At 38.6% G+C, this 288358-nt stretch overlaps 5 protein-coding genes and 1 long non-coding RNA gene across 7 annotated transcripts; 3 read left to right on the forward strand and 3 right to left on the reverse strand.

The window, feature by feature from the left end:
* Positions 1 to 369: 369 nt before the first annotated feature.
* On the reverse strand, positions 370 to 5803 carry LOC118807262 (MICOS complex subunit MIC27-like). Its single transcript, XM_036569225.1, has 9 exons — positions 5722 to 5803; positions 5250 to 5351; positions 4027 to 4149; positions 3133 to 3187; positions 2940 to 3038; positions 2731 to 2822; positions 2537 to 2632; positions 1501 to 1831; positions 370 to 963 (listed from the first exon to the last, which is right to left on the reverse strand). Exons 1-9 carry the CDS (start codon positions 5731 to 5733, stop codon positions 875 to 877), a joined length of 999 nt encoding a protein of 332 aa, XP_036425118.1. The 5' UTR covers positions 5734 to 5803; the 3' UTR covers positions 370 to 874.
* An 11548-nt stretch (positions 5804 to 17351) lies between these two features.
* On the reverse strand, positions 17352 to 141506 carry LOC118807263 (connector enhancer of kinase suppressor of ras 2-like). Its single transcript, XM_036569226.1, has 22 exons — positions 141443 to 141506; positions 108239 to 108402; positions 87726 to 87928; positions 87424 to 87511; positions 82687 to 82728; positions 76615 to 76734; positions 73775 to 73834; positions 66473 to 66541; positions 58172 to 58318; positions 48374 to 48504; positions 45963 to 46174; positions 43994 to 44080; positions 39927 to 40171; positions 36658 to 36706; positions 36396 to 36568; positions 33954 to 34027; positions 31341 to 31412; positions 22721 to 22791; positions 22507 to 22607; positions 20457 to 20997; positions 18687 to 18886; positions 17352 to 17906 (listed from the first exon to the last, which is right to left on the reverse strand). Exons 1-22 carry the CDS (start codon positions 141504 to 141506, stop codon positions 17697 to 17699), a joined length of 3123 nt encoding a protein of 1040 aa, XP_036425119.1. The 3' UTR covers positions 17352 to 17696.
* A 1938-nt stretch (positions 141507 to 143444) lies between these two features.
* hdx (highly divergent homeobox) lies at positions 143445 to 156216 on the forward strand. Of its 2 annotated transcripts, XM_036569227.1 has the most exons (11): positions 143445 to 143629; positions 144907 to 145276; positions 145905 to 146051; positions 147145 to 148269; positions 150721 to 150771; positions 150869 to 151015; positions 152216 to 152417; positions 152714 to 152793; positions 153768 to 153866; positions 155713 to 155835; positions 155951 to 156216. In XM_036569227.1, exons 2-11 carry the CDS (start codon positions 145241 to 145243, stop codon positions 156125 to 156127), a joined length of 2187 nt encoding a protein of 728 aa, XP_036425120.1. In that variant the 5' UTR covers positions 143445 to 143629; positions 144907 to 145240; the 3' UTR covers positions 156128 to 156216. The 2 variants fall into 2 exon arrangements, with proteins under 2 accessions (XP_036425120.1, XP_036425122.1); XM_036569229.1 differs by lacking the exon at positions 144907 to 145276 and having other exon boundaries at positions 143474 to 143629.
* Positions 156217 to 157508: 1292 nt separating this feature from the next.
* Positions 157509 to 190502, forward strand: rps6kal (ribosomal protein S6 kinase a, like). The gene is made up of 22 exons (XM_036569230.1): positions 157509 to 157778; positions 161515 to 161574; positions 162714 to 162830; positions 164405 to 164486; positions 164610 to 164690; positions 165079 to 165158; positions 168954 to 169060; positions 169501 to 169538; positions 169676 to 169818; positions 172231 to 172301; positions 172503 to 172591; positions 172705 to 172769; positions 176033 to 176135; positions 177496 to 177620; positions 182749 to 182871; positions 183307 to 183396; positions 183508 to 183666; positions 184635 to 184796; positions 185418 to 185494; positions 187133 to 187250; positions 187566 to 187706; positions 189100 to 190502. Exons 1-22 carry the CDS (start codon positions 157713 to 157715, stop codon positions 189226 to 189228), a joined length of 2226 nt encoding a protein of 741 aa, XP_036425123.1. The 5' UTR covers positions 157509 to 157712; the 3' UTR covers positions 189229 to 190502.
* A 7024-nt stretch (positions 190503 to 197526) lies between these two features.
* Positions 197527 to 200076, reverse strand: LOC118807266 (POU domain, class 3, transcription factor 4-like). Its single transcript, XM_036569231.1, has one exon. It carries the CDS (start codon positions 200063 to 200065, stop codon positions 199019 to 199021), a length of 1047 nt encoding a protein of 348 aa, XP_036425124.1. The 5' UTR covers positions 200066 to 200076; the 3' UTR covers positions 197527 to 199018.
* A 38943-nt stretch (positions 200077 to 239019) lies between these two features.
* Positions 239020 to 247651, forward strand: LOC118807267. Its single transcript, XR_005007189.1, has 3 exons — positions 239020 to 239063; positions 239197 to 239773; positions 247352 to 247651. It is a non-coding gene; the product is annotated as an uncharacterized LOC118807267 (long non-coding RNA).
* Positions 247652 to 288358: the final 40707 nt, after the last annotated feature.

Here is a 288358-nt window from a genome sequence, read left to right on the forward strand (position 1 = left end):
CCTTCATTTAAAGCTCCAACTTAAAATGTATTTTCTGTGTCCTCACTCAATTCCTATCTTCCTTTCTCTTTCCAGCATATCATTAAAATTTATACAGCTTCTAGTTCCCTTTCACATTTTTAGATTCAGATTAACCAAACACTATCATGTTATTACTACTGTTCTCAGTACCTCACTTTTCAAGCTCTAAATTGTTTAGCTTAGAGCAATGGTAACACCATATCATCAAATAGCAAGACCCTGTAGGGCATCTAAAAGACACCGTCTTCGAAAATAAAAGAGAACATAAATCAAGAAATAATTTGGATTCAATACTTTATAACTTAGTATGTCTTCACTTTGCTAAAGAAACAATATGGAGTCATACTATACTGTGATATGTTTTATTTACTGTATATACATGTTCAGGGGTACCATTCGAGAGAGCTGGCATCCCCTCCACAAGGCAAACCCAAATGTTTTGGCACAATTCTTTTTCAGTGGCAGAATAAAAAAACTTCACAGGTGCAAACCTAACTTGTGCCTCTTTGGAAACAAAGTGGACACATCATTGGGATTTCAACAACAGTAACACAAGATCACTCACAGAATTGTACACCAGTAAGTACTTCATTGCAACATATAAAATAATATTTGTCAAATTTAGTGCAATTTCAACAATTAAAAATCATCTAGTCAACTTCTGGATGCATGTCATTCTAACAGATGACAATGTCTTCAGCAACAGATTGTCATCCAAATCCTCGAATATCAGTACTGCTTGTTATTTCAGCCATTTGAGTCTTCAATAAATTACTTCCCTATCAAGTATCTAAAGCCTGTCTGCGTGACGAGCGAATGGATACACGTCATCTTTCCTTTGCTCTCGCTCTTTTCAGCTGCGTGTGCTATAAAGGTCAGCGTCCTCTGGGTTAGACTGTCCAAAGTCCATCAGCTTAAGATCTACTCCGGGGATCTTCTTCTCTGCAACAGCATAAGAAAACATTGTACTACTGCCAGAACATGTCAGGAAATAGTATAAACATTTAGCAATAAACAGCATTCATCAGGGTATTCAGCTAATCATAACAAAATGGATAGTTCCAGTTAAAAAATGTGACTAGCTGACACACATTCGAAATACTCACACACACACACACACACACACACACACACACACACATATCAGCTGAATTCTGTATTATGATGCCAAAATATAAAAAAATTAATAATAATAAAAATAAAAAAATAACATTTATGTTGAGCAGAGCCCATAGCCTGTTAAAAAAACTACACTGCCTGGCAGAAGAACTGTTTATTGTGACTACCATTAAATCATTTATTGAACATCAATGCTTTTTAATGTTGTATTTTGTTGGCAGTTTATAAAACAGCTATTTCACCCCAAGGGGCTTTCAGGATCTCGGTTTAGTGTAATACCTAACACAAATGAAGTCCCTGCCATGGTTTATTGCTTTATTTTTGGTATTATGTTGTTAAAGAATGGCTTTAAACAGCTACCTGTGGAAGCTTTGCTCTCTATTGAGGTTTGTACAGATGACATCTCTGGTTTGCTCTCATCAGTTTGGGAAGATGATAAGGAAGAGATCTTTTCTTCATCAGTCACCAATATGAGTTCATCCTCTGCAGAGGGAACAATGTGTTCTGTCTCAGAGGCTTGTGCGAGAATAGGGACTGAAAGTGGGACGAGGGTAGCCTGTGCTTCAGGCATGGGAGTCATGCTGGGCTTAGTTGGGGGAGGAAACTCTTGGGAACCCTCTTCTGTTCCTGAAGCCTCAACTTCTTCCAGTGCTGTTGAAGCCTTGGCCACAGTTTCAGGTGATGGTGCCGACTTAAGGGTGCAAGAAAGGGTGAATAAAGGTGACTGACCACAAAGGACCAAATGTTTATTTAGAGGTGACATGGTTTAATGTCTCTCTGTTGATATGCTGGTGATTTTTTGGGCCAACAAAGGAACAATCACAAAATGCATGTTAAGTTTCTTTTTCAGTGTAGGATCGAATGGTTCATGTGAATGATTACAGTCCCCCCCCCCGACAAGTTTTGTTAAAGCAGGACTAGGAGGCACCTAAGAAAAATGACACGAAGTGATGCTATGGTTCACAATACTATAGTGTAGTAAATAGGCAACAGTTTTTGTTGTTGCTTGGCGTGATGTGCCATCACAAACGGGCCATAAATATAAAAACCAATCAGCGAATACCCAAGTCTTCAAGCCATCCCACCCATTTAATTGTACTTTACTAGCTATGGTTTGTAAGCACTCTGTGCCAAACTGTGTATTTCGGTGCCGCAGCAACCATTACTCCAAAAGTGTTGTATGGCCCTACAGAGAAACAGAGGCTATACATAGGATTTATGTTGGCAATCACCACAATATCACCAGAGAACACAGGTACACATTTTTGAAAGTTTTGTGATACTCAGCAATGAAGCTACTGAATTTATTAAGCAAGGAAAAGGACCTTTAATACATTCACATGACCTGAAGACCAACACATCAATGCAAAAAAAGATAATGTGTACATGTGTGTACCTCTGAACTGACTGGCACAGCTGCAGGTGATTTCCAGAGTGAAGCCACAGTTGAGCTTGTCCAATGAGAAGCTGCATAAATCTTCTTTCCACTCACCTGAAAGACAAGAACACAACACGGAGGGAATTTAACAGACCTTGAACACTACCAACTGCCAGGGGCCACAGAACAGCTATATAACAAAAGCACTTCACCTTCAGGATGGATATGGTCTGTATAGGGTAACAGACAGCAAACCCTGCCGTGGCCAAACTGAAGGGAAACACCAGTCTCTTTAGACGTGACCCTGAACGCCGCCCCCCCCCAAAGAAAAGAAGAAAACATATTCAGTGCAGATTCTGTTTTTCAAACATACGCATAATGTAAAAAACATTCTGAGAAGGCTTGCATTGTTTTGACTCACCTTTTCTTGCAAGAATCATACCAGCCAGGCCAGACAAAGTGATCACAGCAACTCTGGGGATGAATCCTGAGGGAGGATCTTTAAGGAAGTGGTAGATATCTGTGAAGGAACACAAAATGTGACAAATGAAAAGTTTTTCATTTCAGTTTAATGCATATGGGAAATAAATAACCAGTCTGTGTTTCTTGCTCACCTTCGCCTCCGTGGTAGAGGTTCACACCTGTTACTTTAGCTGACACAAAAACGCTCTGAATAAACAAAAAGGCACAAATGTTAATGCACTAGAGCAAAATGCACATTTCAAGAATCAATTTTTTCACCCGACATTTTTTCCCCCACTCCAAAGACTCCTAGAATGGCAGTAATGCAAATTCATTTACTAAACGTAAAACTCATGAATGCTCCTGCTGCATCAATCCACAGTTCACATACCTAAACAACAAGTGCCAAACTGTGTTTAAGTGGAAATGCCAATGCAACAGTTACTGTAAGAACTGAAATAAGAGGTTCCATCTATGTATTTTTATGTGTACCTTGGCATATAAAATAAAAAGGAAATGTCAAATAAATACTAAATGTGACAGAAGGCAGCAGATACCAGTGGGCTGACAAAGAAATTAAAATTGCCATTCCCTTTTTTAAAATAAACAAATAAATAACTGTGATATTAAATGGTAAACTGACAGCAAAGCACCTGAAGCTAATTGAGGCACCTGTACAATATAAAATAAATAAATATAAAATACGGCCATAAAATTAAACAATACAGCAGTGAGAAACTGCTCTCCTCCTATTTCTCAGAAGTGTTTTCTGAGCATGGCACAGAAAGTTTTCACTTGTACAGAGCTGATGAAAACATTATTATTATTTATTTATTTTTTTTAACACAGCAGTTGTTCACTTGGATTTAATTTGACAGCTGGGTGGAAACTTGGCTAATGATTGACAATGGAGAAGAAATGCAATTTCTGCAGTCGGGCCAAATGTTTTTGAAGAACAAGACTGATTTGACAGATGATATTTTTAGCATTTGTTTTTTACCCTTTATGTGGGACTGCATGGTTAAAAGGTACCACAATGTTCATACTTTTATATTCTGCATATAGGACTGCAGACTTCCCCTGACTTTTCCAAGACCACTCTGTAGAGCTCCTGGCTCTTCCTCCACATAGTAAAGCCTTTCTTGTGGCTCAACAGGGTAGATTGAGAGCTGTGAGGAAAAGAAAAAGGTAAAAAAACAAGGTCAAACACTGATAAGATGGAGACAAACATTTCTGAAGCTAAACATTACAAAGACTAACAATCAAAAACAGCTGTCCTATATTCACTTGCATCTTTATCAGAAATACCTTGTAGGTCCACCTTGCTGACAGAGTTAACTGAGTATTCGAAGGACCCCATAATCAGTTAACGAAACGGTTCCAAACTAGATATGTTTTTGTCTATGTTTTCCTCTAAAATGTTATTGTATCCTCTAAATTACGGGGTCACTTAGTAGTTGGAAAACAAATAATGCTACATACATGCTTGCAAGCAAGCCGCCACTCCTGCACATTGAAATGACACTGTATGAAAGTAAGACTACTATTAAACTTAAACACTATTATAACAACATCACTCAAATGTAGGCTAGTACTGCAAAACTTAACTACCACATTTGACAAGCCTTGGTGAGGTTGCCAGTCTTCTGATGTCAGTTCAGTGTGCAGCAGTGTTATCTTGCATGGAACAATATTCATAATTTGACTCCTTATAGTTTAGAAGATCAAAGGAAAAATGTATAGCAAAGCTTATCAGTTTGGGACATTTTAGTTACCACAGGGCCTGATAGCAGCAATTTTCAAAAATGGCATTCATTTTCCCATAGAGAAACTTGTTTAGACCCTAATATGATAACATGACTTCAGATGTCTATGCTTCTGTGATATGCTGGTACTAGCACCACACACTACCATATCAGTGTTCGTGGAGAGTGGACTATCACCATTCAAACAATATTTGGGCCCGTGTTTATAAAGCTTCTCAGAGTAGGAGTGCTGAGCTGGTCTTAGGTTCTTCTCTTATATATGACGACCTTCCTACCCTAAGAAGCTTCATGAATAAGGGTCCTGTTAACAGCTATAGCCCTATGGTCAGAAACTGAATGACTGTGAATGATGTAGTATTCCTTAATCCTGCTCTTGGTGTTCCACAGCACTGCAGAGTTTCAACAATTCCCTGCCTCAACACCCCTGATCCAACTAATAAAGGGCTTGATAATAAGTTCCAAAATCAGTGAATGGGTGACGCATTTCCATTACTTTCCAATACCTCTTGAGGAGAGAGCAGACATTCCGTTTTTGCTTCTTTCATGGCATAAACCCGGATCGAGGCAAAGCCCAGAACTACTGGGACAGCCACCACTTTGATAACCTGAGGACAAGATTTACAAGGATTTTAAAAGAGGAGCGTTTTGATGCCTAAAGGAGTTTTAGGTTCTTAAAAAAAGTCAAAACCGTCCGTCAATAAAACGATCCACCTGTGGCTCCACAAACTTTCAGTGAATTAAGCAGAAAAAACAAGTATAAATTTGGCAGTTAAGAAATTTATGAGTAGAAAACGACAGCTAAAACTAACTAAGCAGCCAGTTAACTTAGCTAGCTTTAGCTAACTTGTGCGCCTTTTTTGTTTCTAGCCGAGTCATATCAGCTGGGTGAGCAACTTCTTAATCTATAGCACAGTTTATTCGCACATACTACACATGTAGCTAAGCTGTTATTTTATATTACACAGAATTTCTCACCTTGGACGACATAGCACCATTCGCCTGAGCTGTGTCTTCCAATGAGCTGTTTACCTTCTCTTTTTCACGCGTGTGTTGCAGACTACACTGAACAGCGCCTTACTGACACCTACAGGCGGATTCTCAGATTTAAAGGGCCATGTCCTACGATTCTTCATATATATTTATTTTTTAGATAGAATTTTTTTTTGTTCTTTTAGCTAGTTCAGTTGTATGTATATTGTGCTTTGACAAATATAGCTAGCTACACTATATACAAGTTAGCTAGCTTGGAAGATTTAAGTCAGATTAACTAATATTGTTTTGTATTGCATTACTGCAGGAGTAGATGGTTGCCGGGGCAGGAACACACAGACTTGTTGAGGTTTTGCTAGCCTAAGGCACACTTGCTTTTTATGTTGGGTGCGTGTGAAGTTTTCCAACAAAAAATTTCATTTGGCCTTCCATTGTCAAAAAGACACTCCTAAAACACTTAGAACTATGAACAACCATAGGCAAAAATAGCCAGATGAGCACAGTCCATGGGGAGATTTGCTATCCTTTGTCATTCTTAACAAAGTTGCTTTTTATGCTGTGAGTGGAAGGGATGTTCACATTTTCATTTGTCACTGTACTGTCAAACAGACCTAAATAAGTGAACCAAGGACAGCAATGGGAAGCCAGTCTCCTTTGTGTTTGAAAAGAAAAAGAGTGGAGTGTGCTGTAGGCAGTTGGTAATACAGATGGAAAGAAAAATAGATGAATGTATATAACCAAGGTACACTATAAGGCCAAAAGTATGTGGACACTGCTCCAATGATTGAGCTGTGGCGTTTCAGCCGCATCCATTTCTAACAGGTGTATAAAATCAAGCACATAGCCATGCAATCTCTACATACAAACATTGGCAGTAGAATGGCTCATACTGAGACTGTTAAGTCTCAGTTTAACAAAGGTTAAATTTCATTAATTTTCAGCACAGCTAAAACAAAACACCTCATATATATATCAGTCAAAATATGACATTTCATCCTTTAAAATTTCTCAGACACATACACACACACAAACACATTTTTTATATTTCATATCTAACCTAACAGCAAAGGAAATTACTCAAAGTCTGTGCATGTCACTGGATTTCACTGTGTACAATGCTGTGTCATTTACTTCTATTTGGCTGCTCGAAATTTAAAACACATCTGCTAAAACTGAGTAGCTACTCAATAAAAGATGTATCCATGACGATTTTTTTAAGTGATTGCTTGTCTCATCATTGGACTGCGAACCAGAGAGCAAGCAACATCATCAGCGCTTGTGCAGTACTCCACAATTTGGCAATCGACTGAGATGAGCCCCTTGTCCCACACCCACAAGGAGCTGCACAGCTGGCCTGCTTTAATACTGCACACTGAAGACAGTACGGGCAATGCATTCTGCAGTCATTGCAAATCTTCTTAATTGTTCAGCTTGGCTAGTGCTTTGTTTTTCTTTCTTTTTGTCTTTGTTTCTTGTTTTCTTTCTCTCTACTCATTATTTTGTGGGGAAATGAAAAATAAAATGTTTGCTGAGAACAGAGGTGTATCACTTTCCAACTTTTGCTGCCTTTGCCACAAATCACCTTGTGAAATTTCTGCCCTGCTAGATCTGCCCCAGTCAACTGTAAGTGCTACTACTGTGAGATGGATGCATCTAGGCGCAGTGGGCAACAGAGTGGTAAACCATGCGAACTCAATGCTGAAGCACGCAGCACATTAGAAAGGATCTGTCTTCTGTTCACTTTCTACAGAGTCTCAAACTGCCTCTGGAAGAAACATTAGCACAAGAACTGTACATCAGGAGCTTCATGAAATGAGTTTTCATGGCAGAGCAGCTGCACTTAAGCCTAAGATCAGTGAGTGCGATGCCAAGTGTTGAATAAAGTGGTGTGAAGCATCCCTGGACTTTGGAATGGTCATTACGTGTTCTCTGGAGTGATGAATCATGCTTCACTACTTGGCAGTTTTGATGGTATGGTGGATGCCAAGTTCCAGTGAAGGGTAATGTTACTGCTACAACATACAAAGATAGTTTAGGTAATTATATGCTCCCAGCTTTGTGGTAACAGTTTGGAGAAAGTCCTTTTCCAGCAAATGCATGAAGACATGATTTGACAACGTTGTTGTGAATGAACTCCTGTGTCCTCCAGTGACCTCAGCCCCCATGAATACCTTTGGGATGAATTGGAACATCGACTGTGAGCTCTTTTGTCTTCTTCCTTCTAAGAGGAAGAATGGAGGCTGTTTTAGCCACAAAGGAGTTTTGGAATGGGGTGTCCAACAAGCTCATATAAGTGTTATGGTCAGGTCTCCACATACTTTAGGCCATGAAGTCTATATAATGGGAACATACAGACTACATGGCCTAAAGTATGTGGAGACCTGACCATCACACTTATATGAGCTTCTTGTCACCATATATTGTAATTTCACAGTCTTGAAGAAAGCAGCGTAATAACTTGGTTTTTGGGCCATGTACTCCAATTGCATTTAATTGTACTTTGTGCATGCAAGTGATTATTATATGCTGTGTGTTCTATGGTTTTTGTATCTAAACTGTTGTTTCTGTGCACCTACAACAAGAAAAAATCTAATACATGAATGTGCATCTGAACATCTGCATCATATGCTTCATCATGTCTGTTAAACCAGTCACATACAGACACACTACAGTTGTCATGTTTTAATAGGGGAATGACAATGTTGTGTTCTGTTTTGACCTGAAGCACAAAGTCAGTGAAAGAATGGCACTAACGTTACTAACGAAAGTTACTAACCAGACAGGATTGCTGTCATTAAGGGGACACATAACTAAGTGTTAATGTAACTGCAGAACAGTTTTTCCTACCTCTGGTCCTGGAGGCCTACTGCCCTGCAGTTTGTTTTTCCCCTATTTTACTATGCCCACTTAAAATATTAAAATATTAACATATGTTTAATAAGCTGATCAGCTCACTAGCTCAGCATCCCTCTACCCAAAACCAGTTTGCTGTAGAAAAATGGAAAGATACTGGTAAGGTTTAATGGAATATATCCTTCTACCTTGCAAAATTAGCTTAAGTCCCTGCATAAATATCTAGAAACCATTAACTTTTTCTTTTTAGCCTTTTAGCTCCACTGCTTGTGGGCGCCCTCTGGCGTTTTCCAGTCACTTTTTGATCAAATGGGAGAAACATGAACTGGCCAGGCTCCCCCATAAAGTGGGTCTGGTAAGAGGTTATTGTTAATGAGCTGATTCGTTGGATCAGATGTGTTAGGAATAGGGAAAACACTACAGTGTGCAGAACAGTGGGCCTCCAGGAGTTGGGACACACGGCTCTGATAGATTCTGCTCTGCTTTATGCCTTTCAGTAGAAGTGAGAAGTGATTTGGCGCCCCTCAGTGGTGTAGTGGTGTAATGAATAATGGAAGATGCATCAATGGCGTTAGTTTTATTGTTAAACACTTCTCAATCTGCTTGTAAATTCTGTTACACTCTTAGCAAAATGGGTACTATATGGTACTGAAAAAAGGTTTTTTGACTTGTAACAATAATGGCCTGTTTTGGTGCTATATAGAACCATTTTAAAAGGGTTCTTTCAAAAACTATATACTGGTTTTCCATCATAGAAAAGAACTATTTGCTCATGCAAAGAACTATATGCATTTAATGGTTCTTTGAGTGTTCATGGTTCTACCAGTGAAGAACCATTTTTAGTGTATTTATTAGCAAATACATTCTGTTAATATCTATTAAGATGAAAAATTAAAATATCCTTTTTGTGTGGAACAGTATGTTCAGTGCAAGCAACACAGCACTAAAAGCAAACAAAAACTTTGTAAAAGCTTTGTGAAGTGCAATTTGGTGTTTCAGGTAACATACAAGCAGTGGACATTTCTGTTGAAAGGTTCAGCAATTAAAGGACTGCAACTAATGATTATTTTATGATTGTTTCTATAATTGATTAATCTATTGACTCCTGTCCTTTTAATCAAACCATTATCCATTCTGCCACTTATTACATTCATCACAGTGTCACCATCATTTAGGTTACTTCTGAAATCATATACTTGTACTCTAAAGAGATGGGTCAGAGTGTGTCTGCAACTATAGTGTTCATTAAGTAATAGATGACAAGCGTTCAGATGTCATAGTGCATACAGACACAAAAAACGGTGCGAACACTAGATACTGTTCAATCCCAACACTATGGAAGGACATGTCCTCTGAGGTGGTTGTTCAACTTTAAGTGCTGAAGAACAGTATTATGTTCCACTGACAAGAAGTTTGTAGTGCTTGATTTTAGATAAGGTGCTGGTCCTGGAAATTTACTGCTCTGGAGAGTTCAGATCCAGGCCAGAGACAGGGGTTTGATCCCTACGCTGTATCCATGACTCCTCTGCTTACATTTGAAAATATTCAAATTGTAAGTTGCTGTGAATCAGAGCATCTGGCAAATGGCGCGAGTGTCCCTGAAGGCCTTCATTACCTAGATCAGGTAAACCTAAACTCGCTGGGTGGTAGATCACCTCAGTGTAGAAGTATGCAATTCAAAAGCAACTTGAAAGTTTAGTTTGTGGGAAATGCAGTTTCTTTCTTTTTTTTGCATTGTATTGAAATGATGGAAGCCATTTAGAAGTCATAACCAGCTTTGTCATTTGTCACAGACAATAAATACAGACAAACTATGTAAACACTATATAATAAACTTTCTTGTACAGTATACAGTTGCTATAGCCTACAACTATACATCCATTATCTAGAGGCAGTAAAGACTAGCCATTGAACAAAGGATTGGTGGAAAATAGACCAGTTGTTAGTCTACAGCAATGATAATAGTTGTGCTTGAATTATTATCAATGCATTGATGATAAATAATTGTCTTTAGTGGTACAACAACAAAGATTAAGTGGTCAGATTAAAAGTGAGGTATCAGTTCAGTGAGAATGTCTACCAGGTGGATCTGTTCAGCAGTCTGGCTGCCTGTGGGAAGAAACTGTTCATGAGTCTGAAGGAATTTGCCTGGATGCTCCATAGCTTTTTTCCAGATGGAAGTGGTGTAAAGAGTCCTTACGAATGAGAGAAGGATGCTCCCTGATACCTTCCTTTTACACCATTCAGTATAGATGTCGTAGCGGCAGGGATGCTTGACCCAGTGATGGACTGCTCAGTCTTCCTTACCTGCTGCATGCTTTCCTTTCTAAGATGGCCAAGTTTCCAGACCAGACAGTGAAGCTGCAGTTCAAGATGCTGTCAGTGATGCTTCTGTAGCGGTTGAGTAGTCTTCTTAGTAAGTAGAGGTGCTCAGGGACCAGAAGAGCTTGTGAGTGATGTGTACTCCCAGGAACTGGGCACTAGACCTGAGGGATGGGTTGATGTAATCAGATATCATTGATGATTGACACGTGACCCAATAGCGATGCTTAAAAGATGATAATCAGTGTGCTGAAAAGCTGAAAGCGGACTAATTTAGCATTAAACTGCTTGCTAAATATGTTGGGAAATTGGGGTTCATGTTCACTTCAATAGTCTGTTTGTTTCTGTTTGAGAGAGAGAGAGATGCAGAGAGATGCGCTGTGCTGCCTTTCTACTTATACATTAAGTTTAGCTTGAGTGCATGGAACCGAAAATAATCTTCTTTGGAACTTCAACTTGCTTCATTGAGACTCTCTGCACTAAAACAACCAAGCTAAAGCGACTGGGTTTTGCCCGAGAGCAGCTAAGTTAACTATAACCCTGGAACTTTTAGAAGTAAACAAAGTTCCTCTGCTCCCTGTCTACGGCCAGAAAATAGCATTAAAAAAGGTAACAAACCAAAGTGTGCATTACCATCTGAGACAAATTGAAGTATTTTTTCCTACAGCTTAAGTGTCCCAGTGGTGTAGATGAGTTAAATCATTAAAACTTTGAAAATATTATAACACATGGTTTTCCAAAGGCATCCTTAGCTGAATTCTCATGGGACTCTACTGGAGCACTCAGCTCTCAAGTTGCCTTAAACCTACACTAGATTTTACTGCATATGTTTGCAGTAACATCTATTACGATGACAAGTGAAGTACTTTTTAAAAGATGTTGGGTTACTCAGTATTATATTATTTAGACATGGTTAATTAAAGCAGTTAATGTTCAAAAAATGTATGTAAACTAAAAATAGAATACAAAGTAGGTCAAAGCTGCAGCATACCATGTGTATTGGTTGGGTGGGGGTGCAATATAATGTATAATCACAATTTTCTAACTAGAAATTATTTTGCTAATTACTTTTAGATTGCCCAGACCTACTGTGTAGTCTCCACCACTGTTTTGCTGATATGCAGAGGGGTGTGAGGCATCTGGATCCTTCTGAAGTCTTCAGTCAGGTGCATTTGCAGGAATGCGGTCCACATTTGTGTGGGCCTCTGACCATGTAAGGTTTCCTCTCATTTTGGTGTTTGGTGTTTCTTGTTTTGATTTTCCGAGCTCACAAGCACCCTCTATGCACCCATACTGCCGTTTTTTAGACTCAGCAGTGGCATTTTACCCAAATTTAATCGAGATACAGGTAGGCCTGTCACAATTATTATATGATTGCCTGATCAGGTGCAATTTTATCAGTTGAGGCAAATTCATGTAAATAAAAAAGCAGAAAACAATTAATTATTGTCACGAGTCTTATGAAAACAACAAAAGTTCTGATTTCTGATTGGTGTTGTAAGACTTTAGAAGGGCAGCGGTAAGCTGTTTTTATCAGTATGTTTTTTTTATCTTTAAGTAGTGAGTGCTAGAAAGCAAATTGGCTAATCAGCCAATTTGGCCACTGTAGGTTTGTACTTTATTACTTTTTATTTTAATTCTTTTTAAGTTTCAATTGATTGTCTTTCAAAATAGGCAAATTGTTCATCACCTTAATATGAGCTAGGCCCAATGACAGTGTAGGGGTTTGTTTACAGCTCTCTGACCAAAATGGCAGACAAGAAGATATTCAGATGTGAATCACAATGTAAGAGTTTGTTAATTTATCTTGCCTGTTAATAAGCTAATTAGCTAATTTTTTTTACCAAATTTTTACCAAAGTGCAGACTTAAGAAGGACTGCTGAGCTTGGGGCACCTTTTGGGACAGGCTTCTCATGTATAATACGAGAATTTAGAGAGTACTTTTTAATAAAAATAATGCATAGCCTGTCTTCCATAACTGACCTGATCAATGACTGATGGATTTTCTCGGCTCTACACAGCAGCTTTGTAGAAAATCTGGGCCCAAGCCCCAAATGAGCAAGCCAAGGAAGAACTCTCTAAGAGAAACTGTGAGCAATATAAATACAGAATAAAGATCTGATAGTGAATATACGATAGTGAACACTGAATAAAAAAAGAGAGATGAGCCTGTTACTGCACAAAAGTATTTTGATTAATCAGTGATGTACGATGACTACTGTTAGAAGCCTATCACAATGACAATGAGAATTAAATCCATGGAAACCAGAAACTACTTTTAGAAGCCTGTTATGATGACGCATGCATTTGTTATGATGGCTGTACGCTAAATCGTATTTTTATCGTTAACATGATAAACACATCGTTAGAACAGCAATGACAGAACAGATCAAATTACCTCATACAGGCAGCACCAGAGAGATGTCATTACATTGCTGGCACAAACTGTTAGAAGCCTAATGAGCATGTCTTTACACCGGGATGCTCCCCACACAGGGACGAGTAACTTAACCATTTCACTGAACAGCCATGTACGAAACACACACATGCGCAGCTTAACATATTTGTTTTTGTAGCCTTTATGTAAAAAGCTGTAGAGGTAATGCAACTGCAGTTCTGATGTGAGTAGCTGTTAGTAGTTCATTTATTTTTATTTCGCACAATAGCAAATGCTGCGTTTATAATTTTGTATTTTGCTATCTGCTTAAAGCAGGGGTCGGCAACCCAAATGTTAAGAAGAGCCATTTTGTCAAGTTTCAACAAAAATCGAACCATCTTGGGAGCCACAACATTTCACGTCTTTTTCATTTCATGTTCATTTTACTGAAGTAACATTTTACCAGCTTGACTGTAAATATGTCTCAGTATGTGCTTATGTACTAGTACAGGCTAAAAAATATAAATGAAAACACAGACTTACTTTGCTTTACTTTAAGCTTTAGCTCAGATAAAGCCGCTTTTCTCACATCTCCAGCAGGAAACCTTTCCATAATAATAGAATAGTTTCTTGTAAAATGTTTCTCAACGTTTGACTTTTTACAGCTTCTTGTTCAAATTTTCCCATTCCACCCTAAATGTTGCCTGAGGCGCGAGAATGTAGCTAACTATGTAGCTAACTGTTGCACCATTTAAGGTGGAACGTGAAAATTTGAACAACAGGCTGGCGAATGAGAAGCTGACTTCAGCCTCATGACTTTTTAGTGTTTGACAGTTTCTCGTTGCAGATTAAACGTATCAGGAAACCAGCTGAGTGCTTATAAATGTAAATAAGTCCATTCATCTCCAAATTATTGATGTTCATCTTAAATCTTTCTCTTTGCCATTCATTAGCTACTAGCTAGGCGAGATTCTTGTCTGCGTTGACTGTGGTGACCGGCAGTCTGAGTGCCAACCTTTAGGGTTAAAGGGTGAATTAGCAGTTATACATTAACTTCAGTGTTTAAGACCATTTATTGTTAAACTGTGTTAGAACGATCAGCAGAGCTTTATTTTACTGCAAGGGAGGATTCGTTTATTTTTACCTAAAAATCAAATTATGCTGTGGAGCCTCAACAGGGCAGTAAAAGAGCCGCATTTTGCCAACCCCTGGCTTAAAGGAAAGGTTAGTTAGATTTCTGTTCGCATGTCCAAGAAAAGTCTGTTCTTAGATCACATCCAGTCTGAGACACAGTATTTTAAAAATAATTTATCGCTTCTCATGTCATCATCGTGATGTCCGACAGATTTATTCGTTTTATTTCAATAAAATAAGCAGCCCTTCACATTGGTGTAAGAACGTGAAGAACGGCGGTGTGAGGGAGGTAAACAATGTCTGAATAGTTGAAGTTAGAGTTCATGCAGGCACTTGGCCAGTGAGTGTATTTTAAATGGATTATGTATTTTGCGTTGTTTGTGAAAAGTGGAGTCGTGGAATAGTTACTGAACAAAGCATCGGAAAAGTGCTGTCTGACAGTTGAAAATGAAAATGATTTTAAGTTCACAAGCCTAACCACAATAATTCACTCTGAAAACATGCCAAGTTTTATAGTGCAGTGAATTTATTTTATTGAATTCAAAGTTACAACTGAAGTTTACAATCTGGATTTCTGTTAATATATATTTGTATATATGAAACAAAAAGGCTACTTTAGGAAGAATAAATGTAATTTGCTTTTTTTAATATCCTCTCTTCATAATATAATGTACAGAATAACAGTTGGCTAGTAGTAATATCCTTGAAAAAGAGCAATATGTTCCTTTTTTAATGTCGCAGTGCAACTTACATCTTACACACCTGTGCAATGTACTATGAGGAGTACACTCCTTTAAAAACACACAGTGGAGTCCCATCTGACTGATCTTAGAAGATTGACCAATGAATAAATACAGTGCAAAAGAAAGGAATAACAGATCATCTAAACCAGTATCATACTAAAAAGTATTAAATACAAATGTATGTGGAACAGAGAAAGATGCAAATTTGTTGTCAAAGCAAGGCAATGCATTATTGTTTGGGAATGCTTGGTTCTTCTGTGAACTGTAAGCAGTTTTTAATATAAAAAACTGAAAAGAACTATGTGGTCTGCTTTACGGAGTATAATTATTTGTGCTAATGGCCAGTTAGTAATACAGTTCTCCCTTGGTGAGGGATGTTGTTGTTTAAAGGCTTGTAACGATGCAGTTACTTTGGCATCTCACAGTGAAAACACACTGTTTTAAAGCTACAGTCAGTATGTTTTTTCCCCCCACCTCTACCGCAATACAATGTGTCATAATAGTCATTGCGTTGTTCTTGACCGGTTAGAACTGTTTTTACTTTTATTGTAATATAAGAAAAAAGAAAAACATACTGATTGCAGCTGTAGTGACAAACAAAGTAAAGATATGAGTCCTTGGCCTACTCAGGTTATAATTTAAAAGAAGTAAATGAAAATGTACAATTCACATTGTGATGCTGCATGTGCTGCTACATCAGACCAAAGTCTGCAGTGTTTCCTAAACCAGTAAGATTCATAAAACAGTAAAACAAGGCCATGTGTACAGCAGAGTAGTTATGCCATTTACATTGTTGCAATGTATGTGGAGATATGTACATATTTTGGTTTTATTTCGCTCGGCTCCACCCACAGTCGTTGTAAACCCATGAACACTGCTTGGCGTCTGACAAATTATTCATTTAGTCTCCGTACCCGTCGTTTTGGCCAGTAAAACATCAGCTAGGATACTAGCACACATGCATTGTATCAATACTGGCGATTCTTCCTGAATTCAGTACTTAGCTAATGATAAAACTCCTATCTTTTGTGCTCTTTGTAAATAATCCAGTCCACAGGCAATAAGTAAAATCTATTTTCTCATAACCAGAATACAATTGTAAAATATTTTCCTTTATGGATCAGTCTCAAACACATGCTTTAAAAGGCTTTTGATCAAATCGTCATTCTCAATAATATAGTTATTAACTGGCAGCTGTCTTTTATATTGGCATCAGTTTTTTCTTGTTATTTTTGTGTGGCACTTTTTCAATAAGCTCAGTTTGACTGTTTGATAGGGGCTATTAGTATTTAACAATTCTAGCAAATACAATAACTCAGCTCAAATAGTATGTGAATCTATGGTATGTCCGATTTAGACTGATCTAGAAATATTTCTGAAAGACTGTAGACATCTTTCATTACATTTAGACCCCAAATTCTGTCTGTCCACCAAATTTCTAAGCTGTCAAGTTTGACCCTGTGATGCAGTGACCAAAAGTGCATTCTTTGTAGTGCATCTTTACACCTACACGTAATTTCATACCCTCCTAATGTGCTTGTATAGGCTCATATGTGTAACTGCAGCACAACATTTGACTGAAATGACAACCCATACCAAACAAACAAAGCAAATAAATGATATCAACTGGAACTCTCTATGAATTCCAGAGTCAATCAGTCTAATTCCAGAGTGGGATTTTCCATCTACACCTTTTAAGCAACAAGTAACCATTCAAGCAATGTACTGTAATTATGTATATATCTATTTTTTATATAGTTTTCTATGCTTTTCTACAAAAAAAAACTGTCTTAGGTGATTCTGTACACACAGAATCGAAAGATTGCATTCACAAGAATAGTTCACAGTTTAAAACAGTGGCTACTTCTAAGCAAACATGAAGGTCTGTATTTCTGTTGTAAGGTGTTGCCTCCATTTAGGTACACTTTCACCTTCATAGAATGAGTTCCAGTGAAAAGCCTGGAAAGACCAATGCTTAGATCACTCCTAATAATGCATGGTGTGATCGCAATCATCTTATCAGGTTTCTGATTTGCATTTCTAATAGTCATAATCAGCAGTAAGAATAGTATGAAGAGAATAGAGTTATCAGAGCATCATGGGTGCAAAGTTTAATATGAAAGTACAGTGTTGTGGTGGAAACGGTCCCCCTCTGTATTGCTACTACTATTCCTCCAGTAACACACTGCAACCCAACCAGAGATAGCAAAAGAAAGGCTAATCTAATCAAAAGTAATCAAAATTTGTAAAGTAGTAAAAAGAACTTTCTTCAGAACTTTCTAGCTTAGGTCATTCGACAGAAGGAAGAATGCTTTCTCTTCAGACATGCAGTAGGCACCCTGCAAGGGCTGCTGTCGCTCATCAGAGTATTTACATGGAGTCTGCTTGCCCTCTCGGCCGTATTTACACACGTTACAGTGGTTGGTTGGTCAGTTGGTTCGGCATCGTGGGAAGAAAGGAAGAATCGAAGAGGGATGGAGAAAAACTGAGGCAGCAGTGGAGTGCATCCAAACACCATTTGGACCTGGTCTCAGACGTGGGTCTCGATGAAGGAGTGTGTGTGCGTCATGAGAGGACCTGCTAGCGGGGAAAGATCAGCTGCCCCGTTGTTGCCTGAGCTAAACTCGCAAATGTCCAGGAAAAGCTCGTGGTGCCACTGTTTCCACTCACGAAACTTCTTCGAGGTGAGGCCAGGGTCCTCCAGCAGCTGATTGATAATGGCCAGCTCGTCCTCCTTTGCCTGAAGGAGAGCAGATATAAACATTAGCATGATATCTTTGCCAGCTTGCTTGTTATCCCACACCAGCATGAGCCATATTATTGCATATGTAAGAGTCAATAATTTGAGATGAATGAGAGTAATTTGAATTTGTTGATTTTAAAATCCTAATTGACTGTGAAGGCTAAATCTATGTCCAGAAAGCAGTGGAAAATCCTCTGGGCCTTTTAGGCCTTCAGAGAAACCCTAGTCATTTCTGTAAAATAAAAATACTGTCCGTAATTTTTAGTTTAATATATTCATCATGCTTGTTGTATTCAAATGTTGAAGGCATTGTCATAATACTCAAACAAAACAAAAGCGTTACATTTTTAAACACCCAATGGAAGCTTATCCAATCAGGATTTTGTTCTCAGTGGTATCTGGTTAAGACTGTAAGAGCTGGACTGAAGGCCTAACATTAACCACCAGTATAATTAAGAAGTGACACAGGAATCAATAAATCATGTTTTGATTTGCAATGAGTGGGTCCAAAAATTGTTCATGTAAATTATGGTTAACTTACTGCTAACATACTACTAGAATCCCTTGGAGAAGCTAGCAGTAATTAACATTTTTCCAGTTTTTTTTTGTTTGTAGATTTATGGGCCAAACTGGAGGCCTAGATCTAATAGTCACGACCACTCCTAGAAAGTATACCCTGGGGTTCTCGAGCTACTATATCAAATGACTCAAATATAAACTATATTGCATCATATGGCTAATTCAACAATATCAATGAATAAAGAACAACTGACCCACCTTTAGTGTGCTGTTGAGGATTCGGACATGGTGCAGTTTGTCATTAATGATGGGGTCATTGCAGCGCTTGAGGAAGGAACGACGGAACTCCTGCTTGGTGGTGGGTCGGAGGTCACCGATGGCAGAGAGGTTGGCCTGCTCTAGAGCACGATAGAGCTCCTCCAGTCCATCCACATCCTTTCCATCATACCTCTTGCTTGCTGGACACAAGAAACAGAGAGCAAATTGACCTACAGTGTTGTGTCAAGATTGTGAGCAACGCAGTTACAACAGCGCTCTTTACTCAGTAGTATTTCTCTGCTCCAGTCTTGGCAGACATTAACAAACCTGCTTCAAATCACCAGCTAATTATAAAGACATTCATAACCCATAACAGACGCAACATGTTAATGGGACACAAGGACAGTGAAACTGAAGTTCTTCACCTTTTCTTATTAAATAGTTATTCAGCACATTTAAAATGTGATGGCACACGTTTTTACTCCTTTGGTATCAGGTAAAACAGCCATGCTGAAATGCTTTTGATGTCTTGAAGCAGAGTTTTCAGTTAATTCATCTCCCTAGCCATTAATGAGTTGAACCAGATGAATATAATGTAAATATAAAGAAGTTCAGAAATAGTTGACTATTTTTTCCCACTGGGCAGTAAAGTATTCCAACAACTCCATGATCATACATTTTGTCATCATTTCCACTGCCAAGTGAACCTTAGCAAACCCCATACCATACCTGTGCTAAATTTGTTTACCATTCTTTTTGGGATACCAAGCGTGCTGAGCCAGATCATAAGAGGGGAGCTAGAAGTATTTTCCCACAGAATTGTCACGAGGAGTCACTGGAGTCAGATGATTGCCATAAAAAACAAACAAACAAAAAAACACTAGGCTATGTCTGTCTGTGATTCTTGACATAAAACTAAATGCAGGAAAACTGAACTTGAAGCTCCTCTCCATTGTTGCTACTGTTAACACCGGATTTGCATGAGAAAATTATGGAACCACACAAACTAAAGAGAACTGCAAGTACTTTTATGGTTCACTGTGAGATGGGAAATGCAAACAGGTACTTAACAAGGGTACAGATAGTTCTGGGCTCAGATTTAACCGTTCCATGCTATGCTGTACCATACTGCCTGGTGAAAAAATATATTATGACAGTGGTTCTCAAGTTTTTGATTCTTTTTACTTCAATGACATGAGTGATGAAAGGGTTGATAATGAATCATGTCATCTTGGTTAAGGAAAATACTAAGCTATAGTCGCCCAGGACTGGAATTGACAACTCTATGACTGCTTAGCAAGGAATAGTTAGGTGAATAAAATTTGCATGATGATAAGCCAAATATAAACTATTTTATGTCAGGTGTCTGAAGTTTGCTTCTTTTGTTTTGTACTGTAGATATAAGACTAATGTACCCAAAAAGTATTACAAGTTTATACTTCACTATTTAGCCCAAACTGCACCTCTAAATCTTTATATATTTGCATCAACGTCAAAACCTCAAATAGACTTTTAGTTGTTTCTAACACTGTATGGTACGCTGTTATCTACAAAATAGACAGAAGAATAGCTAAAACAGCAGAAGCCACCATCTTAAAGCTTAAACTTTTGTCAGTTTTTAGTACAAAACAGTACACCATTTATTTTAACTTTGGACACCAAACATGTTTTGGCTAATTTTTGTCCAAAACACATTTGATAGGAGCAAGGAGAAAGATCTGTAAACTTCTTTTTTTTGCCAGGTTTTAGACTGTGTGCTTTAGTTCTCACCTTCTTCACTGTCATCACCACACCTAGCAGGCAGCACCTCCTCGTCTTCACTCTTCTCCTCTCCGTGACCCTGCAGCAAGCTCCTGGCCCTCACCTCTCGGTTGCGTGGCAGGCTCTGACTACGCTGCTTGTGGGCCCTGCGATGCAGCTGGTGTCCCCTGTCCTCACTGCCCACCAGTGGAAAAGGCCCATCACGGTCCACGTGATGCCTCCGCACGGGCAGAGTGGCCTGTCGCCTGTGCTCAGGGGACAGGGGCATGCGCCCTCCAGCTCCAGGCCCGCCATCATAGCCATGCTCACCCTCTGGTGGTACAGTCTGCAGGAAGTGCAGGCCAGAGCTGGTCAATGGCGTCTCGATCAGGTCCTGCCAGGAGCGGCGCTCTCGGTGGCTGGAGCGGCAGCCTGACGAATGAGTGCTGCTGGAGCCCCCACCTCCGCCGTCCCCGCCCCGGGAGTCCTCAGCTGAGGAGTGGGAGTAGGTGGACTCGCTGGAGAAGTGGCGTCCGTGCTTGGGCTCAGGGAAGGGGCTAGATGAGTTGACCTGTGGAAGAAGAGGGGAGGGAGTGGAGCGCATCAGGTTCACAGAGCTCTGTGAGCGTGGCAGCGGAGCGGCCAGTGGCTCGGAGCAGTGCAGCTTGTGAACCTGAGGACAGGTAGGAAGCCACGATGGGGCAGGACAGGAGAAGAGTGTAGGAAGGAAAGGCAAGATAAAGTGTGCAGAATATTTAAGGGGAGTGGGGAGAAGGGCAGAAGAGTGGCATCACATGAAAAATGAGTATGTAGAACAGGGCTGTCAAACTCAGTTCCTAGAGGGCTCACACCCCTGCAGAGATTATGATTTGCCCTTTGCTAACACTCTGAATTCAACTCATGAGCTGTGTTCCTAAAGGCTGCAGTCCAGGTGGACTGTGTCTCTAGACCGCTATGTCATCAAAGGCTATTCCAGTCAGAAAGATCCTTTGAACACAGCTGAGAAATGCAGCCTACATTCTGACAATTTTTGGGGACTACTGTAGTACCCTTAATGGTCTTCTGTGACCCAGAAGTTCAAGAGAAATGCCAGCAGAATAAACAAACTACTGCACGTTGTTCAAAAAGGCCAGTAAAATGTTTAGTAAAATATACAGAATACCATTTCTTTAGTGGTGGCAAAATAGTCTCCTAAGAAAAACTAGATTTACCACTGCATTACCATCAACACTGCATATAAAAAACACTGGTTCACCGGTCATTCTGAAAAGTAAAAAAGGCTCTATTATTTGTGTGGTAGACATCGCAATTCCTGGTTCCATTCAACACCACTGTAAAAATACTTGAGTCCTTTTCTCTACCATAGACTGAACCACACATTGAACTACACATTGTTTAATAAGGCCAGTAAAATGTATAATAACACATGCTATTTCTTTAGTTTCAGAGTATCTTAAATTGAATACAGGGTATGAAATTGACTTGTGATAGCAGAAAATTGAAAAAAAAAAACAAAACAAAAAAAAAACAAATTCCGTCCAATTCTATCACAAATCTACACTAAAAGAATCATTGTCACTTGTAGCACGCCACAATGTTAAAACAATGTAAAAACAATGTAAATTAGGTCATGTGATACCAGTAGACATATGCACGATAACATTAGAATGAGTAGCTAGCTAAGTATATGTAAAACATTTTTTTAGGTAGAGTTTATTCCACACACTCAACTCCATCATCCTATATCAATGCAGAGTCTGTTTGAAGTACAAAAAGGACTTGGCACCATCTTGTGGCTGAATGTGTCACTGCAGTTGGTAATCCTCAAGACGGATACTGTACTGTACAAGTAACTTGAGCTAATTAATAGCAGCTGCAGTTTGAAGCTCTTGGCCTGACTCTGATGTTTTATTCAAGCTTAGAATCTCACTCCCCAAGGAGATGGAGATTGTTGGCTATTTTAATGAAATATTCCACTGAACTTGGACTCAGCAGAGAATTATCAGTTCTAGAGGGAAAATGAGCTCACGAGCGTGCCCCTGTGTTTTGGAAATGGCAAATTTGTTTTTGTGCAACATACCGAGGGTGTCCGATGGTAGGTGTCACATAGTGAAGAAGGTACTTCCTGCTTTAGAGTCATGGAGCCATCTATATCATCCTGATCACTTTCACTCCAGTAATCTGAAAGAGAAAGCAGATTTAAAAAGCTCCTCTCACTTGCACTCACAAAGAGTGAGCTAGAAACTAGAACAGCACTGTGTGTCAAGGGCACGAACATCTAATTCTGGCCTTACCCTCATCCGGCCGTGGCACTTTGTCATCAGGTGTGTAACCAATAGCTGCCAGCCCCAGCCTATTCATCCATCTGAAAAGGGACAGGAGAGGTGAGCTTACAATATATCCCACTACTCCTCACAAACGAAGGCTCAGATATTTAAGGCTGTGCATTTAGTTTGAGATGAGTTATGACCATGTTTGCCATGTTTTAGAACTGATTTTGGCACCAAAATTGATCGGATTAGGACTTTTCTTTAGCTCCATATTTCATATTGTTTTCTACTCCTACAATGAAATAATACACAGCATTTGAAAACAGGCCACACAAAACTGGTGAAAAGTTTTGGCATTTTATGGGGTTTAATTTGAATATATTTTTTTTTCTGATTGGTTAGACCCTTGTCTATCCATCTGTGTCTTGGCCTGTTTCTTCCATGAGCCTGATGTGCTTTGCAGGAGGATAAGTGTTATAGGAATCAAACAGGTACTAGAGAAAAGCAAGCAAAATCAATTTTTTTTGCGTTCTTATATCAAACATACTGCAACAAAGCTCATCTGGAAGCGAACTGAGAACGACCTCTTTAGAAGGCCCTGGTCTGCTTATTTTGTAGGCATTAAAGGTTAAAATGTAACTACCTCACTTTACCCTAAAACCTAAACCTAATTCTAGACCAGGGGTGCTCAATCTCGATCCTGGAGATATACCACCCTGAAGAATCCAGGTCCAAGAGGTCCAACTCACCTGGCTCTAATATTCAGATCCCTCTGCAGGCCTTTATTAATTGGATCAGGTGTGTTAGATTAGAGTTGGAGCCAAACTCCCTGTTCTAGACCTAATCATAATCCTAACACTGTTGACAAACAACAGTTTCAACAGATGTAACAATTAAAACATAAGGAGATAATCTATAGAGGTCTCTCAAAGTAGTGTGTGCCCATGTTGTGATATCCTAAGAAACTGTAATATGATATTTGTGATTCATTACTTTAGAATGCCAAATATGCATCCAAAAAAAAAAACCTAATGAAGTTTGCACTTTGTTCACTACATTCATTTTAATCAAGCAAAACAGAACTGTAAAAATGACAATGCAACACAACATTTAAAAAAAAAATACACCTGCAATCTACAACCCCATTTCCAAAAAAGTTGGGACACTGTGCAAAATGTAAATAAAAACAAAATGCAATGATGTGCAAATCATTTAAATCCAATATTCCATTAAAAATAGCACAAAGACAACATATCAAATATTAAAACTGAGAAATTGTATTGTTTTTTACAAAAATATATGCCCATTTTGAATTTGATGCCAACAACACGTTCCAAAAAAGTTGGGACGGGGGCATGTTTATCACTGTGTTATATCACCTCTTCTTTTAACAACCCTCTGTAAGCGTTTGGGAACTGAGGAGACCAATTGCTGTAGTTTTGAAAGTGAAATGTTTTCCCATTTTTGGTTAACATAAGATTTCAGCTGCTTAACAATTTGGGGTCTCCTTTGTTGTATTTTTCATTTCATAATGCGCCAAATGTTTTCAGTGGGTGACAGGTCTGGACTGCAGGCAAGCCAGTTTAGTGCCTGGACTCTTTTAGTACAGAACCATGCTGTTGTAATACATGCAGAATGTGGTTTGACTTCCCCTGAAAAAGACGTTGTCTGGATGGCAGCATATGTTGCCAAAACATGTATATATCGTTCAGCATTAATGGTGCCTTCACAGGTGTGCCAGTCACCCATGCCATGTGCACTAATGCACCTCTATACCATCATGAATACTGGCTTTTGTACTGTGCACTGATAACAAGCCGAGTGGTCTTTAGCCCAGAGGACACAGTGTCCATGATTTCCAAAAAGAATTTCAAATGTTGATTTGTCGGACCACAGGACACTTTTCCACTTCCAATCAGTCCATTTTACCCCGGGGAAGGTGGCAGCATTCCTGGATCCTGTTTATATATGCTTTCTTCTTTGCATTTAATTAGTTTGAGTTTTAATTAGCATTTGTGGATGCACCGCTGCACCGTTTTCATAGACAGTGTTTTTCAGAAGTGTTTCTGAGCCCATGCAGTGATTTCCACTACAGAATCATGTCTGTTTTTAATGCAGTGCCACCTAAGGGCGCAAAGATCACGGCCAGCAAATGCTGGTTTTTGGTCTTGTCCCTTGCATACAGAGATTTCTCCAGATTCTCTGAATCTTTAATGTTATTATGTACAGTAGATGATGAAAAGCAAAAGTTCTTTGCTATTTTATATGAGAAATGTTATTCTTGAATTGTTGCACTATTTGATTGTGCGGTCTTTCACAGAGTAGTGAACCCCTCCTTATCTTTACTTTTGAATATTTGATTTTACTTAATCATGTTATTGACCTGTTGCCAATTAACCAGCATGTGTTTTTTGAGCATTATACAAATTTGCCTTTTATTGCTTCATCCCAACTTTTTTGGAATATGTTCCTGGCATCAAATTCAAAATGGGCACACATTTTTCAAAAAACAATAAAATTGCTCAGTTTCAACATTTGATATGTTGTCTTTGAAGCATTTTAATGAAATATAGGGTTTAAATTATTTGCACAATATTGCATTTTGTTTTTACCTACATTTTGCACAGCGTCCCAACTTTTTTGGTAATGGGGTTGTAACAGCAGATGCTCTTATTCAAAGTGTTTTACGTTGGTACATGGTCTTATCCACCATGCTACTGATACCTGCGTACATTTTTTTCAGTACAATTTATTGATTGCAATCCATTTATTTTGTTTTCTTCCACCCCTTAAATAACATTGCTTCAGTCACTCTGTTCCCTTAGCATCACTTGTGTTTGTCCTTTTTTCCCCATCGTACTATTGTGGTATAGCCTATGCAGAACAGTATTGCAGTTCAGTAAACAATAACAATAAAACGGTAACATTTTGTCGTAACAAAACTAACAGCCAGAACATGGGCTCTGTCCACCTTATGTAAATCTGAAAAGTGTATTTCAGCTGGAAGCAGCTCAATGTTTTTTGCATTTGTGTGGCGAGAGATCTTTTTTAAAAAATTGTGAAACTTTAAGTGGCATTTCTGCTCCCCCTCCCCAATCCTCCATTACCTCTACTGTTTGTGAATAAATGATCACTATCAGAGCCCTCTCTTCCAAACAGAGGATGGGGGAACGGCGTATCACTTCTTTTGCATGAATTGATAATCAGCATCTATTTTTTATATGTCTCTCTGCGAACTGGGGCCAGCCATAGATTGGCAGCGTGGCTTGATGTCGAGTCGTGGAAAAGGGTAAAATGGAGGCTGGGTGACTGGGAGGGGGAGTGGGGGGCAAATACAGAACTAAATCATTTATACACCACCATTTGAGCTGACATCTGTCTAAATTTAGCCCCCTGTCCTGCCTTACGTTCTTGTATTAGCAGCATGGAAAAGTTATTTGACTGTCATACTGAGTTTTCCTGCCATGTCTCAAGGAAAAGACCAAATCCACCAGACTGAAATGAGAGCAGATGTGGGACAAATGAGTTCACACGTTGATCACTGAGGTCTCAGGAGAACACAGTAATGAGGACATGGCCAAGAATAGAGCCATGCGGGCCATCTTGCCGGATATCCTGTCGGCCAACCCAAAGTAAAGTGATGTTGTGTTGCAGATATGTGCGTCACAAATGCTGTGACAATCATCATGCGTCACACATAACCTCATCCTGATTAAGGAGATGGCTGAAGGTCATTTAAATATATCAACAGGTTCAGCATGTACAAAGTAACTGCCTCATCCATGTTTGAGGCCATTACCGATAGACGGATTTGTCAATTTCTTTTAAAGCAGAGGACCAAGAGACATCTTACGAATTCTACACAGGATGACCTGGACAATGATGGAAGTAGTAACATATGGAAAGAAATCAGTACTTGTATTCCAAATATGCCACAAACACATCGGTGTTTGTATAGACAAGATGGTGCAGTTGGTATTACGGTCATTAAAGAAAACAGATGCATTTTTGACCAATCACAGCAACCACACCACAGTTTTTGGAATTGACACATTTACTTATTTATTTATAAAAAGCACCTTATGCTCATCACCGTATACATCATGCTAAAATGTTATATGTTCATACAACACACCACATATACATATATAGGTGTAAATCCAAAGGACACACACCATTGACATCCTAATTTTGACTGTTACTATACACTGTGCACTATGCTTTTGTGTCCTCCATGCACACGTTTCAGTGTCACATGCAGGGCTCAGAATACTGGATAATAAATCAATCTGTTCGCTCTGAGCAAAGGCAATATTTTAACATTTCCATTCTTGTGTTCTAACCCCAACAGAACATTCTTAAACCACAAAATGAAGAACCACCTAATTCCCTTACTTTTACATGGATTGTATGTAGACCTTATAGTGCGGCAAAAAAGTATTTAGTCAGCCACTGATTGTGCAAGTTCTCCTACTTAGAAAGATGAGAGAGGTCTGTAATTTTCATCATAGGTACACTTCAACTATGAGAGACAAAATGAGAAAAAAAAAAATCCAGGAAATCTCTTTGTAGGATTTTTAAAGAATTTATTTGTAAATTATGGTGGAAAATAAGTATTTGGTCAATAACAAAAGTTCAACTCAAAACTTTGTAACATAACCTTTGTTGGCAATGACAGAGGTCAAACGTTTCCTGTAAGTCCTCACCAGGTTTGCACACACTGTAGCTGGTATTTTGACCCATTCCTCCGTGCAGATCTCCTCTAGAGCAGTGATGTTTTGGGGCTGTCGCTGGGCAACACGGACTTTCAACTCCCTCCACAAATTTTCTATGGGGTTGAGGTCTGGAGACTGGCTAGGCCACTCCAGGACCTTGAAATGCTTTTTATGGAGCCACTCCTTCGTTGCCCGAGCGGTGTGTTTGGGATCATTGTCATGCTGATAGACCCAGCCACGTTCCATCTTCAATGCTCTCACTGAAGGTTTTGGCTTAAAATCTCACGATACATGGCCCGTTCATTCTTCCCTTAACACGGATCAGTCGTCCTGTCCCCTTTGCAGAAAAACAGCCCCAAAGCATGATCTTTCCACCCCTATGCTTCACAGTAGGTATGGTGTTCTTGGGATGCAACTCAGCATTCTTCTTCCTCCAAACACGACGAGTTGAGTTTTTACCAAAAAGTTCTATTTTGGTTTCATCTGAACACATGATATTCTCCCAATCCTCTTCTGGATCATCCATATGCTCTCTGGCAAACTTCAGACGGGCCTGGACATGTACTGGCTTAAGCAGGGGGACATGCCTGGCACTGCAGGATTTGAGTCCCTCTCGGCGTAGTGTGTTACTGATGGTAGCCTTTGTTACTTTGGTCCCAGCTCTCTGCAGGTCATTCATCAGGTCCCTCCGTGTAGTTCTAGGATTTTTGCTCACCGTTCTCATGATCATTTTGACCCCACGGGATGAGATCTTGCGTGGGGCCCCAGATCGAGGGAGATTATCAATGGTCTTGTATGTCTTCCATTTTCTTACAATTGCTCCCACAGTTGATTTATTCACACCAACCTGCTTGCCTATTGTAGATTAACTCTTCCCAGCCTGGTGCAGGTCTACAATTTTCTTTCTGGTGTCCTTCGACAGCTCTTTGGTCTTGGCCATGAGTCTTTTATACAGATAACGAGGTCAAACAGGTGCCATTAATACAGGTAACGAGTGGAGGACAGAAGAGCTTCTTAAAGAAGAGGTTACAGGTCTGTGAGAGCCAGAAATCTTGCTTGTTTGTGGGTGACCAAATACTTATTTTCCACCATAATTTACAAATAAATTCTTTAAAAATCCTACAAAGAGATTTCCTGGATTTTTTTTTCTCATTTTGTCTCTCACAGTTGAAGTGTACCTACGATGAAAATTACAGACCTCTCTCATCTTTCTAAGTAGGAGAACTTGCACAATCAGTGGCTGACTAAATACTTTTTTGCCCCACTGTATTTAATTAAATTTTATACTCTGAAAGCTCAGCCTGGGAGTAAGGAAATGTGTGCACATACATAGGCCATGGAATTTTACTTTTTACTGCAAAATAGCCCATAATAATTTACCAAAAGTTATAATGATCAAAATAAGTCCAAATGCAGTGTTGCACAGTCAGTAGAGTGAGCAAATTCTCAATGGCACAGACATGCTAGATGTCTAAATGGTTCCTCGTAACATGATGGAATACAAACAGAATCATGTGAGAGTATGCAGAAGAGCACAGAGAACATTCAGAGCTGTTGTCTACTTATAGATCGTGTTTACCTAATGAATCTATAGCCTAAGCGCAAAAATACCACACACATGCCATTTAAATCTGGTAAAATGATACACTGAATGAAATCACGCAAGACTGGATGTTAATCGTTTGGGACATTTAGGAGTTTGGAGGTAAGACATACAGCTGTATGCAAAAGTTGGTGCACCCCTGGCGAAATCACATATTTTGTTGATTTTTAAAGTGAAAAGAGTAAACAAAAGTAAACAATCTCAGCAGCAAACTATTTTTAAAATAAATAATTAAATAAGTAATTAAATAAATAATTCATGCATGTGCAAAGATTTGGACACCCTACTCATTCAGTACTTAGTAATGCCCCCTTCCAAAGACATCACAGGTTGTAAAAGCTATTTGTAGCCAGCTTCTTTCTATTCTTGTTTTAGGATTTTTCACCCACTCTTATTCGCAGAACACCTCTAGTTCTGTACAATAACTTGGCTCTTCAAACTTTGTGCTAACATTCAACAACCATGGTCTCCTCTAAGCAGCTGGCTGAGGGAAATGAAGCTAATTACGCCTACAAACCAAGGGAAGGCTATAAAAAGATAGTGTTTCCAGCTCACAATTTTAATTTTTACTTTTGTCCATTTCACTGTTTAAATGTCTTTAAGAAACAACAGTTAAGTGGAACTGTGGAAGTCAAGGCAAGACCAAGAAGATGAAGAGAGCTGTCAGACAGAATTGCTTGTATGCTGGCGAAACCAGCAAATCAAAACCCTCCTATGACAGCAAAGAATCTGCAGGAAGGCTTAGCTGACACATGAGCAGCACTGCTTGCACAAACATGATCTGCATGGAAGAGTCATCAGAAGGCAACCTTTCTTCCCACCTCATCAGAAAAGTCAATGTCTGAAGTATGCAAAACACCATCTAGACTGCCAGAATCATTTTGGAAATAAGTGCTGTGGACTGATGAAGTAAAAATGCAACTCTTTGGCCACAGTGACAAAAGGCTTGTTTGGGGGGAAAAGGAGTAGCATAATACCTTGCCAACTGTTAAGTATGGGGTGGATCTATTATGCTTTGAGGTTATTTGGCAGCCAGTGGCACAGACAACACTGCACAGGTAGATGGAAGAATGGATTCCACTAAATATAAGCAAATTTTGGAAGTATATGTGACACAGTCACTCACGAAACTGAAGCTAAAAAGAGGCTGGCTTCTACAAGAGGACAATGACCCAAAACATATCTCAATATCCACCATGAAAGCAAGCTGAAACTTTTTAAATGCCCTCACTGTCCCCTGCCTTGAGCATCATTAAACATCTATGGGTGCATCTTAAACATGCTGTGGGAGATTACCCAAAACCTAGAAGTGTTCTACAAAGAAGAGTTGGTGAACATTCCTAAAACAAGAAGAGAAAGGCTGTAATATCTGTCAAAGGGGATGATACTACGTACTGAATTAGAAGGGTGTCCAAACTTTTGCACATGATATCAAACAAAAAATAACTGTGCATTAATGTTTGCAGAAAAAGTTGTGGAAGTTGTGTTTACTTCTTTTGACTTCAAAAGCAAACAAAATGTGTATTTTTGCCAAGAGTTCACAAGCTTTTGTAAACAACTGTAAATAACATGGTAGTAAAATTATGTTATTAACTGGTAAATTAATGTTTTATTTTCCAGAACAGTGAAACATGATTACATTTTCAGTTGCGTTTTTTGTTTCTAGTTTCTGGTTTTTGTTTTTGTTACTCCAACTAGTTTGGAGCCCTGGTCACATGTGAGCCCTCTAACAGTTGAGTATATCCTATTCACTCAATTCAGATATGTAGGAGGTAAAGTGCTATGTGTAAACAACAGCGCATAATATCAGCAGCCGATTCATTGTAACAAGCTGTCATATGGTGGGTCACTGAACTGTGCAGTTGGGCTGCCTGGACCATTAGATGCCTCAGCAACAAAATCTGTTCTGGGTGCATGGAGGGAGAAAGCAGCTAACAAAATGCACTCTATGCAAGTTCAATCTTTCATACCTTTGGCAGCAAAGAAAGAGAAACAGGCATAACTTATTCATGTAAAGAGTTTAAGAGATAAGGCCTGGGAAGAAAACAGTTCTACGTGGGCATGCATGTGTGATCAGTGTCCAGGAACATAAAACATTAGCATCCTAATGTTATTATCCTCAGCCATCTATAATGTTTAGGCTAGAATCACCTTTTAAAAGCATCACATACTGTACATGCAATGTATTTTATGTGTGTGAAAATGATGTACACATTTGAATCAAATACATTCTAAGCATTACTTTCTTTGGTGTAGACAGACTATTTCTGTGTGTGTGAGTGAATGAGTGAGTGTACAAAAGCTTGAAATGGCAGTCTACTCTTACCTGTTCATTTCCTCCAAACAGTCTGTGGCAAAGAAGAAACTCTTGATTTTTGGGTGACAGGCTTTGAAGGCACTGGAAGAGAACAGTGAGGTCATTCTGCAAATGCAGCAAAGGTAAGGCTTTTTTCTCAAACTTGCATTTTTACTTGTGCAACCCCAAAGCTTTCACAATGAGAGCACGAAACCACTAAGAGTGTCCGGATAAGCAACTTAGTTAATCATACTAAATAATTAGGTCGTAATTACGTCCTACTATCAGTGATTACCATGTTGTGTTAAAGTGTAATTACTGGTTCTTGAAGTAAAGTTTCTGTTGCTCTAAATCATGCTGTGTACTGTATTTTCAAACCATTAACCCTGCCTTAACTTATCTTTAGCAATGCATTCAGAGACTTTGGCTTTGGCACCTTTTACTCATTAAAATCTTTCTCCCAGCATAATTATGACGCATGCATGCCCATATTCGGCACATTAAAATATGAAACTTAAAATATAAAGTATAGATGTCAGCATGTGAAATTAGTGCTGTGTTACCAAGTTATCTATCAATATACAAAAGAAGCAGGATGCTGGCTTTATTGTTGGAAACACTGCTATAGTTTATGTCCTGCAGAATATTCAGAATAGGGCCTGACCAGTTACACCTGTTGGCTGATAATATTGGCCCTTATTGGCAACCCACGTTTTTTTGGTGAATAGATTATGCCTTTTTTAGTTGCAAAAAAGACTCCAATTATTTAATTATATGACAGCAGTACAAGCTGAACTAGGATCTGAACACAAAACATCATCATGGTTTGAATAAAAAATAAAAAACATAAAAGATGTATCCAAATCTAATCTTTAGCATGATAACATATGAAAAAGAGAAAAAAAAGAAAAAAAAGAACTACAGCTGTCAGATGGTATCAGAAATCAAATTGTCCCCTTGTTTGTTTGTCAAATGTATTCTTATTATAAATACATCATTTTTTACATTATTTTACAAAGATGTAAGAAGATAAATAACGGCAGTAAATGCCAGATTTCCAAGTCATTGCTATGTCTCCTCCATCCATTATGCTCTGCATAAATGATCAAGCAACCTCAAAAACATACGACGTTTAAACCAGCAATTCTCAGCCCAGGGGTCTGAGAACTTCGCCAGCGATATCCTGCTGTTATTATAAGCTATATTATAAGAACATTAACTGTAGTGAAAGCAGAGACATTAAAAATGAATGGAAAAGCTTGTGACACTCAACACGGTGTCTGTTTTTAAAAAAGTCCCTTCTTAACTAAAAATAGCCAATCAGCCGGTTAAGCCACGAGTGGGGAAAAGGCCCTGGAGAACAACTTGCCCAAACAACTCGACTGTGAACAACTTTGTGTGTTATTTGAGCCAAGTGCTACAAACTATTTATGTGATTTCTGTCAGATTTTATCAGTGATTTCAAATATGTTTTTGAAACGGTAATTTGGCCTTCATTTTGAGTGTTTAGGTCTCTCCCATTTCAAAGAAATAAGCATCTGGTCTTGTATGACTGGTGGCGTTGCCAAGATCACCACCAAGCGAACAAACTTGAAACAAACTTGAAACAAACGTGAAAGTCAGTAACTAGATGCAGTAACATTAGCTGAATAGCAGCTTAGCCATGTAGTTTCTGGGTTACTGCATGTACAAAATGCAAAAACGCTTGGCTCAAATAACACATAAAAAACATGTTTTTTCAAGTTGTTCATACTTGCTAACATTCAGAGTGTTGACTTGTCAGAAAAGCCTTCAACCTGAAGCTGACCATTCAGTTTCCTCACACAAGAATGCATTTTTACACATTAGCGTTACATATTTAGCTCTATACATTAAACAGATCACCTCGTTCAGATTGACTGAACAGTTAAAAACCTGTCAGATTCCACAGCAGAGGTAACTGTCAACTTTCAAATGGATATTTTCTGTGTTCAAATGTGTTTTTTCTGCCTTTGAATTTAATGAATATTCGAATGTTGAACTGTATTTTGACAGCCCAAGCAAGCCAATGAAAAAATAATAAGTAACAGAGAGAAACTCTAAATGTAAAAGTCTATTGGCCATTATTATCAGTTATCAGAATTTTTAACCCCCTTCTAAGTGGTATCGGCCGCAAAATCTTCATATTGGCTGGGCCCTTATGCATATGTTTACTTTTTTTGCCAAAGAATTAAAAGGATAATGTGCTAAAGACCAAGAGGGAAGGATTCATGGGTAGCAGTGGGCCATCTATGACACCTCTCTTACAGCACATGCAGCCCGAGGAGTGTGATCTGACCAGTCACACCACATTTACAGCTGTGAAGGAGCTTGGCTCATTAGTTTGTACTAGGCTAAGAGGACATGAGACAGAAGCTGTAAAGAGTGGCCATGCCTTGTGAAGGATAGCATGCTCCACCTCTAATCATTCATCGCGTGGCTTCATCAGCACGAGGCTCTGGTCAGCTTTATTAATTCCGCCGGGGCTCTCTTGTTTGTTTCCCAACCTCACAGAGGTAATGTATGCTTTATATCACCCAGAGGGCGAAGCGAATTCTGTGTGCATGCAGGGAAGGAGGGGGAAGGGAAATGAGGGTGCTCAAGGGAAACCTGAAGGAGACTCACAATTTCCGCCTGCATTCGATTGCTCTGTCGATTCGGAACTCGGGCAAGCTGATGAAGCCTTCAGCCTTCTCGTCCTGCAGAAAGAGAGAGAGAGAGAGAGAAAAAGAGAATTGGATTGTAGGGGGTAGTTAAGTAAAGGAGGACTGGATGATTGAAGTTTTAGAGAGTATGACGTCGGCAGTGTGGGGAGATAAATGGAAGAAATAGTCAAGCTGAGGCAAAGAGTAAGGAAAGTATGACGTATGCATTACCTTGACAGCCAGTTTGGTTTTAGTGGCTTCCTTACTCATTGTGCTATATATGTAAAACCATACTAACACTGCCATGAACATGGACTGTAGATCCTAGCAACTCAAGAATCAGATGAGCAGAACTCCTCTTGATTTAAGGGGTGTGCATGAGTAAAGTGCTCAGTTATACATTTCAGATGTGAATATCTGTGATAAGTATGTAAATATTTGGAAAAAATAAAGGGAAAAATCATGTCGATACCTTGTTATGATGTGTGATAAGGATATGTGTTGACATTAAATAGAATATTTTGCCATACAATATTTCCGTTTGTTGTTTTCTATAGTGTCTTAAAAAAGTATTTGCCCACTCGTGATTTCTGCTCTTTTTGTATATTTGGTAGGTCACACTAAGTGGTTTCTGATTATTTTAGATCAGTGAAGTAACATAAAGCACAGTTTTAAATGATCATTTCATTTTTTGAAGGAAAAAAAAATTGCAACACCTTTGTCACCTATGCACTCAGCGTTGTTTTTGTCTTACACTAAACTTTGTCTGAAGATCGGAAACAAGTGACACGCAAACATAAAAAGAAATCATGATGGGACAAATACTTTGTCAAGGCGCTGAATATATTACTTTTGTCAAACGCATGCACCCTAAAATTGGCTATTTTTAACCATTTCCATATATGGACAGTATACACCTCTGATGTATTGTGTCATGCTGTAGTCGCCATCATGCCCATATTAGGAACTTCAGGTCTGAGCAATTTTCTCTATGTGAAGAATTAATGCTGTCTTAAAAATTGCCATGCTGTTCCAAACCCAATACATTTTGTTGTTGTATGTATATTTTTTTCCCCCGAATGTCACTGGATTCTCTGAATTACAAGGTTATTTAGCAGTCGAAATAAGAAAATTGCCAAATATGTTACTAGCGAGCAAACACTCGTGTGTACGAAAATGATGTCACATGAAATACACTATTAAACTTCAATACTGTTGTATTTACTAACACCAGCTACTCCAACTCAGACTACAACTTCTACATTTCACAAATCTTGCAGTACTGTGGGGAATATTTTGGTGAGGTTGCCAGTCTTATGATGTATATTCAATGCACAGCAGTGTTAGCTTGCATGTAGCATTATTGATATTTTAACTTTTTACTGACCTTTTTTTTTGGGTTTACCCAATTTTCTCCCCAATTTAGTCCAATTTCCAATTCCACCCCCTAATTAGGACTCCCCCAATCACACAATATTACCAACGCTAGGAGGGTGAAGGCTAACACAGGCTTCCTCCGAGAGGAAGGGAAACCAGCCACCGCCTCTTTTCAAACTGCCGCCCACGCAATGTCATTGGACAGCTGAACGCGCTCGAAGGAAAGCGTCAACCCCCAGGTCTGTTACGTCAGCTAACAGACGCCTGCGCTGACTAGCATCGCGTTGAGTGATGGGGGGAGAAGGGGGGGCCATCCTACTCACCCAGAGAGAGCGAGGCCATTTGTGCTCTTTTGCACTTCCGGCTACGGATGGCTGTAGCATCACCAGGGATCGATCTCGTGATCTCCTGATGATAGGGTCAACGCTTAGATGGTTGTGCCACTTGGGAGCCTCTTTACTGACCTCTTAATTTAGAGGATCCAGTGAAATTTGGAGAAAAATGGCATATGGGAAAAAATGGAACAGCACTGTTTACCACAGGCATCTATACTGGTGATATTTCTTCCTCCAAAAAGCAAAAAACTTGCTTATAAAAATTGTCTTATATGGAAATTCAGTTTCCATGTGGGCCCTTTAATTGCAGTGGGAAAAGGATGTTTTATGATTCGTCAATATCAGTCAAAGTCCAATCTGTTTTTCCCCATGGTTAAAAAATATATCTTTTCATTAACATTTATAGATACTGGAATATAAGAAATAGTCACAATGCACAGTTGCCATAACAGCTTACTTCTTTGTTCTCCAAACACGCTAAACCCTGAAAATCCCAGGCTTATGACATAACTAAGGCTTATTATTCAGTAACTACATGGACTACAATACAAACTAGTTGAATTTTTCTTAGGTTATAGTAGTGTGTAGTAAAACTTCGGGACTGCTGATGGGCCCTGGTCATTTAAGGGGCTAAACAAATACACACATTGATGTGGACGTTTGTATTAGATGCATATTTATGAAGATCAGATGGAAGGAGTCCGGCTTACATTTTGGTTGGTGTACCAGTAGAGAGAAGAGTCCTTCAAAATGAACCAGTATTTCTTCCACTTTTGAGTGAAGTACCCTTTGGCATCTTTCTTCTTCCATAACCAGCCTTCACAGTCACCATGGCCTAGATCCTTACAAGAGATTTTCCTGCGGCTGCCGCTGGTCAGGGAACCTAACGTACAAAACATTAAATAGTTCACAGTGTACCAATAAAAGCACAAGAAATGTTTCTCTCACATTTGATGTGGTCTCCAAACATACCTTTAGTTCTCTTTTTGGTTTTTGTCCTTAATGAAGTATAGTGGAATGACTGTTGAGGGGAAAAAGAATAAAAGACATCTTGATGGAAGAGCCCTGTATAGTTAGTTTACTAGTAGCAAATCCCTATTAATTTGTTTTTCATACAATTTTTAAAAGAAATCTAGTGCCACTGTAAAGCTTATGAAATCTAACAATCAGCTTTTCTGTTTAGCATCATTTAAAGCAAATAAAATTGGACTGCTGCTGGCATGAGGTCTTGCTTTTTTAGGTTAATCTAGCAATTTCAGACATGCAATATAGGGCACATAAGCATCATAGGAGTTTTATAAGGAGTGGTTAATTTTTAGTAGATCATTTTTAAGTGAGTGGTTAATGGTTAAGTGGTTAACATGCAATGAATGCAAAAAACTACCCGATTTAACAATGAAATGCAAAACACTGAACGATTCAGTTTGTGTTTGTGAAGATTCACCTTCCTCATAGATGTTCCTCCTTGTATTTCCATTCCAGATCCTGGATACCTGTACACATTACAGACTGTTTAATTTTCTGCAAGATGTTTTTTATTGGAAGTTAAGTGGTCAACACAGCAGCAGGCCAATTCTCACCTCTCTGGTTCTGCTCGCAGTGTGTCACCGGCTCTCTGTTGCTGCAGAGAGGAAAGATCAACACGTCACTGTCAATCTGCTTCGAGTGCTGTTCTGTTCTGTGAGTCATCTTTCACTTGCAAGCACAGATTTGGCGAGTGATAAACAATGCAATGATTCTCTGACTCTAGCTGGCCAAAGGAAGAAGAAAGGGTAAAAAAAGGACCTCTGCTGTGCATGAGCTGAAGAATACGAATGCTTTATTGAACTGCTCTTGACCAGTAAGAAAATCATTGTGGTTCAAATATTCTTTGCCGAACTAGCAGAAGTCATAGGTGGATTAGTATCCGTGCCACTTTTTCATCTGCTTGCCTACTTAGCCGCCAGCTGGGGCTTCCTAAGGCTCATCTGTCACAGTGAGACCCCAATTCAAACCTCATGTCCGTGTCTATTATTATCTCATCCCAATGCTATGCACCTAACCGAAGCAGAGTGTACTTGGTCTTGGGTTTCTGTGATAGGGATGTGTCTTGACACGACTTTCATCACAGGCGAATGGCTTCTGACTCTTTGCACAGGCACTGCTATACCCTGAGTGCCACGTGTGGTCTGGTTCTTCTCCTTACTTGACTTGTATGTTGTTCTCTCTTTCTTGCTCTCTCCTTTCCATCTCACTTTCTTCCTCACATAGTGGATCTTGCACGGCCTGTCTGTCAGCTGACATCCGGCCTCTGAGTGCAGAGCCCTCAACTATTCTTGTCCTTCTCTCCTGCAAGTCTCTGAAGGACACTGTGACTGCGTGACAGCTATGTCATTTACTACTCTGACCGACAACTCTAGGACCACATTTATACTTTCTCGTTTCATGTGACTTGTATCCGAATTGTAACCTGAAAAGATTTCAGTCACATGCTTTCACACCTTGTAATCACATGCATCTCCGGTTAGTCAGACTGAAATCTGAATGCTGTCTGGCACACATTATGCAAATCAGCTAATTTGTATATATACATTGTTCCACATTCCTATTCCTAAGAAAAATCACAATTCTGCATGCCATTGTTGCCCTATACGTTTGCACGTGGGTGCATTTACACCTGCATTTATCCTGATACTTATCATGATACTGAAGATACATGAGGCGACCAGGTATAAATAGGGTCTAGTTTTGCGACAAAAAGTGTGGCATCATAAAATACCCTTTACACCTGGAGGTCTCATGCAACTTCTAGAGGTGGTTTCAGACTAGGGTCCTCATTCCTCAGCCCTGTAAAATTCCTGGACACTTAATCAGTGGCTTGATTTTTTTTTTGCTAAATTTAGTGGATGGATAGCCATGTTTATGATGATATCTAAGGTAGATAGTGGTCAGTTCAGGTACAGAAGCTATTCCTCTCAGCTACTGTGTATGCCTAGTGCGTAAAAATGTCACTGACAGCTCACTTTTCCGAAACAGTTGTCCCTTTGTTGAAGTAATTTGAAAAAAATCAAACCCATTCTTTGTATACAAATGGTTTGATTGGATAAAAGAACCAGTTTAAATGCATTTTACATTCTAACATATAAACACGCTTGAATTCCAGGACATTTTGTGTCCAGGAACGTAATACATACTTTCCAGGACAAACAACCAAAAACACTCCCAATACTGTGATGGCACGTCCCTATGAAAACACCTGCTAGACTGTCACCACTAAAAAGAGGCATCCACTGGTTTAATTCCTAATATTATTTTTTCCTCTTTGTTTGATTCAGTAGCCTCCAGCAGCCTGAGCAAGATAAAATAAAGTGCTAGTTTGACTAATCTTTACTTCACCTCATTATTATTCACTGTATTGTGACAATACTTTACAATTTACTGCACGTAGTCCATGACTTAAGCAGTATGATAATTATTCAAAACAGTCTTGTAAATATCGATGTAAATCCGGTATAAGGAAATCAATAATGGCATGTAAAATTGTCATTTTCGAGGTGGCAACCATCTTTTGAACAGAACAGGAAAAATGAGGCTTTGTTGTATATGGGCTGATTTGCATATTATGTGCCATATAGCAAACAAATTTCAATCTGCCAAACTAGAGACACATCTGATGTGCATGTGGTTAAAATCTTATCAGATTACAATCCAGAGAGGAGTCAAATGAAATGGCCAGGTGTAAACAGAGTCAAAGACTAATCTCTCCAATTTGTGTGGCTCCTGTTGTGGTTATGGTTTAATAAATAATACTCCACGCTGCAATGTGCTTGAGCAGAGTGTTCTGGGAGTGTGGAGGTGTAGCATAAAGAAACAGATGGACACAGATGCTGCAGGCACTCTGCTGGACTTGCACTAACCCCAGCTGACATGAGCGTTTGTGGGTCATGAACAATGCAGGACAGCAACAGAGCGCACTTCAAAATCCAGTCGAAGGAATCTAGAGTCGAACTCTCTTTCACCTGTCAGACCTTTCCCAAAAGTCCTCCACCAAACCTGCTTAAACAGAGCCATCCATCATCAATCTCTATTCATCTATAGCTTTATAATGGAGCTTTCCCACTCATTTCCAGTACATTGACTTGGGGTGCCTGACTCAGGTTATTATGTGAGCTTCAGTGAAATGTCACTGAAATGATTAATTCCCCTATTTAAAGCTCCAGCGTGGAGCAGCTAAGGACAGACAGGAGTGTCACGTTACTCACGTGGTAAAGTGGCACAGTGTTGTTTTCGGGCAGTGGGAAGGGTAGGCTGTCAGGCGGCGCTGCCCCATCCAGTCGCACAGTGGAAGCCAGAAGAGAGGGGCTGATGGGAAAGCTGGGACTGCTTGGATTCTTGCCTTTCTTGCGGGAACGGCGACTGGTGTCCCGCTTGCATTCCCTTGGTCCATCCGGTTCCTCCTGGATGACCAGGATCTTGTCATCACTCATGTAGCGAAGAAGGGACGTGTCTGAATCTGAGGTTAGAGGGAATAGGCACTTTGTTTGTTAATGCTTTGCCTGGAAGAAAATGACTAGTTTTCTAGCGGGTCTGACCTCTTTGAACTGACCGTCCTCTCCTTGATTCTGATCTATACAACCAGCCAACAACCGTATTAGCTCTCTTGGCCACAAAAAATGCATCTTTAAGGAAATAATGTCTGTTCTGTCTCAATTTGAAAAAGAATTGTAGGACTTAATTATGCATCTGAACTCTAAGATTGGACTGTTTCCAAGCTCTGTGCAGCAGAAACATTTAAACCTTCATTGCTTTAAACGCTACTTAATCTTGAAATGTTCACATTTTAAGTACAGTTACCTCATCAAAGGTGACAGTGAGTGCCACAGCCAAGCTCACTCATTGGCCTGACTAAAAAATATATCTATAATGTGACTCGTGAGCATGGCACAATCACCCACACAAGCCCACCAATGGCCGCTAGCCTTAATGTTATTCATAGGATGTCTGAAATGCGATGGCTGAATGCAGATGCACACACGCTCTGAAGAAACAGGGCGCAGGAAGAGCTAATAGGAGGAATTCCCATCAATCCAGTATGAGCCTGAACTTTCAACTTTGTTCCACTCAGTGTTTTTTATTCTAGCTACCATACATCACACCTGATTCAACAACTCAGGGCACAGAAAAGCATTCCTAGCACAAAGATCATTCTGCAATCATAGTGCAAGCATGACAATGAACTTTTTTTTTCCTTTTCTTTCCTCTCCTCGTGTCCTTGGTTTAGGAAATTCGTCAAATTTTACTTTCCCCTCCAAACTCTTTGAATATCACCAGGTATTTACCAAATTTCCCCCCACATGTTATGTCATATCATCATCTTTTTTTAAAGATGCCTATTTGCAGTTGCTAAGCTAAGATCAATTAATCAGTATTTAGGAAAGGGGTTTTGTGAAAGGTGCCGTATGATTGGTTTCCTTGAGTTTGAAAGTGCAACATATTTTTTTAAGATATTTTAGAGCATCTACTTTTCTCTCACTTCTCAGTAAGTAGTAAAATTTGTGAAGAAAGTAAAAAGCTGAATATTTTGCGTTGAACTGTAGTGGAAGAAAAGGAAAATTCAACGAAAATGGAAAGACTTTAATAAGATACATATATGTAAGAAAAGTATAGTAAGAAGTACATCAACTTAATTACTGTCCACCAGTGAATATAAGTCGGTGTGCTGAAGCTGGAAACCATTAAAATATGCAGACCAGGAGTGCAGGAAAAGGATTGAGAACCATAGTGCTAAGGCAGTGTTTCCCAATCCAGTCCTTGGTGACTGCTGAAACTTTAGTAAGTTTTATAGGAATGTGATCTGTAACTTACTAAAACTTCAGTAAGATGACAGCTGTAGCAATGATTGCTAGTATGCTAGAAAGCATACTTGCTATTCAAACTACATGCTAGCCCTGAGTTTCAAGCTGTTTTGCCTCTTTCGTTTAAACACTGCATTAACTTCATGTAGCACTTTGTTTTTCCATCAGACTGAAGTTCTTCTGTAATGAAAGGCATGTTATTTGAAGCTGTGTTGAACTAGACCCCTGCTGCAAACTGCGGGACAATGTGTTTGTCTGCCAGTTCTGCTGTGGTCATGTTCAGGTATTACTGCAAAGTCCAGGCCCAGATCATCCAATGGGTTTTATGGGCACGTGCCCAGGGGCCCAAGCCACTAGGGGGCACCCACGAGCAATTATGAGAAAATCTAAACAGCTATTTTGACTCGTGGTGGGAATTTTACTAGTGGCACAGCAAAAAAATGAACAGATTTGTCATTATGTCACAACAGGTCATCCTCCTGACATGTCTTTCCTAAACTTCTGCTTCATTTCCTCCTCCAGTCACTGTTTAGCTAGCATTTCACTATTCACTATTACCTTGGTCAAGCCTTCAGATATGTTAGCAGTGAGCTAGCATCCTTGGAACGTACTTGAATTTGAAACTTCAAAGCGAGCCCTGATACCCCAACAGAGAAGAGGATGCCCATTTCCAAAATCAAATAAAACAGCCAGCCAAGAAAAAAAAGTCATCCTTGTCAGCAGTAAAATCTAGTTAAAAAAAAAAATTCCTACGCACACTGCAAAACTTGATGATCTGGGCTTGACAAAATCACACACTTAAGGTTGGAAATAAAAGGATTTTATTTATTTGCTCCATTAAAGTATGCAGTCCTACCTCAGGTCCTAATAAGTTTTGAGTGCAAGTCGAGTTGCGAGTCATTTAAGGGCAACTGCATGTGGAGTTCAACGTGCAACTTGAGTTTGAGTCACTGACTCAAGTCCCCATCTCTGATGGACCACATTTTCGCTCTGTTCCAGCTCCCAGCACTTGAACCAAAGCAAGAACACGGAATACCTGGTACAGTTGTGCTGTGAGCTAGAACAGAGCACATATGTGGACTGTCTGGGGGCCAGAGGATTGTATTAGGAAACACTGCACCACTTTGCTTTTACTTTGCTCCATATATCGCTGTCCTGAAGAATAACCCAAATCTGAATACAAGACTAATGGAAGGTTACATCACTAATGACTTTTCTACTTTTGATAGCACAAAGGCAAATTGCACAAGGCATAAGGGAGCCTTGTCACCCCAAGCCGTATCGGAGGTGACCGAGAGAAATGATGTACAGGCGAACCTGAAGTAGTGAAGCAAGAAACAGGGAGGAAAAGAGCTGATTTTTGTGGAGAGTAAGCTCTCTGAGACAAGGAGAGAGAACTGAGTTTGAGATAAAGGGGATGAGGAAGTCAGAGCCATGGCCTGGAGGTTCGAAGGGCTCTGGTGTTTTCTGCTTATTCCACTCCTATACCACACTTTTATCACTCTCAAGGAGAACATATCTTTGATCATCCTCAAACCAGCCTCCTGGCACTGATGCTGGCATGATCAAAACAGCAAAATCAAAATCAGCACTGGCTCCTTGGCTGTCTAAAACCAAGAGATGACAAATGATGATGAAAAATGTGTGTAAAACATTGGAGGATTTCAGGTAGTCTCAAAATTAACCTGTGAGATATCCAATGCGACACTGACTTATTATGCAAATGTGCCACTGAATACACTGCTTTAAATTAGATCTTGAACTTAAATGAACTTGGAAATTAGCTTTGAACTTAGCTTTGGAGCCAGAATGTTATTGAATGCTTTATTACAGTCACTTCATGGTGTTACTAATACTGTGTTTTTGTTTGTCCGTTTGTTTTTATCAAATAAGAAATAGATCATTTATCCTGGTCAGGACTTTTGACTACAAGAAACAGCTTAGAATGTTAGTTATTGTTTCCAAAACCATTAACATTTGATAAGCATTGCATAAGAAAAGCACTTAGTGTCATGTTTTATAAAAAAATGCCCCACTGCTCTTTACCAGTGTTTTACCATGTGTCATGAACTACCATGAACTCAAACCCTGTAATGTTTAATGTCTTCAATGTTAAAAATATCACTGTGATTATAATTTTGGTATATTAGCTTTCAAGTAATAGTTTCCTAACTCCTCAAAGTTATTCTTAAACAACGAATAGCTCATTTCAGTTTTCATGAAAAAGAAGAGGATGGTCATTCATCCAATGCTCTCAACAACAAATGAGGCAAAGCAGTATGGCTAAACAGAATGAGCAATGTATCACTGGAGGTGGCCCATGCTGATTCTCATTTACTGAATATCTTGATTTTTCTTTGTTTTGTTGGAGCAGGACATGTATGTGTGTTGTATGCAAGAGAGTGTCAGGGTACTACGGGATGTCTGTGGCCACCAGAGCAGTAGAGGTGGGTGCCGTCAGTTGGAGAACCCACCTCGGCTGCCCCTCTTGTACATATTGGGCTCCTTGCTTTCAGCCATCCAGTTGTACTCCGGGGGCATGGAGACGGGCCTGAGATCACCTAGAAAGAAGTCCAATGAGCACATCAACTGGAGGGTGCTTGCTGTTGAGGGGGTAAAGGTGTGGGAAGTGTGCTCAGGGATGCTGGTGTGCATTGTGAGGGAACAGAGGATAAGAAGAACAACGAAGGAAAAAGGGAGCTGAAGGAAAAGGGACACGTCAAATAGACAGGGACTGTGAGCAAAGATAGAAATGTTAAACAAGTTGTGGGGTAAGGCGAAACGAGGTGAGGGTCACGTGAAGGGAAGATATGTGTGGAAGGAAGATGCGTGAGGGTGCGGGCTGTGCCACAGCACATGTGCGTCTGGGAAATCAGACTGACGGAGCATGCCTCACTTGAGCAATTACCAAACTTGGAGGCATTCCAGTTGCCTGGCACGCTGCTAATAAGAGAGGTTTCTCTGCCTCTTTCATGAGACCGATGAGCTTTACCTGTGTGGTGGCCAACATGGCTTCTCTATACAAGATCTTTACTGGGGGATGGGGGACAATGGGCTTATTCTTTCACCATTATCAGTCCTTGGCCAAAGATGTCCCTTCCTGGGTCAGTGAATGAGACCTGCTGGTGGCAGATAGCTGGTCATCATTGCTTATGTTAAAGCCATAATGGAAGCTTTTGAGCCTAGTAAAGCTTGGTGCAGCAGGATATGAATGTAGCGTAGATGAGATCTGGGCCTGTATTCTGTAAAGTCTCTGAGTAGATCTGCTGAAGGATGAGCCTTCTCCTTTTCTACTGTCAACAACACTATAATGAAAGCAAAACTCATCCAGGAACTGCGTTCCCTTAGATGCTTTCCTGGCAGTGGGATCAAGAGACAGATGCAGACACATGCAAGGTAAGGAGGGAGTGCAAAGGGCACACACTTCATTCCATTGTCAAATAAATCATGCTCTCCTTTTACAGTTGACTATTTGGGCAAGAAGCCATATGCCACAGGGTGAACATGAGTATTTCAACATTATTACATGAAAATAAAGTGTGCAGCCAGTTAAAACCATCATGAAATTTTAATACTTTTGTGTTTTTTTTTTTTAGTTTTGACTCAATTTAACATGATTCCAAGTATCACTGTTAATTTTGCACTGAAATACAGCACTATGCAAAACTCCACCCTTTATTGGAATGAACTTTTCAGATGGTATTTCTGAGGAGACATAATCCACTTGCATAGCCACCTGGTAGACCACCAAAAGTGTCACCATCAAATAAACAGCACTTAAAGTTTTTTCCAATTTGAGAGGTAAAGGAAAAAATCAAGCTCCACTGTTTCTTAATAACTGAAAAAATCAGAAAATTCAACCAACTTCTAAGACTGAACTTTAGAGGTATGGAAAATATCCCTGCAGATTTTTTTTTGAAAAACTGAAAGCAAGTGTCCTAATAAATGGGCACTATAATAAAGGCAAAGAGTGGACACACTAAATACTGAACAATTTGGTATTATATTTAGCTATTGAGGCTTCTAATTGTTGAGTGTTACATATGTTTTCTGCTTTCTGACACTGAAAAATGAATAACTTGTACTTAATGACTGTTTTGACAAATTAAATAAATAACTTTTTTGCAGGATACTGTATATGGATAGCTTATCCTGGTTCAGATCTTGTGGATCTACCAGAAGGATGCAGAATAAATGATGGAGAAAAAGTGACTACTTTCTTAGCAGTTAGCATGCCTTTTGAAATAAATGTTAAAGTCATTGTTAGATGTAAGGTTCAAATAAAGAACAGATTCAGCAGTGCTGTACAACTCTACAGGAGAGCAGAATGACTTATTTAAGTTGGAATCTGTGGCTCAGGCAGACATCCTGCTTGATGTACATGGTAGCTTAGCACGGAGGTATGGAAAGAGGTGAGTATAATATAAAAAAATCATGTCTTACCATGAGTTGGGGTCTTGTCTCTCCTACGTACCCCTGTGGACCGGCCTCTGTCATACTCTGGTCCAATTGGGATGCCCTCACCCTCCATTAGAGAGTAATACTTGCCACTCTCTTGGTCAAGATAGTAGCTGAGTGATTCTGAGCACTTGGAACTGGACTTGCTCATGCTATACTTGCTGATGTCATCACAGGACATGATGCCCAGCTCATCTCTGGAATAAATAAGGAACACACATTAGCACGTGACAGTAAAATCAGGAGGGAACATCTGGCATTTGAGATTTAGCATTTTTGAGTTGTGCTTTTTCAGTGAACACAAGATTATGGAAGTCTTGATCCCTTGAAAAACAAGTGATGCCACATTGGCATGTGGGCCATTTCAAGCCAAGTCACCTAGGACCTGCTCTGTCATGTTATGGATTTCCATGAAAATATTCAGGCAATATAAGTCATAAAGCCATGCAGAATTTCAAAGCGGTGCTCCAATTAGTTTTTCAGTTTCAAATACTTAAATTTTGCCCCATCGGGTTCTAAATTACAACTTAAATACTGAGTTTATTCTCCTATAGACTGACTAAACTGAACTGAAATATCCATAACGGGGACACCAAAATGTGGCTATGTCTTTTCTTTAATCTGCTTTTCTACTTTGATCATGCTGATATGTTTCACGTGGGCATGCACACGCTGCAACTTTAATCACATGATTTCTCAGTGCTGCCGTTGCATTTACTTGATATGTACTTTTTAAACAAAAAAAAAGGCTTATCTTTACTCTGATTAAACAAATCAATGATAAGAGCTTGTGAAGATCACACATGCATCCAGTGATAGAAAACACAATAGCACACAGAACTCTCTGATTCTACATGCCGATATGTTTCACATGGAAATGCATGTGCTGCAACTCCTCTGGCGGCAGGGTTTAAAGGAGCCGTGGCTAAATTCTCAGAATGGACAAGATGCTCGGTTCAATAGGGTCAACTGGGTACAACTACAACACTAAGAATAATACTGTATTTTTAAATCAGCTAGATTCATTTTAATAAACTAAAACTTAATCATTTCATCTTTGAAATTTAATCTTTCAGTCTGTTTTCATGCAAAATTTAGGTTTTATATAGTATTCCTACATTTCTATCAAACCCATGAATTACTCATCTATGCATGCAATATGTGAAGCTACATTATAAGTTCAAAGTGATTCCACAAATAAAAAATCCATTTTATAGCCTTTTTGTCCTTATATTTTCACAAAAGGGACTAATCTAATTTCTTTTCTGTTCTAAATCAGAACAGTTATGCTTGATTAACAGATACAAAATACAGATGTACTATGACAATGGTTTAAGAGTCTTATATATCGCTGTTGTCGAAAGAAAACCTTGTATCTCCAAAATTATAACTTTACAGGAAAAGGAAAAAACCTACTTTACTTTTAATGTAAGTCAGTGGAACCAGACTTTTTTCCAAGTCATTTAGGGCCATTTCTTTTGGTCCATACTTCATAAAATTTACACACAATGTAAAGAGCAACAGGCATTTTCAAATTATGTCAAAAACAACAAAAATGGAGATCTTCTGACAGCAGCGATATAAATTTTTTTAAACAATACATATTTGACTAAGAAGTACAATAAAAAATAATAAAACTATAAATAGATAAACTAGGGATGCATGACTGGAACTGGCCAAGATCTGAATCGGTAGATTTTTGCTGCAAATATGCAATCGGCCAAGTATTATTGTGGCCAATCTCTGTGCAGTTTTATGATGTAAACATGAGGCACTTAAGTGCACCTGCGCTGCATTTTGATTGTTGCTGCTACACCTATACCAATATCTTGTAGTACGATTATGCATTGCTTCTCAATTTCAACGTGGCACTTCATGTGATTAATGCTATTTTAATGGACTATTACACAGATTTTTTGTTTAAGAATTTGCAATGCCAGTTTGGCCCATTAAAGAGCAAATATTGTTATTTTTATTGTGATTTTGTTTTTTGCTTGTGCACTTCATGTGTTCACTTTAGATAAAAAAAAGGAGGGAAATAAAAAAATTGCCCATCAGCCAGTTTGGCTGTAAAGAAATCAAAATCGGTCATAAAAAATCATGAATAATGAATCTATAAGAAGAAACACAAACACTTTTATACTGTATTTATAAGTCTGTGTCTTAACTTGAGGCAGACATGCTTTTCTATTTCTTGTTATTGTGACTGCAAAAGATGATTTCTTACAGAAGCACCAAAATGCGTCCAGTCTTGCTTGCCAAAAATTCCTCAAAATTTTTGACCGAACAGGCTCTAGTTAAGTTGGCGGGGAATGACCCATGTGTTACTTTTGGCTGTGCCCTACTTGCTCTGTTGTTGCTGTTGAGAGGCTAATTGTTTTGCCAGAATGACTCACCTGGTACCATAGAGACCCGAGACTGGAGACAGGATGAACACATCCTGCATATTAGATCCATCTATCTTGGAAGACATGCCCATGGTGCTAGTTGGAGTGGTAGAGTCGCCGTTAGGACTGGTAGGGATGGGCTGCAGGACAAGACAGAGAAAAAGAGAAAGAGTGGTCAAACATTATTCCTCAAAAATCTTGTCATACAACCAATTTTTTCACAGTGACTCGAAATATAACCACAGCCACTGTGAGTATGTTTGAAAGGCAGTTGCTACAGTAGCTGTGAACCCCCTGTGACTGACAGGCATGAGGAGTTAGTCATAGCACTGTGCGTCATGTGGCGCTAACAGGAAAACACCGCTTACACAGGCATGCTGAGATAAAGGCCAGCTGCACACTCAAAGATGAAGCGTGTAAAACACTCACCACAAGGCAACATGATTGCTTTTGTACAGATATTCTCTATGATCCAACAAGCATGTTATGCATATCCATGCTTATTCATATCAAATTACATTAAAGAAAAAACACCTTAAATATGCCAAAACTAATTAATACAAATAGCCAAACCCATGGCCAGAAAACAACTCAGTGGCCAGCAGATCAGAAGAGGCCAGGTTATGTCCTAATATCAAAAAAAGGAAACAAGAAAGAATGTGCAAACTATTGTACAGTTTTTCTTATATCTTGTGTCAGTACAATTACGCTCAAGATCATTCTATGCAAACTGGAGCCATACATTAAAGAGAACTGCCAGATGTTGCTGCCAGAAACGAGATTCAGGAAAGGTAGAGGAACATGAGATATCATTGCTGATGTACAGTGGATAACTGAAAAAGCTAAGGAGCTTTCAACTATATTGTCCTCATGAAATTATGAAATGGGTAGGGCTGTCACAACTATTACATAATTGCCTAATTGCAATTATTTGAGATGACTGCAATTATGTAGGCTAACTACCATCATTTTCCACAGTGGTTACATTTCTGCAACAAGCAGAATGTGAACTGGGTGTGTTGGTTTGAGGCAAACAAGTGTTACAAAATTACAATAAATCGTTAAAATTTCATGTTTGTGACAGGTCTAGGAATGGGTATTTCAGAGCATCTCATTTGTTCTAATGAGGAACCTCTACACTCATCAACAAGCCAGAGTCATGATAGAAAATGGACAAATGGACTGGTTCCACAATAGCAAAGAAGTTAGACAAGGCTGCATACTATGCTGAAAAGACACAGGACGACAAGCAGCAAGATGGATGGAACAATCAGAGGAATCAAACAGGAGACCAGATATCCTAGAGAAACACCCATATGGTCACCAGGACAATTGATTTGATGCCACATGGTAATACACGTACGCGTTATCTAAGCCACTTATCCTCCTGGGTCATGGGGGTGCTGGAGACTTTCCCAGCAGTCACTGGACAGAAGCAGGAAACACCCTGAACAGGTCATCGGTCCATCACAGGGCAGACATACAAACATATACATTCACACCTAGGGGCAATTTAGCATCCCCAGTTTCCCATGTCTTTGGACTGTGGAAGAAAACCCATGCAGACACGGGGAGGACAACTTCACGCAGAAAGAACCCTGCTCACCCAGCTGGGGAATCAAACCCAGGGCCTTCTTGCTGTGCCACCATATTAATAATAATAATAATAATAATAATAATAATAATAACAACAACAATAATAATAATAATAATAATAATAAGCCCATGGCCAGACACTATATTCCTAGCAACATTATGGCCTGGCGCAGAACAAGTCATGCTGATCAGTGCACTGATCAGACGGCACACCATAGCTTAATTTCCATCTTAATAAATGGCATGAAATGCCTCGCTGAGAAGGAGGCTAACCTTGGAATTCCGCTCTGTGATGAGGGGAGGTGAGGAGAAACTCCTACCGCCTTAGCAACCACGCACATCCTTGGCAACCAAGTAACATGCATGAAAGGTCTTCACCAGTAACCAAGGTAGGGATAGCAACCCCCAGTGTTCTCCAGCCAGTGAACCCTTTCAGGCTGTGGCAGAACAAATGAAAGCCTTGTTTACTAAATTAGGCGAAATGACAGGCGAACACCCAGAACAAATCTCTCTCTCTCTTTCTCTCTCTCACTCACTGTTTTTCTGTGTGCAGTCAATCAGTGCTTCAAGGGGAGCCATACGTATTCTTTGTATTTGATGTCACTGTTCATCTTTTAAGCAGTGGAGGTAATTTCTTTTTAAGTAAATGGCTTACCAGACATTTTTAGGTTGTTTTTGTTCAGTTTTCCTCATTATTCAGACAGCGATAGCACCTGCGCAGGTGCTCTACAAATACAGTTGAAAAAGCAGCCTGCTCAATTTTGCGCTTTTTAGCAGTTTTACTCGTAATGACATGAGAGTGCGGGATGTCTGTTCCCATGACAACATCTCTTACTTCCTAATCTAGATGAGCTAAAAGGTTTGTTTTACTGCTCATTATGAACACACAGTTTAGTTCATCTGACAGTTTTTTTGGTTTGTTTTTCACAACCAAACTGCTTCCTCAAGACAGAAAAAGAGTTTGCACACAAAATGACACATCCTTCAAGTGATTTATGCTAGAGTCTTGCTAATGAGGGTGTTACTATTAACCCACAAGGTTTCATGCGGCTTTGCGAAAGTCACACTTAGGGTAGGGTGTGAGTATTCGAGTGCTTGAGAGAAAATAATGTTTGTAAAGAAAAACAGCTCCACAAACGCTTGTGAGACAGGGAGAATCATTTTGCCTTGTTCCTAGAGCAGTACTGTCAGTGGTGGGATGTTGTGAATGGAAGAGAGTAGGGTAGAGGATGGTGCTCACCGCTCTACCGAATTATGACTCTGGCTCAGTGAAAATAGTAATTTGCTAATTATGGTGACTGGCTGGCTGTCTTCACGAGCTGCATGCCTCTGACGGGGTGCGGCGGGCCCTGACAGTAAGATTACACAGTGTAGCTGAGGGGGAGAGAGAGAGAGAGAGAAAAAGACGTAAGTGTGAAAGAATGGGCTATGGGGGGAGATCTTAGTTCCTTCTAACTGTAAACTTAACACAGGGGTAGCAGTTCCTGATACACAATTAGTATTTTTCCACTGCTGTAAGGAAAATAGTTGACGCTGTCAAAAATTCATGCGAGATTCTACCCGGGCCAACTTTTCACATGTAGAACTGTAAATGTTAAAAAATTGGTGCTGAGAAAAGTTGACATTGTACAAACATTAATACAAACAGTTACATTTACTATAGTTATGTCTCAGCGTTTAGCCTAGCCATCTGGTATTTAAAGGGGATCTCCATCGATTTTGCAAAATTAATTAATCATTTAATGGTTTAGATGTAAGCAAAATCATTCAGAGTAGTTGTTAGCCACCATACGTATGTCACTGTTAGACGTTAGCTTAGAACAGACTGTCTAACATGGGACACGCAAAAAAAAAAACAAAAAAAAAAAAACTATCTACCACGCTATCCTACCTAATAAACTGGTAAGCGGAGTAACAAGTAGCTTGTTGCCAAGACCAGCTCTTTCCATTTGCCCTGGGTTGCTCTGCAGGGGTGCCGACAGGTTCAGTCCCCCTCTCTCTCTCTTTTGGCTCTCTCTTCTTTAAATGGCTGCAACTCCTTTGTGTTTTCTGGTTCAAATTGATATGAATCTACGAAATTTTGGAAGTAGATCTCCTCGAACTCTTCCGCATACTCTGCAATCTTCCAAAACAGGTAAGAAAGCCGTAAAAATGAACTATAAACAAAAGCTGTTGCTGGCGTTAGCCGTGTTGAATGGCTGTAGCTACAGGCTAGTAACAACAAAAACACGTTAGCTTGCGCGCATTGATCTCAGTTGAGAATGCGGTTTTGAGAGGAAACACAGAAGCAATCCTGGAGTAAAACTTTATACTAAAAATACATTTTAGGCCAAAACTTTATAACAAAATTATTACAAAACAATGTCTCAGATATCAAGCCATGCACACATAACCATTCTGTGTAATAACTTAACGGGATGTAGCTTTTAGAGCCATTAAACATGTCAGACGTCTGGTTCCTAGTACTATATGGGTGAACAATTTTGACTCGGTAAATTTCTCTGGAAAGGCGTCTTTCACATCACACAACTCTGAATGATTTGGTTCACATCTATAATCATTCATTGAATGATTAAGGAATTTAGCAAAATAGGTGCTGTTACCCTTTAAGCCCGCGGCATATAAGATAAAATGGCCATTAAGAGGCACAAGGTAATAAACTGGCAGCTCAGTGCTGTATCACTCTGTGAAGTTTCTTACTATTGCATATTATTTTACTTTGCTAACATTACTATGAAACATGAATACTGTAACATGCCACCGACTGAAGGAACTTACTGCAGCTAGGCTAACCATGCTCTCTTAAGTTATAAATGATATTTCTGTGTTTTTAATCTTAAGCCAACATGTTTCCCAACCATTCGCTTAAAGCAAACCTCTGTGAGTTTAAACTTAATGCGTCAGCTTTTCACAGTGTCAACTATTTTTGTTTCACCAGGCAATGCATTTATGGTAAGGTATGGTTACATATCCGTGAATATGCATTTTGTCCACATCAAGTGATCTGTAACGTACACCGTAACACGCTGAGATGCCGAAACGTATGTGTAGAGCTAGTAATGGTGCAAACCACTCATTGGTAAAACACAATCTACACAGAATCATCACACAGTCAGATGACCAACTTTAATTTAAAAAAAACAACAACAAAACACTAGCTGTTCAGAATCACTGTCTGTGACTCACACAAAATCAAGTGTAGTAAAAGGTAAATCAGAACTTGATGCTCCTCTACTGTTGCTACTGTTGTTTGTGTGTACTGTCAATGCTAGATTTGTGTAAGAAATCGTATGACAATAACAACTAAAGAGAACTCTGCCTACTTTCACTGTTCTGTTGTGTAATTGGAAATGGACACATTTACTCGACCAGGCTGCAGATAGTTCTGGGTTCAGAACTATACATGCTGCCAGTTGGAAAAATGCCATTAATGTCCAAAAGTTTGTAAACACCTACTCATCCAAAGTTTCTTAAGAAATCAAGCATATTAATAGACATTCCCTCTTTGCTACAGTAACAGTCTCTACTCTTTTGGGAAGGCTTTACTAGATGTTGGAGCTAGAGCTTTAAGCGAGCCTTAAATATTGGTCCAAATACAGCCTGACAACTTTCTGTACAGGCCTGACCTAACCCACATTAAGTTTAAATTCCACTTGAACAAATTTATTTATCAAGCTAGGCTCGTCATGTGTTTAATCTTAAAGCTCTGGAACCTGGAACATGTTATATATTTGGCCTTTATATATATGAAGAAAAGAAAATGGCCAAAGAAGTAAAATATAAATGTTCTTTTGGCTGCACTAATGTGTACTTTCCTGAATTAATCTTCTGTCTTATTTTCCACACAGCAACAAGCTTGGGCCTCGTGGACCTTGGTCCTAAATTCATGAGTGGTGACTCCAGCATGCTAAATTAAAAATGGAGAGGCAGAATAAAGTAAGAAGAAATACTAAAGCTGGGGAAATGCAGGGTAAAATCTGTCTAAAAAATTATGTGGACTGCAAGAACCCGAACCTGGAATTTGAACCCGACCTGACATCATTTGAGAAATGATGTCCGAGAAAAAAAAGATTTTCAAGTTGGAACATTGCTGGTGTTGAATCATTAGATCAGGATCACAAATGACCCTGTAACTCATGCTAAAGGTATTGTATGGAGTTCCATCACTCCAGAAAACGTATTTCCACTGCTCCACAGTCCAATGTTGGGGAGCTTCATACTCCTCTAGCTGACACCGGGCATTAGGCATATGGCTTTAGGTTCATGTTTGGCTACTCCAGAGTGTCACATTCTATTGTCAATGCCTTTTTCTGGAGATTATACAAGCTGTGTGTGAGCAAATACGAGCAATGAACACCTTAAAGAGGCTGTTTTCCCCACAGTTTATCAGGATACTTTGGATAGAGGATCGGTTTCTCAGACAGTTATTAAGCCTAGTCCTGGACTACATAGTATTTTCAATGGATATTTTCAATGGAAATTATAGTCCATGATAAAGCTTAATCCCTGACCAGAAAACCGACCCAGTGCACTGATGTGACCAAAAGAGGAGCACTAACCATCTGCAAGTAACTTAGCACCATCGCTATTTTCTTTCCTGTATTCCACCCAGGTGCAATGATTAGAGAAGTAGATGCTTCAGATAGACCACAGTGTCAGCTTTAGTCCATGATATGCAGCAGCAAAGCCAATGAGATGGAAAAATTAAGATTGTCCAAGGTTGACTGGAGATAAGTTTTCCATCTGGAAGGCACAACTTCTCTGCAGCAAAGTTACAGCATGTTATGAATAATGAACAGCAGTACATGTAACCTCAAAATAGCAAGCATTTAGAATAAGTAATTATTCATCAGGAAAACAAAGCATCAAACAATAAGTGGAGTGCGAGATACGGCTGGAGGACGTGAGGTCACTCGAGCAAACCATGCGTTATTGTAATTGCGTTCAACTGCGTTCTGGTTACTATTGTGTCTTGCATAGAATTAGGGTATGTACATTGTCTTCATCTAGGTCAGTGCTGAAAAAGAGGCAAATATTAAATTAACAACTCTAAATCTAGGTCTACTTTCAAGTTGAAATTCTACCTTTTTCATATTTGCCTTTTATGTCCCTGATACACAGTGAAGAAGTGAAATGATTTTCCAGACTGTGTCTATGAATTTGCTGCCTTTCACTTCTGTCACCTTTCGTTCTTAATTGCCATAATTACTGGAAAGTCAAAACAAATGGGAATGCTGTTTTTTTTTTTTGGAATGTCCCTTAGACTGGGTGAAATACGAAAGAAAAAAAGGCATCGTCCAGTGTTTCAAAAGAGAGAATCTCCATCCAGCACAGCCCAATGCGAACTAGGGCAGAGCAATTCACTGCCTTCTATCACTTCCATGCGAGCTGTTCTTTAAAAATGTATAATACCCTGAGTGCCTTTGGAAATGAGTGTTCAAAGACTGGAAGTATGGTGAATAAAGAGCCAGTTGCAACAAGTAGATCTATAGCTACATAACTATAACAGCCATTAGCATGAGGGATATATACTGTTGCTATCACGCAGAAACTTTGCATCTTCATTTCTGTCGATTTTTTTCTTTTTTACATAATTTGAAAACTCTAGTTACCCTATGCATCGTGTTAAAATTCCATGATGACCAGATCAATAGTCAAAAATCACTGGGAAAAAATCTGTTATTCTGTAACCATTTTAGCAACACAAGGTTTTGTTTTTGTTACACACACAAACACACACATACACACACACACACACACACACACACGTACATACATACACACATACACACACACTGTATGCCCAAAAGTATGAGAACACCTGACTTTCATACCTATATGACCTTGTTGGACATTTCATTCCAAAGCCATGGGAACTAATATGTAATTGGCCCTCTTTTCGTGGCTTTAACAGCCTCCACTCTGGGAATCTGGCAAGGCTTTCCACAACATTTTAGAGTGTGTTTGTGAGAATCTGTGGCCATTTAGGTCATGCACTGATGTTGGACAAGAAGGCCTGGCTCGCAATTGACATTCCAAATTATCCCGAAGGTGTTCAGTAGGGTTAAGATCAGGGCTGTTTGGAGGCCACTGGAGTTCCTCCACACTGAGCTTGTCAAACAATAACTTAATGGAGTTTGCTTTGTGCACAGGTGCACAGTCATATTGGAACAGGAAAGGGCTTTCTCCAAACTGTATATCAGCATATAATTGTCTAAAATGTCTTTGTGTGCTGCAGCATTAACATTACCCTTCACTGAAATTAAAACTCAAACTCTGAAAAACTGTCCAGCAGTCCCTCCTCCACCAAACTTTATTGTTGGCACTATGCATCCTGATAGGCAGCGTTCTCCTGGCATCTGCTAAACCCAGATTCATCCATCAGACTTCAATGTTTCTTTTGCTCCAGAGTCCAATGGCGACGTGCTTTACACCACTCCAGACCACGCTTGGCACTGCGCAAAAACATCCCAGGCTCCCGAGGTACAGTTCTTGTGCTGATGTTGCCTCCAGAGGCAATTTGGAACTGTGTGTGCAACAAAGGATAGGTGATTTTTATCCAATATTTGCTTCAGCACCTTGTGGCCCCACTCAGTGTCTTCTGCTTTGTGGCTGAGCTGTATATATTTACAAACACACACACACACACACACACACACACACACACACACACACACACACACACACATACCTACTACATACATATAAAAATGTGTGTATGTGACAATCATATGATGAATTTATAGAATATAGGTTACCTTCAATGAAACCCATCATACCAAAAGCCAAAACTGCACAGCTGGCTTGCCTCTCTAAGGATTGTCTCAGAAAAGAAGAGGCACAGATTGAACTGTAAATGCCATGAACAAAGGGCATTTAATAATCCATACACTCATGGATTTTTAGTGGAAGAAATGGAATAAGTGAGTGAGAGAGCGGACGAGGGAAGCAAGAGAGGGAGCTCACTGACATCAAGGCAAGCATGTTGCATGAAAATGAATTAGCCTAATGCATTTCTAAAAATAGCAGCCGTGCAATCCAGGGCTCCCCGAGCTATGGCCTTCCAGTCATATGGACCTACCAACATCACCCTTTCCTGTACATCTATCTATATTTCTCTCTCTCTCTCTCTCTCTAAAATATATATATATATATATATATATATATATATATATATATATATATATAAAATGTGGGCCCCAACCCTAGTAGAGGGTGTATTTATACTGTATATTGTTATATATCGTCTTCAGTGACTGCTGCACAATACTGCTTCTTTCAGTTCATACTATTGTGATGTTTGCACATACTCTTCGCAGTAGTAGTTTATAGTCATTATTATATTACACCAATACATTTCTAACGTTATAACATTTCAATGTCTTCCATTTTCCAGTATACTTATTCTGTTCACTTTCTGTTCGTGTGTATTTGTGTCTGGATTAATGATATTCTTTCAGATGTGATCATATTTGCAGAGGTGTATCCTTCCTGTATCCTTTCCTTATCTATAAAAATAAAATTTGTGGTGACATGATCAAATGTACAATGCCTGTAAAACACTCTCGCACTTTCACAGTGAAACAATGAGCTCTTTGGTTTATGCAAAAAAATCTTACACTGCTAAGCAGATTTGCCCAGGAAAAAATTATACTTCCTCTATCAGAACTCATAGGCTTCTGGCTGGTAACGCTCAAATAATCCCTCTTTTTCACTTTAAATTGCTCTTTTTTCAGCTGTGCTATGGGCCTGCTTAGTGGGTGTGGCAAACTTGTTCATGTAACCTCATATAATTTCTTGTCAGCTTGCAAAATGTGCATGACCCAGTTATGACTCAAAAGTCAACAAATAACATATTCAAGAGAGTATAACAATGGACACTGGTCTATAGCAAAAAATGTAGATAACATGCATAGTTGGTGGCAGTGGAGTGACTTGTGTGCAGCAGTGGTTAGCCAGGAGATAATACAGCAGTTAAAAAGCTGGCTAAATGTTTTGATTAATTTAGCTTGATATATCCATTCAATACAACATAAAATATCCATTTTATTCCAAAACTCCCTAATTTGCAAGGGTAAAATAAGATATTTTTCGATGACTTACAGCTAGACTGGCTCTGTAGTGGTTTATAAGGTTTAACATAACAACAACCATTGCAAGCACTGACTGGGATAAACAGGAGCAAGGCTGTAGGAAGGAGAGAATGGTTACCTGGAGGGCGAGAGGCTTCCAACGCACGTTCTTGAGCAGAGCAGGGGTAGAGGTCAAGGTGTTTTGTGGCCTTTTCTTCAGGGTGAGAATGACACCGTTGGGATCCTCACGTAATGCATTAACCAAGTTCTTCAGCTGCCAGCCCACCTGAAGAAGCCCAGACACAGTGCCACAGATTGGAACTTGAAATATTTGACAGATCTTATGGGATCCAACTATTCATGTCAAGTTTAGAAATTAGGCTTGGTTCCGGTTCTAATGTCCTGTTAAGTTTTCTCTTAGCCCATGTCCTGCTTTAGATTTTCTCTTTGATTTATGCTTGCTTTTAGTACTTTAAACAACTTTTAATTTGGAGTCACACTGTTGTCAACATAGTCCACAAAGAAAGCATGAATAAAATTCATTAGCTTATGTGGATGATTTTTGGGTGTTGTTTGAAGGCATTGATTAATGAATACATTAGTTAAAATGCAAGTTAAACTTAATTATAACTGGGCTATAATTAATTAATTGGGTTATTAATTTTTAAAATTTTATCCATGATCTATTGATGGCTTAACAGGTATACAAATGTGAAGTTTGGTCTCCCGTTGGTGGTGGTCAGATCTGGATTGGGTTTAGACAGAATTTTACTCCCCACCTCTAATTGGGTCCAAATCCAAACAAAAACTTCAGGCCATATTAAAGCACTTCTACAGATTAAAAAGAACTGGTCAGACCTCTTTATTCAGTAAAAGCTCAGCACCAGTCTAAAGCTCTGAATATCTAATAGAAGCCAGCTAAGAAATAAAATAGACACTTCAAAGTGACACTATTAGAAAAGAGTTCTTCCCTTCAAAAACTGTTCACATGTCCATGGCCACAAATTGAAAAAAAAATATATATCTACCCATAAGACGATGTATCTTAGTCAGGACAGCCACATATGGGGAAATATTTTCCTCACCTAATTCAGCCAGGCACGTCACACATGACAAGAGGCAGATGGGGCAGCTCAAATCCCAGACCAATGCCCAGTCAGACAGAAGACTGCACTGACAGAGTCCAACTGTTCCTATGATGTATCATCATCTTTGAGCCTTTCTAGGTCATTCTGACTACAAAGGTGCATTTCATCAAATGAGAGCACACACATATTAACATCCAAAGCTTCAAAGCCTGCTTCTGCCTAAATCTGTTCTAAAACCATAAAACACATGAATCACTAAAAACTAATTAAGTTTTTCATCATACATGTCACACATGACATACATGTCACTTACACTACCAGACCATCCGTACTGCCAGTCACTACTGATCGAGCTCTTGATTGGAAAATCGCTTTAGATTGTGAAAAATCTTTCAGAAAGGACAAATCAGGGTTAAAATCAGGCTAAAAATCATGCAGCGTAAGTCCAGGTTTATCTACATAGTTGTTAGCTTTCACAATCATATGTTTTACATTGCAAGAAACAACTGGATGTATTTTCATCAGTTGGTTTGAGGAAAATGCATGAAAACAAAAGGAATCAGTAAACACATTTATTGAGATGCACCATTAGTTGTAGAAAAACTAAAAAACATTTATGTAATGTGTGTTTATATGAGCTTGAGCTGGTTCTGTCATCAGTTTGGTGCTAGTAAGTATCAATAGCTATTGTTTTTCAAAAAAAAAATTGCAATAATTTTATTCGCAATTATTTATATGGCAATTAAATGTTACCTAAAATTTTATGATCGTGACAGGTTTAATGACTACACATGCATCAGTGTGGGCATAACCTGTATATACCTATATAGGCAGCTAAACTAACATTGTAATTATTGACTGTAATTCCAATAGTAGACTGACAATAACATTTTCACATTCATTATCCAGTAATGTATTCCCCACCTAGTTTTAACAAGGCCTTGCACCTACTTTTTACAAGGCCTGGGCATCGCTGGATGTAATGTCAGGCACAGAGATGGACCGTTTTTGCAAGAGGACGAGAGGAGAATAGAGAGATTGTTTGGCGTCTGCATTTTTCAGCAGGGGACGCTTTGACTATGGGAGGCGGGAGGTGTCACCAGCGGATTGAGTGTGTAAACTGGTTTTGTTTGACTCCAGGCCGTGACAGTCACTGCTCAGCTCTGACCTTGGCATTGGGGAAGTGATGAAGCGTCAGAAAGGGCCGATCACTGAGCTCTGGAGTTCAGGCAGAGGACAGTAGTCTGTCTGAATTTCAGCATGACTGCTGCTAGTTATTCACAGTTGCATTTTTCAGTGGTCTTCAGCAGTAATGATGTATGATGATGTATGATATATTCTATTCAGATGTTCAAATCTGAATTTGAAGAAATTATTCATGTTTGAATTTACATTTAAAATTGTTCACAGGAGGACGAGGTTGTGTGCATCCAAAGCGTTTGAAGTTTAACCCATAGAAGTCAAGTTATGGTTGTTTTGCTATACTATTTAAATGTACTTGCACAATTACATAGTTAGATACTGAAAGTGTTATATTTGTTTTACATTTTGTATCGCTAAACAACACCATACGCACAACAATAACTTTCCTTAAATAATAATAATAAAACAAATAATCTTCTCTGCAGTATGGAAAACGCACTTTTGACTCCCCGCTTCCTTCAGTGAGCTTAAAATTACAAATAATTACTATAAAACTACATGCTTTTGAAATCAATTTGGTTATATCTAGGACTCAAAGGGGAATTGCACTGATTTTTAAAGTTTTCTCCATAATGCAATTGTTCACATGTAAACAAAGTAATTCGGGTTGTTTTATGTAAAATGTTTCATTCTAGAGAAACATATTGACAGAACTGGTCACAGTGGTAAAAAGAACCAGATGACTGACAAATTTAGTGGCTCTAAAAGCTACATCACAAAAAGACACGACATGACAAAGATATGACAAAGATATGAAATGATTACAAATACTTTGCCCGATACCTGAGCCACTGTTTGACAATAGGCTTGACATAGGTTTTTGGCCTACAATCCAACCATTCATGACAGAGAGGTACATGCAGGGTGTGGTACCCAAAGCAAAATGTATTTTTTCTGGATTTATCACTACTTCACCATTATCAACATTACATATAAAAACTAACAAGACATATAGGTTCACTAGTCAGTACATAAAATAGCTATACTGCACTGTAGTCATCATGACCCCTGGTCCCTATCACCACCACTGTAAAGAAAATTCAAGCTGGTGAGGGGTGGACAAGCTTCAAGCATTGGTGGCACTGTTCACCCTTTGTTGACCCTTGGCTCCACCCCTGTTCTGTAGATCTATTTTCCTGCAAACTTTATCCCAACCATAATCACCTCCACCTGATCCATCTATTACTGCCTTTAGTCACTGATTAGCTGAATGGTGTGCCAGATTTAGATTGAAGGGGACACTTCTATGAAGGATGCTAATCACTGTTGTGAAGGTTTTACACCTTGTCATTTTTTCATTTTTCTTTTTTCTAGAGTGTACTACACCACAAAGTACTACAAAGTGCCATTAGTAATACATATATAAAGTAAAAATATAAGGTTTAACATAGGTACGTGTCTTTCACAACAACCTATGTGCAGGTTAGCTAAAACATTAATTACAGCATTTAAAACACTGTGTTTTAAAACAATTGTGTAAAAAAAACTTTAAAAAAAGTTTTTTGTTTAGTTTAATTTGTGAAACAATTTAACATCTCATGCTTGAAGCATCCTATTTCATGGGTCATCCATTATGGGATATGAACAATGTTATACTTTTACACCCATTTTACATTTTTACACTCACATTTCACCCCTATAAAAATATCTGACATATTCACAAGCCACATGTTCAAGAGGAATTTGCATCATCTGAATTTCTGGAAGATCGTGGGAGGTCAAAAAGAAAATTCTTTTTTTTCATTCTCAATGATGCTGAGATATTGGCAAGGTCGCTTTGAAAATTCAACCCTGTTACCTAAATTATAGATTGAAAGTAAGTTATTCGTCTAAAAAAACCCAGTTACCAATACATTAAAAGCAAATTATTCATCTAAAATATAATTTCAAATGAATCATTAGGTTGTCCTCAATGTCATCATGCTATTAGCATAAATGCTTGTTAACCACATTTTGCGTATTTTTTTATTCTAGGCTTAAAACTATAGCCTTTTAGTTTTAACCCTGTTGCTCATTTAAGGCATTGTCACCACTGTTTTATATCAGTGGTCACCAGCCCTGCTCCTGGAGATCTACATTCCTGCAGACTTTAGCTGCAACTCCAATCAACCCCATCTGATTCATCTAATTCCTTACTTCAGAAGTCTTCATTTAGCTAAGTGAATTATGTTATATTTGGTTTCGAAGTGAAACCTTCAGAAAGGTAGATCTATAGGCGGAAGCTTGGGGGGCACTGGTTTAAATTGTTAAATGCATGTTTTCTTAGGTTCCATACTGAAAAATGACAAAAACATACTATTTTTTAAGAGTTACAAGGGCTAAATGGCATCCCAATTATGAAATCACCCTTATATTTCAGGCAGTATAAAGTAATATCTAAAATCTAAATCAGGATAACATGTGCTGGAGAGAGAGACAGACCCAACAAATTGCTGTTTAATTAACAAGCAACAACAAAGTAAAAAAATCCACAGGGCCTGCTTTATAGCAGCTTTTTTATGCATGAGCGCATTGTACATACATATTTTTGTGTGTGTGTGTGTTTGTGTGTGTGTGTGTGTGTGTGTGCATGCAGGCATACAAGTTTGCTAAAACACAGTGAACTGCATCTCTTTTTTAAAGCCATCACACAGTTTACTGTATTCATAATTTATTTTGACAAGATTGCTAAGCCAGCATGCACTGTGTAAATGAAATGGATGGGGCAGGGAGAGATCCTCCTGCAGAGTTTAGTTCTAACCTTAATTTAACATAGCCTATCAAAGTCTTCAGGAGAATTTGAATATTAGAGCCAGGTATGTTATCTACTGATTATTTTTAAATTCATATTTTAAGGCCAAACAATAAAAATAAGCTCTACAAAATTTTATCAGATAAACTATAAACTTTAAGAAATGATGCTTTATCATGATTCAAACTGCTAACAAACCATTGCCGATTCTTCAAGAAGGTAAATATTAATTTATAGGTTACACCAACAAGAGCAAAGTTAAACTGAGGTAAGAGCTGATTTGACAACCTAGATTTTTTTCACATCAAGTAAAGTTGTGCCACTTCGTTTTAACATGGATTAACAAAGCCTTAAAAAGCCTTAATCTGCGATTAAAATCTTCTGTTAATTTTGATTGTACGCCATGATGGATTCAGCAGTATAAATAAACAGCAACAAAGTTACTCACAACACTTATCATTATCCATACTTTTTCTTTCCTGTTGGGTAAAAAACTAGCATTGGGGCTGCATCAAAAATAGCAAACAGTCTACCTGTATTAGATGACTGCAGAAATTGCACACAAAATCTGTTGGTAATTTGAATTAAAATATTTTAACTACTAATGTTCATTTGAGAATATTTTTAAATTCATGAACATGCACCAATTATGTTTAATACAGAAATCCTAACTTATATCTATAAGTAGCCTCTTTTTCCTGTTTCCATCGGTACAGTAATGCTAATTTGTGATAACTTCTCTATGGGGACATTAAGCTAATCGTGGTTTACACTGAGTTACCCACACTGGGTCTAATACTACATATAAAAGTTCAAACATGTTAAACTTGTAAGACAATCAAGAAATAATTTTTTTCTCAGTGTGTTGCAGTTTTACACTAATGCTCAAACCTAAGCTAAACCCTGAATATTATTGGAGTATCCTGCTAGCTTGTCAACTTTGGCCTAGAGAAACAAAACTGCTTTTTTACTTAGGGTATATTTAGTATGTCTTTGGCCTTTTGCTTCATGTATAAGTAATCTGTAACTCCAAACATACGTGGTTTCCCTCATTTCAGTGACTCCCTTGTTTCACTAATGTATGTGGTATGTTTATCCCCCTTTTGTTTTGCTTGGAGAGGGAGAGAGAATGCCTTAGCACATTTTGTAAATTTAAACCAAATCATCTGGAAGTTATTCCCTAGACAAATCTTAAATCTGAGTTTAAGGTATGGAGCAACAGGATTAAATTTAATCTAGATTTATTGTACTATTAAAATTAAAGTTAAAAGGATGGTTAAAATGTATTCCTGATTATTTTTAAACTAAATTTTGTGGAACTGGAATACAGATAAACCTTGATTTAATCCAAGTTTAAGCTTAATGTTTATTGCAGTAGTTTAAAATAAGTTTAAATGAATATCTGTGACAGCCCTATTTTTGTACATGTGCAGGACTGCTTAGTGCCCCTCGAGTAAAGCCTATGGATTTTCCTCACATGGTTTATGAAGTTTTGCTAATTTGATCTCAAATGGGTAGCAATACCATTTGAAGATGTCAATTTCCCACTAAAAAAATTCCACTTGGCCATTTTTCTCATAATGGATAAAATTATGATTTGGTAGCAGTTGGTGGTCTTACTAAAGTGTGAAAAAAGGTTTGAACTGAAGCGATCAAAGGAACAGTGCTGTGAAACCCTAGACTCTGCTCCCCTGCGAGAATGAGTAGAGACGCTCCACAACAGTGATAATAGCCTAATAGTGGGTTTGAAGATGAAGTAGCTCTAGTGCCATGAGATGATGTTCTGTCATCCCTCCCTCACCTTACCCCAAAGGTACTACACGGACATCAATCATCTATGCTCCACGGTGCTGAAACTTCCTGCTTTACGCCCCATGCCTCCCTCAACAAGACAGCCAAGCAGCACCAAAATGCTAACATGCCAGACTTGTAAAAAAATGCACAATATCATCATGCATTTAGGGCAGTACTAATTGTCAAAGGTGATGGGCTTTATGAATATGGATGCATCTGTGGCCCCTGTTCTTTAGTGATAGTCGGCGTGTGTTTACCAGCTAAAGAAATGTAAACAACAACAACTAATTCAAGGATAAAATTAAACCATTTAAAGAGAAATTTGCATTTAAATGATTTTGGACTCATCTAACAAGCCTGTGCTTGAAGTGGGTACATTTTCAGGTGAAATCAATATAACTGGCCTTGTGCTAAGCTGTGCTGGTTACAAAAGCAAACCAAAGAAAAATTAACATAATGATACAACAGATGAGTACTAATGCTCTCATGCCAAGGATAAAGAACTGCAGAGTAGCGTGATCTGTAACCATCCAAAACCATTTCTTTCCAAAGAGAGATGGCGAATGTAACAACAAAACACATTTAAATTTATGCTAACCATCCTGTTTTGATGTACTGTATCTGGAGTCCTGTAAATTGCAACATTGCAAAACTCATAATTTTTTGACACACCACATAGTTCTCACTACATGAAGTCATCCGTGAGATGCTTTTTACTCATTTGCAGCAATTTTATGGTCTTGGTTTATTGTTTTCAGCTGCCATTGTTGGTCTTCCTTCTGTATGTCTGTCTTTTATCTATCTAGGGTTCTTTACTATGTATTTCACTTGTTTATCTGTTTTATGTATGTTAAGCCATTAAAAATGAATGTACTTGTCACTCTTCCTGTCCCAGAAGCACTACAAGTTCATCGAGGAGTGCATCTCATTCTTCTCTTCTTTTAAAAATTTCATCATATGGAACACATTTGAATCTGAGCACTGTCTAAAATTAGGGAAAGATAGGAGCAAATGAATTTAGCTACATATATCACAATAACAGCAGGCTAACAAAGAGGAAAAAACACTGAATAAACAATAATAAACATGTTTAAACAACTGTAAGCATTTGCAGGCTAGCTGGACCACCTTGTTACAGAAACATTAGCTTTGAGAATTTCATATTTGTTTACACTGCTCAGGAAAGTGACAAAATAAAAAACTACTGACCTTATATAAAGTCAGTTGGGGGGGGGGCACTCTTTTTCAACTGCTCAGTAAACCAGCTTCTGTTTTCTTGTTATTTGATAATATGCCATTTGACTTGATCACATGACATGTTATCTGCATTTTGATTGGCTGTTTCCTGAAATTTGTTCCATGAAGCTGAGAAGCTTGCAACCACTTCAAATGAAGTGTAGGATGCATTTACATTATGCAACTTAAGTGCAATTTAGTTTTATGTAGGTTATAAGCAAATACATTTTTGTAAAGACTGTGTAAAGTCTAACTAAGGAATCAAATGTCCAGTATGTGCTGAAGTGTGTGTGTGTGTGTGTGCGTGTGTGTGTGTGTGTGTGAGAGAGAGAGAGAGAGAGAGAGAGAGAGAGAAAGACAGAGAAAGAGGGCAAACAGTCATACTCACCACAGTCTGGTGATTGACCTGGATGACCTCGTCGCCAGCGTGGATCTTTTTGCACTGGTCAGCAGGGGACTAGAGGGAAATAGCGAGGGAGGCCAGATTAGGGAAAACATGTGTTGATTTCCTTTCTGCTTATTCTGAGCCAGTCATGTTTAGTACTCCCAGTACACATACTCTGAACTGGCAGAGAGTCCTAGTGGGAAAGGAGTTCAAAGATGGATTCTGTACTGCTACGCTTGTAGCGCAGAGCTGACCGCAGCAAAAAAGCAAATATGGAGCATGTCCCATTACTTATGAATTGAACTGTATACTTTGAAACATTGGTATTATTTTTTGAAAATTTCACTAGTTCTTACTTTTATTTATTTTTTTTCCAAATTGAACTCCATCTGATGAGTTGTGCCATTTTGGCAATGCAACAGTAGACTATGCTCAGCTTGGTTGCAAGCTTTACTCAAAGAAATATCCATATCCTGGGAAAGTGTTTTTTCTGTGATACTGTTCAATTTTGCAATAGGCATTTTATTTATTTATTTTTCTGTTTTTCTTTTGTTTGTTAACGAGTATTTTGTAATAATTTGAACAATAATAACCCTGATCCACACATAGCATTCCAATGTTTTTGTAGCCTAATCTTGAACTGCTGCATTTCTACTGTACTGTTGATTACAATGGGCAGTACAACAGTAGCTGTTAAGTAATGCTATTAGGCAGTTGCTGAATTCCATGCATTATGCTTAAAATACATGAATATACGTGAATTTAAGCTTCAGTCATTATACTCTAGCAATGGAGATGTCTAACAAAACTGTTCTTTTCAAGTTTTATCCAACTTTGGAGCAACACAGTTAAAAAAAGGAATTTCACCCTGAGCCTGAGAAAACTCCACTCACACCATTATGTAGGTAATGTACCACAAACACTACCAGCTAAGCAACTAGCCACATCTTTGCAATTAATTATACAGCTTAATTTACAAAACTGATCTTTAACTGAATAATTTGCACAAAAAAATTACAAGGAAACATTTTGAAATTGTGTAGTAACTGACTGTATGCTACAGATGCAGCAGTTAAAAAAAATAAAAAATCCTCAATAACCACATGATTTTCTATCATGTTCATTATTTGCCATAAAACTAGTCAGTATTTCTAGTCAGTATGAGGAAGACTGTGACCGTAATTGACAAATATAATTTCTGATAAAAAGAGAAGTGCTATTAGATATATATATATATATATATATATATATATATATATATATATATATATATATATATATATTAGGGGTGGGAATCTTTAGGCACCTCACGATTCGGTTCGATTACGATTCAGAGGGCTGTGATGCGATTATAAAACGATTATCGATGCATCTCGATGCATCTTTTTTCTCTATACATGATATCTATCTTCCTACTGTCTGAGGACTTGGTAGTTTTAAAGCAAAGTATGTGTAATGATCCATAATGTAAATAAATCAATAATCATAAATAAATCAATAATAAATCAATAACAATTAAATGGAAGTGATGTGGCAAGTGAACTAGAAGGCTCTCATTCAGAGACGCTGCTGCCACTCATGTGCGATAAAATGCGCTGTTGCCCTGAAATAAGATCCAGTGGCAATGGGTGTCCACGCAGTACGTTACAGCCACCCTTTTGGTCTCGTTGTAGAGGGAGGGTTTCTAGACTGGACGCTGAATCTCGGCTCCAAAGTGTGCAGCATAACGCGAAAGCCCTGGTTCTCAACGACTGAGAACAGACAGCAGACAGCAGCTCACATAGCACCGAGGTCTGGCCTCGCCAGTAGCGAACGAAAAAAACAGATTAAGACGAACATTTGGAGGACTTATTCGCATTTATAAGCAGCGCGGTTGGTTAAATCTGCTGAGAGACTGTCTTTCTCTAAAAAGTTGCGAAAATGAACTCGCTTCTCTTTCGTATTTTCCCGCTCCACCTTAAATGGTGCAGCAGTTACATTCGGCGCCTAAGGCAGAATTTAAGGTGGAACGGGAAAATTAGAACGAGAAGCTGGCGAATGAGAAGCGACTTCAGCCTCGTAAAACAGCCGGATGCTGAGACATTTTACAAGAAACTCTTCTAGTTTTGAAGAAAAGTTTTCTGGCGGAGATGGGAGCAAAGCGGCTAAAGCTAAAGCTTAAAGCAGAGCGAAGTAAATCTGCGCTCTCGTTTATATTTTTAGCCCATACTAGGACATTATCACATACTGAGACATACTGGACATTAAATGTTGTGGCTCCCAAGGTGGTTTGACTTCGTTGAAAGGCAAAATGGCTCTTCTTATCATTCGTGTTGTGACTCCTGACCTAACCTGGCTTTAATGCAGAGGGAGCTGGTCGGATTTCTCGCTCCTCCAGTAGTGCTTTTGTTATGTGCCGCCACAGACTGTCCGGGCGCTGCACTTTCCCAGTTCCAGTTCAGCCTTTTGCGTTCCGTCAACATTACGTTATAAATTAAATATTTAGAAAATCGATTTTTGACGTTGAATGAATCGATTCAGAATCGTTCACGTCCGCATCGCGATGCATCTAAGAATCGAGTTTTTCCCGCACCCCTAATGTGTGTGTGTATATATATATATATATAATTTTTGCACCTCTAATGTAAAAAAAAATGGATTCCATAGAGTGAATGTGAAATCGACATGCGCTTCAGTGAGGTGGTCCACTTGTGAAACTCTTGAGTGCCTCTCACTCCCCTTCACTCCAGAACACTGGGCTTTGTCTCCCAGGTAACCACAGGGTTGCGTAGCAACAGGAGGCAGTGCCTCAGCTGCAAGGAGCAGCGAGGGGTTGATGGCGGACGTTCTGCCTCGGGGAGGATGGAGACGCAAGCTGTTTAGATGGAATCGCTCTATCGCACTCAGCCGACTCACTCAGCTTCAATTAGCCAGCCAATCAATCTAGGGTTATAAATTCAGCCAATGGGCTATCTTCCTCTTCTAGATTCCTGCCCACAGCATTCTTATCTGTGCATTGGTATCCGCTTACCATACATAGCATCTGGACTGGCACTTGCTTAGCTGGGACCCGTTAGCATGAGCTAATTTCCATAATTCTAATTTCCTCCTACTAGTTTTACTTTTTGGTAAAATATTCATTAAATAGAAGAACCTAAAACCCATTCTGCTACATCATGCATCCATGCATTGGTGTATTAATGTTTTACAGCACGTCCCTGTACTCCAGCCTCCCATTGTTCAAAGGCAAAATAGTACTTCTATTTTGTATATATTTTATATTTGTTATATTTAGTTTTACAAAATCGTAATAGTTGCCATTATACTATATATTTTAATTAAGTTTAAGTAGCGTATCGATGTAATTTGAAGCAAATATATGAAGTTTTTGGCATGTATTTGTGGAGACGGTTTGGGTGATTATTGACTTAGAGTTTATTTGCACCATTAGCCCTAGCAGCCCCAACTTAGACACCAGACATGTTTTTTCTGAGCAACTACATTTGGCATAAAATGAAAATCATGTAAATTTGTACATGTAAAATGATTTTTTTGTTAATTTTTATGGTTCATGGTAAGTCATACTGCCCCCTAAACCACACTGACAAGTATGCACAACCTTACTGAAGAGCTGGTTGTGGTCTGAGCAGTATAAGAGAAGTTTTGGGGCATAAATTATTGGAAAAGATTGGCATCTATTGACTTCTAGTGTTTGTTAGCCTTGTACCTCTGGCACTAAACTAAAGAAGCAAAATTTAAACATCAAACATGTCTTGGCTGATCGGCTACTTTTTGGGTAAGTGGAAAACTGTGTAAATCTGATTTTTCATTTCTTTTGAATTTTGCATTTGCTTAGATGGGAACATTAGGCATGAACTCATTTTCTTAATGCTAATCAGGCTATGCTAGTTTTTAGTCGTGATTAATGCTCTTTAATGAATGATTCCTTTAAAGAAACAGTCTTTCAGCTGCATTGTGCATCTTGCAAGACGTTCCCTGGCAAATTCATGGTTCATTTCAAATGTGTCCCCATTCACTGCTTCCCAATAGCGTCCTCCCTATTACAGCCCTGCCCCTCCATTAAAAGGTAACCAGTGTGCATTTACACTAATCTCCTCACACCAGCCTCGCTGGGGCGATTAAACTGTCGGCCTGAAGAGACAGCTTTGGCAGTATCAGCAAGGGTGCCAGGCACTCTATTGCAGTCTCCTCTCACAAGTGATGCCATCAGGCTTTATACACACACGCTTACCCACCCACCCACCAGGCCCATTATAATACCCATGAAAGACTTGCACACTTCCCTGGCAGCAGCACCACCATCGCAGGACTGGAACTCTTCCCTGGCAGTGCCCGCTGTGTGCCAGCCAGCCATGGATGTGCAGCAGCACCTGTCCCTGGCAGACCCCATCTGGCTCATGTGGGTTTATTAATGGAAGCGGAATGCAGGGGGGAAATGGTCAGTGAGCTAACCACTGAGGACACGTGCCAAACCGGACCACGGAGGGCCAGCCGATCATGTGGTGATGCAGTGTGACCTCAGTCTATGGCGCAATCAGGGTTCACTGATGTGGTCACTAAGGCCTATATCAGAGAACTGGCTAAAGGCAAGATTCTCTCTGACGAGCCCAGAAATAGACTTGACATCAGCGTCTACTTGGATAGCCTTGAGGAAGAAGCAGTAAAGCCACTGGACTCAAAACAGGGTAATATCTGTTTCACAACATGCATAGATCCTTGTTTAACCTGGCATTTTGAGCTGTAATCCACACTGGCAAGGACTGCATACTGTGGCTTGCCTAGATTCTACAGTTTAATCAGTGTTTTTGAGATTTAGATTGATGAAAAATATTGCTCTTGCTCATCTAAACTAAAAGTGTGCTTTGCGCTGTTTCATTAAATCCCTTTAAGTTGAATAAAACCAGTTATATTGCTTTGGTACTATATGATGTATGTTTTTAGGTTGAACTTCATTCCCAAACTGGTGGTAGTTATAAAGGGCCTGTTTATACTTTGCATTAATATGCCACAAGAAAAGCCAGCTATAAACATACCACAATGCATTGTGATTGGATTACAACTGGATTACTCAAACACTAAATGTTTTGTTATCCATGTAAAAACAAGAGCAGAAATGCGTCTGCCAAGCTACAAAAGTAAAATGGAAATCCATGTGTTGATGTGCTTTTTTCAAAGGGGAAGCAAAATTGGATCTCATCTGGTAAACTGAGGACACATTTTAGAGAAAGGTGCAAATGGAATACAGCCAAAGTATGTGCAGATACAAATTGGACACAAAACACTTGATGCAAAGCATAAACAAGCTGAAAATGTTTGGAAGTATCTGAAGTATACAGGACACCAATTCACCTTATTCGAGGATTCAAAAAATCAAGTACCAATCAACAGTCTGCCCATTGCCTCTTCCTAAACTTACATGGGCATGAAGTTAAATATTACACCTTAATAAAGACCATTACATCTGATTGAAAGTTGAATGAAATGAACCTTTTTAGCCAACTGTGTCTGAACACATTGGAATTAGACCTCCGCATTTAACCCATCCGTGCAGTGAAACACCACATACACACTAGTGAACACAACACACTAGGGGGCAGAGAGCACACTTGCCCGGAGCAGTGGGCAGCCCTATCCACGGTGCCCAGGGAGCAGTTGGGGGTTGGGTGCCTTGCTCAAGGGCACTTCAGTCACCTACTGTCAGCTGAGGGGATCAAACTGGTGACCTTCCAGTCACAAGGCTGGTTCCCTAACCTCCAGCCCACGACTGCCCTAAGAAGGTCCCAGCAGTCCTACCATAGGTCCTACCATGTCTGGTATCTATGCTTTGGTTGGTACCTGCTTTCAGTTCTAAAGTCTTGGCACTCACTTAACAGGCTCCAGTTATTTTCCATAGTGCTAAGGGGCCAATACTACATTTCAATCATGATTAGTAATTTTAGGTCAAGTATTCACAACAATATATATATATATATATATATATATATATATATATATATATATATATATATATTATTATCACATTCAGGTTTTATGTAGCGCTGTTGTCGGAAGAAAACCTTGTATCTCCAACATAGTAACTTTACAGGAGAAGGAAAAACCTACTTTATTTTTAATGTAAGTCAATGGAACCAGACTTTTGCCCAAGTCACTTTGGGCTGTTTCTTTGGTTCCATTCAACATGAAATTTAGACACAATGTAAAGGGCAACAGACATTTTCAACTCATGTCAAAAACTGGAAAACGCCAAAAATGGAGATATAAGGTTTTGTTCAGACAGCAGTGATATATATATATCCTGCATGTCATAATAATCATAATAAAAGGCTGGAATTACGGTGCTGTTCAAATGTTCCCCATTACTAAAAAATACAAAAGTACAGTGTAAAGAATAGCACAATAAATGCACACTTAACGCATCCTTTCCGACATACAGCATCAAAGTAGTATAGGGCTAATTATACAGTCATATGCAAAAGTTTGGGCACTCTTGGTCAAATTACATTTTTTTTGTTAATTTTCATGAAAATAAATGAAAATAAGTGCACATCCTATACATAGAACACATTAGCAAAATAAATAAATAAAATGTGAAATCAATGTTAAATTATGCACTAAAATTTGGAGAAAAATGTAATATTGTAGTTGGTTCCCTGTATAGGATGTTTAGTTATTTTTACTTAGAAAATGAATGAAACATGTAATTTGACCAGGGACATTCAAACCTTTGCATATGACTATATATCTCACAGTTCAACATGTTGGTGACGTAATGCAGGGAATAATATTAACATTGTAAGAAAGTCAGCAGTCATCCCACAAAGATACGATACATAGCCAACGATCTAACATCTAACTTGTTCACTTTTTATAAATTCAGAAATATGTCACGTTAGTGAAACAAACAAAAAAAAAAACACAACTGGCAAGTGTGGACTTTGGGACAGGTCAAAAACTTAATCAAAAGCCCCCATATTTTTCTCTTCCTCAACTGACATGGGTCTGAAGTACAGCTAATCATAATGAAGCTTTAATGAAAGCTGAGATTACCCCACCCAGAAAACAAGGGCACACATGAAACCTTCTGTCTGTGCAAACAAGAGGAGGCAGCTTGGCAGCGATAGAAGAGGGAAGCTTGGCGGAAGTGTCTGAGAAGTGCTGCCTTGCCCTCGGCCCCGCATGTGTTGTTTTCTCACATGTCGTTGTGAGGGCTGCTCTTAATCTTTCATGAGCTTCCCTTCTGAGTGCCACTGTCAGCAGCTAGCGCCCCCCCCCTTCTTTCCCACCATTCGGGACGCAGTCACTTACGTTTTCCGTGGTGCCTGTGATCACGTGAAGCCCGTCGTATGTCGACTTGATGTACATGCCCTGGAGATGGTGATAGCGTTGGCCAGGGAGAGAGGATGAAAGTGGTGTTACACAAAATACAAAAAAGGTGCACAATACAAAAAAACAAAGCAATGGATACAGACAGTTGGCATCTGTTGAGGCACAATTTGAGAAAGCCATCTTCTAGCCCTGGGCCCATCAGTTAGCAGCCAGTGGGCTAAATCCAGCCTGTGAGCAAGTTTCAACTGGCCTCAAGCTGTCCCCCAACACATATTTTCTGTTCTATTAAAATTAAGCACTGGGAACTGTCATACCACTGAAACCTACTGAAATGTATTACTACATATAGGGGACGTTCTAAGATATTTAATAGAAAGTGACTACCATATCTAGGGGATTTCTGATGTTACATTAATAGTAGTATAATTGTGTATTGTGAAGCATACATGTAACTTTCAAGGTAATGTTATTTAGTTTTTACATCCTGCCACGATCTGCCCATTATAATTATGTTTTTTGGCTGCAATAATAGTACGAATACAGTACTGTGAAAAGTCACATTTAACAATCTGCAACACACAGACAACATAACATTGCTTTGCCAACTTAAATGCCTGGTGAAAAAGCAAGTTAGCTTGCAAATTATGTAACATCAGGCTAATGTTATTAACGTTAAATCTTTTTCCAAGGTTGGCAGATCTGCTTTAAGTTAACTCAATTCACAATTTCAACTGTCAACATTCTCTCCAGCCCGTTTGCCTTCGCAAAAAAGTTAAAACACTGTCCTCCCTTGTGAAACCAGTAAGACGAAATGAGGAGAGGCAACGAGAGAGATAAAAACATTTTGTGTTACTATCGGTTTGAACCCAGTGCTATGATTGGTCAAACTCTTCCTTTGTTTTCTGGAAGGCTAGACGCTGATGCCTCTTGCTATTAGATTTGAATACTGCACATACACTATTGAACTCAAAAGCGTCACCAGATTTTTGCATAGTTCAGCGTGACAAATATCAGCGTACTTTGGCATGAAAATGCGTACCTGCTGCAGAAAGGTTGGCCGATTCTGTATTTTCTAAATGAAAATATATTTACTTTTCCATGCTTATGACAGCTCTACTTCAGACACAGACATTAATGGCCTGAAAAAGACATTCAAGTAATGTTGTTTTTCTCTTTTAAATGTCACATCCTGTGAAATCTGTAAATTCTTTAGTCTAGCATTGGTGTGGGTTTAGAAAGACTTTGGTTCATGCCAGTTTCTTCCCTTTCAATGCTGCACACAAAAGCTACTTTAGTGCTATTTTCAGCCTGCTAAACAGGAGAGGGTGAGTTAGTGTTGGAGTTATAAGTGAGGTCCATGAGCTGCGTCACTTCTAAAAATATTATTTTCAATGTCTGTGCCTGCATGTTTGAATTGTTTTTTATAAACACCAGGATGAAATCAGTGCAACACAGGCCTTTAGAACCGCTTGAACTGACTAACTGTTCATGTCAGTATGAAGTGGAAATCATAATTTGTTTTCCTTCTGTTAATTGTATTTCTGAGTAAAACATGGAATCAGGGAGCATCTCTGAGCTAGCTAAAAAATTTCTCTTGGTAGGGAGAGGGCGGTGAAAGAGGAAGGTGAAACATGATATTGGTTAATATTACTTTTCCCACCTGCTGGTGCTGTAGTCAAGAATCAGAAGATGGTGTGGAGATGGCAAAATCATTCCACTTTGAAGGAAGATCATAGGAAAACAAGAATTTTGTTTTTAAATGATGATGAATCATGCTTAATGTGAACAGGGGCACAAACAACCAGAGCAAAAAGGTCAGTGAGTGGGTGAATGAATGAGTGTCCAGCAGTACAGAGCCTGTCTGTTAAAGTGCTTAAGAGGTCTGTGTGTACGTGTACGTGTGTAAGTAGTCAAATCTATTTGGTGACCCCTGCGTTCATCAGTTGCCAGTTTCTGACCCTGCTGATGATCTTGTCTGGATATTTTTAAGGGTTGGAGCAGTCTAAACTTAGCATTGACACTAGATATGGATTTTTTGTGAAAAATGTTGTAACACTTCCAAAAGTTTGTCGATGTAGGTTATGGATATGGATTTTGCCAGACATAATTTATGAATGTTGACAAAGCTTTTTTGTATTTAAAAAAAATTGTGAAAATCCAAATAGAAACAAGAATGCATTTATGCATAAATTTATTGTCGTGTGATAGAATTATCTCACATTTCTCTTTCATGAAACACAAACACAACTTATTTTTATCAATAAACCAAAAGTTATTTGGTCAAAAAAGCATTTTTTTGCAGGAAATGATATTATGTCATAAAGCATTTTTATCACAAAAAGTCTAAAACTAGCTGCTTTTTATGCATTTTCATTTTATCACTATTACACAGCCATTGATATATTCACACACACTTCTGTACCTGACACACTTGTGCCACCGCTACCATACCACTACCATGTCACTGCTGTGTTAAGAATAGCCCAACAACACAATGATATCTGGTCAACAGGGTTGGTTCTCAGAAACTGCCCAGCAATAAAGGAGGTAGTGTATATTCTGGTTTATGGGTGAAAGGAGGGGGATGCTTTGAAGAATGTGAAATAAAGACTTTAGTCACTGCATACCTCTAAATTTATTATTTCTTAGTTTTGATGTCGTCACTATTACTCTAAATGTGGAAAATGGTAATGTCAAAACATTCCTAGTATTGTTTAAGCTTTTAATGTTATGAGTTTTAAGTGTAAAAAGTAAACAGAGATTTAAGCCGCATGTGGAACATCTGAGATTAAGTGTGATTAGTATTAATTCTGACGTACCAGGCCTTCGCTGGGCATAATGTTGGTCAGGTGCACCACCTCCAAGTGAGCTGACTGGGACACTAGCGAGTCAGAGGACAGTGAGATGATGTGGTCACATATTCCAGACAATGTTTTGCACTGCAGAGAGAGGAGAGTGAGAGAGAAAAAAGAAAGAGGAGAGACAATTTCACAGATTATTGAAAGGTTAAAATAACACTGATCCATAATGTATGATATAAATCTAGTTTTATATGGGCATGTCCAGACTTGTGGTGCTCTACACAAGACCCTTTTTATTGCTAGTGCTTTTACCAGTACATAGACCTACATGTGTTTTCGTTTTAAATAATCTAGGCTTCTATTACTTCATTTCCTTCTTTATATCCTTCTTTTTTTTTAAACAATGCATTAAACAGAACTTCATATAAATGAGTTTCTGTTCTTTTCTGAGTACAGAGAAATGGGTCAAAATAACTGACCATACAATACATATGCAGTAGATGGAGGCAAGGTTAACAAATACTAAATTATTTCTTTAAATTTAACACAATCAAATGGTTAAGTCAACAACTGTTTTTGAGATAGAGCTGCAAGCCCTATGCTATTTATTTATTTATTTTTATTTCCCCACTTGCATCATCAAGCAACAAAGCTTGCATGAAATTATCTCCCAATCTGACCTGATTTTTAATGAGCAATTACAGGATTAAAGCTCTCCGCAGTGTGCAGTGAGTCGACGCCCTTCAAAGATGCACTCCGGCAGCTCTTCACCAGCATTTAACAGCCTGCGCTGACAATTATCAACTACATGCTGTCACTCATTTGTGCACCGAGTTATGAATTTGTATGTGCAGTGGCTGAGGATTTTTCCTCAAATCACTTAGGCAATAAAATTGATTCTATGCACCAAATATCCAAAATTATTTCATGATCTACTTAAACTCTAAACACTATTTGTTTCTTATGACACACATTACAAGTTTACTGAACATTTTGTGTAAAATAAGCTACACATGTGGTCATTAAGGAGGTGTTTTTCCTTTGGGCACGGCAAAGTATGGCTGTCTTCATTTCCACTGCGAACTGGGGTGTATCAGAGAAGCTACAAACAGTGCAGCTCACAGATTCCCAATCTTACCTGACTGGATAAATGCACTGATTGGATAAATGCAGTCATCACAAAATCGTCACGTACCATCAGTCGAGTAGGACCTTTCTAAAAACTAGCTAGCCAGAATCACTGTCTTTGACTCTTCTCATAAAAATAAGACGATCAGAAGTTGATGATCCTCAATTGTTGCTACTATTGTCTGTGTTCACTATTAACTCTAACACTGTGTGAGAAATCATGTGACCACCAACCTCAAGAGAACCTTGCCTGTTTTCAAGGGTACTGTGATTCCATGGAAATGGACACTGGACCAGGGTAGGTACAGTTCTGGGTTCTTATTAGTAACTGCATTGTATTGTACCATACTGCTCAGTGAAAAGACACTTTTAGAATGCACTAGCATTCAACACAGTTAACTCAAGTTATCCAAGCCTGAACTCAATCACCCGTTAAACATTAACACCCAGCTGTCCAGGTGTAAACCCTATAAAATTGTTAACGTACATCAGAACTTCAGAATCAATCACCAGGCCACGAGGAGATCTGCATAAAAAGGCTTATGTAGCACAATATAATTCTAAATACTTTACTTTAAATGTAAAGTAAACTTTAAATGTAGGTATGATATGATAAAGCCTTTTGTGCTGTTTTTGAATAGGATTTTGGCCAATGTTCCATAAAGCTTGTCCAACCTCATGACAGTTGCATAGATCAGTCAACTGTTCGCTAATTTTTAAAATCATGTGTGGTAAGGAACAACTTACATTTGAAATAGAGGGCAACAGATGTGATTTTCTGGGCTGATATTGATATGGATTATTGGTAGATGAGGAGACAGATTTATTTACCAATATTCATTTGCAAACAATTTATATAGTGTAAAAATGTATAGGAACACAGTTCCCACACAAAGTGAGCATCATGTGAGCGTAATGTTTGTTGAAATAATTACAATAAACATTTGTACATTATAAAAATAAAGTACATGGAGTTTAAAGACTGTATATATTTGGAAAGCATGTGTATATTTAATAGTACATATTAAAAGTTTAAAACTTTAAAATGGTAAAAAAATAAACTTTTGAATATATCTCTTTAAAATGATACAAAATAAAACGATTCATTTAAATAAATAGTGCCCCACAGTCAAGCATAGAAACAATCGCAAACATAGTTTAGCAGGCAGAGATTTTGCTTTCGCTCAACACGTGGTCCATGTATCAACCAATCCACAGCCTTACTGGACTTGTCGGAATAAGTATGACTTGTCCAGACCAATCCAGTAAGGCAGTTGGAGGGACTTTGAGCCAGGAGAGTTTCGATCAGTGATGGCTGCATTACAGATGCGCATAAATGATAATGATATTAAAGTTTGTTATTGGCAAGAAAACGTGAACATGATAAAATATTGATAAATATTGGATACAATTATAGCCCAACCCTTAGCCTAAAATTAGACTTTATTTGATTTGTGTCTTAAGGTCGGAGACATGTCCATGCTGACAGTATGTGTGAAGTAAGGGCATCCAAACTGCAAGCCAGACAGACATTTCTGAATGCTGCCAAATGCATTCACCCTGCCACCATTACACTCTATGCCTCTCTATATCTCTCTCTCTCACTTGCTCTTTCTTCTTCCTCCAATCTTCATCTCTTGCTCACACATATACACTAGGAAAGACAACTAGGACATAATTATGTAATCCATTTCATCATCATGCATGAACACCCCACCCCGCTCTTTCCACATATGCACACACATACACGCGCACGCACAACTAGGGCAAGCTTACATAACGTTCTGCGTCCTTATGCATGTGTGAACATAAGCATGGGCCCATATCTATGCTCAGATATGAGGCAGAAATAAACACACACACACACTATGTCTCTATCCATGTGACTGCTGTAGGCGTGTCCTCGAGGGACAGGGACCAGCAGTGAGGTTTTGCAATATTGAACACCAACTGCCAACCAATAAACATAAAAATGCTGTTTTAGAGGAATCTTGGGGCACACTTATGAATAAGCTATCCATCTATTGAGTGGTCTCTAAACATTCATACTGTGCTCAGTGTGTGTGTGTGTGTGTGTGTGTGTGTGTGTGTGTGTGTGTGATAGAGGTGGGATCTCGAGTTACATGACTTGGACTGAAGTCAGACTTGAGTCACTTGAGCCACAATTTGACCAACAATGACAATACAACTACAATCATTTTTATTCAAAGTTTCACAAACTGTACTGCACTAAATCCAATTAAACAGGCCTAATATGCTCACTTTGTAAAGAAAAAAATGAAATAAATAAGTCATTTAGAAAGCCATGCTTTACATATATAAAAACACAAGACATTTCTGTCGTTATAGCAGAGTGTCACTGTAATTCAGCTATAGATGCCTTTGGAAATAAATTATTCATTCATTTTCAGAATTTTCAAAATGTAACTAACCACTGAGACGCTTAAGCTGTACAGAGAATGCTGTAAATATTTCTCAGATGATAAATGATAGTCTGGGAAATCCACAGCAGAAAGAGTGGGGAATTTACAGTACTGCTGCCTAATGGCTTTTTAAAGGCCCCATAATAGCCCAATATTTCAACAATAAAAGTGAATTAAACATTGTGTACATGTTATTTAATATTATTTGGTACCTTTTACTGATCCTGCTTTCTTGATCATAAAAGGGGATCAGAGGAACTTTCTCTACTTCTAAAAGTTCCAGGGCTAGAATTAACTTAGCTGCTCTAGGTTAAAACCCAGTCACTTTTGCTTGGTTATTTTACTGCAGAGAGTCACAGTAAAGCAAGTTGAAGTTCTATAGCACATCATCATTTATTTTCATTCAGTTCCATGAACTCAAGCTAAACCTAAGGTAAAGTAAATAGAAGAGGACAAGCCATGGGTAGGTAAAACTAGCACTACAGAGTGTAGCAGAGAGAACAGGCAGCTTTTTAACAAAGTTATTTCTTGTCAACAGAAAAAACCTGATTCTTTGAACACCCGCCTGCACACTTCTTAAAGGAACATGAACCCCAATTTCAAATATTTAGCAAGCTGTTTAACTTTAGATTCCTTTCTAGTTCTCTGTCAGTTCCCCAACATGCAGAATGTCATCTTTTAATCATTGTCTTCGTGTTACTTGTCAATCATTGATGTTATCCAATTATGTCACCACATTGCCCAGGCGTAGGACAGACCTATTACAGCAACTTTATTAATTGCCAGTTACTATGATTATGCTTTGCCTATTTATTTCATTACAGAGGTGAAGGGAGATGAGCTTTAGAACTGGCGTCTGTTGTTTTAAACTAGCAGTTGTCTTTTCTTAAAAAAAGTAAAATTTTTTTATACACATGGGAAAAACGTGAGGTGTCTAAAAATGAATTCATACAGTCTTTTTTTTTGTAAGGGTTTAGTTAAGATTTCACACCGTGCAACAAGATGAATTTTCAAGGGGAGGCAATTTATTTGGAAGGATAATAAATAAATAAAAAAACACCTGTGTTTTCAATGTTCTGCATTATACTGCTAACATGCTATCATTAGATAGGCAATTCTATCATTTTTGGTGTTTATTGTTGAAATGGCATTAAAACTGAAGAATGCATATTGGCTTTTTTAGGACTCAAAGTTTAGAACTTGCCTGTACTGATGCAGGACTTGACTTCAGACTCACTTGTTCTGACTTGGGACTCAGGCCTTGAGTGTCAAGACTTGAGACTCGTGACTTGCAACTCAGTGGCTTGTTCCCACCTCTAGAGTGTCTGTGTGTGTGTATCTATTTAGCAAATGGTCTTTGGTTAAAAATGGAAGATAATGCATAAAATGTCTATTTAATATATCTTAGGGTGTACCTCGGAAGCACGAGGAACTGTAAAACAATACAGGAAAAACTTGCCAAATTGGAAAAAGTGCAGAGTTACAATGACCTCATTCAACCTGCTCAGCAGTACTGGAGTCTGAATGTGCTGACCTAACAAATAACATTTTGGCAATCAATAACAAGGGCTGTTAAAGTAACCCACGATGGGTGAATTCTTTTTTTTTAAAACGCTGTAAGTGTGGCCCCCTGAAAATCAATGCATGGCATGCATTTTTCTTTTTTGAAAAAGATCAAACAATCCTGCAAAACAAACCGAGAACAAGGCTTTCCTTCAGCAAAAGTGCTTTAGGTGGTTGTAGTGTTGGCGGAGGTTTGTCTGTGCAGTCGTAGAATCAGCTGGGCTAGGTAATTATCCTAAACAGGTTGGGTTGGCTAAAGTTCAGGTCTATAGGAAGATCAAACCCGTATCTTGAATGTGTACTTTTCGTATATTTATCTTTGCTTGTTTCAGTGAGCTATGAGTGAGGGAAAAAATAAGCAAAATGTAAGAAGAGAGACTGAAGGTGTGTGCACCACAGGGGACATAGGAGGGTTAAATGAAGTCGTACAACGTCAAACTGCATCAGATTCCACTCAGTAGGTGTAATTGTAACTCTACAGGAGTGAATTTAACACTGGTGATTTGTAGAGGTAGGAGGTGGAAAGAGTAAGGCGCTTGGGGCTCTGCAGTAGGACGGAGCTTTACTGAAAATGGGTCAGGCCTCAGCTGGCCTCCCCCTCCACCACACTATCTCACAATGGAGCCAAGGCAAGAGAGCAGGACTAGTGCAAAATGCACACACTCATAGTTTACAGAAAAACTGCCAGCCAAACAAGTGGCGTGTTGGGACTTAATGGTGTTTGTTCTACCAAAATAGTAGCAGGTCGTTGCCTCAGAAAAAAAGCCATTCCTCACCTCCTTTATTTAATGTATTCAGTACATACAGCATTGTACATATAGCATTGTGTTCCCAAGAGCATGAATTTAGAGTGAAACCTTCCAGAAATAACCAGACAGCCAAGAATACTGTCTTTTTCAGTAAGTTTAAATAAAGACTTCAGAAGGCACAAGACATTTGAGCAGAGACAGAGAGACAGTGAGAGAGAGGTACTCACCACATGAAGAATCTTGTTTTCGGTTTCATACACGGTGCAGTCCTGTGGACACACAGACAGATCAGAGGAAATCAGGCAAAAGAGCCTATCGCCTCTAATGAAGGCAAGAAGGCATGGCTATGTCATGTGAAATCGTTAGCATTTGCACAAAGGAGTCCCACTGGAGGCTAGTAACCAGTGCGCTAAAGGGCAACACAGGGAATCAATCGTCTGCCTGACAAATCTCAACAGCCATCACAAAACTGTGCCATTTAAGCCTAATCGTCATGGCTGAGAACATGATGCAAACAGTTTTGTTATACACAGGTACACCTGCCCAGCATGAATCTTCTTAAAACACCATTTCAACACAACTACATCAAGAAAAGGAAAAACTGAACTCCTCACAACAAACCTGCAGTGAGAATGGCCGTGGCAGTAAATTTGTCAGAAATGTTGTTGCTGAGGAACATATAATAACTGAAACACACTATCCTGATCATCTGGATCACTCCTGAAGTTGGATTTAACTATGTGGAAAACCACTCTCACAGCTCAATGACAAAACAACTTACATGATTATGCTGTCTGTAAGGTAAGCTAACATTATCTGGGTGACTTTTTACGCTAAAAATCATTTTAATATGACTAATGGTAAATAACATCACAAAAAAGTAAAGATCAGTTGGCTAACTAGTTAGCTTTTCTTAACTTACCTTAGATTAAATATTGTATGTAAAGATGACTATTAATGTGCTCATACACGTCATTGTAAATTTTGAAAAAGAACAGCAAGTCTTCCTCAGCATCTTACAATGCTCTGATCAGTTTTCCTGCCAATGTTAGCTCATCTGAAGGGGCAGCTTCTGTTGCTAAAATCTCCCCCTTACTAGACGTCAAAACCTACTGCTTTAACGTTATGTGACTAAATGATTTACATGGTATGATTAATGTAAACAAGATTTCTACTTTTTTTTTCACTTTCAGTTGGCCAACATTCATATTTTGTCAATTCTGAAACACCTATATCTGCACTGAATATCCTGTAAAGCCAGTTTCTTGTTTAATGAAAAATGATTCAAACTTATTAGCCTATTAGTACAGATGCTACCAAGTAGCCTGAGATGAAAGTTTGATGGACATAGCAATAAATAAGAAAGGCAGGACTTCTCAGAATTTTGAAAATAGTCAATTGAGCTGTTAAATTTAATTTTACTCTATGAAAGCTTCGCTGTATTCTCTAACTACGCACAGAGGTCAGAAAGGTTTAGGTTTAGCCAGCATAACAATAAAGGTTCCTAAGTGGTTCTTGACTTTAGGATACACCTTTAATTGGTATAGAACCTTTACATTATGTGGAGCAGTGATGGACCACCATCTTGTGAGGACTCTGGGCACAACCATCAATGGAGACTTTAAAAACTCTAAAAGTAACAGAAAAAACCTGAAAAAAGAAAACATTTCTCCATTTATTTAATTAATTTAGTCACTTTTATACAATTCAATTGACATTCGTTGATCTAATGTATACTGTATATTGCACTGTCCCAAATATTTTAGCTCCCTAGGGCCTTGTGGTCTCAGCCCCCAAAGCTCCTGGAAGTCAGGGGCCTGTGGGCACTGGCCCGGTCATTAATCCATTCCTGATGTGGATTATTTGAAGAACCGTTTATTACAAGGTTCTTTAGATAACTGAAGTTCTAGAAAGAACCCTTTTTGGCACGTTTTATTTTTTAAAGAATGTGAGTCATGATGTAGTCTGGGTCCTGGATCTGATTTCTGATGATGATGTGGTGGTGTAAAATAGATACACAAGCAGGAAAATGGATATGACATGTACAATCCTGCAACCAATGACAACGTTGGGGATCTTCAAAGCACAAGTGATGCAACTAAGCTTAATGGCATGATAAATCTGACTGAAGGTGACATTGTATAAGGGGTTCTATGCTGAGGAAGAGTGGAATAGGTAAATAGAGAATAGGTTATTAGATAGGGCGATAAGCGATGGCTCCCCTGTGAGCTGCCTCTAATCAAACAAGTCCTACTACCTGAGATTCTCCACCAGCCATCAGCCACAGGATGCTAATCTATAAAAGTGGATGAAACAGTCAATACATATGGCATGCAAAAGTTTGGGCACTTCCGGTCAAAAATTCAGTTACTGTGAATAGTTAAGTGAAAGAAGATGAACTGATCTCGAAAAAGCACAAAGTTTTCAAGATTTTAAGCAAGATTAGTGGATTTTTTTGTTTCGAACAATTTTCAAGTGAAAAAAAAGAAAGTCCCATGCAAAAGTTTGACCATCCCAGAAGATTTGAGCTCTTAGACTTAGAATTAGCTTGTTAGGGCTATGGCTTGTTCAGAATCTTCATTAGGCAAGGCCATGTGATGCAAATTTCAAACCTCTGATACCTCAAACCTTAGCTCAACAATCAGCAGCCATGGGCCCCCCTAAACAGCAGCCTAGTGCTCTGAAAATTAAAATAAAAAGCATTTTCAGACAATAATTTTCTCAGTTCATAATGTAATAACAAAATGGCAGGTGGAGGTCAAGCTGAGGTCTAGAAGACCAAGAAAACTTTGAGAGAACTGCACGTAGGATTGCTAGAAAACCAAATCAAAACCCTCATTTGACTGCAAAAGAGCTTCAGGAAGATTTAGATTTAACTCTGGAGTGGTGGTGCACTGTTCTGAGTCATCAGAAGAAAACCTTTCCTCCATCCTCACCACAAAATTCAACATCAGAAGTTTGCAAGGGGATTTCTAAACAAGACTGAAGTACTGTGGACTGAAGAAGCTGGCCACAATAAGCAAAAGTATTTCTGGAAAAAAAGGATTTTCACAAAAAGAATACCTGCAGCCAGTGGCACGGGAAACATTTCATTGGTAGAGGGAAGAATGGATTCAATTAAATACCAGCAAATTCCAGAAGCAAAAATCACACTGTATAATAGCTGAAGATGTAAAGAGGATGGCTTCTACAACAGAATAATCATCCTAAACACACCTCAAAATCCATAATGGACTACCTCAAGAGGCATAAGCTTTTGGTCCTCACAGTCCCCTGACCTAAATGTTATCAAAAATCTATGGATAGACCATAAAAAATCAGTGTGTGCAATACAGCCCAATAATCTCACACAACTAGAAGCCTTTTGCAATGAAGAATGGGCAAAAATCCCCCCAAACAAGAAATGACAGACTCTTAGCTGGCTACAAAAGGCATTTACAATTTATGGTACTTGCAAAAGGGTGTTACTAAGTACTGACCATGCAGGGTGCCAAAACTTTTGCTGCAGGCCTTTTTCCTTTTTTGTTATTTTGAAACTGTAAAAGATGGAAACAAAAAAGTAATCTTGCTTAAAATATTAAATAAATGTGTCATCTTTAACTTTTCCTTTTAGAAATCAGGTAATATTTTACTCAGCATTTCACAGTAACAGAAATTTCGATCAGTTTGCCCAAACTTTTGCATGCCACTTTATATCCAGACCATACCACTAAGAAAACAATTACAGTGTTCATCAAGAACTAGTTTATATAGTTTAGGATACAGCAACAAAGACAGGACACATTGAGAACACTGTAGAAATCAGGGTGAGAGGTGAAATGAAGGGTAGCTTGATATTTCATCAGGGGAATCCTTATAGAGAACTAGCCTATATATATATACACACACAGTAGACAGACCTCCACATCTACCCTTGTAGTTACAGCCCTGTTTGATGTTCTGTATGGTCTTGATAACCCAGTTTCCACCTGGCTGTTCTTGGCCGAATGCTTTCGCCCAGCTCGGTTATCTCTTGAGCTCCAGGCATGTCAGCTTTGGACACATAAGCTGCCTTGGTCCTGAAGGAGGCCACTGGCCAGGCAATGTCCGGCCTCATTGTGCAAAAAGACTCCATGAACGGTTTTGTTTGTGGAGTATGGGAAAACAAGGCCTTTGGCTCAGACGGGTTTGGATCAGCATAGCAACGGTCCGCTAGGCCTCCGGCTAAGACCTTTGCTTCAGTAGGTGCCAGTGAAGCCACATGTTTCCTAAGCCTCAGCTTGGCCCTGCAGTGCAGTATCCTATGCCATAGCTTTCACAGATCAACTTTCATAGCAAGCAATGAATAAAATGGTTTGTTGCTAGCATGATCTCATGTATTGAGAGCTCGATTTTGGATTGATGTGATATCGCTTCAGATATTTATTATCAATATTTTCATTCTGTCTATGTGATATTTACCCACTCTTGGATTTCTCCATATAAAACAAACAAGTTATGATCAGGGCAGAGAACGTGCACACTTGCATAAGATGTGGCTATGTAGAATTGCACGGTTTCACTTTTCACTGGATATGCTGTGGAGTGTTTGGTTCAACCATGCACCTGCCATCAAGGTTGCCACATACATGGCCTAGTGACGTATCACCAGCAGTGCTGCTAATGCTACAGTGATGTGTGTTAACATCATGTCTGATATTCTAATATTCTATTCTCTGTTTGTAACTGCTGTAGAGAGTTTTGTTGGAGGGATTAAAAACTGATTCACAAACTACAATGCCGAGAGGTTGTCGGCTGAACCCTCCATGAAACTAAACCACTTCATTTACATCACACTAACAGGGCCCCTTGGCCTTTGTTTAAAATGAGATGAGTTAGCTTTAGCGTACATATTTCAGTAACCGAGATTTGAACCTAAAAGCAACAAATTGCAAACTCCTAAAATATGTTTCCAACAAAAACACTGAAAGCTGTGTAATAGATACCTGTTGTACTATTGTGGTTAACTCCAGGCACAGTTGAACAATGTTGTTTTTCAGTAGCGAATACTCTGTAACACTGACAAAGGGTGACCTATAAGCCAAAAAAGACATTGGGTGAATGGATTTATTTGTAATCCTGCACAGACCACAAGAAATGATCTGGAAGAAATCACAAACAGAAAATTGGCTTAACGCTACATATATATCTACAATACTGTCACTGAACAATAGAGTCAATAGAGTCACTGAATGTTATTGGTCTACTAATACTTGTTTGAAAGTAGTTAACTAGTGTTGTAACACACCTGTCAAGCCAGGCTAGTAGGTTTTTGGCAGCTCCTATGAGGTCTACCACTGAGGTGAGAAAGTCATTGGGCAGGCGTCGAGAAGCCCGTCCATCATAATGCCCACCCCTGCGTCGGCCCATGATGAAGTTCTGCAGGTTTTTTGCTGAGGCGTTGAGCTTATGTGAAAGGGTCCGCAGGTTCTCTGTTTCCAGACCATAGTTCTGAAAGAAATAAAAAAAAATTAAATAAATTAAATAGGGACAATATGTCAAGGTGAACTTTAAAGATAAAGTTTCCTAAGCAAATTGCTTTATGGTCTTTTGTCCTTTACAATGCCTATATCATAGGACATAGGTCAGGGGTGTCCAATCTTATCCGCAAAGGGCCTGTGTGGCTGCAGGGTTTCATTCAAATCAAGCAGGAACATATCTGATTTTACTTACTTAATCAATTGGTCTGTCTTTAAATGACAGATCATGTGAGCTCCTGCTTTGTAGTAATGAAACCTGCAGCCACACCGGCCCTTTCGGGGTAAGACTGGGCACCATTGATATAGCTGTATGAAGCAGATGGAAACATAGAATAGAACAGAAGGAAATATGCTACTTCAGACCATGTCTTCAACATATGAACATGGGCTGGACTTCTGGGCAGCTTCTGCTTTAGCTAGATGGCCAGACCTGCTTTTAATGAACAGAGACAGGACTGAGGATTGGGTGGTGGTGAATTACTAAAACTTTGCCTTGGGAATTGAAACGTACAACTGGATTCTTTAAGATGTTAGGTTGGAAGGAGGAGGAGCTTCAGGCATGATCTTCTTACCAAACTTTAATTATAACTCTATTTTGATGTATACTCTTAAAACCAAGGATGCCAGAAAATTATTTTTTTGAAATGATGATTTAGAGGATGATTTTTGTTACTTACAGAACGTTTCTGGAGCATTTTCACACTCTGTGGATATTTGGAAGAAAATGAATTGGTAAAAAAGATTTGCAGATTTATCTGCAAAGACTGTTCCCGAATTTGTTCCAAATATTTTTCCTTTGTATCTGTTTGTATTTGCTCAGTGTCATTCAACTAATACAGCATATCAAACAAACAAACAAACAATTTACTCATGTGTATCTATTCATCTACAGGCTAAAATAATCTACATATTATGTATCAGAAGGACTGCTGAATGGAGCTGTAAAACTGAGACAGACTATTCGACCTTGTGATTGGTGTTAGGTGGAGGCATGCTGTTCTCATCACAAAGCTTGCAGTATTTAGTCCTCGGTGTCTGTACAGCTCATTAATCAGAGCAGCCTTCATTAAGGGTTATCAGACTGTAATGAAAGACACTAAGATAGCGCAGCTATCAGCGGCAGGTCAACTCAGAGCCAATGTCACACATACTTTTTGTTGGACTGGGTATGCCATAGCACTATAGTGTCACTGGCTTAGTCATTTCACTTTATTGTTGATAAGCACAGTTCAGAATAATTGCAGATATAGACAGGCAAGGTGCTGTTGTTCTAAGATAAGAAAGCCACGTTTATTCACAGTGTCTCTGGGATTTATATATGACATGATATACTGAACAAATTAAAGTCTACTTTGGGATCTCACAGTGTTTACAGCCTGCTATGTGACCTGCTGCCCTATGCTGTAGATCTAACAGGCTGTTATATTTAGTTTATTTATGGCATTTTTCTGTTGCACAAAGTAACAGAACCTTTGGTATTAGAAAACTGGGACTGGGCTTTTTCCATTGGTCACTGGTCCAGCACTGAAGGTTCCAGGTTTATGTTTTTTGGTACCTTGTTACGACAGGTACAAACAGGACCTAATGGTACTCAAGGGTGTTCTCTTCTGTTTTTGCCAATACTTGCAGCCCAAGACAATTTAATAAATTATTTACTGCTAGTTAAAAATAATAGTTAGGCACTATTAAATGACCAGTAAGTGAATGTTGATGTGTTGATTATTATTTTTAAGAATTTTTTTATACTTTGTAAAGACTTTGCTAAAGTATCATGAGCTAGTTAGGAAGGTAATGCAATTAGCATTTGTGCTAGCCTCCTCTGAACAAATGTTTTTCAAACATTTTCACACTCAACAAATAAAAATATAGCCTTTGCTTGATGCATGATTCTGCATAATAATAGACATTTTTGACAAAAGCACACTGTATTAATTTAAGTGTAGTAAAATGGTAGCACAACTAATGCAGTAACACAACTAGCGAGAGGCAAGATAGCGAATGCGTCAGTTCACATTGTGAGAGGTGAAAAAACAAACTTTGCTTGACTCTACACATGATTCTGTGTAGTGTATGTTTGAGCATGTGAGCACAGAATAGTGCCATATATTGTTTAACGTAAGCCAATACTTTAACCCCTTAACATTCCAGGCTTAGTTTTCAGTAACCACAGGGACTTCAATGCAAACTAATAGAGCTTTTCTCAGGTTATAAAAGTGTGCCATAAAATTTTGGTTTGGTAAGCGGTTAAAGCAGCATATATTAACCAATGGTGAGGACACTGCCCTTGGAGGAACTTGTCATTAAGTGGCTCAAGAACGTAACAGCTACAACCGGCTGCTGGGATCAACACAATCTCAGTATGATAATCTAAGACCCCTTATGTCCCCTATGTTCATATAATATTTGCCATTAGGTCGGATGAGCAAAATTGATTCCAAATCAGCATCCTTACTGTAAGATGTTTGATAAATATAGCTCTCTCTGACCAGCATCCACTTAAAAATAAAAACAGTTCTACCTCACCAAGCCAATGTCTACCTCAAACAGAACTATTGCCAATGAAGACCGTCTGATGTTCGCCTGTGGTTCACACACCGCAAACTACAGCTCACAGAGCACCCAAAATTGTGGAAAGACAAATAAAGTAGCCATGCAAATTTGCTTGATTTTCGAGGCCGAACAGCCAGGCAGAATGGATGCTGACAAGGACCAACTAGTGCCAAAGAAGCTGCTGCAAGCGAAGTCTCTACAGCACCTTTTCAGTAATTTTAATGCAAGCTCCAGAATTATCAATTATTTCTTAAAGACCTGCAGTCCATGGAGTGTGGAGCAAATACAAGAGTTTGCCCTATCAATATTGCATGTTTTCCTCTCCTCACTTGCCAGATTGTTGTTTAGCCACCTTATTTCTGCATGCGGTTTTGTGGCATCATTAGCAAATTTAATGAAGTTCATTTTGCATTGCAGTTTTAAGCAAACAAATTGTAATGAATACTGCAGTTGTCTGAGGAAGCACTCCAGGGGGGTAGTGTACAGGATCAACAGGGATGATGTTATGTTTCCCATTCTTACACTTGAAATCTGCCTACTAGCAAACCCAGCATCCAGAAGATCGAGGATAGTCTGGTCAACAAGAGAGAGGGTGTTGTACGTGTAGTACGCAAATTGCAGGGAATCCAAGGAACCAGGGGCCAGATTCACAAAAGTGTCTTAAGAAGGAAAATCTTCTTAAATGTGTGTTTTTTCCTCACTTCATTCTTATGAAAAAAGTCACCAACAAATCTCGTTCTTCAAATAACTTCTTAAGAATTCTTAAGAACTACATACAATTTTTTTTCAACTCTTTTAAGAATGATTTTAAGAATAAGTGGTATTCTCAACAACATTATTATCTTAAATGTTTTTTTTAACTTTACGACAGTCTCACACCTGTCTGAGTGCTAGACTTTAAGATTTGACAAGAACACACACGCTACCTCTGTTACTCTTGCCCATCCTTGTCTCCTGCTTTTTCCACATAAGCCCACAATTATAATATGTTCTAAGGAGGATTTATTTATTTATTTAATTCTTTTGTGAATGCAGCCCCAGAAATGCTGCAATAAACATCACTCATCACCACCCACTCCAGGGCACACTGTTGACTTTGGACAGTTCATCTAAACTATACAACTCATGAATTTCTAAGTTTATCACAAGTAATTGAGCTCAAATGGCTGACAGAGTTTAAATGCCAGTTGTAAACCCATAGTTTTGAAATAGCACCTGTAAGTACATTGTCTGATATCATTTAAAAAAATAGACCATGCTAGCAAACAATGCACCAATAGTAAATGTATCAGACACTTCAATTTCTGTATCATAACTCTAGTAACTGATTGTAACATTAAGTCTATATCTAATGCAATGTCAATCATTGAACCATCCTAGGAGATCTATATTGTATGTGCATATTGTTCACATGATAAATTAACCAGCTGCCGATGACCAACCGAATGCAATCAACTAGTAGTTATGATGTGGTGATGTGACAATTTCCCTCATTTTTCAGATTCAACATTTCCACACCACTCCCTTGATGCTAGTGTTTTTGAAAAGAATTGGGACAGCAGACAAAGCTGGCAAATACTTAAAAATGTTGGTGAAAATGGGATCTGGCTGTTTCGTACAGGATTTGAGGGCATAGGAAGCAGTGTTGCAGGTCCTTGCTCTGTGAGGTTTTGCTTTACGTAAGATAGCACAAATTCCCCTGGTTTGCAGAGAGCTTTGATAACACATTCTGTGTCTAGCGCCTCCAAAACCTTGGCCTGATGCTTGAGTGAAGGGATCAGAACTACAGGTGAGGTGCAAACTCAGCTGTTGCCTTCTGATATGAAGCCACACATGAATTTCAAAATATTTATCCAAGCACTTTCTTGGTAGAAATCACATAGATTTAACTTAGATTTTGGTTTCAGTGAAAAGATGCAAGAGGGTGCCTTTCAGTACATTTAGCAACAGTCGGCTAAACATCATGCAAGGCTGTCAAATTCAGTAAAAACACCTTTACACAGACCTACTTTATTTCATTATTATTATACCTACATAACAGACCTACTATATTTCAAGTTCAAGAGGCTTTATATGAACAAATGTTTGAGTTAGCTTCCTCAGTCATGGCAGTCTGCTACGCAAACTCCTCTCTAGACACCTCTGCGACAGAATGGTTTAAATTACTTCGGATTTAAGAATTAAGGTTTCAGAATAAATAACAGCACACAACCTAGGCTACATGTTGGGGTTGGGGTCATTCTCACATTGAGAGGACAGCTCTGCTGGTGAGGTACATTAGAAAGAACTTGAAGGTCTTTTTAGTTTGAATGTTCGTGTGTGCACGAGTGTGTGTGTGTGTGTGGCTGGAGGTGAACATCACACAGACACACTGAGCCACACTGCACTCCACTGCCCACGACATCTCCAGTCATGTCCTCTTGGACAGGAACTGATGTCTGCTGACACTCGCCTTGCCAGCCAGATCTATTTCTGATCTTCTGCTAACTCTTGTGCTACACCGCTCACTCACATTCACTCACACACACAGTCAGAGACCACCCTTCATTTATTTAGTTTCCAGTCAAAACAGCCATTAAGTATTTCATTTAACAGAAAATTAAACAGAATCCAGAACAACTACATGTAGTATGAATTCTTTCAGTATTCAGGGTGTCCACTCTTTGCCTTTATTGCAGTGTTATAGGAGACTCTTTTCCGGAGACTTGCTTTCAAATTTTCTGTGAAATCTGCAGGAATATTTTTCCACATCTTAAACTTCAGTCTTATAAGTTGGTAGCACTTTGTGCGTTTCAAGATCCAAGTAATCCCAAACACAATAAAATAACTCCATCAAATTCAAACAATAATAAAACACCTTCTCTTCTATTTACAAACACAAATGTAGTATGGATTAAAAGTTTCCTTGCATTCAATGCCCACTCGAAATGAATCCACTTAATGCCCACTCTGAGTTAATTGACCCATTGCCCACTCTCAAGTAATCCATCCAATGCAATGATGGCTTAATTAAGACAATTAACTACTTAGCTTTCTAAAGTAATCGATGATCATCAGTTTTGGCATTAAAATTAAATCAAAATATATTCTGATTCCTTTCTGACATAAATTAAAGTTCAACTCAAGCCTTTAAACTAACAAAACGAACTATTCCAATCAACAATGCCATCCATCTGACATCAACAACTCTCCCCGTCCTTTTATCTGCTTGGACCATCTCTCCCTTGTTTTAGCAAGTTCATTTTTCAACACAATACAGTACAATAGAGTTTAAACAAAAAACTTGTGAAATGGTTCATCTCTATGCAACACTTTACTGCCAGGTTCAACGCCATCCAATCAGATCATGGAAACATGCTTTTCAAACTGTAAACCAACCTCCCTATCTAACACTTCCAAAAACCAGACACAGATAGCTAGCTAGCTAGGTGCAAATATGTGCCTTTGAGTACGTTTAGCAACAGTAAACAGCTAAACATCATGCAAGGCTGTCACATTCAGCAAAAACACCTTTACACAGAACAGACCTACTAGGTAGACCTACTAAGTTACTTGTTGGGATATAACGAAATCACAAAAGAAACATCTATTTACTGAATTAAAACATCAAGAAATAGAAGAAATGAACCTACTGATACGTACAGGGTGGCAGAACAAGAAGAGGAGGGCCGTTTAAACGTGCGGCGGAAAAAATGCCAAAGAACTTGAAGGGGGCGAGGTTAAAAGAGATTTTTTTAACCGTGGATTACCACGTTAAATACCTACGAGAGGTTTCACAAAGATTTTATTGCGAAACGGTTTACATTTCCATCAAATTACAGAACCGGAGTTCAGATGACAAAGACGCTAAAGTTCGGCGCGCGCCGGTGACCGTTAAAAGAAAAAAAATAAATTTTAAACGGTAGTTGGATTTGAGCACTACAGCCCTACTAAGCACATGGGTCTCATTCACCTAAGAAGAAATTTCTTGTGCAGCTTATGCAGTTCAGACGAAGATTCAGACATTCACCAATGTTTTCTTATTTGGGGTTTGTTCCTAGGTTCCTAAGAACAGAATCTACACACACTGAAGAGCACAGAGGCGCTAACAGTTCTGCGGTTTGAGAATACGTCATGAATCTGACGTAGACTTTTTCTTAGGATCTTTCTCGAGAACAACTTGGGAGGAATATTGTGAATGAGGCCCATTGTTTGTTTAAAACTACGTATCTTTGCACTGAGGGATTGTGCCCATAAAACACCATATAACATTAAAATAATTCCAAATAAACATAAACAGTAAAACTTAACAAGACTGACTTTTTTTTAGCTGATATATAGTGAGCTAGTTTGAAGAACACATTTCCAGTTGCTAAATTCCATAATAAGCACACTTAATTTAACATAGTGAAATACTAATAAGCCAAACCAGGTGTTAGATGGTAATTACATCAGGAGAGGTTTATATATGTGTACAGTCATATGCAATAGTTTGGGAGCACCCCTGTCAAATTACCTGTTTTACTTATTTTCTAAGTGAAAATAAGTTAACACGTCCTCTGAAGCAGGGGTGTCCAATGTTATCTGCAAAGGGACATTAAGGGTTTTCATTCCAACAAAGCACACATGATAAGTTATTTGAAGTCTGAGCAACTGATAAAGCAAGTGGACTCAGGTGTGCTCCTACTTGTTTTGAATGAAAACCTGGGGCTACATCACGCATTTTGTGAATAAGATTGGGTACCACTGCTTTACAGAGAAAACACAAAAACGATGGCACACTCTATATTTTATGTAGTGGGTGTGTTAACTTATTTTCAGTTAGAAAATCAACAAAACATGTAGCTTTTGTAAAAAGCACTTTACACAATCACTTTTGATAACATAAAACCAAACACACACAGACACTCTCATATGCATGCACATATTTCCCATTACTTGCAATACACACTCATTATTTCCTCAAACCTGCCAGCAAAACCTAATAACAGTTTACATTCAACTGCATTACGTCTCATCATTAGGGAAATAAAGGGGAGTGTATTACAGCCATTGTTGTATATTAATGAATACTCTCTAATTTGAGATTCTAATTTAATATTCACAATAAATATTTCAGCATTCATTCATTGCCAGCACAGATGCACAAACTATCAGCAAAACATTTTCCTAATGAGTATTACAGGACAGGGTACCACAAAAGGAGGCAGCCTATTGAACAAAACAATGGAGATACACTGCTACTGTTGGTGCAGAGAGGGAGAGAGAGGCGGGGGAGCGACTTTGTTTCATGGGCATAATTGGGTTGGGTTCTGTTTGTTTATTTATTTATTTCCCTCCTGTGTTTAACTGGTTTTGCAGTCCAAGCAAATGTGTGTGTGTATGTGTTTATTCAGCTGTTTGTAGGACCCAGTGTTTTTGTTTATTTATTTATTAATTTATTTAAAGAAGACACAGTTTACCCTTTTTTCAACTTAACATTATCGAAAGAAACCTACCTACAAAAAACATCCTAATTCAGCCTTTGCATGGTGTGTTTACACTGTCATTTACCCCTTTGGATGTTGATTTTGTATGCTAATGACCATGTCTCTCATTGGCTGTCTCAGCAGAGGGGTCGGAGTAAGGGGAGAGGACATTGCGGTGGTGAGGAGCTGAACAATGCTGCAGCATAGCATAGTGAGACCATACATATTTGAAATATTAAGTTTGTTTACGCTGAGAATCAGATACAGTCACAAAATCTTACACTTTATAACAACCCGTGGTAAGGTTTGGTAACATGAGCTCTGTGAAATTAGCAGCGTCTCAGGTATAACCATTCATTTTACATTTTTCTATGTCATATACATCCAAAAATGGAAGAGAGAGGGAAGAACACAGATGCTGTTTATATCAGCTAATGGATCTCTGACTCATTGTGACATGGCAATGCAAGCCCAGACTACACCAGTTGTTGTACTGTGTGTGCATTACAAATGAATAACTTAACATGTGTGCTGCGCTATGCAGATTTACAATATACCTACTTTTTTCTTACTTTCTGACTACACCAATGGTTACAAGTAACATACTGTATGTGTGAAGTGTCACCGAAAATGCAGTTTGTTTGCTGTATTTCCTCTTGCTTTTACTAAAAAATGACAAGGTCAATAGAGCTCAAAGATTTCGGCGGTTAAGGTTAGCCTAGTGATTGGTATAACAAAGCAACACTTTGCTACAGTCATATAGAAGTCAACTGAAATAATGTCTGGAATGTAAAATTATGTGTTTGTTTAAATGTGTACGCACAGTCATATTGTGTTAAACTCGGAGAGCTCGACAACTATCAGGGGCAAATCAAAGCCCATGCTTATGAGCACATCCACATAAAAGTAATCAATAATTAGCACAACACTGCTCAGAGAAATGCCGTTAGCCATTTCAAGAACACCCCCAAGCCTGAGCTTCCCTCATCATCTAAGACTTGGTTGCTTTGTTTCTATGGTGACCATGCACCCAGTATGGACATTAAAATCTTTATAATGTCATGTTTGCTCATAACTTCATTCAAAATCATACATTTCTTTACTGATGTAACAAAACTGTGTCTCTCTGAAACTCTGAATATATGTATATATATATATATATATATATATATATATATATATATATATATGTATATATATATATATATATATATATATATATATATATATATATATATATATATATATTCATTTTTGTAGGCCTATGTTTGTATGACCAAGTTTTTAGAGAAAACTTAAAGGAGAGGTTAGCTTTTTTGTATCTGCTTCTTATTTATTCTTAACAGATTTCAGTTATTAATTACAAAGCAAAACATACAAAGGCACACCATTTTAATTAATTTGTTGCTTCTCATGTCATCATCATAATAGCCAACAGCTTTTTATGTCCATATCATGCAACATTTTGCTATAAGTGCCCCAGGTTAGGCTGATAAATGCTGAAGTATTTCTTCAGCTTTAATGAATGTTAACATAACAACATTTTATTCAAATAATTTTAGACAATGTCTGTTAATCCATTTGTCATGAAATGTTCACACAATCTAAAGGGCAGCTGGTGTTTTTTTAAATGGAGAATAAAAAAAAAGTTTTTGATGAGACGGCAACAATTTACTGGTAAAAGCCACACAAGAGCTGGAAGTGCTTTTGATATGGATTACCCTTACATTTAGAGCGGCTCGACTTGTACGATATAGCCGAGACAGAAGAAACGCTGATGTGGGGTAAAGCAGCTTAGCGGGCGAACAATTATGTAATTAACACTAAACCACTCTTTTCTCCGTGCAGTCATAGGCTCATAGGCTGGACAGATATTATGGGCCCCAGCTAGATTGTGCACATCTAAGAGACCCTATATACTGAGCCCACTTCTCTCTGTTGTGTGTGTATTTGGGGCCAGACGTCGCATGGGCGCATTCATTCTAGTGCCGAATCGGAGGGGGGTTCAGGAGGTTTTTGAGTGGAGCGGAGCGTGATGTACAGAGCGGCCGCTAATCCACCAGCCGTGTGTGAAGCTGAGATAACGGGTATTTTCTCCATCACCACGATCGCCCACACACACACACATACACACATACACACACGCACACATAGGCCGGAGTGGAGAGTCAGCAGCTGCCCCCTGACTAATGCAAGGCACTTCCAGCACGGAGGCACTACAATAGCGATTCCCTCGGCCAGCCGTGGCCTCCAGGGCCCGCCTGTGTAGGGCGGAGCGATGAAAGCACTCTCTAATGCGCCCTAATGCTCTAATCCCCCTGCATGGCCGCCATGGCCCCTTATGCCTTTTTTCGGCTACTGTGTGGTGGGCCGGTTCTCTCCAGATGCTGCCAGCTTTCTGGGGCTGATTTCCAAGAGGAATTAAATAGGGATGAGCGTTGTTATTCCAATATATGGATATCTAAACTCATCTAAGCATACATTTGCTTAATCGGGATTTGCTTAATTACTTTTGTATGTACAGTTCCCTCCACATACATCAGCACCCCTGGTAAACAGCAAAACGGTCTGTAAAAAACATTGGGTCTCATTCATCATTTCTTCTTAAGGCAAAATGTCTTCTTAAAACCCACTTGCGCAGTTTTCATGAAGATTCTGACATTCACCAATGTTTTCTTATTTGGGATTTGTTCTTAGATAAGAACAGAATCTGCACACACTCAAGAGCACAAAGGTGAGAACAGTTCTGTGGTTTAAGAACACGTCATGAATCTGACGTAGACTTTTTCTTAGGACCTTTCTCAAGAACAAATTTAAGAAAAATTAGGAAGATATTAGTAAATGAGGATGTGGCATGCGTCCGTGCCCTAGGCCCTGATGACAACAGGAAAACAATTGTTGGCACCTATTAATTTAATACTTTGTGCAGCCTCCCTTTTGCCAAGACATAAAAGCTCTGAGTCTTCTCCCATAATGCTTACTGGGACTGAAGAACACATGGCAAGGAATCTGAGACCATTCCTCCACACAGAATCTCTCCAGATCCTTCATATTAACAGCTGTGGGCTCTCCTCTTCAGTTCATCCCACAGGTCTTCTATGGACTTTAGGTCAGGAGACTGGGGTGATCATGGTAAAACCCTGATTCTCTTATTAGATTTTTGTGTTGATTTAGAGGTGTGCTTTGAATCATTGTCCTGCTGGAAGATCCAGCTCATGCTGGACAATAATGTGAAGGTTAAGCTTCTTGGCTTTCAGGTTTTGATTTTAACAAATGTTTTTGTTAAATATTGAAAGGATAAGCAGTAAAGAATGTTTTTACAACTCGCTTTACTTTTGTTCACCAGGGGTGCCAATATATGTGGAGGGCAATGCACGTGTATATATGCCAATTAACCATAAAATCAATGTGCCAACCAATGCCATCCACATCAGGACACAACTCTGTATTTACTTCATGTTAGCTAGTCTCTTTAAAAGTATGTTAAATATTTGTAAGAGCTCCCCTTATTGACCCAGAGGTTCACATTGTGCCAGCCAGCCTTGTTCTCCCCCACTGAAGACATGAGGTGATATTTTTGGTTAATCAGTAAAAGAAATCAGTAGCTAATATAATACAGTAATAAAAGAAAAAAAATATCCATTTTGTTAAAATTTGGATATAATGAGTTTTTGAAAAAGACATACAGTGGAAAACACAGGAGATCATAGTTTTATGATTTATGCATGATTTATGTGTAATGCCCACTCCGAACAACCTACATCATGAAAGAAATTAAAACTCTGAAAGTGGACTATAGAGCGTTTTCCAATTAAATCCTTCAAACACTTCTGTTTCTGAGATATATTTTTAAAGAACCAGTCAGAATAATAATAAAAAGAGCACTCAGATATTCAGAATACATATGGTTGTCATAAATGATAAGTACACAAGAACATATATTAGTACATCTTTACAAGTAACAGTCTCTCAAAGAGGCAGCTATTCTGATCATGTATTAAGAGTCTTAAGAGTCTGCACTTTCTCATTACTTTTAGATGTTTGGCATGCGGTAGCCAAAGCCAATTAAAATGAAATAATATAACACTTCTACTATTATAATGGTATTATTAGTTGATGCTTATTTGCAGCCAAATGGCCCTGTGAAATTGCAGCTATTTATCTAATAGTTCTCACACTCTGTATGTACTGGAAGATTAATGGTGAAGACAGGACAAATATCCATGAGCAAAATATAGGAGGTAATAGGTTCCATTTAATCTTCTCTGTGGCAGCAAATAACCTTGATACTTTTATTTTAGAAACACCATAACTATGTGATAATTTTACTTCGTACACATTACATGTACACTCTTTTGCACTGTTTTCCAACCTTTAGAACCTATATTGCCATTTGTTCATAAATATGTATGTAAAGATCATTACAGCGGTCCATTGATTTAAAATTCATATATTTAATAATTTCCCAGTCCAACAATGAAAAGTCTTGCGTAACCTGACAAAAGTCTTGCGATTAGTGCGCACACGTCCTCTCTTGCTATATGCTATATGCCTTGCATTACACTGTGGCCTGTGTCCTTCCTGTTTGCATGACTGCATCTGTGTCTAGCGTTCTCTCTCTCTCTCTCTCTCTCTCTCTCTCTCTCTGCAGCTGGCTTCAGCGCAGTCATTACTCATGTTTGCCAGCTTGCCAAAGTGACGCAATGCCAATGTTCGGGCAACCCATGGCTTTCCGCAAGGGCCAGTGCAGATGGATTAAAGAACTAAACTTGTGGACAAGATGTGGATGTTCAGAAAAGAGAGGTAGCATGAAAATATATATATATATATATATATATATATATATACAGTGGCAAAAAATGTGGAATTTTGGAATTTTATGGTTTTCTGCATTAATTTGTCATAAAATGTGATCTGATTCTGATCCAAGTCATATTGACAAATATAATGTGCCTAAAATAATAACACAAAAAAAAAATATGATCTTGTAGGTCTTTATTGCACACACTCATTCAACATTCAAAGTGGTAGTGGAAAAAGTAAGTGAACCCTTGGAATTAATAGCTGGTGGACCCCCCTTGGCAGCTATAACCAGGCGCTTCCTGTAGCTGCGGATCAGACCTGCACATTGTTCAGGAGGAATTTTAGCCCATTCTTCCTGGCAGAACTGCTTTAGCTCTGTCATGTTCCTTGGACGCCTCATGTGTACGCCTCTCTTCCAGTCAATCCATAGCATTTCTATAGGGTTGAGATCTGGGCTCTGACCAAAAGGCGGATTTTGTTTTTCATAAGCCATTCTGTTGTGGACTTGCTCCAGTGTTTTGGGTCATTGTCCTGTTGCATCACCCAACTTCTACAGAGTTTCAGCTGACATACAAACACTCTCACATTGTCCTGTAGAATTTTTTGATACACTTGGGAATTCATCTTCCCCTCAATGACTGTAAGCTGGCCAGGCCCTGATGCAGCAAAGCAGGCCCAAATCATGATGTTCCCTCCACCATACTTTACGGTTGGGATGATATTTTCATGGTGATGTGCAGTGACTTTTTTACGCCAGATGTAGCGCTGCGTGTTCTTTCCAAATAGTTCAATCTTAGTTTCATCTGTCTACAAAACATTTTGCCAGTACCGTTGTGGAGTGTCAATTTGCTCTTTCGCAAACTTCAGGTGTGCAGCAATGTTCTTTTTAGTAAGCAGTAAGTTTTATGGACTGTAGACTCATGAACACAGATGTTAGCCTGTACAAATGATGCCTTCAAATCTTTGGCTGTCACTCGGGGTTGTTTCTTTACCTCATTGATGAGTCTCTCGTTGTGCTCTTGGGGTTATTTTGACTGGGCGCCCTTGGCAGAGTAGCCACAGTCCCAAATTGTCTCCATTTGTAGATTGTTTGCCTTACTGTAGACTGGTGAATTTCTAAAGTCTTTGAAATCACTTTGTAACCCTTTCCAGCTTTATGTAAATCAACATTTTATGATCGTAGATCCTCTGAAAGCTCTTTTTGGTGAGGCATGGCTCACATACACGTATCCTTCTTGTGCAGAGCAAACTCAAAAGGTTTGAGTGGTTTTTATCAGTCAAAGTAGCTCTAGTCCACACCTCTAAACTCATTTTCTTAACAAGACTCCAGGTATGCTAACACCTGACTCCAATTAGCTTTTTTTGAGATCATTAACTCAAGGGTTCACATACTTTACTTTATCCACTAGCACTATGAGGTTTTTATGGTTGTTCTCAATGAAGACATGAATGATCAGAATTTTGTGTTATTATTTTAGGCACATTATATTTGTCAATACGCTTGACTTGGATGAGGATCAGATTACATTTTATAACAAATTAATGCAGAAAACCATAGAATTCTAAAAGGTTCACATACTTTTTCTTGCCACTGTGTATATATATATATATATATATATATATATATATATATATATATATATATATTCATGCTACCTCTCTTTTCTTTTCTATATATGGATTTATGATTGGGTTGCACTGATAAAATTCACTATCCCTGTATTTTCCAAACACTGTAGAACAAGAACCACACACACACACACACACACACACCTTCTAAGCCGCTTATCCTTCTGGGTTGCGGGAGGAGCTGGATCCAATCCCAGCTGTCATCGGGCAGAAGGCAGGATACACCCTGGACAGGTCGCCAGTCCATCACAGGGCAGACAGGCAGGAATACACATTCACTCACACGCTCACACCTAGGGGCAATCTAGCATGTCCAATTGGCCTGACGGCATGTCTTTAGACTGTGGGAGGAAACCGGAGTACCCGGAGGAAACCCACCTAGACTTAGGGGGAACATGCAAACCCCACACAGAAAGGACCTTCGAACCCAGGCCCTTCTTGCTGTGAGGTGACAGCGCTACCCACCGTGCCACTGTGCCACCCCAACAAGAACCAATGCACTGCAAATTTAAAATTCAACTGCAAGTGCAGAAAACACTTTCATCAAAATGACATGTGTGTTGCATTTTACAAAATAAGAAAAAGTGGCTGCAACTTTGTAGATTTGTAGAGAACACAAATCAAAATGACTACACCAGCGCAAGTATACAGGAAGAACATGCAACTTTCTGTTCTCTGTCAGTTTGTGAAATGTAGTTCAGGCGTACTCATGTTGATGAAAGTGTTTTCTGAATTTGCATCATGTTTCTGAGTGCAGTGCGTTACTGTGCATGGGGTCTCGTTAGCCACTGTACAAAAGTTTGAGGCAACCATGAAAATTATTTTAAACTATTTACTTTGGCAATAGGACTAAAACAATTACTCAACATTACTGATAATGTCAATAATAAAAATCAACAAATATTCACATTTTTCATTTTCATGTTCAAAGTGACGTTCACCCTAGACCAAGTTAGTGGCTTAACCTAAAGAAGGCTTCAACTCGCTTATGGTGTCGTAACTATGTGAGCAGATAGCAAAAACTGAAAAGTAGAAAGAAGTAAAGTCTTGGAGCATTTTCAGAAAATAAAGGAAAAACGAGTCACATACAACATATGAAAGTCTGACTTTCAATGAATGCATAACATTCCATTCCATTCCATTCCATCCATCATCTAAACCGCTTATCCTTCTGGGTCACGGTGGGGTGCTGGAGCCTATCTCAGCTGTCATTGGGCGGAAGGCAGGATACACCCTGGACAGGTCGCCAGTCCATCCCAGGGCAGACAGACAGACATACATATTCACTCACACACACAAACACACTAACACCTAGGGGCAATTGTAGCATGTCCAATCGGCCTGACTGCATGAAATGACCCTGGTCACCCGGCCGGGAATCGAACCCAGGCCATTCTTGCTGTGAGGCGACAGCGCTGCCCACTGCGCCACTGTGCTGCCCACATTACATTCCACCATTGAAAAAGAAAACGTGCTGTTGTCCACTTTAAATAAGCAGACTGGTGAGTGAATGGTACACACTTAAAATGATGGTTCTTCAAGGGTTCTTAATAAAGAAAATGGTTTTAAATAAAACTCAAAGAACACCTCGCATGAATAAAGGGTTCTTTGCATCGTGAAAGGGTTCTTCAGACTGATAAAGAGAATGTGCTGTAGATAGTTCTATATAGAACCTTTTTGAGGGTTCTATATGGCACCAAAAAGTGTTCTTCTATTGTAACAAGCCTGACATCATAACAATAGAGGAATGCTTTTTGATGCTATATAGAACCCTTTTCAAAAAGGTTCTATAAAAAAAGATCTACAGCACATTCTCCATCAATCTGAAGATTTCACGATGCAAAAACCCTTTAATAATAGAAAGGGTTCTTTGAGTGTTCATGGTTCTACACAGAACCATTTTCCTTACTAAAGAATCTTTGAAGAACCATCATTTTAAGTGTGTAGCTTTTCTTCCATGCCAGTGTTCTGATAAACCAAACTACTTCTGTAATGTTACCTTTACAAAAATAGCTGAAGCTCATGATGTTACATTATTAATTTTCATCACTGGGATATTCTAAGCCGTATCAGTTTTGTTAATTAGAAATATTTAGCAGGTTACTCCAAAAAAACTATTGAATACTTGGCTAGCTAACTACATTACTGGCTAATTAGCTTAAAATATGGCTCAAGTTTTCACTTGAAAGAAATGTGATCCAATTATCCTGGAAACCTATTCACACATAGCTTGTCTAGTGAACTAGCACATTTAAATGTTAAACCGGTTTAATCAGGGGTAGTGAACTCCGGTCCTGGAGGGCCAGATTCCTGCACTGTTTGGTGGTGTTTCCTGTTTAAGCACACCTGATTAATCTCACCAATTAATAACCAGATTTTGAAACTGTGCTGGCCCTCAGTTCCCCACCACTGGGTTAAATGGTGCTGTAGCCTGAAGAGCTATAATAATATTTCATGTAGTTATTATAATTATAGCATTTATTTTTAGCTATTGTTTATTACTTACTGTAGCTCAAAATAATGGGCAGGTTTAAACAAATCTAAACAAAAAAGTGTTGTTTTTTTTTTTTAAACTTGGTGGTAATTTAGCTTTTGGTTAACCGTGCCAGTTTGTCAGAACACTGCCAAACATATTATTGCCACAGCTCTTCACATTTACAGGCCACATTTAAGCCGATTAATCAGTTATAAGTTGATTAATTCACATGAATAAACAATTATAAAAATATTAGGTTCTTGCAGCACCACTTAGCATTGTGTTTTTGGAGTGAAAATAAGATTAGAAGAGCAGCGCACATTTTAGTGTTTTGCCTCGTCCCATCACACCTGATCCAACTAATCAGTTAGTTAGCAAGCCCCTCCTGAGCTGAAGTGTGTGTCTTAGAGCAAAAACATGTAGGGCAGGGGGTACTCCAGGACCAGGGTTGGGATCCTGTGGTTTAGAATAAACAAAAATAAACCTGGATGTTGTAGGTTGTGGACAATGCCTGTTTTATGTTACCTATACGACAATGGTGCAAGTGGGCCTAGATCGGCTTTGATCTTGATCCTTTGGATCAGATCAGGGCATGCGTATGGAGAATCAGTCCTGAAGTAGCAGCAGATTGGAGTTTTCCCTTTAATCCTGAGCTAATATAGCAGCTACTTTACTTCTGAAATTAAGGGTATTAACAGAGAGTTTGCCCCCTTTGAGTAACAGCCTGTACTCTTTTAGGAAGGCTTTACGCTAGATGTTGAAACATTGATGTGAAGATTTGATTGCATTCAGCTACAAGAGCATTAGTAAGGCCAGGTACTGATGCTGGATGATTAGTTCTGGATGATAAACTCACCCCAGAGAATGCAGTGCCAGTGCTCCACATCTCAGCGCTGGGGGGCTTTATACCCCTCTAGGCATTGTGGGGCATCTATGGAGCTTATACAAGCTGTGTTTGTACAGTTGAAGGCCTGAGTTGACAATGGGGGCCTACCTTAAAGTAGCTGAATTCACTCATTAGGAGCCATATTTTGGACGTATAGTGTAATTTACGCTCACTTTTGATGAAACTGTTGTAGTGTATCCAACAATAAAGGCAACATCATGCTTCTTTTAGACAGTGATATAAAACATAGTAGCACACAGCCAGCTCCAATTCCTCATGCTGATTGATTTTTCAATGCCGATAATGACATACAGAGGATATCGTTAAAGCCTCAGAATGCATCGCTGATGATACGTTAGGTAAGAAAGGGTTAGCCATGTTAAACTCCATTCATCTCAAGCAGTGCTGATGAAAACACTACTGTGCGTTGTCTGATCCTTTCCCACCGAAGGAGCCATCAAAGGAGGGCTTGCTGCTACAGATATAGCGCTCCAAAGCAACCTTGCCAAGCTCATTAACCACACTGAAGTAATTTACGAAGAGAGTTGAAGACAAAGAGGAGCCTCACTCTTTACTTGACTATAGGGCTCTTGTGGCTGTTGCCAGGAAGAGCAAGAACGAGAGAGAGAGAAAGAGAGAGAGTGTGTTCAGTGTCCTTGATAGCAAGCAGCTGCATCCCCAATGACAACAGCCCAGATCATGAATCATAGGCTGGCCCCTCCTCTTGCACTACTTGTAAAGTCCCGCTGCCTAAGTCGTAGCATCCACAGCAGCATCCGGCAACAACAGCAGTTCATGTTCATTAAAGTAGCCGTTAAAACTTAATGCCCCTCTGAAAAGCCTCATATCATCATCAGCTTTACCTCTTGAATTCTACACTATAAAAAAATTTAGTAATGTACAGGTGGATTACACTGTATCACATTCCTTACTGTATGCCTACACTGTAATAATACAGGATCATCAGCTTTTCTTTAAAAACAGGCACGAAAAAATTCTTATGTGAAGCAGCAAAGGACCTTATTTAAATTTCCATTATTTAAATGTTAAAATATGGCTGAGCTGTATTAAAATTTGCAAAGCATGTAAATGCAACAAGATTTTCCTTTCCTTTAACTTTAGCATAGCACCTAATAGTCCACTTACTTAGTACAACTTGTATAACCATTATAAGTATCTGATTAGCACTGCTACAATAATACTAATTTCCCCAGTACTTTCTTGTATTTTCAATAGAATTTCTCCCCTTGTTTCAATGAGCTATAAATGAGAAATAATTCTTAGAAAATTGCAATATGCTTTTTTTCTTAAGGTTTCATCTTAAGGCTATTATTCAGTTATTATAATTATTATCACTAATTATTTGGTAACTGAAGTGTCAAGTGTTAAAGCTCCTGTTCCATCCCATTCCAAAATTGTTACTCATTATAAATGAATTGTGTTGACTGACAGGTTGTTTCTTTTTGTTTGCGTTTGTTCTTTCACAGATTATTTTTCTTTGTTTATGTACTGTACCATTAAAAACTATATTAGAGCACTGCTCAGAAAATCTAGTAGGGTGTACTGGGTAATTTATCTGATAAATTGTATTGATTACTTAAAAATTAATATACTAACTGAACAAAGCGCCATTCATCATGTTTACACATTGCATCAGTAAGGATGAGCACTCTCTTACTCATCTTTCAGTATAAACTCAGCAATGGAGATTTGAGATGAGAAGTGCTCATGAAGGCCAGTAAACGATTACTTTCTGCATCCCTGGCCATGTCATTGAGAATTAGTGACTGCTTTGCTCCCACACTAGCGTTTATGGCATTTTATTCAGTGGCCCTGGAGGGTCAGTCCCAGAGGAACTGACTTCATGTCACAGCCACGCTGAGCCACAGGGATGCTGACATCTGCCCTGATTCACATTAGCAACAGCTAGCGGCTAGCATGGAGCAAAACGTCTCTATTATCCTCCCTTCCATACTCTAAAAAGATTCGGAAGCTGGCTGCGAGTTGCTAGCTATTGCTAGTTTTTCCATAGAGTTTGTACTCTTTGTATGGTGGAAGCCATGGTGCACTACTGTCTGATAACTAATGTGCTAGGCTAGTGCAGTGGCCTTTGCAGCAGTGAAGAATGCTCTAATCAGGCACCAGAAACCCTATTCCAAGTCTCTGTGGGATGCACTTTGTTACCTAGCAGGCTAATTTGTTCAAGTTGGCACTTGTATTTTAAGCTTTGTGTATGCATTTCCTTTCCTGTGTGAATAACCTTTTGTGTTATTGATCTCTTGTGCAAATATTTGTACAGAGCTAAAAAATGCAGGGTGGCTGACTGTAGTAAACATCAAGAATGCACTGATCAATAGCAAATATAACAGCTACTTGCTAGGATGTCATCTTTACACAAGTAATGCCTTAGTTGGAGTAGTGTAACAATGTTTAAATAATAATCAATGGAAATAGAGAGTCTGTACTGAAGTATGAGCTAAAGTAGCTTACTAGTGCACACAGCAGATCCACGGCCTCCAGTATGAGCTCTTGGTGGCCGATGCGGGTGACGCCAAGCTCCTCCAGCTCCTGGTGGGTGATGTGAAGGAGCTGCTCGCCTGTTATCTTCTCCCTCTCAAAGTTCTTAATGTACTGCTGCAGGCAGTCGTCCAAGCCTGGTGGACACAATGAATGCAGTACACAATGTCACATGCAGGACAGTCCATAGCATCACACAGGTATTTCTGATACTTTAGTTAATACGATTATTGTTGAAGGTGTTTAAATGCATGCATAAATGTAAAGAAACATCCCATACATCAGCATTACTTTGTATGCAGAAACAATTGGATAATATACACATTTCACAAGTCATTTTTTTAGGCACACCTACTTTGTACCTACATTCATTAACAATTTTGTCGTAGGTCAGGTGTATCCACTCTTATCCACGAAGTGCAGGTGTGGCTGCAGGTTTTCATTCCAACCAAGCAGAAGTACACATGATCAGGTGTTTGAAAATGAGCAATTGATTAAACAAGCAGAGTCAGGTGTGCTCCTGCCTGTTTGTAATGAAAACCTGCGACCCTTTGCTGATAAGATTGGACACCACTGGTATAGGTGCACTTTGTTGGTTTACAATTACTGCCTGTAGCCCATTTGCTGCACATATGTCCATCAATGGAAAGTGACCACTGTAAGACCACCACTGACCAGATATGTTTTGGCAGTAGAATATTCCCAGTGCAGCAGCGACACAAGATGTGGCAAGTTAATCGTAATAATAATAATAATAATAATAATAATAATAATAATAATAATGACAGCGTTATACTTTAAAATGGCCAGTGAATGTACGCACACAGTAGGTGCCTAATAAACTGGCAACTCAGTGTATACACTGTCATATGCAAAAGCCAGAGGTCAAATTATGCTTTGTTGATTTTCTAAATGAAAATTGGTACACATCCGCTACAGAGAAAGTTTAGCCCACAGTTACTGTTAATCATTGTTCACATAAAATGTGGCCTACACAAATGTTATGGGACTATTTTGTGTTATATATTTTTTAACAAATATGTAAACTCAGCAAATAAATAAACTTTATGCACTAAACTTTGCAGAAATATGCTATATTTATGTTTGTTCCCTGTAGACGATGTGTTAACTTATTCTTCACTTATTAAAGCAACAAGACACGTAATCACATAAGCACACTCTCATGTATATTTAGGTCTTGTTGCTACCAATCTGTACCAATCAACAGATACCGAAAACCATAAAACTGGAGCCCTGGGTACTGAACTGATGGCCAGTGGTAAAAGCACAGTTCTAGTTTTCACTTGCCAAAAAGGTTCTTTGTCCTATAGATAGAATTGGAATGATAGCACAGTTGACGCCACTGCCATGTTGTTGAGATAACACCAGTAAATGCAGCAATGAATTTGAAAGCCATATCCAGCACTGACTATTCATCCACATTATTCTGACAAATTCTCAACATCTTTTTTGGGGTTTTGCGAATACTATCCATAGGTATTGATGATATACTCTTGAGGCTTCCACCCCAGTTACAATTGATTTATACCCTGAAAGGTATAGTTTGGTACCTTTTGTCCTAGAATGTATTGTTGTTGCCATAATAATAATAATAATAATAATAATAATAATAATAATTATTATTATTATTATTATTATTATTACTATTACTTAAATGCAGCTTATTCTCTAAGTGTGGTACTTTTCTCTTTAAAACATAATGATAAAGCTGCAAACAGAGGCTGGTTCATGTAAAAGGCGATTTAATTCATTATTATTACTCGCCTGCAAATCCCACGGCAGCTGTTCCTCCCACAGCGCTCATAAGATTAGTAGCACCCAGAGGTGTGACATGAAAGGTTTGTCAGTAAACGTGTTCCTTTTTTATAGTTATGCTGTATACCTAGACGGAGGAGACCATAGCTGGAAATAGCACTGGTGCGACAAGAAAGGCTGTCTGGCTCTTTGACTGGACCTGGATTTCTCAGTGCCTTGGCCAAGCTTAGATCCTCATACCGGCCTATAGAGCTTTAATTGGGCTTTATTGGACCAGCTGAAATTCCAGCATGAAGCAGTGTGACTAATAAGAACAATCTATCTGTGCCACTATGAAGAGAAGTCATCCAGGACTCAGATGTTTTGCTGAGAGAAAAGTAAAGAAGAATAGTGAAGCTTTTCTAGGCCAGTTAGAACTGAGCACAGAGCAATGATCATGACGCAGATCAAGATAAAGCCCGCAAAACTATAAAATTTGAGCTTGAGCTGACTCTAACAGGGTTTGTGAAAATGTTTTTTACCAGCAATGTTCTATTTGATCTTTCATTAAGATATCATCCTGAGGGCCCAGCAAAAATCATACAGCTGGCCACACCTGTTTAACACATCATGGCCTCAAGCATGTACATATCTAAGTCTTATAAAAAAGTACACCGCATGCTGCCACGCGCATCCACAGCCCCTAGCAAATCTCGGAATTGGCTTTTCAGCAGATCGGCAGAGACTTGATGACACTACTGGAAGAGAAAGTCCCCTTGCCTGTGGGTCTACTAAGAATAACTTCCTTCAGTGACCCCCCTCTCCCCATTTGCCATGCTTTGGGACACGGTTGCTGGATTTAGGCATCGGCAGCTACATGCTTGAGTCCCCCCATCTTCTTCCACACATAAACAACAGCTGAGACCATCAAGCCACGTCCCTAAGGCAAATGGTAATAAGTAGACCCTAACAACACCCTGTTTTAAAATCTACTCAACTAAACAAGCTTGTTATTCAGGGGCTGTTTCTGTTCAGTAATTGAGATGATAAGTACCATTACATTATACCTTCTTCTTTGGTAGCTTTGTCCCTGGAGATCTTTGGTAATTTGGTTATTGAGTATTAATTTTGTTTTACAAAACTATTTAAGTATGTAATTGCATATTAATTTACATAGAAAACTACACAAATAATGAAATTTATATTCAGTTTGCACTCTATATCAGTTCAAGGTTGCACTTTTGATGTTTTGATGTCAAGAAATGACAGTAAACAGGCAAAATGTAAAGTACTGTGCAAAAGTCAGTTTTTCAGTGTCAGAAAACACTAGAAAGCATATATTTACCATGACATATAAACCTCAACAAATAAACATATCTAATAATTAAGTGTTTAGTGTGCCCATCCTTCACCTTTGCTACATCTTTCATTCTTTTCAGGACACTTTCAGTTTTTAAAGAAGTCTCATCTTATCAATCTTGGAAGTTAGTTGCGCTTTCTGCTTCTCACAGTCCAGGTAATTTCAGACACATTCAGTGATGTTGAGGTCTGGACTCTGGGGTGGACGGTCCATTTTTCTGAGGTCACCAGCAGGTTCCAAATTTCTTCTCTTTTACCTTTTCTTTATTCAGCAACTGCTTCTTGACAGCTGCGCATCTTAGCAGACCCATTGAGTCATCTTCTCACAGGGAAAGCTGTGGAGAAACACCTGTGGATTTTGTTAGATCTGAACCAAGAATGGAGCTTGATTTTTGCTCAAAGATAAAAACTTTAAGTACGTGTCTGATGGTGACAGTTTTGGTGGTCTACCAGGTCTTGAATGGTGGATAGGAGTCCTTTTTTTCTCTATATCTTTTAATACTTTTTCAAACTCCAGTTTTAGCAACTCCTGTTTTCATGTTCCCCTTCCTTATGCAAGTGGATTATGTTATATCTAATCTCCTCAGAAATATCTCCTGAAGAATGAATAGCTTGTACTTCGTGGCTGTGACTGGAAATTAAATAAATGAAGGATGGTCTCTGATGTTTGCACAGTACTGTACACTGTTGGAAATAAAGGTCCTGTGCAGGTACATTTTTCGTTCATCAAGGTACAAGCAATGTAAATGTTCCTTCAAAGGTACAACATTGGTTTTAAGGTACCTTAAATAGGTTTTTCTAGGTGAAAAATATGTATTTGTCTTTTTCATAACCTAATGTTTTAAAACAGAACAATAAAATAGGAGAGAGAAGATGGGCTGTGTGGAGTCAATACAACTCTGAAAATATAATTTCAGTGGATTACGGTACAGTTATCTTCCCTGACTAAAGGTACTGAGATGTACCCTTGAGGGTACCACCCCTGTGACAAGAGGGGTACTGCCCCAGTAATAGTTTCATACCTTTTTTTACAGAAAGTGTAAAGGATGGATTTTCTTTCTACATACAATACTGCACCAACAGTGACTTTTCAACAAATAGTAAAACTTGTCATCTTATGAACACAAATGTGAAATCGATTGGTTTAGCATTTGCATGTCCAATTGAATTTCTTCGCTTGAGTTACACATGAGAAAAAATGATCAAATTACAACATGGCTTTGTTGCTGCCAGTGATAACTGAGATAAAAAAAATACAAAATATGTGTTTGACACAACCATTTACCTACTTCACCACACATACTTTTTACTCTAATGTCTTTTTTGCTATTCAGTCCTCGGCAGTGGCAACAAAGTGTACATTTCTACCGCTTCTCTATTGTGTGCATGTGCTCTGCTTTGGGTAGAAGCTTTGACATGCAAGGCCCTGAAGTTTCAGCACTGCTGCGGGCAAAGCATTGACTTCCACATACCTTTTCAAGCTCAGTACAGCAAACCCCTGTCCCCTCAGGGGAGACCCACATGACAGTCTGGCAGAACCCATCTAGCAGACCATCCACCTTCATGTGTCCTCTCCCTGTATTAACTCATACCTTCATAGTTACCACAATCTTCACAGTGGCAGCTGTTCAGAACCGTAGCCCAGCCCATTTTGGAGACTTTCACACAAACAAAGAGTCTCCTGCATCCTCTCACAGCCACCTGAGATTGGCGAGGGCTGTAGGAGCCCTTTTAACGCAGGTCTTTTATGCCTCTGTACCCTACACAGGAGATGGACACTATTTGAATGGAGGAGCTGTGTTCATTACTTCAATTGGGCACAGCAGCTGCAGCCCCTATAAAGGGCACTGAACAGAGTGCTCCTGAGCTCAGGCCTCTGCCAGAAACATGAAAGCGTCAAGCATCATCATGCTGGCCATGTCAGCACTGCTCATGTAATGGTAGCAACCATTTGGATTTGGATGCACTCCAGAAGAGCAAGCACTTATTGTCAGGGACAGGATATAGGCCTTGGAGCAGAAGTGTGCAGTTCCAGCCTTGCACTCTTACAAATAAAGGCTTCCAAATAATTCTTGGCTTCTTGGATTCTTCTTGGTTCCAAAAAAAAAACAAAAAACTACACTTTACTTGGTATAGAGCCTTTATATTGTGGTTCTATGCTATTTAAATTACATATGGACCTTCTTTGAGAAGTGTAGAGCTACTGTTGTTTGGCTATACTACTTAAATGTAACTATTATAGATGCCAAAGTTTATGTGTGAATAACAGATTAACACAATAAATTATTAACTCCACTCATTTTTTTAACCCTTGTTTTCTTGGTTTGATCCTTCAGACCATCTGTAGTCCCACTCTGAAGTCTGCTTGAGCACTATGTGTTCTATGATAGAATCAATGACCAGGTCTGTTGTTTAAATACAGCTTATAAATGGCCATTGATGCATAAAAGTTCTATTGATGCTCTTTTGAAAAAAACAAAGTCATTTCCTGCTATTGCAAGCCATTATTGGTTTATCACCGGAGACTCAAACATTTTTACAAGCAAAACACACCACTGTTGGTGGCAGTTTCAGTAACATCAGCAACATTCGCACTATAGAGTGCCTCACCCATGGGAGACCTATGGATACATTTACAAGCAACAAACTAAAAAAACAACAGCAAAGTAGAAAGCTACAGTTCCAAAGATGTAATGTAGCAGTATGAGAATGAAAGGGCAGCAGTCGTGGGTTGAAACCATTGTATATATATGATATAGATGGCTGGAACATGCAGCCACTGTTTCTCTCACTGGAAGCTGGTGATGAAAATTGGAAACCGTGTTCATCCTGTTTACATGATTTAGGTTCAGTGTTATGTTGAATTATTGAAAGTAATAAATACATTCTGATTAAGCTTTTTGTCCATTTTTATACCTATAACAAATTTTTTTTTGCTTTTAAAGTGGAGCAAATTTTTCAAATTTGAAAAAATAAGACAGATGTGAATAACAACAGTCAACTACACAATCTAATCTGATTAACTGGAATTATTGCTATCATTTAACTGCCCTAGTAATCATATAATTGCACAACTACATTGTTAGTTAGCTAATGAACTACAATAAGTTTATATTCTGTATCGATAAGCCTGACTGCGAACTTCTCTTTTTGTCATTTATATGTCAAGAAATGACAAAAGCTTGACAGAAATGCAAAGCATTATTCTTCTTTCTGCAAAACAATAACTTTTAATCTAATCTTCTTCTACTGAATGTGGCATTAATTGATGGTTTAGATTCCACACTTTTAACAGAAATAAACAGATTGTTTTGGTAAGCTGAGAGTAAAATCAAATTACAGCATGCTTTTATTATTAGTGATCACTATGGTGATCTGTGGATCTCTATACCACCAAAATAGTTTGATGTAGAGTATAATTATTAAAGTTTCAAAATGTACTGTTCTCTCCCCAGTCCATCCAGTCCATATATGGCAACTAAGCAGCAAAAAACAGCCAGTGTTGAATTCACAGTTTTTGTGATATCACAAAAAACGTATTTACATATATCTGCATATTCAGCCTACAGCAGTTTAGTTCCGCCTATTTTATAAAGATTGTTTCAGTCCAGACTGCTTTCTAACTGAGGCAGCACAGAGTGCAGCCAGTCAGACCAGAGGTCATGTACATATATCAGTCTAAAAGTAACAGTAACAAAAACAAGCCTGTTTAATTTTAAGGGATAAAGAGAGGTTAGAAAATGTTAAAAATGAATTGTGACATTAACCCACACAAAAATCATAAATGGACTTCAGGGGAAAAAATAAAATGCAAGAAAAATGGGTGATATGGGCACCTTAAATCAGGAAAAGCACTTACCTATAGTGTTCCTGGATGTGTATTGCTCACTTTTGCAATAAAACACTTGCTTTTCTGAAGACTATTGTTGCATTTAAACTGATACTATATTGGTATTGACTTGATACTGGCACTTAAATACAGTATAAGTATCGATAATAGAGAATATTGATACCATGAAGTCTATCCGCCAGATGGAGCTTAATAAGTACATGTCATGGAAAATCTAATTTTCCTACCTTTTTTTTTTAATAAAAGATCTTAATGTTGTTTGTCAACATTTTCAAATGAACAATTTCAAACAATTTCATACAGTTCAGTCCCCAGCCTATACAGTCTATATATATGGAAACTAAGCTCTAAGCTACGGCCTGTTTCGAATTCATTGTTTTTGGGCTGTTGTGAAAAATCAACACATTTAGATAAATCCAGCCTACAGCAGTTTAGCCCTGCCCCTTCATAATAAAGTTATAAGGAGTGTTATCAGCCTATACTGCTTTTTGAAAGAGGCATAATACAGGTCAACCAATCAGAACAGAGGTCATTTATATATCACAGTGGAACAAAAACAGCTTGTTTAATTCCAAGTAATAAACAGAGGACAAAAAGATCATGTAAAGATGACATAATAAAATGAATACAAATTAATGAATTTTCTGGTACAAAAACCCACACAAACATCATAAGGGGACCAGAAGAATGTAGGATATGGGTGCTTTAATTAGAGCAAGCAACAAGTTGGCGGTGTGGGATTATTTCACGCTTCAGACAAGCAGTAATAAAATTGCTCATTTCAAAATCTGTAATGTCAGTATTCTGAGGCAAAGCATGACCAGAAAAAATTTCAGTATATCAAATTTAATTAAGCACTTAAAGATAAACCATGCCAAAGAACTCAGCAAATTCTCTTAGCTCTGAAACCATTCAGATGTGAAGTTATCCAACCGGTAAATGCCATTTATTCAAGCTTAGTATGTTTTATTTGTGACACAGAAGACACAAATAAAATATTTTGGTGGAATAAGTGGAATAATATAAATATCAGGATTCATAAGCACTTGTAAAGTATTTTGGTTTAGATAGAGTTAGGATTGGTATCAGTACTTGGGGATCAGGTATCAGTATTGGAAACAAGTGGCATTGGTGCATCCCTATTAAAGATGTTACTTTTTGTTTTGCTCCTGTTAAAGTTGATTGAGGAAGATTACATCCAGAAAATGATTATCTCTGTTGTAAACCTGGAACACTTAGTAAGGTAGATAAAGGTATTTTCTGCAGACTGCCTGTCACTGTGTGATTTTGTTTTCAGCAGTAATAAAGACAGGTTTCAAATATTGTCATTTTCCTTGGAAAGACGGACAACCAATGACATCCAACTGTCACTATCTTTGAAAACGTTCCTGCCAGCAGATGTAATTGCCCATATGCAAGAAAAAAAAAGAAGTCAGGAAAAAAAAGCAATGAAAAACAGCACATTGTTCAATTCACAACACATAAAACCAACCCCATTGTTCTCCTCCCCCGGATGGCAAATTGCTGCTTAGCTGCAGAATACCTCAGGATTGTTGCCTACGAATTTTAATTGAAAACCCTAGTTTTGTCACCCTGTTGTTTTTTTTTTCTCACTTGTCCTTTTGTGCAGCTTCGCCTCTCGAGCTAGTAATTATCACTGTACACCTGTGGCACTGCCTCGGCTGAGTGGCAAACACAGGTTTTTAAATGCGCTGATCTCTCGCCGTGCCGATGAGCAGTTATATAAAGACATGATGAATAAAAAATCAAAGGGACCACAGTCTCGATTCTGGTTCCAGTGGGCCCTTTGGGGCTGTATAGCAATGACCTACTTTCATGTCTTCTTCAGCGTCTTGCACAGATAAATCCAGCTATACGTTTGCTCTCATCAGTGCCCAAGAGGGACTGAAATACGGCCACATCATTGCAATGATAGGGCCATGGCTGGTATCCCTGTGAATATTATCAGACCAGAACCTTTTCTGTCACTTCTGTCCGTTATCCGAATGGACAGTCAGTAAAATCAACCTTTAAAAATCAAGCTATTACTGTCATTTTGCTGCACTCTTTAAATGTAATTGCACAATTATTACTTATATTACATAGTTATTTATATCTAGAATTATATTAACAAGCAATTTACATTCTGTATCAATAGGTTTGAGTCTTCTTTAGGACTGTTCCCTGCTTCTTTCAATGTTAAGATTTTGCCACTTAAATACCACTTTTCATCCCTTTTTCCACTCACAGTCCAAATTACTTGTTTTTTCTTTTCTTTTGGTGTCCTTTGTAAATTAGTTTAGTAAATCATTTTGTTTAGCACAGTGTCAGCAACAACATTTTCAACAAAATTATTTTATATTAGGTTTGATCATTATTTTTTTCTCCGCAATATCTTTAGTTTCTTTTCCAAAAATTAAAGGCTATGTGCATTTAAAATCTGTGTGAGAAGAAAAAACTAGTTAGACCTTCTATGCAGGACAATAATCTGGGTGATCCAACAGGGGACCAGCAGTGGCATACAGTCAGTGGGGTGCTGATCTTAGCAAGCCAGTAGACCGATATATGCTCACTATCTGTAAAGTTGCACTAATCAGCATAGGCCTACTTACCGTCCAAACTACATGCTCACCAACTGCTAATTGTTTCTAAGTTCCTTTTCTGCATGTAGTACTTCGTTCTGACAATCAGACTCAGAGTTTTTCTAGAATTAAATTTATTATTTGAAGCCATATCTAACATGATGCCGCTGTGAGTTGCAGGAGTGCTGCACTAATGATCGTAGCAGAACTGATTATTTCAGAACTGATCATTTAAAGTCCTACATTTTGCTATCCTCATGCTGAAATTTCCCATGTCTGATGTCTAGACTTCAGTAGAGTATCTTAGTTTAATCTTGTTATTAGCTGCAGACATTGCATTGTGCAAAAGTAAACCTTATTAAAAACCTGTCAGGTCTGATACAGCTTTAAAAAACTAGTCTGTCATTATAGAAAAACCTTTAGTATGAAGGACAGAACTGAAGTGCAGTATATGGTGTTTAAAGAAAAAAGGCAAAATAACTTGAAACAGTGTGTAGTTTGTATAGCAGTGGCTAGGTAGCACAATAGCTAATCCAGCTGAAATTTCAGCAGTTTTTAGTAGTTTTAAAGGAATGTGGTCTGTAATTTCCTAAAACTTCAGCTAAAGTAGCTATTGTGCTAGCTAGCATACTTGCTATCCAAACTACATGCTAGCCAACTGTTTCAAATAGTTTTGCTGCATATAGCACTTCATACTGTTTGTCAGACTGAATGTTTTTCTATAACAAAAGCCTCAGAACTTAAGTGTCCCCATGCATTCATAATTTTAGTTTGGTCTTTTTAGCTGCAGGCATTTCAGTGTAGAAAAAACTGTGTGACAGAACTAAAGTGCAACACAGAAAAAATGGTATTTAAGCCCTTACCAAGCCATAGGCCCAAAGTTTTTTTACACACTCCTATAACCCTCGAAAAGCTCAGTTAGTTTGCATTGAAGTCCCTGTAGTTAATGAATAATAAGCCTTAGTATGTAATAAGCTAGGAATGGTAATCGGAGCCTATCCCAGCAGTCACTGGGTGGAAGGCAGGATACACCCTGGACAGGTCATTAGTCCATCGCAGGGCAGGAATTAGCTGACAACGTAAGCTAAATTAAATATTGCACTAGCTAGCATACTTGTTGTCCAAACTATGTGCTAGCCAGCTGATTCAAATAGTTTTATTCCATATAGCACTGTGTTCTGTTCATCAGAGTGAAGATTTTTCTATTTGAAGCTGTATCGAGGCGGCACGGTGGCGCAGTGGGTAGCGCTGTCGCCTCACAGCAAGAATGGCCTGGGTTCGATTCCCGGCTGGGTGACCAGGGTCGTTTCTGTGTGGAGTTTGCATGTTCTCCCCGTGTCTGCGTGGGTTTCCTCCGGGTACTCCGGTTTCCTCCCACAGTCCAAAAACATGCAGTCAGGCCAATTGTGTGTGTGGATGTGTATGTCTGTTTGTCTGCCCTGCGATGGACTGGCAACCTGTCCAGGGTGTATCCTGCCTTCCGCCCGATGACAGCTGGGATAGGCTCCAGCACCCCACCGCGACCCAGAAGGATAAGCGGTTTAGATGATGGATGGATGGATGGAAGCTGTATCGAATCTGATATTGCTGGGAGCTCCAGCAGAACAGCATTGCAGTATGACTGTGCATAACCATAGCAGCAAAACTCATGCATAAGACAGGAGTAGAAAAGTTTAATTCAAATAAACATTTAAGTCTCAGATCTCGAGTCTGAGATGAGTTGCGAGTTAGTTAAGGGTAAGTAAGAGTTGAGTCGTGAGTCCCCAGACTGTATGCATAGCAATTACTTTTCATCAAATTCAAATCTCAACAAAACATCTCTACTTCTACTTACAAGCACAAATGTGGTATTGAATGAACGTTTAGACAGGATTTCTCTGCTTATGAGCTAAGACTGAGAAACAATGTTACTATCAAACTGCTAATGGCTGTGACAACAGCAACTTCTAAGGGTTAAGGAAGTCCATCTCTGCGTATCTCTAGCTTTGTCTTGGAGTGACTGCATATAAGTAGTTGATGAGAAAGTGGTTCATACTCAAGTGCCTCTTTGTTCCATGTCATCTCTCCATTTGGAGTGCTAATCAGAAATTCTAAAGCCTCGCAGAGGGCAAGAGTTCACAGAAGAGAGAAGCCGCAAGACTTCGGTAAGACATGACGAAAGAAGGCTAGCTGAGAGATGGCTTCTCTTTGAAAAATGCATCACTTATGACTCTGCATCAGCAATGCCGGCATTGCATCCTGATTCCCGACAGCTCAGCCATAACACTCAGCATAATTTGAGTCAGCCTTCAGTGTTTCCGCTCCAGTGTTTGTTACCTGATCTGCCTGCTAGAAGACTAAAATACATTTTCTTTATTTCATCTACACATTTTTTCACAGGGTACATTCCATATATAACATTATTTTGAACTTTTTTCCACACTTGTATTTTTCAAATGTATTATACACAATACATAGGAAAATTTTATTAATTGTTTATTTTCAGGTTTGTGTGTATCAGTAAATTTAAAATAATGATTTTCACTTTAAAAAATCAGAAAAACATGAAAGTTGACCACTTGAAACTTTTATATAGGACTGTGTGTAACTTTTCAGTTTATTAGAGCTTCCACTCTTTTGGGAGATTTTCTTTTAGCTTTTTAAAGTAATCTGCAGGGATATTTTTCCACACTACAAAGGTTCAGTTTGTGCTCCTCACAATCCAAGTAATCCCAAACACATTAGCCCCTTAAATGACCAGGAACCACTGGTGGGTCCAATTTTACCACACAATCTTCTATAACCTTAGAAAAACTCAGCCAGTTCGCATTGTAGAACATGTCGTTACTGAATAAAAAGCCTATGTAAAAATCCTGGGATTTAAGGGGTTAAATAATGTTGAGGTCTGGGCTGCTGAGAGTTATCAGTCTATTGTTGAGTTGTCTTCTCAAAGTGGAAGGATGAACAGAAACACCTCTGGATTTTTTCAGATCTGAAGCAAGATTGGAGCTTGATTTTTGCTCAAGGATTAAAAGTTTTAAGTACTGTTTACCTGAAGATGACAGTTTTTGGTCTTCCAGGGCTTGCGTGGTTGTTATGAGTCACTTTTAAACATTTCTTTTCAGATTTTTTTAAATACTCCAGTTTTGGTGACTCACGTTTTTCACATTTTCATTTGAATTTCCCCTTTCTTTTATTTAAGTGGATTATGTTATAATTGCCTGACAAAAATCTTCTGAAAAATAAATAACTTGTATGTAATGGCCATCTTGATGGGAAATTATATACTCTGTCTTTTGCACAGTGCTGTATATGCACCCCTAATGGATTGGACATGGTGTAGCATAGACAACACAAACATGTGGTATATATCAGAATATATTTACCTTGATTTTTAAACTTATACATCACCTAAAACATATTTTAAGTGCATTTTTTCTTTTTTTATGACCTTTGGAGAAATCTTTTAACTATTGAATAAACAACCTATAGAAATAATTCTGGAGTATACCAGCTAGATGTTCTGAATCCTGTACTTTCCATTGCTAATATTATAAGCTTACCCAAACTGTAAGACACTGAGCTATGTGCTGAAATGATTTCACCTACAGTAATCTGTATCACTGTCTGCACTGTCGAGCCACATCAGGCCTGAGATGTGTGTATGTTTGTCACATTAACTAAGCCTATGTGGGCTCACTGTGCTACATCACACATTGCTGCCTTCCTGCACTAGTCTGTCCCAGTACAGATCCTCCAAAAGACTCGTATCTGGCTGGCCAAGGCATGTTTTAATGGGAAGTGTGACTAACAGATTCTCCATCCCTCTCACGGATTATCAATAGAGTGGGCCGGCTGCCTGACTCCTCTCTCTCTGCTGGAATCGTATGCCCTCAGGCCTCGCTTTGCTTTTAGTTTGCCTATTTGTCATGAATTCAGTGAAGATGCTAGCTAGTCTACGCTTAGTGCTGACTCTGAGGTTTTTCCATTCATGGGGGACCTGGATACACCCTATTTTGTGCATATTTCCATACATGTGTAAGGCTGAATTATCACATAGATGCATACTGTTTGAAAGGCAATGAAAAATACAGGGGTGTGCAGCGTAGATTCTGTTTGATCCACACCATATGTTTTATATTTTCGCATTGCCATATTAACAGTACTTCTTAAATGGCTTTTCAGAATGTGGGTAACTGTGATGTCCATGGAGTATATCTTTTCATCAATATACAACACTGTGAAAAATGTATTAGACACCTTTGAAAATTACATTTAAAGGTATTCTGGTCAATAACCATTTGAAAAAGCAGTTAACCAGTATTACTTATAGCTATCTTTCAGATCCTGGTTTGGCTAAGCAGAGCATCATTATCTTAAATCAAGTGTGCTGGTGATAGGATGCAACAAATCGCTGCTGTCGAAAGAAAACCTTTTATCTCCAAAATGATAACTTTACAAGAGAAGGAAAAAACCTACTTTAATTTAAGTCAATGGAATCAGGCTTTTTTCTTTCATTTCTTTTGGTCCATTCATCACGAAATTTACAGCCAATGTAAAGGGTAACAGGTATTCTTTAATTTATGTCAAAAACTGAAAAATGTCAAAAAACAGAGATACGAGATTTTCCTCTGACAACAGTGAAATGTATGTGATTATTGGAGTCATTTGGTTCTGAAACCGAACTTTGTTCTTTGTTCAAAACTACCTCACATCTCACAACTACTTTAAAAAGCCTTTTACTTTTTTGGATTCATGTTTATTTACACTTATTCTGATGGTCTGTGCTGATTTTATAAGCAAAAACACTTTTGGACACAATAATTGACTTTAAATAATGTGCTTAGGTGCTTTTCACAGTACTATATATTTTAATTGCTTGTCTTAATGTCATTATATGTTAAATGTATGTGAGTAATGCAATAGACGATAGGCAGTTTTAACGGGCTACATGCTTTAGCGCTCTGTGGTCCCACTCAGTAAATTTGTGTGCTCTACTGCTTCATGGCTGAGCTGTTGTTGCTCCCAGACACTTCTATTTCACAATAATGGCACTTACAGTAGGCCAGGGCAGATCTAGCGGGGCAGAAATTTTATAAAGTAACTTGTGGCAAAGGTGGGATCCTACAGTGCCACGTTTAAAGTCAAGAAGCTCTTCACCACGACCCACAACTCTGACACTGTATTTAGTAGCTGCCATTTTCCTTAAAATGCTACAGTAAAATCACTTCAGTATGTTCCACTACGTTATGGTGGGGGGTGGGGGTTTTATATTGACTTATTATTCAGTTCTACCAGTTACTTTTAATGCTGCGGTACAAGAGTACAATTACTATGCATAGTGATAGACAATTATAAATGTATTAGTTATTTATCTGTTGATTAACAAGCAAATACAAACCAGTCATGTCTCAGTAACAATCAGGGAATATAGGGCCAATTTTATAAGCCATTAACTTGCTTCTGTGTGGTCTGCCACTGAGGAATTGTGGCTCATCTTGAGTCCGTAGTATCCTCACATGAGTTGAATAACACAGCAAATTCCCTTGTAATGAATTATGACTTAATTTGGTCAGTTTTCATTTGGGTCCACTTCGGTGAATGACTTTAATGAACACTGTTGGTGTTCATTTGCTGTGTTTCAAAACAAAGGTGATGATAATACAGACCTTTCCTGCCCCTCAGAGGCCATAGCAGCTGACCTCAGAGTCAGGGGCCTCTCTATCTTTCACTCTGTCTCACTAATCTTCATAGTGGTGTGACCAATGGATATTTATTTATTTTTGATGGAACAAAATGTCTTGTAAATACCTGTCATGTCACATTATTCTTTATGTTGAATGAAATTGCAGAACACACTGAAATCAGATTTTTTTAAAATTTCAGTAAAATGATATTTTTTTTAAACTGCTTTTTCTTACATTTTATAGCAATATCAAAGAGCAGGTTATGCCTAAATAGTGATTTGTCAGTTTTCTTTCCCACAAAACACATACTGAAACTCTCTGGCTTTGCAGTCCCTGATTAACTAAAGCTGTTCCATACATTGTTATTCTTCCACGCTGGTTTCTGTACCTGCTATGGTTCATGCATGCACTGTGGCAGAAATGTTACAGCCATTCTTTGATGCACTGCATGTAGCCGAGAAGTTATGCTTAAAATCATGCAATTCTCAAAAGACCTGGCTGTGCTCAGTGAAATTAGACAGGGATTTTACAATTTCACACAGTTTCCAAATGCACTCAGCACAGAGCTCAAGTTCAGCTCGTCCCTCCAGCTGAAAATGAGTTTCAGCAAAGAAAGTATGAATAATCACTTAATAAATCAGAAATTTGAGAAACATATGTTGAAATAAGGTCTTATTTTCTCAAAATAATTGTTGATGTTAAAATAGTCACATACTTTTTTAATTAATAATACTGTACTCTTCATATACTAACTATGAAGTTGTGCCTGTGCTCATATGCATGGAAGTTCTTAGTAAATAACCCCCTAAGCTGACCATCCCATTGCTGCAAGGCATCAGCAATTAGTGCCTTGCTTAGTAAATCTGCCCTCATATGTTAAAAAGTGCCAGACACCCCTTCTAATTAGTGAATTCAGCTACTTCTACTTTAAGGTGCAACCACTGCTGACACAGCTAATCAATTGCTTTACAGCTTGTAAAATTTCCACTGCCAATAGAATGAGATGTTCTGGAGCAGGTGCACATGAACCTAAGGTCTCCATACCCAATTACAGGAGGAACTAGTACAGTGTAAACTCCACCAGCATCGGACAGTGGAGCAGTAGACCTGAGTCCTCCAAAGTGATAGAGCAACATCCAATACTTATGGGATGAGTATGAGTTGCATTTGTGATCCAGAGCTAACCATCCAACATCAGTACCTGACCCCACTAATGTGCTTGTGGCTGAATGCAAATGCAGTCAAATCCTTACAGCAATGTTTCAACCTCTAGTGTAAAGCATTCTCAGAAGAGCAGAGGCTGTTGATGCAGCAAAAAGGGACAGACCTTCTGTTAATACTCATAATTTCTGAAAAAAAACTTTGGATGCAGGTGTCTACAAAGTAATGGACTTATAGTGAAAGTATGTGTCCATGATCTAAATGAGTGCACTTACTCTGTTTAGGCATTATGCATATTTACATAGGGCAAAGACACAAATGTAGCCACGGTGAGTGGCAGCAAGATTCAACCAGTTAACATTAGCTTGCTAAAAGAAGACACATGGTAGGTTTCTCTTCAAAGCAAAGCTAGCGCAAAGTACATCCGTTTTATTATGTATGCATTGTGGCAACAACGTATAAGCAGTTCCCCACATTGTTTAGTCTAGCCAGCAGCCAGTCGCTCTGTCTCATTAACATCTTGAGCTACCTTTGATACCCCTAGTTAGATCCTATAGCCTACTGCTGTAACTTCATCCTACTGTTTGCATGGCTATCCTTCTTCCTCATTCACGCTTCATCCCTTTCTAAAGTAGGTTTGGACACTGGAGTGTTGTTTTAAGAGCTCACTTTGTCCTCACTAATATTCCAGCATGATTAAACTGTACATTAATGAAGCCAGCCAGCCACTGAGTTCATCCGCTTGGCAAAGGCCTTCCTATCAGTCATCAAAGAAACCAACTGGTCCGTAGCTATGAGTGAATCAGATGAGTCACACTCACCCTGGGCGGATGGGGAGCTGATATGTTGTGAGCACATTTCATGTAGGCTAGTTCTTCTGCCAAGCTCAAAATAGTGTCGATTATTTAGTTTGAATAGTGCTCATCTCCCATTGCCTATTAAGCTCATTGGTAAACTCAATACTCAGTATGAAGCTGGATTGATTTAGAATCTATATTGAATCTATATTACTTTATACATGACTGTATACATTACAAGCCCTCTGGGTGTAACATGTTGGCAAACCAACAAAGATCCTTCATTGTGTCTGTGGAACGATATACGTTGTCTTGTGATTACTGGCATCAGCTGCTCATGAAACAGTTATTGAGTATTTATAAATATAGTCCCTATATAGACTGTAGTATTTATCCATTCAATGAAATACATTGCATGCACTGTGTTCCTTTATGCTACAGTTTGTGACACAGCCAGTCATTCCTCTGAAGTGCATTTTGCACATTTGTAGCCTGAATGCCCAGATCCCTAAATTTTTGTTATCTTCGAACATTGTAATGTTTTGCTGTCCTCCAAGCAAAGACCAAATTCTTTAGGGCCTGGAAAGTTATCTATATATTTTCTCTCCTATTGTTTGACCACTTTGCATTAGCTGCAGTAACTGTAGCAAGCCTTATTCAGTCAGATCTTTGACTGCAGTGTCCTCTGTCCTAGAATATTACGCAGCTAAAGCCTGGTCTGAGAATAGGGATTTCTCAACAGTTTTTCCATCATCTCATATTAATCCTCTGAGGCTGGCTTTGTTTTAACAGGTTAGCAGCATTTTCAATGTGTTAAAAAAATTCTGGGATTGAAATGAGATTCAAATGCCTTTGGGATTCACAGGGTTTTGATTAGCAACCCTGATAATGTGCAGTTTGAGTGGGAGCAAAGGATGCGGGTTAGGGCTGTCACTGTTACTCTATTTAAAAAAGCCTGATTCAAAAGCCTGAACATGCTCATTTAAATGGTTTTTTAGACACACAACGTTTTTATATGTATATTTTTATCGAGGTCTTTTTAAAGGCTTTCTAGGCCCTATAAAATGTTTTGAAAGGTTTGTTAGTGTTGTTATTTTTAAGTTAAGAGTTAAGATATTTTATACTTGATTAAGCATCAAAATGATCAATTGATGTTATGCAATATTCTGTAGTGCAGCATTGCAACTTTTAGCATCATCAGTTGATGGAACTCACAATTTTTCTTGTTTTTTTGTTCATCATTGGTCTTTTACTACAATACCCAGCATGCATTATGCAAATGAGTTCGCATCCCATTGACTCCACAACCCTCCATGGTCAGGAGTGGAAGAAGCACACAGCCCCACATCATGGAGGTGTCATACAATGGGAGTCCCAGAGTGCAGGTGGGAGTTAGCAGGGACCAAACTGAGGGGAGGGGATCAAAAATTCAACAAAAATAAAGCAGTCTGATCTGATAAGCAGGCAACCACAATCGCTGTTTCATTGAGTGAGCTCCACTTAAACTGCTTATCTACCTGAGATGCAGTCCTAGAACTTTTGACTAAATTAAGATTGACTTGAGTTGAGATAACTCAAAAAGATGTGCAGCTGGTTGCCTTAAAATTTTATGATGACTTGACTTTTTTTTGCTTTGTTTTTAGGAGTGTTTGTATCTGGACTAAGCAAATACACACACCTTAAGGGTGGAAACTGCTTCTCAATCTGGTGATCAGTATTTGATGCTGCTGTACCTCCTGCCAAAGCCCAGAGGAGAGAACAGCTTGTGGCTTGTCTGGGTCTAGAGTTACTGCACAGGCTTTGGATTTTGGTGAAGTAGCAGCTAAGGCAAAGCATATATTTGATCAATAGACGGAAGATCAGATCCTGTAAACAAGGGTGGGTGAACAAAAGACAATGCCATGATATTTTAAAATGTTTTCTCCATTCAGAATATGTATCATGATATTTAGTTGTTGTGAGGTTTGCAAACAACTATCAAAACAGAAGTGTCACATTTTAAAACCGCTGTGCATTATAAAGCAGATAACTGTATAATCTGAGTTATGTCTAAAGTTGTTGTAAAATACTCTATACACACACACCTCTGACTACCTAACAAAAACTGAACTCTAAAAATCCTTGTGCTTTTAATGGAATAATCTTGGAATCAACCACTCTATTAATACCACAGGCTTGAATTAATGTACTTACTCTTTGGTTTACTGTAAAACTGCAATATTAAAAGTAAGGAATACATCACTTGAATGTCTTACATGCTTTAAATGTCTGTTTTTAGTCAGATCTGCCTTAAGTAGCATCAAGCCCAACTATGCTTTATTTATGGTTTAGTGACCCCTTTATTTTACATAAAATAAAAAGCATCAAGCAATGCCATACCATACTTATAAGATTTTTTTTTTACCAAAACGTCATACATACTCTTTTTCGTTGCAAGGGTATGGAACTGTACAGCTGAATCCCAAATTACTATTTGTTAGACATATTGAGCTCTGTTTGTGTGCAAAAGCCAGTATTTTAATCCAGTGCACTATGTAGGGAGTAGGGAGCCATCTGAGATTTAGCACTAGCGTAGGGAAAAGGAAGTGCAACATCATTAGCTTGCTAAATAAGACTGGAAATTACATAGAGATGCTAATGGAATGAGCATTGTTGTCACTGTGGTAATTTGGTGAACAAAAACTACTTTGAAAGTGAAGATCATTTTGTCAAAAGAGCCAACAATAGAGCTGAGCATTCAACAGCTATATTTGAACAAAAGAAAAACAGTCATAAAATTATAGGAACACCACATGAGCAGCAGGGCTACAGCCTGCACTACTACAGATGGTTTGAATGGTCAAAATAGGACAATGTATCAGTGGCTTTAATTTAAAGTATTACCAGTTATTATCTATGAATACAATTTTTCATCAGCATTTGCAACTATAAGCAGGAACAGGAGGAAAAAAGGCAAACGAGGTAAAGATATATTAATGGCATAATGGACATAATGTCCAATCAGCTACACACTTAGAAATGATGGTTCTTCAAGGGCTCTTTAGTAAAGAAAACAGTTCTATATACCATGAACACTCAAAGAGTGCAGTTACTATGCACTGATTGCTGTTGCTTACAGGCTAAGTGGTCTAAATCTGTGATTTACATATTTTTTAAATGATACATACCATTGTTCAGTATGTCAATACTGACTATACCCATGATACACTCAGAAAACCGTTCTGTGACATGACATTTACGATAACATCATCATATAGCCCACCCCTACATGTGACTTTTTCACAAATCTTAATATAGCCTCTCTGTCGTAAATGTTACCATAGCAGACTGTGATGTAACCAGTGTGAACACTCAGCCATGCTGTGGCAGAAATTTACCAGTGTCTGTTTGTTTAAGGTCCCTAAGTGGCTGATACAGAAAAAGCACTTCGTGCAGTGTGCAGACAGGCCTTACACTATACTATGACGGACACTGTCTAGGGAAGGGAATTCTTGAAAACCTGACTGACCATGTTCTGACCAGAATTGTTCACAGTGGTGATATGAAATCAAAGAGTTTAATGAATCTACAAGCTCCCTCACAGAAAGCTATTACACAAAATGGTTATGAATACTCTGCTTGATGCCTGAGAAGTTTTGAGTTAAAGCTTTGGCCTAAAACATTTTTTAAATCCATTTGTGGCAGAGTGCTACATAAAAATAGTCCCCAAAGAAAACATAGTTTTTCAGATTTACCACTACTTTATTATAAACATTACATGTAAATACTCAGAAGAGGTTTATGGATTGTTTTGGGTTAATAATACTATGAATAAATTTGTGTTGTGGTGTGAGTATCTATCACTACAACTGTAAAGAAGATCAACTGGTTTCATGATACAAATTCCCACAACAGCTTATCCAGTGTTTTTCTTTTCATAGTTATAGTTTTCTTAATATTATGTGACTTTATTAAAAATTATTAAATCACGAAGTCATAGCACGTGTCTAATTTTTTATATTTTAAATGGAGATGACTCTTCTTCTTCAGGAAAAAGAATTAAGATTGGCCTTTTACATGCTTCAGCCACAGTAATCTATCTGCCTGTCATGTCAATAATTTCAGTGATTTTTTTTTCAATTTAATTCATGCAGCCTTGGCAAGGAGTTTGCAATACAGCAGTCATCTGCCTTCACACTGAAAAAGGGATGCACTGAAGTTATTTGACTCAAATGTATGCAACAATTCCACATGAATAAAATATATTACATCAACACATTTATTACTAAACATAAATAAATTGAAAGACAGGATAATTCACATGAAAATGATGTACACATTTGAATCAAGTAAATTTGGTGTATCAGAAGAGTTGTGTGCTCATTTTTATGCTCAATAACTGATTAGAAACAGTTCATGGGGGACATTTCCATTGCTCCATGTTAGATTCCCGACACTAGCTTGAGAGTTTTATTGAACAAGAGTATTGAAGGCAACCCCATAGTCGGTTAATAGAAGCAGGCGCACTTGCACAGGTGTTCAATAGTAGTGTTTAACACTGGAGAGATGGTGCACTCATGGATTGGCTCATGCAAACAGCAGGGGGTCTGTGTGAAAAAAACTGTTATTGGCTTATTTGTTAGACAGATGAAAAGAAGCAAAGGCAGTGGGTGTTCTACTATTTCTTTTCTTTTTACAGTTACTGCCCACTCGGATATCATGATATGGTCCAGTGGATTATTTTAAGATGCAAAACACATCATGGACCAGGCGTGTAATTTACTCACTCACTTATGTTTAGCAGTCAGAAGACTCTTCACAAGGGGGCATCATTAGAAATAGATTTTTTGCTTCACAAGAGCAGTGCTTTGCAACAATGACACACGGAAGTGGCGCACAAGACTAAATGAGCAGTTTATGGGCCGTGCTCATGCCAACATGCAAAATGCTATTCTCTTCCTTGCGAATATGCATTTGAGGGAGGATCATGCAAAAAGTGGGTGAGAAATTATACCAATGTTTACAAAATATGGGACTGGAAAATGGATTCTTTTTTTTTTTGGATGTCCAAATTTGAAGACCACTGCTATATGAGTATGCAGTGCAAATATGATGGCCACAGTATTTAAGTGATATCATTTCACAAATGGAGTAGAATAATATGGAAGCCCTACAGGGCCATAGATTTACATGTTTGTTTACTCAGTTTTTCCATGATAACGTGTTATTCTCATTTGTCTTCTGAGATTTTTATGATATCTTTATGAATTCTTATTATATTTATGGCATTATCGGGGCAAAACAAATCTTGTTTTCTTTAGATATTTATATCTCGATTTATTTATATCATTATCGTGACATAACAGACACCGCTTTGTCGAGATAACATTTGTTGACAATGTGGTGACAATGGCATAAATGTCTTGTGTAAAAACAACATTTGTTGTCTTGTAATGATGACATAAATAACTTGAAATCTCAAGAAACCAAATGAAAATAACTTGTTTTCATGGACAAGTGAATCCAGGGCTTCCATAGAATAACGCCCCTGCAGAATGTTTTGGTAGGTAAAAAAAAAACATTATTAACACTGTATTAACCTGAACTTCACTGAACTTCCATTTTCGGTTTTGCCTCTTGTTTGTTGACAACTTCACTATTTCATTGCCTGTTTTAAACTGCATCTCACAAACAAGCAGTTAGTGGGCAGGGCTACACACAGTTTGCATGATAAGCTGCAGTTTCAGTGAATCAAGTGGTAAATTCAGGTGCACTGTAGCATATTGTGGTTGCATTAAGGCACATTTTGCACTGCGCCTGTGGTCATATGTACTTTTGACCCAGAGTGTCTTTGTTTTAATTAAAAATGAACCAGGTTTCCATTACGAGTTAAGAATATGTCAACATTAAGTGCAATAGCATTTTATGTTGAGGTAACAAAGTATGAAAATTAAGCTTATACAATTTATTTTTAGTGCATGTAATTTTTTCTAACAGTTTATTCCATAGTCATGTTCAGTTTCCAGTCAACACACAAATTACATTACAATATGATGTATCTGGTCGTGTGGCCTTTTTAGAGCAGACTCTGTTTATTGTTTCTATTGCTGCTAAATAATGTTGTTGCTTATTACATTACTACTGTGGAGAGTCTGTGGAGTGCAATGCCCTCAACTGGCTTAGATAATCACCCAACTTGAACCCCAAGGAGCATGCATTTCATTTACTGAAGACAACACTAAAAGCAAAAAGCTCCTAAACAAGCAGAAACTGAAAATGGCTGCATTACAGGGCACCACTAGGGAGGATACCCAGCGTCTGGTAACATCTATGAGTCACAGACTTTAGGCCACTATCAACCTCAAAGGATTTGGAAAACCAAGTATTAAACATGACGTATTTTATGATTGTGTTAATTTGTCCAATAACATGTGGCTATTTATTAAATGGCTGCAATTTTTATATGGTTAGCTTAACATACATTACCAATTACCCTCAAATACAAGCCAACAGTGTGCATTTTAAGGAGTCCTATCCAGTACTGTGATGTAGTCTTGCCAAGTTGGGGGGTAATGCAGTGGCCCAGTCTCATACTGGTCTCTGCTGCCATGCTCCATTCACATTGTCTCACTCATACTAAAGTTTCAGTCTTCCACAGCACCTATAATCTATTAGCATCTATTAAAACTAATGTTCCTCATATCCCAGCCTTCATTGTTTTCATAACCGTTATTTATGCATGTTCCTCCATTGTAATGATGCACACAAAAGCTACTTGAGTGCTAATAGTAAAATCTTCAGCCTTCTATACTGTGAGTTGGAGTTACAAGCCAGGTCGATGAGGAGCACACAACGAAATGACAAACAGACAAATGACAAACAGATGGACAGTGCGTAGTACTGGCATCATTAGCATAAACCTAAACCAGCCTGTCACAACGAGCCTGTTCAACAATACAATCAACAAGTACCCCTAAATACATGAAATCTACAAAAACAAGATAATGGAAGTCTAGCAAAACGACATGCCAATAGAGACTTTCAGCAACAGAGCCGAAAGTTCATAACAACTAGAATAACCAAAATACACACAGCAGTGATAAACCAGATTGTTAAAATGAAAATAGCCTAACGTCTAATTATAGATTATCTATTTATATCCCCTTTAGGGATACTGACCAAAACAGGTCTTTATCCAATTTAAAGCCGCTTTCAAAATGGTTTAGATTTTATTCCGACAGTTAAGGTGGACTACTAGCTATCGCTCTCTCGTAAAAATCATAAATTAGGTAAAAGACTTAGACGATTCATCATCCTAATCCTGCAACAAGTGGCTAATGCAAGTAAGAAGCAGCATTTAGCTACACCATAAACAACAGTGTAATAAACCACGACAAGCATTGTTAATAAATTTTTAAAAGCTTGCTGGGAGTTTTGTCTGGGACTCGGAGCAGAGGGAGAGCAGTCACTTTGCGTGAGTACTTTATACCAACTTTATAGTAGGTGCTTTGACAGACCTGACATCACCTCTGCCAAATTTAGTCCCATCCAAAGCAAATCAAATCAAACTAAAAAAAAAGCTGGATTTGGATTTTTCTGTCAGTTTATCATAAAAACATCACAAAAACTACAGATAATAGTTCAAATAGTTAAAAGAAAATCATGAAGATGAGTAGACAGGGGCTTTAAACATGAATTATGTCCATATAGCATTTAATATTTCAATGTGAGCTCTCTCAAATAGATCATAAAATTGGTTCCTCAACTGTACTAAGTTACATTAGCCATATTTACCAAACCTCGAGCCTGAGCCTTTAAAGCACTGTGGTAATTTTGTCTGACAATGGCCACTCAAGTGGTCAAGAACATTGGTCCTGTGCCTTGAGCTAGTATTCTTCTGCACTGCTGATTGGCTCACAGCAGCACACTGAATCTGAGGAAGAGTTTCAGCAGCCTGCAGAACAGATCAGGGCTGCAAGAGAACCCTGTTTTGGTTCTATATAGCACCCTTTTTTGCTAAGACTGTATACTTCATTTTTTTTAAACCTTCCAGACAGTTTTACCAAATTTATCTAAACATAAACTTAAGTTTTAAGTAGAAAAATTGTTATATATTTCAATATGATGTTTTTTTTTTTTGCTTATTGTAAATGGTAGGGTGGTGCCCCAGAACCCATAACGAATAAAATGATTCAGTCATATCCAACATTTTTCTTGTATTTTATTTTTTCCAATTTATGAGGTCCATTTATGTTTTTTTTTGTGGGTTTATGTACCAAAAACAGACAATATTAACTGTGCCTCATACACAAAGGAATCAAGCACTCCTTAGCATGAATGGTCTAAACTTTTGTAGGCTGAATAAATGGATAAATATAGATATATGTAAATGTATGTAATAAATATATGTACATATGTTTAAGTATGTATATGTGACATCACAACAACAATTAATTCTAAGCAGGTTGTTTTTACAGCTTAATTTTCATATATGAACTGCATAAACTGGGGAGTGGACGGCACGTTTGGAAACTTTAACAATGTTTACTTACTATATCAAACTCTTTTATTTAAAAAAATACCTTTTGATGATATGAGCCCTTTAAACTCATAGTCCCTACAAAGATCATCAGAAGAATAAAGTGCATTTTTAATATCCACAAAGTTTCAGTTCCTACTAACTGATATTAATGGCAGTCAGTTACGCTGACCAGCTGATTAGAAACAATAAATCTGAAGTGGTCCATCAGAGGGAGAAAGCATTTCATGGGAGTTGTTTGTTGTGTGGTGCTGCTGATTAGAGAGAGAATTGAGGTCGAGTGATGAGATGAGGGAGTTGAACAAGGGATGGCAAAATCATAAGAGGTGGATAAAATGAACACAGTCAAGCTTTGCTTTGGGCTTGTAAGGAGAAGATACTGGGAAGAAGAACATTTTTCCACCTTCAACTCAGCAAGGGATGTGCTATGAGCAGCCAGGAGCAACATGCAATTAGCCGGACTGGATCGATAGGCTACTGCAACTCCGTAGCAACACTAGGGTTCTGTGTTTGTGGTTGGTTCATTCTAGTGGGTTTAAAAAAAAGATAAAGGAGTGGGTTAGATGTGCACTCTAACTGCAAAACCTACCCACCGAAGTCAAGACAGGCTTTGTAATAACCCCTCGGCTCTTTCTGAATCTATTGATTGCTACAATACATACTATCAGAAATCTGCAAACGAATGAAGCAGTGCATGTTGGGTAACCAGTTTACAGGTCTGGAGTTAATACTGTCACTGTGCTATAGAGCAGCTCCAAAAAGTATTAGGAGATTTGTACTGTATTTAAAAATGTATTAAGTTCATAGTGTAGGAAACAGAATGTCAAACTAAGTTGCATTTATTTCCAAGACTGTCATTTTCATTTGGTGTTGCTTTTGTACACTTGATCCTATCATCCAATCAGTCAACGCAAGCTTGCAGACAGCATTGTAAGAAAAACAGCCCCAGACTTTAAGATTTCCACAGTACTCTTAGTGACGTCTGGTAGGAAATCATCTCCTGGCTTTTTTACAGAAAGCAAACCTGGTCCTGGAGATCTACCTTCCTATCTTCCACACCTGCTCCAGATAAGCTACTTCTTTAGATAGGCTGGGTCAGCTGCATTAATGTTAGGCAAGGGAGCGCTAGCCTGTTAGATGCCAGTTGGAGGAATACTCTTTAGGGAAGATGGTCTCCAGGAGGAGCATTGGCAGCCACTGACATAAAGACTCTACCATCAGTCTGATGTTGTACTAAAAGTGTTTTTTTTTTTCAGAAACAAACATCATTTTGTTAAACATTTTTGAAGTAACCTGGAGTCTAACTTCAAGTTTACCAACAGTTAAAATGTCCAAATGTTTTTTTGAGGCCACTGTACTTTTCAGATGTAATTAATTACATATTGAATTACATAGTCAGTTATGTAAAAAATGACATTAAGTTTAAATTCTATATCAAGATTAATTATCAAAAAAGAATTGTCTCTTTGTCCATTGTATGCAGCTGTTCATGTACAAGCATAAAGTGGCCAAATGAGCTGAGTAGCTGTCTTGCTTTTTAGCTAGCCAACACTTAGTAGCCCCAAACTGACAACAGTCACAGCTTGAGCTCAAATAAACAAACATTGCTCATCACTGCCCTCTAAAGGTCGTTGTTAACAAACATTAAATCAACAACCATTACTCACTGCTGCCCTCTAAAGGCAGGGTTGGGAACTAAAGAAGTATACATACCTCGTTAGTGCACTTAAGTAAAAATGTTAATATATCTGTATTTCGGTCACTTAATACTTTTTAATTTTGCTCTCTACATTTAAAAAGAAAAATCTGTACTTTCTATTATTATTATTATTATTATTATTATTATTATTATTACTTTTATTTAAATAGGTCAGCTTCTATTCAGGCACCTCAGATGCCCAAATCACTAACAAATTTCAAATGCTACTGGATGTGACAGCAGAAATGGGTGGGGGCAGATGATAGAGATGTATATTTGCACATTGGCAGCTTCCACAGCTACCAAGAACACAGGAAAAGAATCGAAAAAGAAGCAGCAGATGGAACGGACAAGTCATGGAACCCAAAGAAAGCGAGAGAAGTGAGCCAGCACAAACTCTGGAAGGTGCAAATACAGAGGAAAAAAAGTAACCCATCCATGGCCTTTTGTAACATCTACTTGACCTGGTGGGTTCTTAATGTATGATCTATGAAAAAAACAACTGATCTGTCATTTGTATGATTTTGCATATTATGTATGCACGTCTAGCATATACCATTATTTACGCTCAATGTCATGGTTGTGTATATCTAATGTCTACTTAACACCCAGTCATTCACACTTTTTTAGATAATTTTATAATTTTACTATTGTGAAATAAGTACATCAAGAATCATGTACTTTTATACTTGAACTTCAGTAAATGTAACCTGCTTTTGTTGTGATTGGCAATAACGGATCTGACAAATAGCAGGCATGGTAAAGGCACATACTACACTTCACTTTACATGGTTGTATTATTATAGGGTTGTTGTTGTTGTTGTTGTTGCTTTTGTTGGAGAGCCTATACTGTACCAAAAATTAGCATCAAACAAAAAAAAGAAGATTTATACTCAACATTCTCACAGCAGTGTGTTTGCGAGCCTTCCTGCTAAAATATTCTGTTGGGCAGAAACTGATTTCCATAGATAAACACACATTTGCATAAACACAGACTCAAGGAGAAGACAACAGTAATGAAGATGTGATGCACTGATAAACAGGGTAGGAGATTTGGGGAGATGAATATGGAGATCAGGCCTCGGGAGCAATTGGAAAATCATGACTTCAGCCACCGACGCATGGTGTAATCACCTCTGTGTGAAATGCCGTAATGTGTCTTTGGATGATTTTTCCTAGCTTGCAGTGTTGTTGCACTGTAAATCATTATATTTGCGTTGTCTAATTAATGGAATTCTTTGCCCAAAAAATGCTAGTGTGGCTAACAGTGAATAAAGGCTAGTAGGGACCAATTAGTTTGATTCATTCTCATAGACCTAATTGGCCCCTACTTGCTTTCATTCCTTATTAGCAGTGTTAGCATTTTGAGGTGAGGTATATCAAAACAGTGTGATGACAATTTTTCAGCTGACAAAAGATTAATAAAATAAAAACACTGCTTGATAATGTTTTACATTGTCTGTGCTTAATAATGCTAAGTTCATTAACTTAGTTCATAACAATAGACATCATGCTCTGTAGTAGCTGCAGCATGATTCCACCATGTCCAGAAAAAAGCAAAATAGAATCATACGCAAAGTACAAGCAAAACATACAATTACTGGCCACTTTATTAGAAACACCTAACCTATTAGTTAGGATGGTGTGGAACCAACCAGTGATGAATGTGGTAGATGGTTGATGATAAACCGAGCATGACAACAGATTCGCTACAGTCTGTAATTGTACACTGAAACTGTGGTCCTATTAGGTGCAAAAGACATAGACCACCAATCATCTTTTTAATTTTGGTTAAAACAGCTATTAACTATGAATTATTCTTTTTTTCAGCACGAATAATACTTTTTTCCTGAATGTGAAACTACTAAATAAACATTTTTCAGTAGTTGTGTGTCCACATTGTCTTCGTTACACTTTTCATTCTTTTTGGGAGGCTTGCTTTTAGTTTTTCACAGAAATCTGCAGGGCTATTTTTCAGTTCAGTCTTTTTTTTTCTCATTTTTTTTTTTCTCATGAGCAATCCCAAACACATTCAGTGATGTTCAGGTCTGGACTCTGGGGTGGTCAGTCCATTGTTTGGAGAACACCAGCAGCTTCTTTGTTTGTTTTTCATTCTTCTTTTTTTGTCTATTTCCTTTTCTCAGTAACGGCTTCTTTACACCAGAAACACATTTTTTGAGATCTAAAGCAAGTGTGGAGCTTGATTTTTTCCCATCTCTCAAATAGTTTTGGTGGTCTAACAGGTCTTGCATGGTTGTTAGTAGTCTCATTGTTTCTACACCTTTTTAAACTCTTTTGCACTCCAGTTTTGGAAAATCCTGTTTATTCTCTTATTTTCCTTTGACTTTCCTCTTACTTATGCAAGTGGACTGTGTGTTGTCTAATTTTCTCAGAAACATCTGCTGAAAAATGAATAGCTTGTCTTTAATGTCTGTTTTCACTGGAAATCAAAAGAGCAATCTCTGACTTCCGTACAGTAGGTGAACCTCATAAAGTGGGCAGTGAGTGTAAGTATGCTCTAATAAAGTTGGCAAGTGTATTTCCTCAGGTTCTTTCACTTAGAACTTTGTGTGGGTCAGTAATGTGGGGCAGTTTCATCTTTCCACACCTCCTTCAACACTTTACAGTTCTAAAATCACAGAGTGCTCTGTTGAACATTTATATTATGATTGATAATGGCTGTAGCAGGGGCTTTAGATTGATCACTAGGATTGTACAGCACTTGATAACTGAGCTTCTACAATGCAAAAATAGCAGCAGGCAAAAGTCAATACATATGCACTGAAAAGCCAGGCAGTCATTAATAGCATAGCTGTAGACGGACCACATCCAGGTTTGCTTGATGGCTATATTTCGAACTGTAAGTGTCCTGTGGGCTTTAATTTGTGAATGGCGAGATAATCTGCATGTGGCTTTCTGTGGAAGTAGAAATTTTTTCATTCTCATAGTAAGACTCCATCTGTTTCTGCACATGGATACAAGCCTTAGTCTCTTGTCACAATGGAAAGCCTTAATAATGTAATACCTGTTTATTACATTAAGTAGCACATGCCAGCACACATGGTTCATTAACTCATTTCCAGCAATCTTTCTGAATCTTTCTTGATCAAACAAATCTAAGAGCATATAAATCTAAGTGCAATTGAATACAAGTATTGACAATATGTATTCAGAATACAGGAGTTAAGCTTTTATATTCAGTCCAAATTAAAGTCAGTATTCAGAATGCAGTTACCTTTTAAATGTATGGCACGATACTTTAACAATACTTACTCACTATATAAAAAAAACACAATCCTCAAAAGAAACACCATCAATGGTTGTTTATTACGTATTTTAAAATCATCACATGGCATGTAGCAAAGATACTTGTTAGGCAAACTCTCAAAAGGACTTCAATTAATGGCTTCTTTACAAACACTGAGTTTCTGCTAAAGCCCGAGTAGACTGATAAATCACTGTGATGAGCCAGTTCTTTAACTCAGCATTACTGAGCTCTCACTAAGGGGATTATGGGAGCAGCAGTGAACTGAAGCAGGTGGTAAGAGAGACAAAAAATGTTGAAAATGTTGTTGAGGAAAACACAGAATACCATTTCTGACTTTTTTACATAACCAGAAACGAACAGAAACTTTCAACAGTTTCTATGAGTTTTTCAGCAGGGTTAATGTATTCTAAATGTATTCTGAATTTTTTTTTTTTGTATTGTCATTAAATACATTACTAAATAAATAAATATAGGACAGTGTATTCAGTATTCAGCCATCACTACCTTTTCAAAGTATTCTTCCCAACCCTTTTAAGAGGTTATAGTTCTTTTTTCTCCCTTAATTCTGTAGGAGGTGGCAACAAGGTGCTTGGAACTGGTGAGCATAGCCACATGCTATTCGCTCGTCATCGGGATCGCTCTGGCGGAGGCTTCTCCCAGGCAGTACAGAGCGAGGCGGGGTGAGTGGGGGGAATCTCTACTGTGGAAAAATGAAATAAATAAATAAATAAATAAATAAATAAATAAAAACCTCTCTCACGAAACGCTCATCTGGCCCAGCGCGTGACGCGCGCGGCGCTCCACGCGGATCTGAAATAGGGGTGGGGTTGCCATGGCGACAGCTGGCCCATTTACAGCCGCGGCTTCGCCGGCTCCAGCGGTTCAAGGTGCACAAGCACTATGGGCCGCTCACGTCGCGATAACACTATAGCTGTAATTTGCTTATACAATAGAATCAGCAGCGTGCGTGAATGGAAGTGGAGGGGAAATAAATGGATTTTCCCCTTGAGAATGAAATGAGGACGTCCAAAAGGCCTTTTCAGCTGCAGCTTCTGTTCCCTCCACACTTTTAAACCTGATTGCATCTCCGTTTTTAAGAGAGCAACTTCATCGCCCTGAGCCCTGAAGTGGTCTCTAAACGGAGCTGAAGGAAGGATCACGAGATGCGACATAGGCTATGGGCAGTGTTGAAAGCGCCAAAACTATCTCATCTATGCATTTGTAGTCAAGAGCCTCTTCTGGGTCTTTTACTTTTGCACAGGCCTCCGCCACAATCAGGACAAAATTGAAGTACAATGTTGACCTCTTACAACCTTCTTCGGACACTCATCACTCTCTTGGCATGTCATTGACACACTGCACTATGCATGCCATGATGAGTAATAGCCTATGTTTAAAGATGACCATACTGACCACATTGAAACTGGCTAAATCTGGTTGATACGTGGGTTAGAGAACTATAATGAAATATAAGCACCAACATCTGGAAATGAAATTCCATTTGACATCATTGTTACCTGACATGTGAGTCAATGATTTAAAAGCAAGCAATTCCAAATATGAACTTCTTTAGCCTGAGTCAAGCAAGTAGCCCACTGTTTCAGTGCTTTCTTATGACAGTGATGGTTTTCTTTCTCATCAGTGCAGTGAAATCTAGCATGCAGAGATCACATAATGTATGATTACAGTTTCCATACTCATGCTGTCTTCACTGATGTTGTTTTACACATCTTCTCTACATGACAGCTATGGCTATTGTATCAAATGTGCTCTAATGTGCTATTGAACGCTTTCCTTTCCATCTCATCCACATTAAATGTGGCTTATATAGGGGAGCAGAGGAGTCCAGGGTGTTTCATCAATAAATGCATTCCGTTGCGTTGGGAGGAATGAGCTGGCTCTCAGAGCCACGGTTTCAGTGAGTAACCAAGGTAATTTCAACGTGACAGAACGAGTTCGCCTCCAGACTACTACGCATTACATCATGCATATGTTGAGCTTCGAGGCTGTGCAGCTGCTTTGCAAACTGCCAACGGTTCCTCACAGGGGCTCGACCATTAACAAAAAGCGAGCGAGTCGAACTCTCGCCATATATGGTAAACGTGAGCTGTCCATGGTGCTGGTCCTGACTTAAAATGATTGCAGAAGAAGGGAGGCTCAGACTTTCAGAACCAAAACTGCAAGGATAACAATCTGCTAACCCCACTACAAAACTGTACCATTGGTATCTCTCCATTTACTGATAATACACGCATAGTAAAGGGTCTTAATGTAAGAATCCCACCAAGGCGAGGCTGAATTCATCATGCAAGCCGTACATAAACTACACCGTCCATGCAAAGCAACACTTTATTTTCGCCTAATTACCGTCCACATCTGTTGAATTAATGACTTTATGACATAACAGCACATCATGCACGCGAGCCATGTGTCACCTCTCAATGCACGGAGAGCGCTGCGTTTTCACCAAAGGCTACCAATGAATCACTCCAGTGAGAAGGAATCGACACGCATTTCTTTACCTTTCATCCAGTCCAGCACTTGCTTGGGATTCCATTTGCTTATAGGTTCCATTACCAGAGCCATAATCGATGTCACAGCGGTCTTCTGAATCAGCACCAAAGCATACGGATGGCTCTCGCTGGACGGGGTGGGCTCGGTGGTCGCATTGGTAAAAGCTGTCAGAAAAACGCTGAACGCTGGGGCTGGGAGAAAAAAGGCTGGAGTTCAGAGCATGCTGGCTGTGCTGGAGCCGCTGTGGGACGGGATGCTGTGGTGCAGTCCGGCTCCCCTCCCTCCCCGCCAGCCCGAGCTCACGGCTATGAGCCCCTACTGTAGAGGAGCGAGGTCGCTGAGCGCGAGCAAAGTGGAGCAACCCCTCCCTTCCTCACCGACACGCTGCAGCATCACTCCACGGGCCGCTAAGTGAGCGCTGGAGAATGGTGCAGCAGCCACAACACTGCTCACTCAGTCCACGAGCCAGATTAAAGCAGCCTGCGTTACAATACAACAGCAGCTGGAGAATGAACAGATCACCGGTGACCGTCCAGTTCAGTCTTTATACAAGCGCTGGACTTAATCTTGAATTCGGCTATTGGATCATGGGCTGTCAAGTACTGATGGTGTGAACTTTTAATGTTATGGACCCACTTAAGTATGAAGGTTCAAGTTTGCATCTACCTGATGATACATTTGCCAGCTTTAAAGCACAGAAACAATTAGTTTCAAGTCGCTCTGAATGAATTCACCAAACGCGAGGCTTATTAATCGGTGTTTTCTACAAAGGCGACGACGTTCTCCACAAACGCTTGGTAATGGGAGTAGCCCTTACAAACGAGTGTCGTAATTGTGCTAATACATCCCATATAGAGAGGGCACACTTCTTAATCAGGCCACTCTGCTCGGCTCAGAACTGAAGCAGCGCCCCCTGCTGTGGATACAGTGTTACATGACGGATTCTGGTTCAAAAAGTTGTTGAAGCGTTTTGGTTGAAATCATAGAGTTACAATAGCCGTAAAAAAAGTGAAAGATTTTTTTTTGAAAAGGTGCGGGAAAACAGTGTGTTTACTCTGCATGGTTTGTTGAATAATTCACGATATTCAATGAAGTGATAAAGTACACTTCAATTCATGATTAAAGTGTATTAAAGGATTGCACATGAGTAAAATCATGAGTAAAATGTTACATGAACACAGTTGCTGTCTTTTGATATGTTACATCAACACAGTTTGCTCTTTTTGGCTATACATATATATATATATATATATATATATATATATATATATATATATATATACACAGCATTGGAAAGAATGAAACTCTCTCTCTCTCTCTCTCTCTCTCTCTCTCTCTATATATATATATATATATATATATATATATATATATATATGTATATATATATATATATATATATAGAGAGAGAGAGAGAGAGAGAGAGAGAGTTTCATTCTTTCCAATGCTGTGTATATCCATTTTAAAGAATATAACACGTTTCTGAAAAGAAGAACAGCCAATAATGGAAAAATGGAAAACATATTTTTATTTCTCTAATTAATTAATTCTCTAATAAAAATAAAATTGTTCAAAGAAATCCTTCACATATATTTATTATTTAAATTTACATGTATTAAATATTATTTAAATTTATTTATATTTTAGGTTGTTTGTTGGTTTAACTAATAATCGGCTCATAATAATGTCAAATGAAGTTGTAAAATCATCTAAAACAATGTACCAGACTAATGTATTCTGCAGACGCTCAATAAAACCTTACCAACCTCATTTGTTCAGTAACAAAAGTTAAAAATAAAGAATAATCAATAAGCATTTACACACACGATTCTAATATTCGGGTCTCGTTCGTTTTTTCTGCACACATAACAGTTTAACACATGTCCACGCCTGTTATTTCTCTCAAACGACCTGAAACCGAGAGCTACGCTTCTTTTAGCAGTGACCTCCCTCCCTTTCACCCTCCATGTCTCCCCACAAAGTCAGCGATGGGCGGGACGAGAGCGCTCAGTTTTCAGTCGCTTGCAAAATGTCACAGCCCTGATCTCGCCCGCCCATTGGCTCCTGTCTACTCTTACGTCACGATCATGATTAGAATTGATGATCGGACGTTTTGATTTCATTGTCTGGCGAAGGGGACCAGTGAAAAATCTGCTGAATTCGGGCGGCCGTTCGATTTGTCAACAAAAACAAAGGTATCTATCACGTTTCATACGCTGCACGGTTATAATGCGCTTTCGACGACACAAGGGGACATCCCCGGTCTCCGAATAGCTTAGGTCATACATTTTTGACCAGCATCGGGGTCGCAGGCGTTGCAAATAAAGGAAAAAAAAGTTTAGCGCGGTCTCCCGGGCCTGGCTGGTGCTTCTGCTGAAATGCGCGATCTGCGCTGCTTCCTCAAATCCTACCGCTTTTGTGCCGGATGGAAATGTGGCTTTAACGTGGTTTGCTGGTTTGTTTTAGTCACGGGAAAGTTGCGTTAGAATCTGCCGTTCAGGGTTTGTGAATCCGGCGGCCAGCTTTTTGTTTTACCCTTTGCGGGGAGCGGGGAGGGTGGATTTGCGTTTTCCTCATCAATTGTGTTTGAGATGTAATCATTATTTCATACGCTAGCCATGCGCACTGAGGCTTTTCGAAACGGAGGAAAAACGAATAACCCTTGCAATGCCTCCCTCCTTATTAATCCAAGACTGTGAAGCAGTGTTACAGCTAAAATACTAACGCCGACTGCAAATACATGAAACAGCTTATTTAGTAACCCCATCAAATTAGCTACCTTTATGCAAAGCAGAAAATGACAACAGCGATAGCCTGACTGGATTTTTTAACCGCCGAGGCGCATTTTACCGAATATTTAATGAACTACCACCGCTGCGACTCAATGTTTTTAGCATTGTGGCTAAACGCTACTACATCAGTAGCGTACCGGCCAAGTTAACTTGGTACAGTTAGCCTGCTGTCCACCTTTGTTTCATACACGAACACTCTTGTTGAATAGGTTAAAGAAGCAGGATTCACAGATCTACCCTGCTGCTCACATGCTTTTGTGTTTTATTGTACTTTATAATACAGTTGGTTGGTTGTACATCGTGAGCCAACGAAGGGTTTTGAACACTGCATAGGCCCGTGGGCTACATTCAATAAAGAAACATACAAAAACGTTTACAGTTGTATATATTTGTTGATTGTATAAGGGGTAAGCTTATGAATATTAGATGATACATTTGGAAAGGAGGTTACTAATCATTTTGATTGGTATAGGATGGACTAATAGGTAGTGTTTCAAAGGAAAATGGAGACAAATCACTTTATCACATCTTTCTTTTGTTCTTGTAGGCATTTATCCAATGTCCTTGCACTTGAACGTTCCTCAAATGCAGGTTTATTGCACAGGCAGAACAGTTTTAAATACTAGGAGATCCTTTTTCACTAGTGTGCAGCTACTTTTATTACCTCTCTTGTCTTCCAGACTCTGTTTGGCCAGATCACTTGAGAGACAGTAAGTCAACTCAACAACACCCAAAAATCAGACCATGCTACATGGTGAGCGAGCCCCCATCAGATAGCACCACAGAATCGTATCGATCATGAGACCCTGCCAAATTGTAGCTAAGCTTTCCTAAGTTAATTTAGAGAAAACTTTACTAAATAAGTGAAAGGTAGCTAATTTGAGATCTCATGCATGCTGAATGGCTTGCCTGAGCGATTGCGTACAGTGGCAGCGCTTCTGTGCTGTATGTTAGAGCTCAGTTAGTTGGCCTGCTGGTCGCCCGGATCTCTTCCTCACCTCTCCCACTAGAAGCATGGAAACATGGCAGGAGAAGCGGAGTATTCAGACTGTGAGTATGTGGATGAAATGTCTAAACTATTCATGAATATAACTTGAAGCTAAGAAAGATGTGCGTGGGTTTGAAAATTATTTAAACTCTCTAACTCTTTGTATATAAACATATGCCTTATTAACTGTGGTCTAAATACTGTAGAACTGCGGTTCTTAGCCCTGGTCCTGCATTTTCCCTGCACTGAAAACAAAAAAGGTTCATGATTTAAACGTGTCAAATGGCTGCACATGAATAAAAAATGATATGTTCACACAATCTCTTTTTTCAGTTCTTGTTTTTCCTGCCAAGAAGTGTGTTGATTTAATACATGTGCAAGCATTTTAATCAAGTAAGTTCAAAGCACCATTTTGACACCATTTTTTTTCTAACACACCCACTTAAACTCAGGTACGGCTGGTTAATTTGTTGATTAGTTGAATCAGTCGTGTTGGAGCGGGGATTACACTAAAATGTGCAGAGTAGGACCTGGGTTGAGAAGCACTGCTGTAGAAGACTGCATTTCCTGAATTTAATTGGGTAGGGGTCACTAGCTCAGGCATCTAAACACTCCTCAGGCCCCAGGCTATGGATATTCCTATAAAACCAGGCTTTATTCATTTTGATTTTTTTTTTCACCTATTCTCAGATGAATCTGCGATCAGTGTTCACTGCTGAACAGCAGCGCATCCTTGAGCGTTACTATGAAAATGGCATGACTAACCAGAGCAAGAGCTGCTTCCAACTCATTCTGCAGTGTGCCCAGGAGGCCAAACTTGACTTCAGTGTGGTCAGGGTAAGCCTCTGTTTATCATGTTATCAGGTCATTGTCATTAACGCATTGCTCCTCTTGTTCTTGATTTGTAATAACACACAGGGTGGTCGCAGCTATTGGCAATGAATTTAGGCACATCTGATGCTGTCCTAGACTTGGCTGTTCAGTCTTTTTTGGATGACATGTATGCATTGTCTTTGGCTTTAGAATAGCCTCCAGAAGAAATTGATAGAAGTTAAATTAAAAGGCTGGCAAATTTTTTTCTCATTACTTTAAATGTAGTTGATCAGCCAAGACATATGTGAACTTTGCTTGTTTGCACTGGAAGTACTAGGCTAATGTAACTTATACTCCACCAATTAACACTGTGCAGTGAGCAAACTTGCTTTGAGGTGCATCAAGTAATGTCAAACAGACTTACTTTTGGCATGTAACAGCACAGTGTGTCATATTGTATTAAAATGTATTGCAGAACATCGTATTGTATGATTGCGTCATGACTAGCACAGTAGCTTGTGGCTAATGTGTTAGCCTAGGACTAAAAAATTAGCTTCTGGCTAAAGCATTAGATCAGGACACTGCTTTTCTTTCAGGTATTTTACTTAAATAATGTTGAAATGTTTCCTATACTAAACTGATGGAAACATTAACATATTAACACAAGGCACATTTTCAGCCAATCGTCATTTGTTCTGTATTGAAAAATGTACACCACTGTATTGTGTCGAATCAAATTTTGAATTTTGTGAATTGTTACACCCCTTATTTTCTTACGTGATTTCTACAAAAATGGATAAGTACAGTACAGAAGTACAGAATAGGATAAGTACAGAATTCAGCCCCAGAATTTAAATTTAGCCTCTATCTAGATGGCTACTACTACTCTTTAGGTATAGAATATACTTTCAATCCCTTTTAAAAAAAATTTTTATACAAAATATTGTGATCTTTTATAAGCTTTCATTACTTTTTATCTACATTAGCCTTGTAACTCAGGTGCTAAAGAAGTAAACAAGCATCAAACATGTCTTGATTTAGTACATGGATTACAAAGAAACATATGAGAATTAGATTTCTTTTTTCATTTATTAATTTTCTATTTGTGTCTTTTTAGACATGGGTAGGCAACAAAAGAAGAAAGCTGGCCTCCAAGGCAGATAAGAATGGAGTGGTTGGCCTTTCTAACCATGCCCTTGCCGGGCCAGCTGGGGCTCTTGTTGCTGGATCAGTATTAACAGCAGAGATGGCTGCCGTGCGAGCTGTCCAGCGTGGTCCGGCCGTGGCTCACCTCCTCCCACCCCCAGCCTCCTGCCCTTCTTCCTCTTCCTCACCCTCCTCTTGTTCACCACTCAGCAGCGGCAGTGGAACCAATAATAATAACGACGTCATAGTGACGGGCACATACTCTCTCCTGCGCAACGCCACCCGCCTAGACTCCTCATCTCAAAGTCGAACTGGGCCAAAAGCCGTGCCCACACAGTCTGATCCTGAACCAAGTCCGCAGGCTCGTCCAGCCTTACACCCAGACACAGTCTCCCTCCACTCTGCTGCGATAGCCCTCCAGCGCAAAACTCCTCACATCCCCACCTCCAGTGCCCTGTTGTTCAGCCAGATGAGGAGGACATTCTCGCCTCGAGAACCAGTGGCTATCCCCCCCAACTGGGCAAAGCAATATGGAACGCCTCAGAACCAGTCATGGCCAAGCATTTCTCACCAACAAACTTTGCCGATACGCAACAGCCCCCCAGCCAGTACCTCAGACAGTGGGCTTAGGATCCAACAGGTGTACACCATTGCCGGGTTAGGGGAAGCCTCGCAACGATCTAACCCTGGAACCAGTCAGGATCGGAGTTTGAAAAAGCCACACCCACCTGATACGTCAGAGACGTTTTCGATTGCCATGGAAACAGGTGATGTGGAGGATGAGTATTCTCGGGAAGAGGAGCTGGCTAACATGGGTGCCCAGATTCAACTCAGCAAGTCCACCAGTAGCAGTGTTAGCACAGCAGAAGGCAACAGGAACTCGACAAGCGGGCCTTCCTTGATCGATAGCCGGGGTATGTACGCTGTGACTGCAAGGAACCAGTCGACTGCACCACTCAGTTCCCTAAACTCTGCCCTATTTGGAGAGAAAGGGTGCCAAACCAACAGTTCTTTACTACTCGGTACAGCCTCTCGTGACAGTTACCCATTCAGGCTCTTCTCTCAGACCTCTCCGACAAGAATACCCACCCTGAAGGTATAGTGATGACTAGCACAGTTCACCATTATGCATGGTTTAATAGTTGTCTCAGACTTTTTGATACACAACTTTGGAATAAAGTATAATTAAAAATATGTCTGATTCGTAATAATATTCGTAATAATAATATTCTCGTTAGAAAACAATTCAGTACATTACATGTCATCACAATATTTTACCACAGTTCAAGTGTTCAAGAAGTATAATCAAGAATTATTTGTAAAAATCACAGAATCTCAACTTTGAGTCTGTACTCAGAACAGTAGAATATAGACAATAACTTCCTTTATTCAACTATATGTAACGGTGAATTATTTAATTGTAACAGTCAGTCATTCAAACTCATTCAAACTCATTCAAATCACCACAGTAGTTAGAACGTGTGCATGTCCACACTGGGCATAGTAAAATGTCATGCAACGTATCATCGTGTCAGTATGTGGAATTGGAGCTTTATAAAAGATATAAAACTGCATAAAAGAAGCACCATGCTGCCTTTGTTGTATCATATATCACATAATAATAATAATAATAATAATAATAATAATAATTCATAATAATCCAAAGGACTTTATCTGAACTATTATTTATTTAATCAGATATTTTGATTTTGTCACATCAGTTAAGATAAAAACTAATGCCCACTGTAGGGAATAACTCAAATCATACAGATCATACTAAAAATGAAATCATACTAAAAGTCATTTTGGGGATTTACTAAAAACAGTTGACCAATGTCTGGACACAGTGTTCATTTACTGGATCTCAACTATGTAATCTCATTGAAATTATGAGCTGGATTATGGCTTCTGTAAAAGAGCAAAGCCTGCAAATAGCTTATCTAACATTGAAAGCTATAAGGGAGAAGTTAGCCCGAGTATTGATGAGCAAAGTATTCCTTTAAATACTGAAATCTTCCATCTCACACCACAGTTACAGTTAAGAGCTCACTGTATTTGAATAATGTCATTCTTAGTTTCTGCAACTGCACCTCATGTTTTCATTATTCAAATTGTGAAACAGTTCATATTAGGATGCATGATTAACAATGTTTTTTTTCCAGATTTTTCAATTATGTCACGGTGTTCATTAACTTAGTTGCATGTGTAGAAGAACTTACAGATCCATACCAGTCACATTTTGTTTTTTCACTTCATCAAATTAGCTGATTTTTATCGGCTATGAAATGGTTATGAAAATGTTATGATCATGATGCTGCAGCTGATCAGTTGTCTTAACTGATATGTAGGATTAACTGAGCTTAAGGAAATGATAATTGTATCATTAAAATGCTTGTAGTTAATTGTATTGTTTAAAGGTGTACACAGTTGTCATTCTATATTAGAAGACTACTTTACATTAAGGTTTTCCGATGTTATTCACTGTATCGGTTACCATTAGAAAGAAAAAAACCATGAACTTCAGCATTAAATCGTTTTTTTATTAAAATCATGCTGTAAAAGAGTTGCAATTTAAATTAGAACTTACACTATCATAATGTTGTCCTAAGTGGAGCAATTTAACCTAACAACACAGAGGTTGTGAACTGTCTGTAGATGAGTCAGACCAATCAGAAACAACAAACACCGATGTGCTGTTTACATTACAGCGCAACCACAGCTGGCAGTCCACCACACTACGTGCGAACTAAGTGTTTAAACCTCAAGCCAGAAAAAAATGGTTTTGCTGGGGTTCTTGGCCAAAATTAGGCCTAAAAGTAGACCTCAATTGGCAGAAATTTAAAACATAGTCCCTGTCATTCAGCCTTTATATATAATATCAATATGTAATATTTTGGACAATATGTAATATTTTTTTATATATTTGGACTTGGAAAAGGCCAAAACATTCTTTGCTTTTAATGTAAAGAGGTTTAATTCCAAGTGGTTTTGGGCCATTTCTATTAGTCCATTCATCCTGAAATTGTCACACACTTTAAAGGACAGCTGCTGTGTTCAAAAGATGTAAAAATTAAAATAAAAATGGACTAAAATAGAGATACTTTTTCTGTTTGTTTGCTTGTTAGTTAGTTTGTTCTACATAACTAACTAACTAACATATCCTACACATTCTACTAACATGTTCTACATATTCTACATATGTAAATGTTAACTAAAGCTGTAAATAATGTAAGGGAAAGAAAGTGTTTGAAATATCAACTCGACGTAGTTTTAGGGCAAGTATGTGAAAGCTTAAGCATGCAGTTATCATGATGCTAATTAGTTGGTATGCACTTCTGTTACTTGTTAGCTACATTAGACTCAAAGCTCCAGTGCAAAGCTGAAGAAGTTAACTTGAGATAAAGAGAAAATTATATATATTCCTTTAAAATGAAATTTCAGTAAAAAACATTGAATTTGATTGCTTTGACAGGAAATGTTATGTTTTAACTGAAGCATTATTATCTGACTGCAGAGTACCCTTAAGCTGTTTTGTTTCTTTTGTTAGGTAAGTAGCATGTCGGCTCCCTGGCTTCTTAGCAACTCCCGTAAAAGAACGGTGAGTGTTTCGGCTTCCTTTCAGCTTCTACCCTTCATGCCTTGCCATCACTTTCAGGTTATGAATGTTTCTGCTCTAAATGTTTCCTTTTCTGCAGCTTCAGGACAGGACGCAGTTTAGTGATGGGGACCTATACACACTGAAGAGGTACTGGGACAATGGCATGACCAGTCTGGGATCTGTGTGCAGAGAGAAGATCTCAGCAGCAGCTACTGAGCTCAACGTGGACAGTGAAATCATCAAGGTCAGCAGTTTACCTGCTTTATGTTGTTTACTCCAGCACACATTAACAAAGTCTCAGAGAGAATCTTAAAGGTCTTTATTAGAGCTGCACAGTATTTTGGCAGGCGATGTATTATTCACCAATGAATATGACCATTTAATTATTCTTATCGGACTGATATTGGAATTACAGCCAGTAATTACAACTGACAATTTAACTTGCCCTATGTTTTGCTTGCACATGTGTGCAAGTGTGGTCACTAGTACAGGGTATTTCCGTTTTTTTCCAACCTTGTGCCATAACTACTAGTGAATACAAAAACAGAACCAAAAATTGGATTCAAGGTTCAGATTTGAAGAGCTATCCATTATTTTCACCATACTCAAATGGATAGCATAGTGTAGAAATATTCAAATCGAACCCTTGAATTCAGTTTCCAGTCCTGGATTTTGTAATCCCTGGCTATTGATTAACGAGGCTGGATTTCCCCAAAGGCATCTTAGCACAAAGATTATTCTTAAATGGTAGAGCAAGCATCACATTGAACACTCGCTCTCCCAGTTAAGATGACCTTAACACTAAGATGCTTTTGGGAAACTGAGCCCTGAACTATTTATGTAACTGATCGGCCATCTTGTGCCTTATCTACTTGCAAATACAAAAATCCAGGACTGGAAACTGAGACTTCACTGTCCAACATATGAAAAACTGACAGAAATGTTGATATCAGTGTCAAATGTCTAATAATGAAACTAATAAGAGCATCTGCTAACCAATGTCAAATATTTACATAAAATAATGTAAATGTTTACAAAAAATCCCACTTATTAGCTGTGTCATGGCAATTAAAATGAATTCATTATTCATGTTTAGAGTTTTAATCTCATAGTCTTATGGTCCCTGCTCTTTTTATATAAATGAGCACGTTTTGAAAGTTTAATTATTGGTAAATTGTATAAATTAGGTTTTTAAATGAAAGAACATGTTTTCATGTAATCATTATTATCGGCCATAACTATATGTTAATTATCAGTTATTGTGATTGTGGTTAATGATAGATATGTGCATGTTCATTTATTGTCCTCGGAAGCGCTGTCCTCTGAGGTTCTTCTCTGCAGATACCAGCAATTCAATCACTTAGTAAGCTGAACTGCATCAGCAGTTATAGATGCAATTAAGCCCTTTGATATTCAATACTTCATGTTCATCTTTTTCTGGCAGACTTGGATCGGTAACCGCAGGAGGAAGTATCGACTGATGGGTATTGAAATTCCACCTCCCAAAGGAGGCCCAGCAACCTTTCCTAAAGTAGCCAGTGCAGAGCCCCCTTCACCTCTGACCCCTGAAGAGGATGAGCCCAGGACTTTAAAGCCTGCAGAAGATAGTGAACAGAATGATGTTGTGTCACTCTGCATGTCTGAAGGTATATTGAATCTTTTATTCAAGTGTATGTAACTATGACTTATCACTGTAACTGAGTTATTTTCAGATCATGAAGATCAAGCCAATTCAGTCATTACTTTTTTTTTTTTAGCATTTTTAAATTAGTTTTCTAGTCTTATTTTCACTTTGATTGCAGATATTAGTAAATTTTAATATATCATTACAGGTGTAACATAACAAGGTGTTAACGTAGTAATTATGGGCTATTTTCAAAATAAAGCAAAAAATTGTATGATGTTTTCAAATGACAGTGATATGTTTCCTCTGTCTTTAAAGACGGAATGAGTGACTCTTACCTGAAAGAGAATGACGACGGGCATGATGGCTCTACTAATTCTGGCCTTGCTGAAAATGTGGTAGGACAGTATATTCCACTGAATCATATTGTGTGTGTTACCAATCTCTCTCTCTCTCTCTCATATATATATATATATATATATATATATATATATATATATATATATATATATATATATATATGTATGTATGTATATTGGTAACAGGCAGTTGAACTAGTTTTATTCAACTCAAATAAACAGCGGCTCTTTTTTTTTTTAAGTTGAACTGACAAACCATTTTTACAGTATTAATATGTACATATTATGTTCAAATGGGTGACAAAAGTAAAAAACAACAAAGTGTCTTAATAACTGAAGTCTCAAATTCATCTCTGCAGTCCCACTGTAATATCTCTCTATCTAGTTGTGGATGGACTGTTCTTGCTGACACAGTCTGATCATGTCCTGCACTGACATTCTTAGTCACCTGAAAACAGTTGCTATTCTGTACATTCTGTACATTTCGCACTATGTAAGCATGATGGTCACTGAATATGTGACGTATGTTTCTCCAATCGTTTATTCAGGTTTTTTCTTTATCACCCCTATTTGTTTGTGTATATATAGGTATTTAAATATGTGTACAGTTGTATGCGAAAATAAGTGCACATCTTCTAGAGGGAGCACTCTTTTGTGTATTTTAATGCATAATTACTTTTAATTTGCTAAATTTAACATATTCGAAACAAAAAAATAAAAACATAAATTGTGGCCTGTGTAAAAATTATGGCATAGTTTACATTATATTCTATTTTTTTTCCAATATAAATAAACTGTAATTGTGAATTACAGTTCACATAAATGCCATAATTAAGTTTGTCTTAAGCAAAAAGTGTCATTTGACCTAGGGTATTCAGACATTTGCATATGACTGTATAAATGGATTATTAGAGAGCAGCTTTACTTATACTTACTTGTGAACAATAATTGCAATATTAATGCATGAATTTAATTCTGAGTATGAATTCTGTTCGCAAATTTGTTCCAAACAGAAGATTGAAATAATTGATGAAGAAGATGATGACGACGACGATGATGGCGAGTTGATGGCCACAGATATGGAACAAATGCATAGTCTTTTAGAATACAAAGTAAGTAAAGAACCAGTAGCTCATATCATAGTTTTCAGTTTAAATTAGTTTTTTTTTTAAATTAGTTTCTGTCTTTTTCTCTTTGTGCTTTGCAAAACCACATGAGATAATATTTGCAGTTTTTAGATGTTTATTGTTGCTATTATTATTTATTTATTTATTTATTTTCATATTTGTATTCATATATTAGTTTCATGCAACCATGCAACATTTTAAAAACTGTGCTCCAAATAGTTTTTGGTGACAGATTTTTAAAATTTCCAACCAGGCTGTAAATTTTCTCTTAAATGTTTAGTTGAACTGCTCACTCTTGAATTTAAACAGAGTACATATGCATGACTAGGAGTAATTGTACTTTGAAACAACATGTTTATATTGACAAACTTACACAACAGGTTCATTTATTGGTGAGTACTTTACAAGTTTGAGCATGAAATGTTTCATCTTTGAAATTTAATCTTTCAGTTGGTTTTCAGTATCTTTTTGGTTTTATTTAGTATTCCTACATTTGTCTCATACCTATATATATTATTCATTTCAGCAAACAGATTAAGCTACACAATGAGTTCAAAATAGCTTGAGAACTGAATGTAAACAGTGGCAATAATCATACACTTAAAAAAAAGCTCTTAATCTTAATTCCTCCAAACTTTTCTCTAAATAGGAACAGTTCTCATTACCACAGAAATGCAGATGTGATTATGACTTGATGATTTAATAAATTCCTTTGAGCATTTTACTCACAAGCACAATATAAAAAAGTGAAGATTTCTCCTTACTATTTTATGCTCATCCTTGTTGTAGTTACATCAGCAGATGTACATGTTTGTTTATTAAGTTCATAAATCAGTCTCATGAAAATTATACATAGAAAATTATCTACATTTTGATTATATCTGGGCAGATCTGGTCAATTCATTATTGACAAGTAAATGAAATTTTCTATACTGACAGTGAAGAACATTTTCGTGATAGCAAGGCATACTTTACATATCCTGTTCTCTGATCAACATACACTGGTTTCTCAACTAATTTCACAAAAACTGATTGTTAACTACAGGCCCATTTTTTTCCTGCTGTGCTTTTTTTTTTATTTTTTTCCCTTGCACCAAAGTGATGCATGGTTGGTCATGCCTGAAACTGTGTACTGCCACTCATCTATAATCCTCTCCCTAAATGAAAATGTTTCTGCTTGGCTGACGAGCTCAGGAATTCACTCTGCTCTGCTTTGCTCCCAGACACCCACAGCTTCTTGGCTTTGCATACAAATAGTGACAGGGGCAAATCATTTCCAAGCATCAATTTGTTGGGCAAAGTGGATTGCGCGTGCACTCTCTGTTACTTTTGCATTCTAATATCTGGCGTTCTTTATACTGCTTGATGCACTTCCAACCCAGGCGTGCAAGAGTAATGTAGGTGAATTACTTTTATATGACAGTTTATTGGCATGTAGGTTGTATTATTTTGAAAATAATTTTAAGTTGATAGTCATAAATATAGCACAATATAAATAATGAGTGTAGCGTATGGTAAGTGTTGATTGTGTCAGATGTACTTGTCCTTTTTTTCCTTGAATTTTCCACTTATGGATATTCTTGAAAAAAATGTGTATGAAAAGATCTTCTGTAATACCCCAGTCATTTTTTCTTTTGCATTGTAATTTGTACAAATGATTTATTTCTGGGGGTACTTTATCTTGAATGATTGCCAATATAAGTACCTTTCACTCTTTCATTCTGGCTGCAGATTCCACATATGTTCTCATAATATATGGAATGTATGGATATAAGGTGATGAGGTGATGTTCTGGAAATCAAATTGAGAAACTTCCATTTATTTCTTATAGCATGAAGAAGTCCAGTACCTTGAGAGCGAGCTAGAGAACCAAAAACAGAAGTACTATGAGCTGAGGACCTTCACCAAAAGCCTACTGAAAGCGATGAAGATCAATGACCTAGAGAAACAGCAGGTAAGAAAAACAATATTATGCAGAGGATCTACACCAAAATGTATTTGAATTTAGAGATGACAACCAGTCTGTGCTATTTTGTTAGCATGTGTCCTTATTATGATGTCTGTGGCAGGAACTGTTAGCCAGCCTACCTCAACAAGTGGAAGAAGACTTGGGGCTGAGTCCGGAAAGGGACGCGGAGTCCAGCGTGGAGATGACCTCCAGCCAGAAGGATTCCTCTGTATCAGAGGGGGAGGGGGACACACACTCACACACACTCCACACCGTGCCTGTGGAAGCTTACAAGTAATAATGGACCTGCCGCGGCCTTTTTTACCGCATATCAGACAGTCTTCTCGGGTGGATCCAGTACTACATCAATAAATGGCACTAACTTGAGTGTGGTCTGCATCTCTTTACTTTTACTATTGAAACAAGTGTGTTTTATAAGCAATCTTTTATGTAGAGGGGAAAAAAGCTAATATATGTTATGTTCTCTCTTGCTTATTTAATAGGCTTGGATGTACATAAAGGAATAATCCAGCATTTTTCAACATAATGTTTATCTGCAGCATCAGTAGTATAATGTCATTTATCACATAAATCATTTTGGCAGCTACTTATTATTGGGTTATATTGGAAATATTGGAAATATGAAAATACTGTGTTAACGGTGCTCCTCAGAACAATGGATACTGAAGGGTATAGGCTGCAAAGCTGTATTTGTGGGTTCGTGAACTAGCTTTGGGCTCGATTTAAAGTAGCACTAAGTTAAGCTGTTACTGTGGGTTAAACTAATGCTAGCTTAAAACCACTTATCTTGCTGCAAACTATATCCAGCTTCACAGTCTGTGCTGCTTATCTAAGATCATATTTCTCCACTATTTATGGTGATCTCAGTCCTGAACAGTGATGATACTGCTTCTGAATATCAGCATTGGCTAAAAACGGCTCCAAATTTTGCTTGTGTGACCTTTGTGTTCTTTACACATATAAGACCCCCTGGGTGGGATTTATCCTCTCTGTGTGGGTCAGGATAGAGGGGATGAGTCCTAAGCTCCTTAATCCCACCAGGAAAGAGGACGTAAACTGATGGACTAGATGGATTTTTAAATGTTTTGGTCAACTTTCCTCCTTGGAGGTCCAGGGTCTAGATGGCTGAAATGGTAAGAAATTCACAGAACAACCAAGAGCTTTAAACACTTTACTTTTTTCTATTTCTTTTGCGTTCTTGTTTCTAATGCTTTTTATATCTGCTTTTATATTTAAGCATTTTAATAAATCACCTCTGAACTGTGAGGAAAATTGATGGCTGAAAATGGCACTACTGTCATTTATAAATAAATATTACTTTTCAACAACAATAATAATAATATATCGATAGTGATAGTGCTTGAATTATTTATGTATTACTATAATTGTTCATACGTTTTATATTAATTAATTTATTTAAAATTAGAAAGTATAATTATAATAAATGATTGTATTGTTATATTATTCTTCATATCCTTCTTCTTTATCTTCCTATTTATTTATTTTTGTGTTATTTTGTCATTACTGTTAATAATAATATTAAATATTATTTCTTTTTACCCTCTTTGTACCTTTGGATGGGGGAAATCCTAAACTGAATTGCGTCAAAGCTACGTCAGCGTACAGCTCCGTTGCTGTGGGTAGCACGGAGGCGGCCATATTCGTGTCAATGGGAAAGTAAGAGGCGTCCGGTTCGCGTATGGTCCAACCGAGCAGACCCTCCGCAAGCGACCCTCCGGCTGCCCTGCACACAGGCGCCAGGCTTATTACTCCCGAACCACGACTGATCGTCCAAGAGGGGCAGCAGAGCTTCTGAGACGAAGGAATGCCTCGCTACACAAGGCTGTAGATTAACCGTAGGGATGATGCCTTTTGCCCAGCCACAGGATTCCTGGCACAAAATGGAGGTGCATAGCGTTAGTAGTGAGGTATGTTAAAGTGTGCTGCTTTGTGCCTTTAGTTTATGGGGCGTTTTAGAAACGTGGAAAAACGACGAAAACGGTGCCTCGCATTCGTCCTCTCAGTGGACCGCCTGTCGAGCTCTTGGCTGGCTAGCGTAGAAATGTGCTAGTTAGCTAGGCTAGTTCATAAGCGGTTAGCAGTTAGCAAAATAGCTAACGCTAGCGAAGAGGGGGTTCCTATGTCGCGGCTTACCCTTCTGTCTGTCTGTCATAAAGTTTTTACCTCGTTCCTGAAGTACGGTCCCGAGTTGCCGGCAACATTAATGCGGACACGCGGTAAAGCTAAACTTTGGCTGAGTTCTTTAGCTAGGTTAGCTACTCTTTGTGCGAGAAATGTAAACTACGGCTCTTTGCAGCTGCATTTCGTTGCAAAGCCTCAGAGATGAAGGTTTAATACCTCGCCAACTGGAAGGATAGGTAGCGAATTGGCAAGCTAACGTTAGATGTCCTGCTTTTCCATATGGCTTTTCCATATGCATGCTCGGTGTACCATTTTGACGAAAGGAAAATATTAAAACAGTCACACTGTAGAGCGAGTTCGTCTCCAGTAACTTAAGTCATTGTTTTCTTATATGCTCCTGCGTTTTAATTATAGAGCAGTTGGTTGGAAAGTCTCCTCAGACTGATAAATATAATCACCTAGCCTAGCATTGCTGTCAAGTCATTCGCCTCGCGCAGCACTGTTTATCCCTTCACCACCACCGTGTCGTTCCGACACTGTAAACACCGTGGTATCTATCAGCATGTACACATGTACGCTTTACGGGTCATTAGCACGAGAAACTAGACGGTGTTCATGTTTAGCACTGTGGTCCGGTACAAAGAACGCTAGCTTGCTGCTGATGCTGGTGTCTCACACAGCCGCACAAACCCGCTAGGAGCTTGTTCTCTTCACGCTGGAGGAAAGCCAGACTGCATTCTTGACAGGCTAACATCATGTTTCTTTGCTTTCTTTGTCATAAGCGGTCCGATAAACAGTTATGAGGTTGTTATTGTGCAGGCAGATAGCGTTATGTGTCCACAGTCGTGTTTGTAGGAATTCACCGTCACAGGAACTGTGGGCTGATGCCGATATCCGATATTGTTCATGTACATATTTTCCTAATGCCAATTTAGAAACATTTTATAAAATGTCGAAATTGGGACTACGTCTACCTAACACTATAGAGATATAATATTTAGTTCTGGAGGCTTATGAGTGCAGTAATGTGAATGAAATTTAGACGTTTTAGCGTAGTAGCCTAGTGTCGCCTGAACGTTCTGCTCGTTTGAAATACAGTAAAACGTCTTGATATCTAAACATCTGTTCAAAGCCGTTAGCTATCTGCCGATACCGATATAATTCTGGCCGTGTATCCCTAGTCGTCGATTTTGGGCAGCAAACCTGATGTGGGACTAACGTTAGCTGAACTTTACGTTGACAACCACCATCACAACAGGTTGTCAGTTACATCTGCTCATCATCAGAACTTCAGCGGCCAATACTAGGTAGGCAGATGTGTCAGTGCTTCTTGATATTGACAGGTGCTGCTGGTGACGTTGATATAAGATGTATACAAGCCTCCCTAGGCCTGTGCTATCTTACTACTGGAAATGGAAATTGTTTTTCTTGAGGCTTGTCAGAGAGTGTAGAGTGTGGAGGTAAAATCACTGTAAACAGCAGATGAGGCAAAGCAGCATTCTTGCTTGGAGATACCTTATGAATACAATCCCAGACTACATGACAGTATACCTGTGAAACAAGCAGCAAAGTGTCAAAAGGCCTGTGTAATTGTGACAGGCTATGTTGAGGTCTAAGGGAGATTTTTTGAGGTTTTCCACAGACCATCTTGAAAAACATGCAGCATTTCCATTCAGTGATCATGATAAATGGTATGAGTCATCCTCTTGAGGGATTGGGCAGACTGCATTAGATTGACTTGCAGTGCTGGGTTGTTAATGGCATGAAACAGGGATGCAGAAGGATACACAGTATTTTCTTCATCAGAACAAGACTGTCATGTAGCTGTATAACTTTGACCTTAAGACCAGTATTTGCAGTCATAATTTGAACGCTGTCATAAGCCCAGTATTGCTCAGCAGTATTGTTGGAAACACCTACTACACCACGTAGCATTTGATAAGTTTACAAGATTGACCTTCTAGGTTCATGTTTTCCTGAAAGCCTGAACTAGCCTGTGTGCTTTGCGAAGACAAATGTCCCTGTCAAATTCACTAATCGCTGTTTTGCACCTGGTGCACAGATAAACATAAACAGTGGGAAGACGTGATCAGAAGTGACTAGTGTAGGAAGCTTAGCCTACATGGTTTTATTAGCTCTCCACCAAGCTTTAAAGCCTCACAAGCAAGGAGAAGAATATCCTACCTATCCTTTTATTTATTTTCACCTTTTCTATTGTGAGAGCAGCATGTTTGTTTTGGACTTGTTGAAGGCATTCAAATGTGCTTCTCCTTATTTTTGTTTTTTTATGTACTTATTAATTTATTTATTTTTGGCATGGAGCTGTTGATGGTGGAGGCGGTTCATGATGTGCTGTTTTTGGTCATGGTGCACACTCACAGCAGAGAGCAGGCTTTGGAGGCGGCGGAAGCGTGGGACACCATAAGCTGCCCATCGCCCCCTTCTAACCTTGATGGACACTGACGTCAGCTCCTCCTTCCAAACGAGCACATCACTACGGTGGGGGGAAGCGGGGGTGTGTGCCCTCCTCACTTTCTCCCACACGGAGGCTGTGGAGGAGCAGAGAGCTGCCGCTTGCAACTCCACTCCTACACACCGATTCAGCATGACACACTCGCAAAGCTGGGGACTTGGAGCAGCTCTGTTGCTCAGGAGCAGTGCCTAGCTCGTGTGCCTTGTGCATACTCCTCTCTTTGTTTTTCTCTTGCACTGACCTATGCAATGAAAAATTCCATAATACTGATGATTAGGCGCTAAAACAGGGGTGTCCAGTTTTATCCACAGTGGGCTAGTGTAGCTGCAGGTTTTCATTCCAAACAAGCAGGAGCGCACCTGATCAGTTGTTGGACTGAGACCAGCTGATTAAAAAAGTGGAGACTTTAACTTTTTATTGGTGTGCTTCTGCTTGATTGTAAGAAAATCTGCAGCCACACCGGCCCTTTGTGGATAAGATTGGACTGTCCTGCTCTGAAATATTAGTGTTGTAATGACACACAAGAGTCCAAAATTACCAGCACCTGGTAAAAACGTTAATAACACAAGCAAAAGAAAATATAAATGCATACAAAAAGTGAATAGCTTTGGGTGCAGCGCAGGGGAGGTTTTTTTTTCATTACTGTTGTGGCTGTCTCCTTTAGGTTAGTCTTTAAAACCTCTATCTAGAAATGTCAGGGACTCTTCATTTCGTGTAATGTGTATTTGACTCACAGTGGGTATTGTCTTGAAACCCCAACAAAATTTAATGCCGTTTTGAAGTTAATAGTCATTGTATTATTAGTAATCTGATTTTTTAAATAAGTAAAATGATTTTTATTATGTATCGTAATAGTCATACATGTATATGCTAAAGTAACACTTCACATATGTGTAGGGCTGTGGTTTCAAGAGTGTGTTCCTCTTCCTTTGACAGGAAGTGTCAGTTATGTGGTCACGGTGGCGCAGTGTAGTTGTGTGAAATACTGTGTCAACGTTCTGATGTAACAGTTGTTTTGTTGGCTGAAGTTGTGATTTGGCTTTTTCTAGGTCAATGGGCATCAGATCACGGATGAGCCAATGGAAGAGGGAGAGTCCTTCACGCACTGTGTGAGTAAAACTGTGCGTGTGTGTATGTGGACGGATGGGATGCGGGGTGTCTTTCACTTGATGTTATCACGGCTGTATTGTGTACTAGTGTGGGCGGTTTTTCAGTGACATCACTTCCATGTTTGGGTGTTAGTACTAATCCCTTAGTAGGTTGCTGCATCCCCTGTAAATAAGGCTTGCAATAATGATACAACAGATTTAATTTAATGTAAGTTGACTGTTGTTTTCTGCCTGGACTGTGAACCTTCTAAAAGATTCTGAAGCAGCTAACTTTATGGTACATCTTAGAGAAACAATATTCTGTCTCCAGCTCCCTGCAGAGAAGTTGTTTTGTCTGTATAATACTGTGTGGAATAGCAGTAGGTCAGATCTCCATCCAGTTAAGCTGATTAGTGGCTCGCGGAAGCAAAGGCCTCTCTTCAGCTCTGATTCTGCCCTGTTCTCAGCGGCGGCCGGCCTCACCAACACAATCCCTCTCCTATTAATAATGCAGGCAGGATTTTTGTTTTTCTTCCCTCGCCACTCTGATGTGAAAGGCACTTTCGTCCACGCTTACGCCCCGGCGGCCTGGACTTATCTCAGTCTCTCAGGTTGTGTCGAGTCCGCCGAGAGGCCCATCGTGCCTCTCTTCCTCGCCCACAAACTCTCTGACTCGGAGGAGCCAATTAATTACTGTGGCACACTTCTCTGCGAGGCATGCCATTAAGTTGGCTGTTATAATAGATTCAGCCAGCAGGGAATACTGATTCACACTCTTTCCTCCGGGGGGTTAGTTTGCCTAACATCTATATTCAGGCTTGTGCATCGCACAGCCCAAGTCCTGAGCCTCCGAAATAAAGGCATGGAGGACGGACTGTCATTTTCAAATGAAGAATGACACATTTCGAGGTGCAGAGATGACTGTTTTCCATGAGCCATCAGACGTTCAACCACTTGGTGTGGTGTGAAATATGCGTTTGTGGCCAGAGTGTGAAATGCATGTTTAGCGCCTAATGCCTCTTGAGAGAAACAATTTGCCGTTGAATGAATGTGGACACCCAGTGTGATCTCATAATACTGGATGGCCAGTGCCAGCTTAAATTCTTTATTAGAAGTGTTTGTGCATAAACTATTGTTCTGAATGTGTTTTGTCCCTACAGGATGAAGGGTCCTATAAGGAGATCCCCATAACTCATCATGTGAAGGAGGGCTGTGAGAAGGCCGACCCTTCCCAGTTCGAGCTACTGAAGGTCCTGGGCCAAGGCTCGTTCGGAAAGGTGAGCAGTAGTGTATCCTATGCACATGCGCATATTAGATTTGAAGGGGTATTGCACAAGTTTCAATGCAATGTTCGTATTGAGCTGAGGCACAATACAATAAACAGAGGTTTTATGAAGTTTTCGTGGAGCAACAAACCAAGGCTGTGCCCAAAATGAATACCTGCTCCCACATTAGTATTGTGCTATATGAGTATGAACTATTTTGTTAACTAAATAGAAGAGGAAATGCATGAATCAGTAAATTCAGTGAGATCATCAACCTGCGTCAGTATTCATCAATCGCATTATCAAGCCAGCATTACTTGGGTGAGGTAGAAGTTGGCTTCTTTTTCCTCAAAATCACTCTAAAGTTCTGTTTTATGATTCAAACACTAAGAGAAAAATGAGTGACATATGTAAAAGTGCCCTAAAACAACAGGGATCAATTTTGGTCACAGCCAAGGAAAAATCAGGCACCTCAGAGTCTCCTGATGTCAGCATCAGAAACATTTGTCACTCTGTACCTATTGAAAAATCCAGTTTTCATGTACAGTCACCGAACGCATTATTAGAAACACCCTGTTGTATCTACACTCATTGTCCAGTTTATCAGCTCCACTTACCATCTAGGAGCTCTTTGTAGTTCCACGATTACAGACTGCAGTCCATCTGTTTCTCTGTATACTTTGTTAGCCTCATTTCACCCTGTTCTTCACTGATCAGGACCACCACAGAGCAGGTATTATTTGGGTGGTGGATCATTCTCAGCACTGCCGTGACACTGACGTGGTGGTGTGTCAGTGTGTGTTGCGCTGGTGCGAGTGGATCAGACACAGTAGCGCTGCTGCAGTTTCTAACCATCCACTCTATTAGACACTCCTACCTAGTTGGTCCACTTTGTAGATCTAAAGTCAGAGATGATAGCTCATCTGTTGCTGCACAGTTTGTGTTGATTTTGGTTGGTGGACTGTTCTCAGTCCAGCAGTGACACTGAGGTGTTTGAAAACTCCTGCGGCACTGCTGTGTCTGGTCCACATACAAAGAGGTGTTTGTAATAAAGTTTTCGGTGAGTGTATGTTGACATTGTTATAGGCTAGGTTAACCTTTTCAGGCCTACTTTATGACCTTTGTGCTTTTGCATGCTTTTGTGTGTTGCATATCAATGCTGCCATTTTGATAGTTACATAAAGTTTTGTATAATTCCGTATTTAGCACAACCCTAAAGAGATTTCTCTCAGTAAACTCTCCTATAGCATCTGGGGAAAAATACTATTAACCAATAATATAATATTTAACCTCCCCCTTCCAAATTCCCTACATTGAATAAAGATGCTCAGCTAGCTCAGAGACTCTCCCTAATACTGTGTCTCATTTGGAAATATGTCACTGTACAAAGGGAAAATGTATTATGATTTCTGAATTCACGTTGACTTTAAATTTATGTCAGATTTGGATAATGGGAGGAGATTATCAATATATGAACTGAAAAAGGTTTCTTAAATTAGGACACAAATAGCTTGTCAAGTCTTCATGCTACACAGTTGCTGCTTTCTGAGGCCTCTCAGTTAACCAGGCCAATTTCTCGGCCTCAGGTGTTCCTGGTGCGGAAGATAATGGGCCCTGATGCTGGTCAGCTATATGCAATGAAGGTCCTTAAAAAGGCATCTTTAAAAGGTGAGTCATCACCTGTGCCCCAAGAACGGCGCTTTGATGAGACTTTTCCATGATTAATGTTTGCTAGATGCCCTTTAGAACAAACTCAGGCTTGATGAGCCTCATTTTGTCTCCTATTGACAGTGAGGGACAGGGTTCGCACAAAGATGGAACGTGATATTCTGGTGGAAGTGAATCATCCCTTCATTGTAAAGTTGCACTATGGTAAGATCGACATGACCTGCATGTCTCTGCCTATCTGTCTTTCTCTCTATTTTTCTCTCCCAGTTCAGCTGCTAGCTCCATCCTGCCAGTCAGCACAGTGAAACATAAAGCAGACTCTCATGTCTCAAGCTGGGATTGTTTCATATTCTGCTCTGCTCCGCTCATTCCATTCAATCCGTCCCTGTCATTTGTTTAAGGTCGCCACTTTGTTTGCTGGAAGCAGCATGTTTGCTTGCCAAGTCACATCCTGTACGTGGCTTCAGTTGTGTATAATTTAGTGCTTTGGTTGAGTTCACCATATGGCAAAAGTGACTGATGGAATATGAATAGGTTTTGTGTGTTTGCGTGTACATGTGTCTTATACAGTGTTTCTGCCTTTTACTCACAGCCTTTCAGACAGAAGGGAAGCTCTATTTAATTTTGGATTTTCTCAGGGGTGGAGATGTATTTACTCGCTTATCCAAAGAGGTAAGCTTCCTCTTTTCTTCTGCTCTAACCATTTAATGGTGTTCTTTACCAGTCGTGCTCCCTGGTTCCTGCTGGTGATTTAGGCTGTCAAGCTCCTTTCCTCAAAGGCTCATGCATATACTCGATCACTGTGGCAATGCATGTATGGAAAAAATTTAATCATTTCCTGTTATAAGGCCTATTATTCAGACTACTATTGATTGTGGGTAGAAGGCTTTAAAATGACAAATTCCAGCTGCTTTCAGTCTGTAGTTGCTTGTCTTACAGGATTTAACTTTGTTGTTGTTTCAGGTGCAATTAACAAATTAAGCTATGCAGCAACATGTTCAATTTGAATAGGCATCTCCTTCTGGCTAGTACTTCACTACAAAGTTCTTTAACACTTTACCCTTTCTGAAGAAATAAGCAGTCTACCAAGTGAACGTAATGCTTAGAATACAAATATTGTTTTATATTGTGCACAGATGCCCCATCACCTGTGGCACTAGAGTTATTAATGAAGATGATGAACTGTTACTGTTCAGTCCTCATTTATAAAATGTGCTTGAATTTCACACTACATTTGCTCTTAAAGTACTCAGCATTTGTGTAAAGACACACTCACATTGTATTTCAACAAACTCTGGCCTTATAAACTTCATGTAGTTGATCCATTTTAACCATGATTTTACAAATTTTTGCCATCTTTAGTCTAACAGGGAGTTCAGTAAAAAGCCACTTCCTTGTTAGTACTTTTTTCCTCGCAATCAATACAGTGGCCTATAAATATCTGTCTGATCTTATTACATCAAAGTCTGTTTATAGCTTATTAACTTGTTCTTAATTCAATATAGAAATGAAGTGTTCAGTATTCTTCATATATTCTTGTAAGCGTGTTTGTTCACAATGCTCACAGGTCAAACACTAACCGTACGTTTACATTACCAGGCAGCAGATGTCACCCCAAGTTTGTTCCTTCTAGGCACTGTCCAGTTTCAAGAAAACGGTCTTAAGTAATCAGTCAACCATAATACTTACGGTCCTAAGTAATCAGTCTTAGGTAATAGGCATGCTTTTTTCAAAATATAGACTGCTGATAGGCTGTCTAAATCGGTCTGTCTGTCTGGAGCAGTCTGCACCTGACGTTAAAAAATGAATTTAGCGCAAACTCTGGTAGAAACACAAATCACACACCACGTCAGCAAATCCATAAAGGTGTGAATCATGTCTAGTTTTAATGCAAATAAATATGAAATAAACCACCCAAAACACAGTAAGGATCAGGCTGAAGTTGGCTTAATATAAGTTGGCCTATTCGCCAGCTTCTTGTTCAAATTTCCCCGTTCCACTTTAAATGGTGCAGCAGTTACGTTCTGCTGTCTGAGGCTGCACCATTTAAGGTGGAACGTGAAAATTGGTGGAAAAAAACAATGCTGACTTCAGCTTTGTGTAAGAAGGTGCTAATCTATTGTGAATAACTACACGGATTAAGAAATGCTGTAACTTGCCTACAGTTCTTACTCAGAATTAACAATCATTGTTAATAACTGCTATATTTAAGCAATGGAACATGAGAGGGAGTGTGTTATCGCCGTAGATCGTCACAGCCGTGATGTTATTCGCGATAACACGACCTTCAGTGTTCAATTGCTTTTATACAACAGTTAAATAAATAAAGTAAGAAATAAATAAACTGGGCCGTGAATGTGGCATTTAATATGTTTTAATGTTAGCAGTTCCTTCCGCCAAATTATAGTTTCTTAATAAGCAGCTTTTTTTCTATGTCACTCTCTCTGCTCACTCGTTGCACAGCCGGTAGTTTGTTCTCTAGCTCCTTACACAGACCAACTGACAGTTTGGGAATTTAGTGTAGTCTCATCTTCAGAGTCTGACGAAATTGGCTGTAGGTCAAATGTGATCTTAAAAGTATCCATTTTCTGTTTGTGGCAAAGTAAGAAATAAAAACGTTCAAATTGCTTGAGCTTCTCCTACAGCTGTTAAAGTCGTAGCTTAGCAACGGTGTCTCAGCGGAGTGATACAGTGTTTGTGAAAAACCTGTGATGTTATGGCGAAATAACAGCACAGTTAGAACGCTTCTCAACCAATCAGCTTGCTTGGCCGGAACTAACTGTTGTATAACAATTATTAAGATCCTCTATATAGGTTATTAAATGATATAAGCTTAATGTAAAATCAGAGTAAAAACAATCACACCAGCAGGTTCTCAATGCCTTACCAACCACACGGTCATGTCCGCACACAAACATCACACAAACAATACAAATCTCCCAAAAATGATAATCCTATCTCACTTTCTGGATGTTCATACCTTGTAATTAAATGCAGTCAAAGTAAAGTCAGGATATGAATTGCCTTCGTTTTGGAGCCTTTGTGTCTTCACCTGTATTGGGGAAGCAGCTGTGTTCGTGTGTTTAAAACGGTCTAAAATCACAGTGTATTCCTGGTGAAAATCTGCCAAAGTGGAATGTTTAAAGTGACCAGCAACTTTGTGTCCAGGCTTCACAGAGTCAGTAACACTTCTCTGTGTGGGCAGAGCCTCCTTCACTGCCAGCTTGAGTCATTTGTTGATTAGCGTGGCCCTGTACACACTTACTTCACACAGTATCCGCGGGTATTAGAATGTTTGTATCAGTGAATTTTTTATGAGTGAATGAGTGCTATATCGACCTGATACCGGTAACGGTGTCGATGCATGATGCATTCCTAGGTATTGTTATTGATGACGAAAAAAATGTGAGGATACCCAGCCTTATGCATTATTTCACAATTTGTAAATCATTACATAAATGTCACTTTTCACGTACGGTCATTTTAAAGGTCAGATCCAAAACAAATGGTTTGTCAATGAGGCACTAGGTGTAAGGATATTTTGAGAAACACTTCAGGGTTCTTTATCAACTCAGCACCATGGATAGCGCCCATTAGTTGATGGCACAAGATGGCACTAGGACCATGTGTTGCAGTCTTGTTCCTGGACTTCTCATTGACCATTTTAGCTATTCTCTATTCTCTACTCTCTACCACATTCTGCAGTGGTGATGCACAAAGCATGATTAGGCCATGTTTTGCCATTGTCAAGTAGTGTTTTGCCTCCAAATGGCAACGTAATTGAATGGCTTCGTAGCCTGATTAATTACCCTCTCCCCACATAACATTCACAATGTTTTGGCCACATTAGCATCACAAGTGGTGATGAATCTGTATTTTGTGTTTTTGTATAGTTTTTGATGATATATGGACATCTTTTTAAGAACCAGTTTGTGGTAGTACATTTTAACAGTGTACTACCAAACTAACAAACTAACTTGATTGAAATAAAAACTTGAGTATATGACTTTCAGGAATGGAGTTTGATATTCTGTAATTATCAAAATTAGCAGAATATTCTTGCTAATGTTTTGTTTGCTTATTTCAAGCAAAAAATTAGTTAAATGAGCTGTTTTCTTGTTTAACTTTGTCAGAATACCTTCAACAGTCATTCTCTGTGGTGCCCTGCAATTTCACGTACTGGGGCACATGATGTATGTGATCACTGTTGTAGCTAAACTGTAGCCAGCCATTTACATTTTCACTTAAAACAGACACATTTTCTTTATGATATTGTTATGTGTATGTAAGTTTAATATCTCTGTTTGGAGTTTTGTTGTTGTTGTTGTTGTTGTTGTGCTTTACTGTGTGATCTGTATAACAATAACTTTTCTCTTGTTTTATGTGACCATAGATGCTGTTGTTGACTTTTTGTTTTTCCTCATTTTGTGCAAAGATCAGAGAGTAAATCTGTTCAGTTCTTACTAGGTTATGTTTACAGAGGAGGATGTGAAATTCTACCTTGCAGAGCTGGCCCTTGCATTGGATCACCTTCACAACCTAGGCATTGTTTACAGAGACCTGAAGCCTGAAAAGTAAAGTATCCCTTTCCCCTCTCTCTCTCTCTCTCTCTCTCTCTCTCTCTCTCTCTCTCTCTCTCTCGCTCTCTCGCTCTCTCGCTCTCTCTCCCCCTCTCTCTCCCTCTCTCCCTCTCTCTCTCTCTCGCGCTCTCTCTCTCTCTCTGTCTTACAAACTCTCACACTCACACACAAACACTCTCTCTCTCTCTCTCTCTCTCTCTCTCTCTCTCTCTCTCTCTCTCTCTCTCTCTTTTTCACTCTCTCTTTTTCACTCTCTCTCTTTGAGTTTCACCCTTTTCTCACTCTCACGTCATTTAAATCAGTAGATTTTAGACTGTGAGCATAACAGGTCACAGTCAGTCAGTTGCTGAATTTTGTCTGATTTGTTTGTTTATGTTTTTATTGTACCCATGTATTTGTGTACCTGTATTGGAGAATCTGATTTTAATTTTCAGCATTTTACTTGATGAAGCTGGACATATCAAGTTAACAGGTAAATGCTACTCTCCCTATTACCATGTTCTTGCAAATGTCTATAACTTCGGTTTAGATAGTGTCTGTGATGTTGGTTGGATGTGCACACTGCTGTGATATGTTCTTTGTATTAATTTGTTGATGCTTCTGTTGCAGACTTTGGGCTCAGTAAAGAATCAGTAGACCAGGATAGAAAAGCTTACTCTTTTTGTGGCACTGTGGAATATATGGCCCCTGAGGTGGTCAACAGAAGAGGACACACACAGAGTGCTGACTGGTGGTCTCTTGGCGTTCTGATGGTAAGAGTTTCTCTCTTATTACTAGAGATGAAACGATATTACAATTTCATAGCACGATTATCATGACCAAAATTATCACGATTATCGGTATTATCGCGATATTGTTCAAATGTGTTGAAAAGTAAAATAAATAACAAAATAAATACTGATATACAAACTGAAACTCGTTTCACCAACTTTTATATTAACACAAATAGAATTGGCAGCAATATGCACTTTTTGTTTGCATAAACATTAAAAAATATAGTCAGTACATTTGTTGTATTATTTAAGTATTGCTTACAATACTTGTAATACTCTGTAAACAAAAGAATAGCAAATGTATTATTATTACTGTTATTATTATTATTATTATTATTACTATTACTGTTATTACTATTATTATTATTGTTATTACTATTATTATTATTATTACTGTTGTAATTATTATTATTATTATTATTATTATTATTAATTACAATAACAAGGGATTTCCCTGCATAGAGAATTAAATCTCGACCAACTCTGAGGTGGGTCTTAATGGAAAATTACTACTTCTAAGAAGTGTTGCACTCGGGGGATTTCTGTCCGCAGAAATTATTGTGCCGTTGTGGCGCTGAACCCCTAATCAACACAGTGCACCAGGAAAAACAGCCAAAATCGCAGAGGAATTGTGTGACCGTGCTGTGAGCTGCAGACAGTGTAGAACTCACACAGTGTGTCTTCACCTGTGGAGCTGCTTCTCTAAAAGCATTTTAAAACTAAAACATAACTTAAAATTAACATGCATCTGAGCTGCGGCAGAAACACTCCTAAATTTTAATCTCTGAAACTCTGCTTTTCCTAAAAGCAGCACACAGCGTTTACTCACGCAAGGTCCTGTCTCAAAGCACACTATCTTCCCTATGTAGTGCACTTCGTGGATCATGAAATAGCAAATCCTTCACCCAAAGAGTGTGTGAAATGTTTGACTAAGTCATCTATAATCAACATTCACAATAAGTTACAAATTCCCTATTTAAAACTCAACTGCTTGTTAATGATTGTGTTTGTTTGAAAAGTAGCGCACTATGTAAGGGACATTGAGTGATTTGAGACAGTGTTATTCTCTTCTCAGAAAGTAAACACTGCGAGCGAGACGAGAAAGGGGAGCTGTGCAGATTGAACTTTTGCAGCGTCTCGTTCCGGAGCTTGTGTGACTGTTAACTCAGAGCTCATTTTGGAGACACTGCTCAACCGTTATATTTGTTAAAAGCTTTAGTTTCGATTCACAGTTGATTCACCGATTGTTTTTTTTGTTTTTTTGTTTTTTTTTGACGCTAAAAGCTTCGTTTTATATTATTAACGAACCATAAGCATAAGTTAAACCACACAAACCATGACATTTCTTCTATTTCGAAGTCCCCACAGACTTCTACGTTACAGTTAACCTTGCGTTCTCTAAAAAGTAGCGTGTGGTGGTCGCGAAGGTGACTCGTAAGGTTTGATGTGTTGCCCCCTTTCGCCGCTATTTTCTTTCGGCATGTTCTGCAGACAGGGTGGTCATCTTCAATTAACTTTTCTTCTGCATCCTTATAAAACCCAAAATATGGGTTTTTTCCCCTCTTTAAATATTAGCAAAGTTGCAATATTCTGCAAGATATTATACCTTTTTTTCTTTTTTTCACATGCCATGTGATTTATCTATTTTTATTATTTTTGCTTTATTTTAACATTCCCTTTGGACTATCATTCTATTCTATGGATAGTTCAAAAATGTATACAATATAAAAGACTGTACTTAATTACAGGCTACACTAACAGAACATTACCAACTACACACATAGACTCTTTAAATGCCACTTGGGAAGATTATAACAGACTTTCAGTCTGGCAAAGAATGCTGGGGCACATATAAATGAATCAAAGAAACAAAACATGAGATCTACTCTCCTATAGAGAATAAAAAATGGACAAGCTTGTCTAATGTTCTATTTTGGCAGTATTTCCGTTTCCAACCGTACTAAACACGGAGAACCGCCGAATGTTAAATGTAGTTAAAATTATGAATATAGTCAGAATTATGAATTGTGAAGTAATATTAGAGGCTAGCCCAGATGGTGATTATGTGCTCATTAGAATTTACGATCAAGGAAAGTGCAAGCTATAGAGTGAGATTTTGGTGCTGAATTTGAATTATGATAATGTGGTGGTTCTGCAGACAGTAATCTAAATTAAGTCTAAATGTGCATTATCCAAGCTTAGTGTTTCAGATAGTAGCTGTTAAGACCTACTGTCAGACCCTGTTAAAGAAATATTTTTTTCCTCTCTGATGGCATCCCTAATGTATTGTACATTTTGTGTATACAGTAATTATGTACACAACATAATTGTGACTGCTAACAAATCACATTGTGATTCAGACTGACTTTCTAGTTTCTCTCTTTCTGCAAGTTTGAAATGCTGACAGGGACGTTACCATTTCAAGGAAAAGACCGGAATGAGACTATGAACATGATTCTCAAGTGAGTGGTGGCTTCACCTTATGACAAATGCTATAAGTAACTGGTTATCATTTTATAATGATTTTCTTAAGAGAAATCACTTAATTATTATTAACTGACATTATATAACTGCCCAAATGATTTTTCATTATTATTGAGTGTGTTTATTTATTTATTTATTTATTTATTTATTTATTTATTTTTTTGTGTAACTTAAATCAGAGCTAAGCTGGGAATGCCGCAGTTTTTAAGTTTGGAGGCACAGAGTCTTTTACGAATGCTTTTCAAAAGAAACCCAGCAAATCGTTTAGGTAAGTGGCACCTTCGTTTCAGCATAATCAAAGGCCAGTGTAGCCAGAGAAAGGTTGAATAGAGCACTTTCATTATTATTTTTTTTTTCTTTTTTCCATTACTTTTTCTCCAGGAGCGGGTCCAGATGGAGTAGAGGAGATCAAACGGCATGCCTTTTTCTCTACCATAGACTGGAACGTAAGTGTACTTAAGTTAAAGTCCAGCTAAAGAAGCCTTTATGTTCATACTTTCATATGCCATGCTACAGGAATGTAAAACTGTTATTCGAGCCTCAGATATGTAGAAAGTGAAAATCGTACATGCCTAAGGTTAAAATGTGTGTAGGTTTGCTCTCTCTATATTGGGGATTATAAATATTTTGAGAAAGCAGGGTGCAAATGGCCTTATTCTCCACCTTAGACTGGAGTGTGGCTGTATGGCATGTGAAAATCACAGGTTGCAGGCTTACCATCATTCTGAAAAACCTGGAACCTTCAGTAAATTTTAAAATATCAGTTCTCAGTAGGGGTGCAACAATACATACATTTCATGATACACTACATATTGTCATTTTTGTATCACAATATGATACGTTCAGAATTAGAAAAGAAATGCTAGAGGAATGTAAGGAATGTAATTTCCAAAGGTTTTTTTAATTTTCCACCATTGTCTGTTTTAATGTGTCTCCCACATACACATACACAGTACACAGGACAACAGTGCTTGTTGAAGAGATATATGGCACTGTTCTTAGAAGACATACAATAGATAAAAAAAAGAATAGAAACAGAAGTGCAATATCTATTCAACACTAAACAAAAATGTAAACTTAAGAGTTCATTTACATTCAGATGTAGTGTTTGTACGTAAAGTGTAGCTCTTACCTGAAATGAGTGAGGTTTACGTGGCTTAATCACTCCCAGCAATCTGCAGAATCCACAGCTTAGTAGAAGTGGACTCTACAGCTGTGTAAAGGTGCAAATCAGCAGCTGTTAACATCGCTATGGAGTTTTTTGTCCATTCAAAAACAGCACTTGGCAGTTGCTTGAATCCTGTGAGCAGAATTAGCTGCTGAGACTTGTGTTCTCTCCACAAGGCTAAAGTTGGCGTCCTGTTTGCCAACTTCATATTGAAATTTTCAGTTCCACTTTAAATGGAACAACAGTAATGTGTAACTGCTGCTCCATTTAAGGTGGAACGTAAAAACTGAATAAGAAGCTGGCTAACTTTAGCTTTGTGTTTTCTCCTTGCTCTGGTGACTGACACATTTGGATGATGGTTTTTTATAAATGAGTTAGTATATTTGAGGTATTAGCACAGGTATCTGATTCTCCTGTTAACGGCCAAGTTGGCTTTCTGTTACTACTTGATCTGCCACTCTTTGCCCGTCATTACTGTGCTCGACTGAGAAACAATGCTATTTCAAACTTCTTGGCTAATCAACCAGCCAAGGTGAGTTAGCCAGACTAGAGCTGCACAGTGGAGTCTTTTTACTTTCATGGTTATCACTTTTTGGGCTGCCATGGATTATGTAAAATAGAACTGTAGAAACCATTCCTGTTATCGTCTTGCGACGCCCATATTGAAAATCAGTGTGAACATGCATATTGTGAAATTCCTAGTTTCCAGGCATGGTGATATCGCAGAATATAATAAAACAGTTGATGGTTTTTGCAAATTTTATTACTTTATTTTCTTGTCTCTTATATTTGCATAGTAACATTTGCCAAATTGTTAGTTACCGAAACACTTTCTCTCACCATTTTGCTGTTACTTCTCCTCAGAGTTTTAGCAGTTTAAACTAAAAGCAGTTTAGCACAAAAATATGGCATTTTGCCATACTTGGTCCCATCAGGATCTTACAGACTTATACTTGTGGGCTAAGATTTTGCAGCGTCTTTTCTCAAAATTTGCTGCAATATTTACAATTTTTTGTTTGTAAAGACTGCAGAGATTTGCTGTAAAACTAATTATTTTGGTTTATTTTAATTAGACAAATTAGAAATGTAGTATACCTTTTGAGAAACGAGAACATACAGACATGCGAAATTTCAAGGTATTTGAACAGTGTTTTGTTCTCTGAGAAAAGAGTTTTATTGAAATGATGTAATGAAACAACTGATATACAAAATAAGCTCCATATTTTTACAGCCAAAGAGTCAGGAGAGATGTAGGAAAAAGAAGTAAAATAAAGTTTTTTTCAGTAGCACTCTATAACTCTAAACTAGGCCTGGCTGAAATCTTAAAATAATTTTTGTGATATTTTCTTATCATTAAAAAACATTGAGATCATAAGTTGTATCGTCATCACCCAAAATCACAAAAATGGTGTGTGAATTTGTAATTGCAAATTCCTGCCAGAAACTTTTTTTTACTGTCGTGAAAAATGGCCATGGAAGTTTTAAAGTGAGTCTTTGAGAGTTCAAGGTAGATATTTGTTATTTTGTCTTTTAAAAGATGTGAGAACCCTGTAAACAGTGGTTATACATATACAGTCTCTCTCAAGGCAAAATGAATTTTAACCAGGCACCTGTCCAGATGAAACGGAAGGTTTTGAAACCTTTAAACCTTGAAGCCTAAGCTGTAGCCTAAGCTTCCATTAGGCTGTGTAGATCATCCTCATTCTTACACTCTGTGTATGTGTATGTGGCAGAAGGCCAGGCAGCGGGCCAGCTCTGGCTGTGTTTGCGCTAATGGACGCAGCAAGGAGCGTTTAGGAGCCAGCGGTACTTGATTGACCGTGAAGTGGAGGGAAGGGCACTCCTGGAGAGAGGAGACGGTTAATCTGTCTCTCTGCCACCTCTTCAGTACAGCTGGTCAACGATGACTCGGCCTGTCCACCTCTAGTCCGACTTAGCTCAGTCTGAACAGGTGTAGAAAGGCTCCGCCACCCACAAAGCCTGTTCTGCCCTTGCCTCCCAGCATGCTAACTGGAAAAGACACATTATTCTCAAACCACACTGGCCATTGTGCCTGTCAGTGCTGATCTTTAGGCACAGAGGCAGAGAATGATAAAGAGTTGCACAAACTGGAGTGGGATTGTGTTTGTCTAATCCATCTCGGAGCTATTGTGATTAATCGATTAAATAGTACCTCAGTGAAGATGAAATAAACTGGCATTGACTAGTTAAAAGTGTCCATATTGATAGTAGAATTTAATCAAATTTTTATCTGTTACAGAGTGAGTCTGAGGAACACTCCCATGAATATGCATTCTTCTGGGTTTATTTGTTTATTTTTTTATAGAAAAGCCTTTTTGAAAGCTTGCTAGTTTATGTTTTTTCAATAAAATAATTTGGAATTTTTGAAAGGCTCACTAAGGTTTGTTATTGGTCAGTCCATTGTTACTGTTTGGCCTATTTAAAAACTCTGTTTGCTTGATTTAATTACCAAAATGATTGGTAGATTAACTCGATTACCTATGTAATCAGTAGTAATGGGCCTATTCTGCCTGCTTACAGAAACTCTACCGACGAGAACTTCAGCCTCCATTCAAACCAGCAGCGGGAAAACCGGATGACACATTCTGTTTTGACCCTGAGTTCACAGCCAAAACTCCAAAGGGTAAGACAGATCATTCCAAATCTTCAGTGTCTCCTGTCATGTATTTTAGGAGTGTAAATAACAATGTTTTTTTGTTCAGTGAATCGTGAAAGCTAAATAAAAATACATGGAATACACAAAAATTACTTTTAACAGTAGGGATGCATCAATACCAATACTTGTATCGAGTATTGAGTCGATACCGTGCTCATTTACTCGTGCTCCTAAAAAATGTAGATACCAACATTCCAGTGAAAGCTGAGTATACGCTGCCGCACTAATGAACAAATGCAGTGAAGGAGGCTCTGCTCACACAGAGAAGTGTTACTTAAAGTGCTGCAGTTGGACACAAAGTTTCTGGTCCCTTTGATCATTCCACATTGGCGGATTCCTGCCAGTAATACACTGTGTGATATATATATATATATTTTTTTTAGTCTGTTTTTAAACACAAACACAGTCACAACTACTTCCCCAACACAGGTGGACATACATAGGCTAGCAAAATGGAGGGGAAAAAAGTTGTCGTTTGCTACCAAAGTCCATATATGCTGACTTTGTATTTTGTGTAAAATAGGCTGTAGACAGACTGCATTGTCCTACTGTGTGCATCATCGCCTGCTTTTAGCTTCAGTGCACAGTGTTAGCAGCACTGCTCTCAGTGTGTCCGCTCAATACTTTGTGCACGGTGTGTTATTTTGAATGAACCAGCTTTATTTGAAGTTGTTCATGGCACAGAGCTGTCTGTAGGAGCTGTGTTTCACGTACCATGTCAGTCAGACCAAGCGTTTTCATACAGTGTGACTATATAAATCATAGGCTTTGTCTGTACATGACGATCTGTTTAAATGTACAGTGCAATTCACCAAAGAACAAGATTTCTAAAATCACACAGTTTTATGTCTGGCTTTAGAGGACATTCAGCTACCGTTCAACCAGCCAAGAGTCTGAGAAGACATAAAACTCCACACGTGAGCTCATCAGATGCGTTAGCCTTGGATTCCTCCTGTCACTGTGCTACAGTGACTGTTGTTGAAAGAGACAGATAAGGGTCAAAACTATGAATGGTACTTGTATTACAGCTGTACAGAAGCGCTTTTCTGAGAAGACCTGCTCTTCACTGCAGCGCTACTCGATAGTAATGTAATATAGCTAATGCACTTCATTTAAAATAAGTTAGAATTTAATACTTTAACTGTTAAAGTACATCGCACCCATGTGCTTCTAACGGTATCATCTAAGACAAGACTTGGCATACCTTTGAACTTCATCTTTTGGGCAATAGCTTTATTACTTTATCCTTTTTTTTGTGCAGTGCATTCAGACACTATGTGGTTATGCTGTGTCTTACTGTGTGTCTCCTCCCTACACCCCCAACCAGACTCTCCAGGCATTCCTCCCAGTGCAAACGCACACCAGCTCTTCAAAGGCTTCAGCTTTGTAGCACCGGCCTCCCTGGAGGAAAGCAAGAGTTCTCCTCTAGTCAACATCCTCCCCATCGTGCAGGTAAGCTGTGCTGGTAACCATGGACACACACAGATACAAAATTTCCCCTCTCACCTCTTCCTTTCACCCACTCTCACCAACATTCCTGTGGGTGAATCTCAAAGAGTGGGCTGTTTTCCACCACCCTTTAGGTTCAGAATTAGTCATCTGTGGGTCTGTTTGGGTGATAATTTAAGTGATAATGTAATGCTGATCTGAAACCAGATTTGCTGCTCATTTATTCAGTCTTGGATAGTCTTATATTCTACAAGAATGTGTAAACCCTAACCTTAGAGGAGTATTGTACCATAGCTAAGGTTAGACTTTTGGCACATTTTTGCAAGCAATAAATTAAAAGTAAAGCATGCAGTCAGGCCAATTGGACATGCTGAATTGTCCCTAGGTGTGAGTGAGTGTGTGAATGTGTATGTCTGTCTGTCTGCCCTGCGATGGACTGGCGACCTGTCCAGGGTGTATCCTGCCTTCCGCGCCAATGACTGCTGGGATAGGCTCCAGCACCCCACCGCGACCCAGAGGGATAAGCGGTTTAGATGATGTATGTATGTATGTATGTATGTATGTATAAATTAAAAGTATATATTTTTTTAATTAGCACATTTTTATTCCTGTAGCTCATTTAAAATCAAAACAACTTTGTAGTTATACAGATGCTATACGTTATAGCGTAATTTGTTGCTGTTACATAAATTTAACTTTAGTAATAGTAACATTAAGTTGAATAGCACAGTCCTTATACCCAAAGTAGCTTTTCTTAAATGCACAAGTCAATGAAGAACAGTAAAAGACATAAAGCCAAAAAATCGTGACATTATGAAGATGAATGAGTTGAGTTTTTAGCGGGGCTCTGATGGAGGAGAGCAGGGTCAAAGGAATTCCATAGTTTAGGGTCCAAAACATTGCTCCTAGCAATAACCAACCTGAAGTTAGGGGCCTATGTATATGGAGCAATAGAAGTGAAGAAGCTTGGCTAAACAAGTGGTTGTTAGACCATGTAGTATTTTGTACATCAGAAGGAAGTGGTCAAACTGGCAATAAGCAATGTCTACCTCTGTTCTCAGGTCTGCTCAGATCACCTCAAGTCCTTATCACGTCCCGTTGCATATCCAGTTTGAACACCGCCTTCTGATGTAGAAAATAGTTATACAAAGGGATGTGATAAAGACAAGGTAGTATGAGCAGACCTGAGAGCAGTGGTAGACATTGTATATCGCCTTGGCCACAACATTTCACAATATGGCTTTTGAAAATGCAGCGCATATGGCCTGAGTGGCCACATGCCTTGGAGATTTTTCTTGCTGTTTTTTTTTCCCACTTAAAAGACCTGTTTGGTCCAGTTTAGAACAAAAAATTAATTGGCTTGCTGGCCTGAGTTGCCTGACCAAAATGTTTACCCCTGCCTGAGAGCATATAGTTTCTGTGAGATTGTTATTTTTTCAACAAAATGTCTATTTATCAGTCGAACAGGAAAAAGTTTAGTCAGTATTTGTAGAATATTGTAGAGAGAATTTACATTTCCTTTGCCCATACTGTCAATTTAGAGTGTTAAAACATTTTTCACATAATATCCTCCTACTTTAACTGTTAGGATGGTCCTGTCCAATGTACTGTCTGTTTAGAACAGGTATTTGCAAAAGCTGGCCTCAGCCTCAGGATGAGACTAAAGAAAAGTAACTCAGTTGAGGACCAGAATATTTTGAGTTTATATGTATGTGGGTTGCTTTTATGTAGGATACTGTGGTCACTGCCTCTATTTTAGAATACACCTCTGTGTTGATTTGAGTGCATGCCTGATTTAGTTTTGGTGATGCAACCTGTCAGAGAGATACTGTTGCATGGAAATTCATGCCAGAATAATAGAGGATTTTTTCATGTCATAAAATTTTATGAAAGGGTTTGAATTAGAATATCAGTATGGATGAAGTTTATGGAGTTACCACTATGAATCATGTTAATGAATCATGTTAACTTGTATAACAAATTCAGTGCCGCCATAAGTACTTGAAGTATATTTGCAGCTATACTGGATGAACCATATAGCAGTCACTTGTCTTTTAATTGTCCCAAGTAACCTAAGTAAGCAAATGTACTAATTGTGGCTTAATTGTTTCTTGGCTAAGAAAAGGTCTGGCATTGATTCTATATGTAGCATTTCCACCTGGGTTCTGTTGCTGTCTCTGAACATGAAAACTAAAGAAGGGTTTGTACCATGAAAGCAGGTCATCATGAAAATGAAAAATAATAGTCAGGTAGAGACAAGGGTTATTATAAAGAGGAGGAATACAACAGTGAGAGCTTTACCGTTGATAATCTCCTCTAAAGTATTATAGCGACAAGGACAGTTCTTTTGTGTTTGCTGTACACTGAAAACATTTAGGTTTGAGATCAAAAGATGAACTGTTAAACAACTTGGTGCACAGCATCTTTTGTTTGAACCCCAGCAATTTTTCAAGTGAACAAAAATAATGAAAGGTTACTTGTTGCCCGGGTGTGCCCTGTTAGATTGTTCACACATTTAGTAGCTCTGAATGTCTACTCTTGGTTTGAGCCTTGGGCTTTGCCTATGAAGACTGAATTTGTTGTTAAAAAGGATAACACAACATGAAGACCAGAGAACTGGCTATGGGTGGAAAGCAAGCCATTTTGAGGCTGAAGAAATGAGGGAAAATTGATCAGAGCCATTGCACAAGCATTAGACATAGCAGATACAACAATTTGGAATGTTGTGGAAAAAGAAAGAAAGCACTTGTGGCATTGCCAACAACTTCCACCAGGCAGGGGTGAAGGCATCACAATCCACCATTCGATGAAGAGAAATTTAGAGGCTATACCACAAGATACAGACCACCCATCAGCAGTTGAAAGGCCACATTGGAATTCACAAAGAAATACAAAGATGAGCCACAAAAGTTTTCAAGTTTTTTAACCTCCACTGAAGTGTGGAGATCCAAAACATACAAGCTCGTCAGACAAGCACAGTGGAGGTAGTATCATGGCTTGGGCTTGCATGGCTGCTTCTGGAACAGACTCACTAATCTTTATTACTGATATAGCTCATGATGGTAGCAGCAGAATTAATTCAGAAGTGTATAGAAAGATTCTGTCTGCTAATTTACAGAGAAATTAATCCAGTCTAACCAGGAGGAACTTCTTTAAGCAGCAAAGCAAATGACCCAAAACACACTTGACTTTATCAGGGGGAAAAAAAAGTGGTTTTAGACTGGCCAAGTTAATCGCCATACCTTAACCCAATTGAGAGTGTATTTTACCCTCGAAAGGAGAACTAAACAGCAACTGAAAGAAACTGCAGTAAAAGCCTGGAAAAGCTTTGCAGAATAAGAATGCAACAGTTTGGTGATGTCATTGGGTCATCGGCTTGATGCAGTTATTGCAAGCAAGTGATACACAATAGTATTATTTACTTTTGTTTACTTAAAGACTGTCTGTTTCTTTACTTTGACTCACCTGAACATTGTGTGGTCTGCCACCAAAGGTGCCACGTTCTAAGTTGTTTTACACATCTAGATGTAAATATAGGGAAATAAAAACTGAAATTCTGATTTATCATCTCGTATTCATCTTTTGATCTCAAACCCAAATGTCTCCAGTGTAAAGCAAATAACAGAAGAAATGGCCTTGCTATTTCAGTACATTTCGAGGAGACTGTGTAAGCCTTGAAAACATTAAATTGTTTGATGTTCAAAAGTACTGTACTGAACTTGGGGACACTGAATAACTGCTTACAAAATGACAGAAAAAGAATTTGTGAACAAAGAAAAAGCTGCTCATGATCCGCATCAGATCACTTCTGTGGGTTTGGCTGGGTATCGTTCAGAATGTTTTGATACTACTGAATGCAACAATCTTTTTTTTGTATGTGTTATAATTTGCCATTTTATGTATACTTTCGAATAAATATACTAAACACCAAAAAACACAACTTACTAAAGAAAACTTTTTACTATTTATAAAATCTCTGTTCAGTAGGACAAAACTGAGCTGACAATTTTGATTTGATGATGTGATCAAGAAGGGCTGATGTTAATAGCATGCATGCAGAATGTAAATTAAGCAGTCATTCAACAGTCTCGATTCAAAACATGCTTATTGGCTCACATGCTGACAACACTTAAATATTGAAATTTGGTGAATGACGTGAAATTGTTTGATACTCTATAGTACTCAAGTAATTCAGATGCGACCTTAAAAGTTCTGAATTTGGATACCTAGTGCTGTCTGTGAAAGATGGTGGTGTAGGCATGTGTGGCTACAAGTGGAACTCGCTCATTTGTCTTAACTTGACTGACAGTGGAGGCAGCTAGCTGAATTCTGAAGTGTACACAAGCATCTTAACTGCTCTAACCAAATTCTTCAAAACACAATAGATGGCTTGAAGCGTTTAATTAAAGCAGTGAGATTTTTTTCAGGTCCAAAACATGCAATGTTTGAGTGTCCAATTCAATCACCTGCATTGAGCATGGATTTTAATTTCTGAAAAACAGACTGAAGGCAAAGCTAGCAGGAACTGTAAATAACTGCTTTACAGACATAGCAGAGCATCACCAGGGAAGATACACAGCATCTATGGGTCACCTATTATGCTTACGCTTTTTATTTAAGATTATAAAGTAGAGGGAATGTGTATCAAAAGAGCTGTAATTCCTATTTGATATGCTTAATATAGTGTATGTAGATACAGTTGAAGTAATGCTGATATTCTACATTTTAACCTCGTTGTCACTGTAATCATAATCATAAAAATTATCCACTGTCTAGTTGCTTTCATGCTGCACTGTATAAAGATTGCATGATACAATAGAATCATGTAATGGAAATCTTCCACATTTAATATGTATATGTCTTCTTCAGGTCTAAACCAGTATCATGAGAGCAACAATAATTTTTAAGAACAAAAGTAAACTCGCAAAGGTGTGAATTTGTTTCATATATACTACATCGAATGGGTTTAGAGTGAGGTGTTCTATGTCTATCTGAGGTTAAAAGACCCGGCATAGTGGGAGGTTTTGTGGAAATACTTTTAAGAGATATTCTGTCATTGTGGCCTCATTGTGATTTACCTTTTATGACAGTAAGTGGTATATAAATTGATGTGGCTTGTTAATTGCTACAGATGCACAGTGGAACTGCACAGTTCTCTGATGTGTATGAACTGAAGGAGGACATTGGCGTGGGCTCCTACTCCATATGCAAACGCTGCATCCACAGAGTCACCACCATGGAGTTTGCTGTCAAGGTGAGAGATGCCACACTACAAAAACAAGAGTTTTTGTACAAAAACAAAGTAAATGCATAGATTAAGCTTTTATTTGTCATAGCCAGTAGAGGGCAGTAAAATCCAAGCAAACGTTGTGTGATCAGTTTGTTACATGCTTCTCTATCTCTTATAATGCTGTTCAAAAATTACAAAAAAAATGATCAACATTACAAAAAAAATTAAGAGAGGGTACAAAAGCTGAAAACAACTGTTTTTAATCTGTAATAACCAGGCTATGACAATGATCTAAACAAGTCACTATACAATCTTTGTCCATAAGCAAATGTTATTTTGTTCCAGTTGAATAAAATTTAATTCACTGCATTTAGAATTTTCATTTTTATATAACTTTTAGTGTAGGTCACATTTTAATTGTTATACTGATGTATTTCTCTGGCCCTCACTCTATCTTAGATTATTGACAAAAGCAAGCGGGACCCATCGGAGGAAATAGAGATTCTCATGCGGTACGGGCAGCACCCAAACATCATCACACTGAAAGATGTGAGTCTCTGTCCCCACTTCACCCTGCAGGTCTCATCTGTGTAGATCTGTCTGTGTGTACCAGAGCATGACTGAGCCTACTGTTGTGTTACCTCTTTCTGTGTGTCCCAGGTGTACGACGAGGGGAGATTTGTTTATCTGGTGACAGAGTTGATGAAGGGAGGGGAGCTGCTGGATAGGATTCTCAGGCAGAAGTTCTTCTCAGAACGAGAGGCTAGTGCTGTCCTCTACACCATCACCAAAACAGTGGACTACCTGCATTGCCAAGGGGTGAGACAGATACAGAATCAGCAATGAGCACGACTGCACAGCAGAACACAAAAGAATCATACCTGTGCATATTATCAGATTCCTTGTTATGGCCATGGCATTACTATTAGGGTGTTAATATGGGCTGATGATGATGTCATGTGGATTCATTGATAAGGACACTGATAAAGCACTTATATTCAGTGGCTTTTTGTATTATATTAAAAAAAAATCTCATCTGGTAGAGCCATAAACTTTACAGAGATTGCTAAGCTTACAATCACGATCTGTTCATTTCTATCACAGCACTACACACTACGCTAGTAAATTGAACATGGTTAAAATAACTAACACACATGTGTAATACATCCAAACCTGACCCTTAGCATGTGCATAATGTGCTGTAATGCAAAAAGCCTATGAAGAGAACTGATGAAAAAATAACAGAATTAACAGAAACCAACAAGACCGCTAAGAATCCTGTTAGGCCCTCAAACCTCACGCTACAATATTTGTTATTTATGACTTCTCCTAAATAGTTTTGTGTAGTTTTTTTCAAGGTTAATAAATGACATTTGAAAACCGGCAATCATATTTGACAATTCACAGTTGACCGCTGACAATCATATCAGTAAAGCACTCTTTCAATGAAACTCTAAGAGCCATGTTTAATTTCTTACCACAATACATAAGATCACCTGATATTATTAGTTAACAGTGTTTAGCTCCACAAATCAGTATACATGCCGGTAACACTTCCAAATTGGTTGGGTCCTAATTAACATGACCCATTTTCAAATATTAATTTCAAATATTTTGCAACCAGTATGAAAAGAAGTTTAGATGAGACTAGTACTTTTGAAATTTCAAGCAGATGTTTTAAATGTTCACTCAGTCTGTGTAGTCTATATAGACTTCATTGAATCTATGTTCAGTCTACTTACACTGGACATATGTGTAATAAACAAGCAGAGGTCTCCCCTAACCAGGTGGTTCACAGGGACCTAAAGCCCAGCAACATTCTCTACATGGATGATTCAGGGAACCCCGATTCGATCAGAATCTGCGACTTTGGTTTTGCCAAGCAGCTGAGAGGAGACAACGGCCTGCTGCTCACACCCTGCTACACTGCCAACTTTGTGGCGCCTGAGGTGAGAGAGTGAAATTGGGGCATGACAAAACTTGTCCTTCATAATCCTTTTTGTTCTTGTAAAGGTAGGCTATTATTTCCTTCATAAACTTAAGAATTTGTTAGTTACAGTGTTAGACCGCTGTATATGCTGTTCTGTCATGGCTGTTCTCTTGATAAGGTTGTTGACTGTTTTCCACTGACTTGATTGAGTATATCAATCAGTTTTAAGCGATTCATGTTTATAGCTAGTCTTGGTATTTAAAAAAAAATAAATAAAAAATTAGGTTAGCCAAGCATGGCCTGACTTCTGACACAAAGCATAGGTTGACATACAATGGTGATTGGGTACTCAAAAGATTTAACTGATTTGATGTTGTCATACAGATTATTTTCATAATATTACATGATATTACAATCAAACTCTTGATTACATTTTTAAGGTGAAGCACTTAACCCCAGTCTCAAATCTTAAGTGTAATTATGTGTATTGCTATATCACCTAGCCTAGTCCATGTACTTATACTGCTTAAACTGGTTCTATTAACTACTGTCACACAAGGTTTTGGCAGTTTTAGAAGGTATATGTTTTGTTTCTCTTTCCATCCTTTTTGTGTTTGTGTCTGTGCATGTGGTTTTGTAGGTACTTATGCGGCAGGGTTATGATGCAGCATGTGACATCTGGAGTCTGGGAGTTCTTCTATACACAATGCTGGCTGGGTGAGTATTCTTAAATCCACACAAGCGCTTCAGTACAAGCCATCTTTCTTGGCATAATAAAATGAGCTATTAAAATGAACAGATATATAATGTACTTTTATGAGCCTCTTTTATTGAAAAATGTTTTACAGTACAGATTTACATGTTTTTCTTAAAACTGTTAATGTGCCAGAGTTCTAGAATAGAATGTGTGAATTTCTTAATATTGACATTTGATCAGTCCTCTGTATCCTACTGTGCTTAGATTTATTTGCAAGTTAACCAGAATGAGTCGGTGATTAACATTCTACAACAGTTTTAGCTGCTCAACTAAAGAACGTTTTTGTAACTGGTTCTCTAATAAAGTGAATAATGGAGGAACCATAAAGTGGTCACTCTTTATGGCAGCAAATCACTTACTGTGGTGTCCGTTATTGAGACATTTGTCCAACGTTTCCCTGTCCTCAGAATCTCACAATATGTACGTTTTGTATTTCCCCTCATCTAGCACACCTGATGCAGCTCATTTACTGATTAATCAAACTCCTCATTTGCTTGTGTTGACATAAAGAAGACACAAAAATGTGCAGAGTATGGGGTCCTCAGAACTGGCATTGGTTGCTGTCATTGCAAACAGGCATAACTTTTTGTTAAAAACAACAAATGTAGACCTGAGAACAAATTTGCAGAAATACAAAATAAAGACAAAGCATGATTTGTGACCTTTTTTTATAATATGTCCAAGGATGTGTTGTCATACTGTGAGTTTGGAGAAAGAGGTTTATCAGGGTTTTTGAAAGCTTAAACTGTTGCCCCATAGGACTGTGTTTAAGCCCAGTGAGAAGCAGCAGAGCAGTGTTAAGTATCTCAGTGCTAAAGCTGTTGTGCTATGCAGGATTATAAATGATCGAAAACAACAATTTTAATAGGGTTTGGCCTGAAAACAGCAAACCTGTCCTTTGAACAGCTTTTAGTCTCTGAAGTGCTCCTGAACCAGCTGACAAGTCATGTCATTGTTGAAGTGCAGTTGTTTACGACACCACATGAAAAAGCCCATTATTGTACTGTGGCCAGCACAGTGCACAAACAATATATATATACACTGACCGGCCATGTTGTTAAGTACACCTACCTTGTATCTACACTGTTTGTCCATTTTGTCAAGTAATTGTGGAACTACATAGTGCACCTATGTAGTAAGTGGACTTGAAGGTATATTTAATGAGTGACCGGTCACTGTGTATTAACAAAACTCTATAGAGGTTCAACAGTAAGGTTTTAGCAATCATACACATGAGCGTGCGTTTTTGTGTTTAGATACAAGTTAAGACTTATCTGTCTGCTGCATAGTTTGTTGACCTGTGTAAGACACTGTCTTTAAACCTAGAAGAATTAATGTAGAATAATTACCACATACTTAGGCATTGACAGCACTGGAAGTGGTCAATCTGTTGTTATTTAAGGGACTTATTAGTTAAATATTTTCAACATTTACACATTTTACATGTTTTACATAGCTTAAAATAGTGTTGATGTTGCTGATCTTAAAATCATTATTTTAATAGTCTTGAGTTTATGAAGAAATGTCATTTTGGAACTACTGATATAAAATGGTACCAGAGTAACCATTCTAATCGTTCTAATTTAATATCTGTATAGGTACACCCCCTTTGCTAATGGACCTAACGATACCCCCGAAGAGATTTTGTTGCGTATCGGCAGTGGCAAGTTCTCCCTCAGCGGAGGCAACTGGGACACAGTGTCCGACTCCTCAAAGGTAGAACTCCTTTTCCCACTAATGAATACTTGGAACCCTAATTAAATGGCAATTAAGGGATTTCATTGTTCAATTACAACTTAGAAATAGTGTATAAACCATGTGAATGCCTTCCTCTTGTTCTCATTATTTAAGTGAGGTTGCAGTTTTGTAATGTTAATAGATTTTATTCAGTTTAGCTATTGAGTTGGCTAGCTCAATGTAATCATGTTTATACATGTACAAATACAGGAATTTGAAACTTTAGCAAGTCATTTTGCTAATATGATGATACCAAAATGAGCCTTGAATATCCTCTTCTTGTATTACCCACAGGATCTTTTGTCTCACATGCTTCACGTGGACCCACATCAGCGTTATTCTGCGGAGCAGGTGCTGAAACACTCGTGGATCGCCTGCCGGGACCAGCTCCCCCACTTTCAGCTTACCCGGCATGACGCACCTCATTTGGTCAAGGTAAATTACAGACAAACCCGGCAGAAGAGCCTGAGAAAGTGCTGTGTTGCAAGTCTTAGTACATGAACTAGGACCCGACTGATTTAAAAAGTATTGGAGATACAGATGTTAAGAAGCTGAAAATTCTGATAGCCGATACTGTTTGTCAGTACAATTTTATATCGATACAATTTAAACAGACTCCAATAGTTTACGTTAACACTAACAAGGGTAGTTTCAAAAGTACAATCTGAAAACACTTTCTGCAGAAACCAGTTTAATTACACTGAATGTGAATGAAAGTTAATTAGTATTTAACCACTATGAATAGTTGAGTTATAACTTACTTTAAACAGTGTAGTCCACAATGGCCGTTACCAATAAATTTATGAGACTAAAATATGAGTAAATATTATCGGCCAACCAGTATATCAGTCGGGCTCTAACGTGAACCTCATGCACCATCATAAACTTATTTTTATTTGATTTTGCCCCGTTTTTAATTTTTAGGGGCATCTCTAGGCTTAATGAGGCCATTTTTCTAACCTTAAAATCCTTGAAATTAGGCATCACCAGTCTTATCTGCAAAGGCTCTGTGCGGCTGCTGGCCTGTCACAATTATTTATTGCCTGGTCACAATTATTCGAGCTGTTATTTAAATTGACCACAATTTTTTTCCACAGTTGTTTTCTTTCACAGTTATTTGTTTGTCATACGTAATGTCATTTGTGTGCATTTTCATCAGTTGCATCCAGACAAATATACATAAATAAAAGAAAACAGAAAATCCATCTGTTGAGGCACAAAATTTCTAACTTATGAGTGGTACTAGAGCACCTTTAGAGTTTGAGCTCTAGCTTTTTGTGTCATCAGTTGGGAGTCTAGTAAGTATCAACAGATCAGCTCATTAAACAACTGGAATCGGGTGTACTTCTGCTGGATTGGAATAAACGTCTGCAGACTCGCTGACCCTATGTGTGATTTGATTGTTGACCGCTGCTTTAATCCAATCGATGCATTGAAACGCATTGTGCAAGCATATTGACCATCGAGTTTTATTCATATTAGTAGTTGACGAATTACTAGTTTTCTTTTTGTTACGTGTTCTCTGCTGCTGCTCCATGTTTCACCCACTCTATGCCAGTGGACAGTTTAGCCTTAAATTCACATCAGTGTCAGGGAATGACCCAGACAGAAAATACAGAGATCCGTCTGTATTGTATATACCATCTCTGTAGGCTGCATGTGTGGTGGATCATGCGTTATGGGGCATTTAAAAATAATGTGTCATTTTTGTAAGCTTTGATGATGTGTTTGTTCCGAGCCATGGTTAATTTTGGATCCTGACCTCATTGCTCCTTTTGAAATTTATTGTGTTTAGAAGTGCTAGGCTAATTATCCCTGTTCCTTGCAGGGAGCAATGGCCGCCACATACTCTGCGCTGAACCATAAGACATGTCAGCCAGTCCTGGAACCCGTGGCAGCTTCCAGTTTGGCCCAGCGCAGAAGCATGAAGAAACTGACTTCCACAGACATGTCGTGAACAGAGCAGTGTTAACTTCACTGTGCCCCCCCCATCCTCTTTCTGTCTATTTATTTACATTTTCTCCTGTCCCCACCAGCTCCAATGTTTTGGCATTTACCCTGAGCTCCTGCTCCCTGTAATTGGACCTCAAGACACCATGCTTTCACATCAGGGAGGCTGTTTAGCGAGTCGAGAGACTGAGAGACCTCGCGAAAAATGGCTGAAATTCAAATCTAGACAGCTGCAGGGGCTGCAATGACTATTCTTCTCTTTTGTTTTTTCTCCCTCTTTTCCCTCTTATGCATTCCCTGAATCTGTCTTTTCTGTCTTCTTTCTCCCTCTCCCCCTTTTTCCCGCGGAGTAAGAAAAAAGCACCAGCGCCTATTCTCATTCACTGTGACTGGCCGACCTGAAGCTGCTTTAAGTAAACTGTGTTCCACCTTCTTTTCCCAGTTCAGTAAGCATGTTGCTCGTTCTCCACTCCTCCCCTCCTCCTCTCGCTCAACCCACGCTTTAGGAATTCCCTTCTCCTGTCTCTTGACAATTTATCACCTGGGCTCACCGCCTGGGGAAGGAGCGGGTGGAAGACTCCGGTTTTAAGCCACTTAGCATGCCGCTGAAGGAATCGTATCAGCGTCGGCAGGGGATGAGCCTCGAGTCTGAACCCGTCTGACGTTACCTCAAGAAGCTCAAGAGCGCCGAGCGGAGGCTTCTTTAAGCTTAGAGAGCGTGTGTGTAGAATTCAGCACCAGAGAGATCGTCAGACACACCTGCCAGCTCTCGTCGGACCTGATCAATCCTCGTCTTGTCGAATATATTTAAGCACATTTGCACTGAGGCTCGGCAGGTTGTTGCTTTCGCTCTATGCTCTATTATTTTCTCCCCTACCCCACTTTTTTCTGTGCACTTCGGACCGCCTTTAAAATTATTTTTTTGTGTTGGATGAAAATAAGCTAAAGGTAAAAAAAACAAACAAACAAAAAACTATCAAAGGTCAATGAATGTGGACTAGACTTCATAGTGTTGGGGCACTCTTTGGATCCAGTGTTAGGGCAGAGGACTGGACTGCGAGCCAAGGACTCATGGGATTGGGGAAGGGAACCCTCTGCTCCAAGAGCGGCTGGATTGAAAAAAATTATATATATAAATATATATATATCATTTCCATAAATATCTCTACAAAGACATTGTGGAAATTGTATCATATTGTATTTATTTCATTTAATTTTTAAAATTCTATTTTTCTTTCAGGTTCTGTATATATTGACATTAAAGATCATTATTGACATGCATTCTGTTTTTCGAGGTCATTTTTCAAATTATTTACGTTACAGGTTAATTTTTATCACAGTTTAGTCATGCAAGTCTGACCAAAAAAAATAAACAGATAACATTGTGATGCAGTATAGATACAGAAGTTTAGTCCTTCAGCAATTGAGCTGGCAAATAGAAAAAAAGCATAGTAGATTATAGAGAACAGAATTTATCTCCAGAAGAATCTCAACAATATACAATGGTAAAATTGCCTGTCAACATGGCCTTAAATAAGGCCCAGCTCAGTCTTGCTTTCCCTTTATCTAGTACAACAGCACAGATACTGGAAAAAGTAAATAGATACATTTCAGATTTACATGGCTATGGCATATGTTTTTAACCCATTTTATTAGTGTTCCATTGTTCTGTATTTTTGGAGATGTGACTCAATTCAGGACTCTTCTCATGCCTTGAATAATTTGTTCTACATAATCACTAATAATATATTATGCTATCACTATTAAAAGTCATATCATTTAGGCAAAGTCAGTCTAGGAAACGACCTGTATTTTAAACAGTCTCAACATGCATATAGTTAAGGGACAGTTGGTCCTGGGCTATTAGGATTGTTAGTAATTGAAATCTGTACACAAAATAAACATCCAGTGTCTCAGAAGCCAGACATTACCCCTAGATGGCAGTGTTTCCCGTATTATGTAATTGAATGTTTGAGTTTCTTCTCACATAACCTAGTACAGTCCCAATGCTCCCAAACTTGAATATTCCCATTGGTTGTTTTCCTGTATTCCGCTTTCTTTCTGTGCTGCATCCTTCTGCATGTCTAACTAAGTTGGCCTACTGACACTTAGATTTAATTGCAGTCACAGGTTCCTAAGCATTGTAACAAATACAAACCCCTATGTTGGTGGTTTAGTGTCACTGTTGGAGATTTTATTGTGTGTGTGTGTGTGTGTGTGTCGCTGCTGTCGAAATAAAAAGCTTGTATCTTCAAAATGGCAACTTTACGGAAGAAGGAAAAAACATTACATATTACTTTTAATGTAAGTATATGGAACCAGACGTTTTTCCAAGTAATTTTGGGCCATTTCTATTACTCTCATTTCTCATTTCAGACGTTTTCAAATTATGCCATATATATGTATATATATAAATATATATATATAAATATATAAATATATATATATAAATATATAAATATATATATATATAAATATATATATATAAATATATATATATATGTATATATGTATGTATATATATATGTATGTATATATATATATATATATATATATATATATATATATATATATATATATATATATATAAAAACTATATGTGTGTGTGTATGTATTTTACAGGCTCTAAAAACAATATAATTTCAAAATATAATATATTAAATAAAATATAGTGATGTTGATGTCCGGACTCTCATGTTGTCAGCCAATTGTTCTGAGAACACCAGCGGTTTTTCAGACTTTCTTCTTTTTTGTCTGTTGGTTTTCTCAGTAACGGCTTCTTGACAGCTACACATCCTTTCAGGCCCATAATATTGAACTGTCTTCTCACAGTAAAAAGATGGACAGAAACACCTGTGGAAATCCAGTTTATCTGATGGTGACATTTTTGGTCATCTACCAGGTTTTGCATGGTTGTACAAGTGCATCCAACCCCCTTTAGAAAATCATCTGAAAAAAAGAATAACTGACCATTTTGACCGCAAACTAAAGAAAGGTGCTCTTAGACTTTTGCACAGTAACAGATTGGTTGATGCTTCTCACTTTTTCATATTTATTTGTTCTTCCTTCCAATATCCAATCCAGCATTTTCTGCTGGTATCAACCCAGTACAGATACTGAGTATCGGATTGGTGCTGTCTCTATTCAGCATGTATGCTGTGCTATCCCCTTTGAAGCATGAATATGCCTGTCACAGCCGCTTCCCCCACACAGGCTGGCCTGGCTCTAGGGAGATGGCCCAGTCAACACCAGCACCAGCTGCTCCCTCCTGTACCTCATACAGCTCCTGTTTGCCACATTTAGGCCCACATTCTGCATTCCACACACATTTCTAGGGTGTCCACACTTCCCCACTGTCAGCTGGATTAGAGCAGCACTCATAGAACGCCACTGATGGCAGTATGGCAAGGTAAACAGTGGTGTTAATTGCATTGTCACACGCTACTCTTTATTTCAGGCCTCGTCACATTAATTACCTCTAATGTCTGCTCCGGCGTCCTGATGCGGCCGCCACTGTTTATGTTTGGGCTCGACTGCTGTGGTTTTTGGCTTTTTCCAAACCGCCTTATTTGCTTCACGCACCGTTTGGGCTGATAGAAATGTGTCTGATCTGTGAAATTTGTCCCTCTTTGTATTACGGCTTAGGTTGAAGACGCGCTCAGGTGTGAATCTATTTATGCCAATTAAAGATGAGCCCCTGAAGTAAGCCAATTAATGTGCTGCACTTAATGAAGTCATTAGCTGTCAGATTAGCTTTCGGAAATGCCTGTCAACAGTACAGATGCAGGCAGAACACTTGGCTAATAAAACCAGCAAAATTAATGGAGTGAGTAGCATAGATAATGAGTTAATGTGGAACATATAGGACAAAGAGTGATCAGCCTCAGTGCTGCAAATGAAGATATCATTTGAGTAGTAGTGATTTACTTGAAAAGATTTTTTGCTGCGCTGTAAATAGCCGCATATCACATACATTAGACACTTGTTGGAAATTACACGGCAACTAAAAGCCCTTCTTTGACTGCTGCTTCTTGTAAGGCAGATTCATGTATGTTGTTGACATGCTGTTACTCTTTCATGTGAGAAGCTTTAATTTGCATGCAAAATGTATTTTCATTCATTTACGTTTTGTTTTATCTGTTTCTTCTGTGCATGCTTATGCAAATGATGTTTCTCAGTAAAATGACCTTGACTTTCCTTTTTAAGAAAGAAAATAATGGGAATCGCTGGCTAGAGTAGCTGCCAAAAAGGGACTGCTAGCAGCCAGTGGAGTTTTAAAGCTAAATTTAACATGAATCACAGGGGAAGATACTTTTTGAGCCAGTCATAACACTGAACCTAGAATCTAAATGTCTACATGGAAGATTGCTGGTTGCAATTAAGAAATGGGATTAAAAACACCTGTAACTTAACCACACAGATCTAGAATGTTCTGTGATCTTTGTACTCACTACAGTGTAGTAAAGGCAAGGAGAATAAAAGCAAATGTAGATTTTCATGACTAGGAATCCCTGTACCTGTCATTTAAACTAGTATATGGAGGTGTTGGTATAGTGTTTTACAGCATGGTTACATTCATATGCAGTGCTTTGTTTCTGCCTGCTAATTTCACCACTTTGAAATCAGCAACTCTTTGCTATACAGGCTACACAGGGCCGTATCATTTTACAAACAGCTTTGAACACAAATACAAGAGTCGTATTAACCATCCTCTCAATATGTGTGCGCTCTAGTTGACTTCAGAGCTGTGGCCACTGTGTATTGAAATACAATAATTAAGTTTGTACCTGCATTCATTGGCTGTTTTATCAGAAACGCCTACAGCAGTACTGTGCAAAAGTCAGGGAACACCCTTCATTTATTTATTTTCCAGTCCAAAATGAAAATTTAAGATATTCCTATTTCAGCCTCAAGAACTAAATACATATGTGATTTATCAGGACTTAGTGTCTCCTCCCTCTGCTTTCATTGCAGCTTCCATGCTTTTTCAGACTTACTTTCAGTTTTTCAGAAAAATCTGCAGGGATATTTTCCACACATCCAAAGTTTAGTCATAAAAATTGGTTGCATGTTTTGCTTCTCATGATCCAAATAATCCTAGATAAATTCAGTGCTGCTCAGGTCTGGACTCTGGGGTGGTCAGATCATTGTTCTGAAAACACCAGCAGCTCATGAATTGCAGATTTTCTTCTTTTTTGTCTATTTCCTTTTCTCAGTAACGGCTTCTTGGCTGCTATGCTTCTTTTAAACAAATTTCAGTCTTAGAAGTTGGTTGCATTTTCTGCTAATCCCAAACACATTTAATGTTGGGCTCTGGGCTCACCTATAATTTGTACTTAATGGCCATTTGGCCATCTGACTTTTGCACAATATTGTAGGTTTACAAATACTTACTGTAGCCCATTTGTTCCTGCACAGTTTGCCAGCTGCCCTCTACTTTATCCGTCAATGAAAAGGAACCATCACTGACCAGATTTTACTTTGTAGTTGATCCTTCTCAGCAAAGCCGTGCTGCCAACATGGCAGTGGTGTGTGACTGGGTGTTATGTTGGCATGAATGAATCGGGCAAAGCAGCATTACTGGGAGTTTTTTTACACTGTGTACTGTAGGTTATGTACTAAAGTTAATATGCTAAAGCCAATATTTATACCTTCACTTGATCTTTGCTGTATGTTATTAGGCCTTTGATGTGTGGTGTATACAGATACTGCTGCAAAAAGCTACTTGAGTGCATGGGCAGCCATTTTTCTACCGCATAAAAATACTCTTTAAATGTGAGTCAGGATATTTGTTGTAACAATGGCTCCAGTAGGCTGCTCGTTACTCACAGACTTGTGTGTGTATTTATATACACAAAAATCAAGTGTAAAATCAAGTATCTTATCAAGTCAGTGCAATTAATCAGCACACATAGTCCACAACTACTGGGAGAATCCAACATCATCTATTAAGCGGATGGTCAACATGAGCTTATTTCACTACAGCTATTACTCCTCAGAATTTGGATTAACCCAAGAGGTAATCCTTTCATATCTGCATAATTTATATTCCACCAATTACTATTGCTTTAAAAGCCTCAACTAATTACTAATAAACTGAAATGTCTCTGTGTTCTGGTTTCAGGCTGAGTGTGGCGTGATGATGCCTTTCATCATGTCATGTCACTTCTGTTGGATTCTGAGGTGAGTTTCCCCAAAGACTTGTACTTTTAGCAGTGTTGCTGTTTACATGCCTTCCAGTCTGCAGCAGAGAGAGAGAGGTTCTTTTGAGCAATACTTTAGAAGGAGCACTTTTGCTTCTATAAAGAACCTTTCAGTAAAATTAGATATTTCTTTAAAAACTCATTCTGTTCATTCAGGTTATTTTGAGAGCAATAAAATGGCATCATACCAAAGAACCCTTTTGGCACCTTTATTTTTGAGTGTAGAAATAGAGATGGCACAATGCCACTTTTTTACTGGTAGATATCGAGTCCAATATTTTTTCTGTAAAGACTAGTAAACTTTAAAATGCCCTTTTTTTATTAAACCACTTCACTTAAGAGGAGCATCTAAAAGTAGCTCAAACTACTCAAACACTGCAATCTCCCAGGAAGAAATACACAGCTAACAGCATCACATCACATGGTGTGAGTGTGTGCTTTTTCGGTACAGATTTGTCACAGGATTAGATCGGTTTCATTCTGGTTCTGCCTCTGATATCCAGTTCAACATTTTCTGATGATATCAGTCTGATACCTGGTATCAGATCAGTGCCTCTGTATGAAGAACACAAAGTTTATTGAGAAGCAGGACGTTTTGGATGGAAGCCATTCAAATGTTTCTAAGGCTGTAGGAGATAAATCAATTGATCTGGTAAATCATTGCTTATCACTCAGCTAATGAAGGACAGTCCATCCAGAATATCCTGCTTCTTTACGCTGTGACCTGCTCAGGCTTTCCACTGTGCTTCCCTGAGCTGATATGGGAGTTTTTCTCTGTCCTCTCTTCTCCAGCACACTCCCTTTAACCTCATGAGCACGTTGATGAGCTGATGAGTTGAATCAGGTGAGCTAAAGCAGAGCAAGATCTAAACTGAGGAGCGGTGGGTCAGACTGAGGGAACAGTGCTCTGTGAGGCTTCAGCCAGACCCCGTGCGACCCCCTGTGGCGAGCTGGAAACTGCAGCAGCGCGGGACAAATTGGTCGGAAGGGCGCAGAGCTCATAGGGCCATTATGTAAATCCTGCACCAAACAAGCTGCTCTTAGTCTGCTGCTTAACAACCAAACCGCAAAGTGATGCTCAGAGTTTTACTTTGAGGTTTTGCTATAAACAGCAACAACAACCACAATAATCATAATAATAATAATAATAATAATAATAATAATAATAAAACTGTTTTCTTTTGTGTTTTCCAATACTGGGACCAAAGCAGTAAAACTACTGAAATGTGATTTTTTTGTTTTGTTTTGTTTTTGTTTCTTAAGCAGAATTTTCTTGTAAGCCTAGTTAAGTAATGTTTTTTTCTTCCTTTCCCAAACTAGACTCGGCTATTTCAGCTGCTTGGCTCCTCATCTGAACCTCCCCATGGTCATTGAAAGTTGCAGACTGAGGAAATGCATATATTAGGCTGAATTAGTATTCCAGTCAGGCGCTGCATTTCAAGGCAAGGCCCCCTCCTCTCTCTCTCTCTCTCTCTCTCTCTCTCTCTCTCTCTCTCTCTCTCTCTCTCTCTCTCTCCTCTCCCCCCCTCTTTCTCATACACACACACACATACACGCGCCCGCAAACAAACAAACAACATATATATGCAATAGGCCTCTGTCACCACGAGGGAGGTGATTCCTGTTCTATCTACAGCACCGTTAACATTCCCGCTTTCATGCTTTCATTTCCGGATCGCACCAAATGTAAACCAGAGATGAGGTCATTATAAAGGAATTTTAGGTTCCCATATAGAATGTTAAAAATGTCAAAATTAAATTCCAAGAACAATAAATCTATAACTGGAATCGATAAAACAGTAAAGGATTGTGAACAGACTGAAGCATTTATAGCTGCACAATATTACAGTAGGTTCCCTCATATTCAATACAGTCAGGCCTAGCGTGATAACCAGAAATAGCAAGAAATAACATCAAAAATATAATAATAATAATAATAATAATAATAATAAAATATTATGTTTACTAATATTTACTAAAACACGTGACAAATTCACATCCTCATAATTGATTATCTGTCTATCTATTTGTTTATCTATCTATTTATCTGTCTGTCTTTCTGTCTGTCTCTGCTGAAACACTGCTCAGATGTAACACTCCAATTGTACCAACAAGTTGTTTTATTACAACATACATTATACAGTTTGCTCCAAAAACATAATACAAGCTTTATACTGAAAATAAATAATCGCTCGACCTGTTCTCGAATTTGGGAAGAGGACCGCCGAAAACGTCCATTCATTTTTTTTCTCGATTTTCTTTTTAATGAAAATATCTTTTTGTACATCACTAAGTGCATGAATAACTAAACGGTATTTGTTTAAATTAATAACTTCAAAAAGGTTGTAATATACAAAACTGTACAGTATTCGAAAAAATAGTTCAGAAATAAACCGATAAGAGGAGTATTTAAGATTATAAAACTTTAGATAGTGAACGTGTAGAATAAAATAAGTATAGGCTATAGCGCAACGCTTTCACTGGCGAGCATCTCGCTTCTGCTTTAGTATCCAGTACACAGTAATGTGGTCCGTGGTGAGAGGAATATGACCCGACCCGACTCAGCTCTCTCTCTCTCTCTCTCTCTCTCTCTCTTTCTCTTTCTCTCTCTTTCTCTCTTTCTCTCTTCCTTCGCTCCTCACTTGGTTCGCTTGTGCGTTGCTCCTCTGAATGTCGTTTCTGCAGAGAATGAGGGGGATGCTGAAGTGCTTCACTCGAGTTGTGTCGTCCAGGCCTGCAGTTGAGCAGAGCAGCCCCCTCCTCCAAAACAAAAACAAACCAGCGCGCGGAGAGAGGGCGAGAACATTGCTTTAGAGATGGCAGAAAAGGCGTCTCGAAGCCACAGTATAAGGTGTCGTTCGGCGAGGAGGCTGTAAGATGGCTGCGGAGTGACTCCACCGTGAGCGATGAGGACCGATTCAAATTAAAATACATCACTGCAGTCTGTCTCGAGTTTTTAAAGAGTTCGTCAAAAATAAAGATAAAAATAAAAAAATGTGCAAATTAAACACCGAGAAAGGAGCGAATCATCAGCTCCACCGTATAAAACAAATAAAGGAGCATGCGATAGTATAGATGTGTGGGAAAAATGACAAAATAAAAATAAACAAATTTAAAAAACAGCCTGCTCAACCTGATGTGTAATTGTATTTTTTTGTGTATTTTTTTGTTCCTTTTTTGAGAACCAAGGCGCTGGGAGGTCATTTTTAATAGGCACAATTTCGTATTCATATTCTTGCTGTAATACATAAAAAACAACGCGTTTTGGTAGATCACTTCCGTTTGAGATCTCAAATAAAACATTGTCGTGTTTAATGCCCACAAGACCGGAGATTAAAAAACAAAACAAAACAAAAACGAAAACAACAACTAAAAAAAAATCTAGTAACAGTTGCTTCTCATTGTTTTCTTTCTCAGTGCCCTTCTCGTTTAACGGAAATTATTGAGTGCTGGAGAAAGTGGACCCATCATCATCATCACCATCATCATCATCACCATCACCATCATCATCCAGGAAAAAAAAAACAAACAAACACAAAACAAAAACAAAGCTGATAGATTTCCTCTGCGTGTCCGTGTGGAAAGCCTCCATGGTCAGAGATCGTGGCACGACGAGGTGTCCGTGTTGACGCCGTGCGAGGAGTAAACCTCGTGGCCCTGCGGCTCTCCTGGAGGAGTCATTCGTTTCTCCTTCTGTCGCCTGTTACAAAACCACACGCGCACCACCTCCTTCTCCAGCTGCAGACTGTCCGCCAGAGACGAGATCTCCTGCGCCGCCGGCTTGGGGCACTTGAGGAAATGGGTCTCCAGCACGCCCTTCACGCTCACCTCGATGGACGTCCGTTTCTTGCGTTTCCTGCCCTGCGCCGCGATCTTGTCGATGCTGCTCGGGCTCCCCGTGGACGAGTCGGCCTCCTCCAGCCACTTGTTCAGCAGCGGCTTGAGCTTGCACATGTTCTTGAAGCTCAGCTGTAGCGCCTCGAACCTGCAGATGGTGGTCTGCGAGAAGACGTTGCCGTAGAGCGTGCCCAGCGCCAGGCCCACGTCGGCCTGCGTGAAGCCCAGCTTGATGCGCCGCTGCTTGAACTGCTTGGCGAACTGCTCGAGCTCGTCGGACGTGGGCGTCTCCTCGTCCGAGTGGTCGTGCACGCCCTGCTGCCCGGGTGGTCCCGGCTGCGGCGGAGGCGGCGGCGGCGTGAGCGCGCCGTGCATGCCGTTGACGGCGAAGCCCGTCTGCGAGTACAGGTTGGCGCCTTGCGCGCCGCCGCCAATGCTCGTGCCGTGCGACACGGGCGTCCCCCATGCGCCCGGGTGGCTGGCGTGCGGCGAGTGGTGGGCGACATGCGGCGACCGGTGGTGGATGATCGCGCCGAGCTGCAGGTCCTCCCGTCCGGGCTTCACGTCCTGCTGATCCAAGGGGCTGCTGGCCAGCGAGGTGGACCAAGGGTTGGCCTCGGCTAAGCTGCTCACCCACTGCTGCCCGAGCGGGTGCCCATTGCTCTGGACGCCCTGGATGTAGTCGTTCTGGAGGAGTTTCTGGTGATTCCTGAAAGGGCTCCCTTGTTGCATGACCGAGGCGTCTGCATGAACCATGGAGCTGGAGCTGATAATGCTGTAGGGATTCGAGGCAGCTGTGGCCATGCTTACTTGGAGATCCCCTACTAGTTATAATGTGGCAACGGCAACGGCTTCAGCCTTTGACATCCACCAGGCTCCGGAGCCAAAGCAGCAGCCCGCGGGTGACTGGCAGGCCCGGCGACCAATCGGAGCGAGGGTGCCGGCGCGTCACAGCCAATGGGAACGCGGGAGGCCTCGGCTCGGCCGCTTAAATTGGACCCTCGAATATTTTTCAGAGTTAAAGCGACACAAAACAGGAAGCGTTCACTATAACGAGAAATGGTCCACTGTGGACAGAGTTTGTTGAGCAGTGTCCTGAGGTTTTGTCTTCATGTCGTTGCTTAGCCAAAACATGTGAAGATAAAATGCAAAAACAAAGGAAAACTTTACACTGAGCGCAGTTTCAGTACATAATTTACTCCAGTGTACAAGCTTACATAAAACATGTAAAATGCATGTAGTGTAGATTAATTTGATTATGAAGCTCTTTATTAAGCTAATAATAAAATATTCCTATTCCTAAATACTCCTCTATTTTTATTTTATTTAATTTTTAAAACAAAAAATGTGCCTAAATAAAACTTTCCATTCAGAGCTTCTGACAACAGTGGCTTAAAAATACCCAAGACACACTAAAAAGGGGATCTTTGTGGCTCTTTGGCTCTTGTCAACAATAAGCAATCTTTGCACGTAGGTCTTTAAGAATCTCGACAGGTCTTCAGCGAGTTGAAAAAAAAGCTGCATATTTCAGAGGTTACCTAGCTGCGTAATTATATTTGCCATTAGAAGACTACATCAGAGTCCCCCTTATTGGTTTGAAATTCCATTAAATATATTGCAAGAGCTCCCAGGTTAAGCTTGATTTAAATTTGCATACATTTTCATACATTTAGCAGAAATAAAAGAAGCCTAGCAGCCACCAGAAAGTCATTAAAGACTGCAGTTTCTCTAAGGAGAGGTGATCAGGAGGAAATTGGGAGGAAGCTCAGCCGCGACCAGGTGAGCTTTTCTTGTGGTCTTACAAATAGATACGGCTGATTTTCTCTCGCATCGATCTGTGAGATAATGTGTCATACAGCGGGAGAACACGGGACATTCGCTCTGCCTTTCACTGCCTGGGATGTTATATTTTCATCTAGAAAGCAGGCGAGCTTTAGACTGTGGTCCATACTCGCTAACATTGGAGGAAAGTAGTAATAATAATAATAATAATGATAATAATTAGAATATTGACGGCGAGCATCGTTTTAACGGATTTTAGATTTGATTTGCTTTGATTCATTTCATTCTAATGTTTTTATGCTGTTTTTGACTTTCTGGCAGCGGTTATTTAGCAGGAAATTCTCATTTATTTTCTAGATTTTAGGAAAATGTAATATTTAGTTGTACTACTGCATCGTTTAATACGAATCCGGTTTCTTTATTTGAACACTGATGTGTTGATACTAAGGAAATGTCGCTAAACAGCTGCCTCGATTTTATTCATGTATTTCGTCCTCGTGCGCGCTAATCCAGCATATTAAGTACTACTTTTATATTTCAGTTTTGAGGCTGGCTATATTGGACGTACTTTGCGATTGATCTCCTGAAGAGACAGACAGATATCCTAAACAGCGCAGCCCTCATTCCGGCTGATTTTCTGCTGCTGCGTTCATTCCGTACTGTAATTTTTTTCGTGAGAAATTCAGCTGAAACGTGGGACTGCAGGAAAAGGGAGCTACTTCTGTCGTCCCCTCTCCATAGTCTAAGTTTCCGAGTGTAACAGATGCTTGTGTGCAGCCGTTTCTTGGGCCGATTCCCCCTTTATTCAGCCGCGCATTTTTCCCCTCACCATCCGCGTTTCCATAGAGAGCCGGATAAAAGGCGGCCACGGCCACAAATCCCCGTCCCGACTGGAATAAAGGGGCTCATTGAAAAGAGGGCCCAAGCTGGACGCGGAGGAGAATAAGACCGCCCCAGCGCCTCATGCTACTGTTACAAGACCCGATATGTGGGGGGACCGTTAGAATATCACGCTAATAAGAACGATGATAACAGAAAATATTGCGTTCTAGCTTGTAGCAGGAGCTCATGAAGTCTTCTCTTTAATGCTCCGTTTTTTGCTTGTTTTTGAGCCGTACAAAAGAACTGATTTCTTATTGGAAGTGTAGAGCTGTTTTTGTTTGTTTGTTTGTTTGTTTGTTTTGTTTTATGTTTTTTTTCATATTTTACATTAAAAAATGTTTAAAACGCGTATTCGCTGCACACAAAATCGCGAACCAGACCAAGGAAATGAGCTAGGTTAAACGACGCTGAGCATTAGGGGCAATTATGATCGCTGATTCTGTTAGGAGCTGTGCTATCAGTAGATACAAAAAAAAAAAGAATAAGAATAATAATGATAGTTATAAATCGCATACGCCCAGTTGAAGGTATGTCGTGGCGTAAATATTTTTGCCTTCAAAAAATAAGTAAAAATGGGGCCGTAGACTAACTGCTGTCCTAAAATGTCAATAAAATTAACTATTTAATATCAACATAACGCACACATTAGCTCTAAAAGCGGCAACAGGTATATAATTTCATTTTCCATGTCATATAACGTATAGTTTGTGATGCTGTGGTTTCAGGCTTTGGCTGTGCATGTGTGTTTGTGTGTGTGTGTGTGTGTGTGTGTGTGTCAGCTCCGTTTGGAGTGTGAGCTGGAGCAGCATGGTGTCCAGGCCAAGACCTGCCATTCGCATGTCATGACCTCTTTAACATCACGCTGCTCGCATGGGTTCAGGACCCTGCTGCTCCTATACGATCCACCATTTACACACCGTCTCTGAAAGGAGGACCGAGCTTCGCGCGCTCGCTTCATTCACACTGCAGCGCTGCAGCTGCTGAGTCTTACACTGAGAGCTCGGCACGCTGATCAGTCTGTCCTGTCTGAAGAGAAATACAACTTTCATATGAGTTTGTTCAGTGTTTTTGGGAACATTGAGACTGAGTGTGGTTTATAATGGAGAGAAAAGGCGGAGCGAGGTTTTCACTGAAGGATGGTTAGCTACAGTAGGCTAACTGGCTTTTAGAAATGTAGGAAAAAATCACTCTAACGGCAATAAAATCATATTTATATTATTGGTAAATGATAACATGTCTTTAAGATTTATCCCATAATACACAGATTGTTGAGGGAAAGACTCAATAGAAAGTTAATCAAGTGATCTAAAAATGAGCCTTTCTAAAATATAACACTAAGAATATGTTTTTAATTATTTTGCACGATCCTACATTATTATTATTATTATTATTATTATTATCAAAGTATTATTATTATTAATAATAATAATAATAATAATAATAATAATAATAATGCATTCATACTATGACATTGTAACATTATTTCGTACACTCTTAGCAAAACTAGTTCTAACAAAAATAAGGTGAACAATAGCAGAACCCCTTTTGATGCTATACAGAACCATAAAAAACAGGTTCTTCGAAGAAACATATACAACAGGTTTTTCCATCACAGATTAGAACCATTCCTGCATTCAAATGGTTCTTTGGGTGTTCACCGCTCCACATAGAACCCCCGTAGAACCCGGTTTAAAAGGTGTGAGAGACTTCGGCTCCTCTTTACACTAAGAGCAGGTTCTGTTGCTGGATACTGAATATTAGTTTTGTGCTAATTAAAATAGCTTTAGGGAGTGTAATATGCGGTTGCACGCTCGCCTCACCTTACGCGCACGCGCACACACACACATATATATACACACGCACACATTATGCGTGCAAACAGAGTCGGCTCGGCGCTTTTAGCCCAATGAAATGAGACCTCAAGGCAGTTTTGGCAGGGCTAGCATGGTGGAAGAAATGCATTAGTAACGCCAAAGCAAAGAGGATGTAGGACACAGAGTGGGGCGAGCTGCAGCCCCTCCATCCAGCCACTTTCATATGTTCCATCGCTCGCAGAAAGCGCGGTGATAAATGAAGGTACATCCATAATTTATGAAGTCTCCTCTCTTTGTTTTGTCTCCAGCTTAAGTCCTGAGGGCTGTGTGCTGGAGAAGCACCGCGCTGCATCACTGTGGCTCGGCGCGCATTCCCTCATATGTCCGAGAGAAAAGCCATTCATTCTCATACACGCTGATTTTTTTTCTTTTTTTTTCGAGTTCAGTGTCTTCTTCTCTTCTCCAACTCTAGCGCAATAGTCACGGACTAGTCCCACTTCTAGACTTTGGCAACAAACATTTGTAGGCCTTAATCCTCTAAATAATGAATAAATAAGTCTATCCACCCGTGGGGCTGGACTCCTGTCTTATTCATAGTCATCTCTAGTTTGCAAAGGTCGGCGAGTTTAATCCCGTGACTACAAAATCAAGCCTTTCTCTTTGGCATCTTTAGGAATTGCTACGTCTCTTGTTTCCACGCGCCTTTGTGATTTATTATTACTTTTCTCTCGCATATTAAAGCCTTGCTCTATTTTTTTTTCTTTTCAAGTCAATTCCGACTCGATTTAGAATATTTTTTTGTTTTGTTTTGTTTTCTTCTTTCCAGGCTGAAAAGCTTAAATGTGTCAGCTTCTGTGCGCCTGTTGCGCAAAAAGTGAGCTGTCAGGTATTTCATTTAGAAAATGTTAAGAATGTGTCAGATTTCTTTTCTTGCAGTGCTTGTACACTTTTTTACACACAGGTTCAGATCTCAGTTCACATTTGTGCACATTTGTGGGGTGAAAATGAATTACTTAGAATTTAGATTTGAACTTTGATTTGTAAATTGAATTCACTTTCGTTCAGGCAAAATAAGCGAATGCATGTACAAAGTATAGTTTGCTGTTTCTTCATGATCACTGTGAATTTTGATTCATATTTCTTACGAAAAACGGTTTTAAAGGGAGATTTTGATTTATTATTATTATTATTATTTTAGTTTTTTTAATGAATTATTTTTATTACGAATAAACAGTTACGTCATTTTATTATGCCTTGTATGTGTGAGACACTTTATGTATTTATTATTTGTTTATTATATATTTTTTTAATGTAAGACGAACAAACACAGTCCAAAATTCTCGATTAGATTACACAGTTTAAATGCAGTTCTAGTCTGGAATAAATATTTCATTATTACAAACTGAAAATCTCGGTCTTGTTGCAATGCAGCAGTTCACACCAACTGGCAGATGTAGAGAACTTCAAAGAAAACTTTACAGGCTGTAAACAACTGATTAAAGGACTGAAAATAATAATAATAAAAAAATTAAATTAATTAACTAATTAAAACATGATCCTTAATATATTTTTAAGTGCGTATATGTACATGGATGCATTACGATATCGTGGAAAACAACTACTACATAAATAAATAAACTTAATAAGTTTAATAAGTTATGTTTTATATGGATTAAAGTTAAAAGAAAAGTTAGCAACACTATTTTATGTGTGAAAAGGTTTCTAGCATGTCTGAGGTGTTCGAAAGAAAACGTTGTTATACTTTGTTATATAAATCTGTCGATTTTTTTAAATGCACTAGTCCTGCATCCCGTCAAGTAACTCGTTCAGGCAGAGCAAAGCCCACGTGATGAATCAGCGGTCACATTCAAAACATACATATTAACATACGAGCTGAAAGTCTAGCACAATGATTTACTAACGTTCTGTTAAATTCTTCTTTCTGACGGTTTAGAAACAGCGTCTATTTATAAGCAGCTGTTATAAACTTCGTGTGAATAAGTAGCCAGCTAGAGTGTAGTTAAACCAATAGAATCTACACCAACAGCTGCGAAAACAAAACATATTTAATAATAATAATAATAATATTAATAATAATAATGGATGTATAATATTCATGACACTGGGCTTTGTCAGATATGCAGTCATGTCCCACCATTCCGCTATATAGACTCTGTTTAACAGTACACAGTGTAGGTGTTCTGCAAAGCATATATTAAGATTCCAGCAGAGGAAGAAGAATTGTTAATTTGATGACTCAAGTGATAAGGCACTTTAAGTTGTGGCAGATTGTATGGGCTGTTGCTTCATTGTTGATGCATTCAAACAGTTATCACAACATTTTCCTGTAGATTTGCAGTTGAGCACGAATGCATGTGACTCAAGTTGCAAACCTTGCACACTCAGAATAAAAAAAGTACTAAGCTGTCACTGGGGTGGTACGCTCAAGGGTGCTTCTTCAGTATCTTTAGTTAGGGAATCTACCATATTTCATTGCAATTATTATATTTTTTAGGCTGCTTTAACCCCAAAACCATGTTTTTACTCCAGGCTTTTTATTTATTTATTTATTTTTCTATTTTATGGTGCCCCCTTTTTCCCTAGGAAAGTGAATGTAGTCTACCTTTAAAAGTCTTTTAAGGTATATAAATGGACCTTAAGACCACCATTGTATGTATCTTTGAGGGTACATTTACATTGTTTGTACCTTGATAAACAAAAATCTACCTGTACAGCGTCCAGTGTAGGTAACAGTCAAAAGCAGTATGATGGATCCTTCCACCTCTCCATATACAGTCATGTGCAAAAGTGTGACCCCAATCAGTGTATATATTTAGTTGAGAATAACTTAACACGTCATACAGGGAATAAACTTAAATAAATTTTATTTCAACATATTTGGAAAAATAATATAAAAAGTATAACGTGCCATCATTTTTGCACATTCCACATTTTATGTTGTATCTTTTTACCCCATTGTGTTGAATTCAGCACATAAACCGCAATTGCGCACTGAAATGTGCCAAAGTGTGTTCTCTGTAGAAGATGTGCACTTATTTTCACTTAGAAAATCAACAAGTCATTGGAACAGGGGTGCCCAAACGTTTGCATATGACTACTGAAATTCAGAAAAATAGAGTCAGATGGTTTGACCACTCTCAAAACCGCCAATGTAATTCCTAAAAGGAGTGTCTGGGAGCGAGGGATGTTTTTTTTGTCCTTTTATGTGAGCAAGAGAGAGAGAAAAAGCATGCATGCTTTTCTAAGAGCGTAAATGCAAGTTTATTCTAAAACCCAAGTCTCTGCAGTGGTCTTCTCCTCTGAGTGTCCCTGCCACTCTCTGTATGAACTCATGGAAGTGTGGGAGTTTCTGATGTGCTCCATAACTCTGAAGCGTATTACCATCTCTTTAACTTCAAACAAACTCTTCATGCCTTTCCTCTCCATCCAGATACAAAGGACAACAGGTCTGAGAGGAACCGCTCTGTAATGGATCTCCTCCTTCAGAACCTCTCAGGCAAACACTTTGAACAATGGCGAAGAGCAGGGCCCAAACCTGGGGCCAGGAGGTGACAGCACAACAAGAGCCTCAGCCTGCACCTGCACTTGTTTTGTTTGTGTGTGTATGAGTGCGAGAGATTGTGCAAGCAGGCGTGCACACTTTTCTGAGTCTGAGCTTTAAGGTTTCTTACATCAGAACAGCTATTCACATAGGCCTCCATTTCTATCCACCTTAACAAGCTTCCAACCACAAATCCACTTCTTTTTGTCTGAGCAAGTTCAATGACTGGGGCTTGGTGACTGCAAGCCTCTTTCTATGGAAGGCAATGGTGAGATCACAGGCTGTAATCAGTCTTACACATCAGCAGCTATGCGATTTTTAAGATATGTGGATGTCCTTTCATCCATTTACGAACACTGCCTCTCACTATCTTACCAGCCCACTCCAGTTCAAGTTTGTGGAGGCATCTCTGCGAAAGAGAAGGTCTGAGATATGATGTAGCGTTTGCATTTGTTGAAGAAAAGATGTAGTGTAGCTGTATCTGTGTCATATAACCCACACTCTTCCTTGACCTCGATGTCTTAGTCATGATTTATTCATCAGCCCAAGCTGGACACTCTATCGAAAGGGTAGGCCAGTGCGAGTTCAACGGAAAAAAAAAATATATTCTGAAATTGAACCGACCGTCTGACTTTAATTTCTCAAAAGTGAGGCAACTCTGCAGATAGTTTGAAACTTATTTGATTATTAGGTTTTTTTACTCATTAAATGACTAGAAGCAGCTACGCAAACAATGGAGACCTAAGCCAGCCAGAAGCTAGCAGTCTTCAACAGACTTTGTTTCTGAGTTGCCAATTCATTTAATAATTATAGCCTTGTTGAAGAACATTATTCAGTAGTTTGTAAAGGGCCTCTATACCGTGCAAAAGTCAAAGTCCAGCTTTCGAAAATGGCCTTTGACTCGTAGTTATTAGTTTTTCAGGAGATATTTCTGAAGCCATTACATATAACATTAATTACTTCCCTAAGGAAGGGAAACAAAAAGATATAGAGAAAATGGGACTCCTAACACCTGTGCATGACCTGTTAGACCACCAAAACTGTCACCATCAGATAAACTGTAGCTTTTATCTGTGAAAAACAGGAGAAACTAAAACTTCACCCTTGCTTCCAATCTAAAAAAAACAAAAGTGTTCCTGTCCAAACTTCCACCAGAAGACAGTTCAACAGTGTGGGTGTGAAAGAGTGTGAAGCTGTCAAGAAGCTGTTACTGACAAAAAAAGGAAAAAAAATGTATATTAAACAAAGATTTGTTTTGGCCACCCAGAACAAGGATTGCAAGAAGCAGAAAGTGCAACCAACTTCTATAACTGAACTTCAGAAGTGTCGACATCCCAACAGATTTCTTTAAGTAACTGAAAGCAAGTTTCCTGAAAGGAATGGAAGCTGTAATAAAGGCAAAAAGTGTACACACGGAATACTGAAAAATGTAGAATTATATTTAGTTATTAGAGCTACTATGTCATTCTCTGCTAAATATTAAATGTTAAAATGGATCAATTCTAACTGGCCTATTTCACTGGAAATTACATTATCTAACTATTGCACAGAACTGTGTGTTAAAATGTAGCTTTCTTGCTGTTAAAGGGAATTCTCTATGGTTGCATTTAGTCCCTTCATTTTATTAATATTTCCTCTATAATATGATTGCTAGCTACTTCTGCTGCTCCTGTTTTGTGACTGACATCTCACTCATGTAAGAGTAATAGTAGCCTAATTTTCACGTGTTGTTTGACAGAATCTAGAATTTTAGTCGTCAAATCTTATAAGAGTTTTAGTGGCCTAATCAAACACAGCTTATTTAATGTAGTCCAAGGCCTTTTTATATGATGGATTAGGTAACTCTAGCACAGGCAAGCTTAGCACAAGCTTTTCTGGTTGTTATTAAAAGGCTAGCTGAATTTAAATGTGTAGATGTGTTTCTGTATCACTTTTTTCTAACCAGCAGAGATGCAGTTCAACTCACCACCTACAGGCCTACGTACTGCTTATCACACCAGCACGGGCTACTAAAGGCCACATTGTTGACCACCTGCCTTGTGTAATAACGATAAAAACAATGGGCGATTTGTTTCTCGCATTTACGCACTTAGGAATAGGCTGTTTTCAGCATATGCACAACTGCCTGCTATAATATGTCTGTATATTCCTTTCGAATTTCACCCACGATCCATCCCCCCACTGTTCAAACTCACTATCCTGTTCCCGAACTGATCCATTTGATCCTTTCTCCCCCATTTCCCCTGGCCGAATCAGCCCCTCTTCCCTGCAGTTCTGAAGAGTGAGAAACTTCAAAGTGGGTTTCAGGTAATTAGCAGCTGAAGGGAATCTAATCTAAACCATCAGCCTTGCTTTGCACCCAGGTCTGCTGCCACAGCCTGCTAACAGGGGAGCCCTGATTCCCTGTAGCTTCCAAATCTGCTTCCTCTGAAGCGCCGTGCCAAGCCTGCAGTTATCACATCTGCATTTCAAACACACTGTCTCTGGCATTAATTATTAATTAGCCTACAGTCACCCTGGAGGATTGGGGATTCAGCCTACACATACTTATTCGGTGACCTCTACCTTGGACCCCGATACTGCACCCCACCCGCCCATCTTGGGAAATCCCTTTCTAGAATACATAAAGCGACCTAAGGACGGAATGGCCTCTACTTGCTGACGCTGTCCCTCGTTTGGGCGCACAAGTGATCGAAAGGCTTATCAGATTGCAGAAATTCATGGCCTTTGCGTCATGTTGTGCATCATAGATCCACAAGCACTTTTGAAAATAGATTGGTTCTAAATGGTTCTTGGCTTGGATTTGCAGTTCTAGGAAAACCTTTAATAGGTGTGGAACCTTTTATAGATGGGCAATATGATGATATTTTATCATGCTAAATTTAATCATGCTTTACTGAGAATATAGTGAATATTGTCAGTGCTTAAGGAGCACTAACTGACTAAATGCTTTATTAGAAAGACAGCATAATTAGTCCTGTTTTCAAGTCAGTTTTTAAAAGTGGCACCTGTCCATTGTGTCTGTGGTCAACATGTTGTGTATTGTGACATTATATTTTTGCCACATTACCAACCCAGACTTTACACAATTTGGACATTATTTAAACTTTGTAAAGTTTCTTTATTTCATTTACATCTCACTTAAAATGTTCTTTGGAAACTGGTTCTAACACGGTGTTGCTCCAAATAACCTTCATTTAGTTGTAAATAAAGTCATTCTGAGTGGTTTGATGTGAAATGGTGTGCTGTAGAGAAGCTTTTTAATGTTTTAAGCTTTAAGACTTTAATTCAAGACAATTGTAAAACAATGTCTCTAGCATCAAGCAACTTACTCATAACCATTTTGTGTAAAATGTGCTTTTAGAGGCATTAAATGGGCCTGTTTACTATATTTTAATTGTATTTAAAATTATTTTAGTTTACTTTAGTTTTTTTAGTTTAGATATACATATAAAATGCACATTAGTAAACATTTCTAAAAAAGTGGCCAATTTGGCTAATCCAGCTAATCTTTAAATGTTGTCATTAGGCAGGTGCAAAAGGAAACACTCATATAATTATATAAAACATTAGTTATACATAAAACAATACAGGACAACATAAAAAATAAAATAAAGCATGATGCCAGCTGCTAAAATAATTTACATACTATGATGACATTCTTGATTGATTTTAAATTAGCTGAAAAAGAGCCAAATGTAATACAATTTCTTACATGTACAGGTAGCTCAGCTTTCCAGCCTCTCTTCATCTCTTAGAATTAAACATGCTGTTTTGACTGACTTATATATATGTAAATTACCTCTATTCTGATTGGTTGCCATGCATTAAAAACATTGTGACATGAAACATCCTTGTAACTTCAGTGTAAATGGGCAGAACTAAACTGTCATACACTGAATAGGCAGATACATGTAAACGCATTGCTTTTCTCAACATCACACAACAGTGAAGTTTTGCAGCTTCCTTTCTATATATAGACTGAGTAGTGATACATTTTGAAACTTTAGAAATGTTTATGTGCCCACATAAAACACTTTTATTAAAAAAATGAGGAAAATGCAATTTTTTATGATTTTATATATATATATATATATATATATATACATTAAAAGCTTCAGATGTCTGGTTCCTGCCACCACTGTTGTGAACAATTCTGACTCAGTAAGTTTCTCTAGAACAGAGCATTTCACGTCAAACCACTCTGGATGATCGTTTATATCTCAATGATTTAATTATGCAGAAATTGTGAAAAATCTGTGAAAATTCCCTTTTAAGGCTTTTGATGAGTACATAATACCCCTACTCACTGAAAAGCAAAAGGACTTGGTCTAAACCCAGGCATCTGATGTTGTTGTCTCTTGTCTGCTTTCTGTAAACGTGAGCATACACACACACACACACACACATATGCATGGTCTTATCCCTCGGTGCATGAAGCCTGACTATGCCGATCCTTCCCCAAGCCAAAGTCCTAAGGTGTAAGGAAAAGGTGGTTTGGTGGAGGAGGGAGGGGGAGTAGCTCTGAAGCTCCAGGCCTGAGCTCCTCACTGGCCCACACACTGAACGTCTGCATAGCACACATATGCCTTTACCGCCAGAGACCCACGTCTCATGCCAGAGGAAAGGAAATGGCTTTCCAAGACAGTTTAGACCCAGGCCGGCAGGGTCAATACCCCCGTGCTCCATTATTGGCAGCTGCATGAATCTCTCTCGCGAGCCATGAGGCTCAGCTGCCAGGGGTAGAGGCTGTCCTCCACTGAGCACCTGTAATATTCAGTAGAGCCTTCTTTACTTCTCTCTTTCCATTCCCGCTTTATGCTTTAACACACTGTACATGTAGGCAGTTAACAATTGCATTGTTTCATTTGCTTAAACGTGGCCAGAATGTATTATACATAGGCAAGGTGGTAGGTATGGCCATTACATTACATTACATTATGTTTCATGGTCTTTTTGCAGTTGGTCTTATTCATTGTCCTGAACACTTTTCACAGTATGAATGTATTTTCACTGCAGACTGATTAATCACCAAATGAATATTATTCAGCTTGTTTCATAATGGAGGCAAAGTGTTTTCAATGAGTTGAGTGTAATAACCCATTTCTAATTATTACTTGTTGAGGCTGGAATTTCTTGGATTTTTTGTATTTGTATTTCATATGTATTTGTGTGTTTGTTCTCTTGCACTGCGTGATAAATAAAATTTGAGTACTGAATACTTTGTGTCCAACTCTTGTGTGCAGACTAACCAGAGTTGATTATTAGTGTTTTGGCACCTTCCTGTACACTCAAAAAAAAAAAAAAATGCCTCTGTTGTTGGTTTTCTCTCATTAAAATGATTTAACAACTGCACGTAAGTCAGTAAAACTGAATCAGTTATGTTATTTCAATGAAATTAAGTGCGTTGTCAGATTTACTTGGTAAGTGTTTGTTTAGTCAGTGCAATCTTGCTGAGTAAAACTCAGTAAAACATCTTCCCCACTGGATCCTGGCATCACCTATTTGCACAGTTAATGCATTGTTGTTGGCTGTAAGTGAAAGTTATTGTGGGCACTTTACTGTTGAGTACAATTCTACAACAGCTCATTAGCACAGTAATAACTTGGTGACATTAAATTGCTAACTTAAACCTAACTTTACATTATTTTTTCTACATTAATTAGTACATATTACTAAACTGAGTCTTAAACACTTAACACAGTTGTGTGGAACCACTTGACATAACATTTTAAAGTAAATCTGACCTGATTATTTTTTAATTATGACCAGGTTATTGAATCTGTCAAGTACATATTAATCAAACAAGTATCTTAAATGCTATCTAGCACAGTTGCTTGGAACCAGTTGGAGATAACTTTTTAAATAAACTCAACACATTTTTTTGAGCATATGAAATATACTTAATAAATAAAAAAAAAGTTTTAGCTAAAAAGATTTGCTAGCTAGTTAGCAAAGTAAACTTTCCATTTTAAGTCACAGATTTCAACATTATTTTTACAAATGAATATACTGCTAATGGTGATGTACTATTTAGTATGGCAATATGCAGTTTGAGACAGCTTTTGTGTCAATATTTAGCTAATTATCTATATTTACAAAGCATTTTTAATTAAACTTTTCATTAAAAAACAACAAACTTTAACAATAAAAGCATCTAAAATGAGTATGCTAATATTCAGATGACCATATGTCCTCTTTTTCAAAGACATCTTATTTAGGATCCATGTCCCTAGTCTGCCCCTCCTGCCCTCCTGCCCACAGTGTCCTCTTCATTGGAAACCAAAATGTGGCACCCTAGCCAACAGCTATTTAGCATGATTGTCTATTTTGTCTACAAGATTGTGTGATTGTGTGCTACTAAAGAATGTCTAGATGAGAGAAAAGAATGCACCGTGTTAACTTTTGGCTCAGTGTGTGTGTGTGTGTGTGTGTGTGTGTATATATATATATATATATATATATATATATATATATATATAATCCCGCAAATAAACAACAGAAGATTTTAGATTTTTGAAATGTTCAAAACAAAGAAGCTATGACAAGTAAAAGGAAGAAGAAATATTCTACATGTGGAGGCCTGACCACGTTAAGGCCTTTGTATAAAAAGCTCAGATTTACCTTCTATGCAAGCTCATGTCCAGAGGACCCTCAGGTGGATTTGATTTACTCATCAGAGGCTTTCGTCAGTGTCAGTGATCAGAGGCGTGCCAGCTTGAGTGCACGATGTCATTAAAGCAAAAGGGGGGCAAACACCAGGACATTCTCAAATAATGTAATGAAAAACTTAAATGAAAAAAAAAATAGAGAACAATGCCAAATAGGCATTTTCACCAGTGATCTCAGACCAACTGGGAATAAATATATATATATGTATATATATATATATATATATATATAGATAGATAGATAGATAGATAGATAGATGGATAGATATATACATAACAGTTACACATTATAACTGTTACACAAGGCGTTGGTGGGCGCCCATCATGCCCTGAAACTGCGGGTCTAGCAGTGCTGCTGCGGCTCTCGGGCAGGTCTGCAGGCGAGGGCTCGCTGGAAGCGCCGGCTGCTTTCCTGCCTTCCCTTTTTTCCGCCTCCTCTCCATCAGGGGAGGCACCACGGCGAAAATTCGCACTCGGTTACTGATTCAAATGAAGTCGGCGGGTCTGTGCGGGCGGGCCCTCATTAGACTGCGTGGAGAGATGGCGACTGCCTCCCCAGCACTAAGCGTCTGAACCTGTAAATCACCGCGAGAAAAAGCATTTTTTATACATATAATCGAGAGAGAGAGAGAGAGAGAGAGAGAGAGAGAGAGAAAGTAAAACACACACACACAAATGGATGCGAGCCCCGGGGAGGTGGAGGGAGAGCGAGAAAAGGCTTCTCATTAAAATAAGTAGCAGTCTCTAAAACAACTCGCGCTCGCGCTCACGGGCCGTCAAACCATTAACACCAGCAACCTCCGCGGCGCTGCGAGGGGAGGGCTGCGAATCAACAGCCAGGTGTGCTGTTTGTGTTTGCCGCCGCGCCGCTCCTCTGCGCATTTAACACACGAGCAGTTCAAAAGCCATCTCAAACAAACACTGATTATGCATTTCAAATGTCTCCAGGGTCTAGAGGGAAAACAACAACAACAACAACAGCAGCAACAACAACAGAAAGAAAGCACTTTGTCCACTGGACTGACAATGCAATTGTTTTGAAAGTCTTAAGATTTCAGGAGAGATATACTTTAGCTCGAAAATGATTTGTTTTTATCAACAGAGAAAAGCCGCAATCGATTCAGATCTGGAAAATTTTCTCCTTTGTTTTGCAAGTGGCCATGTATGAGCTGGGCTCTGAGCTCTGACACAGGCATGCTTTTGAAGTAGGCCAACACATCATTTTACCATTAGCTGTAAATAGCAAGTGAAGGTGCGGATAACTTGATGAGTTCCACTCTGAAGGTACCAACGCTTGGACCAGGCATTAGAAGATGGGAGTGGGTTGTTCCCTCAAGCTATGGCTGGGGCCCTTTTAGAATCTCTGTGTCTGGGAGTAATTTACCAATCATTGGGTGGTTATTTGGGTTTCAATTGACCTGCACATGAAAGAACGCCACCAACAGACTCCTACGTATCCTATTTTGTCTCCTGAATGCCAATTTCTGATATTGGGCCGTCAGACCTAATGCCTTCACTATTACATCAAAAGCACAGTAGCAACACCCGCATCTTCCTGCTTACTACATATGAGTTGCAACTCTGAGCTGCTTTAACCCGGGAGTTTGGTTTAACTCCAATTGCAGTAAATTGAATATTATTGGCACGTCACAGGATGGGATGTATTGCCACATGGAAAGCTAATATGCTCATTTTCGGTTCTTGTTTGGCTTGAACTCTATCTCTCACTCTCCCTCTGTTTCTCTCTCGTGGTTGTTTTTACATAACGCAGCTAATCATCCCTTCATCGAGATGGAATATCACAGCATCTCTGATATTAGTCATAATTTTAGCTGTCATATGCACTGCAATGATGTCTGGAAACAATATAGTCTCGTACAGCGATAGAGTTCAGTGGAGGAGAAGTGGAATCCAAGTAAGAAGAACACATTTGACATTACGTCGAGAACTGCATTAATCCACATCCTCTACAGTAATGTAATTTGCAATTTCAATATGACAGAATTGCATCAGCTATGTTTCCTCACTTATATCTTCTGGGTAGTGCCATAAGTCCAGGAAATGTACTATAATGGGGAACACTTTATTTGAAGGCACTTAGAGACTTCATAACACATGCATAAGCATTGAATGTTATCTTTATGAATACTTTATTAACAGTTTATACCAGTAATCACAAGATGACATAAAATGTTTTATAAAATATATTACTTTATAATAAACCCTGAGGTCTAGAATCACTTTAATAGCATTCATTGTTGGGTAACTCTTTATTTGCAAGGTACCTACACAGGCACTTAATAGTAAACACATAAGCACTGAATGGTATTTATAAAAGAATGCTGAAATATTTATGAATAGCTTACTGCCGGTAATTGCAAAATGACCTAAGATGTTTTAGGAAGTAGATGACATAGAATTGACATAAGGATCTTAAACTAAAATAATTGACATTTATTCCATTTATGATCCTGTTATGAAGCATCATTCTCAAGTAATGGAACTTATACAGTTGAGGCCTGGTTATTATATATTGTGTTAAAGTACAAAGTCTTTCATCTCTGCATTGCAGTACATTTAAAAGGACATAAAAAAGCTGTATTTTGGTATTCAAGTACTGTACTTTTACTTCCAAGGATAGTATTTTCCAAATATATTTCTACCTTTATTCAAATAGAGGATATCCGTATGAGAATATGTAGTAAGTATTCATATATATGGGAAAATATGTATGAATATGATCATTTGAGTTTGAGGGCATCTTTACTAAAACCGGGGGCTTTAAACTAAGCTTCTTCCTTTACATTCAATTACTTTGAAATGATAGTTCATAACAGTTTCACAAATGGAATAAATATTGTTAGCCTACGTTTAAGGCCCCTTATGTCAATGCAATGTTTTTTACTTTGTAAAACATCTAAAGCCATTTTGTGACTACTGACATAAGCTGTTCATAAATATTCAAGTATTGCTTTGTAACTACCATTCAGTGCTTATGCGTTTGCTGCGAAGTCACTGTGTAGGTACCTCACAAATAAAGTGTTGCATAATAATGAACGTTATCAAAGTGATTCTAGACCTCATCACAAAATAATATATTTTATAAAATGTTTTATGTCATCTTGCAATTACTGGTATAAACTCTTCATAAATACTGATGTAAGTTTATTAATACATTATTCAAAGCGTATGCATTTGTTATGAAGTCCCTATGTAGGTAGCCTTTAATTAAGATGTGACCAATTAAGGAGCACTATCAAGGCCATAACAAAGACCCTAACAAATGTGGCTTGATGTAAATATATTGTGCATTCCAAAATTATTTACATTAAGTATGCTGTATAAAAAGGAGTTTTCATCTAATAGACACAGTTTGTCAATTTATAGTAGCTGGATAGTGGACAAGCTAGAAGTCTAGGCTAGTCAACTGACTTTCATATAATTGTATTTCTACCAAACAATCCTAGTTTACCAATTAATCCCATTAACAGGAGCAGCGTATTGTATGCTAGCTGTGAAAAAGGCTAACCTACATTCACAGGCTGGGCAATGAGCTTTTCACCTCAGGACTGTATTGATTTGTAGACAAGTGTCTTCCATGTAATGCTTCACCCAAAGCCAAACAGGATGATAATGTGTGTGTCAAGGTGACAGCGTTAGCAGTAAAGGAAGGCACAATTAGCGTTTTATTGATCCATGCTAGGCCTTGGTGTCAGGGCACGACTGGTCAATATGCACTCTGATATGACAATGATTGTTGGGCATCTGGGCTGAGAATGGCAGGAAGTCACTGCAAGTGTCATGGTATAAAGGAAGAGTCCAACAAATGTGCAAACCAGCTAACAGTGCAGAGTGAGATGTAAAAATTACTATGTGATGGCCTTCCGTCCTTGATTAGCACAGGATATTCCATCAATCAGTTTAGATAAATTTATGAATGGATTCAATTATGTATTCAAACACTTATTTGCTGAATTTTATTGTGACATATTTCTGGGCAAAATCCATGCCTCCCTACTTAAGCTAAATAAGCAAACAATCAAGATAAGACTCTCACAGAAGCACAGCACTCTTAATTAAAGGGCCCATATTATGGCCAATGAAATTGTCCTCCCTTTTTTAAACATTGTTAAAGTTCACTGCCCAATCTATATATAGGGACTAAGCTGCAAAAACAGCCTTTTTTGAATTTGCTCTCACAAAAACCAACACAATTACAACTATCCACCTATTCAGCATACAGCTGTTTAGCCCCACCTATTCAAGATGAAGTTCTAAGAAATGTTTTATGCTGGATTGCTTTTTGAATGAGGCACAATGCAGGAATGCTGAGGAAAACAGAGCTTATTTACATACATCAGTCATAAAAGAACAGTAGCAATAAAATATAATAGAACAAAATGCAAAGGAAATTTAACTTTGCACTTATTTATTTAAAAATAAATTAACCAATATATCTTTTTTCTGTTTGAAAAGTAAGTACACTTCTGGCTTTAGTAACTAATATTGCCCCTTTTGACAAAAACAGCTTTATGTAGGTGTTTCCTATAACTGTCTATCAGTTTCTGGTATCTACTGGGAGATTGTTTGTCCTTCATGCAGAATTATTTCAACAATATTTGACAGGCTTCTTAAATGTACAGTTTGTTTCAAAACCCCCCACAGCATTTCAGTGTTATTCAGATCTGGGCTTTGACAAGACCATTCCACCACCCTCCGTTTCTTCCTTTTGAACCATTCATTGGTGGATTTACTTGTGTGTTTGAGATCTTTATCCTGTTGGAAGGTCCACTATTTCAGCTTCAACTTTTTGGCAGCTTACATTCTCCTTGAGTGTTCTCTGGTATGAAGGAGAATTCATAGTCAATTCTATAATTGCAAAGCAAAGCAGCCCCAAACTACAACATTTCCACCATCACGATTTACATTTGGTATGAGGTTCTTCTAATCAAATGTTGTCTTTGCTTTTTGGCAAACATGGCTTCTGGTACTGTGGCCAACCAACTTTATCTTTGACTCAACTGCCCATAACATATTTTTCCAGAAGTCCTGATCTTTGCCCTGATGTTCTTTTTAGACAAGTGCTTCCTCCTGGTGCACCTTCCATATAGGTAGAATTTGTGCAGCCTTGTTCTAATGGTAGATGCAAGCACTTTGACATCCACTTTGGCAGAGCTAATTGCAGATAATGTAATAAAATTTTCAGATCAGATCTTATGGTCTGCTCCTGGGTTAAATTTACCAGGGCCTGGCCTGCACATGTTGGCAGTAGTTTTAAATCTACTAGATGATGTTCCATACAGTTGAAGGTTTGATTTCTAATATTCTGAAACTTCTTCCCAGACTCATAGGGATCTACAAACCTTTCTTAAGGCCTCAGAAAGCAGTGAGCTGTTTTGATCCAGGCATGATGACACCCCAAACTCCAGCAAAGAGCAAGCCAGACCAGATATCTGAGTTTTAAGTAAGACAGGTTCCTTCAAGATTTTCTTTAATTGCGTACTAATCATTAGCACCTGATCGGGGGCACCTGATTTCAGTTTGACATGTCACATAACTTGTCACATAAAGAAATTGCATTTCTGTTTATTTCAATTATATAAAGGATTACACAAATGTTAATTTTGGGTTTGTTAAATTATATGGCCTTTATCAACATTGTTTAAATAAAGGCATATATTTCTATGTCCAAATCTAAAGTCTATACTTTTGACAGGGTGTATTTACTTCTTCACATGACTGTAAAGAATGTCTGTTTTGGGTAAATAAACCCACACAGATACAATTAGTACACTTTAGAGAACAAATGTGAGGAAAATTTAGAAGCAACAGTTTAAAGCCCCTTTAAAGTTTCAGCCAAATATTATTTATATATACCTTTTTTTATAGATGGAACATTCCATAATTGTGATATTCTGACAATAAGAGTAAACCTTACAAGACAAACCCTTGCAACACAAAAGATCATCATGATGAAAACAACAGTAACAACAAAACAAGTTAAAGTATGGGGATAACATACTATAGCAAAAAAATCTATGTACAGAACCAATGAAAATCAATGAAAAAAGTAAAACTCTAAGAATTCTGGAGAATTCTAACCTTGCCCAAGGTGGTGCATAAAAACAAACTACAAGTGATAAAATCTCCATTTTTACAAATGAAAGATAAAACATATTAACATTTAACATTTACAGTTAAATTTTAAGTAAAACTTCTCATTTCAGAATTTGTTCCCAAAGATCTGCCATGTTTCATAAACCATTCAACTTCTTTAACAGGAAATATTCAATATTTATCAGTAAGGTTAACTAGCCGCTGGTAGCTAATGTTAGCTACTTTTGCATGCTGGCTTTCATGCACTTTATGTCTAGTTTATGGACACACTTCTAGCACAGTTTAAACTGGTTAACACACACATATACACACACACACATCTTCTAAGCTGCTTATTCTTCTGGGTCGTTGGGGAGCTGGAGCCTATCCCAGCAGTCATTGGGTGGAAGGCAGGATACACCCTGGACAGGTCACCAGTCCATCGCAGGGCAGACAGATAGACATATACATTCACACACACATTCACACCTAGGGGCAATTTAGAAGCTGGTTAACACTGCTGTAAAAATTGAAAGTCATGGGAAAATAATCTAACGTTATGCTAGCTTGTTTGCTAACTTTTAATTATTCTAACTTCAGCTAATGTTCAATGCTTTAGCACCACATGCACTTTATCTAACATTATTATATAGTTACCATGTTATCAACAACACTTTATCACTACTGTGAAAAGGTAACTAGGTACTCACTTTTTCATGAAGGTACACTTTTCTCTTCTAACCTTGTTTAACTGGCGCTCTCTGTGCTGCAGCTGATAAATAAGGAAACATTACAGTGAAATGAAGAAATGGAAAAATTCTGTTTAAGCCTTTACGGCCAATGCAAAACATGCATGTTCTGTATATATACTGTTCTGTGATTTTTCAGTAATGTTTGTTGCATTTATTTGACATGTACAGAACATGATCTAACAAAGCCAAATACTTGGTGATTTTTACATAGCCTCACAAACTATAATCTAAACAATAAAACTCATGGAAAGAAATATAAGTTACAAATCAGTCATGTTTTATCATTACCAGGGACAGTCTTTGTTCTAGGCAAAAGTAGGCAGATGTCTAGGGTCCCCATGAGCCAAAGGCCCCATACAAATAGTAATCCATTATAAGTGACTAATTACTTTTCTGAAACTGTAATGCAATTTTGTTACTTATAACTTCCTGGAGAAGTAATCTCACTACTCATTACTTTACTTCTACATTACTCTATACCAAATTATCTCATTATTTTGTTAGATATAGCATGTTTTTTTTTAAAACAAGCTAAACTTTCTGCCAACATAGTGAATAAGAATTTCATTTCATAAAATTACTTAAAAGAAATAAAATCTTTTAATATTCTCCCAACAATGTCAAAATCAGAAATCTTCAATATATCAGCTAGATTTAAAATGGTTTCACTTGCCAAGACTTGATTCATCATTCGCATCCAGGAGGTCCCATTCCTGTCTTTTTCCTAGAGCCCTAGAATCACTGAATCCTCTTTTGGTAATTACTCTGATTAAACAAAACAATAATAAGGGCTGAATATCAATTGCGATCTGAATATCAATTGCGAATGAGCCTGCACATTCACTTGGTAAAAACATTTAACAATAAAGGAAGCCTCATGCATCTTTTATACAGTGACAGAAAACACAGCAACTCAGAAACAGAAAGCACCGATTCTAGATGCTGACATGCTTCACTCTGGCTAACTTGCACCTGCATTGTCATAACTCTTCTAGAGGCAAGTTAAATGGGTCACCTGTTCAGTAGTGTTAAATTGTGCAGAGGATTATGCCATGATAACAGGGATAATTTTTACAGTGTCCACTCTCAGAAAAACAGGTACTGAACTGTCACTGGAGTGGGAGCTATTGCATGAAATGCTTATGATTATGCTTGCTGGTGTCCTAGACATGGTTTTACTATAGTTTTGAGACAAGCATTTACGTTGAAACACATTTTAAAATCCATTCATCCATTCAGAGACTGTATAGTCCCCAAAGAAAATGCATTAATTGTAGATTTAGCTCTACATTATCATTATTAATGTTACATATAAAAACTCAGATGGCATGTAGATTCACTGGCCATTTTGGATAGCAAACAAAATGACTATATTTGTATTATAGACAATGTGACGTCTGGTTCCTATCACCACCACTGTAAAGAAAGAATCAGTAAGTTTCTCTGCAATGCACCATTTCATATCAAACCACTCCGAAAGACTTTGTTTACATCTCAGCAATAAAATTATTCAGACATTTTGAAAAATTCCTCTTTAAGGAAAGTAATTATATCTTGTTCCGTTGTAATCATGAGCTTTTTGTTGCGTTGACTACATACACTCTGTCTTGACTCCAGTCTTTTTAATTTTACTGTTCTGTTTTAAAACATTAGGATACAAAAAGGTACAAATACATACAATTGGACCTTAAGATCATTGTTGAACCATACATTGTTTGTACGTTAATTAACAAAAATGTAAGGGTGTACAGTCCCTATTTTTCTGACAGTGTATATATGGTGGAGAACTGTAGAAGAACTGTAAGGTTCATCACGTAGGTACAACAAGCGACCACTTTCTCATGATTTTTGCACCGCAACATGTTGAGGAAAGTCACCATTCCACATTTAACATGGCTGGGCCACCATGCCTTGTCAGACACACGACTACATCTCTCCTGCTCTATATCCTAGACTCCTGAGTTCCATGACAATTGCCCCGTTTGTTGACTTTTTTCATGGAACAGTGGATGTGCTGTTGTATTTGTTTAGCGAAGATGATGGTGCAGGAGCGATCCTATCTTCTGCACTCCCCTGCTCTCTGTAGCTAAACACCGGGGCCTATCTTTTATTCATCATCAGCTGTCTGCATTACCATGCTCTCTCTCTCTCTCTCTCTCTCTCTCTCTCTCTCTCTCTCTCTCTCTCTCTCTCGCCTTATGAAATCAATACTGGAGCTGTTCGGGGAGGTTTTCTATGAAGGCTTCCTCACTTTTCCCCCCATGGCAAAAGGAGGCAGCTGCCTGTGTGCACAGACACACTGAGGCCCATTGTGCTCCCAGGCTGAACGCTACTCATCACAAGGGCAAGCGAAAGCTTCCTTTGGGCCCAGCCACTTGCTCTTGGCTCTTTCGCTTTTCTAGCCTTCTCTCTGTCTGCCTCTCCTTTCCCTCTTGCCTTCACTTTCTCTCTCTCTCTTTCTCTTCCACAGGCGTTTGGAAATCCTTAAGGTCGGACCGCGTTCCTCAGCCCCTCCCTTCTGCAGACATCCAGCATGGCTATGGCGAGATCCCATTAATCCAACGCTTCCGCGATGGTATCAAGGGCGTGCTGGGGGAATTTAGCGAAGAATTAATTTGCCTCGACAACACGAGCTTGCGAGATCATAACCCAGGGATGCTCAGTGCACAGCTCTCGGAGGCAAATGAAAAAAGAGAAAGGCAAAGAGAGAGAGAGAGAGAGAGACAGAGAGAGAAAGGCTGACTGACAGACTGAATGGTATCATGGGAAAGCCATGTTAGATGCAGTGTTTAGGGTTCTGCTGCAAATAGTAGTACTCCAGAAAGATTAGTGTATCCGGAACCGTAATATTCATCAAATGGTAGTGAAAAGAATTTGGATGCCATAGTATGTGTGGGCAAATTCTAGAAAGTGCGAACAATGGACGTTATGCGGTCCCGAAATTCCAGTGTTCTGGAGGAGTATAGGTGATCACTCAGATTTAAGAAGACATGATGTGTTCTTACAAACTTAAAAAGTATTAGATTTTGCATGGTATGCTTCAAATTACACAATGCAAATGTACTCAATAGAACCAAAAACATTTCTGTCATATGCAGTCATGGGCCTGTATATTATTACATGTGCTATGCATTTATACAGCCATACAGTAGTGTGTAAAAGTCAAAGTCCATACATCATTATTTTAAGACAGCCTTTAAGCACTTTTTTCTACTTTTCTTTGCTTGATTTGTAAATGTTCTTCTTTTTTATCTATTTCCTTTTCCCAGTAACAGCTTCTTGACAGCTATACATCCTTTCAGACTCACAGTGTTGAGTTTTCTTCTTACAGTCTAACGATGGACAGAAACACCTGTGGATTTTTTCAGATCTGAAGCAAGAGTGGAGCTTAATTTTCTCGTATATCTCAAAGGCGAAAGCTTTAAGTGCTGTTTATCTGATGGTGACAGTTTTGTGGTCTACCAGGTCTGGCAGGTGATTATTAGGAGTCCTATTTTCACTGTATGACTACATTTTTGAAACTGCAGTATTGAAAACTCCTGTTTTTTTCATGTATTTCCTTTAACTTTCCACTTCCTTATGCAAGCGGATTGATTAATCTAATCTCTTTAGAAATACCTCCTAAAAATGAATAATTTGTACTTAATGGCTGTTTTGAGTGGAAATTACCTAAGTGAAGGGTGGTATCTGATTTCTGCACAGTAAATAAAAAAAATGTCCATTTTCATAGATTTTCAGATGTATTTCATGAATACAATTTTTATGTATTTCTTTTCCGTAAGCAAACCATTAAGCCATCTGAATCTCCTAACTATAATAGCTGCACGTTACAGTGGAATAATAAAATGATGTCACAGTGAAAGACCTAACTGTTGATCTGAGGTGGCAGCTTTCAGGGTGTTCATCATCATCATAGTTAAGTCAAAGTACTTTCATATGCAAAAGTTCAGGCACCCCTGGTCAAATGTGGAAATTTGTACATATCCTTTACAGAGATCATACTTCTGAACTACTTAATGCACAATAATTGTGCACTTACATTTGCAAAAAATACCATATTAAAGTGTGTTTCCTGTAGAGGATTTGTTACTTTATTTTCACTTGAAAAACTAAGCATGTAGTTTGACTGGGTTTTTTTGCATATGACTTGGTGACAAATTTAGCAATGCCCCCAGTCATACAGTCTTCTATCTCTTAGAATGGAGAGAGACCTATGACCCCAAAAATGATAGCCACATGAATGTTTTGAACCCAGATTTGAAATCACTTTTAAAATTGGACAAAAACTGCATGAATGATTTGGCCCAAATAACACAATTTTGTTATGTTCTACGTTCTTCTGGTTACTACGCATCCCAAAGGGGTGGCTTTTCCTGCTTATACCTTTACCAATAAGGCAACCAGGTCTTTATTAAAGGGTAGGATTTCCTTCAACTCCTTAAGTGGCCAGGGCCTGCCGACGAGCTCAACGTTTTATTACACACTTCTATAACCTAAGATTAGCTCACTCAGTTTGCACTGAAATCCTTAGTATGTAATAAGCCTGAGATTTTAATGGGTTAAGTTATTCCATTCATATTTCACCCAGTGAACTGTCTCCTCCTCCTTTTATGTCTCTGGTTAAGTTCCAGGTTTTGCGGGTGACTAGCTGTGACTCTGGAAACTGATGCTTAAGAAAATAAGATGCTTATTCAGGTGAACAGGGAACTTTTCGGCCAGACTACAATGTAACAGCTAGAAAGCCAGGTGAATAGTATGTTGTACAGTACCTAGGTTTAGTATTGAATAGCATCTCCAACTGAAAAGTGCAGCAGCACTATTGTAACATGTACACTTTTCACCCAGTCTCTTAAAACCTGCTTTGTGCTGGAGTGGCGGTACGAGTGAGCGAAAAGTACTCCTCTTTCACTTGTGTGGTGTGTGTGCAGTAACAGACTCAGCAGTGGCGGCCCACCGCTGGGTTGAGCAGCATGCAACAGCCTCTCCACTGGGCTTGTTTTCCGCTGCAGACATGGAGCACGCTGGCTTGATTGTAAAACAATTAATCAAGGAGGAAGAGGGAATGAAAGCGAGAGCTGTTTTTATCTCTCTCTTAATTGTGTCTGTGTGTGTGTGTTTATGTGTGCGCGCTTGCATATATGTGTGTGCGTCTTTTGTTTATCCTGAAGAACAAGAAACCCCCAATGCTAAGCACTTGGATACTAAATTACCAGCTCCATGCTCCAGTTGAAATAACACCAATTAAGATGCACGGTGAGCAGCACATGCACTTGGATTCAATTATCAGATCGCCAAAATAAAGTGTGTGCTTGTCTTAGATATGTGACTTCTTTGCTGGAATCAAGGTTTTTGAGCAAGCACGCTTACTGCATTCAGTGTTCACAAATCTCCCCTCACCTGTTTGCCCAGAACATAGGCCAGTGTTTCTCTAACTGGATTTAGAAATTGAGTCATGTGATGCACTCACACTTTCCACTTTTCTTTTATAATTAGTTTTTTTTAATGAATTAATATTATGACTATCACTTTAACTACAAACTATTTGTATAATACATGTGCTATTATACATGACAATCAACATTTAAATGAAGAGGTCACCAAGCCTGGTCCTGAAGCCACCTTCCTGAGTTCTAGTGCCACCCGCAATCAAACTTTATGGTCAATGTTATACATTTAACTAGCTGTTGTGTCTGTATGCTGATTGATCTAAAGCAAATACTACTGTAATCTCATTTAAATTGAGATAAGTGGTACTTTGATGGGAGTGTACATATAGTCATATGCTAAATGCTGAAACACCCCTGGTCAAATATCATGATTTGTTGATTTTCTAAGTGAAAATATCTTCCATCCCATACAAGGAACAACCTTAAATATGGCATTTGTCTGCTAATTTTAGTGCACAATTTCTATTTATTTATAGAGTTAAAAATATTGGAAAAACTACAACATAAAATGTAATGTGTGCTTTTGGGACACATTTTATGTATCATTTTTTTCCTAGTATGTTTTATTCAGCAAATGAACAGTAATTGTGTATTAAAATGTGCAGATGTTTGTTCCCTGTAGAGGATGTGTTAACATGTTTTCAACTGACCAAGGGTGCACAAACTTTGGCATATGACTGTATGTTCCCAGCATGCTTTCTTTTGCTCTTTATGTATCATCACACCTCAATATGATACATTAGGGGAACCTATGATAGGGTTCCCAGGGTTATGGTGAATGTCATGGGGGCATCAAAGGTCATACAAGGAACAATGAGGAGTGTATTGTTCAGTAGGAATGCATAGGTTAGCCTCAGTAAGCTAATTAGCTAAGCAAACCCATTTTTGAGAAGTCAGAGTGTAGAATATGTAAACATTGCATTGCCCTTCTTTTTTTGTTGTTGCTAGCTGTGTAACTAGCAAATTAGCAGAACAAAGCAACAAATTTCATATAGCATTGAGGAATTTGGGAGGGCAAGTTGATAAGGGCATGGACAGACAATGTTGTTGTTGAGGATTTGCTCAAAGAGTGTTTCCAAAATTACAAAGAAGGGACACAGGGTCTTGAAATGTAAAGCTGTTTCCTGGAAATTTCAATAAGAAAATAAAGTAAGGAATCATAGGATACTGGGAACACAGGACTTGATGTCATATGCTGACTGCCTGTGTAAGAAATCCCATTTGAGTCATGTTTTCATTTTCTTTGTTTTTTCCTAGTTTGAAAATTCCATGTCACAAGCACTAAACGAATGCAGTTTTAGGTGTAGGTTGAATCTAAACTCAGGAATGTAGATCTCCAGGGGGAGGGCTGGTGACTGGTGTAGATGATACTTACAATAACTTTTTTTAATATGCTGACACACAGTGCGTGCAATAAGTCCGTTTCTCAACAACATCGACTAACTCTGATAACATTTTTGTTTATGGCTTTACAAGCACGACAGTAAATGACAAAGACTAATAAAAATGCCTCATGTGTGACAGCTATCTATGGCTATCCATGGCTACCACCAACAGTTGAAAGACCTGCAATTACAGAAAAATATACTGTCTGTAATATATTGTCACTTCATGCAAAAAAGGAACTCCTAAAAGAGACCCTACAAGTTTGTTTCTTATGGATCTTTAGGAGCTTGAAGTTGCAAACAAATTGAGCAAGCTCCTTGTTTTCAGCTCCTCTGAGGGGATGAGCCCTTTGCAATGTAGAGTCTTGGCAGTTCAGTAAAATGAGCACAAGTTTCTCATGTTATCATAAACCCAATTCCATCTGGAGGCTGCCTCAAAAATGAAGAACAACAAATAGGGGAAACATTTAATCCAGCATAATGTGTTTGCTCAGAGATCTGCAGAGAGGCCTCCGGAATGAAGCAGCGTTCTGATGTGGGACGGCGGACGTGTTTGTCTACGAACTTCATGTTTGACTTGGATGTGCGAGGAGCTCAGAAGAACCCCTGGCGACCCTTAGGGGTCCAGGAACTTGGGGAAGAGAGGAAGCCGGGGCTGACAGTTTTGGGTTTCGGCTCTCGGTTTGGTGGGGGGGCTGTGGGGAGACGCGAGTGAGAGAACCCTGGGGGAGCTGTCTGCACCCTCGAAGATGTGAGGAGCTGCAAGCTTGGATAGCAGCAGAGAGCGCCGAGTTGAGTTTACACAGGCCGGACAGGCACTCCACGGCTTCCTGCCCAGCTTTGCTATAAGTTAGTCCTCAGCGGAGAGCCAGCTGAATGAGATTGATGCGAGGTAAGGTATATCCTACGATACGCAAGACGGATGTTTTATGTAGGTGAGTAATCCTTAGCTTTAGGCCACGGGTCACTGTTTCAATCATGCCGCGCATGGGGACTACTGAACATACTGGGTGTAATTCCACTGCATTTTGAAGGTAATTCAGGTGAGGACCACCTGTTGTAAAACAAATCCAAACCTCTCCACAAAGACAGCCAAGCTGAGATAAAACAGACACTGTAGTTTTGTATATCAGAAATTAAGTACAACTCTCACAATGAAAAAATCATTTAAACATAATTAAAAACTCCTTTATAAATCTTGAGTTGCTTGCTCACCTACGAAGACAAAAATCCAGTTCGCTTCAAAACATACACATTTCCATCTACATATAATTTATCAATATTATTGAAGAAAATGCATAGTTCTACTGTGGGACCTCCAGAACAAGTGCAAATGTTATGTCTACTGTAAAAAAGGAATCTCATTCATGGTGTACACATACATGCAACGAGTTATAAGGCAAAATAGATTCCAAAGAAAACATTTTTTCAGATTTAGGATAATTTTACCACTATCACCATAACACATACAATTGTGTAGGTTTATTTTGCATAGTAAATAAAATAACACTATAGTTGTACTGTAGACATGGTGACCCCTGGTTCCTATCACCACCACTATAAAAAAATATAAAATAAATAACACAGTAAGTTTCTTTACAATGTACCATTTCACATCAAAACAATCTGATTTTGTTTACTTACCAGTGAACGAATTATACAAGACATTTTGTAAAATCAGTGGAGTTCCCCTTTATTGAAATAATCCTTAAGCTATATTGTGTTTCATAGACACAGACTGAATATTGGACGTAAAAGGATTTTCACTGGAGAGTCTCTGTTACTGTACATGTTCCAAGTGAAATGTTTCCAGTCTCCTTCTGTCTTTGTTTGATGATGAATCTACATGAGTGTAAAAAAAATAAAACAAAACATAAACAAAACCTGATCATCTATTTTTTTTTTGTCACCATGGTTTGTTTTATGCAAAATACATTCCACTAAAAGGAAACAGAGAAGAAAACAGTGAAATCAAGGTAATCGGATGGGAGACGCCATTAATTTTCAGATAGGGGCTGGAAATAAAACAGTTCATTCTGAAGCATAATGCCAACGTTCCGGCTCCTATGGGAATGCGCTATGGGTTATTCCATTAGAGGCAGCCTTGCTGCATGTGTACCCCCCCCACCCCCCTCCACCCACCTCCCAGTCTCCTGCTGGGTTCTGTTATAATGAACCCTTCCCCTTGTTCCACCCCTCCATTACTTTGCAGCCTGCTCTGTGATGGGGGAGTCAGGTATGGAGAGAAGGTGACGAGGAGGACCACCATTAGAAAAAAGCCACCCCCAGATGTAATTGCATAATTAGAATCTGCCTCGCCCCAAGGCCAGGTCATCTAAAGGTTAATCAAAGGAAACAGGCCTTAAAATGCATCTCCTTGCTCTGTCTGTGGATAAGGTGAATGCTCAGTCTTTGGATACTTTGAACATTAGATACATTTTGTTTTGCAGCTTATTTGTAACATTTAATTTTTATGCATCTTTTTGATCATTTTGAGCTGCCCCTTAGATAAAGTACAGGATAGGAGTGTTCCGTTTCCCTCAAACAGGGCATGAGTTCAATGTAGCACTTTGATTAAATGGCTGACATTATTAGTTGAATTATGCACTGATGTAAGGACCAGGTGACATTTCCAGGACCATGGACAGAGCTCCACTTTGAGAAGACATAGCAGAAGACAATGCAATATCCACCTTATTTTTGATGTGTCCGCTGTATTTCAAGATCATGGCCAAAATATCCGGCTGGGGAGGGAAGTGTAATTTGTAACTGTTTTTAGTAAAGTAAAAGAGAGTGCGTTTGGTATTTAAGTTATCTGGATATTGTTTCATGTCTCATAAAATGTCTCTGAGACATTCTGGGACATCGTGCAGTGATGCATGGCATGAACAGGAATCTTACAAGCACAAACCTCTCAAGAAAGTGCAGTGCTTCAGAAGACAAAGACTCCTTGAAAGAGCTTAGTTTATTGAAAGTATATAGTTTATAGAGCTTAGTATTGTTGAAATCCATGTCCAAAAAAATAAATGCACATGATGAACTTCCGGTTGAATATAACTGGATGCTACTAACAGAATATCTTTAAATAGGGTAGTCTTCTATATTCTCCTTATAGCTGGATATATTCTGGCAGGGCCACAGTGCGACTTGTTTTAGACCATGAGTTAAATGACGCAGACTAGCCAACCCCAAATTCTATACATGCACAGCATTGCCTTAATGCAAAATAACTTTTTCCAAAATCTGTGCATTTTAATCAGCTTCATAATCAAAGTGGCTAGCTAGTGATGAAATGAAAGCTTTTATGTTATATGTGAAGAGTCAATATGCTACAAAGTAATGCTAACTGAGTAAGTTATGCTCAGCATTTCTCTCTGCCCATCTGCTCAGATATGTCCTCATCCACCCATCAAGCTTTTTCAGTTCCACTTTTTTTTTTTTTTGCAGTTCTTGTTGCAGCTGTCCGTCTTTATATGGTTCACACATGACAACTGCTACATCGGTAATACAAAGAAAAAAAGAGTAATGAACATGCTAGCACTAGTACAGGCATCTGAATGTTAACTGCTACATCATTTAAGGTAGAATGGGGAATAAAAAGCTCATTTTAGCAGAGAACTTGTAGAGAGGAGAATTACCACTCTGTAATGTTTTCCGGCTTTCTCAAACACTCCTGAGCAAGTCCAAAATGAATGGGATAAGATGCAGCATTTGAGCGAAATCATAGTTCATAAATGCTTAAACATTTTTCATGTAAAAGATACATTCATTTCCTGAACACTGAATAGCATAAAACATTTTAACGCTGCTGTTATATTTTTAAGAGCTTTTAAACTCGAGTTATGGGAGTTTAAACAGCCAATGAGCTGCTCTGCTCGCCAAACAATCAGCACTCACTAGCAGTAATGCTAGCGTTCTGCTGCCCAAAACCCATTTGTTGTAGAAAAAAGTAAATATATAGGTAACTTTTCTTCACTTTTTAGTGAAATTCATCCTTCTACTTTCTAAAATTAAAGTAAAATTCTGAGCAAATGATTAGAAACTGTTTTATAATTTCATTTTAGCCATTGAGCTCCATTTACTCCCATTCATTAAGGACTTGCTCGCGGGCACCCTCTGCTGTTTTGCAGTCCTGTTTTTGATATAATGGGAGAAATAAGAAGTGGCCAGCCTGCATTTAAACTAGAGCTGACATCAAAATCCAATACAACACTGAGCTAACCCTGCTAGCTTGGCACTAACATAGCATGGTGCAAATACAAGGGTTACTTACAGAACTGAGCATCATCATAATCCTTCTGTTTGTTGAGCTAATTAATACATTTCTATGTTAAATATTGCTATGTAATTGTATATACCTTATGGTTATGGCTCTAACTGTAAACAAAATAAAAAGTTGTAATGAATTAAATTTATTAGCATCAACTGATGTAGGCTGTAAGTAGAGTCCTCTGAAGTGAAGAGTGACTCTGAAGTGATTCTTTCAAGCAGGTTCAGGTTTCTGTTGACAGATCGATTACCAATATTAGCACACAAGCATTCAAGCATCCCAACAATAAAGCTTATTTATTTGTGTTTTCTATCATGCTAGGATGTTATAAGCATTTAACATGTTGTCTGTTTACACTTCACAGGACATTCGGTCCATAAGTCACTCAAAGCATCATGAAGCACAGAAATAAGGTGGATAGTTGAGCTAAGTAAACATAATCCTCAGTAGAATTGAGCAGGCTTTCTTGTTCTCAAAATGAATCCTCTGTTTACTCCAATTTATCCTCTTATGTCTTTTTCTTTGATCTTATGTCTCATTAGCAAGCTCACACATGCACATTGTTAAAATGTTCAGTTAAAACTGTTTATAAATGTATCACGATATTGAGTATTATGAAGGAATGGAGTGCTACACTGTAATGAAAGCAGACTTCCATCAAACTTACTATTCCTAAGGGAAGATGTCAGCCATGGGATTTCTGCCAGCCAGTAATACAGACATCCAGGGCATAATATCCTCAGAAGACGCTGCTTGCATTGTTGGCTTCTCACAATCCAAGTAATCCCAATTACAAATGTTGACTAATCAGTCCACTAAACTTTACTCCACATCTCAGATGCCCAGTTTTGGTGTAAATGCCATATTTTTTTTCATCTCAGTAACAGCTTCTTGACAGCTATGCATCTTTTCAGACCCATAACATTGAGCTGTTCTTCAGGATGGACTGAAACACCTGTGGATTTCTTCAGATCTGAAGCAAGAGTGGAGCTTGATTTTCTCCCAATCCTTTCAAAGAACAAATGTTTAAGTAGCATTTTGGAGTCTCCTCTTAGTTTCTTCTTGGAGTTTTCTCTGTATCTTTTACTCATTTTTAAACTCCAGTTTTGGAAACTCATGTTTTTTTCACTTACTTTGCTTTTACTTTCCTCTTTTTAATGCATTACCTTTTATCTAATCTCCTCAGAAATAATGTCTTTAGCCATTTTAGAGATATTAGAAAAAATGCCAGATTCCATTTACATTTTTCACTAAAATGTGTCCCCAATGTGACCAGAATGTACACTGCGTAAAAATCAAGTCATTATTTCCATTTTACGTTTGCTTACTCTTTCCCCATTACTGTAATAGTGGATAAGCTTGGTCTGGACACTTTAATTGGCCTGGAGTGCAAGAAGGCTTTGGAGTGCAAGAAGGCCTTGCCTATTCTCCATCTTTCATTTCATTGTTTATTCTTTCACCTGCTCGGCAGACGCATTTCTGCTCACGTAATTGTATACGGATAACAAGAACACATTCCATTTACACTTCTGTTAAATAACGTCAAGATCTGTCTCTGACCACCTCTCAGAGTGGTTTGATTGATCCAGTTGTAATCTACTCACAATGCATCTTGGGGTGTTTACACCTGACCTTTCATGCAGTCAAGTGAAATCTGAACGAGATCCAATCACCAAAATCACATCTTAACGCAAGATTTAAACAGGCCCAATGTGAGGGACACCTTTGGGTCACTTTTGGGACACTCTTGTTTTGAGGACAGAGCTGTAAATCATTGGTTTCAACATAGAAAGAGTGAAATAGGCCTAATCAAAGTACCAGTAGAATCTACAAAAGTGTACACATAACAGCAAACAAAGTAAAAACTCATAGTTTTGTTATTACACTTATCGCTGGAGGTGTGTCTGTACTTTTCTCTATTCTGCTTTTTTTTCTGTCACTGAAAAATGAAAAGCTTGTAGGTCACCAACAGCCAAACACCGCATGAAGACGGTAAAGTCAATTCAGACACGCGAATAGCTGAAAAGATTAAACACAACCAAAACTTTAGACCCTTCATCTGTCAGAACAACAACATTTAAAACATTAACTTTTACTAAATAAAGGCTGCAGTAATGTGCATGGCATTCTGGGAATTTTCTACGTGCTCCTCTTCGCTCTCCCAATTGGCCCAAGTCCAGGGGCAGCGCCAAGACAATATTAATTTATTTTAAAGTAGTGTAAATTTCAGTGGCATTGACATCAAGGATGGGGTGTGATAACTTTAACTTAGTATATATTGACCAAAGCTATATTTTACCAGCATTGGTCATGGTTTATTCTTTCGTGCAGTCTGATTTGGTTTTCTTTTCAGCACTTTCTGTACTTTATCCGTTTTTTTCCAAAATATGTTGCATGCTGGGTACTTTAACCGTCACCTCACAGACTGCGGCAGCAGCAGAGGGGTCGCAGTGAGGGAGAAGAGAGAGAAGGTCATGACTAGAGTGGGTTCGAGCTTGTAGCAGCTCTGTGGTAAATGGTAATATGTCGATAATAAGCTGGCAGCATTAGATACAGTATTAATTCAGAAACGTAGCTACAGTTATTGATTAAATATAAGTATCAGCGTCAGCTTAAGTTAGCATCTTAAACTAGCTAGCTACTGTGTTAGCGAACGGTTTGAGATTCTTTTGCCTTCACTGCCACTTGTCTTACTGTTAAATTGATAATAACAAACTTATGTGGCAGCATGTGCTGCTACAGTTCACATGAATGTAATTAGGGTAGCCAGCTAGAGGTTCAGTGTAGAGTTAAAGGAAATACACGAGAACTTCATACACAACCCTGTAAATGTGTGGACTATTTAAAAGACAAAGTCAGGGAATTGACAAATAAAACTTAAAGTTACTGCAACTTTTGGGTTTCAAATGAAATACTATCTTACAGTGGCAAATACATGAAGAACTGGGAAGGAGTGAGGACCTACAATCAGAGGTGAATCAGTTGGTGCTGTTGAAGACTGCTGTTTTTTTTTGTTTTTGAGGTGAATGTTCATGAACAGTTGCAGTACTTCACAGAGGTTGAAAAATTTGTCTTTGAGTAATTAAAAGAGGTCCCTCCGGCAAACTGACAGCCTGCTATATACCAAATGCAGCCTGTACCCACATGCTAGCTAACCACCAGATGGTTTGTTAGCTTAACTAGAGATGCCTTGTCAGTTACAGTAGTCAGATTGTGCGAACTTGACTTCAGTGACTTTAGCCAGCTAAACTTTTAGAAAGATTTCTTTTTTGTTTCTGTTCTGTTCATGTAAATGAAGTTGTAAGGAAAGACATGACTTCCAATTCCCAACAAAGCCTAACTTTTACTGTTGCCTCAAGCAAATTCTTACAGTTTGCACGCTGGACATCATCTTTTAAAAGACGAGATGTGTTATCATTTTCATTAGACATCTGACTCGCTGTCTCCTCAACATCTGGAACCCCAGAATGAAGTAAGATGAGCCAAATTTTAGTAAATCTTTACACACATCCTTATTTCAGCATGTTTCTTATCAATTTAAATGCATCTATAACAATCGGCAATGATAATAAATGGGCGATTGGGGCACGTTTGACTTTATTTTAGGCAGTATTCAAGTACATTACATTTAATTATGGTAATATACTATATAAGAAATGGCCAAATAGGGAGTTGTCATTACCATCAACTCGTGTCTTTTCCAACCAATTGTCTGATGGTGATGACACTTGTCTTGGACTTGTTAACCCAACTGCATAGCTCCAATGCAATGTAATTTTTGTAAGCGAAGAGAAACTTGCTACTTGGTAGTATTACTATAACTCTTGATTGTCAAACAAGATTTTTCTTTATTAAAGGCTCAACTCAATTGCAGAAACCAACTGAGGTAAGGTAACTAGCTATGAGGTTACATTGCTAACTTTAGCTTTCAGCCTGATGTCCTCATTTTACTAGCCCAGGAATCGGCAACCCAAATGTTAAGAAGAGCCATTTTGTCCTTTCAACAAAAATCAGACCACCTTGGGAGCCACAAAATGTTTTACCAACTGGTACACCATTTAAGGTGGAGCGGAAAAATTTGAACGTGAAGCTGACTTCAGCTTTGCAGCTTTTTAGTGTTTGACAGTTTCTCATTGCAGATTAAATGTATCAGGAAACCAAATGGAGTGCTTATAAACGCAAATAAGTCTGTATGTCTCCAAATTATCGATGTTCGTCTTAAATCTTTCTCTTTGCCATTTCATTAGCTGCTAGCAAGGCGAGATTGTTGTCTGCATTGCTCTGGTGACCAGCAGTCTGCACGGCAACCTTCAGGGTTAAAGGTTGTTTAGCAGATATAGGCTATATTACCTTCAGCGTTTAAGACCATTTATTGTTAAAACTGTTTGAATGATTCGCAGAGCTTTATTTTACTGCAGAGGTATTATTTTATTTTTACCTAAGAATCTAATTCTGCTGCAGAGCCGCAGCAGGGCAGTAAAAGAGCTGCTTGTTGCCCACCCCTGGACTAGTCATTTCTGTCGTTCAAATAATCAGTTGTCATCATTGTACTGATGGTTTTAAGACACATATCAAAGGCGTGTGGTTGTAATAAGATATTCAGCTTTTTAGTAGTCATGTTAGCACTCTTGCTTCCTTCTGCATTTGCCCGCTATCAGAAAAAAGAAATTAATTCAAATACCCTGCCCGCCCCAAAACCAGCTGCAAAGCAGTTGTAGAATCAGTTTTCTGAAGTTCTTTGCACCTTCAAGATATTTCACCAGAAAGGGAATTTTCCTGGTCTTTAAACCAGAAATCTCGCTCTTGTGACAACTGTGGCTGATGGAGGCAAGTCGGTCAGTGGGGGCCATCTGGGGGAAATAGATCAATTAACATTAACTACAAATCATTTGCTTCTTTATTAAACAATAATATTCTATAATAATATGTAGTTCTTTTCAAATACTTTTAAATAACTCTTTTTGTTCTTGTTATAATAATTCTTGTTTTATTAACAAATATAAATTTACAAAAATATTTTATATTTAACATGTTTTAATGTTATCATGTTAATGAGGAATATCACCAGTATAGCTTCAAGAAAAAAAATAATAAAATAATGAATAAAAAATATAACTGAATAAAAAATGTTCAAATAGAATATCATCTTACGTAATGCTATTAATTTACAGTCGCATTACATAAAAAAGATTATTTTTATTTTATTTTTATTATTCAGTTATTTAAATGAAAAATAACAATTTGTTTCCTCCCTTAGTATTTCTTATAATTTCAGACTTTCTAAACAGAACATTTATTTCTGTCATTGGACTGCACGAACCAACACACCTAGGAAAGTCTTGAGCATGTGAGATTATTCAACGTTCTGTTCATCATGGGTGGCTCAGCTAACCACAGAGCATTGACAGATTTTGTCCTTCAGCCATCTATTTGGAAAAATTGCAGAGTTTTGTAATTCAGGGTTTAACTTTAGCTTAATAATTACTGTTTTTGTATGTGAGTAAATCACCAAATAGAATGATGTATATTTTTAGACCATTTGCTTTGGTGTAATACTTTTACCTGATGTGTGAGAAAAAAAAATATTTTCCCTTATGCTTCAGTCCATCATAGCTTGACAGAAATGATGGGTGCTTCTTGAATGTGGTCACATATTTGTTCACAGTTGCCTGGATACAAGGGGTGGGTCAACGTAGCCCTACCTCATCTTGCCCCGCTCTTTTTTACTGAGATAAAATGATAGATTTTGCTGACTACCTAAGTAACTACCTAACTTAGTTAAAATAAACCTTTTTGCATGGAAATTGGGTTTTAAATATTATCTAGCTTTAGCATCAGTCATTGGTAAATTCGTTTTTCTGATTGCTTTCACATTCTACCTTACGGTATTGTACTTCTTGTCTTATGATTGGAATGCATATGCTGTGCAAAGGTGTGCTGTGGTAGAGATCTGTGAAGACCTATGCAGGTGATAGATATTTGTATGTTTCGTCAGCTGTGTAACTCCCACTGACCATTTCAGCACATGTAAGTTATCTGAGATTGCTACACGTGGTAATTGCTGCACAGTTAGTAAATGATTGGCTCTGATCTAATATCTGTAACAATCGCTACTCTGTCGGACCATTTCTAAAAGCTGGAAATCCTGTTCTCCACGTCTACGTATAATCCCAGCTTTAAGCTTTCATGGATAACCAGTAAAACTGGTCACAGATCAGTGAGATGTTGCAACGACCTGCAGTTTATCTCTTTTTAGCTCAGGCAGTGTGTCAGACGGCTATAGCTCAGCCTGTTGGCGCATGGTGGCGGAGGGAGGTTGATTTTTAAGGTATGGTACTCTTGGAGCCGTGTGGGCATAGTGCCAGGCCAGCGGGCACAGGGTACAGACGTGCTGGCCTCATGCCAGTCCTCTGGGCACGGTGCCCAGGCAACGGCACACTGTCACACTGTGTCCTTTTTAGAACATCCACACGTTCAGGTTGAGGGTCGATCTGACCGGCAGTACAAAAACCTTCTTTTTAAACAATACTTAAGGAATGTCATGTCTTAAGTGATATTTCTCCAGGAATATCAACTCTAGTAATAGTTAATCCATTTAACATTTTAATATAGAAGAAAATGGGTGAAATATATTGTATGTGAACATTTTGATTAGACTTTGTATTTTAAGTATTTTGTCCATGTTTTTTACATGTTTGTCCATAAACAACACCATATCACAGCTTCAGAAAGGAGAGGCAAACAGCTCCGCACAGCTTTGACTCATTCCTCTAAACTGCGATTCCTTTCTCCGAGTTCTGAAGTTAGAGAGCTGAATTCACTGGCTGACAATGGGCAGTTTGGGTTTATTCTGCGAGTGGGTCGAAGCCTGTGTCTCTTGTGGTCCATTGCTGGCTGGGTTTTGGTGCTCCCTGCCCTGCTGGTCACAGTTCGCTGAATAACTGATCCTTTCCCTTGATTCCCCCACGGGACTTGCACATTAGTATTCTGCTCGGGGTCTCTTAGCATAATAGCTTTAAAGCCAGACTCTGACCCTGTTGTCATGGATGCAGCACAATGCAAACACACACACACATGCACACACACACACTGCAGCAGCTACAGCGAGCGGCTGCCTGCTTACACTTCAGTCTCCTGTGTGGTAAGAGACTGGCCTGCCGTACTTACCATCTCAGTGCTGTATTTGTAATCAGCATGGATCAATAGTTGCTATATATAAACCTGTGTGATTTATCTTTATATTCTAATGCAAGCAATTCATTTTCTTTGAGCAGAGCATGTTGGCAGTTTGTACTTGGTGAGCCGTACAGCAAAGACCTCGACGGGAAGTGAAAGTGTCAATCATTGACATAGAATACAAGGGGCTGAAAAAAAATGCTGGAATTCTTCCCACACACAATGAGAAAAGATTTTACACCATTCGTCCTTTGACTATACTGATCACTTCCCTGGTTGGGTCCATTTCTGAAAGATATGACTTGCATCTGGAAGGTTGCCTTCTGTCATGTAAATACTGCTTCATGCAATGTGAAAATGCTTTAAGAGATGACCGTAACTAGCTAGGCAAATGTGTCTTTTTAACCTAAACACATTTTTACACCGTCTGCCTACTGTGTCGCATTGTGTACACAAAGAATAATGATAGTTCAGCCTCTCTATGAGGAGGCTTTTGAGAGATGACTGGAAAATGTGTTGAAAAATGGAATCCCATTACTGTGGCTAATCTGTCACTGTGCTCTTCATCCCAGATTAGTCACCCCCCCCACCCGGACCTGTACAGGATAGGACCACGGGCTGCCCTGAACCTGTGTTGATCAGCATCCCCGAAAGCCAGCCGCCTTGGATCTATAGGTGATGCTAATGCGCTAATGCTAATGAGAGGCAGCAGTGTGAAAAATGTAGCAGCACCAGATCTGCAGATTTCATTATTTGATCAGTATTGCAGCAGGCATGTCTGGCCTTCGTGGATTTGCCAGGAGTAATTTGTCTGATGGTGCTGCTGCTCTTTCTCTCTCTCTCTCTCTCTCTCTCTCTCAGTCTATCACGTCTGCTCTCTTGCTTTTTTTCTTCTTCCTCCTCTCACACTTCACTCTCATCTCTTTCACTCCAATTCCTCATTCCCTCTCTCTCACTCTCCCCTCTCTCTCTCCCTCTGTTTCTCTTTCTGTCTCTCTTTCTCCCTCTCTCTCTCACTCTCTCTCTCTTTCTCTCTGGCTGTGAGAAAAAGGAGGGAGTGTGGTGAAAAGGGAGATTGTGTGGAGCTGGGGTGCTGAAGATGTCAGCTGTCTCGGGCTCAAGGGCGTCCAGAACAAAGGCGCTTTTCACCCCCTCCGACACATCCCTGGGCCCGGGCTCCCCTGTGCCATTCAGGCCCGGCGCTCGTCACCAAAAAATCATACCTCCATTCAGCCCTGCAAATCAATTTCCTGATAAACGGGAGGGGGGGTTTCGGTGCTCTGCACTGGGTGGTGGGTTGAGGGGTGCGTTGGGCTTCGGTTAATTGGGGAGCAGGGAGCAGATTGAGGGATTTGAAGCCGTCTTTGTGTGCGTTTGTCAATTGGCTGAAGGGTGGGTGGGGGGGTATCAGGGCTGCTAGGAGCAGTAAGTGACAGCAGCCAGATAACCAGTCAAAGGGCTAGAATAATACAGGAAGCCGCCCCTGTAACTCACATCCGATAGGGCTGCCTCAGAACTCTCTCAGGAACCCCACAGGAAGGGCCCAGGCTCAAAGGGAAGGGTTGTTCAGCTAAAAAACACTACATCAGATGGCTGAGGGAAAAGTACAGGCCGCTTTCTCTCTCTCTCTCTCTCTCTCTCTCTCTCTCTCTCATTTTAAGTTGAGTATGAGTGACCTGGATGTTCTCGGAAAAAGCAAGTCAGCGGAAAATTAGCATGCAGAGATGACCAGATAGAGAGAGTGTGTGAGAGAGAGTGTGACTGTATATCCATGTGTTAGTATTTAGGCCTTTGTGAGGACAAGATATCCTTATAATGAAAGGAAAACATACATTTTGTAGAAGTGAGGATATTTGAATGTTCGGCTGGTCCTCACATGAAATTAAAATATTTTTTTCTCCAAAAACTAAAATGAGCCGGCAGATTTCCTTTTAGTTACCGAGGTTAAGGTTCAGTTTAGGTGCTGGCACATTATTCAGCTAGTGTTACACCACTCAGTGGAAATCCCCACAAAGATAGTACCAATGTTTGTGTGTGTTTGCTAAGCAGTGTTTTTGTGAGTGAGCAGGAGTGGAGAGGGAAAAGGGAAGATGGAGAAGGAGCTTGTGCTCCACAGCCCCTGCACAGCCATCCCGCCGGTCGGAAAAATCCCCTCGGTGCCACAATATCAATTACAATTCCTGCCCGCAAATGCGATGCAAGGCTACGGGGCACCGAGATTAAAATTCAATTTGTTATCGGCCAATAACAGAGTCTCGCATGCGCTTCCAGCCTTTTCCGCAATCAGGTGCTGCGGAGTGAGCAAAGTATTGTGTGGCAAGATAATCTCGCTGGTAACAAATAGGGCCTGCGTCTTCCTCTCATCTGCTGTACAATATGAATTACTGTCATTTAGGGATCTGATTGATATGAGCGGGCGCGCTTTCATTGCGTTTTTAGGTTGTTTCGCATAGCTCACTGCATTTAAAGATGTGCCAAATCCTTCTGCTTTTCTTGGTTTCTCTTATGGCAGCCATCAGTGTTAGAGAGAAGTGCAGGAAATAAAGTGCTTGTGTATATGAGTGAATAAGGCAGGGGCAGTGTTGTGTACTGCTCAACAAACTGAGCAAGGTATTTAAATTGATGTATGGGGTTTGGGCAATGTATGTTATGGGTAGAGCGATAATGTAAGTTATTAACTAGGCAATAGAATTTAAAAACCTTAGAGAGAGAATAAATGTGGAAATAGCAAAGCTGTATCAATAGTCAGAGGGTTTGATAAATGAAGCATTTCCCACAGCTCTGAAACATACCTTTGGGGGCACTTCGGGGTGATGGGTGGGGCAACATTAGAAGAATATGTGGATATCGTAACTCATAGCATTTGTTTACTTTATCAGGTATTTGAATAAGACATTGAATAAGCAATCAGGTAACATGGAGAACCCCAAGCAGAAATTGTCACTATTTTAACTATAAAAATCGAGTGAAAACAAAGGCTTCTTTTAAAATGAAGGTTTTGGGAAAAAGAGGGATGATTTGCATCAATGACACTCTGTGTTATGTTTATTTATAACAATGAAATATTTTCTTGTTAGAATTTGTTAAAATGGAACTAAATGTGGCACTTGGGAGGGCTGTCCGCGTATATGTGTATCGCAAACAGTGTGAAGATGAAGGTTTGGGCATGTGTGCATCAGGGTTATTTTTGTTGATGAAAACTATAACCAAATTAGCAGTGAAAAAATGTTTCTTTTAACTTTTAAAAATTAAAATGGCAGTTTTAAACTACATTGCAAAACCAACTAAAACTAATATTAGTGATAAAATGATTGCTTTGTTTTCAGTGCATTAAGGACAGGATAGATCTGGATTCCTTCTGTCAATCTTTAAATACCCATGAGATAGAAATGGCAACCTAGTTGAGCATAGTCTACTGTTGTGTTCATTTATCTTTGCAGTAATGCCAAAACTCATCTGAAGGAAACAAGATGAGTTTGGAATTACAGTGAGTATTTATTAAAACCAAATACTAAACTAAACCGTCCTCATCTAGCAAGTACAGGGCAAACATTGCCACCCAGTGCCGCTATTGTCGGAAAAAAACATTGTATCTCCAAAATGCTAACTTTACAGGAGAAGGAAAAAACATACTTTACTTTTAATGCAAGTCAATGGAACCAGACTTTTTTCCCCAGTAATTTTGGGTCATTTCTTTTGGTTCATTCATCATGAAATCTACACATAATGAAACGGATAACAGGTATTTTCAAATAATGTCAAAAACTGAAAAATGACAAAAATGGAGATGCAAGGTTTTGTTCTGACAGCAGCGATACAGAAGTAGTACATATATATATATAAGTATAAAGTATGTGGATACCTGAACATCTATTCCATGCATATTTTATGAACATCTCACTTCCAAACCATGGACATTGATATGAAGCTGATCCCCTCTAGACAAGACTGCCACTAGACAAGACTGCAGAAATTTACTTCCATTCAGCCACAAGAGCATTAGTGACATTGGTTGCTGATGTTTGGCAATAAGGCTTGATTTGCAGTCAGTGTTCCAATTCATCCTAAAGTTATTCAGTGTCATTATATGCTGTAGCAATAAGATTCCCCTTCACTGGAACAAAACCAAGAAAAACCACCCCAGGCCATTATTCCTCCTCAGCCAAACTTTTTGTTTGGCACTATGCATTCAGCGTTGAAGACTTATTCATTAGCTTGGCATTAGATATAGTTATCTCTCTGATGTATTCCATGAAACACCTCTTGTGCTAACGTTGCTTCCAGAGGCAGTTTGGAACTTGGTAGTGTGTGTTGCAGCTAAGGACACATGATTTTTACACGCTACAAAGTCGCGGCCATGCATTAGGATCTCGTTCTCATGCCTTATGAAGTCATGGCCACAACTTAATTATCTTGCTCCCACTCCTTACTAAATTGTGGCCACGCATTATTTTTATTTATAAAACAAATATCAGCCTGTATCAGCCTGTTTTCCCTTCCTGTGATTGTCTGTGAAGATTCCCTTTCCATTTTGATAATTGTTGTTACATTTTAAAACCAGGCCTTACAGCTTCATTTCCATTTTTGCTCTGAGGCTTGCCTGTTCTCACGGTCTTCCTGTACCATATCTCAGCAATGTTGTTGTTTGCAACATGATTCCTTCAAGTGGGTGTGCAGTTCAGCAATGATTGTCTGTTGTCCTCTCTTTATGTTTAATCCTACATGCTGTAGACAGATTTCAAGCCTTGTGTATTTAAAAGTGTCTAGATAAAATTAGAATTAGAAAATTAGAAAATTATACCTAATTTTATCATTTTGTATTTGTGCAAAAGTAAGTTATTTTTAGTCACAATAATGCAGGATGATCTTTAACAATGTTATATTTTTGATTCACAAATGCATTTTTAATATGTTGCAAGGCATATTGCTATCACAATATGCCGCAATATAGTCACAATACTGGTACTTTGTCCCTATCATGCAGCCATAACGTGCTTGCGTTTGTATTTTTGTGTCTGTGTGTGCGTTTGTTTTGGGTTGGTGGGTGTTGGTGGCACAGGGCAGCAGCTGGGAGCTGGAGCTCAGCTGGGGAGAGGGAGAGAGAGAGACAGGGAGAAGGAGAGAGAGAGAAAGAGAGAGAAGCTTGGCTTGCTCTCCCAGCTCTAACAGAGAGTGCACAGTCAAGCATAGCAAACAGGATCCACCTTTCTGCTTGGCTAATTTTCCCTATTAAAACAGCACAGCAGGAGACCCAGCAGTAGAGAGGGACTGAAACAAGGGTTATTTTAAAATGTGTCTGTCTGTCTGTCTGGAGGGAGGGATTTAGTCCGGGGGTCATGTTTTGAGCTAAACTAATGCCCGCTGATATTAATTTCCCAACGCCGCTTTGTATCGCATCGGAATCGTTCCTTTGCATTAGGGGGTGATCCGTCTTTTTTAGTCATTATGTTTGATATTATTTGTGTCTTTCATTTGTTTGCAGAGTCATCTTTTTTTTCTTCCCCCTGACTAATTTCATCAGATTCCAATTCCTCTCTGTCTGAACTGTGCCATAACTTAATCCCCGCTTCCATCTCTCTGACAAGAAAATCCAGCTTCTTAATGCATGAACACTCTCCTCTCTCTCTCTCTCTCTTTCGCTACACCCTCCTCTCTTTTTACTATCTTCCTTCACTGCTCACTGCTTTCTGGCTACCTGAGCATAAGCCCTCCCTTCTCTCTCTCTTTCTCCCCCTCCCTCTTTTTTCCTCTCCTCCGCCTTGAGAGTCTCATATATAATGTCTGACTATGTGGCTTCAGCTAGCTGGGTGGCTATGAAATCAGAGGGGCCACAATCGTGTATTCTTATGAAAAAAATAGAACAGGGAAAAAATCTGTTTTAGGAACAGATCAGAATGTATGTGATTCTGTAGGTGGTGTGTTCTACATATATGCTCTGAAAACTGTTCACAGTCCACGAACTCCATCCATCTTAAGTATTCATTTGACAATGTTCTAATCCTTCTCAGATGAATGTAAGTGTACTGTAAGACAGTAGCAATCTTGGCTCAGAATGCTGTGCATGTACTGTGTTTCAGATTCAAGCTATTGCCCTGATGTATGATACATGTCTATGTGAGATGTTTTTTCACTACAGCAACATCTAAAGCAAGCCCCTAGAGCTATATTCTGTGAATGTAGCAAAGCATACACCACTTGCTTATCCTACATTTTTCTTGTAGTTTATTCTCTTCCACATCCACTTATAATGTTTATGCAAAGTTATGTACCCAAAACAGTCCTAATTCATTTTTACATGACTTAAAAAGTGAATTAAACAGGCTGTTTTTGTCACTGTGCCTTTAAGACTTATATGTAAATGACCTCTGTTCTGATTGGCTGCCCTATATTGTGCTTCATTCAAAAGTGGGCCATGCTGAAACACTCTTTATAACTTAAGCAAGAATGGGCAGGGCTAAACTGCTATATGTTGAATGAGCAGATATATGTAAATGTGCTGTGACCTCACAAAAATAGTGAATTCAAAATGAGCTCTTTTTGCAGCTTAGTTCAGTATACAGATTGTTTAGACTGGGGAGTGAGTGGAACATTTTAAAACTTTGTGTTTACATACTATGTCAAAGTAGTTTCAAAAAAGGAAGGAAAATTCTGTTTTTCCCTTTAATACACTACACGAAGGATGCTCCACATATGCCTCTATAAAGGTCTCATATCATGGCCTGCTACATAGCATGACGGTATCTGTTGTCTTTTTTTATTTCATCTTTACTTGTTTTTATATATACCCCGTGTTGGAGAGGTTCTGAATTGATGGATATGTGTAACGCCACCAAGAAAAACTCATCTGTGAAGATAAGTGATGACAATAAAGGCAGGTCTACTTATAGCAAAACTGAAGTAGGCTTTCTTGCAAACACACAATGTATGCACGCACACCCACATGTGTACCTCTGACTAATGAGAGGAAAAAAAATACATGACACAACCACAAACTCCTCAGCACTTTCTGGCTTACGCTGCAAGAAAAAAAGAGAAAAAAATACGCCTAATCTGTTTTTAAATAAAGCTAACTTTTTGTAATCAATCCTGTACTTAGAAGGCTGTCATTGATATATGACTTGTGTGCTTTCGCGCACCTCTCGAGCTGCTGCGTCGGTTTTCATCCCGCCAGCTGAGTGGAATACTAATCGGGGGATAGAATTTATGTCGAGGCGTTATCGGAGAGCGGGTCTCTGGAGAACCCGTGAAACACTGGCCTTGTGTGGCAGGTTGGGGGGTGGGATTTTGTGCGTGTGCGTGTGGTGGGGGGTGGCGGGGTAGCTGTGTGCTTTCAGAATAAGAGGGATCGTAGGGATTACATTTAATAATTTATTTACATGGCGGGAGAATCTGTCATTTGTATGCACAGCTTAAAAAAGGACTGCAGTGGGAGCCACGCAGGCTTGCACAGCTGAGGCTCTTTAATGCACGGAGTCCGCCGATGTCACGTAACACTGCCTCGTATCCAACTTTTTTTTTATTGACGTTTTGGTTGTGTTTTGTAGCATTGACCTTAAGCGCTATGTAAGAATGATTATGACTATTGTCAACAAAACAGAATGAGGATTTCTGTTTAAGGGTGAGGCACATGGCAAAATATAATATCTGGATACAAGGTATATTACACGATATTCATTTTTTAGAGGCTTACAAACAAGTTGGAACAGACGAAACGCACCAGCAAAACAGTACTGCTACATTTTAAAGTGCTGAAAAAAACTGAGTAATTTTTGTTTTAAATTGAGAGTTTGATGTGTGGTCAGTCAGCCAAGACATGTTGAGGGTCATAGCTGAAAAAGCAAACTTCAGACACCAAACATATCTACATTTAATTGTCTACATTTAATGTAAGGGGAAAATTGTATAAACTTGATTTTTCTCCTTTGAGAAAGAACAAAAGAAAAAAAAAACAAACAAAAGAATCTGCTTCTTGTTTCTGTGCATGTTATGTAGTAATCATGCATTTGCTGTTGTTGTTGCTTACAGGCTCTAAATCTAAGTCTTTTTGTGATAAATGCATTTGTTCAGTGTTCTGGAAGTCATGATGATGATAATTAATATACTTTTGACATAGCATTATGTCATATTGCCCCCCCCCCATTTCAATCCATTTTGTTTACTCTCTTTAGCCTACTTCAGCTTCTTTACCTAAAAATATAAAAATGAAATGCTGTATGTGTGACTGTCAGTGTGTGTTTATGTTCTTTCCCCCAGAATGCATAGTCATTGGTCACCTCTAGTCTACATGAACTTGAGTTATTGATTGGCTGACCTTGCATAGCAGAGAGTTAGGGGACGCTGAATGGCCGCATACGCCACTTTTCATCTACAGTGTGGGCCGCACTGTACATTTGCACTCGATCCTGCTGTCCATTTTCATGCTGTTGGAATGCTGCACGTCAGTCAAAGGACATTTTAAAGTGTGCTTCTGCCAGAAGGAAATGAATGCAAGTGAGGAATATTGCTTACACCTATTGCACCTATTTTTTATATGGCATTGTATGACCATGTAATATGACTATTAACATGACGTTATGCTTGATATTATGTATATTATATTATATTACATTATATTACACTTTCTTAATTCATAAGGTTTTTATGTCTTTGGTAAGCTCTGTTGTTTGGTTGTGGTGTATTATAAGTGTTAAAATATATTTAAAGATACATATTTTGAAATGCATATATACATGCATAATTTGGGGGGATATTTTCAAGGCTACTTGGATTTAACCAGGTTAATGTTTAAATCAACTTTCTTACTACTACAAAAAAGTTGCATCTTACTAACTTGACTTTAGGTTTATCTTATTGATTAATAGTTTCCCCTTAAAGCTTAAATTGAATAGAAGCTGGGATAAGGTTTCAAGGCTTTTGACAGAATTCAGTCTGCAGTGGAGGAGGGGATGGCAGCCAACCATCACGACCTGTCAGTCAGATCACCAGCACCCGAGCCTTGGATGCAAATGAGTGGATTGATTTGAGTCCTCAGATGGTGTGTGTGTGTGTGTACTCTGGGCCCTTTTTGAGGTGTCAGCTTCGCTCTTTGCACTCTCTGATGCCTGATGGGTCCCAGCGTCTCCATCACACAGCAGTGTGCTCGCAGCTCCGCTCGTTGTCACTTTGGTTTACGGCAACGTTCACATCCCGGCATTGTGTGTGTGTGTGTGTGTGTGTGTGTGTGTGTGTGTGTGTGTGTGTGTGTGAGAGAGAGAGAGAGGGTCTGGCCTGGCCTGGGCATGCCAAACTGTCAAAGAGCTGACGCCTCAGCGCTGAAACAAGAGGCCTGTATCCACCCCGAGCAGCTGGGACTCATTGCATTGGCTTTTGCCTCCTCCAAATCCCGTCTGGAGCGAACCGAATTAGCATAGCTGTACCTGTGTCCAAATGAATGCACTGACCTGAGAAAACACCTCCGTGTAGAGTGGTGGGATTTTGGCATTTTATAGCAGCTCTTTTGTGGGCTTCATCTAGAATATTACCTCAATGAATTAGACTACAGCTGGTTCTCCAAATGTAATACTGAGTCTTGTTATCAAAGAGCAAATGAAATAATATGAGTCTGACTCCTCAGTTTCCCCAACCATGCTCCACTCACAAATGCACTGTTTCATGTCAGCTGTTGCAAGATTGGAGAAGCTTGAAAGAACATTGAAACTTAAAATGAATTCTAGCTCTTAGTTGAACATCTGAAATAATCACACTAGACCGCTATAAAGTTGGTTGAATTTACAGCTTAAAGTGCTGCGCTACCAAACCAAAGTCAGTGTTGCCTAGATTTTTATCAGGCCGGATGGTAGACTCTTTGAAGCAACCGGAGTTGTTGAGCATATGTGGTGTTGTGATTCACATGCAAGGCGGTAGTGGTATTATTGCACAGAGTATAAAAAATATACAGTAATTTGACATGCTAATGTTGACTCAATTATATGACAAAAACTATATGTTACACTATATCTATCTGTAGCTATATCCACAGCTAAATCCGTCCTAGCAGTGTGACTTTTTGCATGCATACAAAATAAATTCATAAAGCCATTTATTAGTAATAATGGACACTATTTGGAACAAAATTGGGTTGTGTGCACGAAAGAGCACCTTTGTGGGTGGAGTATGGATAGGTCAGGTACTGTTGAGAGCTGTGTTACTTATATGGCATACAGAGTGTTCAGAAATGCTCCTAGCTTATGCTGCTCTGCATTTTAGAACATATATGTAGGTTACAGTCATTAGGTACTAATCCAGACTGATCTGCACCAGATGAATTCTGTATGCATACTACATGACGATGTGTGGACAACCCTGGTCACTCACTAAATTGCAAAAAACATTTTCTACAAGAAGCATCCTACAGAAAGCCTTACGGCTAACACACAGGAGTGTAGTGTAGTGATTTTCATCTGCCCAACCAGTTTACCAAAATTGTTGCTGCTCTATTTGAGAGCTAACATAGGCAATCCACAACAATCTTGATGCTCTTCATGCTTCATTTCTGTCCTCAGAAGGAGGCATTCCAAAAGGTGGATAATGTTGGAAAAGAAATGTAGCTCCTGTGAATCGAGTTCCTTTGAAGCTGTAGCTCATCCGTAGAGGCCAGTGCATTTGCTGCTTCTTTACATTAGACCCAGATCTATGCACAATTTGTGATATCCTCACACTCTTAACAGATGAAAGTTGATGGGAGAGTACTAAGTGTACAGAAAGTCATAGGTAAAGCTACAGTCATGGACAGTCAATGGCCCCCACGACACTACTTACAAAGAATAAATTGTTGTATAAACTTAATTATAGTTATGCCACAAATTTCAGTCAAAAAGAATAGAGTCACTATAGACACTTTGTTACTTCAACATAAAGTATTATTGATGAAACAAAATTTAAACAATTCAGTGCAATTTATTTGAGTTTTGTTTGAATAGAGATCTCTTTGGATCAAAATAAGCAGTTTTTATTCGTTCAAATGCACCTTCTTTAATTTTTGTTCATTTTACCTAAACCAGTTACTCAAAAATAACATAATTAATTTATTTAATATCAACATTTTTTTCAGTTTGTGAGTCCCTGTTCGTTATTTTTTGAGTGTTGTAAGGTGTTGTCACCATAGAAATTTTCACTGTAATTTATGAAACAAACTAGATGGGTGGTGAGTTCTGCTTTTAGGTTAGAACTGAATAAATGAATTTGAGTAGTTGGAGCAAGGCGATATTTCAGTGGAAAGATGCAGCAAAAACATAGTGCTTTCAAAAACATTTACATAAAGTAATACATACTTTTCTGTATCTGTTTAGAATGAAAAGGGGAAAATTTTTATACTAATAATGTGGTAATGTGATAGGAGTAGGACAGCCCAACTACTCAATGATTAAAATAAAAAGAAAAATGTTTTTCCAAAATACATCTTAAATGGAAATACAAAACTGCTACTGAGTGACATACTAAACTGCATAGAAACTTCTTAGCACACTCTGCATCTATCAGCATAAGTTAGTTAGTTAGGCTTATTCTTGTCATTATGATGTATTTTTTGCCTAAATTAAAATAATAATTCCTAATAGTTATTCTCATAAATTTCCTTAGGAGGTATATCATAAGAAAAGGAGATGAGATACAGAAGAGATAGAGTGTTATTATCTTAGCAGATCTGAGCGCAGTGTGTGACTTTATTGACACCTCTACTAAAATTCAAGAGGGACACAAGAAACTACTGGGCCCTTTTGCTCTTTGTTTCTGTTTACATATATTCCTGACTAGCTCAAAGTTGGTTATATTGTTGCTTACTTTGTTTCTATATGTATATTGCTGTACTGTCCCTTTAAGAAAGATGGCCGCTCCATTGCAAAGAGAGAAAATAGTAGAGGGAGAAAAATGGCTGCTGGCCTTGCCTGGGGATATTGATTTGGGACCCAAGGTACTCCTTCACTGAATTAAAGGATTGTAGACTCTTGTATTCTAGAATAATCCTGTCAGGAAATATTTGGAGAAAGCAGTACAGGATTTATATTTCTCAATCAAAGATTTAACTGCGCTCCAACTAGACACCAACTATTACAGTTAGTGAAACCTTTTATTTTTGTGTTTTTCAGATTTTTATTATGAAGGACTTTTAAACAACAGCCTTTAGGTTATAAAGAGCTGGAAGGCTGTAGCTAGCATACTCCTTTACTGTTCAATAAATCAATATTTGAATGATGTGTTGGCTTGTGAAAACCCTGAAGACCACTGTGCTAAATTAAGCAAACTAGCAATTTTGTTATATAATAATATGTAATTCATAATATAGCTACAGATGTAACTGAAGAATGATTTGAGTTAGGGATGCACCAGTATATGAATTCTGGGAATTTTCTTTTAATGCCCATACTGATACATACTCATTTATAAAACGCAAAGAAATTCATGATTCATTGATTCCATGAAGAATCGTGTTTAAAACAGAGATTTGTGAGATACAGGTGTGATTAAGATACGATGCCGTAGGAGAATCCCTTTAGATTTCTGCTAATTTGAGTTATCGTGTTCTACTGATTGTCGCTGCTCATGGTCCATATTCACTGTTGATTATGACTAAAGATGGAAGGTAGCGTCTGAAGTGTAAAAAATTGACAGATACCCTTAGCAGATAGACTGGCTTTCAGTAACAAGTCAGTTTCAACTTTATATGTCAAGGTTTGCATTTTCTTTTAGCCAGAGGGTTTTAGGGTCTTCTGCAGGCTCTTCTACAATAGTTGGAGCATTAAGCTTGGAAGAAGGTACCCCAGGGTAATTTATTGGTTTTCACTGCCTTCGTATCAGTCTTTAATGGGCACTTGACTGTACCTGTAATCAGTGTATGCTCAACCACTGAGATTGAAGCCTTGGTTCCTTCCATCTGGCAGAGGTTGTTGTATGTATGGTGCATCTGTGATGTTTTAATGAGCAGACGTTCAGGAAATTCTGGTTTTTACTTAATGATGCATTAGTCATCTCTTTATTACAGTAAAGCATAGCTAATGGAAGGACCCCAGGTAACTAAGTAACAGTTTACAGTTTTTACAAGTGCAATGAAAAGTAAGTTGATCAATTGATTAGTACATAAGGTCATGTGTTTTCAAAGTGAAATACTGATTCTGAGGCACTGTACTGTACTCCAGGGTAAGAACCAGGTTACTTATAGTGTCCCTGTTACCATGTAACATAGGAAGACATCTGCTAGACAGCATGAGGAAATAAAGAGTCATATTAAGACATAATAGGGTTTTATCATAGAGGTGATCTGTCCTTTTCAGTCTCCTTTCTTAATTGCAAAGAATGGCAGCATGGGATGTACTTGAGCTTGGTAGTTGATAGCAAAGATTAGGGTGCATACATTGCACATGGTGCATTAATTACATTAGACACACCATAGATGTTGTGCGTGGAGCCAAGTGGTTCAATTTATAGGTACAGCTGTCCAAATTGGTAGAATGTTGAGGTGTTATTGATGTATGATGTACAACTCCGTTTCCAAAAAAGTTGGGATGCTGTGCAAAATGTAAATAAAAACAAAATGCAATGATATGTAAATCATTAAAACTCCATATTTAATTGAAAATAGTACAAAGACAACATATCAAATGTTAAAACTGACAAATTGTATTGCTTTTTGAAAATTATATGCCCATTTTAAATCTGATGCCATCAGCATGTTCCAAAAAAGTTGAGACAGGGGCAGTAACATAATTGGCTATAAACAGAGCATCTCAGAGAGTCTTTCAGAAATAAAGATAAGGAAGCGTTCACCACCCTGTGAAAGACTGCGCAAGCAAATAAATCCACAGTTCAAGAGTAATGTTTCTCAGCATAAAATAGCAAAGAACTTTTGCTTTTCATCATCTATGGTACATAATAACATTTAAAGATTCAGAGAATCTGGAGAAATCTCTGCATGCAAGGGACAAGGCTGAAAACAAGCATTTGCTGGCCATGATCTTGGGGTCCTCAGGCAGCACTGCATTAAAAGCAGACATGATTCTATAGTGGAAGTCACTGCATAGGCTCATAAAGAAGACATAAAGAAGAAACCATACATAAGCAGGATTCAGAAATGCTGCCAACTTCTCTGGGCCTGAGCTCATTTAAAATGGACTGATTGGAAGTGGAAAAGTGTCCTGTGGTCTGACAAATCAACATTTGAAATTCTTTTTGGAAATCACAGTGTCCTCTGGGCTAAAGACCACTCAGCTTGTTATCAGTGTACAGTTCAAAAGCCATTAATGCTGAATGATATATACATGTTTTGGCAAGATATCTTTTTCAGGGAAGGCCTTGTTTATTTCAGCAATATAATGCCAAACCACATTCTGCATGTATTACAACAGCATTGCTCCATATTAAAAGAGTCCGGGTGCTAAACTGACCTGCCTGCAGTCCAGACCTGTCACCCACTGAAAACATTTGGCGAAAAATATGACAAAGGAGACCCCAAACTGTTGAGCAGTTGAATTCCTAAATGAAACAAGAATGGGAAAACATTTCACTTTCAAAACTACAGAAATTGGTCTCCTCTGTTCCTGCACAGTGTCCCAACTTTTTTGGAAATGGGGTTGTATATTCTTTATATCAGTACACCACAAATAAGCAGAGATAATGCAGCAGACAGTGCAAAATGCTACTGTTAATCAATTTAGCTGAATGGCTGAGTCACCTGCTGTGTAGTCAGTTGCAGTCTGAGGTAATGTTGGTTAATTTGTTATCGGGGGAGCAAACATCAGAAAGCTATGAAAGGAGTGGCCAACCTCTCTTGGTTTACATTTTAGCCAACTAGAAGCGCTTGTCATCTGCTACTGAGAGCATCAATGAGTGTAATATTTACTAAACTCCAACAGTGTCTGACGGAGACAGATGACTTGTATAAGACAAATGACTTGAGCAATTTGGACGTGAAAAAACACTTAGCACTGTTTTTGCTGAGACCAGAGAAGCTGCTGCATGTTCATAAACACATATGCGTCATAGGTTTTATATTGCTTAGTTCTGTTTTTAGTATTTTGTGTAATCAAAATATTTACATTTACTTTAGTTGTTAATTGTGGTTCTTCTTAAAAGTGAAGAGACGTTCCTGAATAAAAAGCCACTTTTTAACCTGCAAAAATAGTTTGGTAATTTTTTTTCCACACACACATCACATGGTGAGGTCTACAGTCTGAAGCTCTCTCAATAATATTTTCAAAATAATTCAATATTTGTATACAGCTACTTCAAGAAAGAAATGAACTATGATCTGTGGGATGTGACTGAAATTTCTTTTTCATTAATGAAATCAGTGTAGGTTCTTTTTGCTCAGTAAAGTGTGTTTGTGTTTGAAAGAGTAAAATGTGCTTAAGATGCTTATAGCTACAATTTATACTCTTAACACATCAACTGCGTTTCACAGAAAAGAAAGAACGTTGTTTTATTTTGGGGAAAAAAGCTTATCTTTTTGGAGAAATAACATTATTTTGTGTAACTTCAACACTTGTGTTTTGTTGCCATATGGCAACAAAATGTAATCCCCAAAAATGATATTTGTATTTCTGTTTTATTTATTAATAATAACATCAATGTGACTAAAGTTTGTGACTAAAACTACTCTGGAGGGAATGTGAAAAGAGCATCTTGTTTCATTTCAGTCATCTTTATCAGAGCAATGAAATAATACCATACACTTCCTATTGCTACTAGTCAATGGTAGTCAGTGGCTCTGGTGCTAGCTGTCCAAACCAACATCTAAACATTTAAACCAAAACCAAAAATGATGTCTGACACATTCATGTTGAAAGGCTTTTCCCCAAAATCAACTGGCAACACCTATAAACACAGACGGTTCAGAGCCAGACTGGAAACGAGTGAAATGAAGTTAAAGCTTTTACTAAATAAATGGAACTACATATTGTTGCAAGCAATTGCAGTTTATGGGGAAATGGTTTAGATTTATTGGACGGAAAAGAAAAGATGAAAAGACTTCTTGTAACTGTGCTGATTTAAGGAAATGGTAAAACACAGAACATCATGACTATGGCAGTACAAATCCACCTAATATCATCTCTGATTTTTCAGCACTGTAGATATTGATTTGTTCCAACTGAATGTACTAAGTATGATCAACTGGCTGCTAAATGGCTGTGAAAATCCAGAGATAGAACCAAGGCCTTAAACACATCCGCCAATCAAATAATATTAACTTCACATTAACTTCCCAGTCCAGTGTCATCCAGTCCCATCAACTATCCCTTCCTCCAGTCCGGTTCTCCTTTGGTGCGACTCCCACCTCCCCCTTTTCAACCACATGCTGAAGCAATTAGCGCCAGGGGAGAAATGCTCAAAACACAATATGAAGATGATTGATGGTGCTGTCAATAAGGCAAACATGTTTCAACTTCTGAATAATTTGCGTGCAAATAGATTACATCCAGGGATGAGGTTTAAGTAATTAGTAATGGTACCCCTAACTTGTCTAGTAGTTGTGGGGGTGGGGAAGTTGGGGAAATGGACCACAGAATGTTCTTGACTTATTCTTGATGTAGATGATACTATCCATGAGAAATTATCTTTTTGCTTTTGCTATATATTACACTTATCGCATAATAATTTCAGAGTGATATTGATATTAATTGTATGGTTCGCTCAGTACTGAAAGATTAGCAATAGGCTAATCATTTAAACATTGCTGAACTGCATAAGCTTCTCATCCCCTCAAAGAAATGCCTCGCTAACACACAGTAATTAAACCACATGTTAAGACATGAGGCTGTGTGGAGTTTTGGGTTTGGACACATCCTGAATCAGCTTGCTTTTTAGCTCACAAAATCCCATTTTAAATATGCCCCATGCTGGTTGAGCCTATTTTTTTCCTTGGGGTTCTTTTTTTTGGGCATGAGGCATCGTGCAAAAGCCTTTCCTTGTGCTTTTCATTTTTCTTCCAGTGGAGGAGACGAAAGCGTACAGTACACAATACTGCATTCAAAAGCTTCCTCCACCATAATCCCCCTTTCAAATTGGTGATCAGAAGACTGCCACCACAATACCTGCCCTAAATTAAAGGAGAATGCCTTTGAACAGAATGGATGCCTCTTGTATCCTCATTTGACAGAGATTTCTAATCATGCAAGGCAGAGGGAGCAATCTTGGAGGATTTGTGGGTATTTTGCTATTGTCTGTTGGCGCGTGGCCTCAAGATTAATTTGGGCATATAATAAACAAAAGCGTAAACACTCACAGGGCGGGGGAGAAGACAAAGGGTTAAAGAAGAATGCATGATTTCACAGACTTGAGCAGGGAAAGGTGTATCCTGTCTGACTTTACGAAAAATCTTGAAGTGCAAGAGACGTGTCCTCATCTGCTTTTTTCACACCCAGGTGTCAGATCTTCTCAAGTTGAGCAAAAGCTGGATCTTTTTCTCATTTCTCAAACAATATGTTTGTGGTTCTCCTCCCTGAAGCCCGGGGATGAAAAACAGAGAAGGAAAGAAAGCTCATGGAAAACAATGAGAAAATGAAGCTTTTGTTCTTCCTCTTGCTGACATATTATACATTGGCTTTGCAAGTACAAATAAAGCAAAATTCATTTATTTATTGAGGAGTGGGGTTTCTAAAGCCAACATCTTTTTTGGAGCCCCACTAAAATGAGCGCAGTAGGAGCTGCACAGAATATCAAACAGAGGTCATTTTTAAGAAAGCACAAAGAAATAAGAGAGGGGGAGCGTTTTTGATTCTAATATAGCCAAGATCAGCCAAAGCTATGCACTATTACATAAAGAGTGTAACCTAATACTGTACAGCACACTTGTGGGTTTTTAATGCCTTTACAAAGAATATTTCAGTGTTTAGTTGGATACATTTCACTTTTTGAATAAATATAAACTGATTTTGCAAGCACGGTTTTAATTTGCATGATGAGAACATGTTGCCACATTTACTTCCATAAATAATGATGTCAATCATTTACCAGCTACAGCAGATGTCTTGTGGGACTTCTAGTGGGCAGTCACATGCAGTAATTAACCAAGTAAAATCTACATGAAGAAGAACACTTTAAAGTTCTTCTTGAAAAGCTAAGCTGTTGTCTTGCATTGAACAGTAGAAATTAGAGTGGTAAAATCTCGAAGATTGACCTTAATGTATCAGTAATATGTGTTGTACTTATTTTTCAAATTCTTTCTGGTCAGCTGTATAATCTTGGCTTAGAGCTGGTTGTCTGAAAGAATAAGTAATACATACTGTCTGTATTTGGACTTATATGCAGTCCCACAGTAAAAACAATATTGTAGTGCTCACTGCTATTAAAAAGGACACTAGGGATGGAACCATCTTGTTTTTGTGTACTTGAGGTAGTCTACCTTTTGCAGATGTGGTTTAGATTGCGGTTTTAGTGAGCTATTAGATTATAGCTGCTGTGATTGACGCTTAGCCGTTTTTTACGTGTTTACATGTTAAATTCTGAGCAGAGGATGTTATTGTGGTACACACAGTCTGTGGCTTGGGTTAGTAAACATTTTGTTAATCGCCGTTCATTTTACAGCTGCAGACTTTCTCTCACACACTATGTGAACAAAAGTATTGGGACACCAACACTGTGTCTATGGGAATTTTTACCCATTCATCCAGAAGAGCATTTATGAGTTCAGACACTGATGTTGGACAAGAGGTCCTGGCTCACAATCTCCTTTCTAGTTCATCTCGAAGATGTTCAGTGGGGTTGAGGTCAGGGCTCATTGTGATCCAGTCAAGTTCTTCAACGCCAAACTCACCAACCCATGCCTTTATGGACCTTGCTTTGTGTACTGGGGCACAGTCATGCTGGAACAGAAAAGGACCTGCCCCAAGCTGTTCCCACAAAGTTAGAAGCATATAATTGTCCCTAATGTCTTGGTATGTTGAAGTATTAAGGTTTCCCTTCACTGGAACTAAGGGGCCTAGGTCAACCCTTGAAAAACAACCCCATAGCATTATCCCTCCTCCACCAAACTTTACAGTTGGCACAATGCAGTCAGGCAGGTAATGCTCTTCTGACATTCGCCAAACCAAGACTAGTCCATCATATGGCCAGATAGAAGCATGTTTTGTCACTCCACAGAATATATTTTCACTGCTGAGTCCAGTGGGGGCATGCTTTACACCACTGTATCTGATTTTCGGCAACGTAAGGCTTGCATGCAGCTGCTCAGCCATGGAAGCCCAAGCCATGAAGCTCCTGGCGCACAGTTTTTGGCCTAATGTTAGTGCCAGAGGAGGTTTGGAACTCTGCAGTTATTGAGTCAGCAGAGCATTGGTGACTTTTAGGCACTATATGCTTCAGCACTCGGCGACCTGCTCTGTAACTTTACGTGGTCTGACACTTCGTGGCTGAGTTGCGGTAGTTCCTTAACGCTTCCACTTCTCAATAATACCACTTACAGTTGATTGTGGAATATCTAGGCGGGAAGAAATTTCGCAAACTGACTTGTTGCAGTGGTGGCATTCTATTACAGTACCACGCTCAAATTCAGTGAGCTCTTTAGAATGACTCATCCTTTCACAAATGTTTGTAAAGGCAGACTGCATGGCTAGATGCTGAATTTTATACACATATACATACCAATGGCAATGGAACTGAATGAAACACCTGAGTCAACCGATCAAGAGGTGTGTCCCACTACTTTTGTCCAAGTAGTGTATGTGCCCTCATATTGATGCTGCAGCCTTTATGATTACAAATGTAGCATATTTAGTTCTCTACCTCACTAAACTCTGACAGAGTGCCACACACCTAGAATACAGTAGTACAGAAACACCCCTAACATTGTTTATTTATTGAGTATTATTCATTTTGAAGTAAACATTAATAAAATGTCTGTTGTACACTGTCAAAAAGAGGGTGCTGTATACATACACACCAAGGTACAATGTAAATATACAATCTCAAAGGTACAGCACTGGCCTTAAGGCTCAATTTTGTACCTTAAATGACATGCCCTTGAGAGTACCACCCGAGTGACAGTTTGGTATCTTTTTTTCTGAGTGTACATCTGGTGTGTGGTGTGATTTTATCATAAGCGTTGCACTGTCCTCCTCTGGTCCTAGCCAAACACCATGCGCCAGAGCAGAGAGACTGAAGCGGGACGTGTGATTTGCTGCATCCTTTCTTTGCTGTGCACTGGTCACAGCAATGCACATAAAACTCCACATCTGTGCTGTAACTCAGCCGGTAGAACCTTTGCTGCAACAGCTTCACTGTCTTGCCCATGCAAAAGTGTACACCAGCCCCTACATGCACCGTGCACAGCACCGCCTTCCTTGGGTTGCACAGCTCCAGCACGGACTCCTCCCACCTACAGTATAGTGTCTTGTTGTGCATTCAGAGACTGTCCAACCTGGCATGAAGCATCTTTGCGGTGGGTCTGTATGGCATCAAGTCTGCCCAACCTGGATTGTGTCCTGCCTGAAGCCATCTGCATGCCCAGGAGAGCTCTGTGTCTTCCACTTGGGAGTGGCGGAACTCCTCGCAGCTCACAGCGTCAAGTCCGGTGCTACTGGGGGCAGTGACAGCAGCAGCAGCACTCCTCCCGGCTGCCTTCTGCGTTCTCTGTCATTCTCTGTCGTCCACTGTGTCGGTGATGTTGATGAGGATGCTGCTTGTGTGCATCACGCATGATCCTCAGGGATCCTCCAGCCAGCTCTAATGCTACGTGTTGAACTATGCACTGGACATCTGGTGGCTTAATCATCACCACATGGCCACACACTGTAGGTTCAGTTAGCACCCTCTGGGTCCAATTGGCACCCATTGTCTCTCAAAAAGTCCAGGCCCAAAATGCATGTCTTGCACCTGAGCTATCCAAACTAAGTGGCGCATCTTCTTACCCTTGCTCACTGGTCACTGTGCAGAGATGAACTGCCATGTCTACACTGGCTTTGGTGACACATTTGAATGTTCCACAGCTCTGACTGCAGAACTGGCACCCACTCCAGGACCTCAGGCAAGTTGCGGGGGGCCAGCTGTGTGTGGGCCTGCAGCTCAGCTGAAGTGCTATGATGAACTGGTCTAGGGCTAGCTTGCTCTGTACAGAAGGTGGCATGTGAGCATAAGCCCATCAAGCTAAAATTTAACATTGTTATCTAGTGCACTTAATGGTTCCCCTGCCTGTTTTACACAGTTCAGGCCGAAGGAGCTTGGGGGCTGAACCACTGCCCAAAATGCCACCCGGACTTCTGACTGATGTCACAGAAGCTGGGGACGGAGCGCAGTGGCAGCGAGCATCTGAACATGCAGATGCCTCTAAGGCCAGTTCTTCCTTCATCACCACTTGTCTCTCATGACACTTAGGGCGGTACAACTCATGGGCAGTGTGACTTGCACTCGGCAGCTGTGATGCTCTTGAAGACACATACTCACAATCGTCCTCTTCTATTTTCACATAAACAGAGTGCTTCATCCTCCATCTGAGCTATTTAGCTTAGCCTAGTGGACGGACCATTTAAATATCTCCCGTCGGCGTACACTTTTACTTCTCAACACCAGTTGTAGCATTCACCACTCTTAAAAGAGACACTTCTTCTGCACGAGATGCATTGTTTTATTTTCCAGCTGTTGTCATCCACAGCTTCGCCTTATATAAGCAGAGTTTTTTTCCAACTGTTCGCTCTCTGACTCAGCTCACATCTCTCCTCTCTGCTCACACACACTCCTGGTGTGGTTCCTTGCCCTGCTCTCTACAATAAGACTTTGTAGCAAATGAACCAAGTACAATAAAAGCTAGAAAACACATAACCAAAAGTGTGTATACACATACACACATATATATATATATATATATATATATATATATATATATATATATATATATATATATATATATATATATATACGCACACACAAAATTATAGTTTATATACTTTCTGTTGGGAGTTGGCCCTAACCCCAAAATTTCAAAATAATACTATTTTATTTTTTCAACATTGCTTTTTAAGATATTTTTAATTTCTTTTAAACTGAATTTGAAAGTTAGTTAAGTTTAATTTTTAAGTGAAAAAAAAAAAAACTTTATTCAAAAAATACTAGCCCACATTTTCAGGTGACTACAGAAGAAAATGAAAGTTACGCCTGTATGTATCCCATTATATTGGAAGCTTCACATGCCCTGTATTCAGAGCCCCCATAATATCTTGTCATAATATCATATATTTTATCTATTCATATATATTTTATGACTATGTTATTTTATTTAAAAAATAATGTTTTCCACTTTGCCAACACAATCAGGACATTTTTCATTAACACTGGGGGAAAAATAGTTCAGAAGTTCATTCTGATTATGTCAAAATGTTGATCGAACTTGTTAATCCTTGTAAGCCATGATTCGTGTGTGTGAGGTGTTTCATTATGATTTTATTGGATTTACATGGTCAGCATTCTTGATTGTTCCTCTCATCTCAATGTAATGAAGCCTTGATAAATAATTTGCATTTTGCTCACAACCTATGCTGATAAAAAAAAAGAAAATATAAAAATAAAGTAGGTAAAAACTTACACATTTATTTAGTACCACAAGTCTGACTTGGTTTATCATTGGTTTATGTCAGCATATTTCTGGACCTTCTCATCATTCTTTTTAACAAATTAATTAACAAGTTAACTCAGCAATGGCTGTAGTGAAATGCAATTTATATTTAACAGTTCTGGTCCAATCAATCTGCATTCAAAGCCATTGTAAAATACTCAATATAGGCACAGCAATATGATATTTATATGATTTAGCAATATTATGCACTGTTGTGGTGCAGGAAATGAATTTAAATATTTAAATAAAAATGTAGTGCACTATGTAGGGAGCAGCAAGACATTTGAGATTTAACCCCAGCGTTGGTAGAGGGGCGACATTAGTTTATGGATATCATGGATAGCTTGCTAATGGATATCAGCATTATTGTTGTGGTGATTTGTTGACAAAAAGTACTTATAAAGCAAAGGTTTTTGCATTAAACAGGGCTGTTATAATATTTTCATTATTATACGACAGAAAGTTAAAAAGTTAATGAAATGACCTCAGTATACGGTGATGGGTGACCAAGTGTTCTTCTCATTCAGCTGTCTATAGTTGCTTATTATTCAGCAAACGCAGTAGATTTTCCTGTTGGATGAAGTGGTGGTTGCTAAAACAGAACACTAGTAGAACACTGGATTCTGATGAGGACTGATGAAGATCTTTTTTCCTCAGTGCAAGATGTGCCAATGTATTTGTCAGAGAAATATATTTCCACAGTTTCTGGGCCTATCTAACATCAGCTACAGTACTTAGCCTTGTCAGCAATAAACCTACACTATATCTGCTATCACAACCACCTCCTCAACAACGCATTCTTGGCAAGGCACTCAAATTTAGGCACTCTTTTGGTGTTTTGGTGTGGCAAAGTGTACTTTACAAATACAAGCAAAACCACAACATTTTACAGTCATGCTAAAACGTAATTCAGTGTTTTATGGAATAGTTAGTCTGTATGTTTTTTCTGTATTCCTAAAACGGAATGAGTACCTGAATAGCGATTTCAGTCTTTGAATACTGGCATCTCGAACGGTTAACAGAGTGCTCGAGTGCCTGTGCACATCCTTAGTAATATGTAAAGAGGCAAAAAAATGTGTTACTCAGAAAATCTGAGTAAAATGAACATAAACCAGATTTATCATTATACAACAATAAATAAAAATTCTCAGAAGCTGATTCTGTGGTAGAAATGTTTAATAAAGACACTACAGGGTCAGAATGATCGAGATTATACTGAGTATTTGTACTCAGTAATGTCTGTTTATTGTTACCCTGTAGCACTCAGATGCTGAAGAATTAAATGTCAACCATCTGAGATTTTGTATGTTTGGAAATTATCTTGTTCCTCAACATTGGAATGTCCCCTGTTGAAAAAAATCTATTGAAAAATAGTGTAGGGGTTGGCTTATGTGGCGAGCAGTTTCTCCCCTTTTATTGCCGCTTTTCATCCCTCCCTCTCGTACATACACACGCGCATGGACACACGGGGAACAGATCTATCAGCGTGTCAGCGGAGAGAAAGACATTAAACTTGTCAGATGGAGACAGTTGTTAGGCTGAGTTATTGCTTAGTCGTTGAGAAGCAGCCCTCACCAGATGTAAAGGACATCTGCAGAGAGGAAGTGGTACAGAGGGGCTTCAAAACAAGCAAAAGAATGGGAGAGTGTGTGTGTAAGGGAGAGACAGCGAGGGTGGAGTGAGTTTTCAACGCTGTAAGTTGTTTGTGACTGGTGACTGCATAGGAAAGCTCAAAAGGCTCTCAGTGCCCAGTAGGTCTGGACAGTGTATAGTTTATTAATCGTTATCATATTTCAGAAAGCTTGTGTACAAATAAGGCCGCTAACAAATTACAGTTATCAGATTTTCTGGATGTGGGTGTATTAACCCTTTTAGAAGTAAATTCTGGCTATCTGCAGTAGTCTCGTGTAGTTCCAGAGTGAGATCAGCTCCACATTATCTGCACACCAGTATGAGCAATCAGTAGATTACATGTAAATATATTATGGTCCCAGGTGTATTTTTAGCTGTTTTGCCTGTTTTAATAAAGTGTTCACACTTTCAAGTTTTATGTTCATAATAAAGCACACATAAATTACAAGGAAATTATTGTTTGCTCAATATTAAACAAAAGTAAGCCTTTCATTGTGTTAGGCTAGCTTAGTTAAACTTTGACTAGCCTGCTGCATGCTCAGCATTATTACTGACACGTACCACATGCAATATTAGCAGTGCAAATTAAGCAAATTTGTTTTATACCAGAAGCACCTGGCATGGCCAGCAAAGTGGAACCGTATTGATATTTTCTTTTGAAATAAGTTGCATGTGAAAAACTTTACAGGATGTTCACACTGTGAAGCGCAAACCTGCACCTTGTGTGCGTCATAGGACTGTCTGCTGCGTTTGGCTGATATAAAAGGCTGAGTGATATGCTATGTGTTGTGGATTAAAAATTAGCAAACAGAATTGCTAAACGAGTAGCATTTAAGCTGTTGTGTGATGTTCTAACATTTGTACCATTCTTTTTCGTCCTGTTCATCCAGTTCTTTGGCTGGTAAAGCATTATGCACAGCAGAAAAGTTGGTACATACAACTTGTGTGTGTGTCTGCGCAGGCATTCATACACGCTTGCTTATATGAGGCAACATGAGAGAGTGGTGTGTGGTGGTACAGGAGAGCATGTGTTTTAGGCACGTGATCCTACTGGAATAGTCTTCCTCAGGGGCATGACGAAGGCTTTGAAATAATATAGCGGTGTTGAGTCTGAATTAGGTATGTCAGTGCATTCCAGCTGGATGCTACTCTCAATGGACTTAATTCAAAGTTTTGGTAGGGGAGGGGAAAAACAAGGGGGAGGAAAAATTGTGTTCTCAAATCTACTGGCCTCTTAACTGAAAGTGGCACTTTTTTGGGGTATTTTAATGTTTTAGATCTGTTCAGGCTTTCGCAACACTGTATATTGTCACTTTCCTAACAAAACCATGTCTCCATAATGGTCTCCATACATACTCTACAGGTCCTTTTTGTGGAGTTCACAATAATACAGCATGAAGGAGAGAAAAAATAGTAAATATATATATATATATATATATATATATATATATATATATATATTTACAGAATCTTATATAAATAACCCCACACCCCATCCCCCATCCAAAACAAAACAGGCCAGACAGCATCATTGTAGCACATAATATGCACCTATGGTATGGCTTTTATATATATATATATACTATAATCTGACCAGAGATACTGAAATTCAGGACATTCTGGGCTAAAGACCAAAAATGAAAACTAAAAGAAAAAAAAGTTTACATTAAATAATAATGCTGAAATTATTACAGCATGCAGGCTACAATATGTGCCACAAAAACTGATATTCACCGTAACAGTTAACTGACATCTAAAGCAATGATTTTTTTTTTTCCCTGTAGTCTGCATATCAAGCAGAATGTTTTTAAATGGTATCAAACCGTTAATGGAAAAGTTCTTGGTTGTTGTATCCCTTCTTGATACTTGCCAGTGTTTACAAACGCTTGTCTAGCCAATATTTTAAACACATCTGCACTGACCAGGGCAGTAGAACAAAGGGAGCAAACACCATTTGAAACACCATTTTTTCATTTTCATTACTGTTACAGTTATTAGTAAAGTCTTAGATTTTGTTGTACACTTATTTAATCTATGTTTCTCAAAAATTCCGACTTTTTTTTTCTGGAAAAGTGCCATTTTTGACAATTTTTGATAAAAAATTTCCAGTGGCCAAAATTGTGGTGAATCCAGCTGTTTACTTGATTTATGAATTAACAGGTAACTGCCAAATTCAGATAATAATTAGTTCCTATCCTCAGATTCAGATAATAATTGTCCTTCTGAAGCGTGACATCCTTGCATACTTGCTACATGAACAAGGTCTTGCTTCTTGTCTTCTCTCTTGAAACTGCAGACAAGGCTGCTTTGGGCAGGTGAAACCTTTTTTTTCTTAAACAACCCCAGCTCCTTTTCTCCACCCCTCCTTGTTCACTCATGGGTTCACTCTTGGGCTTTCTCCTGTGCAGTGGCTCTCTATTGAGACGGACTTTCTGCATCATTAGCCGGGCACAAAGCCGGTGAAACAGTAGCATTGGGCAGAGGGAAGAGAGCTGCGGCTGAGGGCAGAAGGGCCAGCGGGCGGCTGTGGGTGTGAAAAATGGGCGGGGGAGGGCTGACCAAGCCAGGGTCTTTTAAAGAGAACAGGGCTGAAGACTGCACACCAATCTGAATCATAGGGGAGGGTGGGAGAGAAGGAGAGAGAGTGGGATGTAATTTGTGTTCTCACATCACAGCATTGAAGAATAACTAGTTACATTTCCTGAGCATCATGTACCTAAGTAAAATTTAGTTGAATTTGTGCTTTTCTAAGTTAAATAGTAATACTTGTATGCGTATATTCTCTGTACTCTGTTCTTTTGGTTCAGCATCTGTACAGCTTTGCCGTTGCTCACACCAGATATTGTTTGACCTGAAACGTTTTTACCTCATTTTTTAAACCTACTTTCACTTCTACTTGAGTCATTATTTCATTGAAAGAACTTTTTTTTACTTGATTATGGGTTAGGCTGCTCAGTCAACTGCTTCTTGGGATGATGCAAAGAAAAAGGTTTTGAATTAATATTTTTCAGGGCTTATTGGTCTACACCTCATAAACTATATGCCAGCGAGGATGTCACTGATCAGCACTGAATCCAAATAGACAAGCACAATACCTGTCATAATGAGTTTTAAAGCAGTGTAAGAACAAGATGAAAGTCCACTGTTTCTACCTGCAAAGAAGGATGAAAGAAAACTATTATACTGTTAATATTACATTGCACTCTGTATGGCAGTGTTATAGAACTCCTCTGCTGTAGGAAGAGCAACTTCAGCCCAAGGACCGATGGACTCCAAAATAACCTCTCCAGGTTCCCCCCACATTAAGACCAACTTTGATGTTGCTATGGAAGATGTAAGCTTTTTTTCTCCATTGTAGTGTTGGCCAATATATTGTGTATGCTAGTATACCTGCATTTTGACTTTTAGTACCGTTGAGTCATGACATATATGATACAATTCCATAAAGCAGATAAAAATAAATAAAATGTCAGTGTTTTCTTTATCTTAATTTCTTTTTTAAACACTTTACACATGGTATCCTGGCAGCTACAATGTATGCCATTTGCACAGTGCTTCAGATTGTTTTGAAAGAACAGCTCAAAATACATAAAAGCTAGATAAATTGTAGGTTTCCTGTCTGGAAATATGGTTTCTATCGGTTAATGTTTACAGCATTGTGTAAGTTTCCACTTGGAGTCATTTTAAGATAACAAGTCAGAATAAAACATTCTGAAAAAAAATCTAAAAAGAATCTTGTAGAGTAGAGTACTAATACCTGAGGTATAGGACAACCATGAGAAATGGTTGAGTGGGAGCACAGAGTTATTAGGGTATGAGTGTGAAATTGCTAAACCAGTCTGATGTTTTGTGAAGACAAAGCTCAACGTAGGGGCGATGGTGCACTAGGTTAGTAAGTAACTTTACCCATGTTTTTAGGCCATAGATGTAACGTAAGTCCCCCCCAAGAACCTCCTAATAGGCATGCATGTGTTTTGCATAAACACATTACATGCTACAGAACCAAGACTAAGAATATAATCAAAAAATGTGTCTTCCTATGATTTAGCTTTCTGCCCCATGACTGTTTGATCAGTTTACTGATACGTTTATATGACCTGGTCTATATGAAAACATACATAAGTGAACAATCAATCAAAAGCCTTTTTGTGAAAAGTGCTTCCTAGCAACAAGCATTTACATACAATACAGTTAAGAACAGCACCTACAAGCTATGTCTCCTTAGCCCATGTTTTTAGGCCATGGATTGAATGTAAGTCCCACAAACTGAACCTCCAAATAAGCATCTGAATGTGTTTTGCATGTGTGGAGAACATATTACATGCAGTAGAACCAAACATTAACTCTAGCAAGGGAAAATAGTCCAGGTAGCTGATAATAGCATTTTGCTAGCTAGCTTGCTTGTTTTGCTTGTGTTATTGATTGATCCACTGTAAAGTCCAATCTCACGTCCCTGTACTAGAGGAATTTGGGTGGGTTTTACAGGGTGTGTACCCTTGTCTGTGGGTGAATTTGCCACAATCCATTATCAAAAATGTAACAAGTTGTCCTAAGACGTGCTCTCGTTACAAAATCACAAGACTAAACTATGGGTTCTTTATTATTACATATATCTTAAATATCATCACATACTGTGTCTTGTCTTGTGATGTTGAATTTTATCAAGACAGTCCAGCACTATTTCACAGAGAAATTGTTATTAGAACAGCAGTACAGGAACAGGATAGAGTTAGAAACGACCATTGTTCTCTCTGTGTGCCTGTATTAGTGGTGTAAGTTCATGGTGATTATATGCCACCTGCCTCATGCGCACTGTACAGTTTCCTGCCAGAGTAATACTGACTTGATCATTACCCCAACCCCTCACTCACATACCCACCCTTTATTTTGCCCTCTGTTTTCCTTCCATTACCCTGCTATACCTTCCTCTGCCTGGCTCCCACTGTTGATCTTTCTATTCCTTCCTAGCTTTGACAGCGTCTCTCCATTCCTCTCTCAACCAGTCCCCCCCCCCTTCTTTCCCTGCCTCCCCCTCTCTCTGTGGCGGAGCTCAGCTGCGTCCCTTCACAAAGACGCATTCATCTCCGGATTGATAATTCCCCCTCTAGTGGCCACTTGGTTTGAAAGCTTATGGCCCCTGAAGACGCCCTCGCCAAAAACAATGAAGCAAATCGCGTACGGCCGCAACAAAGTCTTTATCTAAAACTGCATATTACATTAATTTAATTAGCATGTTGGCGTTTTGAACCCAAATACGATTACTTCATTATCTGCGTCCCACGCCTCCAGAACAGCAGGTTACATTTGGCACTTTTCCGTTGTTTTCCCTCTACCCTCACTGCTGTATGAAGTACAGTGCTTTTATTAAGACATTTAGGCTATGTTAAAGACTGCAATAGATACTTCCCATTTTATGTGAATCTGTTAGTTCTCACTGAACTGATGTAGCAGCGGTGCAGGGTAGCTGGTTAAGAGTGATGCAATAAAGTGTTTAAGTATTTAAAGTGGATTATTTACACTTTGGATATTTAAAACACTAATTTTAAAGAACATTTATTCTACTTCACACTAACTTGGATTTGCCTGATGCTTCACTGCTTTGTTTAATTAGATGCACATGAAACTCAACCCATTTACAGTTTAAGCAAACTGCTTAAAGAATCCTCCAATTACTTTAAAAACCTACAGTTGGATACAAAATGTTTGAACGTCAAACACGTTTTGTTGATTTTCTAACAGAAAATAAGTTGAAACGTCCTTCAGACCTAAATATGGCATTTTTCTGCAAATTTTAGTAAATATTTTTTTTAAGTAAAACATATCGTCGTTGTCCAGTGAAAAACATGTATCTCCATTTTTTGCGATTTTTACTTTTCTGCACCACTTGAGCTCAGCAGCTGTTCTTTATATTCAATTTCATGATGAATGGACCTATAGAAATGCTCCAAAATTACATTGAAAGTAAAGAACGTTTTTGCCCTCTCCTGTAAACTTACTATTTTGGAGATACTTGTTTTTCTTTGGACAGCATTGATATAAAATAATATAAAATATAACATAAATATATTTTTTGTTCTCCAACATGTTAACTTTAGTAAATACACAGTGTACAGAGTGTGTACTTATTTTTAATCAGAAAATCAACAAAACATGTAATTTGACCAGGGGTGCCCTCACATTAACGTACAACTGTGCATAGATTTAAGTGTGTTTCTGATTTTAAAATAAGATCAAAAAAGAAGTATTATAATAATAATCATATATATATATATATATATATATATATATATATATATATATATATAAATTAAACTGCTTTTCAAAATTTTTACTATGTCAACTTTACTCCAACAAGGCACTTGTATACTTTTTTAGTTTTTAGACAATGCCATGACTGTGTTGCATAAACTAAGCTAAGACCAAAAATCAAAAATTCTCTCTTAATGATTTAGTTTTTTGCCCCATGACTGATTGATCAATTTACTGATTAGGTCTATATGACATGGGGCTATAAGAAAGCATACATATAAGTGAACAAACAATCAAATACCTTTTTTGAAAAGGGCTTCCTAGCAACAAGCATTTACATACAATACAGTTTATAATACAGTTAAGAACATCACCTATGGACTAGAACTACTTTACATGGTAAACAGTAGCCACATAGAGTGCTAAATGTGACATGTTAGAGGAGAATAGTAATAAATTCGTTTGGATTACAGTTAAATTAAATTGTTATTGTAAATTGTAATTGTAAATTGTTTCATCTAAGTATGAAAAATCAAAATTTCATTATCTGTTGCTAATATTTACAGTTGAAACAACGCGAAAGTGACTAGCAGGCCCATTCCTCTTCTACTCTGGCCGATAGCACCACAGAACATCGCAATGCACTTTAATAAAAGGTTGTTTCTTTTTAGGCAAATTAGCCATCCTATAATCTCACCAAGAGGCAGATGAATTGTGTGCCCTTGTGCTGAACAGGCAAGCACGCACGCTACACGATGTAAAACATTTACATGAAAGTGCTCGACTTTGAAACGCACCGACATGAAAGGCCCCTTGCTCCATCTATCAATGTAATTATTAGGGCAATTTTACTGTGCATTAATCAAGAGAGTAGTGCATGTGCATGGCGTGCTGGTGGGGCATGCCTACTGCAGGTGGCTGATGGCACAGGAGAATGGGTTGAGGAGTGCTGGATTCAGTTGAAATCCACTGTCAATGGCTTGATCTTTACTGCAGTGGATCTGTATGTGATAATCATGGGTACTGCTTGACTGCTTGAGGGAAAATTGTGGCTTATGCTGCAGTGGTATCTTTTTTCTTAGCCTTGTTAAAGAGCTGAAATTGTAATAAATGTCAGAATTTTTTTTTTTAGTTGATTGAGCATTTAGAATTTAGAGGATGAAAGCGAATCTCATTGACTGTATCTCTGTGTAAATGTTTATTGTCCCAGTGTCCTCTTTCCTTGTCTCTTGGTTTGACATTTTAATAGGTTGTTCTCAGGTTGTTCAGGGCTGCATCAAATCAATCATGCTGCCATCACTAAACTCATTCGTAGCCATTGATTAGCCTTTAACACAGCTTTATTGCTGGCAAATTTGTGTCTTAGAATTAGTAATTAATTAAGATTTTCCATTCAATTATAACGGTTATATTAGGATTGGCAATTTAGAGGCCTGGGTTTGCAGACTCGTCTAATAGCCTTATCGCTAATGAGGTGAAGTCAGAATGTAGTGTTTGATACCATGCTAATTGTCCATTTAGCAGTGGCCACTGGCAACCAGCTGGTCTCCAGCAGTGCAGAGCAGGCGAGGCTAATCTTCTGGATGCTCGGAAGGAAAACACGGCTTGAGGCTTGAAGCGCATGGGAGAGGTGACTTTGCTATCAGGGGTCACAGGAAGCCAAGAGTGACCCAACGTTTGTGACGATGAAGGCTCCAAATGACTCATTCAGCCCCCACGCAGATCGACTGAAGGGGGCATCACATGACGTGCTGGCTACTCGCTCATTGGCAGAAGGCCCTGAAAGCAGAGGAATGACTCAGCATGGGGCAGCCATATTGTGTTTCTCGGGGAGGGGGGTTTTGTTAATGAACTTGCTCGTTCCTAATGGATAGGAAAGTCATTTGGCAAACAGTTTTGTGGCAGTGTGCTTTGTTTCCCCTGGTTGTTTTAATGATGTTGGTTTTCTCCATGGGCTCTCAAAGGGACACAGCGAGCGCCGTGATAAACAGTGTGGCATAATTGGATATCTGATAGTGGCTGACAACACGAGAATTCCCTCCACCCTGCATCCCACAGTGATGAGTCATATGACCACAAAGGCAGCCAAGCACTGTGTCATCAGGGGACTATTAGTGGAGAGGTTGCATGGAGGTTGACATAGCGATAGATCCTGTTGAAAGGACTGGATATTGATCTGAGTGTTTGCTGGCTATTGTGATTCCATCAGACATGGAGGCCTCCATTTAAATCAAGAGTGGTATGGTTTAGCTGCTTGTTGACATAACCAAGGTAATATAGTAATAATAATATAGTAGAGTCCACCTCTAAGTCAAGATGTCTTTTTTTTGCCATTGAGTGTGGTTCATAAAAATAAAAGCTCCATAAAGGGTTCTTTGGAGCGATGCCACATAAGAAGAGTCTTTCAATAGATGATTTTTTGTAATTGAGATGTGTGACTGTGAAGAACCTCTTTTAAAGTTGAAAGAACCCTCTGTATCTGTTAAAGCTTTTTCTTAGAACCGACGGGATTACCATCATTTTAGCCATCTCTCAGCTTTCTCCTTTCATGGACACTCATTTCTCATGCACTTTGTTTACTGTCTCAAGATAACCAGGTCTTTGTTGGTCTGTGTGACTAACTCTCAGACATACTCCCTACTTTGCTGGCTGATTCCATGGTGTGCTGACCAGGAGGTGGCTTCAGGAGGCGCCAGCGGCCCTCGCCTGCTGCGGAAATACCCAACGTCATGCCCGCCAACATATGCAGCCTTTGTGCCACTGATCCTACCCACAGATATGAACATAGTGTGGTGTTAATACCCTGGTAATAGGGCGGCGTGAGCCTGAGTGCGCGTCACTGTGTGTTATTGTGTGTATGTGTGTGTGTCGAGGCAGAGTAGCGGCACTCTCCTGCAGGAGTGGAGAATCCCCGGCGGCTCCACACTGAGTAATTAGGCTGGCCTCCTGAATGTCAGCCACAGCTTGTTTATTCTCATTATTTTATCATTTTAAAAAGCCTCTAGGTGATGAGACATGCAGTATAATTACTGTTATTAGCATACTAATTGGACGTCAAAATAGGCCAAGTTACAAGGTAGCCAACTGCAACATTTTCACATTAATCAAAAGCCAGGTCATGGGCAGATCATTGTTGTGTTGGGCAACTAATTGGGAGTAATTCCATAGCCCACTTTACCTGGTCCTAAGGTTTCAGAGACTGTCGCCTAAGTCAAATAGTGTTGGTGCGCTTGTAGAATTTTGGTGTAAAACACAAGCTGCAGATTGAAACTGACTGGAGATATTGTATTATTGTACTGAATTATCGGTCATGAATGCTTTCCATGTTTTATGTAGGATTAAATATGAGCACTGTTCAGTTTCCCCGCTATAACGGTTGTAGATGTGAAATGGGACAGCTCCAGATTGTCTTGGCCAGACCTCAGCCTCTGCTGTTTGAAATGCACAAAGGGAATTCTCATGGGGTTTGGAGGGGCATGATCCAATGGGCATGGGGTTGCCGATAGGAAACTGATAGGGCCAGCTTTGTCTCGTCTGGAGAGTGTCCACAAACCTCTCTTTTATGAAAACACATTTTCTTTCTCCACACCACACAATTTGCATATGAAAGCCCAGGACAGAGCTAGACCCACTGGTCTCAATGGGGCTAACTTAAGACAGTGTCAACATTGAGACGGGGGCAAAACAAAGGGGGATTTCACCCCACCCCTTCCCTAGCCTGTCTCATTGTCTGTTCTCTGTCAAGCCTGCATCTGAGCTCTCCTTTGCGCTCTCCCAATTGGATTCAAACGCTTGAATAAAACGAGCTTTCAAATCACTGTTCAAGAGCAAGATTGGCAGGTAGAATAGCTCACAGAAAGCAACATGCCTTTATTTTACTGTCTTTGCTTTCCTTTAATTGAGTGCGGACATGAAACCGTATTGCCACCATTCTGACATTTCATCCGTCAATCGTACTTGATTACTGACAAGGATTGGAAATTCGCAGATGTGAGCAAGTGTCGCAGTGTCAGCAATTCTTCCCCTAATCATGGCGTACTGTGTCATCTTTGTAATTTAATATGGTCCATGTTTTTATCTTTTGAGTATTTTGATATGCTTCAACAAAAATCTTTTAAATGAATACACCCAGTACTGTGCAACACATGCACGCAATTTACACACATTAGCATGATACCTACCTTTCTTAACTGTGCGTTCAGGATTTGTTCAGTGTGGTGCTTCACCACACACACAGTCATATAATGTAGCCTGTGTGAAGCAGGAAAAGCTTCAAAGGCCTGGTACACTTTTACACACCAGTAGGGTCCAGGTGAAGCAAGTGTAGATTTGTGCTTGTCAGTGGGAGAGCATGTCTTTCATGTACAGAAGGGACTAAAAACAGGGTGAGGAAGTCGATATGTGTGCACACCCATTTGAGTACAGTAAAGCAGGATCATCAAAGCAGAACTTCCGTCAATGGGCTGTGGAGCAACTACTTAATGTTTTTTTTCCTTCATGAAGACTGTAAATATATGTACACAGGTAACTTTCTTTTTTGTGCCTGGTGACGGTTACAAACAGGAACATTAAAAACAAGCACAAATAAGACAAATGCAAAAAATCTTGATGAACTATATAAAGGAATGCAACTAATTAGGATTAATTATTTTAATTCTTTGACAGCCACAGTATGAACAAATATTGTTGTTTCACCTCCCACTTACATCACCTCCACCTGAGACTGAACACCACATTTCGCTCAGAATAGGGCACAGTATAGATAGAAAATGTGTTATGAATTTTGATTTATGTTGACTTAAAGAACAACAATGTGCAAAACTAGCTTTTGTTTTTTCTCACATTTTGTTGGTTTGCTGTTGCCAGAGGTGTATTATTGTTTAGCTTATAAACTTTGTAGTTGGACTGATAAACAAGGCTAATGTAGGGCAATAACAGACCTTGATTCTTATCATGATAAAGTTTTCCACAGTAACGATAAGCTTATGGTATTAATCCTTGATAACTCTTTGTTAGTTATACTGAAATAGATTCCGTTTATAACCTTTCACACACTACGTAAGATTAGCTTAAAGACAAGACAACAGCCATTAAGGAATATTAATTTTGAATAAAATGCTGGTCTTTTTATTCAATCTGGTATTAGCAAGTAAGGCATAAATTTTGGACAGTTGTGCACTAGGTGGTGAGAATGATAAGAAATCTGTTCACTCACAACAGCACAAGCCAGCAGGGCAGTTAGGAGAGATACCTAGTGTTTTTAGTTTCTAAATTATGGAGAGTGTTAAAGAACACAAGTTTAAGGTAAAACATCTCAGTACATGAGGGTATTGTGGCACAAAAAAGGCCACATGTCCTCTGCAGCAACTTTATTCACTGTTTTTTTATTTTTGTTGTTTTGTTGAACGTTGAGACAGATAAGGTCCATATTGTACATTTTCATCACAATTCATTTCTCTATAACCATTTCCAACCTTTGTTTATCCCTTATAAGTAAATAGGCTATTTTTATTATTGTGCCTAAGACTTATGTAAGATATATGTAAATAATCTCTGTCCGATTGGCTGCCCTGTATTGTGCCTAGTTCAAAGGGCAGTCCAGGCTGAAACATTCCTTATAGGGTCAGCATGAACGGGTGGGGCTAAACTGTTGTAGGCTGAATAGGTAGATATATGTAAATGTGTTGGTTTTTGGTGGCATCACAAAAACTATGAATTGAAAAACACGCTGTTTTAGCAGCTTCATTTCCATATGTGAAGCATATGGGCTGGGGAATGAACTGTACATTTTGAAACTTTGTTTACATACTACATCAACTCTTTTATTTAAAAAAGCAAGGGTGAAGGTTCTCAATGGATGAATTGTCCTTAAAATGTACAATTATACTTATTTATTGTAAGATCACACCAGAATGAGCCTTTTGTTTTCTTCAGGGTTAAAAATCTTATTCAGACTTAAAAATGCATGTGATGATTATCAGCAGTTATCACTGTTGAATGATATGGGAAAATATGTTGTGAAGATATTTGGCCCAGCACTGTATCAGACTATTACAAATGCATATAGTGGGCCATGATTGCCGTCTGCCACTGACACAGATGATCTAGATCCCCTTTGGTTTCTGGCACTTGCGTGACAGGTTGCAGTGACATGTAGTCCAGACTCAATAACCACAGTTTTAGCATGTCCTAACACTCTCACTCTCAGCCAGGAAAACATGTTAATTTAGACAGTAGTCATGGTAACAATGCATGTATGCTTTAAAAAAAAAAGTCTGTTTCTGTTTTCCACCTTTGCTCCTTGGCGTCATGTGGTCAGGAATAGAAGTGGATTTTTCTTGCTCTGTATTGATTTGTCTTATTGCACGTTGTAATGCTGCTGTTGGTCAGATGGACAGAGACTCGGAGAGCGGGTCCAACGATGAGGACGGAGGAGTGCATGGGTAACAGGTGCCAGATTTAATGCTCGGCCCACGCACTGCTCTAGGCGGTGGGTCACGTGTACAGCCTGGCAGTAGGCATGTGTCCTGCTGTATGAAAGACAGGGGTGATCAGCAGGAGATGGTAGTCAGAAGACAGATTCTTGGTCGGGAACTCAAGGGAACACTGTGGGCCTCTATTAGCACAGTTTTACAGTGGAGAGAGGAAGAAAGAGAGAGAGAATATAAAGAGAAAACCTGCTTAATGTATGCAGACTCATGCTCACAGCTCAAGGCAGAAGAAGTGGTTTTCAGTCTCAAGCTTCAAAATATGTCCTGTTAATCCGCTTTCAGGTTCATTTGAGAAGTAGCATATTTTTGGGCATCTTTGTAGGTGCCATTTGTGTCTTTGACTTTCCCATCTTTTTTTCCCTCTTTTTTCATTGTCTTTTTGGTTTGTTTTTGCAATAGCCTGTACTGAATGTATACTTTGCACTATATAAATCACCTACCAAGTTTCTTAAGAAAATTGCTGCCCTACTGTCATTACAAAACCGCTATCACTTCTGTTGCCCCACTTATACACCATTATAAAACAGCATAAAGTGTTTGTCTTACACACGCTTGACCCAGGACTGGAGCGTGTTGTTACAAGCTTCAAGTTTAATTCTGTTTTAAATGTTCACTCTGCCAAAAAGGGAAATGGAAATTCACTCACAGAAAGTTGCCAACCTCTCAGCCATAAACCACTAAACCTTCAAAGAAACCAGCAATGAATGCATTTGTGAAAGTAAGGCAGAATCAAAAGGAGTCTGCTGAAGTCCGAACATTTCAGTGCTGAAATTGTGAATGAAGACAATTAGCAATGCAGTACCGTGAAAAAGTATTTGCCTTCTCCTCATTTTCCTTATTTTCACACTAAACATTTTCAGATTCTCACACAAAATGTAACGCAAGACAAGAAGAACATGAGGAAGGACAAAACACATTTTTAAAAATTATATCTGAAGAGTTTAATGCCTCTAAAAGCTCCCACACAGGAAGTTATTACACGAAATGGTGTTAAATATGCTGCCTGATACCTGGGACATCGTTTTACGATAGTTTGGAGATATTTTTTTTGAACAAAATGTATTTTTTTAAGCCATCTATAGAATTATATGCAGGGTGTTATAAGGTACAATGGTCCCCAATGGATGAAAGTCATCAAGTGCCATTAAAATATTACCACAAAGTGCTCGAAAATGGTATGTTGACATGTCATTTATGAATTCTAACTTTGTTAAATTTTTTCAAAGGTAATGCTAAAATTTCTGATATGTTGTTAGCATGAGCATTTTGCTCATATTGCTCACTTTCTAGAGAGAAACATATAAGCTTTGCTTTACTCTACACATGATTCTGTGTAATTGTAGACATTTGTATGGGTCTGTGCATACCTGAGTGGGCTAATCAGCAAATTTAGTCATGTACTTACTTGTACATGTCATGTAGGCATGTACTTTAATGGTCAGGTTACAATAAACAGAAATTGTTAATCATGATTATGTGACATTTAATCGGCAGCAAAAATGTCATGATTGTGATTGTTCTAATTTGGACAAAGGATGCAGTTCCAGTTAAAGTCCCAGTTAGGTTTTGTGAACTCCTGCGTGTTTCAACGACAGCAGAATGTTTCTTCTGGCATGCCTTCCAAATAGTTTGTTGCATTGATGTGGTGCCTAATTGGAATTTTGGAGACTTAGTGATGCCAGTGTGCAACCAGCTCCTGCAGTTGTCCAGCTGTGATCCAGCTGTATAGAAAGTTTTGCCTCTTGGACCATCCTCCTTGCTGTGCAAGGGGGTGGGAGGCAGGGAGGGAGGGAATACTCTTGCATCCTCTTCAAGGCAGCTTTATCAGAGCTCCAGTTTTTGAAACTTATTAGTTATTGCCCTAATATTGGAGATGAGTATTTATAGGTTTGAAGCTGTTTTTAATAAAGTCAACAACCTTATACTTTCATTTGTGTATTCTCTGCTCTTTCCCATTTTGATGGATTATTAGGGCATTTGACCTGCATGTCTTGTTAAATGTATGTACGACTAAAACACAAAGTTATGGATAAGCTTGTAACAGTGCCTAAACACTCCAGTGTGCTTAAAAAGTAAATTATAAATGGAAATAATAATACATTTGATTAATAAAAATCAAATTTTGTTTGTGTTGTAACTCTGCTCTTTGTCTGTAAACCTGTGAGCAATATGATGTTAAATAAAGCTTTGCTCTTTAGAGGGGAATTCATTGACTTTTTTTCCTAAAGTCAGAAGCATTTAATGCCTTTGAAAGCTACCTAAATAGAGTTATTACACAAAATAGTTACAAATACATTGCCTTGTGCCTGAGATATAGTTTTACGGTACAAAAAATATTCAAAATTAATGTTTTGACCATCAGAGCGGTGCAGTGGCACAGTGGGTAGCGCTGTTGCCTCACAGCAAGAAGGGTCTGGGGTCAGTTCCTGGCTGGGCGACCAGGGTCCGTTCTGTGTGGAGTGCATGTTCTCCCAGTATTTTTGTGGGTTTTCTCCCACAGTCCGAAGACATGCAGTCAGGCCAGTTGGACACGCTAAATTGCCCTTAGGTGTGTGTGGGTGTGTGAATGAATATGTCTGCCCTGTGATCGACTGGCAACTTGTCCAGGGCATTTTCTGCCTTCTGCCCAATGACCGCTAGGATAGGCTCCAGCTTCCCCCCGTGACCCAGAAGGATAAGCGGCTAAGAAAATGTGTGTTTTGGGCATCAAATAAAATGGCTATATTTGCGTTGTAGACAATGCAGCTTCCTGTTTCTATCACCACCACTGTAAAGAAACTAGAGTCAGTGTGTTTCTATATAATGCCCTATTTCACATCTAACCACTCTGAATGACTTTGTTTATATCTCAGTTCCCTGAATGTGTTTTAAAAATCTGTTTTAGACCAAAACAGATTTTTAGACATTAAAATGACTTTGTCGTTCACACTGAATGACTTTGTTTACATCTGAATGACTGAATTATTGTGAAAATTTGAAAATCTGTTAAATTTGATTTGATTTTAAGAGCTGGATAATGTTTTTAGTGAGGAGAGATCTACAGCACAAACCCACATATGTAGAGCCCATTTCTTTCACACTGTTGTTCAGTGTTCGACTGAGGGCTGTCAGTCACACAAGCTCATCAGAACACTGAAAAGCAATTTTCAAGCAATTTTTGTCATTCAACTTTTGCTGGGTGTTTAATATAACACAAAATATTTGTATCATGCAGATGTTTTAAAATATTTTACTCTGTGGTCCCTGGGACTTTAACCAATGCTGGAAACCACAGAAATATAATTCAGTCACAAAGATAACAGACATTGCCAAACAATTTTGGCCACTGTTTAAAAGTGAAAAAAATAAATTCCAGCTCTGGCAATGGCACTGTTATTGTTGCTCCGAGTTGTACACTGTGTTAAAACTACTCAGGAGATGTGACCAACTTTCAAAATCATGATTTGATGACTGCCTTGCTATCGTGGCGCTCAGCTCAATGAATATTTATATTGCCAAGAAGCTATGTATCATCCTCTTAAACTATTTATAAATCCCGGAATGCGCCCAGAGGTCTGAGTGATTATGATGGATCAAATCACATATGTCCTATATTTCAAGCGTAGAGTTTTCATGGAGTGTGATTAAGCATTCAAAAACCATGTCATAATTGGTAAACGAATAAATTAGAAAGGAATTTAAATTTTTTATTTCTGATACTAAAGCCCTTGTCCCTTTGTGCATGTTGCTCATCCCAGTACTCAAGACTTTGTAGTAGGCTCTGGTGGATAACTATAAAGACTGCTTGCTTGCCAGAATGACCCAATACAAAAGAAAACTGCAGAATATATTAAGTTTTAATCAATGCTTTACAGATAATTATGTAAAGTCTTGAGTGAGGGGCTGTACATGAATATGACATGAATATGTTAAGCCACTGAAATATCCCACATTATAGCTAGCCAGCTGTTTAGACATGACACACCATACCATGACATTTTGCACTTGTGTGATCTCTCTTCTTTTCTTTTTGTAGCTCTTATAGTCGCAGACTACACAATACTTTTTTGCAGCCCTATAGCCTATAAACTGAACTCCTGCGTCCCCCCATGGTTGTTTATACAAGCTTAATAGAGAGGTTACAGGGAAGCAGTTTCACATCCTGATTTAGTTTTTTTGCCACCTGATCCAAGTACCTGTGCTTGTGCTTCCATAGTTAATACACCTTCATTATTTAGATTACATATCGCCCCTGTTGGGACGAAACCTTGTCTCCCTAAAATGACAACCTTACAAGTGAAGGAAATATATTCTTAGCTTGTGATGGAAGTTAATAAAACAAGATTTTTTCCAAATAATTTTGGACCAGTTTGTTGGTTTGTTCATCATGAAATTTTGAAGCTTTCAAAATATGCAAAAAAGTAAAAAACTACAAAAATGAAGTATGGTTTTTGCATGACAGCAATTTGCATGACAGTAATTTGCTAGCCTGTAATACTATTGTAAAATGACTTTTTCATAAAATTTTTGGTATAAGGTGACATTTGAAATGAATAGGTTTTGTTTTCTGGCATGCAATTTTTTTTTAAATGGCTGTTTAATAATGTATAAATTGGCTTTCGTTCAAATTTAATTGACCTACTTGATGATTTGGCTAACATGTTTTATTACTTTAATATTCTGCAGTAAAATCTTTAGTAGTATATCCTCTGAAATTCTGTGCTTTGTTTTACCATTTTATAGTGTCATGAATACACCATGATTTCATATCACCCGAACCCACACATGCTAGCCTGCTCCTAAAACTTGAAAATTGTTGATGCTGTCAAAAGCTTATACAAGATTATTATCTTGTCAACTTCTCGCATGTAAAACTGTAAATGTTAAAAGCTGATGCTGAAAAAAGTTGGCAGCGAACAAACGTTACATTTCAGTGTTTAGACTAGCAACCTGGTATTCTAATCAAAATTTAGTAGTTTAGTAGTGTGTTTAGTAGCTCAAATGTCCAATAGGAAATCTGCAAATGTTAAACTGACTGGGTGGTGATTTAACCCACAGTAGCTAAAAGATTTCTCTTTGCTTTTGAATGAGCAAGGCAGTTTGTTTAATAAAATCATGTTTATAAATGTACTCCTCTGTCTGCTTCCTTTGTGCTACTGAGTTTGTTGTATAGTCCTTTGGATAGATGACTGCAAAAGTAAAGTTGCACCAGTTATTAGACTAAAATGAGTCTCAATGATCGCCATTCAGAAAGTAAGTGAAGTGGTCTATTTTTGTTCCATGTCAGCTAGCAAAATTCTTTCCACAACGTTTTCATCTCCAGCCACAGCATGTTTAGCCACACTGCTGTATGTACACTGTGCATGTACTTCTGTGTCTGCGAGTTTAAGCTGAGAGTGTCAACTTTTAACAATGTCAGCTATTTTCTTTACACTGGTTAAAAACCAGAACCACAAAGCCAGTAAAGCTGTTTAGCTGTTTCCATGTTAATTTCATTTTCAACCAGGTGTGACTAGCTTTGTAATTTGTTCTGTGACTTGCCTCACTTATATATATATATATATATATATATATATATATATATATATATATATATATATATATAAGTGAGGCAAGTCACAGAACAATTTACAAAGCTAGTCACATCAGCAGCAACATATATATATATATATGTATATATATATATATATATATATATATATATATATTAGGGGTGGGAATCTCTAGGCTCCTCGCGATTCGATTCGACTACAATTCAGAGGGCTGCGATGCGAGTACAAAACGATTATCGATGCATCTCGATGCGTCTTTTTTTTCTATACAACATTTCTATTTTCTCACTGTGTGAGGACTTGGTAGTTTTAAAGCAAAGTATTTGTAATTATCCATAATGAATTTACTTACAATATCTTTTATTAATAAATCCAATGGAAGTGATGTGGCAAGTGAACTAGAAGGCTCTCATTCACTGCCTATGGAGCACATGAGACGCTGCTGCCACTCATCTGTGATAAAATGCGCAGTTACGGTGAAATAAGATCCAGTGGTGATGGATGTCCACGCAGCACATGTTACAGCTGTCCTTCCCGTTTTAGTGACTTTATAACTTCGGTTTTGGTTTCGTTGTAGAGAAAGGTGGGAGGGATCGCTGTGTCAGTAAAATATCTTCGAGACGTGACGTGTGCAGCATAGTGTGAAAGCCCTGTTTCGCAACGACTGAGAATTGGCGTGCAGACTGCAGGTCACATAGCAGCGATGCGTTATTTGCATTTATAAGCAGCGCAGTTGTTTTCCTGGCAAGTTAAATCTGCAATGAGAGACTGTCAAACAGTAAAAAGTCACAAAGATGAAGTCGCTTCTCTTCCGAATTTTCTCATTCCATCTTAAATGGTGCCGCATTTACATTCGGCGCCTCAGTCAGAATTTAAGGTGGAACGGGAAAATTCAAACAAGAAGCTGGAGAATGAGAATCGACTTCAGCCTCGTAAGACAGCCGAATGTTGAGAGACATTTTACAAGAAACCACTCTAGTTTTGAGGAAAAATTTTCTGGCGGAAAGGGGAGGAAAGCGGCTATAGCTAAAGCTTAAAGCAGAGCCAAGTAAATCTGCGCTTTCGTTTATATTGTTTAGCCTATCCTAGCACATACTGACACATACTGGGCATTAAATGTTTGATTTTTATTGAAAGGACAAAATGGCTCTTCTTATCATTTGGGTTGTGACTCCTGATCTAACCTGGCTTTTAATGCAGAGGCTGCTGGTCAGATTTCTCACTCATCCCATTGTGTTTTTGTTGTGTGTCGTCACAGACTGTCCAGGCGCTGCATTTACCCACTTCCAAGTTCCGCCTTTTACGTTCCGTCAACATTATGTTATAAATTAAATATTTAGAAAATCGATTTTTGATATTTGTGAATCGATTCAGAATTGTTCACGTCTGCATCGCGATATGTCTAAGAATCGATTTTTTCCCGCACTCCTATATATATTATATATACATATAAAATATTGTCTCCATTTTTGACGTTTTTCAGTTTTTGACATAATTTGAAGATAAATGTTACCCTTTACATTGTATGATGAATGGACTGAAATTGCTTAAAATGATTTGGAGTCTGGTTCCATTGACTTAAAAGTAAAGTAGGTTTTTTCCTTCTCCTGTAAAGTTCTCATTTTGGAGACGAGGTTTTCTTCCAAAAACAGCTATAAATATTATAGAATTAATATAGACAATATCTGAACTATTAAGTCATGATTGGACTGGTACATCCCTAGTTTTAATAGCCATTCAATGATGGACAAAAATGATGACCAGTGCACATCAAAATATGTTGCAGTGTGTACTTATGGTCTGATTTGGTATCTGCATTCTTAACATCGTATTGGGTTATTTTAATGTAGCTGTTTGTTTTAACATGTTTCCATCCTTACAGCTTTCTATCGGGGCTGTTCTCAAAATGTTTTTCTTAGTTACAGTGTACTGTAATGTGACCAACAAATAAATAAATAAATAAATAAATAAAAACCCAAAGTAATTCTCTAAAGAACAGTATCACATACCACACACACACACACACACACACACACGCACACACACACACACACACACCAGTAGGCATGACGTAGGCTGTGTGTGCATGCTATAGCCCAATTTGCATTTCAAAATATGACCTTGACATGGAAAGAAACAAGTTAATAAGCCTTCAGCAAATGATAAGCTGTTTGGTCGATTTGCTTAGTGAACTGTTAATTGTAAAACTGGAAGACATTATGTTCGGCTCCCCGCATTACATCCTTTCTGTTTTAACAGCGCCACTTCATTGGGTGCAATTAACAAAGCCTAGGAGATTTATTAACACACTTCTCCATGGTCAATGATCCATTACACCTAAGACATAACACTGTAAAATGCACATTATCTTCTTTTGGCACTTACAGTAATGCTCGAGGAACAAGGGAGACATATGCTTCCCTAGATAAAGCGCTGTTATATGCTGACAAATTATACAATTTATCGGAGATCTAATTTATCAGTGGTAAATGCACCGATGCTGCTGGGATTTTTTAACTGTGCTGGTCTGTGTATAGAAAATGTAGGCCGTTTCAGACTGGGGGCTTGTCAAATCTAACACGATTTATGTATGTAGGGGAACTAGAAGTTCAGACCTTTAGGATTCAGATATCCAGCTTCTGTGATTCCCTATTCCCAATTTATGTAGTTTTCATCTAGACATGTGCCAGTAAGGGTGTATAATATGACAATATTTTATCATTATTGTGATAAATTATGTCACAGCATGCCTTTCTGGATGGTAAAAAGGCATGTCCCAACTAGCTTTGTGTGTATGAAGTAAAAGGCAAGAAAACATCTCAAACTCAAGCTAAGCAGTTCGGCAGACTTTCTAATGTGCTAACAGGTGAATCCAGTAGTTCAGTTTAGAACTTTGAGAGTTCTGAATGATGCACTTTATATCTACAACCTGAATGTCTGTTACAACCTTCGTTTGTCTGCAGTCTGCATGTGGACTCAAACTATATTAGTACCACACCCAGTGTGGGGGAAAAACTCCACCATGTTAGCTTGCTAACATAATGGAGAATCTCAGTTCCTTGCTAGCAGAAATTAGCATTCTAGTCATGACTTTATTTGATTAACAGAAACTGCTAATAAAGTAAAGGTTTCCACATTAAGCACTGTTTTATAATGATTGCCCTGGCATGTTCATGATGATTAAATGATACAGTGCAGTAAATTCCATTTATATGTTGGTTACAGGTACTAGTAAGATGTTTCATGCTATATTTCATGTTGGAGCAGCTTCACAGCTCTCAGTGCTTTATGGCAATGTTCTCAACTCCAGTCCTGAGTGCAAGTAGTCCTGTACACAGTGAGCATCATTATGTGGACAGTTTTAATAAAAAAAAATTAATGTATTTATTTATCTATTCATTTATTTTGAAGATGCTTTGGTTCATTTTTACTAGAATGTTGTGTTAATTTTTCCCTGTATCTGGGTGATTATGATTTTCATCAGTTTTCTCACAGTAAGACCTGTTAATTGTTGTGTAAATATACTATGCATGTTTAGGCTAAAAGATAAATTACTTACCCTCCATTAAGATTTGGCACTGCATATCATAAATACATTCAATAATACACATTTTTTATGCCCAAAATAAAATAAAAGCAGTGTATATTTTTTTGACATTTAAAAACAGCTGATAAAATATATCTTGCAAATTCTCTGTAATCTTACAATATTTATTTTTGACATTAAATTCTTAACCTATCCTGTTCAGTGTAGGGCTGCACTGATAGAGGGATTGTTGGCTGGTATCCATATCCGATATTTTTCTTGTACATAAGTGCCAATGCCGATATATAAACATTTATTAAATGTAGACTACATCTACCTGGATTAGCACTACAGAGAATGTGACACCTATTTGTAGAGGCTCACAAATGTGGTAAAATGAATGAAATACAGATAGTAGCACAGCATTAACTAAATATTTTGCTCTTCTGGAGTACAGAATATAAATATATACATCAACACATATTGCAATGGTGATTCTTTGAAGCAATTATCTGCCAATACTGATATAATTCTGATAGCATCGTTTATCCAAAGTTCAGTGTTCCTTGTTTGCTGTGGGTTCAGGTCCAGATCGCTGTAATGCTGCTTTGTGACAGTATGTATTGTGAAAAGTACAATTAACCTCACTTGAACTTAGAAATTTTGATAATGCAGATTAATTCCTACTGAAGCTGCTTAACACAAGTGATGTGGTGATGAATGCTTATACTGTGGACAAATGTTCGTAAGTTTATAGGTTTATGTTACGATGAGCCCATTCTTTTTGCTTTAATTTTATTTCTTCTGTCTGTCTGTCCCTGGCAATCTGTTCTCGTTCCTCGCCCTATGTGTCTCGCTTAGCATCTCTTTCTCTCTTCCTACCTTATTTCATTCAGGTGCAGATGAATTCCTGCCGCGATTTCTATCTGACTCTTTTTCTCCCGGCGTGAGTGAGTAGCTGCCGTCTGCGCCAGACTGCAGGGGAAGTGACGATTCTCCAAGGAGAGATAATGTGTCACCCCTGCTATCAGTGCCAACCTGACTGAATGCAACCACCAACAGAACGGAATAGAGAAAGAGATTCCCAATAGCAAGCTTGGCAGATACTGTAACCTTTTGAAATAATCACCACTGTCTAATGGGCATATTTAATTAACCTTGCAAGGAAATTAATACCCGTGTTAAATGAAGAAGAAAAAGATTTTTGATTACCATTGCGAGCCTTCTGGGATCCCTTTCTCTTTCTAATTGCCCAGGAAGAAAAAGACTGAAATCTTGTTCCTCCCTTTGCCCCTGTGCAAAAAAAGAGAAAAAAATAGAGAAGCTGAGACCTTTTTACACTGGGTGCCTGCAATTTATTTCATAATGCTTATTGAATTAAGGCTTCATTGCTCGACTCCAAAGGTGCATTTTGTGCGAGTGAGATAATAGACTTTCTCTATTATTTCAGACGGGGAGGATCAATATTTCCTTGCCCATAAAGAAAGGTTACAAATCTGTTTTCCATCAAAGAACTACCTGACATGGGGATGTATTTGGGTCTTTGCATTTCGTCACACTTCCTGTGGCCTCTGCCTGTGCGTACTCCTCGTGGTGTGAGGGGTCCGGCTGCGCCCGGCGGCCAAGGTCAGAGCGGCTGTTTGATGTGCGCAGCGGCCCATGTGGAAGCCATCAGCCTGCTAACCTGTTCCCCATCAGCAGACCCACAAAGCAGGTGCTATTCATTTTTCTACTCGCATGTCGAGCCTGTTACCTGGGAGAACATCTGCCACAGACAGCTGCAGTTACCATACAGGTGACAACCAATAATATGATGCTAATTTTAAATGTACACATGCCGGGGATAAGTGGCAAAGCAGTCTCCCGCTCTCTTGTGGAAGGCGATGACAAATTGTAATGGAGGCAGTATGTGAAATTTGAAGCTTTGTTTGACCCATGAGCTTGCATATTTTACATGATATTAATATGACGTGCACAGATAACTGTTAATTACATCAACATTGCTGGTTTCAGCTACATAAATGTGATGGTAAAGAGTTGTAGATTTCTCTGGCCATGTGCAAGATATTTACTAAGTCAGAGTTTTGCTCTGTCAAAAACCTTAACATCTGAGGCATCAGCAGCTTCTGCTGGCCAAGTTAATGACATTTGCATTCTATGAAAAAAAGCATTAGCATTTTTATTAGACATATATTAATGATAGTTACACTACTGTTTAAAAATGTGGAGCCACAGTTCAAAAGATGGAAGTGATTTCAATAGTATAAAACCAGTTCAGTTGCAGAAAAATGTGTAAAATTATTCTAATAGTGCTGTTCAGCTTCACAGGTTTAAAATAATTAGTAGTACGCTACGAAGCTGCAAATAAGAATAAATTAATTTTACAGTTGTAAAAGATTCTAAAATGACTGAAAAAGCGGTATTTTGAGAATTAAGTTATAATAAAATGAATATGGTAAAGTGTTAATCAAACTACAAATCAAAAATTGACTTACCAAAAGATTTATGTAGATATTTATGTAGTTGTGTATGTTGATTATGGAGATAATTCATGTATATTATTTATCATTTCAAGAGTTCAGTTCTTGCTTGCAGAATTCTCAAAATATTGATACATATAAATACATTTTGGTGAAGCATTTATAATATTTAAACCTACAATGTAAGTTATTATACAGTCAGATGCAAAGATTTGAACACCCCTGTGTCAAATTACATGTTTTGTTCTAATAACAATACAAACAACATGTGCACTAAGTTTAACACAATGAGGAAAAAATAAACAGTAACTGTTAAAATGTGCAGAAGTGTGATCTCTGTAGAGGATGTGTATTTGCACATGACTGTACATAAAATATCATTCATATGGCTAGTGATTTCAAATGTTTCAATGGTAGTGTACAATATATTATGCATTCTAAATTTTCTTTTTATTAGGTGGCCATTAGTTTTTTTATAGCTAATTCAGTTTTCTTTGCAACCTAAAAGACGACAATGTTTTTGTCACACTTGCAGGGTAAATTAATACATTGATGTGAAAGCATAAGCTGCTGAGTAGGTCTAACACCTAACAATTTGTAGGCAGGTCTAACAATGCATGGATGTGGATGTACTTTAGAGATTGTTATTCTGTCATTCCTCACACTTTGATATTTCCAAAACTATGGCATGTTTTGCAAAGTTTAACAGCAGAATTTAAATGCAGCATGTGTGTACTTAGTTGTCTGTTCTCACTCTCATAACTACAAAACTTACAAAATA

This window comes from Colossoma macropomum, unplaced genomic scaffold, assembly GCF_904425465.1.
Source record: "Colossoma macropomum unplaced genomic scaffold, Colossoma_macropomum, whole genome shotgun sequence".
In the NCBI taxonomy this organism is placed as follows: domain Eukaryota; kingdom Metazoa; phylum Chordata; class Actinopteri; order Characiformes; family Serrasalmidae; genus Colossoma; species Colossoma macropomum.

What these genes read in the sequence shown, in the direction of transcription:
- LOC118807262 (XM_036569225.1), bottom strand. An exon ending in TATGATTCTTGCAAGAAAAG is followed by an intron (nt 2,823 to 2,939) that starts GTGAGTCAAAAC and finishes GGCGGCGTTCAG; the next exon opens with GGTCACGTCTAAAGAGACTG. An exon ending in CTGTGCCAGTCAGTTCAGAG is followed by an intron (nt 1,832 to 2,536) that starts GTACACACATGT and finishes TGCACCCTTAAG; the next exon opens with TCGGCACCATCACCTGAAAC.
- LOC118807263 (XM_036569226.1), bottom strand. Translation starts at nt 141,506, where the DNA reads ATGGCTCTGGTAATGGAACCTATAAGCAAATGGAATCCCAAGCAAGTG. An exon ending in AGTGCCACGGCCGGATGAGG is followed by an intron (nt 22,608 to 22,720) that starts GTAAGGCCAGAA and finishes TTTCTCTTTCAG; the next exon opens with ATTACTGGAGTGAAAGTGAT. An exon ending in TGGTGATGACAGTGAAGAAG is followed by an intron (nt 18,887 to 20,456) that starts GTGAGAACTAAA and finishes TCTTGTGTCCAG; the next exon opens with CAAGCAAGAGGTATGATGGA.
- hdx (XM_036569227.1), top strand. Translation starts at nt 145,241, where the DNA reads ATGGAAACATGGCAGGAGAAGCGGAGTATTCAGACT. An exon ending in AGAAGCGGAGTATTCAGACT is followed by an intron (nt 145,277 to 145,904) that starts GTGAGTATGTGG and finishes ACCTATTCTCAG; the next exon opens with ATGAATCTGCGATCAGTGTT. An exon ending in CTGGCCTTGCTGAAAATGTG is followed by an intron (nt 152,794 to 153,767) that starts GTAGGACAGTAT and finishes TGTTCCAAACAG; the next exon opens with AAGATTGAAATAATTGATGA.
- rps6kal (XM_036569230.1), top strand. Translation starts at nt 157,713, where the DNA reads ATGATGCCTTTTGCCCAGCCACAGGATTCCTGGCACAAAATGGAGGTG. An exon ending in GGTCTCTTGGCGTTCTGATG is followed by an intron (nt 169,819 to 172,230) that starts GTAAGAGTTTCT and finishes TCTTTCTGCAAG; the next exon opens with TTTGAAATGCTGACAGGGAC. An exon ending in CCAACTTTGTGGCGCCTGAG is followed by an intron (nt 184,797 to 185,417) that starts GTGAGAGAGTGA and finishes GTGGTTTTGTAG; the next exon opens with GTACTTATGCGGCAGGGTTA.
- LOC118807266 (XM_036569231.1), bottom strand. Translation starts at nt 200,065, where the DNA reads ATGGCCACAGCTGCCTCGAATCCCTACAGCATTATCAGCTCCAGCTCC.